The sequence below is a fragment of the Bos taurus genome, chromosome 10 (assembly GCF_002263795.3).
Source record: "Bos taurus isolate L1 Dominette 01449 registration number 42190680 breed Hereford chromosome 10, ARS-UCD2.0, whole genome shotgun sequence".
In the NCBI taxonomy this organism is placed as follows: Eukaryota; Metazoa; Chordata; class Mammalia; order Artiodactyla; family Bovidae; genus Bos; species Bos taurus.
In genome coordinates this window covers 45,914,351-46,145,848 of record NC_037337.1, presented here as the reverse complement: position 1 = coordinate 46,145,848, position 231,498 = coordinate 45,914,351, and the positions used below count along the sequence as shown (strand labels likewise).

General features: G+C 46.2%; 2 protein-coding genes across 2 annotated transcripts; both read right to left on the bottom strand.

The window, feature by feature from the left end:
• Positions 1 to 55,008: 55,008 nt before the first annotated feature.
• LOC132346367 (death-associated protein kinase 2) lies at positions 55,009 to 65,153 on the bottom strand. The gene is made up of 5 exons (XM_059890835.1): positions 64,798 to 65,153; positions 60,311 to 60,400; positions 60,108 to 60,191; positions 57,816 to 57,878; positions 55,009 to 57,336 (listed from the first exon to the last, which is right to left on the bottom strand). Exons 2-5 carry the CDS (start codon positions 60,374 to 60,376, stop codon positions 57,256 to 57,258), a joined length of 294 nt encoding a protein of 97 aa, XP_059746818.1. The 5' UTR covers positions 60,377 to 60,400; positions 64,798 to 65,153; the 3' UTR covers positions 55,009 to 57,255.
• A 103-nt stretch (positions 65,154 to 65,256) lies between these two features.
• DAPK2 (death associated protein kinase 2) lies at positions 65,257 to 197,232 on the bottom strand. Its single transcript, XM_010809297.3, has 10 exons — positions 196,999 to 197,232; positions 187,075 to 187,172; positions 112,292 to 112,513; positions 105,853 to 105,991; positions 85,433 to 85,562; positions 79,823 to 79,871; positions 79,117 to 79,143; positions 74,810 to 74,962; positions 73,735 to 73,780; positions 65,257 to 72,134 (listed from the first exon to the last, which is right to left on the bottom strand). Exons 2-10 carry the CDS (start codon positions 187,149 to 187,151, stop codon positions 71,526 to 71,528), a joined length of 1,452 nt encoding a protein of 483 aa, XP_010807599.1. The 5' UTR covers positions 187,152 to 187,172; positions 196,999 to 197,232; the 3' UTR covers positions 65,257 to 71,525.
• Positions 197,233 to 231,498: the final 34,266 nt, after the last annotated feature.

The window sequence follows — 231,498 nt, the reverse complement described above, 5'->3', positions numbered from 1 at the left end:
TTCGGTGCTCAGCTTTCTTTATAGTCCAACTTTCACATCCATACACGGCTACTGGAAAACCCACAGGTTTGACTAGATGGACCTTTGTTGGCAAGGGAATGTCTCTGCTTTTTAATATGCTGTCTAGGTTGGTCATAGCTTTTCTTCCAAGGAACAAGCATCTTTTAATTTAATGGCTGCAGTCACTATCTGAAGTGATTTGGGACCCCAAGAAAATAAAGTCTGTTACTGTTTCCATTGTTTCCCCATTTATTTGCCATGAAGTGATGAGACCGGATGCCATTATCTTCATTTTTTGAATGTTGAACTTTAAGCCAACTTTTTCACTCTCCTCTTTCACTTTCATCAGGAGGCTCTTTAGTTCTTCTTAGGTTTCTGCCATAAGGGTAATGTCATCTGTATATCTGTGGTTATTGATATTCCTCCCAGCAATCTTGATTCCAGCTTGTGCTTCATCCAGCCTGGCATTTCACATTATATACTCTGCAAATAAGTTAAATAAGCAGGGCAAGAGTATACAGCTTTGACATACTTCTTTCCCAATTTGGAACCAGCCTGTTGTTCCATGTTCCAAATATTAATATAAGTTAATATATATATATATATATTTAAATACAAATAAACTCTGCCTCCAGGCCTGTCTGCCTTCCCTCAGGGATCAGATCTGCTTTGAGGTCGGATGGCTCTCCCTTGCTCCTCCCCATTTTGCACACAGGCGTTGGCCTAATAAACCTCTACACATATAAATAAGCCTCGAAAGGGCTAGGTCGGCACGGCCCCACAGCTGCTGAGTGGTGAGTGGCTGGCTGGGTTCAGGCCAGCTCATACTCATTCCTTGCCACCTGCTATGACACACTTACAAGTGTCCAGGATGAATCCAGAGCTGGCTGCCTGGATTTAACCACGCACATGACAGGGCTCCTTAGCCCTCCTTCTGCTGCCTCTCACTTCCTTCTAGGGGGGCTGATTCTGCAATTGCAGGAAACTACAAGAGCCTGCCTGCTGCTTCTCACTTTTTCCAAGGACTCCAGTGGAGGAGAAAGCCTGTGCGGGTTTATTTCCTCCTCAGAATAAATCTTCCAGTCTGTTTTACATCTGCTCCTCAGTTTCCATTCTTTTTTTGCCCAAGGTCTAAATAATTCTCTCTATAATGACAATGTTCAAAGGCTTTTGAGCTTTACATAGTCCCTGTAACCTGCAAATAAATGAAATATGAAGTGATTCTGCAGATGGAATAAACACCCTATGTAGAAAGAAGAGCAAGTTTCCTGAGCAGCTGTATAAATAGACTATTTCACAAACTGAGTCAAGTCTTATAGTCAAGAGATGGAGGGTCTCCTTATCTACACGGATCCTGAACCTGTGGCTTATTCTCCCTTTTCCCCCAGTCCCAGTCTGTTCAGAGTGGGTGCCATGAAAATATTTTTAGTGTGAAAAAAAAAAAGTGATTATTCTTAGTGGGGTCATTTTATAAGTTCACATTTTCTCCTGACTGGTTTTTGGAAAGTAGACTACGTTATTAGCCATCAGAGTAATAAAAAGGATAAGAGGCCATTCTTCCTGCTTTCAGAAATCTAGTAAAAGATCATTGAGCCCATGCCTCAAATCTAATCAATTCTAGATGGCCCTGGCTGCTGTCTCAAGGTTCCAGGCCAAGGAAAGAAATGTGATCATGTTTAAAAACGTAGGTGTTAGGAGGTGGGAGGATGTCTGGACTAGAACTGCATTGTACGTGGACATCCTGAGCCCAGCCTTTTTGGGCTTATGCTCTTATCTACCCAGAGTATCACAGATACTTTTCTGCAGAGCTGCCCATTCTGACAGATGACATCAGCCCTTGATCACTCAGGCAAATTATTATCTATTCTAAGGAATCCAGCTGTGACCTAGAAGAAACAGGGGACATGGAGGAGCTGGCGGTTACCAGAACATTGACAAGCCGGAAAGGAGAGGGCACAGGCCTGCATAACCAACGCCCAGAATCATTTTCCACGGTTCCTACGCACAGACTCCCCAGGAACCATGCTGCCCAGGCCCAGTCCACACCTGTTTTTTCTATCTCAGTCCTATCTATCCTATAAAGCCCACCTCCTCCATGAAGCCTTCTGTGGCTCCCTCATTCCATGCTGATCTCTAGCCCCACCTCTTGGGTCCCAGAGGGCTTTGAGCTTGTTCTATGCAAAAGTCCTCACCACTGGACCACCAGGGAATTTCCGTGCATCAGAATACTTATTCTATGAAGCCCTGCCTTTTACAGCTACATTTGTGTAACATTTGCCTCTGTAACTCAATTGCAGCTTCTTCGAAATAGCTAGAACCTTTATGTTCTCCTCAGTTCCAGGCATACAGTAAATAAATACTTGTTGGCTTGGTTATGCAGTAAGAACTTAGTAAATGACTTGATTTGACATACAATAGGTGCTCCATAAATGCCTATTGGATTAGTTTATAGAAAATATTCAATAAATGCCTACTAGTTTGGTGCACAGTAGCCAACAGTAGTTGGCTTGATCTAATAGGATTTTGTGGGTCTCCTCTTTGTTGAGGACTAGTTAAGCTGACTGGGATACCAGCCAACTCTGGGAAACGGGATTGGGTTTTGAAATTCAACTAGGACAAGACAGCTCCTCGAGGTAGGCCAAAGTGAAGAGTGAGCTGGTGGGAAGAAGCCAAGCTAAATTCTTGACTGGGACTCAGAGTCAAGGCCTGAAGAGCCCAGGTGAAAAGGTCAGGTCCCAAAAGGCATCTTCCAATAATTTCCAACAGCACCTCCCCAAGAAAGACCTCCCTGACCACACCATCTGAAACAGCCGCCCCCTGTCTTATCCATTTCTAGTGCACTGCCCTATTGTCTCCTTCTCTTCCTGCCTTCAATCTTTCCCAGAATCAGGGTCTTTTCCAATGCATCAGCTCTTTGCAAAAGGTGGCAAAAGTTTTGGAGCTTTAGCGTTAGCATCGATCCTTCTAATGAATGTTTAGGATTGATTTCCTTTAGGATTGTTAGAGGATAGAACATTTGTTCTACCTTCTAACAATAAGATTATAAAATGACTCCCTGGCCTTGTTCTTGGCAAGCCCCTTAGGATTCTTTCTAGTGGATAATATGAATACATCTCACAAAGCACATCATTCTTGTTTTATTATATAAGTATTATATTTAGATTACTATTCAGCTGGATGAAGCACAAGCTGGAATCAAGATTGCTGGGAGAAATATCAATAACCTCAGATATGCAGATGACACTACCCTTATGGAAGAAAGTGAAGAGGAACTAAAGAGCTTCTTGATGAAAGTGAAAGAAGAGGGTGATAAAGTTGGCTTAAAACACAACATTCAAAAAATGAGGATCATGGAATCTGGACCCATCACTTCATGGCAAACAGATGGGAAACAATGGAAACAGTGACAGATTTTATTTTCTTGGCCTCCAAATTCACTGCGGACAGTGACTGTAGCCATGGAATTAAAAGACGCCTGCTCCTTGGGAAAAAAGCTATGACCAACCTAGACAGCATATTAAAAAGCAGAGACATCAGTTTGCTGGCAAAGGTCCATAGAGTCAAAACTATGATTTTTCCAGTAGTCATGTATGGATGTGAGAGTTGGACCATAACGAAGGCTGAGCAGCGAAAAATTGATGCTTTTGAACTGTGGTGTTGGAAAAGACTCTTGAGAGTCCCTTGGACTGCAAGGAGATCCAACCAGTCCATCCTAAGGGAGATTAGTCCTGAGTGTTCATTGGAAGGACTGATGCTGAAGCTGAAGCTCTAATACTTTGGCCACCTGATGCAGAGAGTCAACTCATTGGAAAAGACCCTGATGCTGGGAAAGATTGAAGGCAGGAGGAGAAGGGGATGACAGAGGATGAGGTAGTTGGATGGCATCATCGACTTAATGGACATGAGTTCTAGCAAGCTCTGGTAGATGGTGAAGGACAGGGAATCCTGGTGTGCTGCAGTCCATGGAGTCACAAAGAGTCAGACACGACTGAGCAACTGAACAAAAACAAAACTGAACATATGTTCATTCCCCTCCCATTCCTACTGTGGTGGTATATACTTTCCTTCCCCACTGATGTTGGGCTTTGCTGTGTGGCCTGCTTTAGCCAATGACATGTTGTTGAAATTATGTAAGCAGAGACTTTGTATATGCTCTATGGTTTGGCTTGTGTCACAGGCGCTGGTGATTTGAAGGGAGAGGCAAGTCCAGAATAACTGCTGTCCCTTAAGCCAGAGTCCCAAAGTGAGGACAGGTGGAGCAGCTCTCAGTCCAACCTGCAGTGAGAAGCAGGCCCAGGTGACCCGCAGCCTGAGACAGGGCAGCCCTGCCAAACCCCATCTCCATCAGTCAAATCGCAGTTGACCTGCTGACCCGTGAGTGTGAGAACGAATAAGCCTACTGAGTTTTGGGACTGATCTCTTTTGCAGTATTATTGTGGCAATTTGGGAGGGATTGAGGGCAGGAGGAGAAGGTGACGACAGAGGATGAGATGGCTGGATGGCATCACTGACTTGATGGACGTGAGTCTGAGTGAACTCCAGGAGTTGGTGATGGACAGGGAGGCCTGGCGTGCTGTGATTCATGGGGTCGCAAAGAGTCGGACACGACTGAGCGACTGAACTGAACTAAACTGAGCTGGTAGATATATAACACATGCCCACTCTAGGAAAAGAATGAGAAGACATAAATAGGGAAAATTATAAAACATCCATGGTCCCATCACCCAGAACAAGCACTACCAGCATTGTATACAGTGCTCCACTGATTTTCTGTTTCACAGTAATGAGGGTCTACTGTACACACCTATTGGTAACCTGCTTTTTCACACCAGTATGTCATAAGCATCTTTGTAAGGCCATATGTCCTGCAGCGTTGCCTCATCACTCCTTCCAAACAACCCTCTAAGGCAGGCTCAGAGAGGAAACTTGATTTGCCCAAAGTCACATCTCTGGGAATCAGCCAAGTGAAAGGAAAGTGAAGTCGCTCAGTCATGTCTGACTCTTTGCGACCCCATGGACACCAGGCTCCTCTGTCCATGGGATTTTCTAGGCAAGAGTACTGGAGTGGGTTGCCATTTCCTTCTCCAGGGAACTTCCCCTGTCTCCCACATTGTAGACAGATGCTTTACTGTCTGAGCCACCAGGGAGGTCAGAAGTAACAACAAAAACAGGGTAGATAGCCGGTGTTTGTCCTTGTAAACATCTCAAGGGAATCAGCAAGCCCTGTGCAACTCCAGGCTCAGTGCTCTTTCCTCCAGGCAGGCTGTCTCTTGGGACCTCATTAGCATTTTTGGCACCTGGCAAGATCAGCTCCCTCCCCAATGAGAACAAAACGAAACTTTTATCTTATCTGGAAGGAGAACACAAGTGTTTGGTTCTCCTGATTTACATGATCCCAGGGCTGCTGCAGAGTCCTGCTGCCAGCCTCCCATGTCTGATCCTGGGTGGTAGTGGGGTGTCATTTCCGCATTTGGGTGGATAGAGACCAGGGCAAGTGGTTGGGAAGTATTTTCCAATGGAGCCTTTAGCAGGCCAGCAGGTTTCCAGTTTCTTCTGGGAGATAAACAAAGCTCTTGGGGGGTTCTTGTCAGCAGGAATGGAGCAGAGGATAAGTCCAACTCCTGTAGAAGGGCCAGCCTGGGAGCTATTGGCACAAACCTAGGAAAATCAGGGAGACAGGCTGCTTTCCAGACTCTGCACTCCAGCTTCATCAGAAAAACTCCATTGAGGGTGAAGAAAGGAGCATAGAATGACTGAATCAGGAGTGAAGAGCCAGAACTCTGAGGTGAAAGGCCTGCCTCCTACTTGTATGGTCTGTTTTCTCATCTGTCAAATGGTCATGGAATTATGTGCCTACTGACACCTTTCTCCTGCCCCCATGAAGCTGGGCTGTGGGTGAAGTCATGAATAGGAAAGGGCTGTGGAACCACAGCAGGGAGCTTGAGCTCAGAATCCTAAGGGGCAGCGTCCACCAGCCAAGCAGAGGAGACAGGGCACTGAGGTCTTCACTCTGAAAAGGGCAGCAGGTAGAGAAGGAGCCCAGATTTGGGGAGCTTAAGATGGAGAAAGGTAGATCCTACAGATTCCCTGAAAGTTTACAGAAAGTAGGCCCCAGCCTTAGCTTCTCCTGAGACCAGGGTTTTCTCTGGAGAAATATCTCTATATATATTTTCCTCAAGTTGATTTTCAGGCCACAGCTGTGCAAACAGAAGGAAGGAAGGAAGGGAAAAGGAAAGAAAAGGAAAGCAGCTTCCATTTTGTGGACTGGGGCCACTGTGGGGGGATGGGAAGCGGTATCTGAGGTCATCAGATGGGGCTGAGGTAGGACATAGATGGGCTCCAGGTTGGACATTTACAATCAGCCAGCCTCCTGCTTGCATTTCCTGAGGGAAGAGATGGGTGGGCTCCAGCTGAGGAATTTACAACCAGCCAGGTTTGCTCTTGGAAATGGAAGTACCAACAGAAACAGGGTAGATAGCCAGTGTTTGTCTCTTATAAACATCTCAAGGGAATAATCATGGCAAGGACAAAGAGAGGCAAAAACCATGTCCGAGTAAAGGATAAGGGAGACACTACACATGTGCAGAAAAGCTCCTTGGAGTAAAAAGGAGATGATGCAAGGCCGAAATGAGTCTTGCTCCTCCCAGAAGCCTTCATTTTAAGATCCATCTTGGCTGAGGGGTGTGTGCGCACCTCATGGGAGGGTCCCAGGGTAAGTCAAGCGTGGAAAAAGAAACCAGATAATTGGCCTCAAGGAAGACAAAGACCTGGAAGAACTGACCTATGTAAATGGCTTAACCCCCTCTTTACTGTGCTCCTCCTCACTGGGGGGGGACGCCCACACCCTTTCTCTTTAGGTGTGCATCTCTGCCTTGCTTCTATCTCAGCTAAACGAACTGTTTCTCTATGTGCTCTCCCACGTGTTGTGGTATGTCTCTAATGATAAACTTTGTACCTGCATTTATAGTTTCTGCACCTGTGATAAATGCATTTTTCACTGAGGACAAAGAGCCAGGGAAAGTTAGCTTCTAGCCTCTAGCCCTTGCTAGTTCGATGGCTAGGATTCCTAGTTTTCAGGCAGGCTGCTGCTGCTGCTAAGTCACTTCAGTCGTGTCTGACTCTGTGTGACCCCATAGACGGCAGCCCACCAGGCTCTCTTATCCCTGGGATTCTCCAGGCAAAAACACTGGAGTGGGTTGCCACTGCCTTCTCCAATGCATGAAAGTGAAAAGTGAAAGTGAACTCCCTCAGTCGTGTCAGACTCTTAGTGACCCCATGGACTGCAGCCTACCAGGCTCCTCTGTCCATGGGGTTTTCCAGGCAAGAGTACTGGAGTGGGGTGCCATTGCCTTCTCCATTTCAGGCAGACTACACAGGTTCAATTCCTGGGTAGGGAATTAAGATCTTGCTTCATGCCACCAGTCTTTGCTACCTCACCGAGATCAGGGCCGCTCTGGACTCAGACCCCAGAGATTAGAAGCCTTGGTGCAAACCCAACCTTGGTAGGGAACCCCCTGGGCACAGTGGCTCTGATGGCAATGGCAGTAAGCCCCTGGGTGGGTGAGGGGCACAGATCAGCTTTTTTGGTGAAGGGCCTCTTTCCTGCCCCCTCCCTTCATCAAGTCCAGCCTCTTTATAGGATAAGGAAGAGATGGGGAGTCCAGAGGCAGACGCAGTGCAGGAGGAAAAGCACCAGCTTTGGAGCCAGAGAGAACTGGAGAGAAAGTCCACCTGTGTGACTTTGAGTAATTTATAGAGCCTCTCTGGGTCTCAATTTCTTTAGTAGTAAAAGAATAAAAATACTTTTTAAAATATGCATAAAGTATCTTACACAGTGTCTGGCATGTACTAAGTAACAAGGCTTGCCCAGAGAATTAGTGGCAGAGTCAGGCCTAGAGCCCAATCCCTGAACCCACTCCATGCCCTAGCCTTGCCTCTCTGATCTCGCCAGTAGCCAGGAGCAGCGAGGACTGCTGCCTGAGTCCACAGGGGAACTGCCAGGAACACTCTCCACCTCTGGGAGTCAGCTTACCGAGCCTGCCTCTCTCTGAGGTCTGAAGACAGTGACTTCACCCTTCCTCTGGGCTGGGAGCAGCTCTCAACCTGCAGGGGAGGGCTCCCCAGGGGCAGTGCTCCCGCAGGCCCCAGGAAGCTGTGGGGAATATGCCAACAGAAGCCTGTCCTAGTGGCTGCTCCCCAGAACAACCACCCCACAGACCCAGCTCTCAACAGCTCTGCCCTCAGAATCAGCAGGGAAGAGGTCCCCTTGCAGAGAGCCCCACCCGGGGACCCCAAGCCTCAGCCAAGCTTGAGAGGACCCTGCAAGGGCCCAAGTTGCAGCTGGGGCTGACCCCACTGCCTGCTGCGAAGCCTCCTTCTACCTCTCCCACCTGTGTATAATTCTTCCATCTCTGAATGCAAGCACTGAAAGGCATTTATCTCCTTCCTTCATTTGCCCAACCACTAGAGGATGGAGATCATCCATCTTTAGTGTGATCGCCAGCCCCTGGCACAGAGCTAGGACTCATGGAGCTCTGAACATGGTATTGAGTTGAGGGGAGAGACGTTGGGTTGAATTCTTCGGGGGTTCTAGTGTGTGCATGCTCAGTTGCTTCTGTCCCGTCTCTTTGTGACCTTATTGCCTGCAGCCCACTAGGCTCCTCTGTCCACGAGAGTCTCTAGACAAGAATACTGGAGTGGGTTGCCATGCCCTCCTCCAGGGCATCTTCCCTACTCAGGGACTAGGGATTCTCAAAGGTGCCCAGATGAGTAAGGATCAAAATGAATAAGGAGAGAGTGCAAGACATTTGAGCTGTTCAAGCTATACTTTGATCCACCTGCTCATATAGATTTCAGTACTTTAAAGAAAAAGCAACATGGATGCAATTATTCAAGGAAAAGTGTATTGTTCGGTGGGATTTTGTTTTTCATTATAAATATAATAAATGCTCAATGTGAAATATATTTCACAAAATACACAAAAAGTACAAAATGTACAAAAAGGAAATGAAATTTTGCTTCATTCATATAAGTTCTGCTTATGCATATATGTATATAATGAACACAGACAGTGCTTATTTGGGCAAAATATGCATATAATGTCACCGTTAATATTTCAGCATGTAGACGCACAGTCGTTTGCTTACTTAGCAAATGCACAGTCATTTGCTAAGTAGAGAGGGTTTTTTTTTTTCCAATCTGAAGTCAGCCCTCCAAGGATCTTAGTTATGCACCTCCTAGGGCAAAAACAGGAGGGAGCTTTCTGCAATTAGGAATCCAGCCTCCTTTGGGTTTCAAACTGCAGACCTACAGTGGCTCCATGGGTTTGTGGCTGGGGTCAGAGGACAGGGGACATCCAGGCACTTATAGGTAAGGGAGCGACAAGTAGGGAAGATGGCCTCCCAAAAAGGAGGAAAGGGACTTCTCAGTTATTTATTTAACACCATACATGTGCCAGCCCTGCCCCTCATCCCCTTTCCTCACATCTCACCTCATGCACACTCTGTTGGTTGGTCCCAGCACCTTTCTCACTGACCCTGTCAACACAGCGCTCTGAGCAGACACTGCCGGTTATTACAGTTGACACCTGAGTTGCCAGACTCTTTCAGTGTATTGCCTCTTTCAGGGCTCACAGCAGCCCATTATTAAAGTGGTATTCCCATAAGACTGTTCTATACATCAGTGTCTCTTTTGCTGTCTCGTACACAGGGTTATTGTTACCATCTTTCTAAATTCCATATATGGGAGAGGGAGAGGGTGGGAAGATTTGGGAGAATGGCATTTAAACATGTAAAATATCATGTATGAAATGAGATGCCAGTCCAGGTTCGATGCACGATACTGGATGCTTGGGGCTAGTGCACTGGAACGACCCAGAGGGATGGTATGGGGAGGGAGGAGGGTTCAGGATGGGGAACACATGTATACCTGCGGCGGATTCATTTTGATATTTTGCAAAACTAATACAATTATGTAAAGTTTAAAAATAAAATAAAATTTAAAAAAAAATAAAATAAAATAAAGTGGTATTCCCATTTTACCGTGAGGAAGTCAAAGCTCAGAGTGATTAGGTCATTTCCCCCAAAGCATTTGGGGTAAAAGTGCAGAGCCAAGATTCAAACACAGTCTATCAGAATCCAAGCCAGAACCCCCTCATCTCTCCTCAGGTCTGGACACCTCCACCAGCGCTGTTTCCTGGGAGCTCCACGGTGCTTTGGCAAGATCCCCTTCCTTCTATTCTATGTGGCTGTGGTCTAGTTGCTAAGTCATGTCTGGCTCTTTAGCAACCCCATGGACTGTAACCTGCCAGGCTCCTCTGCCCATGGGAATTTCCAGACAAGAGTACTGGAGTGGGTTGCCATTTCCTTCTCCAGAGGATCTTCCTGACCCAGGGATCGAATGCAGGTCTCCTGCATTTCAAACAGATTCTTTACTGACTGAGTTACCAGAGAAACCCCATTCCTGGTATCCATTCCTATACCCCTCGATTAACCTCAGGCCTAGCCCTGGGGAGTCAGGCATCTGTATGTCATGCTCCTCACACTGAAGCTGCCAAGGAGTCTCTCCCACCCCCATCACTACTGTCTGCCCTCCTCCTACTCTGAAGGATCAGGAAGCTATGCAGAAACCACAGACAAGCTAGGGATGGGAGGGGGCAGACCTATTCCAGAGCTGCCACATCTTTTTCTTGACCTCTTGCCTGGCCTGAAGCCAATCAGCTTGAGAAGGTAGGGAAGGAGGCCCTTGGGAACTTTCCAGTGATATCTAGAGGGAAATACCTCAGCTTTAAAGGAAATTTCCCAAAGAAAGAGTTCAATCAAACCAACTTTATTTAGGAAAATCCATTTCCTTGCCTTTCCAGCTTCTGTGTGAAAGTGTTAGTCGCTCAGTTGTGTCTGACTCTTTGCTACCCATGAACTGTAGCCCGCTAGGCTCCTCTGTCCCTGGGGATTTTCCAGGCAAGAATACTGGAGTGGGCTGCCATGCCCTCTTCTAGGGAATCTTCCTGACCCAGAGATTGAACCCACATCTCCTGTGTCTCCTGCATGGTAGGCAGAATTTTTACCCATTGAGCCATTGCTGCTGCTGCTGCTAAGCCATTAGGGAAGCCTAAAAGGCAAATGAGATATCAGGGAAAGATATTTGCATGTGACAGATGAGGAGGTAATATCCTTTTTACTGACTTTTCAAACCCTTTAGAAGGTGAGTATCCAAGTAGATAAGAGACAGAGTTGAATAGACAATTCACATAAGAAGTTACAAATTACCAATAAACATATGAATATACACTCAACCTCATAATCAATCAAACAATTTAAACTAAAGAGAGATAATATTTTTAAAATTTTCTTATTAGCTAAGATGAAAAAGTTTTTAAATGCCTAGGGTAGGCATGGATGTGCAGAAATTCCTGGATGGGAATATAAATTAGAATAAACTTTAGAAGAGCAGATGGACATTTTATTGCAAAATTCTTTCTTCAACTTTGACTCAGAAATGCTATCCAAGAATTTATCTGGGGAAACAACTGAAAAAGAAATCCAAGATGTAAAAGAATTTTCACAATAGCGCCAGCTGTAAGAGTTAAAAACCTGGACATTTTAATTTTAATGTTAAATATTGATAGAGTATGATAAATAACATTATGTTATTTCCAAACAACGAAGCATTTTTCAGGCATTAAAGGTTATGTCAGGAGCTCCCCTGGTGGTTCAGTGGCTAGGACTCCGTGCTCCCAAGTCAGGAGACCCAAGTTCAATCCCTAGTCAGGCAATTAGATCCCACACGCTGCAACTAAAAGATTCTGTGTGCCACAACTAAGACCTGGAGTAGCCAAATAAATTTTTTTTTAAGTTATATCAGCAAAGAGTGTTTGTTGATATGGAAAAGTATGTGTATTATCGCATTTTAAAAATATAATAAAACATTATGACAGTGTGAGCTTATTTTTGTTATCTGTTGAAAATTCCAAAATATTCCTAGTGTCTAGATCTGAGTAGAGCTATTGTGAGGAGCTGGGGGAATTGTGTTGGCTTTTCTGTTTTCCAAATTTTCTTTCTTGAGTATCCTGACTTGTAAAATAAGAAAAATCTTCCCAATAAAAAAAATTAACCCAAAACTATAAAACTCCTAGACGAAAACATAGGCAAAACACTCTCTAACATAAATCACAGCAGGATCCTCTATGACCCACCTCCCAGAGTAATGGAAATAAAAGCAAAAATAAACAAATGGGACCTAATTAAACTTAAAAGCTTTTGGACAACGAAGAAAGCTATAAACAAGGTCAAAAGAGAGCCTTCAGAATGGGAAAAAATAATAGCAAACGAAGCAACTGACAAAGAATTAATCTCCAAAATATACAAGCAGCTCATGCAGCTCAATTTGAGAAAAATAAACGACCCAATCAAAAAATAGGTCAAAGAACTAAACAGACATTTCTCCAAAGACATACAGATGGCTAACAAACACATGAAAAGATGCTCAACATCACTTATTAACAGAGAAATGCAAATCCACAATGAGGTACCAGCTCATGCCAGTCAGAATGGCTGCTATCAAAAAGTCTACAAACAATAAATTCTGGAGAGGGTGCTGAGAAAAGGAAACCCTCTTACGCTGTTGGTGGGAAGCTAGTAAGCTAGTACAGCCACTATGGAGAACAGTGTGGAGATTCCTTAAAAAACTGGACAAGAACTGCCATACGACCCGGCATCCCACTGCTGGGCATACACACCGAGGAAACCAGAATTGAAAGAGACACGTGTACCTCAGTGTTCATCGAGCACTGTTTACAATAGCCAGGACACAGAAGCAACCTAGATGTCTATCGGCAGACAAACGGATAAGAAAGTTGTGGTACATATACACAATGGAATATTCAGTTCAGTTCAGTTCAGTCACTCAGTTGTGTCTGACTCTTTTCGACCCCATGAATTGCAGCACACCAGGCCTCCCTGTCCATCACCAACTCCCGGAGTTCACCCAGACTCACGTCCATCGAGTCAGTGATGCCATCCAGCCATCTCATCCTCTGTCGTCCCCTTCTCCTCCTGCCCCCAATCCCTCCCAGCATCAGAGACTTTTCCAATGAGTCAACTCTTCGCATGAGGTGGCCAAAGTACTGGAGTTTCAGCTTTAGCATCAGTCCTTCCAAAGATATCCCAGGGCTGATCTCCTTCAGAAGGGACTGGTTGGATCTCCTTGCAGTCCAAGGGACTCTCAAGAGTCTTCTCCAACACCACAGTTCAAAAGCATCAATTCTTTGGCGCTCAGCTTTCTTCACAGTCCAACTCTCACATCCATACATGACTACTGGAAACACCATAGCCTTGACTAGATGAACCTTTGTTGGCAAAGTAATAACTCTGCTTTTCAATATGCTATCTAGGTTGGTCATAACTTTTCTACCAAGGAGTATTACTCAGCTATTAAAAAGAATGCATTTGAATCTGTTCTAATGAGGTGGATGAAACTGGAGCCTATTATACAGAGTGAAAGAAAGAAAGAAAAAACTAATACAGTATATTAACACATAATATGGAATTTAAAAAGATCGTAACAATGACTCTATATGCGAGACAGCAAAAGAGAAATAGATGTAAAGAACAGACTTTTAGACTCTGTGGGAGAAGGTGAGGGTGGAATGATTTGAGAGACTGGCATTGAAACATGCATATTACCGTATGTGAAACAGATCAGTCCAGGTTTGATGCATACGACAGGGTGCTCAGGGCTGGAGCACTGGGATGACCCTGAGGGATGCGATGGGGAGGGAGGTGGGAGGGTGGTTCAGGATGGGGGACACATGTACATCCATGGCTGATTCATGTCAATGTATGGCAAAAACCACTACAATATTGTAAAGTAATTAGCCTCCAATTAAAATAAAGTAATTAAGTTTTTAAAATTAATAGAACAATTTTAAGAAAAAGTCCTATTCCAGCCTCTCACACTCTTAACCTTCAGGATAAATTAGCACGTGGCTGCTCAACAGTGGTCAGAGTACCGGGCTGGAAACGGGTCAGTCCATTGCTACTCAACAGTGGTAGAGTCCTGGGCTGGAAACTCGGGTCAGCCCAAGACTGGTCAAGGCCGTTTGCATCCCAGAGGGTCTTCAAGCCTAGGTTCTTGGGGACATAGCAAGAGCTTGGAGAGCTGGAGAAGACAAGCCTTCATGAAGAGCAGGTACCAGCTCCGCTGCACACTCTGAATGGGAACCAACCCTGTGGCCCAAACCTGCTGACAGGAGAGGGGCTGGCTGCTGACTCATCCTATGTCTCTATAAGCCCAGGAAGTTCTTTCACTGGATCTGTGGGTGGAAATTGAGATTTGAATTCCAATGAGATTTTTAAAAATTACATCTTGATTATCACTAACCTCTGTCTGAAATCTAACATCTCGTTTGATTATGAGTGCAGGCAATAAACCTCAGCAATACTAACAAGATCTGTGACTTTGTCATTAATACAGATCATAGATATTTTCTTAGTACATTGCTATTTCTTGCAAGTGTCTCAAGATACAATTTATACTCACATTCATTTCAAAATTCTTACAGTTATTACTCTAGATTTTGTTATTAAAAGTTTGAATAAGGAAACATTGATTATATTACATACATTAAAAATAACTTTTATAATCATATATTGGTATAATTGATTTCCTTTATAATCCTCTGTATTTTAGTTTACCTCTTTAAAAACATCATTCTGAGAAGGGGCCATAATCTTCATGAGACTACCAAAGGGGCTGTGCCGCAAGAAAGGTGATGATCCCCTGCTATAAGCCCAGGACTTTGAGACAGAAGGAAGGGAGACTTTTCTGGTTAGACTGATTCTTCCTACTCCCCCACACTGGCTCACAAATGCAGCCAGGTTTCTAATAGTTCCAATAGAACACTGTGATCTACTACTGATTGACCTTGAACCCCTATAAAACACTTTCCCAAATAGCCCAGACTGAAGGTGAGTATCCCTCATTCCTGGGTGACATTCTCAACAGTAAGTAAAATCAGCAATAATGATATAATTCAAGATGCTGCAAATGCAGGTCAGGTTCCAGAGAGTGAGCATGTGTGTGCGTGTGTGCATGTGTGTGTGCACGCACGTGTGTGTGTGTGTGTGTCTGTCTGTCTGTCTGTCTTATCCTTGTGAGGATAAGTCCCATTTTGTAGAGGAAAAGAGTGAGGTCCAAAGAGGTAAAGTGACATGCCCAATTCTCATTTAGTAAGTAGCAGAGCTGAGATTTGAACCTACATTTTATGACTCCATATCCAGCAGCCCTTTAGTTCTTTTGCTCTCGTCTCACTCTACCCATACCTTGGGGTCCATGACTATAGCGAATGGAAGCTCTGGCTTTGTCTTGGCTTTTCCAAGGTTGAAGCCCTGCCTCTACTTTAAATTCAAAGAACATGCTAGAGTTGGTCTTCATCTCTGTCAGAAATTCCATTTGTGGAGTCTAATACCTGCTGTTTTTCCCAGCTAGCCTCTCTTCTCTCGTTTCTTTGGGGAACTGCTTCTTCCCATTCCACATGTCCTGGAGAAATTGTCCATCCCAGTGCCCTATAGCCAAGGATGAGCGCCTGACCCAAGCTTGGCCAATCAGATGCTCTCTCTAGGGAATCTTGTGCTCTCTCTGGGGACTAACTAATGGGAAGCTGATGACCATTCCGAGGCCAGCACCCCAAACCACTGAGCTCCAGATCACCCCTATGCTCTCTGGTTCCGATTCTTCTCAAGGCTGATTTCATTATTTTCTTTTGCTTTAATTACACAGTAAACTCCCAATGCCTTTTCCCGTTTAAGTTAGCACAAGGACTGGAAAAGGTCAGTTTTCATTCCAATCCCAAAGAAAGGCAATGCCAAAGAATGCTCAAACTACCGCACAATTGCACTCATCTCACACGCTAGTAAAGTAATGCTCAAAATTCTCCAAGCCAGACTTCAGCAATATGTGAACCGTGAACTTCCAGATGTTCAAGCTGGTTTTAGAAAAGGCAGAGGAACCAGAGATCAAATTGCCAACATCTGCTGGATCATCAAAAAAGCAACAGAATCCCAGAAAAACATCTATTTCTTCTTTATTGACTATGCCAAAGCCTTTGACTGTGTGGATCACAATAAATTGTGGAAAATTCTGAAAGAGATGGGCATACCCATCTGACCTGCCTCTTGAGAAATCTGTATGCAGGTCAGGAAGCAACAGTTAGAACTGGACATGGAACAACAGACTGATTCCAAATAGGAAAAGGAGTACGTCAAGGCTGTATATTGTCACCCTGCTTATTTAACTTATATGCAGAGTACATCATGAGAAACGCTGGGCTGGAGGAAGCACAAGTTGGAATCAAGATTGCTGAGAGAAATATCAATAACCTCAGATATGCAGATGACACCACCCTTATGGCAGAAAGTGAAGAAGAACTAAAGAGCCTCTTGATGAAAGTGAAAGAGGGGAGTGAAAAAGTTGGCTTAAAGCTCAACATTCAGAAAACTAAGATCATGGCATCCGGTCCCATCACTTCATGGCAAATACATGTGGAAACAGTGGCTGATTTTATTTTGAGGGGCTCCAAAATCACTGCCGATGGTGATTGCAGCCATGAAATTAAAAGACACTTACTCAATTATGACCAACCTACTGCTGCTGCTAAGTCGCTTCAGTCGTGTCCAACTCTGTGCGACCCCATAGATGGCAGCCCACCAGGCTCCACCGTCCCTGGGATTCTCCAAGCAAGAACACTGGAGTGGGTTGCCATTTCCTTCTCCAATGCATGAAAGTGAAAAGTGAAAGTGAAGTTGCTCAGTTGTGTCTGACTCTTCGTGACTGCATGGACTGCAGCCTACCAGGCTCCTCTGTCCATAGGATTTTCCAGGCAAGAGTGCTGAAGTGGGTTGCCATTGCCTTCTCCAACCTAGATAACATATTAAAAAGCAGAGACATTACTTTGCCAACAAAGGTCCATCTTGTCAAGGCTATGGTTTTTTTAGTTGTCATGTATGGACGTGAGAGTTGGACTATAAAGAAAGCTGAGTGCCAAAGAATCGATGCTTTTGAACTGTGGTGTTGGAGAAGACTCTTGAGAGTCCCTTGGACTGCAAGGAGATCCAACCAGTCCATCCTAAAGGAGATCAGTCCTGGGTGTTTATTGGAAGGACTGATGTTGAAGCTGAAACTCCAATACTTTGGCCATCTGATGTGAAGAGCTGACTCATTGGAAAAGACCCTGATGCTGGGAAAGACTGAGGGAGGAAGAGAAGGGGATGACAGAGGATGAGATGGTTGGATGACATCACCAACTTGATGGACATGGGCTTGGGTGAATTCCAGGAGTTGGTGATGGACAGGGAGGCTTGGCATGCTACGGTTCATGGGGTCGCAAAGAGTTGGACACAACTGAGTGACTGAATTGAACTGAGTCAACTTCTGTTGTTTTCAACCAAAGAACCATTGGTTTAACATCCAAACAGACTGGGGAACAGGAAACAGGGAAGGAAGAACAGAGCCTGCTTTTAGTGTAGACCTATTGTGTGCAGGCAACAGGCTCTGAAACATTCTTTTTTGTTTTTAAGTTTTTTCTTTTTCAATATAGACCATTTCTAAATGGTCTATATTGAAAAAGAAAAAACTTAAAATTCAACAATATTGAATTCATGACAATATTGCTTCTGTTTTATGTTTCAGTGTTTTGCCTGCAAGATATGTAGGTTCTTAGCTCCCCAAAGGATTGAACCCACACCCCACACATTGGGAGGTAAAGTCTTAACCACTGGACCGCCAGGCAAGTCCACATTTTTTCATTTGACTCTGATTACAGCTTTTGGGGGCTTCCCTTATAGCTCAGTCGGTAAAGAACCTACAAGCAATGCAGGAGACTTGGGTTCGATTCCTGGGTTGGGAAGACCCCCTGGAGAAGGAAATGGCAATTCACTCCAGTATTCTTGCCTAGAGAATTCCATGGACAGAGGAGCCTGGTGGGTTACAGTCCATGGGGTCGCAAGGGTAGGACACAACTGATTGACTTTCACTACTACTACGGCTTCAGCCTTTGGATGTGAGTGTTTTAGGCCCATTCTGATAGAGGGGGAAACTGAGGCTTAGTGGAGTGAAGTCACTTGCCAGCATCACATATTGAGTTGGTAACAGAATCAGGGTCAGCCCGGAGTGTGTCTCATCACAAAGTCTGTGTGAGGCACCTTCCCGTGGCACACTGCTCGTTCTTTCAGTTGACGAAGGAGAAGCATTCCAGTGTAAGTTATCTTTCTCAAAGTCCAAAGAGCACACACTGTGAGGCAGAAGGGGCCTGGGAAGCCCTTCCTGGGCCCTCTGTTCCTTCTGAGTCCCATTCCCACTCCCTCTGGGCACTTCTTGGCACAGACGCTCCCCTTTCCTCCCCCCTCAACCACAGAAGCTTCTCTTGGGAAAGGGCCTTCCTGAATCTAACCCCATCTTACCCCCTGGGACTGAGAAGACAAAGCATTTTTCTACACAGGGAAGTATCAAAGTGAAGAGTTCCTAAGTCTGGGTTGGTAGCTGTCCATAAGCAGGCCAGGAGCTAGTTAGAGGACAAGGGTCCCCCTAAATCAACCTCCATAGACTTCTTCACAGCACTCAGCCCTGAGGGGTCAAGACAAGGAGTGTGACTGTGGAGTGAATCATGAGGTGTGAGGCCTGATTCTGTGAGGAGAGGCTTGTGCTCTGCCCAAGGCAAGGAGAAGGCTGGGCAGGGTGGAACAGGAGACAGCCAGGGGTCTGGAATCCGGGGGCTTTGCCCTACCTTTGCTACCCTTGGATAAGTTACTCCCCTCTGGGACTACTACATACCCTTTTGGGGACCCCTGGGAATGAGGAAAGGGCAGTAGTGACCAGAGCCCTGAGGCCTCCAGAAAGCAGCCCAACATTCAGGGAAATTCCCCCTAGGAACAGGAGGGTCGGTAGGATGATCACAATAACTGCTTTCTCCACTGAGTCATGCTGTGTGCCGGCCTCACTCAGCACTACCCGGCACGTTCTGTCGGTCCCCAGAGGCAGATGCACCTCCAGTGTCAGAATCATCTGGCCTGGGATTATGGGAGAACATTTCAGGTGGAACTCCTCATCACCCAGGACAACCCAGAGCCTGAGGGTGGAGGAGGAAGGTGGGGAGAATAGGGACTATTGTCAGAGAGGGACAGGGGCTGGGTTTTGCTTCCCTCCATTTGTTATTAAAGAAAACATCACAGGACTTTTTTGGTGGTCCAGTGGTTAAAATTCTACACTTACAATGCAGGGTGCGTGGGTTCCATCCCTGGTCAGGGAACTAAGATTCTACATGCCACATGATGTGGCCAAAACAAACAAAAACCAAGAAAACATTACAGAATAATCTGACTTTGAACAAACAAATGCAGTGTGCCAGCTGTAGGCCAGACTGTCCAAGTGGAAAACCAAAAATAAACCTTGAGATTCTTCTTCTGAAAGAAACGGAGGCTTGCAGAGGTGACAGAGCAGGCTTCACTTACCGGACCAGGGCTGAAATACAGGTGTCCCCACTCCCCATGCATTGTAGCTTCCACCTCAGGAAGGAAGGGGGGTCAGATTTAGGTGATGGGGCCCAGCCTTCCCCCTCCTCCACACCTCCATGGGCCACGTCCTGACCACACTCCTCATTACAACAAGTCACCCCAGCATTGGTACCAAATGTATCTATTGCCTCTGGGTGTTAGGATGGCCAGCTTTCCCTCATTTCAAAAAACTCTTAGAGGAAAACACAGGTAGAACACTCTCTGACATAAATCACAGCAAGATCCTCTATGACCCACCTCCCAGAGTAATGCAAATAAAAACAAAAATAAACAAATGGGACCTAATTAAACTTGAAAGCTTTTGTGCAACAAAGGAAAAGCAAGGTGAAAAGACAGCCCTCAGAATGGAAGAAAATAATAGCAAACAAAACAGCTGACAAATACTTAATCTCCAAAATATACAAACAGCTCGTGCACCTCAATACCAGAAAAACGAACAACCCAATCAAAAAGTGGGCAAAAGACCTAAACAGACATTACTCCAAAGAAGACACACAGATGGCTAATAAACACATGAAAAGATGCTCGGCATCACTCATTATTATTGTTGTTGTTCACTTGTCAAGTCATGTCTGACTCTTCGCAACCCCATGGACTGTAGCATGCCAGGCTTCCCTGTCCCTCACCATCTCCTGGAATCTGTCCAAGTTTATGTCCACTCACTCTTTATTAGAGAAATGCAAGTCAGAACCACAATGAGGTATCATTTTGCACCGATCAGAGTAACCATCGTCAAAAAGTCTACAGACAATAAATGCTGGAGGGGGCATGGAAAAAAGGGAACCCTCTTACACTGTTGGTGGGAATGCGAACTAGTACAGCCACTATGGAGAACAGTGTGGTGATTCCTTAAAAAACTGGGACTAGAACTGCCATACGACCCAGCAATACCACTATTTGGCATATACCCAATAGAAAACCAGAATTGAAAAAGATACATGTACCCAATATCCTAAAAGATGATGCTGTGAAAGTGCCGCACTCAATATGCCAGCAAATTTGGAAAACTCAGCAGTGGCCACAGGACTGGAAAAGGTCAGTTTTCATTCCAATCCCAAAGAAAGGCAATGCCAAAGAATGCTCAAACTACCGCACAATTGCACTCATCTCACAGTACACATGTACTGGAGAACGGAATGGCAAACCACTTCAGTATTTTTGCCTTGAGAACCCCATGAACAGTATGAAAAGGCAAAAAGACAGAAAACTGAAAGATGAACTCCCCAGGTCAGTAGGTACCCAATATGCTACTGGAGAGGAGTGGAGAAATGAAAGAATGAAGAGATGGAGACAAAGCAAAAACAACACCCCGTTCTGGATGTGACTGGTGATGGAAGTAAAGTCTGATGCTGTAAAGAACAATATTGCATAGGAACCTGGAATGTTAGTCCATGAATCAAAGTAAATTGGAAGTGGTCAAACAGGAGATGGCAAGAGTCAACATTGACATTTTAGGAATCAGTGAACTAAAATGGACTGGAATGGGAGAATTTATTTCAGATAACCATTATATCTACTACTGTGGGCAAGAATCTCTTACAAGAAATGGAATAGCCATCATAGTCAACAAAAGAGTCTGCAATGCAGTACTTGGGTGAAATCTCAAAAATTACAGAATGATCTCTGTTCATTTCCAAGGTAAGCCATTCAATATCACAGTAATCCAAGTCTGTGCCCCAATCAGTTATGCTGAAGTAGCTGAAGTTGAACGGTTCTTTGAAGATCTACAAGACCTTCTAGAACTAACACCCAAAAAAGATGTCCTTTTTACCATAGGGGACTGGAATGCAAAAGTAAGAAGTCAAGAAATACCTGGAGTAACAGGCAAATCTGGCCTTGGAGTACAGAATAAAGCAGAGCAAAGGCTAATAGAATTTTGCCAGGAGAACTCAGTGGTCATAGCAAACACCCTCTTCCAACAACACAAGAGAAGACTCTACACATGGATATCACCAGATGGTCAACACCGAAATCAGATTGATTATATTCTTTGCAGCCAAAGATGGAGAAGCTCTATACAGTCATCAAAAACAAGACCAGGATCTGGCTGTGGCTCAGATCATGAACTCCTTATTGTCAAATTCAGGCTTAAATTGAAGAAAAGTAGGGAAAACCACTAGAACATTCAGGTATGACATAAATCAAATCCCTTATGATTATATAGTGGAAGTGACAAGTAGATTCAAGGGATTATATCTGATAGAGTGCCTGAAGAACTATGGATGGAGGTTTGTGACATTGTATAGAAGGCAGGGATCAAAACCATCCCCAAGAAAAAGAAATGTAAGAAGGCAAAATGGTTGTCTGAGGAGGGCTTACAAATAGCTGAGAAAAGAAGAGAAGCTAAAGGCAAAGGAGAAAAGGAAAGATATACCCATTTGAATGCAGAGTTCCAAAAATAGAATGGGAAAGACTAGAGATCTCTTCAAGAAAATTAGAGATACCAAGGGAACATTTCATGCAAAAATGAGCACAATAAAGCACAGAAATGGTATGGACCTAACAGAAGCAGAAGATATTAAGAAGAGGTGGCAAGAATACACAGGAGAACTATACAAAAAGATCTTCATGACCCAGATAATCACGATGGTGTGATCACTAGACACCTAGAGCCTAGAATGCAAAGTCAAGGGGGCCTTAGAAAGCATCACTATGAACAAAGCTAGTAGAGGTGATGGAATTTCAGTTGAGCTATTTCAAATCCTAAATGATGATGATGTGAAAGTGCTGTGCTCAATATGCCAGCAAATTTGGAAAACTCAGAAGTGGCCACAGGACTGGAAAAGGTCAGTTTTCATTCCAATCCCAAAGGCAATGCCAAAGAACGTTCAAACTATGGCACAATTGCACTCATCTCACACGCTGACAAAATGATGCTCAAAATTCTTCAAGTGAGGGCTTCAACAGTACATGAACTATGAACTTCCAGATGTTCAAGCTGGATTTAGAAAAGGCAGAGGAACAAGAGATCAAATTGCCAACATCTGTTGGATCATTGAAAAAGGAAGAGAGTTCAAGAAAAACATCTACTTCTGCTTTATTGACGACACCAAAGCCTTTGACTGTGTGGATCACAAAAAACTGTGGAAAATTATGAAAGAGATGGGAATACCAGACCACCTTACTTGCCTCCTGAGAAATCTGTATGCAGGTCATGAAGCAACAGTTAGAACCAGACATGGAACAACAGACTGGTTCCAAATTGGGAAAGGAGTACATAAAGGCTGTAAATTGTCATCCTGCTTATTTAAATTATATGCAGAGTACATCATGAGAAATACCGTGCTGGATGAAGCAAAATCTGGAATCAAGATTGCTGGGAGAAACATCAATAACCTCAGATATGCAGATGACACCAGCCTTGTGGCAGAAAGCGGAGAAGAACTAAAGAGCCTCTTGATGGATGTAAAGAACAGACTTTTGGACTCGGTAAGAGAAAGTGAGAGTGGGATGATTTGAGAGAATAGCATTGAAAGATGTACATTATCATATGTGAAATAGATCGCCAGTCCAGGTTTGATGCATGAGACAGGGTGCTCAGGGCTGGTGCACTGGGATGATCCCGAGGGATGGGATGGGGAGGGAGGTGGGAGGGGTCTTCAGGATGGGGAACACATGTACACCCATGGCTGATTCATGTGAATGTATGGCAAAAACCACCACAATATTGTAAAGTAATTAGCCTCCAATTAAATAAATAAATTTTAAAAATTAAAACAAAATAAAAATTTTTAATTTTTTTTTTTTTTTAAAAGAGCCTCTTGATTAAAGTGAAAGAGGAGAGTGAAAAAGCTGGCTTAAAACTCAACATTCAAAAAACTAAGATCATGGCATCCAGTCCCATAACTTCACGGCAAATAGATACAGAAACAATGGAAACAGTAACAGACTTTATTTTGGGGGGCTCCAAAATCACTGCAGATGGTGACTGCAGCCATGAAATTAAAAGATGCTTGCTCCTTGGAAGGAAAGCTATGACCAACCTAGATAGTATATAAAAAGCAGAGACATTACTTTTCTGACAAAGGTCCATCTGGTCAAAGTTAAGGTTTTTCACGTAGTCATGTATGAATGTGAGACTTGGACTATAAAGAAAGTTGAGTGCTGAAGAATTGATGTTTTTGAACTGTGGTGTTGGAGAAGACTCTTGAGAGTCACTTGGACTGCAAGGAGATCAAGCCAGTCAATCCTAAAGGAAATCAATCCTGAATGTTCATTGGAAGGACAGATGCTGAAACTCCAATACTTTGGCCCCCTGATGCAAAGAACTGACTCATTGGAAAAAGCCCTGATACTGAGAAAGATTGAAGGTGGGAGGATAAGGGGACGACAGAGGATGAGATGGTTAGATGGCATCACCAACTTGATGGACATGAGTTTGAGCACGCTCCAGGAATTGGTGATAGACAGGGAAGCCAGGCGTGCTGCAGTCCACGGGGTCACAAAGAGTTGGACATGACTGAGCGACTGAACTGAACAGAATCCCAATATTCATTGCAGCACTATTTTCAGTAGCTAGGACATGGAAGCAACCTAGATGTCCATCAGCAGATGAATGGACAAGGAAGTTATGGTACATACACACAGTGGAATATTTCTCAGAAATAAAAAGGAATGCATTTGAGTCAGTTCTAATGAGGTAGATGAACCTAGAGCCTATTATACAGAGTGAAGAAAGAGAAAGACAAATACTGTATATTAACGCATATATATGGAATCTAGAAAGATGATACTGATGATTCTACGTACATGGCAGCAAGGAGACACAGATGTAAGCAACAGACTTTTGGACTCAGTGGGAGAAGGAGAGGATGGGATGATTTGAGAGAATAGCATTGAAATATATACATTACTATATGTAAAGTAGGTAACCAGTGTGGGTTTGATGCATGAAGCAGAGCAGGGCACCCAAAGCCGGTGCTCTGGGACAACCTAAAGGGGTGGCTGGAGAGGGAGGAGGGAGTGGGGTTCAGGATGGAGGGGACGCATGTATACCTCAGGCCGGTTCATGTTGATGTATGGCAAAAACCATCACAATATTGCAATTATACTCCAATTAAAATAAATAAAATTTTTAAAAAGACTTGACTTTTACAATCAAAATAAAAATCTTCATTTACAAGAAAATACTCATTTCCGCTATAAAACACCCACAGAACCTTGTCTGTTACTTGGGGATGATTTCACAACATTCGGATAATGGTTTACATACTTGGATCTTTCTTGCTCACTAGACTGTAATCCCCTTGAGGATTAGAAGTGAAATCTTTTTTGGCATTGAGTTCTTCCAGTGCTTGCTCACAGCAGGCACCTGATAAATGTTTGCTGAATTAAAATGGAAAGTGGAGGACTTCCCTGGCAGTCTAGCAGTAAAGAGCCTGCGCTTCCAATGCAGGGGACACAGGTTCAATCCCTGATTGGGGAACTAAGATTCCTACATGCCTTGTGGAGGGGGTCAAGAAAATAATAAAATGGAAAATGGGAATGAAGGGCTACTGGGCTGCTGTTTTGCTCTCAGTGTGATAGGGAGGGCGTGGAATGTGCAGCATTGCCAAGATCCCCAGTGCATGGCTCTCCTGGCCCACAAAATGCTACAGGACAAAAGCATTTTAGAGTTAATTAAAATTGTTCAGCTCCCAGCTGACACCAAAGGAAAGTGACTAAATGTACTAAGTCACAAGACGAAGACCAACTGAAGTTGCTCAGTCATGTCCGACTCTTTGTAACCCCATGGACTGTAGTTTACCACGCTCCTCCATCCATGGGATTTTCCAGGCAAGACTACTGGAGTGGGTTGCCATTTCCTTCTCCAGGGGATCTTCCCGACCCAGAGATCAAAGCCAGGTCTCCTGCATTGTAGGCAGAGGCTTTACTGTCTGAGCCACAAGGGAAGTCCTGTACTAATTCACAGTAGGGTGTTAATGGTATGCTCAGGATTGCTTGGTATGAGCTTAAGTGGCAGACCTGGCTGGGAGAGCAATGCAGCAATGTCTAGGAAGTTGAAGATATTCACATCCTTGGGCCTATAAATTCCATGTCTGAGAAAATACACTAGGGACACATCTATACATGAGTACAGGGAGACAGCATAACCCAGAACGTACAGTGTAGCAGTATTTGTAATAGTAAAAAGCATCCATCAACAGGAGAAGGGCTGAACTGTGGTTAAGTTCAGGTAATGGAACACTATAAAGAAACTGATATCAATGAACGAGAGCCACATGTGTCCATATGAGTTAACCCCAAAATATAAGATTGAATTAAAAAAAAACAAATTGCAAAAGGAAATATATGATAATACACCGAAAAGTTGAGAAATCTGCAAAACAATATAATATTTATGGATACATAAATATGTTAGCAAAAGCATGCAGCTATGTATGGATTGATATACACTATATTCATGAGAGTGGTTCCTATGGGGAAGGTCAGAGGGTGAGGAGGGGGTTTGGGAGGGTCCACAAGAGGCCTTAACTGTATCTGCAATTTTTTTTTAATGGAAGAGGAAAGCATCGGGAATAAATATGATAATAGTAAGATGTGATTGAATTGGGTGGTAAGCATATAACTCATTTTATTTTCCTTTTTTATGTGAGTGTTTACCATACTTAATAATAAAAAATAAATTTAATTTATAAAAAGAAAGAAAATGAGTCCTCATTGAGAGACGAAGAATTAACCCACTACATACTGTGCTGCATGGGACTGAACCCAGGCTCTTGAAAGTGAAAGCACCCAGTCCTAACCACTGGATCACCAGGGAATGCTATGCTTCATTTTAACTTAAGACAGAAGACAGATAACAAGTCTTCTCATTGTTTTGAATTAAATATCTTACTTGCTGCCTAAAGCAAGACCTAAAGGGTATGGACTTTTAAACTTGCTGAGCTTCAGTTTAATCATTTGCAAAGTGGGAATAATAATGAAGCCTTTGTAGGTTTCAGTTCAATTCAGTCGCTCAGTCATGTCCGACTGTTTGAGACCCCATGAACCACAGGACGCCCAGCCTCCCTGTCTATCACCAACTCGAGGAGTCCACCCAAACCCATGTCCATCAAGTCGGTGATGCCATCCAATCATCTCATCCTCTGTCATCCCCTTCTCCTCCTGCCCTCAATCTTTCCCAGCATCAGAGTCTTTTCCAATGAGTCAGCTCTTCGCATCAAATGGCCAAAGTATTGGAGTTTCAGCTTCAACATCAGTTCTTCCAATGAACACCCAGGACTGATCTCCTTTAGAATGGACTGGTTGGATCTCCTTGCAGTCCAAGGGACTCTCAAGAGTCTTCTCCAACACCACAGTTCAAAACATCAATACTTTGGTGCTCAGCTTTCTTTATAGTCCGACTCTCACATCCATACATGACCACTGGAAAAACCGTAGTCTTGACTAGATGGACCTTTGTTGGCAAAGTAATGTCTCTGCTTTTGAATATGCTATCTAGGTTGGTCATAACTTTCCTTCCAAGGAGAAAACATCTTTTAATTTCATGGCTGCAATCACCATCTGCAGTGATTTTGGAGCCCAGAAAAATAAAGTCAGCCACTGTTTCCACTGTTTCCCCATCTATTTGCCATGAAGTGATGGGACTGGATGCCATGATCTTAGTTTTCTGAATGTAGGTTTATTGGGGATTAAATGAAATAACAATGCAAAATGCACAGCACACAGTATAGATGAGTAAACATTTACTATTATTCTTCTGATCCTACCCAGGCCACAAGCTAGGATATATCATCCTAATCTCTTTGAGGTCTTAGCTCATTATTTTTTTAATTGTGGTAAAATATACATATTACTTGAGCTTCCGTGGTAGCTCAGCTGGTAAAGAAGCCGCCTGCAAAGCAGGAGACCCCAGTTTGATTCCTGGGTCTGGAAGATCCGCTGGAGAAGGAATAGGCTGCCCACTTCAGTTTTTTGAGGCTTCCCTTGTGACTCAGCTGGTAAAGAATCTGCCTATAATGCGGGAGCCCTAGGCTGGATCCCTTTTCGGTTGGGAGGATCCCCTCGAGAAGGGAACGGCTACCCACTCCAGTATTCTGGCCAGGAGAATTCTGGCCTGTACAGTCCATGGGGTCACAAAGAGTTGGACACGACTGAGCGAGTTCCACTTTCACACATAATATTTACCATTTTAACCATTTTAAAGTATATTTCAGTGGCATTAAGTATATTCACCTTGTTATGCAACCATTACCAACATCCATCTCCACAACTTTTCCATCATTTTAATTGAAATGAAAAATGGGAATGAAGACCCACTGCTGTTTTGCTCTTGGTGTGGTGGTGTGGTGGGGAGGGGAGGTGACTCATCAGCAGTGCCAAGGTCTCCTGTCTGAAACTCTGTACCCATTAAATAGTACCCCTTTCCCCACTATTGTACTTTGTCTCTATGAATTTGACTATTCCAGGAACCTCATATAAACGGAATCATACCTTTGTCTGTTTCTGGCCTATTTCACTTAGCATAACATTTTCAAGGTTCATTTATGCATCAGAATTCCATTCCTTTTTTAGGCAGAATCATATTTCATTGTCGGAGAAGGCAATGGCACCCCACTCCAGTACACTTGCCTGGAAAATCCCATGGATGGAGGAGCCTGGTGGGCTGCAGTCCGTGGGGTCGCTAGGAGTCGGACACGACTGAGCGACTTCACTTTCACTTTTCACTTTCATGCACTGGAGAAGGAAATGGCAACCCACTCCAGTGTCCTTGCCTGGAGAATCCCAGGGACAGGGGAGCCTGGTGTGCTGCCATCTCTGGGGTCACACAGAGTCGGACACGACTGAAGTGACTTAGCATAGCATAGCATATTTCATTGTATGTATTTATTACACTTTGTTTACCCATTTGGGTCGTTCCCACTATTTGGCTATTGTGAATAATGCTGTGCCTTCATTAGCTTTATAACCAAAATGTGAAGAGCACTTTCGAAGTTACAAAGCATATTAATTTACATGGGATAATCTGGTGCAGGCAGAGTATCACATTTTATTGAGAGTCAGACAGGTCACATAACCAGCTCATGGCCCAACAGCTCGTAGAACTTGAACTTAATTCTCATAAAATAGAGGCTGTGCTCAACATCTAAGATTCTATGATTCTGTTAGTGACCTTGACCTCTCTAAAATAAGTGGTTTGTGGTAAATTTCAGGCCTCATGGCAGGCTCAACTTCAAAGTTCCTTGACTATGGTCTGTGTCTTCCTGTATCTTATGTTTGACAGGCAGAGGAAGGTGGATGTTTGGTAAACATTTGATAAGAGTCTGTTAACCACTTGGGCTTGCAAGGACCTGCCTTTGAGGCCACCAGCCAGAGAGCTGCCAGTCACACCCAGACCCATGTGGCCGCAGGAAGTGTTGCCCCTCTGCTCTTGCCAGAGTCAGGTCCCTGGGTTCCTACCATCCTCTGAAATGGGCTCCTGGATTTTTCTCTAAAATCTCGGATTTATGGCTCTGCTGGCAGTGTATCCATTGACTGAGGGGCTGGGGAAAGAAGAAGCCTTCTGCTTCCCCTTGGGAAGGCATTGGAAATCCTGCCCATCATCTGGACCTAATTCAAGTCCCGTTCCTTCTTTCAGCCTTTCCTGCCCCCCACTAGACTTTCTCTACTTCTCCCCCTTCCCCCCAAAAAGGCCTGCTGAAGCTGCTCCTGATGACCTCCACTCACCACCGAAATTTCTCTCTTAACAGCTTTATGAAATGCAATTTATATAAATTCACTCATTTTACATGTACAATTCAATGGATTTTAGTGTATTCAGTGATATGTGTAATCACGACCACAGCCGTGATTTTACATTTTTGCCACAGCAAAGAGAAACGCTGCATACATTAGCTATCACTCCCCCCATCCCACTCACTCCCCACAGGCCATTAAGCCATCACTTTTCTGTCTCTACAGATTTGTCTATCCTGAATATTTCATATAAGCAGAATCATATAACGTGTGGTCTTTTGTGCCTAACTGTCTTTGCTTAGCATCACTTTTCCAAGTTCACCCATGCTGTGAGAATCTCTTTTATGCATGTGAATGTCTTCTTTCTTGGGCTACACTGCAACACCTTGAGGTCAGGGACACCGTTTGTGTTACTTTTCTCCTGCTCCCAAACCAGGACAGTGCTAAGCACTCAAACCCAGCCTCTTCTAGGACTTTGGGGGAATTGCTTTAGGGGGTCTGATTTTGTTGTCCTCTGTGGGCTATGACAGTGAGTGGGCAAGGGGACAGTTCAAATCTACACTGGGTTTGCCAGAAATAGGGTCTTCAGCATCCAAGACGCTACTTACCTCCTGCCCCACAACCTTTAATGGCTCATTGTGGCTTCAATGGCTTCAGTAAAGCCCCAAACAGGATTGACCTAAAATTCTTGTTGTTGTTCAGTCGCTAAGTCATGTCTGACTCTTTGTGACCCCACGGACTGCAGCACGCCAGTCTTCCCAGGCCATCACCAACTCCTGGAGTTTGCTCAAACTCATGTCCATTGAGTCGGTGGTGCCATCCAACCATCTCATCCTCTGTCATCCCCTTCTCCTGCCTTCAATCTTTCCCAGCAGCAGGGTCTTTTCCAGTGAGTCAGTTCTTTGCATCAGGTGGCCAAAGTATTGGAGCTTCAGCTTCAGGATCAGTTTTTGCAATGAATGTTCAGGATTGATTTCCTTTAGGATTGACTGGTTTGATCTTGCAGTCCAAGGAACTCTCAAGAGTCTTCTCCAGCACCACAGTTTGAAAGCATCAATTCTTGGCCTGGCTTTCAAACTTTCTGGGAGGGTGAGAGTCCTAGTTTTATCTCATGTCTAACCACCTTTCAGTCACAGGAGATTTTCCCCTTTGCTCAAGGAGCCTCTGCTCAGCCTGCTCCTCTCCCTGGAATACCCTCTCCCTGTGTCTTATTGGAGACCTGTGTCAGATGGGGAGAAAGGTTGGCCCAGCACAAAGTATAGATGCCTGGGTTTGATTCCTGACTCAGTTGTTTAGTAGCTGACACCTTAGACAAGTTTTCAAATTTCTTTGAGTCTCTGCATCCTTCTCTGTAAAGCGAAGCTACCAGTAGCTACATCACATGGCTTTTACCAAGCCCTGGAGCTGACATATGTGAAATGCTCAGACTGGTAGGTACTCAGTGGTTCTAACTCTTCCCCTGTCCAATGTGAGCTCCTCTAAGGAAACATCTAAGCCGCCCTTATTAAAAAAAAAATTTTTTTTTGAAATATGTGTCTAAAAATATCCAAATCATAAGTATATGGTTCGATTTAATTTTCAAAATCAGAACACACCTGTGTACTCAGCCCCAGATCAATCCCCCAAAGTCCCCTCAAGTTCCTTCCGGCCACCACCATCTCCTCCCTGACTTCTGACACCACAGATGAGGGTAGTCTGTTTGGGGCTTTATTTATATAAATGGGATCCAACATCATGTTTACCCTTATTTTTCAGGAGCCTCCCCCACCTCCAGCTTTCAGAGAACATTTCTAAGCCTCGGCCTAAAGTGTGGCACAGTCTGTCCGTGGGCTCCCAGAGGCAGGGGTGGAATCTTATTTTCCTTCTGATTCTCAGGGCTGCTCATAGGGTTAATCGGACAGAGAAGGCAGGAGGTCCAAATTTTTTGGTGGATTTTTCTGGGCCCCATCTGTGCTGAGAAAAAACAAGTCTTTACTCAGTGGTAATGCAACCCCCCACCCAACCCAGCTGCTGTGGTTTCCCAAAGGATGCATCCCCCCTTTTCTCTCTTTTTTTGACCCCTGCTCCATTTCCTTCCCTTGGAGGACTTCCTCCTCTTGAGCCAGGCCTCCTTAACCCTCGTTAACCCTCCTCTGAGGGCCAGGCCCTGGGCAGGGGGCCCTGGGAAAGCTGCCCCCAGCTGTTTTCCATGACACTGGGGCCAGCCTGGGCATTCTGCTCTGAGGTTGGTTCGAGCATCAGGTTGAGGGGAGAAGGCCTCCAGGAAGGTGCAGGGTCAGGTCCTGTACTTGCCAGCTCTAGGGTCAGCTCTTGTCATCCAGAAAGCCACAGAACCAGGGGCAGATCCCTGCAGGGCTTCCTCTGCCCCTTCACCTGTCCACACGCTGCCCCTTCACCTGTCCACACGCTGCCCCAGGAGGTGGAGCCTCCCCCTCCCCAACAGAACCTGGGATTAATGCCAATAGCAGAGACCTTCTAAACCTGCTGAAAACTCTGGAATGTTACATTGTATTTATAGATATCATCTTAATCGGTTATAGTGTTTGTTTTAAATTTTAACTTTGAAAGTTCATTAAACCATTGCTTTTTTCCTTCTCTTTTTTTCTCTCTCCCTTTCCCTCCCTTCCCCAACTCCCCTTCCTCCCTCCCCCACTTCTCCTCCTTCCTTCTCATTCTGTCTTTTTGGTCCCATTCCATAGTGTATCCCCACATTTTACTCCTATGCTCCTCCACCATCCCCACCACACAGAGAAGTCTAGAGCTAGCAAAGACCTTAAAAATCCAGCTATTTTATAGACAGGAAGACTAAGGTGGAGAGAAGAGAGACCTGCTCGAGAACTAGGTGTAGGGGCCAAGCCAAAGTAGAGCTCAGATCTCCACATGGTTCAAGCAGTTGTGAGTGGCAGAGAAACAACACCTCATCTCCTTACTAGCTGAGTGATTTTGGGTAGCTCTCTTAACGTCTCTGAGCCTAGAGTCTTCATCTGTGAAATGACAATATCCCCTTCAGTGGGGTTTTTCTGTTCATTTTTTTTTTTTTTTTTGAGGAGTCATGTGGTATGAGCATTTCCTTCAAAAGCTATAAAGATGGTGAGGGGTGGTGGCAGAACTCTGGCCTTTTCCTCTTCTTTGAAATTTCATCTGCAAGTTATATTGGGAACACTGTGAATATTTTTTCCTCTTATCTCTTTTAACTTCTATTAATGGTCTTGATTATTACATAGATGTTTATAATTTGAATATAGTTAACTGTGTCAATCCTTTTGTCTTTTGCCTAAGGTTAAAATCGAGAAACATTTAATAAATGACAGATTCCCCAGACAAATCACAGTAAAGGAAGAATAAATAGACCTTAAAATAGGGGGGGGGGGAATCCCATAAATTCTCTCAGAATAAAAGAAATGCTGAGATGCCATTTTTTACATTATCAGATTAGCAAAAATCCTAAAGCTTGGTAACACACTGTATTGGGTAAGCTGATGAGAAGCAAGCACTCTTATATTTTCCTGAGTGATAGTTGCTCAGTCATGTTTGACTGTTTGCAACCCCATGGACTATACAGTCCATACAATTCTCCAGAATACTGGAGTGGGTAACTGTTCCCTTCTCCAGGGGATCTTCCCAACCCAGGGACTGAACCCACGTCTCTCACATTGCAGACAGATTCTTTACCCTCTGAGCCACTAGGGAAGCCCAAGAATACTGGAGTGGGTGGCCAATCTCTTCTCCAAGGGATCAAACCGGGGTCTCCTCCATTGTAGGCAGATTCTTAACCAGCTGAGCGACAAGGGAAGCCCAAACACACTGTTGACAGTGGTGAGATTTGAACCCATGCCCCTGAAGAGACTGGAGCCTAAATCCAGTGCCTTAGACTGCTTGGCCAATCTACCACATACTTTAATGAGAGAAGAATAAATTGGTACAACCCTTCAGTTCAGTTCAGTTCAGTTCAGTCGCTCAGTCATGTCCAACTCTTTGTGACCCCATGAATCACAGCACGCCAGGCCTCCCTGTCCATCACCAACTCCCGGAGTTCACTCAGACTCACGTCCATCGAGTCAGTGATGCCATCCAGCCATCTCATCCTCTGTCATCCCCTTCTTCTCCTGACCCAAATCCCTCCCAGCATCAGAGTCCTTTCCAATGAGTCAACTCTTCGCATGAGGTAGCCAAAGTACTGGAGTTTCAGCTTCAACATCATTCCTTCCAAAGAACACCCAGGGCTGATCTCCTTTAGAATGGACTGGTTGGATCTCCTTGCAGTCCAAGGGACTCTCGAGAGTCTTCTCCAACACCACAGTTCAAAAGCATCAATTCTTCGGCACTCAGCCTTCTTCACAGTCCAACTCTCACATCCATACATGACTACTGGAAAAACTATAGCCTTGACTAGACGAACCTTTGTTGGCAAAGTAATATCTCTGCTTTTGAATATGCTGTCTAGGTTGGTCATAACTTACCTTCCAAGAAGTAAGCGTCTTTTAATTTCATGGCTGCAGTCACCATCTGCAGTGATTTTGGAGCCCCCAAAAATAAAGTCTGACACTGTTCCCACTGTTTCCCCATCTATTTCCCATGAAGTGATGGGACCAGAGCCCATGATCTTTGTTTTCTGAATGTTGAGCTTTAAGCCAACTTTTTCACTCTCCTCTTTCACTTTCATCAAGAGGCTTTTTAGTTCCTCTTCACTTTCTGCCTTAAGGGTGGTGTCATCTGCATATCTGAAGTTATTGATATTTCTCCCGGCAATCTTGATTCCAGCTTGTGCTTCTTCCAGCCCAGTGTTTCTCATGATGTACCCTGCATATAAGTTAAATAAGCAGGGTGACAGTATACAGCCTTGACTTACTCCTTTTCCTATTTGGAACCAGTTTGTTGTTCCATGTCTAGTTAACTGTTGCCTCCTGACATGCATACAGATTTCTCAAGAGGCAGGTCAGGTGGTCTGGTATTCCCATCTCTTTCAGAATAGTTTCCATAGTTTATTGTGATCCACACAGTCAAAGGCTTTGGCATAGTCAATAAAGCAGAAATAAATATTTTTCTGGAGCTCTTGCTTTTTCCATGATCCAGCAGATGTTGGCAATTTGATCTCTGGTTCCTCTGCCTTTTCTAAAACCAGCTTGAACATCAGGAAGTTCATGGTTCACGTATTGCTGAAGCCTGACTTGGAGAATTTTGAGCATTACTTTACTAGCGTGTGAGATGAGTGCAATTGTGTGGTAGTTTGAGCATTCTTTGGCATTGCCTTTCTTTGGGATTGGAATGAAAACTGACCTTTTCCAGTCCTGTGGCCACTGCTGAGTTTTCCAAATTTGTTGGCATGTTGAGTGAAGCACTTTCACAGCATCATTTTTCAGGATTTGGAATAGCTCAACTGGAATTCCATCACCTCCACTAGCTTTGTTTGTAGTGATGCTTCCTAAGGCCCACTTGACTTCACATTGCAGGATGTCTGGCTCTAGGTCAGTGATCACACCATCGTGATTATCTGGGTCGTGAAGATCTTTTTTGTACAGTTCTTCTGTGTATTTTTGCCACCTCTTCTTACTATCTTCTGCTTCTGTTAGGTCCATACCATTTCTGTCCTTATCGAGCCCATCTTTGCATGAAATGTTCCCTTGGTATCTCTAATTTTCTTGAAGAGATCTCTAGTCTTTCCCATTCTGTTGTTTTCCTCTATTTCTTTGCATTGATCACTGAGGAAGGCTTTCTTATCTCTTCTTGCTATTCTTTGGAACTCTGCATTCAGATGCTTATATCTTTCCTTTTCTCCTTTGCTTTTTGCTTCTCTTCTTTTCACAGCTATTTGTAAGGCCTCCTCAGACAGCCATTTGTTTTTTTGCATTTCTTTTCCATGGGGATGGTCTTGATCCCTGTCTCCTGTACAATGTCACGAACCTCAGTCCATAGTTCATCAGGCACTCTATCTATCAGATCTAGGCCCTTAAATCTATTTCCCACTTCCACTGTATAATCATAAGGGATTTGATTCAAGTCATACCTGAATGGTCTAGTGGTTTTCCCTACTTTCTCCAATTAAATCTGAATTTGGCAATAAGGAGTTCATGGTCTGAGCCACAGTCAGCTCCTGGTCTTGTTTTTGATGACTGTATAGAGCTTCTCCATCTTTGGCTGCAAAGAATATAATCAATCTGATTTCGGTGTTGACCATCTGGTGATGTCCATGTGTAGGGTCTTCTCTTGTGTTGTTGGAAGAAGGTGTTTGCTATGACCAGTGTGTTCTCTTGGCAAAACTCTATTACTCTTTGCCCTGCTTCATTCCATATTCCAAGGCCAAATTTGCCTGTTACTCCAGGTGTTTCTTGACTTCCTACTTTTGCATTCCAGTCCCCTATAATGAAAAGGACATCTTTTTGGGTGTTAGTTCTAAAAGGTCTTGTAGGTCTTCATAGAACCATTCAACTTCAGCTTCTTCAGCATTGCTGGTTGGGGCACAGACTTGGATTACTGTGATATTGAATCATTTTTGAGATTTCACTCAAGTACTGCATTTCGGACTCTTTTGTTGACCATGATGGCTACTCCATTTCTTCTAAGGGATTCCTGCTCACAGTAGTAGATATAATGGTCATCTGAGTTAAATTTACCCATTCCAGTCCATTTTAGTTCGCTGATTCCTAGAATGTTGATGTTCACTCTTGCCATCTCCTGTTTGACCACTTACAATTTGTCTTGATTCATGGACCTGACATTCCAGGTTCCTATGCAATATTCCTCTTTACAGCATCGGACCTTGCTTCTATCTGAAACCATAACCACAGAAAACTAGTCAATCTAATCACACTAGGACCACAGCCTTGTCTAACTCAATGAAACTAAGCCATGCCCACGGGGCCACCCAAGACGGGCGGGTCATGGTGGAGAGGTCTGACAGAATGTGGTCCACCGGAGAAGGGAATGGCAAACCACTTCAGTATTCTTGCCTTGAGAACCCCATGAATAGTATGAAAAGGCAAAATGATAGGATACTGAAAGAGGAACTCCCCAGATCAGTAGGTGCCCAATATGCTACTGGAGATCAGTGGAGAAATAACTCCAGAAAGAATGAAGGGATGGAGCCAAAGCAAAAACAATATCCAGCTGTGGATGTGACTGGTGATAGAAGCAAGGTACAACTCTTACAGAGGGCAATTTTGCAGTATTTGTAAAAATTTTTAATACACAGACCAGTTGATCTAGCACTTCTACTTCTAGTAACTTATCCTCAGATAGTACACGCTTAAAATGACCTATGCACAAGGTTATTCATTACAGTCTTGGTTGCAACAGCAAAGGAAACAACCTAAATATCATCATTGTTGTTTAGTTGCTAAGTTGTGTCCATCTCTTTTGTGGCCCCATGGATTGCAGCCTGCCAGGCTCCTCTGTCAATGAGATTTCTCTGACAAGAATACTGAAGAAGGTTGAAATTTCCTACTCCAGGATCTCTTCCCAATCCAGATATCCAACCCGCATCTCCTGCATACTAGCATCTGTTACTTAATCTCAAATAACTGTAGTGAAGCTGGAATTCAACAGATCCAGTTAGGGAACTGATAAAAATCTGTTTAAGTCATATAGCAACCTCTTCCAACAACACAAGAGAAGACTCTACACATGGACATCACCAGATGGTCAACACTGAAATCGGATTGATTATATTCTTTGCAGCCAAAGATGGAAAAGCTCTATACAGCCAGCAAAAACAAGACTGGGAGCTTACTGTGGCTTAGATCATGAACTCCTTATTGCCAAATTCAGACTTAAATTGAAGAAAGTAGGGAAAACCACTAGACCATTCAGGTATGACCTAAATCAAATCCCTTACGATTAACAGTGGAAGTAGGAAATAGATTTAAGGGACTAGATCTGATAGAGTGCTTGATGAACTATGGATGGAGATCCTGACATTATACAGAAGACAGGGATCAAGACCATCCCCAAGAAAAAGAAATGAAAAGCAAAATGGTTGTCTGAGGAGGCCTTACAAATAGCTGTGAAAAGAAGAGAAGTGGAAAACCAAAGGAGAAGGAAAAATACACCCATTTGAATGCAGAGATCCAAAGAATAGCAAAGAGAGATAAGAAAGCCTTCTTCAGTGATCAGTGCAAAGAAATAGAGGAAAACAACAGAATGGGAAAGACTAGAGATCTCTTCAAGAAAGTCAGATATACCAAGGGAACATTTCATGCAAAGGACAGAAATGGTATGGACCTAACAGAAGCAGAAGATATTAAGAAGAGGTGGCAAGAATACACAGAAGAACTGTACAAAAAATCTTCATGACCCAGATAACCACAATGGTGTGATCACTAGACATCTAGAGCCAGACATCCTGGAATGTAAAGTCAAGTGGGCCTTCGGAAGCAGCACTACAAACAAAACTAGTGGAGGTGATGGAATCCCAGTTGAGCTATTTCAAATCCTGAAAGATGATGCTGTGAAAGTGCTACACTCAATATGCCAGCAAATTTGGAAAACTCAGCAGTGGCCACAGGACTGGAAAAGGTCAGTTTTCATTCCAATCCCAAAGAAAGGCAATGCCAAAGAATGCTCAAACTACCGCACAATTGCACTCATCTCACACGCTAGTAAAGTAATGCTCAAAATTCTCCAAGCCAGGCTTCAGCAATACATGAACTGTGAACTTCCAGATGTTCAAGCTGGATTTAGAAAAGGCAGAGGAACCAGAGATCAAATTGCCAACATTCGCTGGATCATCAAAAAAGGAAGAGAGTTCAAGAAAAACATCTATATCTGCTTATTGACTATGCCAAAGCCTTTGACTGTGTGGATCACAATAAACTGTGGAAAATTCTGAAAGAGATGGGAATACCAGATCACCTGACCTGCCTCTTGAAAAATCTGTATGCAGGTCAGGAAGCAACAATTGGAACTGGACATGGAACAATAGACTGGTTCCAAATAGGAAAAGGAGTAAGTCAAGGCTGTATACTGTCACCCTGCTTATTTAACTTATATGCAGAGTACATCATGAGAAATGCAGGGCTGGAGGAAGCACAAGCTGGAATCAAGATTGCCGGGAGAAATATCAATAACCTCAGATATGCAGATGACACCACCCTTATGGCAGAAAGTGAAGAACTAAAGAGCCTCTGGATGAAAGTGAAAGAGGAGAGTGAAAAAGTTGGCTTAAAGCTCAACATTCAGAAAACGAAGATCATGGCATCCAGTCCCATCACTTCATGGCAAATAGATGGGGAAACAGTGGAAACTGTGGCTGACTTTATTTTGGGGGGCTCCAAAATCACTACAGATGGTGACCGCAGCCATGTAATTAAAAGACGCTTATTCCTTGGAAGGAAAGTTATGACCAACCTAGACAGTTATTAAAAAGCAGAGACATCACTTTGTCAACAAAGGTCCATCTAGTCAAGGCTATGGTTTTTCCAGTAGTCATGTATGGATGTGAGAGTTGGACTATAAAGAAAGCTGAGCGCCAAAGAATTGACGCTTTCAAACTGTGGTATTGGAGAAGACTCTTAAGAGTCCCTTGGACTGCAAGGAGATCCAACCAGTCCATTCTAAAGGAAACCAGTCCTGAGTGTTCATTGGAAGGACTGATTTTGAAGCTGAAAGCCCAATACTTTGGCCACCTGCTGAAGAACTGACTCATTTGAAAAGACACTGAAGCTGGGAAAGATTGAAGGTGGGAGGAGAAGGGGACGACAGAGGATGAGATAGTTGGATGGCATCACCGACTCAATGGACATGGGTCTGGGTAAACTCCAGGAGTTGGTGATGGACAGGGAGGTCTGGTGTGCTGCAGTCCATGGGGTCACAAAGAGTTGGACACGACTGAGTGACTGAACTGATACAACTATAATGAAGAATAAGGAAGCTTTTTATGAACTGATATGGGAAAAAATTCTCTATATTATTATGTGAAAAAAAGCAAGGTGCCAAATAGTATATATTATAAGCAATACTTTCACCTCTAAAGGCAACCAGACTTCCATGTTGCAGAAGAAGGTTACTGTGGCTGGGAAACTGGGCACATGCCACCCCATCCCAAGAGTACTTGGAAGTGTACAGCCAGTGGTTTGGCATCATCATACATTGGGAGGTTAAGAACCCAACTTCCAAAGCAGAGATTACGAGAGCCACACCTCCCCAAAGCCAAGAGGCTGAGCAACATTTGGAAAGAACCCAACACAGCCATCAGAAGCATCATGTTATTTTAGCTTCTGTTAAGTCAAATGAGCAAGATTACTTGAAAGACAAGTAGCATAATACCCGGAAAGAAGTTTTTTTTGACAAACTTGTACAAATTAAGGATGCCATGAAAGTGTTCATCATTAACACTGATAAAAGACAAAATGAGTGACATTCACATACCTGGTGAACTAGAGTATGAGATAGTCGTGAAATGACAATTTGAGATTGGCTATCAAAAATCAAATGAAGTTTTACAGTAAGGATTGTGGCTGAGATATTCATATTCCTATTAAATCAACAGCTATTTCTTGTTAATATTTTTACTTGTGATTTACTTATCTAGCATTTGCTAGACAAGTAAATCATATAATTTTAGGAACATAAAGGAACATACAATTTACTTTGTTACTTTAATTAAAATCTATTCATTCTGCTTCTTTTGTTGCATGTATACATGGCATATCTTATCTCTATATTAGCAAATAAAATATGGCTTAGATCAGTCATTTTATTGCTTTAAATGTCAATAGTCTTACTTAATAGAAGACTGCAAATACCTTTTTTTCTTGTAAAATTTATGATTAGATGTGTGTATATGCTTAGAAGCTCAGTCATATCTGACTCTTTGCAACCCTTTGAACTGTAGCCCACCAGGCTCCTCTGTCCATGGGATTTTTCAGGCAAGAATATTGGAGTGGGTTGCCATTTCCTCTTTCTAAGCCAGAGACTGAACCTGTGTCTCCTGCATTTCAGGTAGATTCTTTACCTACTGGGCCATTAGACATAAAATTTTGAAATTGTATACAACAAAATAAAAATCATTTAGTAAAAAGATAATGCAACCATTGTGTAAAAAGGGAAAAAGAATATACATCATATCATGTCATATGATATATCATATCATGTCATATGATATATCTTATGTATCATAAGAATGTATATATGTATGATATATCTTTATGTATCATAAGAATGTATATCTTATATATGTGTGCTCTTACATATGATCTTATATAGAGATGTTACATACATAACATTATATACACATGTATAATCTCTAAATAGATTCACAAGTTACTAATAATAGTGAATACTTGCTGGGGAGTAGAGGATTTTTCTCTATATATCCTTCCATACTTTAAAATTTTTGAACCATGAGAATTCAAATTTACCTATTCAGAAAACAAAAAAACAACTTTCAAGTAATGGAAGATTCCAGGAACTCAATCAAGAGGATCAAACTAGACTCTCAGGGATTGGACCTGTATTTTCAGAGGTTCCCAGGAACCTCTTAGGGGAATCCTGGTCTATCACAGAAGATCACCAAGAACTGAGCCTTAGAGCCAAGAATCAGGGGCCTGCGGCCCACACTGCGCCACCTGGTGGCCTTAGTCAGACACGATTCCAAGCATCCTTTGGAAAAAAATCTCTGGGGATGCTCAGCAGATGCGGATGAGGATATGGAGTAACAGCACTCTATGCCCACAGGCTGGGTGAGGGCGACTCCAGTGGGTATATAGTCAGCCTCCAAGACTAGTTGTCTGGGTTCTGGTTTGGAATAAGGCACAGCGTTAAGAGTTCCATGGCCTCTGCGTTCCAGAGGAGCCACCCAGAGGCAGCCTGCAGGAGCACAGAGCACATGGACTTAAAAGTTAGACAGACCTGGGTTCAAACCCTGGCTCCACCACCTACTAGCCTTGCTATCTCTCTTTCTGTTTTGGTTGCACTGTGCGGCATGCAGGATCTTAGTTCCCCAACCAGCTATGGAACCTTCTATCCTACAGTGGAAGTGAGGAGTCTAAACCACTGGACTGCCAGGGAATCCCACTAGCTTTGTTATCTCATATGGATTAACCCCTCAGGTCCTCAGTTTTCTCATCTATCAAATGGGCACTGGTCCAAGTCAGATAGCATCTGCATGCACATCTAGAACAATGCCTGCACTAGCAAGAACTTGATACTAATAAATGTTATCTTCCCTTCAGTTACTTTTTGATAAATTTACTCTCCTGCCCAAAAGAGAGTAGCCTGGCTCCTAGGAGCTTTCTGTGGCCACAGAACTGGGAGGGATCTGCTGGAATGACTGAGAAATCTGTATGCTTCTAGTATTTCTAAACACTCTCCCTCTCTCCTTTGACCTTCTTCTTTCACTGTTGTTCTTCAATCACTAAGTTGTTTCCAACTGTTTTGTGAGCTCATGGACTGTAGCCTCCAGGCCTTTCACTCATGGAATTCTCCAGGCAAGAATACTGGAGTGGGTTGCCATTTCCTTTGACAGGAGATCTTTCTGGCCCAAGGACTGAACCTAAGTCTCCTGCATTGGAGGGTCGATACTTTACCCCTGAGCCACCTCTTCTTTAGCTGCTGCTGCTGCTAAGTTGCTTCAGTTGTGTTCTACTCTGTGCGACCCCATAAACGGCAGCCCACCAGGCTCCCCCGTCCCTGGGATTCTCCAGGCAAGAACACTGGAGTGGGTTGCCATTTTCTTCTCCATCTACTAAGGAGTAAATTCCAGGCTTGGCTGAGGCAGTGAGGGAGCTCAGAAAGTGGCTAATGCTTCCACAGGCAGGGTCAGATCCAGGTCCAGTCACCCCCTGGGGTATGGTGGCCTTGGTGCTCCATTGAGCACTTCTTCTAGACAGGGAGCAAAGCGCAGCCCCTGCCCTCAGGGAATGCATAGGTCTGGAGGAGAGCTAAATACAGCCAAATCACAGAGAATGTGCAGGGCCTTAAGGGAACTCAGAGAGGCACTGATGAAGTTACTAAGTTGACCACTTGCTCTTTAGGGTTATGACACTGTTTCCAGAAGCTTCTGATTAAATGCAACTAAAGAGCCCATTAACCTTTCACCCTCTAATTCAGACATGCATCTCAGCTTCTCTGCTCCGTCTTCTCAAAGATGGCAGAACCCAGCAAAGAGAAGACACCAGGCTGAAAATGTCCTATTTGAGGCTGTGAGCAGCAATGTCCAGAGAACAGGGTAAAGCAGCCTGAATGGGTGACACCTGGGTTCAAAGCTGCCTGGCAGTTGAAAGATACCACCTTGGCTGGAGGGAGAGCCTCACAAGAGAAACAGGGACATACTGAGGTCACCTGTGTCACTGTTCTGCCTTGGCTGTGCTCTGTACCCATGGCAGTAATGGGCCTCCAAGAAGTCAGATGCCAGGAGAATAAAATCCTGATCTTTAGTGTCACATGACTCACAGGTGAGGAAACTGAGGACCAGCAAGCAGAGGAACTTGGCCCATCCCATGGGAATTAATGACCTGGAGCTTGAGCCTTCCTCTCCTCACTCTGGGGTCCAAAGCACTAGGACTTCAGAGCCAGCTAAAACTGGATTGGAACCTAAACTTTCCTGTTAGTCTATGCTTAGCTATGCAGTCTTAGAAAAGTCATTTGCCTCTCTGAGCCTCGGTTTTCCTCATCTGTAAAATGGATCCAATAGCTCTTTTTCAGGATAGTCGTGAAGATTGAAGATAATATATGCAAGTCATCTGGCACATTGCAGGCACATGACAAATGGGACCACTATTATCATTACTTCTCTAACTCAAACTGCCCCCAGCACAGACAGGTAGGAAGAGGCTGGGCTGGCTTTGTGCTTGCTGATGGTCATGTGATGGTGTGGGGTTCTGGTTGAGTGGAAATCAGATTGTACCCTGTGGCCGGGCAGTGAGGTTTCCTAACTAACCCCAGCTTGTGGACTGTACCCGCCACAGTGCTGAGAGGCCTGGGAGGCATGGCCTCTCATTCACTTTAAGGCACCTGCCAACCTCAGATTTAACCAGAGTGGGTGCCACGGGCAGATACACTCCAAAGAGTCTCCACCTTTCTCTTTTGCTCCAGTTTCCTCATTTATGTATTTGTTCTTATTCTTTTACTGTATGACATCAAGAAAAGGCATGACTGTTGTAGCAGCAACCACTTTTTGAGCGCGATATACTGGGCACCTACCCCATTAGCTCTTCTTTTTGTAAGCAGGTGGCTCTTTTGTATATTTTTCAAAATATTTATTTACTTAATAAATAAGTAAATAAGGGTCTTAGTTGTGCACTCAGAACCTTTTAGTTCAGCATGCGAGCTCTTAGTTGTGGCATGTGGGGTCTAGCTCCCTGATCAGGGATCAAACCTGGGCTCCCTGCACTGACAGCCCAGTCTTAGCCACTGGACCACCAGGGAAGTTCCTACCCTATTAGCTTTCACACATTTGTTCACTCAGTTTCATCCTCATAGCAGCGCTTCAAGGAATATAGCGTTATTCCCATTTTATAAAAGGCAAAACTGAGGTTCAATTTCTTGCTGAAAGTCACTCAACCAAGCTGGGATGAGCTGAGACTCAAACCTGGAGGCCTGGCCTGACTCCCAATCCCGTATTTTCACCCCTGAGACTAGCAAACCTGCCCAGGTTTGAAGTTCTTTTCAGGGAAGAGGGGTAGATATGAGAAGGGACTGCAGAATTTGGAGGCTGCATCAGGCCTGGCTCCTGGGCAGGTGTGGGTGCATACTGGGAGTGTGAGACCCATTCGAACTCCAGAGTTTGCCCAAGAGGCTACCCTGAACGTGTGGAGGGCATCCTAGCAGTGGAACTAGGTGAAGAGCACCGTCCAGCAGGAAAGGGTGAGAGCTTGAGGGAGACATTGGGTCCCTCCCAACATCTGTTCGTCTTCTCTTGGCAATGGCCTCAGTTCCCCGCTACCAGTTTTGCAGAATCTATCTCTGCCCCAAGCTCCGAGGCCCTGAGTCTCAGGTCAAAACAAATGCCCTAATCACTCCCAGTCTGCATTACTGGTCCATGGATGAACACGAGGACCAGCAAGACACATGGAGAGGTTCCTTGAGATCTTCAGGAAAAGCTGACCCACTTTTCTGAGCCATGGGTAACCTTTCTATCTGATGTTTCCACCTCAGGTCCCTGTTTTTAAAAACTCAGCTGTAGGGATTTAATGCGATCCCTATCAAATTACCCATAACATTTTTCACAGAACTAGAACAAATCCTAAAATTTATATGGAACCATAAAAAAGACTCAGAGTTGCCTCAGAAAAGCAATTCGGAGGGAAAAGAACAAAGCAGGGGGCATAACTCTCCTGGATTACAAAGCTACAGCCATCAAAACAGCATGGCATTGGCACAAAAGACAGACATATGGATCATTGGAGCAGAACAGAGTCCAGAAATGGACCCACACACCTACTGTCAGTTAAGCTTCGACAAATGAGGCAAGAATATGTAATGGGTAAAAGTCTCATCGGCAAGCTGTACTGGGAAAATTGGACAGCTACACATAGTGAAGTTAAAACACACCCTCACACCACGCACAAAAATAAACTCAAAATGGCTTGAAGACTTAAATGCAAGATGTGACACCATAAAACTCCTAGAAGAGAACATAGGCAAAGCACTCTGACATAAATAATACCAATGTTTTCTTAGGGCAGTCTCCCAAGGCAATAGAAATAAAAGCAAAAATAAACAAATGGGGCTGAATCAAACTTATAAGCTTTCGTCAGCAAAAGAAACCATCAACCTGAAATGAAAAGACAACCTACAGAGTGGGAGAAAATATTTGCAAATGATGCAACTGACAAGGGCTTAATTTCCAAGATATACAAACAGCTCATACAACTCAACAACCAAAAACAAACAACCCAACTGAAAAATGGGCAGAAGACCTAAATACATATTTCTCCAAAGAAGACATACAGATGACCAACAGGCACATGAAAGACGCCTAACATCGCTAATTATTAGAGAAATGCAAATCAAAACTATAATGAGGTACCACCTCACAACAGTCAGAACGGCCATCATTAATAAGTCTACAAATACAAATGCTGGAGAGGGTATGGAGAAAAGGAAGCCCTCTTACACTATTGGTAGAAATATAAGTTGGTACAGTGACCATGAAAAACAGTGAGAGGTTCCTCAAAAAGCTAAAAATAGAGCTGCCATATTATCCACTCCTGGGCATCTATCCAAAAAAAACTAATTCAAAAAGATACATGCACCCCAATGTTCATAGCAGCACTGTTTACAATATCCAAGACATGGGAGCAACCTAGATGCCCATCAACAGATGAATGGATTAAAAAAAGATGTGGAATGTATACACAACGGGATACAACTCAGCCATAAAAAAGAACGAAGTGATGCCATTTTGCAGCAACGTGGATGCAACTAGAGATTATCATACTAAGTGAAATAAGTCCAAAAGAGAAAGACAAATACCATATGATTTCACTCACATATGGAATCTAAAATACGACATCATGAACCTGTCTAGGTAACAGAAACCGAACACGGACATAGAAAATGACGCGGTTGCCAAGGGGGAGGGGGATGGGAGTGGGGGAGGGATAGACTGGGAGCTCGGGACCAGCAAGTGGAACTATTATACAGAGAATGGGCAAACAACAAGGCCCTACTCTAGAGCACAGGAAACTATATTCACCATCTGTGATAAGCCATAATAGAAAAGAATACAAAAAGGAATGTGTATATACATGTACATGGATGTGAATCACTTTACTGTACAGCAGAAATTAATGCATCATAAATCTACTATACTTTGATTAAAAGGAAATCCAACTGTAAGAAAAGAGGGCTGCAATTCCTCACCCCCACCCTCAGAGGCCCCTGGCCAAAGTGGTGAGAACCGAGTTGAGATCAGACTAGTGAAGTAACAGACACCACAGCCACTCCCCCGACTCCTGACCCAGAAGAGTCAGCCAGGCGCCCAGGCCAGGGCGCTGGGTATTTTCAGCCTCCAGCAGCATCAGCAGTGGCCTGGAGGCCTCAGCCATATTGTATTTCCTGTGACCGAGGCACCTGGCCAGCAACATGACCTAGGGGAGCCAGCCTTGTGCCCTTGCCGGACCAGGGCCCTGTCTCCCTTTCTGCTGGCCTCTGGAGCCAGACAGGGCAGAGGCGTGGGAGACAGGCTCCTGGTACATGGGCACCAAATGGTAGCAAGAGGAATTGGCAGCTTCAGCTACCACCAAAGTGCTCAAGAATGGGCTTTGGGCCCCTCAGCAACCCCACTCTCAGCATTCAGTCTGGAAGCATCCTGAGCAGTGCTTCCTTCTGGGCACTGTTTGGTCGGCGGGGGGAAGTGGTGGATAAACCATCCCCGTTTGCCCTAGATGCCCCTGGTTTTAGCACTGAAAGCCCTGAATCCCGTGGTTGTTGATGGTCTCCTACCTTACTCCAGCTGAAACTCCTCTCTGAAGATGCAGAAACTGAAGCCCAGGAAAGGGAAGTCCCTGGCTCAGGTTCATGAAAAGCTAGAGGTCCTGGCACTGGAAACCAAATCTGCCTGCCCCTTCCTGCCTCCTTCCCAGGCCAGGTGGCCTCCTGGGCCCCACTCAAGGTGGTTCGAAAAGCCCTTCAACGCTCTCCCTCCTCCAGACTCCGCCCACCTCACCTGGCTCTCAGGGTTGTTTTCCTAAGCAGTGCATCAGGATCACCTGGAGGCCCTGGGTAAGCAGTCAGTGCGGCCCCACCCTCAGAGTTTCTGATTCAGCAGGTCTGGGCGGGCTTGGTAATCTGCATTTCTAACAAGACGATCGGAGAAGGCAATGGCACCCCACTCCAGTACTTTTGCCTAGAAAATCCCATGGACGGAGGAGCCTGGTAGGCTGCAGTCCATGGGGTCGCGAAGAGTCAGACACGACTGAGCGACTTCACTTTCACTTTTCACTTTCATGCATTGGAGAAGGAAATGGCAACCCACTCCAGTGTTCTTGCCTGGAGAATCCCAGGGACGGGGAAGCTTGGTGGGCTGCCGTCTATGGGGTCGCACAGAGTCGGACACGACTGAAGTGACTTAGTAGCAGCAACAAGACAATGCCGATGCTGCTGGCCAAGGAACACCCTTTGAAAATCACTGATGTAAACCTCGGCTCTGATAAAGTCTCACAAAACCTCTGAGCCTCTCCATGGCCCATTGAATAAAGACCCAGGCCTGGATTCAAACCCCTCTGTGATTCAGCCCTCATCTCCCCCACATCTTCCCGCCATACGAGACTGCTACCCTGCCAGGCTACCCCATATCCTCAGGAGATGCTCTGCTGTCTCCTGCTTCTGTGTCTTCTCTCAAGCTTCTCCTGGCCTGGACTCCACAGCCCCTCCACATGCACCAGCCCCCTTGTCCTTTAAGCCTGTTTTCAGTGTCACCTCCTCTGGATGCCTCCTAGGCTCCCATGAGTCAGGACAAGGAACTCATCCCTCAGATTGCAGCTTAGCCCCTATTTCATTCTGCCCCGTGTAACAGCTGTTCTTGTCACTGGTCTGTGGATACCTTGAGGACACAGACTGCCTTTTTCATCTTTATCTACACATTTGTTAAATGGATGGGACCCCAGAAGATAGAACCAGGACACCACTTGGAACTTCAGATAGGCAGATCTGAACTCACCCTGAGAAAATCTTATAACAACGTGAATAGTTTGACACCAGTTCTTGAGGATCCTGCCTGGAGATCGTGAACTCCTTGGCTTGTGGTCATCTTCAGTGGGGTTGGATGGGCATTTACAGTCACTGAAGTCCCTGATTAGGCAGTACTGACATTCAACCTCCTTCTCAGGCCCCTCTCTCCACAGGAGAAGCAGATCCCCACTAAACTCACTGCCCTGAAGTCCAGACCCACAAAGTCTCACGGGTCCACTGGACCTTGCCAGAAGTGAGAGATGGTAAAGAGACATGATGGTTGTCAGTGGCCTTCACAGTCTAAATACAAGAAGTGACCAGTTGTGAGGGCCCTGCTTCGAGCTGGTCCCTCTCCTGCCTTTGAATACCACCTCCTCAGAAGGACCAGGGCTTCCCTGGTGGCTTGGTGGTAAAGAATCTGCCTGCAGTGCAGGAGACTTGGGTTCGATCCCTGGGTTAGGAAGATCCAGGAGTAGGAGATGGCGATCTGCTCCAGTATACTTGCCTGGAGAATCCCATGGACAGCAGAGCCTGGTGGGCTACAGTCACGGGGGGAGGGACTTAGCACATATGCACATACAGAAGAACCAGCCCTTCCCTGATGCACCCGTACCCCCTTGCCTCACCTCACCCACCTGTGGCTGCAGCCTTATGGACAGGAGGCACCCTATCTCTGGATCAGCTGGATATCTACAGGTTCACCCCCAGTCTGGGCTCCAGGGAAACAGTGCCCAGCTCCACGTCAGGCCTGTGTCAATTCTCAGAAGGTGTGTTTACTTCCCATGCCCTGCCAGGTACACCCTACAAAGGCCTTTTTGCCCTTCTTCATCTTCTCTTGGAAAAGAACCTATGAAATCATTTCCAATCAGGGAGTCAGTGACGGAGGCTTCCCGTCCCTGCCAACCCTGGGGAAATTTTACTGTTTATATCAGACAAGCTTGAAAGACTCCCTTGACTGCATTGTGGCTGGGCATACTATTGTGGTGTTCTTTGTTTATTTGTTGGTTGGGTGGACTGGGGAGGGAAGAGAAGGATTTCCCAGAGTCCAGACTCGTGGCCTGGGGGGACCTTCCAGGGTTAGCACTAGGAGTTTGGTGAGGTCTGGAGTTTGTATTGGTGAGGACCATCTGCCCTGGCTTCCTCCTCCAACAGGAAGTGGTCATCAATCAGTTGCAAAGCTGGCAGGTTGGTTATTGGAAGAGCCTGAGAAAGCCGTGACCTAGGGTACCCAGTTGGGGAGCACCCAAGTCTCAGCTCGCCTCCTGCCAACCTCTAGGTCTTCTCAGCTTTCTCATTTCCGCTCCTTCCTGGGGCTGGCTGAGGTCAGGACCTTCTGAGAGCGTGCAGGGTCAGCCAACCCATCTGAAATTTCCCCTCCGTGTGTGTGAAAGGAGATCCGTCCAACTGTGGACACACAGAGCCCACATCCTTATGACTCAGCAGACGTGGCTGTCCTCAACTCTGTCCCCTGGAATGGCAAATAGACCAGCCTTGGAGGTCTGACAGCATTAGGACAGATGCTGCAAAGCCTGGGGCAGAGGCACTTCACCATGAGTCCTTTCTGACAACACCCCAGACACCCAGATCCATGCACACAGAGACAGATGCACACCCAGACACCCAGTCAGATACACACACACACACACACACACACAGAAACAAAGGGAAAACTCAGATACACCCAGTGATGCACACACATACCTCCAAATATCCCAGAGACAGATGTACACATGCAGGTACCTTGAAACACCCACAACACACACACACACTCATTCTTCCAAAACACTCAGCCAGAGATCGATATGTTGTCTATGCTTGACCTTGAACACCTCCTCCAATCCCAACAGGTGGCCGCTGGCTCTCCAGCAGGGCCCTCTGGGTCTCTGACCTGGAGTCAGGGTTATGATGTCTAGAGGTGGGGAAAAGTGGTAAACTCTTATTTCATCACACGACTAATTCAACACCCAGAGAAGTTTTATTCCTTCATTTGGTGACTTACCAAAGTTCACCCATGGGAAGGCATTGTTGTTGCTGTTGTTCAGTCACTAAGTTGTGTCTGACTCCCTGTGACCCCATGGACTGCAGCATGCCAACTCCTCTGTCCTCCACTATCTCCCAGAGTCTGCTCAAATTCATGTTCATTGAGTCAGTGATGCTATCTAACCATCTCATCCTCTGCTGCCCTCTTCTCCTTCTGCCTTCAATCTTTCCCATCATCAGGGGAAGACATAAGGATGGACACACAGAATGCTAACCACTACTTTCTTTCCCCTCATCTTAGCAGAAGCTTACTCATCCTTACGGCCAGACGAACATCTGACCTGTAGTAGGCCTATTCGGCACCAGTTTGTATTAAACCAGTAGGCTCTGTGGGACAGAAGGTGGGGAGAGGGTGGCTGCTGGGTGCCTGGTTCTCAGGGCTCTGTTTTGGCTTCTTGCCAATGTGAGGTCCTGCAGCTTTCCTTGCCATCTTGCATCAACCAAAGAAAAACAAGCCATTTATTAATTCAGTCCATAAATACTTAGGAACACCCACAGGCACTATACACAGAACAGCAGACAGACCATACTGCTCTCATGGAGCTTACAGCCCACAGGAGGAGGCAGACATCAAAAACTCAAATAATTCTTAAAGAATATACTTGTTATAGGCTGAATTGTGTCTTCCACCTCCCCTACAAACTCGTATGTCCTAACCCCCAGGACCTCAGAATGGGACTGTGTTTGGCTGTAGGGCCTTCAGGTGGCGCTAGTGGTAAAGAACCTGTCTGCCAATGCAAGAGACTTGCCATGCAGGTTGGGAAGATCCCCTGGAGAAGGAAATGGCAACCCACCCCAGTATTCTTGCCTGGAGAATCCCATGGACAGAGGAGCCTGGCAGGCTACAGCCCATGGGGTTGCAAAGAGTCAGAGACAACTGAAGTGGCTGAGCACGCACGCTTGCCTTCAAAGAGGTGATCAAGTTACTGACCCAGGAGGGTGGGCCCTAGCCCAGTACGACTGGTGGCCTTACAAGAAGGGGAAATACCAACACACAGAGCCTAGGGATGCTTGTGCCCAGAGGAACAACCATGTGAAGAGAAAGGGCAGCTGTCTGCGGGCTGAGGACAGAGCCCCCAGAGGAAACCAACCCTGCTGACACCTTGATATTGGACTTCCAGCCTCTCAAGCTGTGAGAAAATAAATTTCTGTTGTTTAAGCTACCTATCTTGTAATGGCCACCCTAGCAAATTAAAACAACATCAAAAACAACAAAACAAGGAAACAAAGTGGGGACCGAATAGTTTGAGTCCAGCGTTTACTTCTTCAAAGAGCCGTTACGCCCTTTGAGGTGAGCTACACAAGACTTGACTGAAAAGGCCTCTCTCTCAGCACGCTGCCTCCAGCAGGGTTCTGTTCCTGCCTCCGGCCCCCCTGGCAGGCACCCTCCAGCGGGGTGGGCAGAAGGTGGCCAGCTGAGAGCCTTGGGCCCACACGCGGGAGCCCTTCCTGCTTCCTCCTCTGTTTAATAAACCACTGCCGAGTGTCTGTGCAGGATCAGGCATCACACAGGGGCGTCGGGGCAGAAGAGATGAGTGGGAGGTGAGCTAGGACCCCAGGACCCACAACCTGGCGTCCAGGGCACCAGTGTTGAGTTCCACTGTTGCCGTGGGTGTTCTGCTTTTATGTTTCTCAGAGCTGCTCCTTACGCCTATGGTCTCAGAGTGCAACTAAGTTATGTAAATAACAAGTCCCTATGTTAACCAAGTTCTTCAAAATTGTCAAACCTCCCTTACAAAATGGGTCTCAATGAGGCACTCATGACAAATAACACTGATATAATTATCACCAGTGCACAGATGAGAAAACTGAGGCCCAGAAATGGTGAAGGACAAGGCAAGATCCAAAAGCTGAAAAGTGTCAGGGAATTAACCCAGGCCTTTCAGTTAAGAGGGGCTTCCCTGGTGGCTCAGAGGGTAAAGAATCTGCCTGTAATGCAGGAGACCTGGGTTCAATCCCTGGGTCAGGAAGATCTCTTGTGGAAGGCAATGGCTACTCAGTCCAGTATTCTTGCCTGAGGAATTCCATGGACAGAGAAGCCTGGCGAGCTACTGTCCATGGGGTTACAAAGAGTTGGACATGACTGAGTGACTAACACTTTTGGTTAAGAGTTAAGACAGGAAATTGAGGGAAGACACAGAACTGGATTGCCTCTTCTCAATTCAAAATGAGAAGGGGAATGGCCCAGATGGCTTTTCAAACCCTGTCCAGCCTCTGGGATTAAGCTCAGAGAGACAGGAAGGCACCAGAGCGTGAGTTGGCCAACAATGTAGCTGGGCTCAGAAGATGTCCTCAGACCACAATCTTTAGGCATATTCCAAGGGAAGGGATTGGCTGGGGAGGTGACCTGGGACGCAGGAGGGATATTCTGCTTCTTCTCTTTAAAATGGAAATATAATAATTCAGTCAAAGCATTCACACGGGGTGGCACAATGACCTTGGATCAAAGTAAAAGGACACAGAGCAATGCCCGGCATCAAGTCTTGAGGGCAAAGGCACATTCAGGGATCATTGCCATGCAGCCTCCATGTCCTGCCCACTATGGCATCTCATGACAGCTGTTCAGTTATTAAGTCGTGTCCAACTCTTTGTGAACCCATGGACTGTGGCATGCCATGCATCCCCGTTCCTCACTATCTCCAGGGTTTGCCCAAGTTCATGTCCATTGAGTTGGTGATGCCATCCAACCATTTCATCCTCTGTTGCCCTCTTTTCCTCTTTTCCTTTTTCAGTCTATCCCAGCATCAGAGTCTTTTCCATGAGTTGGCTGTTAGCATCAGGTGGCCAAAATATTGGAGGTTCAGCTTCATGACCATTTGGGCTGATTTTTTTCACCTCACTTTCTCCCTTTATTATTATTAAAGTACCAACCATTTTATTTAATTTTTAAGAATTTTTTGGCCATACTGTGAGGCATGTGGGATCTTGGTTCCCTGACCAGGGATCAAACCCACATCCCTTGCATTGGAGGGACAGGGTCTTTACCACTGGACCACCAGGAAAATCCCTCTCCCTTTATTATTTTAATATAACATTTGATGGAAAAAATGTAGATAATTCCTGTGTAATTGATAAGACAAAGTAATAAAATGAAGTCCTGTGAGCCCATCATGAATTTCTCCAGAACTTCTCCGCCGACAGCTTAGCACCACAGCTTCCCATCTCGGCTGTCAGAGGTAGGCTTCATCTTGAATTCTGTGTGTAATTATTGCCTTGCCTTTAAAATACTGTTCTATCACATTGGCATGCACTCCCAAACAAAGTATAGTACAGATTTTGAGCTTTATAAAAACAGTATCATGCTGTCTCTGGTTCTCTGGGATGTTTTGTTCACGCAACACTGCCTCCCCAGGAAAAGTAGAGAAGGATGTAGAATTGGAGGTAGGCGAAACTGGGCTGGAATCCAGATTCCAAGTGCTGCAGCTGTTCCACTGCATGTAAATTTCTTAACTCCATTGAGTCTCAGCTTCCTCATCTATAGAAATGGAGCTCTCCTTTATCTTACGAGGTTACAAAGATTAAATAAAATGTTAAAATGCTGTATATAAGTGCTCCTACTGCACAACAGGTTTTTTTTTTAATTATTGTGAGCTTTTTTTCTTTTTTTTTGTTTCTAGCACAGTGGTAGAGGATCACTGATCTGTAGATCAGTGTGGGAGGAAAAGCTTAAAAAATTATTTCTCCCCAGATAATATAACCAACTATTTTTTTTTTTTAGATTAAGAACTGGGAACACAAACTTTATTCAAAAAGTAAAGACATTACTAAAACATATACTTCAGCTATATATTTATGACTTGCTAATGGATGGAGGGGAAGAGAAAGAGGAAACTAGTAGGAAAAAGGTTGAAAACAGAAACTATTGATGAGAGGTCACCAACTGTGTTTCTGATTTTTGAAATGTGAATTAACCATTGTTTATAGTTCTTCAACTGTTCCAATACCAAAGCCTATTAAGGTCTCCTTAAAATGGGACCCTCTTAGCAGACCACCAAGGGACAATTTTTCTTTGGGGTGCAGCAACAGTGAACCAAACAATGTCGGGATGACGTCAACTGGAGCACGAGATGAAAAGTTCTATAAGCCCGTGCCAGATGAAATTCCCTACACTATCCCAGTCCTCAGTTTAGGTCTTTTTGTATGTACCTACCTACTTTCCTTCCACAGAGATTCTGTGGCTCATTTCTTCTGATATGGCCTTCATCTCCTTCCAAAATAAGGTTATCAGCAAATGAAAAGGCTAGTGGAAAAGGCAAATGAAATCTAAGATCCGGAGTCAGGAAAACCAGTGAGATTGACATTAAAATGCAGAGCACTGAAATATTTATAGGTGCATTTGTGAAATATTAATGCAGCATCTGGCAAACACAGGGACAGGGAACCTTCAGACTCTTTGAAGACTGCCTTTTAACTGAGCACAGCTCTCAGAAATGTCACTAGAAATGTTCCATCTGCCTCAGGGCACGCTGTGGTCTCTTGAAGTATCAATTGGTCAGTGAAGCCTTCTTCAGAATGCACCCAGCACACTCAATTCCCTGGGCCAGCTGCTCCACCCCTCCTCACACGTGGAGGGCAGCAGCCATCTGCTGGCCCAGAGGCCACAGGGACCAGACCCCCGGATGGGATTGGCACAGGTGTTTGGCTTCGGACTCCTGGGTATCAAAATCATCCTCAAAGGATGTGCATATTCTCAAAGGTCCCCCTCTGCCCACTGCCTGCTCCTGTGCTTCCTGAGGGATTCAGGAAACCCAGTGAGTGCTACTGAACCCCAGAGAGCTGGTGTGGGTGGAGCAGGTTGGGGAGGACTCAGGCAACAGGGATGGGAAAGAGGTGGGAGGAGCAGCCTATGGGCAGGATGGAGCCCTGGATTCCCAGGACTTACAGAATGTCGACCCCTGTAGGGGAGATGTCACCTCCGTGTTATTAATTGTTCTAGCTCCCCATCTAGAACAGTCCCAGGCATACAGAGCAAGTCCAAAACCAGTTCACTGACTGACTTGCAGCCCATGGGAGGTTAGCTACCAAGCTGTCCCTACTCAGGGGTAATGCCCTTTGAAAAGAAGCAAGTGTGACCATTTTGTCTATTTCAAAGAAATGAACGACAAGACAGCAACAGTAAAGAACAGACGAGAGCGTGTTTAAGATGACGCAAAGCAAAGGGTCCGTCCATTTCCTGCAAAGTCTCCCGCAGTTCATCACGTTGTAGAAATGAGCACTGTACTAGGAATCAGGAAGTCTGGGCTTTCATCAGGCACTTTCACAAATTTGCTGTGTGAAGCTGAACAAGTCACTTCCTCTCAGCTTCAGTGTCCTCTTCAGTTCAATGCAGTAGTTGGGCCAGACAAGTTCCAAAAGGCTTGCCCTTTGGTCATGATTGGAAACTCAAGACTGGATTTGTAAAAGCCACTCACTCCTCTTCTTCCTAGCAGGCGGGCAGTCCCCTCCCCACTACCACATTATTACTTCTTGGGAGCTCCCGGGAGCCCTTGTTCTAGAGCACTCCCTGATGATTTGTGCGTCCAGCCACAGCCAGGACCAAGGGGCCCTGAACACAGTCAGTGGTTCTTGGCCTTGGCTGTCCTCCAGAGGCTAGAGGGAGGCACAGAGCTGGATCCTCCTGAGAACTGGGGTGTCTAGGAACTACAGGGCAACAGCAGAGCTTTCTTCAACAAGCTTGCAGGTCACTCCATTTCTGGCTGGAAGCTTTTCTGAAATCGGACTGACTTTCTGATCCTATGGGGCCATTTTGCCCCGGATCCATTCACTGGATGAGGGCTGCTCTGTCCATGCTCTCATACAACGTTCTTGAAATCTGCTGCTGACAGTGGGAAAGGATGGCCTCCCCTTTCCCTAGGCCTTCCCTTTCTTTTCTTTCCCTCTCTGCTTCCTGGCACACTTCCCCTCACTCACCTTCCGGAACCTCTCTCCTTTTCTTTCCACCTCTTCCCATGTACTTTCTCAGTCTTGGTGCCTCACCTTGACCTCTTTTACTTCCGGTTTGGGTTTCTGGTCAGCACCACCATTCTTTTGGCCTAGAAAGCGGGGCCCAAACTCCTGTGTGGCTAAGGTTCTCAGCCATATTTACTCAAGGGTCCAGGTAATCCATCTGTTTCTCCTTTCCTTTCTCCCTGTAGGTCCTTCTTTGACCTTCTCTAATCATATCCTCAGAAGGCCCCTGCCCCTATCTCAGCCATCACTGGGCAGGTGTATTAGTTCTCTAGAGCTGCCTTCACAAAGCAGCACAGTCTGGGTGGCTTAAACAACAGAAATTGACTTCATCACAGTTCCAGAGGCCAGAAGTCTGACATTGAGGTCTTGGCAGGGTTAGTTTTCCTGAGGCCTCTCCCCTCAGCTTGCAGATGGACGCCTTCCCGCTGTCTCTTCATACATTCTTCCTTTGATCTCTCTTCTTATAAGGACGCCAGTCGTATTGGATCTGGGGCCACCTCAAGACCTCATTTTCCTTAGCTACCTCTTTGAATATCTATCTCCAAATATTCTGTGGTACCAGCAGAGGTGATGGTCCCCATGGCAGAGGGAACACAGGCATTCTATGCTGGCATCCAGGCTGGTTTTCTTGGGCTGCACACCTTTGGGGAAAGATGTAGAAGGCAGGCACCCTGCAGTCCAGGACAGGCGGTTCAGTATGACCTTCTGAGGTGCTATCCACTCAGCACCCCAACCCTGGGTACTCCCCAGAGTCATAGGCACCTGAGCTAAAGAAAATCAGATGCAGATAGCTCAAAAAGAAGCTGAGCATCAGGTAAACAAGAAGTTTAATAAAAGTGAAAAAAATTATGACACAGTGGGCTGGCGATGGGCTGCTTTAGGAGGTTTGATAAGTTGGCCGGCGTGACACGCTGACTCCATGTGGGTTCTGGGAGGTCACAGGACTGGTCCCTCATACCCCAACATTCACTCTGTATCTTCTGCCCACGGGTGAGGTATCTGTCTTCCTGGTATAATTTTTGACCAGGCTGGTTCTGAACTCCCTCATCCTGTAAGGAAAGCTGCCCAAATCTGACCTTTACCCATGATGATGGTGATGATGGTCGTCTACATCATTTTCTTAGGGCCATATCCCATCCCAGGTTCTGAGGTGGGCAGACAGGTTAAAGCCCATTTTATGGAGAATTAAGGGCTTTGGGAATGTTGGAATCTCCTCCATAGGAGATAGCCATAGCTCCCAGGATCTCCTGGATCCCCTGCAAATCCTTCTGAATCCTGCATGCCCATCTCTCTTGCAAAGTGCTCAGGGTTGCAGAATGCTCAGGCGCTGGTGACAAGCAGGGTCCAAGAGTCTGCAGAGAAAGGAGACTTGCTGGGCCTGGGTTTCCCTGATGGCCACCTAGAGCCTGGTCAGTTAGGAGGTACTGCTCCTCCTCCGGGGATGGAGGACTTTCCTCTTGGCGATGTCCTCCTCTGTGTCACTCTCACAATTCCTCTGGGAAAAAAAGAAAAAGAGAGAGAGACTCAGAGCAAGAAGGTCAGAAGATGCCAAAAATGAAGTCATGCTGGGCAACCTGGGCTGAGGCACCTGAGTCAGGAGCCTGTAAACCAGGGAGGTGGACATAGAGGGGAATCCTGTTGCTCTGTCCAGAGACCAGGGGTGGATGAGATAGGGATGGGGAGGGCCCCGAGGCAGGGCCAGACCAACTGCCTGGAGGCCTCCTTCCCAGGAGGAGGGAAAGCAGGCAGAGCCTCTAGCGGAAGTCAGGCACCAGAAGAGGCCAAATGATAATCATGAAAATTATATCTGGTGTCCTTTGTGGCTGCCACATAATTAAGACCACTTGGCTAGTTGGTTAGTGGGCTGGTGGGTCTCCTGACCTCAGCCTAGAGAGAATGAAGGAGGGCTACCAGGACCTCCCCAAGTTCTGACGGCCACCTCACCCCCTCTGCTTTGACTGGCTTAGGCTATACCTTTAGCCAGTCCTGCCGCGTAGTCTTTCCAGGCCAATGGCTTCTGTGCCCCGTTTTTATGAACTGGAAAAAGAGTAAAGCAGATTCTATCAGCTCCTACATAGCTAAGCCAGAGCAGAGGCAGCCACCCTGGAAGTCACGATGCCTCTTTCATTCATTCCACATGCATTTACTTAAATAATTACAACTATTGAAAGAAGTATTAATTGAGAAAGACTTATGCAAATCATAGAAAAATCTGTTGTCAGATGTACAGTTTTATTTATTTTTATTTTTTTAAAGCTTTTTTTCTGTATTTTTCCCCCTATTTTTTGGCCACAACTTGTGGCCTGTGTGAACTTAATTCCCCGACTGGGGGTCGAACCCATACCCCCTGCAGTGGAAGTATGGAGTCTTAACCACTGGACTACCAGAGAAGTCCTCAGATTTTAAATTTTAATGCTTCCTAAACAAAAGGATGTGTCTATCTTTCTTTTTCTCTCTTTTTTTTGTTTTTGTTTTTGTTTTTTGTTTGGGAAAGCTGTATAATAGATGTCTGGGACCCATTTCTTTTCTACTTAGAGGATGAGCCATTGGGTTGATATCAGGTGCTTTGTGTTTGAGTAAAAAGAGAACTATTTTAAATGTTCACACATAGACAAAAATTAGGCAAGAATTTTACATTCTTTTCAATTACTCTCTGTTCCTCTTTCCCAATGGCCAGCATTGTATCAGGCCAACTCAGCCTGAGAGGTGTGCCCACTGTCAGCCGTGTGCCTACTCAGGGGCCCCTCTCCTTCCCTTGGCCTGAACCAGCTCGAAATTCAAAGTCGAGATCAACTTTAGCCAAATACATCCTGGACCTAGCCTGGCTATAACAATAAAAATAATTCAGCAAACTCTGCTGAATCGCAACTTTTTAGCATGAGTCAGAGCCAAATAATAACAAAGTAAGCTGGGTGACAATCTGCTTGTGATTAACAGGGATTCTCAGAAGGAGCAAGTCCAGTCCCCTCCCCACTTCTTTTTTAAGGTTAAGAACGCTATGTATTTAGAAACTAAATGTCCACTTTTAAATGATGGTTGTATCGAACAAGGAAAATTAGAAAATATTTGTAACAGAATAAAATGAAAAGAGAATTTATCACAATTTGTTGCAAACAGCTGAAGCTGTTCCAGTCCGCTTTTATAGCAGATGAGAAAGGTGGCCAGAGAAGGAACACAGCTTGGCCAAAGCCCACAGTTTATGGGCCTCTAACCCATAAGTCCTCCAGTTCCCCAAGCTCAAGAAGAGCTCGGGCTGGTGGGGGGGCACACAGGGGCAGTCCCAAGACCTGGGATGTAGCCTAAGTGCTGTGTGCCCCGAGGCTGCCCAGGGCTGACAGGCAGGCTGCTGCCTTACGGCCTCTTCCTGAGTAGGGAGTTACCTCTCCCAACCTGTGCCATTCGAGAGGCCGTCACCACACTTGGCAAGCTGTGAGGAGGGTCTATCAGGGACCCTTGACCAGCCACAATACTAACACTGCACTTGGTAGCACCAGCACTGCATTTGAGAGTCTACAAGAGGATTTTAAACAATAATAGCTGCTAATAAGTATTGAGCACTTAAAATGCCAGACTCTAAGAATATGTCATCATTTAATTCTCATGACTGCCCTGTGAGGTAAGAACTATTGCTAACCCCTTTTTACAAGTGATTTCATTTAGCACAGAGAGGTTAAGTCATGTCCTGAAGGTCACACAGCTAGTAAGTGGCAGATTTGAATCCTGGCAGTCTGGCTCCAGAAGCCATGCTCCTGACATTATGAGTCTTCCATTTTAAATATACATAAAGTTGCAACAAGCTAATTATATATATCATCTAAATATTATTATATTATTATTGTTATTGATAATCTAAAGCAAAGCAGAAGTGGGAAAATTGGCAAATGAATGTAAAACTCTCATTCAGATATCAGCAGATATCTGGATTATCAGGAACTGACTTTGGATTGCCTGCCTGTGGTAGTCTCATTGACCAGAGTTCCCGGAGCCCCTAACAGGCTACAGGTCCTCCAGGGAAGCTGGGGCTGTGGAATGGCAGCAGCAGTCCCTCCAAAAGCCCATTAGGAAAGGATTCAAGAGCCTCTAGAGGCTCATGCACCACCCCCCTTGGAGCACCCATCTTCCAGCACCACCCCAGTGGTCGCCCATGAACACAGCCTCTGCTGATCACACAGTGCAGAGCCTGCTGGAAGCAGTTGAGCCCCACCTGCTCCCCACAGCTCCTCCCAGGTCAAGGCTACATGCTCCGAGAGCACTGTGTTTACCCACCAGGTCCTCGTTCCGCCTCGGGTGCATCTTCTTCATCAGGGATCGGGTGAGGTGGTTACACAAGGAGACAATGCTGAAGGAGAGCTGAGGGAGGGAGCAGAGGGGAACCGCCAGGTCAGAATGTGCGCAGAGACGCTGGAGGGGTCTGGAAGGAACCAGGAACCCACCTCAGCCCCCCCGCCCCCCTCCAAACCCTGACCCACCTTCCACCGCCTGCGGACATACTGCTTCTTGAAGTTCTCCAGGTTGACCACAGACTCCCTGCGCATCAGGGCTTGCTGGCTGTCCACTGGCTGGGAGACAAAGCAGAGAGCATGGTGGCTGACACTGGGCTTCAGAGAGCAGCTAAACCCCTGACCACATGCCACCCTCAGCCTGACCCTGGGACCTGCCTGCTGGACAGGACACACAGAAGGACCTCACACTGAGGGCAAGGGCTCCAGATGAATCTCAGCTGTTCCGGAGATGCCCAGGGCACCCCTGAGCTATTATTACCACAGCACACTGGCTGGACTGGAGGCTTGACCCCCATAAAGGGAAAGAGCAGGAGGCAGGGGGTCCCTCTGGGGAAGGGTCATCCTACGGCAGTCCAGGATACCCACTGTAAACTGGTCAGTTCTGGGCTTAGCAAAATGGATGCCTTGCTAGCAGATGGGGCATTAATACTCCATTTAAAAATAAACGGAAGGAAACAAGGGCTTTGATGGGGATCGAGAGGAGATGGGACGTGTTCCTTTCACTGCCTGGCAGTCAAGGCTCAGCTTAAGCTCTGACTTCTCCAAGAAACCTGGCATGGCTTCTCTGAGTCTCCATTTTCTCATCTGTAATATGGGGATAATGAATAACATTGTGTCACAGGGTTATTTAGGATTAAATGACTGTGGGATGTGAAGTGCTTAGCTTAGAGTTGCTCAATAAATAGTAATAAATTACTGATAGCCTTCCTGTCTTCTCCATTCCATCTTTATAAAAATTATTTTATTTTAAAAATAGCTTTATTTTGATAAAGAAAGAAAGAAAGTGAAGTCGCTCAGTTGTGTCCGACTCTTTGTGTCCCCATGGACTGTAGACTGCCAGGCTCCTCTGTCCATGGGCTTTTTTAGGCAAGAGTATTAGAGTCAACTGATATTAAAAAGTGGGCATATTTAATGGACTCCAGTGTAAGGAGCTCATTCCCTCGTGAATTCCTGCCTCTTCATAAACAAGATTTTCCAAATTCAAGAATTCAAGAGATGAGTTTCAGGGGTTCTGTGAACCTCCTGAAACGACCTGCAGATTTTAGTGCATAAACTTGTACATGGATGTTCACAGCAGCATCATTTATAACAGACAAAAAGTGGAAGCAACCTAAACATGCATCAACTGATGCGTGGACAAAAAAAAATGCGGCCTGCCCAGGTTGTTGCTTTAGTCACTGAGCTGTGTCTGACTCTTTAGTGATCCCATGGACCGTAGCCCACCAGGCTCCTCTGTCTATGGGATTTTCCAGGCAAGAATACTGGAGTGGGTAGCCACTCCCTTCTCCAGGGGATCCTCCCAACCCAGGGATCAAACCTGTGTCTCCTGCATTGGCAGGCAGGTTCTCTACCATTGAGCCACCAGGGAAGCCCACTCTATCCATACAATGGAAGAACTAAACGGAAAATCCATTCATGAAAAGAATGAAGTACTAATACATACTACAACATGAATAAACCTTGAAAACAATATAGTAAGTGAAAGATGCCAAACACAGGATGCCACATATTGTATAATTCTAATCACATAAACAAGCCTGGTGTGCTGCAATCCATGGGGTCACAAAGAGTCAGACACAACTGAGCGACCGAACTGAACTGAGTCACATAAAATGCCCCAGATATCCAGAATAGGCAAATCCGCAGAGGAAGAAAGTAGATTAGTGGTTGCTTGGGCTGGAGAGAGGGGAAAATGGAGAATGACTGTGAAAGGTTATAAAGTTTCTTTCTAGGGTGATGAAAATGTCCTGGAATTAGATAGTGATGATGGTTGTACAACCTCGTGAATGCACGAACAAGCACTGAATTGTATATTTTCAAGTAGTGAGTTTTATAGTATGTGAATTATATCTCAATTTTTAAAAACTTAGTGTATAGATACAGACATATTTTTCCTCTGAGAAGAGTCAGGAGCTTTGAATGATTCTTAAAGGACTCTGTGACCTCAAGAAAATGAACCACCCATGTTCGTCCATAAGGTCCCATCCAGCTCTATTTTTTCTCTCTGCTCTGACAGCCTCCTGAAAGCAGTGCCTCCTTTTGCACCTCAGTGACCTCAGTGAGTGAGGCCGCTCATGATTCCTGATGCTGGTCTCATCTCCTAACCACACTGTGAGCACACCTCCACGCCTGCTTATCTGTCATCATGCCGCCAGATGTCTGTGGAAGCCCGTGCATATGGCTGAGGCACACTGCTCTGGACCTGATATCTTCTGGCAGGAGGCTCTTTCCACGTTCACCCAACGTCCCTCCTCCAGGAAGGCCTCTGTGTATTTCAAAGCCCAATTCAATTATGACCTCTTCCAAGATAACCTCCAAGAAACAATGTCTCTCCCAACCTGACCCAAACATGTGTGTGCTCCTTTATCATACACAGCTCCTCTCTTGGTCGGCTCTGCAGTACAGTCATCTCCCACTAGTGGCCAATAACAGGAATGATTTTCTTCATGTTTCTGTCAGCGTTTCCTCACAACCTACTCCTGATCCAGAGCTTAAGGTGGTGGGTGCGGAAGCACTGTGTGGGTGAACTGTTTCCCTGAGCTGCAGCAGAATAAACCAGAACAAAGCCCCAGGATCTGGGACCTACTCATTCCCGCCCATAAGAGGCCCAGGCACCTGGGTCCACCCAGCTGTGAGACCACGGAAGGGTGTCACGATACCCTGACTCCCCACAGCTCTGCCTGGGGGGCCAGTGAGGTGAGACACGGAGTCCTGGGGAGGTCAGGGAGCATGGGGGAGAGTCCATGCCACCTTGACACAGAGGGGAGATGAGAGAGCCAGAGGCTATTCACCCTTCCAAACTGGGACACAGTGGTTTGGTCCAAAGAGTACAGGAAGGAAGAGAGGAGGGATAGGAGGGAGGCAGAGAGGAGAGAGAAAAGGATAGGGGCGCTGAGGGCACCGTCAGCTCATGTCGTGCTCTCTCAACTCTTTCCTTAACTGCCTCTCCCCCTTCGCAAGCCCTGCTCTGGGTTAAGGTCCTCCCTGCAAGAGAGCCATGAAAGAGGGCAGAGGACAACTGGTCTGTTCTGATCCTGCCTTTCCGTGGCATCAAAGCCTTCCAGCAGCTTCCAGGCACTCTCAAAAGAACCCAAGAAGCTCACCAAGAACCTCAAGGCCTGTACCATCTGGGTCTTTCTCTCATCTGATCTTCTCCCCATCTCCTGCCTATCCCTGTGGCTTTCACTGCACGGGTCTGCTTGCTAGTCCAGGAACCCAAGGTCTCAGGACCTTACTGTATAATCTCATTCAGGTGCGTGCTCCAGTGTCACCTCCTCAGGGTCGCCCTATATAAAATAGCACATTGGTTGCCCTGTGCAAGTCACTGTGCCTCTGCCCTAGTTCTTCACGGGACCTGTCACTACCTGACCTTTTATTCTGTACTTATTCAGTTGTTAATCCCCCTGCTCTGTACCTCCCAGCAACTAGTATCTCCTTCCCAAGGTCACTGGCTTCCTGCCACCCCACAGAACATTTCTACCTCTCACTTCACAAATGTCTGCTATTCACCTTCCAGGCTAATCCTGGCAGGGGACACTCCTGCACTTGGAGAGTTTGATTAGTGGACTCTGGGACCAAAGGGACCTCTTCATGTCCACTTATTGATTGGCTCCCTTGCCAGGAGAGAGTTAGCTAAACCCCACGGTTGGAAGGTTGACATGCAGGCCAGGAGAATCCCGTTAGTGAGAATCCCACCTTCCAACTGGTCTGGCAGTACGAGCCACCAAGCAGAGATGCCCAACTGCAGTATCACGTGGGACCATTCCCACAGGCTGCTCCTGGGAGGTGACGTAGTCACTTCAAGGACCCTGTCTGTGTTCTACACAAAACAGCATGAATTCCGAGGAAGAGTATATAAACCTGTCAGGCTGGCCTTTCCCAATCAATGGGCCTTGTCAGTTTCTAAGAGGCTCACCAAACGCTGACACTGTTTCTAGGTCTTGAAGTCAGAGAGATGTAAATTCTGCAGTGACGTAAGTTCCAGAAGGAATGTGACACCAACACTTTGGATTAAACTGAGGGTGTGAGGGGAGATGGAGTTTGTTCCACCTGCTCCTGGCCCTCCTTTCTGCAAACAAAGCCTTCAGCCTTGTGGTCCTGCAGTGACACCAATGTGGGCAGTTTTGACCAGGCTCCTAGGAGTATGTTAAGTGTCACAGAAAAATTCTGAGAAGGGAGAAAAGAAGACAGAACTTTGTGGCTAAAGTCAGGTTTTGTTTATGCGGACACAAACGTCTCTGAAAAAGTCCTTCAGGGAGCTGTTTTACAGAGTGAAGTAAGTCAGAAAGAGAAAAACAAATATTTGATGTTAATGCATAAATGGTACTGATAAACCTATTTGCAGGGCAGTAACAGAGACGCAAATGTAGAAAACGGTCTTGTGGACATGGATGGTGGGGGCAAGAACAGGGTGAAATAAACTGAGATAATATAATTTGAAATATACACATTACCTGGAGTAGGAAATGGCAATCCACTCTGGTATGCCTGGCGGGACCCCTTTGTGTCCATGGGGTCACAAAGAGTCAGACACGACTAAGCACATACGACCAACTTCCTCCAACCGTAATTATTACCATGTGTAATACAGACAGTGAATGGGAAGCTGCTGTATAACACAGGGAGCTCAACCTGGTGCTCTATGATGACCTAGAGGAGTGGGAATAGGGGTAGGGTGGGAGGGAGGCTCTAGAGGGAGGGGATATATGTATACTTATGGCTGATTCACATTGCTGTACAGCGAAGTCAACACAACATTGTAAAGCAATTATCCTCCAGTTTAAAAAAGTGTCTGTTGTGGAGAGCTAGGCCAGCACCAACATCCACAGAGCATGGAGACGACGCAGCAGCCATCCGTCCAGGCATAAAGACCAGAATCCTGGTTTTCCAGCCTCCTCTAGAAACTGCAAACAGATTGCAACTTTTCAAACCTCCATCTGAGTCACTCCTCCAGCCCCATCCTCCACTGAAAGCCAAGGACAGCTGAGCACCCACTTTCTTGGTTCGCCCAGGACTGTCACTCTGGGCCTTGCTCCTTCCTCTGTAGGTGGCATCTCCACCTCTCCCTTTTGCTGATTGTTTTGCTGGCTGGAGCCCTGCTGGCCTTACCTCTCTGTTTACCCAGGAAAGGAGGCCTGAGTCTGCCTCGCTATGGCTGAGTAGGGGGAGCTTCAGCGAGGCTGTGTGCCAGCAGGTTGTCCCGCTACTGAGCATGCCAATGGAAAGAGGTAGAATGCCCTTTTCTTTGCCTGACCCGACCTTCTCTGAGTCAGGTCTCAGCATGCATACACTCTTCCTTTTCATCTTCTCTCCGGGACATTCAGTTTTCTGAGCAACTTTTAATTCCCAAGAAAAGCTTCAAAAGCTCTCCCTCTAGTACTGAAGACAAGAGACTTGAGAGACATTATATCCAACTGCCATGTGTGGACTGTGTCTGGATCCTGATTTGAACATACTGAGTATAGCAGGAGACCCTTGAGAAGAGCGGGGGGCATGTCAGTCCGGCTGTGCGTACAGATGGTGATAAGTAATTATTCTTGATTTTGTCAGGTGCCATCATGGTGCAGTGGTCATGGTTAAAAAAAAACACTTTATAAGAGATTCCTGCTGGAAAATTTATCAGTTAAGTGACTCTGAAGTTTGCTTTAAAATACTTTGAAGCTAGGTAATAGATAAATGGAATTCACTCAGCCATTCTTAACACTTTCATGCAAGTTTTGAAAATCTCCCATAATGAAAAGCTAAAAACGCAAACTCTCCTTCTTTTGAATCTCTGTAATCTCCTTTAATTTCCATTTAATAGCTCTAGGTTCCAGACCACAATCCAAACTCATCCCATCCCTCCAAGTTCTGCCTGGCACCTTCTCAAGGTTATAGAGGGAGGGGAGTGTTGGCGGAAGACACCCCCCAGCCCTGAGAATGTTTATGCCCTCTGCCACCTCCTTTTGAGAATATTAAGCGCTTTATTCATATCCAATACTTTTGTGACCCTATGGACTGTAGCCCACCCACGGGGCTCCTCTGTTCATGGGATTCTGCAGGCAAGAATACTGGAATGGGTTCCCATGCCCTCTTCCAAGGGATCTTCCTGACCCAGGGATTGAACCTTGATCTCTTATGTCTCCTGCATTGGCAGGTGGGTCCTTTACCATGAGTGCCACCTGAGAAACCCCTGCCATCTCCTTACCTTTCCTCAGAGTTCATCTCCCTCCTGTTTTCTGGAATACTAGGTACCGCTGCTTTATCACTCACCATGGCCTTTCTCACTCGCAGTTGGTTGGGGCCCTACCTGTGCCAGACACTGAATCTTTTATTCAAGGGTTGTCTTGTCCTTATCTGTCACCTCCCTCCAGAGCCAGGGCACAATCAGTGTTTATTCATAGAACTGGCCGCTTCCACTCCTCAAATATGCCCACTGCTGGGTCTCCTCTCCAGGGCAAAAAATCTTCTCCACAGGCCAAGAGTGTTCACAGACAAAGGAGAAAAGGCCATTCAGTTCCACAGACGGGTACAGAGGCCAAGAGCAGGCGTGATAGCTGAGCACACTGCCAGCTCTCCCTGGCATGGGACCACCGTGCTGCCTGAAGGAGCGATGTGGGGAGCCACCACCTTCATGATCACCTGGAGAGGTGGGTGGGTGGTGTGGGGACAGAAGTTCACGGAGGAGACTCTGGCTTCTCCCACCATTATGACTCAGCTCCCGCCCTTCGCTACCATCATCCCGATTCTGCAGAAGCACGGCTCACCATCACACCGTCTCCACCCTCCCCAGCACAAAGCTGGGTGACTGTGTGCCTCATGCGTCTGCCCCAGAGCAGGACAGGCTGCTGCCTTCCCCAGGTGCCAACTCTCCAGCCTCTTGGGAACCGCTGTTCAGGAAGATGTTACAGGCTCACCCTGCCCTCTCTGCGATGGCATCAGCAGCTGACCTCTCATTCACAGCCTGATGAATTGAAAGATCCTCTGTGATGGCACACGGGCTGGCCCACAGAGCGGCAACCCCCACCAGGCCTTTGTCTGTCTAGATGCCAATGAAACACCCGATCCTGCCTCATCGGCCCTGCTCTGCCCTGTTTTTGATGTCACTGCTAAAATGCCAGCTGTGGGCATGTGGAGGGGAGTCAAGCGGGTCCTCTGGCTGGGCATTCCGCCAGCCTCCTTGGACTCCCCTTGGCATCAGGTTCTGCTGCCAAAGGGTGATGGGCATTGGACTAGTCAGGGGGCAGGGGAAGGTCATGGTCCCCTCTGACTTCCCTGAAAGATTTGGAGTGCAGTTTTCAGTTCACTTCACTTTGTCTTTGGAAACTCTTAAAACTTTGGAAACTCTTAAAAGAGTCTGTTCATAAAACATCTAAATGACAAGCTATTACCCACGACTGGACATGAACATGGAGAGGACGACGGCACTACAGTGAAGAAATCCACTTATGACTCTGACTCCAGTCAGCTCCGGGGCTGACTGGCTGGGAGACTCCAGACAAACCCTGTCCTGTAAAATGCTGTAAAAGGAGGCTGTCAGATGGCTCACCCCTGAGAACCTCCAGCACAGAGAAGGTTATGGCACCCCACTCTAGTACTCTTGCCTGGAAAATCCCATGGATGGAGGAGCCTGGTGGGCTGCAGTCTGTGGGGTCACTAGGAGTCAGACACGACTGAGCGACTTCGCTTTCACTTTTCACTTTCCTGCACTGGAGAAGGAAATGGCAACCCACTCCAGTGTTCTTGCCTGGAGAATCCCAGGGATGGGGAAGCCTGGTGGCTGCCGTCTATGGGGTCACACAGAGTTGGACACAACTGAATTGACTTAGCAGCAGCAGCAGCAGGATTCTAAAATAATCACTTCTCCTGCTCTTTTCCCAGTCTCCCTAATTCAAATCATCATCCACAGCTTACTCCTTTATTGCATTTTATTTCGACCCTCACAAGAAAGTTTGCCCTGAGTTGCTCAATCAGGGGCTTCCTTGCCTTAGGAAACCTGTTGACTCGGCCAAGTTAAAGAGTTAGTCATTCAGTCGTGTCTGGCTCTTTGTGCCCCCATGGACAGCAGCCCACCAGACCCCTCTGTCCATGGGATTCTCCAGGCAAGAATATTAGAGTAGGTAGCTATTCCCTTCTCCAGGGAATCTTCCCAACCCAGGGATCGAACCCAGGTCTCCTGCATTGCAGGCGGATTCTTTACCGCCTGAGCCACCAGGAAAGCCCTTGACTTGGTTGCCCTGGCCAAAGTGACCATTAATTTTTGAGGTGTCTTATGCCAAATGATTATATTCTGTCCTGTGACAGGGCAGAAAAGTTCTTGGAGAGATTGTAGATGGGCTGTTTGTATCAATTCTCCCAGACAGGGCATAGAAAACAGGGCTTTGCCATCTTTCATTGATTCCAAGATGCACATTTTTGGATCTCTGAAATCAGGACTTCTCTCTCAAACAATGGCATCGTATCTTTACTGTGGGTCTGAAGTGAAGGCAGGTGCTCCAGGAGATGACCACACTGCTTCTGCCAGCCATTGGGGCCACCCAGCCTCAGACTGTTTAACATTAGATTTCTTGCTTGAGGTTCTTTTGGATTCCACTAATTGTGTAAATGCAGAAAGGAAACTGTGTAAATGCAGAAAGGAATTCTGTCTGAGTACCACCAGCTTGGGGCTCCTGTTCTCAGGGGAGGATTTTTCCACCCTTCTACCCAGCGTCAGGACTACCCAGAATCCACCTGCAATGCGGGAGACCTGGGTTTGGTCCCTGGGTCGGGAAGATCCTTTAGAGAAAGGAATGGTTACCCACTCCAGTATTCTTGCCTGGTGAATTCCATGGACAGAGGAGCCTGGTGAGCTATAGTCCATGGGGTTGCAAAGAGTCGGATGTGACTGAGCGACTGAGCGACCCAGTGTCAAGCCTGAAATGCACACATTCCCTTGCCTTCCCCTCCTACCTGGTGGCTTTATTTCTCACCTCCCCTCTCAGTGAGGGTGTCCCAGCTTTGTATTTGGTGTTTTCTCTTAGACTTCCCATCTTGGGCTTCTTTTTAAATTTATTTTGGGGTCATAAAATAATGATGCGTCTTACATTTGGTGAAAATATGGTTTCTTCTACTTGATGAAAACTGTTTGTTACAAATATTATATATAATATTTGAAGTGATCCAGCATGTAATAGAAAGGGAGGTAGGATTTTAAAGACATGGTTTCATGGGATCATTCTAAACCATGCCCCATCTGTGCTGTTCCCTGGGCAGCCCCACCCCTGCCATGACATCGGGCTGCTGACTGCTGGGCACCCATTTCAGTCCCATGACCCTGGGGATGGAGACAGAGCTCTTCAGTATGGCAAAGCCCTACTGGCCCTGCCTTCTTTCCAGCCACATCTACATCATATTCCTTTCCTCTCCAGCTTTCTTTCTGCCTGAGCAATTTCAGCTCTCAGGCCCCCTCCCAGCACAGAGCCCTGGCATGACAGTTTTGTGGGGAAAACTACCTTCTCCCTGGTTTGCTTCGCTGATCTCAGCTCTAGAGTCACCACCTCAGGGACACCCTTTCTGACTAGGTCACCCCCCACTGCAGGCTCCTGCAGTGCTGCAATCTTCTCATAGCATATGTCCCAGCTGCAGTTCTACCTGTGCAGAATGTTCTAGATCAACATGGAGTCCTTTACTGCAAACTCCATGAATGCAGGAAACACACCTGTTTTCACTCAACATTGTATTCCTGGGGACAGGACAAGTGCCCAGCAGTTGACAGGTGCTGAACAATTCTTTGTAAGTAGATAGATGGGTGTGTCTGGGTAAACCTGCCCCACAGCAGAGTGAACCCCTGGCGCCTGGGGCAGCTAGGGGAAGGAAGCAGAAGACCCCATCAGAAGGCGTCCACTTTCGCCTCTACTGTGCCCTTGGGCAAATCACACCCTCTCTGTTTCCTCAGCACCAAATTCAGAATAACACCTACCCTTCCTCTCTGACAAGAAGGCACCTTGGAATGATACGATCTGTTCTGTCACCCCCAAGCTTCTAGCACAGCGCTGGGCCCACTCTCCACACTCTGCCTCTGTGAGCTGGCTGGCTGTCTTCTCCCATGGGAAAAGGGAGACGAGATGATCCAGGCTTTAGGGAGGGGCGCACACAGCCTGTGGTCAGGAAGGGACCACTGGGTCTCATGCTTCCCAGTCTTAATGTCCACCCTCTTCAGACCTTAGGGACATGAGAAAAGGGTTCTCATTCCCAACAGAAGGTTGGAGCCCTGAGCCACAGGAGGGAAGGTGGAGAAGGGCAAGATGCTGCCCCTTCCCTCCTAATCCTCAGGCTGATCTTCAGACAGGGAAGGGCTGGATGGGAACAATAAACTGCCTGCCTTCTGGGACACACTTTTTAGGACAATCACTTAGAGGATATGAGGCTTCCACATTACCTGGCAAAGTACATGAAGTTGCTTATTTTACTTCTGGGATCTGAACTTTAATATTAAAGTGCATTTTTACATCAAAAGCTATCTATTCCTAAATACCTCATCTTAGACTCAGGCATCCTGGGTTCATGTTTCATCTGTATGAACTAGCTATGAATGACCCTGCTGTAAGTCATTTCCCCCGGAGGTCAGTTTCCTCATCAGTTACATGGAAATAACAGTAACAACAACAGTAATACCACCTACCTTCCTGTCTCACAGAGTTCTTTTAAGGATCACAAACATAAATGCATGGTAAGTTAAATGTCAATGTAAATGAAAAGTAATCTTTTCTCTGTGAATTTAAAATTCTGCCATCAGCAGCGGGAAAACACCAAGCTGACTATTAGCCCTAGTTAACTCAAATGGTACCCAAGACCTGCAGTCCATAAAGCAGGAAGTGAGATGTGATCAAGTCCATTATCAAAAATCAGTTACTGAGTGTCTCCCGGAGTGTCTCCCCAGGGCCAGCTGTCTCCCTCTGGAGAAGGGAATGCTGAGGGGTATTCAACAGCAATTGTTTTAACAGCCTGGTTGCCCAGCCAGTCACCCAACAAACCAGGCAGGTGAGAGGAGGCACAGAATGGATAACTAGCTAGTCCCTCCATGCTTCTGGATTCTGGGAGGAGGTGGAAGGCTATGCTACAGACACACACCCCTGCAGGAGAATTTGAGTTGATGCCTGGCAGGGCAGTTGGGAGCAGTCTTCAGCAAACCATCCAGGATGCATTAGTGACCCGATGCTGGTGCTCAGAGCTTCAAGCCGGCCAACACTTCCTCGCCACATGATCTGTTGAGCAGCTCCCCAAAGGACTCACTGGCGTCCCGGCAGAACACGGAACCTGGGCTGTCCATGCTCCCGCTCTCCAGCTGGAAGCTGCCCACCAGTTCCTGGAGCCACTGGAGGTCTGCTGAGAGCTCCTGCCTCAGGGTCTCAAACTGCGTCTGCAGGTGGTCCAGCTTCCTGGCTGCGCCCCCAAGGCGGGACCCTGTGGCCCGGATGTCCTCTCGAAGGAGCTTCTTCGAGGACTTCACCTTGCGGAACTCGTACCTGAGCTGAGACAGGTCGTGCCGGGCTCTCTCGCTCTCCTCCCGGTACCAAGCCTCCTTCTCATTGTAGATGGAGATCAGGGTCTCCACGTCATCCTGGATGGTGTCATGGGCCCCTGTCAGGGCCCGGCAGCCCTGCTCCACCCGAGCCACATCTTCAACCACACGGGCAAAGCGCTCGAAGTTGATGTAGGTGTTGTTGGGGGGCATGCTTGAGTGGCATTTGAGGGTGTACTCTCTCAGACGCTTGGTCTTCAGCTGGTTGGGCTCTGCCTTGTGCTGTTCTGGGGCTCTGATCTCTCCTTTGGACTGGTGGGTGTTTAGACAGAAGGGCCAGAGTTAATTTGATGTCTGCTCCAAGGTGCAGGCGGAAGGCACTCCAGCCGCCTCTGCATTCACCGCATGCGCCAGGCCATGGGAGGACCAGTGTGGGATAAGCACCCCCACAGACCATCAGAAAAGTCGAGGAGGACAGGGTGCTGCCTGCACACGCATTTCCAGGCAGGGTGGTTCACGGTCATTAGAGAGGGTCTCTGCATGCATAGCATTTAAGGGTGCTCGCACAAACAAGCAGGCTACAGCCAGGATTCTGCAAGCATCCACTCCAGAGAGGAAGCGCACAAGGCCATGGCTGATGGGGGAAACTGGGGCTTCTCTCCATCAGGGCCTGTGGGCTCCGTGGGCCTCAACAACACTCAGCATGCTGAGCAAGGAGGCAGCCCACCAGACTTCCCAGCTCTGCACTCAAACCTAGAGTTCTGCACTCAAACTCAGCCTTCCCCATCCTTCACTGAGTCAATGATCCCGGCCTTCTCCAGGGTACTCCGGCCCTCTCTGCTCTCCCATCTCCTGTGAACCTCTGCCCGTTCTCATCTGCAACCCTCAGATCACCCTCACCAGCTCTCCCACTTAACAATTCCAGTGAAAGGGGGGTCTGCTGACATTCCTGGAGGGGCACATCTCATCCATCAGCAGAATAAGGGTCAGAGTCCCACTCCCCTGATTCCCATCCTACCAAAGTGCTTATCGCATGCACTTCACTGAGACCAGACTGCCAGGCTCTCTGAACACCCAGCAGCCAGAAGCCCAGTTACAAACTGGGTTAGGCAGGAAGTCACCTTTGTGCCCCCACCCTCCCCAGAGAGAACAGAACTGCCCTGAGGGGTGGCTGCCTCTCCCCCAGCAGGCCTCCAGCTGGGCGGCCCATTCTCTGAGGTTGCCAGGTGCCTAAGGAAACCACTGACCCGGTTTGAGTCATCCTTAACTCAGAGCTTTGAAAGTCAGAAACAAGGAGCCCTGGTAACAAATCTGAGGTTTTCAACTGTCACTGATCTCTCTCTATAGCCAAGGAGTCCTGTTTTCTTTTTTGAGAATAACTGTGACGTGTCTTCTGACAGGGGCTTCCCAGGTGGCGCTAGTGGTACAGAACCCCTCTGCCAATGCAGGAGATGTAACAGACACAGGTTCTATCTCTGGGTCAGGAAATCCCCTGGAGGAGGGCATGGCAACCCACTCCAGTTTTCATGCCTGGAGAATCCCATGGGCAGAGAAGCCTGGCAGGCTACAGTCCATGAGGTTGCAAAGAGTTGGACACAATTGAAGCAACTTAGCACGCACACGTGTCTTGAGACAAAGAACAGTTTTTAAGATGGCCCAAAGAGCAAAGATTTCAACTGAGGTTTGTGAAAGTTTCTTTTCATAAGTCACCTGAACATATGACATAGAAACTTAAACTTGCAGACCTATTTGAACAAGCCCAGACCCTTGGAGACCCCCAACTAGCTTTCATCTGTGCTTAGGGGTCAGTGTTTCAAGCAAAGGCCTTGTCACAGGGCCCCCGCATCTGGCCCAGACATCCCTGGCGACAGAGCAGGAACCTGCTTGCTGAAACTCGTCACCATGCGCTTACCATGATCCAGGGGTGTCTGAGAGCCTCTTGGATCGTGAGCCGCTTCCTAAATGAAGATCAGAAAACAGTGATGATCCATGAGAAGCTGAGAGCAGCAGTCTCCATTCTCACTCTTCTCAGACCTGCTTTTTGGCATCCTTCAACCACTGCCATCAAACTAGAATCATAAGGAATGCAGAGGTGGATGGGGGACTGGCTACAACTCCTGCATACTAGAGAAAGCAGTCCAGGCAGACCTCTCAATAGAATGACCTTATATAAACCCTCATTTTTGGTCCCAGGGTTGCAGGGCCCAACCCCACACTATTGGAGAGTCCTAAATGCTCTCCGTTGTGAAAACTTTGGTCTCTGTTTTTCTGTTTGCCTTCCAGATCTCTTCTCGGCCCTTCCCTGCTCTGTACCCAGGTGGGGCAATCCCTCCTACCATTGCCCTTCAACAGCGAAACCAGGCACTGCACTTTAGAGGACCCCACTCTATGTCTCTCTGAAGTCTATGGGATCAAGAGGACATGGCCTTCCAGAATGTGAGGACTTACCCCGCCTCAGCTCATCCATCCTCTGGGCAGCCAGCACCCTCCAACTCCCTGCCCATCTCCTTTGATCACACATGCATGGGGCTTACCCTGAGCCCTGAGGAAGGGGTGGGATTAGCAGGTCTCCTATGTTCCCGCTGTTCTGACCCCTCTGGGCTGGACACCCTCCCCACTCCCATCCTGAATCGTCTTGAAAACCCTGCCCCTTTCCTTTAAAGAATTCTACTTCCAGGTACCTTTGAGACAAACTGCAAAAAATAAAGAGCTCTAAAAAAAATCCAGGCTGACTTACGTACACACACACACACACACACATATGGTTATTTGCATTTCAGGAGGAAAAGAAAAGAGAAAGACTTGAGTAAACAAGATGAAAGCCAAGTCCTGGCCAGTTCACACTCCTCAGCACCTGCCCAGATTACACTGCAATGGTTGATGACAGCCTGTGAAAGCAGGCACGGCTGGCATGCCTGTGAGAGAAGTGGCAGGAGAGAGTCAGGACCTGCGAGGCCAGTGCCCTTCTCTTCTTTGTCCTCTCTTACCGGGTCTCTTTAACCAGAAGCTTCCGAATGAAGTCCTTGGCCAGCTCGCTGGTCTGGCTGAAGAATTCCTCGTCAAAGTCGTAACTCACTGCTGTGATATTTGCCAGCGTTTCCTGCTTCGTGTCTCCCAGGAAAGGGGATGCTCCACTAAGGCTGGGTACACAGAGAGGGAATATGTGACTGTAGGAAAGGAGACGGAAGTGGGGGTGATGGACTCAGGGACCTGCACTCTGCACGGGGATGGGAGGCTCCCCACAATCCTTTGCGGGGGGCAGTCAATGGGTTTTCAAACGAGTCCAATTCAATACACTTAATGGAGTCCCTAGTAAGGACCTGAAAGAGAGAACTGTGTCTTCAAGGGACTTGAAAGAGGAGGGGAGAGAAAGAGAGACCTGGCTCTTCATAAATTTCCAGAAGAACACAGAATAAAATAAAGAACAGACAAAGGGCTGGAGGAACACAGGACAGAGGGGAGGCCCAGTGCTGGCCTCATGGAAGAGCTGACATTTGCATCAGTTTTGTCCTGAAGAGGTTGTCAGCAGTCAGAGAAGGAGATGGAAGGTCTTCTAGGCTAACAAGCATCCTGAGCAAAGCCTGACAAGTGTGGCTGTAGATGAGCCATTAGGGGCTAGAGGGCCGTATGAGGTTCCCTGCAGGGTTTGTCAAGAAGGTGTCATTCAGGGACTTCCCTGGTGGTCCAGCGGCTAAGATTCTGTGCTCCCAATGAAAGGGGCCTGGGTTCAATCCCTGGTGAGGGAACCAGATCCCACATGCTGCAACTAAGAGTTCCCATGCTGCTGCTAAAGATCCCACAACAGATGGAAAACCCTGTGTGCCACAACCAAGACCTGGTGCAGCCAAACAAATAAATATTTTTTTAATATAAATTTATTTATTTTAATTGGAGGCTAATTACTTTACAATATTGTATTGGTTTTGCCATACTTTGACATGAATCTGCCACGGGTGCACATGTGTTCCCCATCCTGAACCCCCCTCCCTCCCCATACCGTCCCTCTGGGTCATCCCAGTGCACCAGCCCTGAGCACCCTGTATCATGCATCGAACCTGGACTGGCGATCCGTTTCACATATGATAATATATATGTTTCAATGCCATTCTCCCAAATCATCCCATCCTCGCCTTCTTCCACAGAGTCCAAAAGACTGTTCTATACATCTGTGTCTCTTCTGCTGTCTCACATACAGGGTTATTGTTACCATCTTTCTAAATTCCATATATATGCACTAGTATACTGTATTGGTGTTTTTCTTTCTGGCTTACTTCACTCTGTATAATAGGCTCCAGTTTCATCCACCTCATTAGAACTGATTCAAATGTATTCTTTTTAATGGCTGAGTAATATTCCATTGTGTATATGTACCACAGCTTTCTTATCCATTCGTCTGCTGATGGACATCTAGGTTGCTTCCATGTCCTAGCTATAATAAACAGTGCTGCGATGAACATTGGGGTACAAGTGTCTCTTTCAATTCTGGTTTTCTCAGTGTGTATGCCTAGCAGTGGGATTGCAGGGTCTTATGGAGAAGGCAATGGCACCCCACTCCAGTACTCTTGCCTGGAAAATCCCATGGACAGAGGAGCCTGGTAGGCTGCAGTCCATGGGGTCACTAAAAGTCTGACACGACTGAGCGACTTCACTTTCACTTTTCACTTTCATGCATTGGAGAAGGAAATGGCAACCCACTCCAGTATTCTTGCCTGGAGAATCCCAGGGATGGCGGAGCCTGGTGGGCTGCCGTCTGTGGGGTCGCACAGAGTCGGACACGACTGAAGTGACTTAGCATAGCATAGCATAGCATGGCAGTTCTATTTCCAGTTTTTTAAGGAATCTCCACACTGTTCTCCATAGTGGCTGTACTAGTTTGCATTCCCACCAACAGTGTAAAAGAATTCCCTTTTCTCTACACCCTCTCCAGCATTTATTGCTTGTAGACTTTTGGATAGCAGCCATTCTGACTGGCGTGAAATGGTACCTCACTGTGGTTTTGATTTGCATTTCTCTGATAATGAGTGATGTTGAGCATCTTTTCATGTGTTTGTTAGCCATCTGTATGTCTTCTTTGGAGAAATATCTGTTTAGTTCTTTGGCCCATTTTTTGATTGGGTCGTTTATTTTTCTGGAATTGAGCTGCAGGAGTTGCTTGTATATTTTTGAGATTAACTCTTTGTCAGTTGCTTCATTTGCTATTATTTTCTCCCATTCTGAAGGCTGTCTTTTGACCTTGCTTATAGTTTCCTTTGTTGTGCAGAAGCTTTTAAGTTTAATTAGGTCCCATTTGTTTATTTTTGCTTTTATTTCCAATATTCTGGGAGGTGGGTCATAGAGGATCCTTCTGTGATGTATGTCAGAGAGTGTTTTGCCTATGTTCTCCTCTAGGAGTTTTATAGCTTCTAGTCTTATGTTTAGATCTTTAATCCATTTTGAGTTTATTTTTGTGTAAGGTGTTAGAAAGTGTTCTAGTTTCATTCTTTTACATTTTTTACATTAAAAAAAAAAGTGCCATTCAAACAATGACTCCTGAATCTACTGTCACCTGCCTAATATTCAAAATATGCCATTGTCCCAGAAGTCCTTGGGCCCTACCCTCCCTCCTGTGTTTTATAGAATCACATCTGAACTTCTCAGGAAGGCATTAAAATTTGGTCCCCACCACACGTTCTGTATTTTCACTGCATTTACCACACTTGCTGTCCCCTTCCTCACCCAGAATGGCACTTCCTTTCCTTTCCACCAGGAAAATTCATCACATTCCTTCCAGCCCAGTTCAAATCAATCTCTCTTATCTGCCTCTCTCGTTCCCTCTCTCCCATTAAACTTTCTGCAGTCCCAGCAAACCAGTGGCTCTCCCATTTGTCTCACAAAGCCATATTCATACCTAAAGCACAACCTTGGTCCCACCGGGTGAGAGTTAGCAGTCTGGTGTCTCCCTCCCACAAAAGAAGTTTCAGGCAAGCAGGACAGACTGTCCATTTAGTACCCTGAGTGCCTGGCACTGTGTTCACCGAGGATCAGGCGGTCAATAAACTGTATGGAATTCAGTGAGCTACAGGAAGATTGTGTGCCCTGGAGATGCTGGAATTCCTTACTATTTCAATATGAAAGCCACAGTTCTGAAGATATCAAGGTGTTAAGAGCCCATGTCTGAATATCCTGGCTCTAATCTGGAATTATGCAGCAATGCATCAAATCCTCTCTGCATCAAATTCCTCTATGGCTTTTAAAAAATACCAATGCCCAGATCTTACTCCTAGTGATTCTGATTTCATAGATCTGGAGTGGGCCCTGGGCCATAGCAGATATTAACAGGTCTGATGTGAAGAAAAAGAAAAAAAAGGTCTGATGTGCTGCCTGGGTTGACACCCTCTGTTGCAACTCAGGGGGCAGGGGCGGGGCAGGGGGGGTGGCATCCACCACATCACGCAGAACTCCCAGTCCAAGGAGGAGTCAGAGGGAGGGATTACAGGGGTGTTGAGAGAGCTGAGTGTTGCCCTCCCCATCCTTCATGCCCTCTGGTTGTGGGCTGCCTTTTACCCAGAGTGCCATAAAAACAGCATTTTTCCAGGAGTATTGCGAGCGGAAACAGTTGGAAAGTACGATGTAATGAACACCAACTAATCAGCAATGTCTGTGTCTGAGCAGTGCTAGGAAGTTTGCACGTCGGCTTATTTAATCCTCAACATACCCGTGGCAGGAAGTTTATGATTCCTATTTTTCTGATGAGAAAAACAAGCCCAGAAGTTGTTTTTCTGCCCAAGGCCACAGAGATGGAAAGTGACAGTTTCGCTACACAATGCAGGAAATCTCTGCTTAAGTACTTAATATTTCAGAGTCAAGAAAGAGAGACAGCATGTGAGAGGAAAAGGGGTTCTGGGGAAGGGAGAGGAAAGGCAGAGAAAGACGAGGCAGGATCAGGAAGGGCATGGTGACTTGAGGGCTGTCCCAGGTTTCTGAGCGAAAACTGACATTCTCACCGGAAACCTGGGTCCGGGTGAGACCGTGTGGTGGATCCTGGCCACAGGAGGGATGCAAACACAAGCAGTGTAGAATGGAGGGCTGCAGACTGCTCTCCCGGCTTCCTGCCCAACCCCAAGCCCAGGCTCAAACATACGAAATCGAGCTGAGAGCACTGAGCCTCAGGTTGGCTGTGTGGATCTAACTCATCTGGTCACGGTGGGTGCTCAGGAAATGTCAGACTGCCTGCCTGCCTGCCTGCCCCTCTCTCATTCCTCCTGCTCCCCCTGGATCTGAGCTGGGTCAGAGCCCCAGGATCAGTCATACTCACAGGATGTAGGTGATGACACCGATGCTCCTGCAAAACAAAGAACAGTCAAGTCAGGGCCGCCTGGCTCTCCTCCCAGACCAGCAAGCGACTCCCCGCCTGGCTCTGAGGGCCCCTTCACAGCAGCCCCCACACGCTGCCTCAAGCCCCACACCCCTCCCCACCCCACACTTCAGCAGCAGCCAGGGACTCGCTCAGAGTCAATCAGGTCTGGATGTTGAGCCTGAGGACCCACTAACAGCTGTGATGACCACCTCTGAGCCTCTTTCTCCTCATAAAATGAGGATAATAATAACTATCTTACAGGACCACTGGGAGGATTTTAGAAAACCAAGTGATCAAGGTACCCAGCCAACTGTATAGCACAGTTCACATGAAACGAGCCCCGTCTGTGCAGAGTCAATCACTGCGGTACCCGGCCCAGCACGGTAGCCAGAATACCTGAGGCCCCCAGGGATCACATGGTTGACCAACAGAACGAATTATTGTCACTAGTATGTTTATGACAGCTGTGGCAGTCTCAGGGTGAGCCTGTACCTCTGGCTTCCAGCCCCTTGTTCTCTGCCTTGGCCATGTGCTAACTGCCACATGCCAGCACCCCAGGAGCAGCCAGAGGCTCTTAAAGGTGAGTGTGGAGGAAGAGGTTTTCATCCGGGGGATGTCAGCCAGAGCCAGGATCTGGGGCCACCTGGGGGGCTGTCCCACTTACCACATGTCCGCCTCCAGGCCCAGGGGCTCATAGTTCACAATTTCTGGAGCTGAAAGAAGCCATGTCGAAGAGTCAGCAGGAGTATGAAAAGGAGAAGAGATGATCTTAAGGAATTTTAGGGAATTAGATGCCGAAGGTCTCCATCCTGAACCCTCCCTAAGGAAAATTAGAGAGGCGGATGGAGATAGCCTGGATCTAGGGATTTTGAGGGAGGAAGTTGCCTGTTATTCTGATAGTGAGGAAGACAGAAAGCACAAGGGGAGCCCTGGAAAAGGAAGAGGAGAGTGGGGAGAGGCAGGTGCAGGACGGACAGTGGGGTCCATGACAAAGACTGCTTTTGAACTCTCAGCTGGAAACCAGTCAGCCAGCACTGGAAGGTGATGGGGGAGAAAAGGAGGCAGAGAGAATCCACATTCCTCTGCGGGTGTCTAAAGAGGGTACCTCCCACCTGAGCAGGGGCAGGAGGACATTCTGGTGGCCACTGAGGTGAGGAGCTAGTGATGTCCGAGGGGCATCCAAAAGAAGATGCCAGGAACAGGCTGGGTACCTGGGGTGGGAGTGAGGTGGGTCAGAGCCATCACCCAGGTCATCACACAGGCGTCATCACACAGGTAGAAATAGGAGCCATGTGAATGCTGCCAGGACCACGAGAAGGTGCAGAGTCTAGGAAAGAAGACTCTACCCAGGAGAGAAGAGGACCAAATGCTGCCTGGAGATCAAGCATGTACCCTGGATGGGCTGGAAAGCAAGTGTTGAATTTCACACCCACTGCAGTGACCAGAGAGTGCTGAGTGTGGGCTGCAAGATAAGGGTGCAGATGACTCTTTAAAAAAGCTTGGTGATGAAATAGAAAAGAAAGAGGGGGTGATAACTAGAAAAGGGAGGATTGAGCCTTGTTTAATCACGAATGGGAGAAGGTGGAGAGAGGGGAAGGCTAAGTTTGTTTATCTAGAATATCAAAACCTCTGCATCTATAGGATGAACCCACCCTCCCACCCTCCCAGATGCAGGGAACCACTCTCCTGGCTTTGCTTTCTTGTTAGCTTCCAAAAAATGATGCCATACTGAATCTCATCTACCGTCAATAGACCTTTTCCCCCCACTCAACTGATGCTTCTAGCATTCACTGAATGTTCACCCATGGTCTTTCATATTCACTGCTATATAATAGTCCACTTTGTGAATACAGACTATCTTCCAGTCATTTCTTTGGTGATCATTTGGAAGGTCTCTATTTATTTTTATTATTTTTTTGTATTATTAACTTTTATTGAAAAATCACTGCTATGAGCTCTTCTCTCAGCTCTCCTGAGACACACAAGAAAGGCTTTCATTAGGACAGTGTTATTCAAAGTACAGTCTGCAGGCAAATAATCTGCAGACTGTCACTGGTGCTGACAAGATATGTACAGAAGTTGAGAGTATGTATTTAGAGGCTCAGCTGGTAAAGAACCGCCTGCAGTGTGGGAAACCCAGGTTCGATTCCTGGGTTGGGAAGATCCCCTGGAGGAGAGCATGGCAACCCACTCCAGTATTCTTGCCTGAGAATCCCATGGCCAGAGGAGCTTGGAGGGCTACAGTTCATGGGGTCTCAAGGAGTCGGACACGACTGAGCAACTTAACACACACACACATAGCAATTTGACATTGCCATGACACACACCATGATCACTTTTCTAGGAATTTATTTGTATTGTATCTTATTGAAGAAGCTGTCCAGGATATACTATTTCCCCCCAGGTTGTTCCTCATAGAGAGTTTGAGAAGCATAACTCACTTTTCAGTGCTCATCTGCCTGATATAAACACATACTCATTTCTGTCCTCCAGGTACTTTTGTTTTTCCACTTTCATCTGCGTTTTTCTTTCTCGTCTTTTTAAAAAATTGCTTCTTGTTAGTTTTCTTATTGACTGTTTTTTCTCTAACTTCTATTTTTGTAATGACTACCCCTGAGATCTTACTATGGACATGAAACAAATTCTAACATAAGTCAATATTTGGGCCCTCCTCTAACGATACAAGAATTTTAGAACACTAATTTCAAGTACTCTGTCCTATCTAACATTATTTTCTTCAGTTTCTACTTCTATCTTTTTTCAACCCCATATTTAATCTTCATCATCATCATCATTATTTAGGAAAGAAAGTAATTATATTTGCCTGATGTTCTCTGATTTCTTTGCTCCTGTTACTTCTTGCATTTAGAACTCCAAGTACACCTTTTAGAAGTTCCACTAACAAAGGTCTGTTGGAGGTTGTTTATTGTTTTATCTTTGTTGTTGTCGTTGTTTTTATTTTGCTTTTTGTTTGATCTCTTACCTTCATTCTTGAAATACAATTTCTTCACAACTATGGAGTTTTTATTTTTCCTCAGTTCTTTGAATATCATATTCTATTGGACAATGTTGTTTTAAGAAGCATGCTGTCAGTCCAAGTATTGGTTTTTGTTTATTTTTGGTTTTTGTAGGTAATCTATCTTTTCTCTCTGGATGATTTTTAAGATCTTCTCTTTGTCTCTGATGCCCTATAGTTTAAGTATAATGTATGGACTTTAGAGGTATGGACTTCTTTCTGATTGAAATACATTGTCCTTTCTGTATCTGGGGATGCATGTTTTTACATCAGTTCTGAAAATTTTCAGCAGTTTTATTCAGATACTGCTCTATTGTCTTAATTCCCTCCTCCAGGAATCCAAATAGACCTATGGTAAACTTCTCATTTTAACCTTATTTCACTTATCTTCTCTTTAACATTTCTATATCTTTGCCACTGTGTGATAGTCTAGCTAATTTTTTCCACCTCAGTCTTCCAAATCTTTAATTCTCTCCTCAGCTGTGTATAATCTGCTGTTTGGCCCATCCACTGAGGTTAAAATTTCAGTGAGTGTATGTTATTTCTTAAAGTTCTATCTGGTTCTTGCTTGCTCATTCTTATGAGTTTACCTGTTATTTCTATATACATTCCATTTATTTTATAGTCAACATCTGATCATTTTAATATCCTACTTCCTTGAACATCTAAGTCTTGCTAGTTTCTGATAAATGCTGACATGTGCACTTGCCTCTAGGAGAGATCCTCTTATTGAATATTCTTGCAGCTCACAGCTCCAGCTCAAAGTTCATTTCACTCAATTTTTAGGGTAGGACAGGTGATGGCTGAAGGAGTTACTATAAAGATTTATCTTATTTCCTAAGTCCAGAATCACATTAAAAACATTTTTCTCAAGAATCCAACTTTGTAGTGAGAGGACCTTTTGGAAGAAGTTTTCCACCACATTCCCAGAAGCTGACAGTTTTTAACTCTGGTCTCAGGTTAAAATTTCAAAGAGGGAATAGGGAACAGTGGTTATAACCTGTTCAGGGGTCTATGATGAAAAGGAAGTCATCATAATTTGGGCAGGGGCTTACAGAAACCACCCTATATATCTGTAAGGAGCAAATAAGACCAGTTCTGGACTGGAGCTGTATCATACTGGCTCACAAGAGTCAACCGTGGGCATCTCTTCCCAGCTCTGAATTCAGTGAAACAGGTTGATAGCTTGAAACTAGTAAATGCTGTAAATTAGGGTTGTATTTTGTTTTGTCCTGAGACCTGACTGTTAGACATTTACCAGTATATCACTGGGAAAATCCCTCCACAGTTTGTCTGGCTCCGCCCATCAATGTCTTACTCACATTGCCACCCTCTGATCCATCTAGAAAGGACAGTGAACTGTCCCTGATAAACGTACTCATTCTGGCCCTTCACCCCCGCTATGGGGTGCCTCAGATATGCGCCTCCTCTACTCTGGCTTCTTCCCCACCCCACCCCGCTTTAGATTCTCCTCCACCCATGACACTAGCACTTCATTTCTCACTCAAGGCCAGGACTGAGCCCACTGACCTCGTGAGAGTGGCTACGTCACGTAACAGTCTTTCAGAGCTGTCTATATCACTCACTTCACAATTAACCACATCCTCTCTCATGACAACTCTTCCATTACTGCCCTGAATTTCTAGTTGAACAATTTATTATTATTCAACCCTTGGTATGAACTTAAAACATGCATTTTTACCACATATGTGAATGGTGGGCAGTAACTGCTATCTCGGACAAAGTTTGAGACTGTATACCTGTACCCTAGGTTCAAGATGATTCTACCACTAACTGACTGTGTGACCCTGGGCGTGTCATTCTGAGTGTGGCTGCTTACCGTCCCTGTGTCTCCAGCATCTGATGTCTATCATATAGTAGATAGAGAATAACCACTGGTTGACCTTAACTAAAATCCCCTAGCTCTGCAATTCCACGTCTGTTAAACTAGACCAGACGATCTGAAAATATGCCTCAAGCACTCTTGTTTGATTGTTTGATGTCTTATTCCCACAGCTAAATTCCACCCTTAAAGGCTCCTTCGAGAGATAACCTGGTATAATGGAAAGAGATTAGGCTTTGGGACTTTCCCAGTGGTCCAGTGTATAGGACTCTGCGCTTCCACTTCAGGGGGCACAGGTTCAATCCCTGGTCAGGGAACTAAGATTCCACATGTTGCACAGTGCAGTCAAAAAAAAAAAAAAAAGAGCATAGGCTTTAATGTTGGATGTATCTGTATTTGAATCTCTGCTCTATCATGTATTGGTTGTTTTACCTTGAATAAGGCACTTGATGGAGAAAATACTTTGAACCTGCTTCATAAGATTGTATGGGTATTAATTGGACAATGTCTGTATACAGAACACCAGGCCTAGTGCCTGGCATATTGCAAGATTCCCCTGCTGGGGCGTCTGCAGTTTCATTCCCTAGTGGTTGCAGAGTTGGTATATATGGCCTGAAACTCCATCATGGTGGATGATCTGGTTCATCTTTCTTTTTGTTTAGGCTGTGGTCAGAAGTTTCAGTCCCTAGATTTTGAGGAAACCATGCCCTCCTTCCATCTCTAAGAGCATTTCAACTCCCTGAGCAGTGAGATGGTGGTTCTCAATTCTCACTCCTTTCTCCTCTGCAAAGCTGTTTCTTTATGACCCCCTGGCCTGTGGCACAAGACCTAAAAGGGGGTTTCTGCGGTCTGGGCCAAGGCTGAGAGACACGGAGGGAAGACAGAGCCGCCAGAGCCCTGTTGGACCTGGGCACCCTGTGCATGAATGAAGGCCAGATGTATGGGACAGGCAAGTGTGTGGATCTGGCATCTGGCAGATAATTTCCCTTTTCTTTTTTAGGAAATCAAAAGCTACTCCAGAAAAGATTGAGTTTAGGGGAATGCAACAGGGTGAGGTAATTTTAAATCTTCACAATCAGCTCATCTAAGAGCAGGAAGTGGGGCCAGCTCTGGGAAGATTTAACTCTGCAAATGGCCCCAGCCCCACCTGGCCTCCCACTGCCCTGCTGGCGCTCAACCCTCACCCAGAGGCCAGCGAGACATTTCCTGTGGACAAAGGAGCATGGCAGGTGATGGGCCACAGGGTCGCAAAGAGTCGAAGATGACTGAAGCAACTTGGCACACACACGCACACACGCAAGGCATCATCTCTCAGCCCAGAGACTACAGCCCCAGACACAGGGTTCGCTCCTGGGATTTCTCTATCTGTTGATCCGAGATTCTCAGCTGGGAGAAAAAACAGGCCTAAAACTCACCAACAAATTCTGGTGTCCCAAAAATGTTCTTAAATTCAACTCCGTCTTCTATTTCATGAGCCAGGCCAAAGTCAATCAGCTTGATGTGTGGAATGGGAATATTCTTGTCCAACAACATAATGTTTTCTGGCTGGGAAACAAAAAAAAAAAGAAGAAGAAAAGAGGATAAAAGAAAAGATGGTAATTAAAGCCCTATTTTATGTTTTTGCTTTGGGTTTAAGGTGGGGTTTAGTGTTCTTTTTTAGGACCAAAACAGCACAAACCCTTTCTTACTCTTGTGTCCTCAGTCCTCTCCCGTGAACCCAAGAACAGCCACAACGCTGAGGGCAAGGCCTGGGTTTTACCAAAGCTGCTGCTGACAGCAGAACCAGACTGTGGCTTTAATCCTTCTGTTTCTGAATGGGAGATCCCTGCCATGTAGTGCCTTTGTCTCCCCATCTGTCAAATGGGGCCAGGGAGATACTTGCAGCATTTCCTGTAAACAAAACCATGGCCTCTTTATGTGTGATGGGGGAGGGGCACTGCAACTTAACCCCGATTTACACTTGGCTTATTGACCTGCATCTTCCTGACCACCCCTTTCCCCTGGCTGGTCAGCTTCCTGTTGACAACACTCCCCTCCCCTAGACTAATGTATAGCTCACACTTCTCTGTGTGTTTAACTAATTCTGGCCCTCAGTGAGACACAGGAAAAAGCACCTGATTTCCAGGGAAAATACCAGCTGCCTAGACTATTTCCAGCCCAGCAAACAGCTGCCAGATTGGACACAACACTGGGGATGTCTGCTGGAGGGGGGCCAGCCCTGCCCTGGCCTCACACAGCCCCAGGTCCCAGTGAGGCCAGAACAGGATCCTGAGCTGACCCTTTGCACTCCCACCCAACTGCTCAGAGCAGTTGGTGGGTGAGCAGGTCCCTCTGATTCATCTTCTTTCCTCCTGCTCCTCACCGGGACTATCCTGGATCCCATTCGAAAAGAAAAGCCTTGAAAACATACATGCCCACGAAAACTGGTACACAGATGTTCTCAGCAGCATATTCATAATAGTCTCAAAGTGGAAACAACACAAATGGCCATCACTGATGAGTAGATAAATGAAGTGTGGTATATCCATACAGTAGAGTGCTATTCAGCCATAAAAAGGAATGGAGGCAGAGAAAAACAAAAAGGAATGGCGTACTGATACATGCTATATACCATGGGTGAACCTTGAAAACATCTTGCTAAGTGAAAATCAGTCACCAAAAATCGCAGATTATACGACTCCATTAATATAAGATATCCAGAATAGGCAAATCCATAGAGACAGAGAGTAGACAGGGAGTTGCCTAGGGCCTGGGGAATGGGGAATGACTAATAGGTACAGGGTTTCTTTCAGGTGATGAAAATCATCCAAAATTGATTGCAGTGTGAGTTATACAACTTTGTAAAGTGTACACTTCAAATGGGTGAATTATACGTGATGTATAACTCTCAATAAAGTAGCTTTAAATAAATAGATAAGCAAATAAAGAAATGTTTGAGAAAACTGAATGGCCCTGTTTCTCAAAGCACTAGAGAATTTCCCACCTTGCACTTCTGCTCTACCCGGAAAACCTCTACTCAATCTCTGTCCACTGAAATCCCAGTCAGGCTTCAAAGTCTGAGTTAATCCAGCTCTTCCTTGAAATCTTCCCTCACTGGCACTGAGCTTTCTCTCCAGCCGGCAGATGTGAACCCTCTCTGCCCCCTGGACTCCTTCATGCTCACTGGAACCTTTCTGCCATGACAGTTGTCACACTCTCTCTTGTCCAACAGTCCTCACTGCCCTACTGGACCCTCAGCTGGAGGGAGGAGTCAGGTCTTTGCATCTCCACCACCACACAGAACACAGAGGGTGAGAGGTGGACGGTGGCCCTCGCTATTAGTTAGACTGATCCCAAATCTGCACTGAAGACACCCCAGGTGTTTGCATCTAGAACTTCCCGCTCCCTGAAGTCTCTGACCTCACATCACAGTGACTGGAAACTTTCACTCAAGTGAGTTGGATGAGAAACCCTTCCATTTTTTTTCCTTTTTTAAAAAATATATGTTTCCTTTTGCATCTTTAAAGTGTGTTTATTCTTTTTCCCCTCCAGAGATTTTTCTCCACTTCATTTTGAAACTGTGTCAAAGTCCTCTTCCAAGGCAGGGCAGCTCCTTGGGTTCTGCAGAAAGGCAAGCGAGGGCAGCGGGTGGTCAAGACATGGGACACAGGCTAGGAGTCCCATGCCAGTGCGCCGACCTGGCCCTCTGGGGCTTCTCAGGGACCCCAAGTGTCCTGGCACCTGGGAAGTGAGTTAAGCCTTCCCCACAGCCCACCATCTCCTGAACTGGGGGGCTTCTCCTCCTCCCATTCCAAAGTATTCCTGAGCCACCTTTCGGGAATGTCTCTCTTCCAGGGAACAGCCCTGAAGCTTCTCCCTGGGGCTAAGGGGTCCAGCCCAGGTACTCCTGACCACCACGGTGTGCTTAAAGCCTGGCACCACCACAAAACACGCTGAAAGGAGCTGAGAGCTGCAGTGGACACAGCAGACACAGAGCCCTGGTGGTCCCAAGACTGGGGAGCAGTAGGGATGGGCACAGGGACCCACAGGAAGGAAGGAGGAACAAAGAGGTGGAATTCTCCCAGGCCGCACCCTGAGCAGTGAAAAGAATCTTTGCCTCACATCCTCTCCCCTCTGTGGCCCACATTCCGGGGAAAACAGCCTCTCCGCTGGCTTGTGAGAACCTTCAGGCAAGGCCATGTTTTCTCACCCGAGTCCCATTTGTCCTCTGTCCTGTCTCAAGAACCTCACACACAGCTCCCCTGCTTGGGACACTCCCTGCATAGTCCCTACCCCGAATCTGGCTAATTCCTATTCACATTTCAGTAAAAATAGTACCTCCTCCAGAAAGCCTCCCCAGAAAGCCTCCCCACACTCACCACCTCCCCAGTTTCCATCACAGCCTGTACTTCCTCTCCTCTAGTGCTTCTCCCACTGCCTCAAGCTTGTCAGTTTACTGACCTGTCTTCTCCACTGGGCCAAGAGCTTCCTGAAGGTCTCAGTCCTACCAACTACCCAAAGCTTGGCCTAGAGCCTGGACCCACCAGGTGCTCAGTAAATGTTCTCCGAGTGAAGACAGGGCCATTTGGTACCCTCAGGGTGCACATTACCAGGTCCAGAACACCATCTCTACCCCATCCTTTACTCTGGCTCTTCCTTTTGCCTCGAATGCCTTTCCTACCCTCCATCACACTTTCAGAGCCAGGCCCCCATCTCTGCCTCCTTTTATTTCCTTACTTTTAATGAAGCACACCCTGACCTTGTGCTCTAAGCCCTCAGAGCTGATCATGCTCACGAGCAAGTAGCCCTAGTTGCAGACTCTTTTGTATTGTGATGCACCTTTCCTGGGCGGTAGACCCTCTGGGAAAATTCAAATCAGTTTTAAGGTTCCTGGCACCCCCTCTGATGTCTTGCATTGTGGATGTTTCATGCGAAGTGAAGGAACTGGGACCCTGTGGCCCTTCCCTTTCTTCGCCATGGAGGCTCTTCACCACTAGGGGTGCCCGAGAGCACACCTCCCCTCAGAATGGCTAAAGGGCTGAGTCAGGAGGGAAAAGAGACCGACTCAAGAAGGGTCCCAGGGGTAGTCAGAGGGCAGCAAAAAGGCAGTATGGTCTAAGCTTCTTCGAGTCTACCCTCCCCAAACTGTGTAGGATAGTGGGAAAGAGCCTAGGCTTAGGTATTGGGAAATTCCAGTTCAGCTCCACCACCAAAGGCTGTGTGAGCTTAAGCAGGCTTTTCCTCTCTGGATGATATCTGAAGCTCCTTCAAGCTCTAGGCTCTGTGACTGCACGGTGACACAACCTTCCAAGCTGGCTGGGCCAATTCCCACTCCTCTGGGCCCCAAGGCAGGACCTACAAAGGTTCAGGTCTCCTGGCCCCAGGTCAGGAGGGAAGAGCAGACAGCCCAGCCAGACTGCCCTCTGGGGCAGCACAAAGCTATCTCTACTCCCTCACTCCTGTCATTCTCCTCCACCTTTATTTACTTCAACCAAACACCTCACCCACACACCTGACGTAGCTTCCAAAGCATGGCTGGAGGAAAGGATCACATTCCCATAGGTACTGCCACTGCCAAGCCCAGGGCCCATAGAGCAGCCACCAGGAGGTGAAATCTTACCCCTCCATTAAAACAAACCCATCAGCTCAGCCCACCAGACGAGCAGCTGCCAGCCAGTGTGTCCTTTAGCAACCCAGTGGATCTGGCCAGAGGTGCCTAGTCTGGTGCCAACTGGAAGCTTATCCTCTAGGGGGACCCATGTCAGGGGATTCCTACCAGCCTGGTACAGCATGTCTAAGAGTCCCTGAAGGATGAAGGCAGCCTCGGGGAGGTAGAGGGGGCTATGCAGTAAGATGCCAAAGACCAGAGCTTAGAGTCAGGCAGGTGCGGGGTCAAATTCCACCTCTACTACTCACAGTGACACCTGGGAAAAGTCTCTGGACCTCTTGGAGCCTTGGTTTCTCATCTGTAAAATGGTAACGCCTACTGTGACACAGTGTTGCTCTGAGGATTCAGAGAGACGGTCCACGCAAGGAGCGGTGCCCAGTGAGATTTTAGAGCAGAATGACTATGTTTGTTCTCTCCCTCTTGGGCTGCAGCAGTGACAACAGTCCTCCCTGGGGACTTTACTGAATCTGCTGAATCAGAAAAACATGCCCTTCGCAGACCTTCCCCCTCTCCCCCTCATCTTCTGCTTCCCTCCCCACATCCCATTTCACCCCCAGACTTACAATGTTGGGGCCCTAAGGGACCTCAGACACCATTTAGTCCCTGCCTGCTGCAGAGCTACCCAGAGAGGTCAAGAAACTGCCAGGACACCGAGCAAAGAACAGAGCCCAAGTCAGCTGACCCCCGGGCTGCTGCCCTCTTCCGGTGCCCACATGGTCTGCCCATCATCAGGCGAGGTGCTCAGCTCAGCAGAGCAGGAGCCAAGCCAGGTCTGTTAGGGGGATGAGGAAGCTGCCAAGGAACCTTAATGGGAAATGTCAAGCACGGTCCCAGGTTACTCAGGAAGTGCTGGGCAACCTGAGAAGAAAGGCCTCTCGCTGCCAAGCCTCTGTGAGCAGGTTTCCATGGCACTGCAGCAAATTCTCTGCCCCCACCACCTGCCCCACTCCTGGCACACTGTAGATGAGACCACAGATAGCCCCTCCCCACCAGGCTCCAGTGAGCCTCAGGCCCAAGTCTGTCTTCATCTGGCATTCAAGGCCCTCCCACCTCTGGCCAGCATACTCTCTGCTACATCCTGGCCGATTTTCATCACCCCCACCTCAACCTGCAGTTCACTCTGCGAGCATGCCTTTCTGACAAGCTTCTTCTCCCCTGCTCACCACCCAGCTCCAACATTTTCCTGCTGGAACCTCTCCTGTGACAACCCCTACCCATCGCCCCTGTCAATATACACAGCTAGTTATTCGATCCAAGGGCCTGCATGGTATGTGGACATGCCTCTAGTGCAGAACCAACTACACTACAATTGCCCCTTACAATTCCTCTCCCCAGTATCCTGAGGCCCCAGAGGGAGGACGGGGCTTTGTCTCTCTTTTCCATCACTCCACCCAAGAGTGGCTGCCATGGAGTAGGTGCTCGGGAATAGCTGATGGGATGCAGGGATGAATGAACCAATGCAGTCACATGCACATCTCTTGCACAACCTGTTTTTAGGGAATCAACATAGATAGAGACTTAGAACCTGGGTTTGAATGCCAGTTTTGGTATTTACCAGCAGTCTAATGCTGGGCAATGGCACCCCACTCCAGTACTCTTGCCTGGAAAATCCCATGGATGGAGGAGCCTGGTGGGCTGCAGTCCATAGGGTCGCTAAGAGTCAGACACGACTGAGTGACTTCACTTTCACTTTTCACTTTCATGCATTGGAGAAGGAAATGGCAACCCACTTCCGTGTTCTTGCCTGGAGAATCCCAGGGACAGGGGAGCCTGGTGGGCTGCCGTCTATGGGGTCGCACAGAGTCGGACACAACTGAAGCGACTTAGCAGTAGCAGTGGCAACATTGGGCAAGTTACTTAAGCTCTATGAGCCTCAGACTTTTCACTTGTAAATTAGGAGTAACCGAAAACTTACCTCAAGAGGGTTACTAACAGGATCAAACAAGACATATAAAGTGGCCTGTTGCTGTTGTTATTCAGTCACTAAGTTGTGTCGACTCTTTATGACCCCAGAGACTGCAGCACACCGGGCTTCCCTGTCCTTCACTATCTCCTGGAATTTGCTCAAACTCATGTCCACTGAGTTGGTGATGCCATCCAACCATCTCATCCTCTTTTGCCCCCTTCTCCTCTTGCCTTCAACCTTTCCCAGCATCAGGGTCTTTTCCAAAGAGTCAGCTCTTTGCATCAGGTGGCTGAGGAATTAGAGCTTCAGCTTCAGCAATGGTCCTTCCAATGAATATTCAGGATTGATTTCCTTTAGGATCGACTGGCTTGATTTCCTTGATACACAAGGGACTCTCAAGAGTCTTCTCCAGCACCACAGTTCAAAAGCATCAATTCTTCAGTCCTCAGCCTTATTTATGGTCCAACTCTCATATCTGTACACAACTACTGGAAAAACCATAGCTTTGACTATACAGACCTTTGTCAGGAAAGTGATGTCTCTGCTTTTTAGTAAGCTGTCTGGGTTTGTCATAGTTTTTTCCACCAAGGAGCAAGTGTCTTTTAATTTCATGGCTGCAGTCACTGTCCACAGTGACTTTGGAGACCAAGAAAATAAAATCTGTCACTGTTTCCACTTTTTCTCCATCTATTTGCCATGAAGTGATGGGACCAGTTGCCATGATCCTGTTTTTGGATCCAACCATCCAGAAAAAACCATTCAGTTTTTTGAATGTTGAGTTTTAAGCCACCTTTTTCACTCTCCTCTTTCACCTTCATCAAGAAGCTCTTTAGTTTCTCTTCTGCTATTAGGGTGGTATCATCTACACATCTGAGGTTACTGATATTTCTCCCAGCAATCTTGAATCTGGCTTGTGTTTCATCCAGCCTGGTATTTCACATGATGTACTCTACATAGAAGTTAAATAAGCAGGGTGACAATATACAGCCTTGATGTACTCCTTTCCTATTAGGAACCAGTCTGTTGTTCCATGTCCGGTTCTAACTGTTGCTTCTTGTCCTGCATACAGGTTTGTCAGGTGGCAGGTAAAGTGGTCTGGCATTTCCTTCTCTTTAAGAAATTTCCATAGTTTGTTGTGATCCACACAAAGGCTTTAGCACAGCCAATGAAGCACGAGTAGATATTTTTGGGAATTCCCTTGGTTTTTCTATGATCCAGCAGATGCCAGCAGATGTTGGCAATTTGACCTCTGGTTCTCTGGTCTGTGCCAAACGACAACTAGCATTTGCCATGAGTTGTCCCCACACATTACCTTATTAGATTCTCAAGGCCACCAAGCTATGGATGCCCAGTGCCTCCATCTAGCCAGTGAGGAACCTGGGTCTCAATTCAGGCATTCTGAGCCCCAAGCTGTGCTTTGGGGGCCCCATCTGAACTAGTTGCCCACTGGAATCTACTGGAGACTGTGTTAAAAAGGCCAAACCAATTAAATCAACTCACTGGGAGTGAGGCTCCAGAACTGGTTTTCTAAAGCAAGTTCTGCAAGGATGTCAAAATCAGAGTACCCAGTGTTTGGGGAACCAACACTTGAGAAGGCCCTGTCTTAGAATTGAGTTTGAACTCCACTTCTGCCCCAGGCTAGCTGTGTGACCTTAGCAATAGACTCATCTCTCTGATCTTGGGCCCCTCACCTGCAAAGCAGGAATATTAATATGGCCATGGTGGAGAGATCTGACAGAATGTGGTCCACTGGAGAAGGCAATGGCAAGCCACTTCAGTATTCTTGCCTTGAGAACCCCATGAACAGTATGAAAAGGCAAAATGATAGGACACTGAAAGAGAAACTCCCCAGGTCAGTAGGTGCCCAATATGTTACTGGAGATCAGTGGAGAAATAACTCCAGAAAGAATGAAGGGATGGAGCCAAAGCAAAAACAATACCCAGCTGTGGATGTGACTGGTGATAAAAGCAAGGTCCGATGCTGTAAAGAGCAATATTGCATAGGAACCTGGAATGTCAGGTCCATGAATCAAGGCAAATTGGAAGTGGCCAAACAAGAGATGGCAAGAGTGAATGCCGACATTCTAGGAATCAGCGAACTGAAATGGACTGGAATGGGTGAATTTAACTCAGATGACCATTATATCTACTACTGCAGGCAGGAATCCCTCAGAAGAAACGGAGTGGCCATCACGGTCAACAAAAGAGTCTGAAATGCAGTACTTGGATGCAATCTCAAAAACGACAGAATGATCTCTGTTCGTTTCCAAGGCAAACCATTCAATATCACAGTAATCCAAGTCTATGCCTCAACCAGTAATGCTGAAGAAGCTGAAGTTGAATGGTTCTATGAAGACCTACAAGACCTTTTAGCACTAACACCCCAAAAGATGTCCTTTTCATTATAGGGGACTGGAATGCAAAAGTAGGAAGTCAAGAAACACCTGGAGTAACAGGAAAATTTGGCCTTGGAATACGGAATGAAGCAGGGCAAAGACTAATAGAGTTTTGCCAAGAAAATGCACTGGTCATAACAAATACCCTCTTCCAACAACACAAGAGAAGACTCTACACATGGACATCACCAGATGGTCAACACCAAAATCAGATTGATTATATTCTTTGCGGCCAAAGATGGAGAAGCTCTATACAGTCAGCAAAAACAAGACCAGGAGCTGACTGTGGCTCAGACCATGAACTCCTTATTGCCAAATTCAGACTTAAATTGAAGAAAGTAGGGAAAACCACTAGACCACTCAGGTATGACCTAAATCAAATCCCTTATGATTATACAGTGGAAGTGAGAAATAGATTTAAGGGCCTAGATCTGATAGATAGAGTGCCTGATGAACTATGGAATGAGGTTCGTGACATTGTACAGGAGACAGGGATCAAGACCATCCCCATGGAAAAGAGAGGCAAAAAAGCAAAATGGCTGTCTGGGGAGGCCTTACAAATAGCTGTGAAAAGAAGAGAAGCGAAAAGCAAAGGAGAAAAGGAAAAATATAAACATCTGAATGCAGAGTTCCAAAGAATAGCAAGAAGAGATAAGAAAGCCTTCTTCAGCAATCAGTGCAAAGAAATAGAGGAAAACAACAGAATGGGAAAGACTAGAGATCTCTTCAAGAAAATCAGAGATACCAAAGGAACATTTCATGCAAAGATGGGCTTGATAAAGGACAGAAATGGTATGGACCTAACAGAAGCAGAAGATATTAAGAAGAGATGCCAAGAATACACAGAAGAACTGTACAAAAAAGATCTTCATGACCCAGAAAATCACAATGGTGTGATCACTGACCTAGAGCCAGACATCCTGGAATGTGAAGTCAAGTGGGCCTTAGAAAGCATCACTACAAACAAAGCTAGTGGAGGTGATGGAATTCCAGTTGAGCTATTCCAAATCCTGAAAGATGATGCTGTGAAAGTGCTGCACTCAATATGCCAGCAAATTTGGAAAACTCAGCAGTGGCCACAGGACTGGAAAAGGTCAGTTTTCATTCCAATCCCAAAGAAAGGCAATGCCAAAGAATGCTCAAACTACCACACAATTGCACTCATCTCACACGCTAGTAAAGTAATGCTCAAAATTCTCCAAGCTAGGCTTCAGCAATATGTGAACCGTGAACTTCCTGATGTTCAAGCTGGTTTTAGAAAAGGCAGAGGAACCAGAGATCAAATTGCCAACATCTGCTGGATCATCGAGAAAGCAAGAGAGTTCCAGAAAAGCATCTATTTCTGCTTTATTGACTATGCCAAAGCCTTTGACTGTGTGGATCACAATAAACTGTGGAAAATTCTGAAAGAGATGGGAATACCAGACGACCTGACCTGCCTCTTGAGAAATTTGTATGCAGGTCAGGAAGCAACAGTTAGAACTGGACATGGAACAACAGACTGGTTCCAAATAGGAAAAGGACTATGTCAAGGCTGTATATTGTCACCCTGTTTATTTAACTTATATGCAGAGTACATCATGAGAAACGCTGGACTGGTAGAAACACAAGCTAGAATCAAGATTGCCAGGTGAAATATCAATAACCTCAGATATGCAGATGACATCACCCTTATGGCAGAAAGTGAAGAGGAACTCAAAAGCCTCTTGATGAAAGTGAAAGTGGGGAGTGAAAAAGTTGGCTTAAAGCTCAACATTCAGAAAACGAAGATGATGGCATCGGTCCCATCACTTCATGGGAAATAGATGGGGAAACAGTGGAAACAATGTCAGACTTTATTTTTCTGGGCTCCAAAATCACTGCAGATGGTGACTGCAGCCATGAAAAAAAGACACTTAGTCCTTGGAAGGAAAGTTATGACCAACCTAGATAGCATATTCAAAAGCAGAGATATTACCTTGCCAACAAAGGTTCGTTTAGTCAAGGCTATGGTTTTTCCTGTGGACATATATGGATGTGAGAGTTGGACTGTGAAGATGGCTGAGCGCTGAAGAATCGATGCTTTTGAACTGTGGTGTTGGAGAAGACTCTTGAGAGTCCCTTGGACTGCAAGGAGATCCAACCAGTCCATTCTGAAGGAGATCAGCCCTGGGATTTCTTTGGAAGGAATGATGCTAAAGCTGAAACTCCAGTACTTTGGCCACCTCATGCAAAGCGTTGACTCACTGGAAAAGACCCTGATGCTGGGAGGGATTGGGGGCAAGAGGAGAAGGGGACGACAGAGGATGAGATGGCTGGATGGCATCACTGACTCGATGGACATGAGTCTCAGTGAACTCTGGGAATTGGTGATGGACAGGGAGGCCTGGCGTGCTGTGATTCATGGGGTCGCAAAGAGTCGGACACGATTGAGCGACTGATCTGATCTGATCTGATCTGAGTGGGTTCTCAGGAGGCACAAGAAAGCCCTAAGAGCCCTTGAGCAACCTCCCTTTTCTATACAATGGCCATGACCAAGGAACCTTCCTCATAGGGTCTGTCATGTGGATTAAAGGAGTAAATAAACACAAGCAGAGCTCTCAGAGGTGAGCCTGCATGTTTACTACAGCCCTTAATAAATGCTGGCTGCCACTATACACCACTGCTGTTACCAAACAATCAGCCTGCACCTAGCACTGTCCTGTTTACAAAATGCTTTCACCTCCAGGGTCTCAGAGAGCTTGGGGTGGGCTAAAGCTGGTGCCTACTGACTTATGAGAGACTCCTGTTAAATTTGCAGGAATTTTGTGAACCAGGTATTAAACTGAGCCATGTAAGAATATTATTTTAATATTAAAAATTAAATTATGGAAATATGTTTAATTAAATTATATTTACAAAACTTAAAACTTATTGCTTTTAATTTCTACTATATTTTATTATCTTTTATGTTCTTGAAGTTATTTAATGCCTTTTATCTCTGAATATAGATTATGGTATGTTACTACGTCATGATATGTTACTGCACCCCTCTCTCCAGCTCTAGTCAGTGTCAGCAATATTGGTACCTTGAAATTGGCCACAGCAGGTGTATTTACACCACAGAAATTGGCAGACACTACAAATCAGGACCTGAATTCTTGATTTTAGACTTAGGAAGTGCTAAAGATCACTTAATAACAGAGATTAAACTTGTGTGTCCTGTGTCTATAGCTATTATTTTGTGCTACCAGAGAAAACTGAGGAAATATTGTTCAATATTCAGAAATTATTATCCAATTCAGCAAAGAAGCCACTCACATCATTGAAGTTGTGAAGTTCCAATGCACAAGCAATATTCATTGCTTCACTTTCACTTTACCTATTAACATAAACAAAAATACCAACCAACAATCCTGTTGAAAACTACACTCATCTGCCTACTGCATCCACAGGTTGGCTACAGATACAACTAATGAAAAGTGTTCTATGAGAATCAATTTATTTTGTGAAGTTAACAAAATAAAATGTTATATATTTTATACTCGTAAATTATATTATAAACCTTTATATCAGTAGAATTTATAGTAATCTAGTGTGTGTGTGTACATATATTTGTTTACTGGAATCCAGCTATTACCAGAAAACCACTGCACAGAATCTGAATAGACTAAATTACTGTGTGTGTTCCCCAGGTGAGGAAACCGAGGGTCAGAGAAGTTAAGTAACTGATTCGAGGCCACGTGACTAATAAGTGGTGCTGCTAGGTTCTCACTCAGGTATTTTAGTGCCAAGATACCTGCTGTCTGCACCACCCTTCACCACTTCCAGAATCAGATTCTTTCACTCCTAGGGAGATCAGCTCAGAGGAGGGCTGATGGTAGAGATGTGAATGGAACCTAAAAGGTACTATTTGAACACATGATACTTCAGTGCAGGTCAGGCCTGGGCAGGGGTCCAGAGTGGAGGGCCATGGGCAGCCAGCAGTGGCAGGGGTCTCTGAGCACCTAACAGTGGCAAAGGTAATAAGGACAAAAGAGGAGGAAGGCACTGCATTTTTCTCTTAGTGTCCTCATCTGTAAAACAGGGATCATGGTATTTACTGCAAGTCAGATCAACTTCACACCCAGTGTCCTGCCCGCCCTGGGAATCTGCCCAGCCTCCTGGCTGGAACACACCACCTATTCATTCCCCTTTTGGGTGTCTCTAGGCCCACATCCTTTTATGAATCCCTCTGGAGGAAAGAGAGGAATAGGGAGAAATGTGGCCTCATAGGGAGGCTAGTTAAAATTCACAGCCAGCACTTGTAACGAGTCTTGGAGTTTGCAGGACCCTTTCAGAAATACTGACCTCTCCCTGGTCCTTCACTCCTCTCCGGGGTGAGGAAGTGAAGGGCAATATTATCTCCACTTTCATGGCCAGGAAAGGTCAGTCCATGACCTGCCCAATATCCCCTAGCAGAGCTGAGATTCAAATGCAGGCTCTACCCACAATCCCCTTCTCTTTCTGCTTCCCAGGTAGCCTCTTGCTGTATCTTATAAGAAGCAGTTGGTTGGTTTAATGCTCCCCATTTACCACCAAATTTCAACTCTTTCAATAATGGCTCTCCATAGTTGAATTTTTGCCACATTTGTTTCCTTCCTCAATCATTTAGGAGCTCAGTGTCCTCACTTCACTTCTGCTCAGATCACTCTAGGATGGCCTCATAGTAGTTGATGAAGCAGCCAACATGCATTCCTAAGGGCCCAGGCTCCCAGGCTGATACCTGGGGCTTCATGAGATGAAGAGCTCATGGGGGCACGCTGAGGCTGGGGCACAAACTAAGCTTTGGGTATGAGGACCAGGAAACAAGGTCTGCCCTCAGAACACACCCAAAGGTTAAGGAAATCAGGAGAGACTTAGAAGCCTCAATAGGAAAGTAAATCATTACAGAGCAAACGTGTGCTGCTTGAGTTGAATATAGAGTGAAAAAAGCAGGAGAGAAAATTGTAAAGGTTGTACAGTTCTCACCCACGTACACACACACACTGTTCATAAAAAGCTGGAGAAGATTCACCAAAAGTTAATAGTGATTATTTTGGAGTAGGGAGTCTGTAGGTAACTTCTTTGTATGTTTCTGTATTTTCTATGACTTATTACTTTTTATAAGAGCGTAAACAACCATCAATTTCATTTAAAAGATGCTTACGGAGTACCTTTGATTCATCTCTTTCCCACATTCTTATCATAATCTCCAACTGGCTAACTCTCTCCTATTTATTCTCTCTCCTCTGTCAGAAGAATTTTCTTTCTAAATCAGAAATAGAATAATGTTTCTCTGCCAATTAAAGATCTTCCACAAATTACTGTTAATTTTTTTAAATGTGACAACAGCATTATGGGTTAGTAGGAGACTGAATTTAATCTTGAGAGATGCTTATTGAAGTATTTAGAGTAAAGGGTCAATAGCTAGAATTTTCTTTCAAATTATACCATAATTTTTAAAATTACAAATATTTTAATACTTATTTTTAAATTTTTATTAAAGATATTTTAGACATACATATATGTATATATAATGCTTTTGCACTGTGCTTAGTCTTTCAGTCATGTCCGACTCTTTATGACCCCATGGACTGCAGTCCTCCAGTCTCCTCTGTCCATAGGGATTCTCTGGAGTGTGTTGCCATGCCCTCTGCCAGGGGATCCCCAATACAGGAATATAACTCAGGTCTCCCACATTGCAGGTGGATTCTTTACCCACTCAGCCACCAGGAAAGCCCAATTATGCTTTTATATAAATACAAATATAAAAACATATTTTTCTGTTTTAAAGAAAGGTAAAGCAAATGTGGCCAAATGCTGAAGGGAGGAGAAAGGCATAATGGTGCCAGTTGTATTCTTCCAGTTCCTTCAAATGCTTTGAAAGGTTTTCATAAAAAAAAAAAAAAATTGACAGGAAAGTCTTCCATGGCTGTGACTGCCTATACAGACTTCTTGGTCTGCCCTAAACCTTTTCAATCTCACCCTAACCTATCTTCACAGTCTAAACTGTCAAGTCTTGAACTTCCCTGGTGGCCCAGTGGTTGAACATCTGCCTGCCAATGCGGGGGACACAGATTCGATCCCTGGTCTGGCAAGATCCCACAGGCTGCAGAGCAACTAAGCCTATGCGCCACAACTGATGAGCCCACAAGTTGCAGCCACCGAAGTCCACATGCCTAGAGCCTGTGCTCCACAAGAGAAGCCACTGCAACGAGAAGCAGCTCCCACACCACAACCAGAGAGCAGAGCCTGCTCGCTGCAGCTAGAGAAAGCCCATGCGCAGCAACAGAGGCCCAGCGCAGTCAAAATAAATACATAAAAACGGTTTAACAACTGCCAAGTCTCACCTCTGTATTATGCTCCAGGGTTTTAGTATGGAAATCATCTTACTCTTGTAAGATCTACTTTCAAATGCATGCACATTTTATAGTAGTTAATAGAGCACAGATTGATTTTTTAAGTATGAGGAATAATCTATTAGAAAGAAAAAACAATGTAAACAGAAGAAAAATTAACTGTGAAAAGGATAAACTTATGGCACAGCATAGACCTTTGGATTAACTATGTGTAAAAGGCATGATGCAAGCCAAGTACAAAATTTGCCGTTAGAATCTGGTGAAACAAAAGCTGGTGACACTCAGCTTTGCTTAGTGTCTCCTCACTGGCTAAGTTCAAGTACTGTGTGTTAATCACTCAGTCATGTCCCCAACTCTGCGACCCCATAGAGCCTGCCAGGCTCCTCTGTCCATGGAATCCTCCAGGCAAGAATACTGGAGTGGGTTGCCATTCTCTTCTGCAGAAGTTCAAGTACTAGACCTGTCATTTAATACCTGTGTGGTCTTGGACAAGTAATTTAACCTCTCTTAATCTCAAGTGCTTTATGTATAAAAAGTAAAAATACCTTGTACCTCAGTGGGTAGCCATGAGAATCAAATGAAAGGAGAGATGAGTAAGAATGCTGTATTCTAGAAAGTACCATGTACATTTAAAGCATTATTAGTGGGAATTCCCTGGTGGTCCAGCGGTTAGGACTTGCAGCTTTCACTATAGGGGCCCAGGTTCAATCTCTGGTCAGGGAACTAAGATCCCACAAGCCAAACAACATGGCCAAAATAAATAAATAAAAATAAAAGCACATTGGTGAAATTCTAATAAATAAGTTCTATTAAGCTAGTATCACTGGAGAAGGAAATGGCAACCCACTCCAGTGTTCTTGCCTGGAGAATCCCAGGGGCGGGGGAGCCTAGTGGGCTGCCGTCTATGGGGTCGCACAAAGTCGGACACGACTGAAGCGACTTAGCAGCAGCAGCAGCAGGCTAGTATCACTAGCTTCCCAGGTGGCACTAGTAATAAAGAACCCTCCTGCCAGTGTAGGAGACTTAAGAGACATGGGTTCAGTCCCTGAGTTGGGAGGAGCCCCTGGAGAAGGAAATGGCACCCACTCCAGTATTCCTGCCTGGAGAACCCCATGGACAGAGGAGCCTGGTGGGCTATAGTCCATAGGGTTGCAAAGAGTCGGATGTGACCAAAGTAACTTCACACGTACACACACATAGGATCATTGTTATGAAAGCTTGATGAACAGAACCAACACATCATGAACATAAAAACAGTTCAAAGGATGATCAGGGCATAGCGGAATTTAGATTGTTGGAGTATCTTGCTCAGGAACTCACTCCTCCTAACACTGTTTATGCAAATCAAAAAGTCCCTTCTGAGTTCTGGGTTCCTGGTTCGCATACAATTTCATTCAGTTCTCATGGTGTGTTCTTCTTGCTTAAAGTACCCATCAGATCTGAGAACCACCTTCCATTTCTGAATTCTGAGGTTGGCTATGGGGAAGTATGGGAGAGACACACCCATACTCAGAGAGGAAACTCCCAAATCCAAAATACACAGAAAACCGCATAGAAACACCCTCTGCAAGGCCTTTATTGGTATGGGGTCACGTATCAGGGTGAGGTTCCTGGGTGGTGTTGAGCCACATTTTCTGGTATCCATCCTCCAGATGGCACCTTGGGTGCTACCCAGGACAAGGGGCAGTCAGCCCAGTGCCACGTCCAGGGCAACATCATCCACCTGCACCCCTCTACCTACTCAGGCCCGCAGGCCTGTCCACGGTGGATTTATAACACACGTCAAGGTGGTGTTCATTCTGCGTAGGCAGAGAGCTTACCCCTTGGAAGTGAGTGTCTCTTGGTGAGAGTCGTGGTTAGCTTTTTTTTCAGATGGCCTCGCCACCAGTCTCACTGCGGCATCTCCCCATAGAGGGTGGGTTCTTGTAAGGCAGTTGCCATATCTTATTGATGTTTGTCACCCTGCCCTTAATGAATACTAAACAGTCGCTCAATAAATGTCACATCATGGAATTGAAAACTGCCCACAACCTCGTCTGCCTTTTCCAGGTGCTATCCATGCATGCTCCTGTCTTACTAAAGCATTCATTCCTTCATTCACTCATTCATCCAACACTGAGTAACTCATGTGTCAGGCACTGCACTAAAGACAAGAGCAGAAAGTCATGCATGGGGATAATTGCTCCCAGCGGAAGCATCCTGTACAAGGGGAAAAAGAAGCGAGGAAGCAGGTTAGCTCTTCATTACGCTCTGGGAGGTGGCAAGGCATGGGAAAGGCTTCCCAGAGGAAACGGCGTTTCTTTTGGGCCTGGAGGACAAGCAGGAAGTCTGCGGGCACAGGAAAGGAAGACTAGTAGCTTCCTGGATGTGAACAGCATGAACAGAGTGGAGGAGGGGGAAACAGGACATTTATCTGTCATCTTGGTGCCTGGGGCTCTTGCTTTGGAATGGGGAAAGGGGGATGAGGCCAGAACTGGGGCTCAGGCAGTACAAGACAGGCCTGAATGCCATGCTGAGAATGGGTTCATTTGTCCTATGGGTGACAAGGATCCATCACAGATTTCCAGGCAATTATATGCCATGATCTGTTTTCACCAAGACTGTTTACTGTACATCAATCTTTCCATTCATCTGCTCTCTGCCACAAGGCTGGGAGTATATCATAAGCAGGAATAGAGTCTCACCATCCCTGGCACTAGCACAATGGCTGACATGGGAGGAGAGGTCATTCCTATTCCAAAGGCCGGCCAGAGAGCTGACCCTCATCCATCACCTGCTCCTTCCAGCTGGAAGGTGAGCATGGAGAACAGCTCATGAGCAGGGCCGTGAAGATAACACGGTGACCGAATTCATGGGACGGCTAAGCTAGCCTGACTCACTTGGCAAGAAGTAACAGAATACAAGAGGAGAGGAAGGCTGAGAGCCCTCATGGAGAAGGAAAATCAGCAAGACAAATGTGTTCATATAAAATGAATTGTATATGGTGAGAAATAACACGGAATCACGAAGTCCCCTCTAAGCCACCAGCTGGAACTTCTGCATGAGCCCCTCTAGCAGGCAGGAAGTTCCAGCCAACACGTACTCACATTCTGGCTCCAGGAAGTGTCTAGCCACTCATGAGGTAATCACACTGAGTTCCAGCTATTCATCACTTCTGAAGTTGCCCAGCTGGGCTTGGGCCAAGGGACCCATGGGTGGGGAGTCAGAAGGCTCAGAGTCCACATAATGCTAAGGATATGAGGCAGGGAGGGGGTTACCAGCATCCTCACCCTACATGCACCCAGGAGAAACCCAGACTGTCTCCAGGTTGTGGAAAATGTCCAGGTTGAGCCCAGGAGCCAGACAAGATACCCCACCAGCAATCCCACCTAACAATAAGCTCAGCTCTCTGCTGGGCAACTTCGAACTGCACTAGCAGGCTTTGTTTTCCTGCTGCTGCTGCTGCTGCTGCTAAGTCGCTTCAGTCATGTCCGACTCTTAACGACCCCATGGACTGTAGCCCACCAGGCTCCTTGGTCCATGGGATTTCCTACTCTAGCAGGGCCCAAAACAAGAGCTGTGTTTTCTTTTTCTCTGTTGTGGGAAGGGAAGTAGCAATGCCAGCTACTATTACAGAGCACCTCTCTAGTATCCAGCACTTAATCCTGCTTCTGTCTCATTTCTACAACTCTGACAGCTAAGTATTATCATTTGTGTTAAAGGACACCATCTGGACCTCCTGGAGCCAGAAAAAAACACAGAAAATAAGTCAACTATCCACAGCATTATGGATAGGAAGAAGTCACAGGTGAATCCAGGTAGCCCATTTCCTGCTTGGTGTATTATCATCCTGAGGTCCAAAGGCCAACCCAAGCCACACACTCCTTGATGACCCTGACTTGTACTCTGTGACACCCAAGTGAGACTCTGCAAGATGTCTTCTGTTGGAGGAATTCAAAATACCGTGACAATTAGACTAAGGACGGGAGGCTCACAGCAGGTCACCCCACAGGGCAGAGTAACAACTGGGCTGGAATCCACGTGTGGGATGTGAGCCCATGCCCTGGTGCAGCTGCTGAGACCCCAGGCATGCCAAACCCTCTCTGGGCCGGACCCTCAGCCAGCGCTTGGGTGTCATCCTGGACTCTGCCCTCCCCCTCATCTCCCACATCTAATTGGGTACCTAAATCAATCTTCAGAGCAACCTTAAAAGATCTTGAATCCATCCCTCCTCAAATTAATTTGGCACTTGCCACATCTCACCCAGATTACTGTCCCCATTCTATCCGTGCTCCCATTCAGAGGGATCTTTCTGAAATATACATCTGCTCTCTTCACCTCCCTGCTCACCTGGTCCCATATCTCTTAAAGTTCAAATTCCTTGGCTTAGTTCCCATTCCCTGAGTCTGCCTCCTGCTGTCCCCTAGGTTCTCCATTCAGCACATTCAACCTTTGCCTAAATGCTATTTCAGGACCATGTACCTGCTGACCTCTCTTCCTTAGAAGGCCCTTCCCTCTGATAATGCCTGATAATCCTTCAAAATTCAACTCAAATACCACCGCTTCCAAGAAGTCCTCTTAGACACCAGAGTCTGACTTAGATTCTTTCTTATTTAGACGACCATTCTCCATGTACTTCCCTCTATCACAGCACTTAGAGTTATTGATCTCGCTTTTCTGGTTCCTGCACAAGTTCCTGGAAAAGAGGAACTAAGCTCAGAGAAGTCCTGAGTTGATTTTGTACCTGTAGCAACACCCAGGTACTCAGCGCAATGGTTGAAACACCACAGGTATTTCTGCATAGCAAAATGAGTGGGTCTCCTCCCCAGTAAGTGGGTCCCCCTGATCACGGGTTGGAGGATCTTTATGCTTCACCTGTCTGTAAAGGCTCAACAGTCTATGAAACTGAGCTCAGCTACTATGGGAACCAGTCCTTTGACTCTGACCACACTCTTGCTTTGTGAAGTTCTATGTGGTCACAGTGAACTTTCTTGACCCTGCATGCCAGTGACCACAAATGATCAGTGGCCCCTGGGAGCAGTTTCATGGCTACAGGAAGGGGTGGGGTGGGGGAACGCAGCCAGTGGTCACTGGGCTCTAAGATTTCCAACCTCTGGTCAAGGGATGCTGGTCGCTGTGCTGGGCCCAGGGCGCCAGGCAACCTCAGCAGTACTCATCTGAATGCGTCTAGCTCTGCTGGCTCGGGAGTGAGCTCTTGGTTACTGAAAAGTTCAGTCTTGTGAAATGGGTTTGGTTTCACATTTCCTGTCCTTGGCTCACTTATTTTAAAATTACACCCCAAATGCTCCCTGAAAGAGATAAGGTATCTGTAGTCTGATTCAGAAGCTTCTTGCCATCAGTCCCTACATGAATAAAACCTGATCTGTGGAATGAAACTCAGGATAGGGATGCTCCTGGGCCATCATTTCTTTTCCAGGAGCTCAGAGTCTTCAACTGTAAGATGAGGGAGGAAGGTCAAGTGAGTGCTGACCCCTCCTGGCAATGACATTTGGAGAGACTGGGTCCATTCTTCCTGAACTAACTCTTTTCCCTTCCCCCCATCACTGACCTTGAGATCAAAGTGAGCGATTTTCTTGGCATGAAGGTAGTTCACCCCTTCCAGGATCTGCTTAATGAAGCTGGTGGCCTCCTCCTCACTCAGGGATTCCTTCTGGGCCAGGAAGTCGAAGAGCTCTCCTCCAGACACTCTGCAAGACACCGGTAGGGAGGGCCCAGGCCCAGTCAGCCCCATGTACCAGAAGCCCAAGCCCCTGCCCCTGCCCCTGCCCCCAGGAAACCTGCGGGGCAGAACCCCCTCACCCACCTCTCGGCCTCAGTCCAGCCAGCACAGGGCTGACTGTGCTGCTACTTCTATTTGCTGTGTTCCTCCCTTTGGATCACAAGAGACGGAACCCTCAGGTGACAGCAAAAGGGCCTCTGCTAACACTCTAGGCTCAGGTCCCTGGTTACCCTGGGTGCTCCCTTCCCGCCACACAACGGAGGTGACCGAGGACAGAAGCAAGCGCTATGTGGGATGACAAAGAGGAACACATGCTGGGGCAGAAAATGGAGACTTAGTGTCCAGTCCACCCCTGCCACTGGCTTTGGACAACCCCCTGCCCCGCCTCCTCTAGGCAGGCCTCAGTTTCCTCACCTGCAAAATGGGCAGACTGACCATGACTGTTCCCAAAGCCCCTTTCTGTGACTTTATAGAAGGCATGACCTTTTCAAAGGCATGTCCCTACCTTAACCATCAAGATCCATCCTTTATATTCATCTTTAAAAACTCTAAAAGACTGCTTTTGTCCTCACACTCTACTTTCCAGTACGTTATGGTTGATGTGGCAGGAAGAGAGACCAACAGAGCAAAAAGAATCTCCCCTGTAAAAACTAGTTTACAGTTTTACCTGAATTCGGGATTTAGGGTTGCCAGACAAAATGAGAGATTTTTATTTGCTAAATCTGGCAGTCCTACTGGGCTTGTTCGGCCGCTGATGCATGCTGAGGTATCCAGCCGGCACGCACATCTCAGGAGCTGGGACATAGTCAATGCTCACCCCAGGAAAAGATCTCAGGAAGGGATCAGGGCCAGGGGATCCGGAAACTCAGGATCACCTGGAAAACTTGTTTAACATGCACATTTTCAGGTCCTACCACTGACCCTACCAAATTAGATTCTCTAGCAGCAAGGCCTCAGAACCTGTATTTTTATAATAATAGCAACATCAATAATGGTAACTGATAGTCATTGAATACTTGGAGCATTATGTATACTTGTTGCACATTATCTCATTTAATCATCACAACACCCTATGAGCTAAAGGACTATTATTTTGCTATCTCACAGTTGAAGAGACAGGCTCAGAGAGGTTAAGTCACGTGTCCAAGGTCAAACAGTCAGTAAGTGGTAGAATCAAGATTCAAACCCAAGCAGAATGACTCTCAACCACTATACCATATGAGACCTCAAATGATTTCTGAATGGCTTCTGTCCATTTTGGGAATCATTCACGTCCTGTCACCTAGTCCATCCTAATTAAAGAGCCTCAAAATCTTTTCTCCTTTCTTTAAAAATATCCATATATTGACCCATTCATCAATCTTAGCATCAGGAAAAGCAGAACAACTGGACATGCCATGATATATAGGGAATACACAGCAACACCTATGAAGTATTACAACTTGAAAAACTGAAACTAAACCTTAGCTTAAGCATCTTGCTATAAAATCACTGCTGATGAGAAAAGGAAAACTCAAAGCCACCCCAAGCCCTGGGCTATCCTCTGACATCCCCGTCCAGCTGCATGAGTGCCCTCTCACCCTGGGCTGTCAGTGTCTGGCTGGTTCTCTCCCCGGCTACATTACCTTTTGCTCTCACAGCACTGTGTGCGAGAAAGACATTCAAGAGAAGGTGGATTAATAAAAGAACAAAGGAAAGAAATAAGACATTTAAAATAGCAACACAGCAAGACTTCACTGGCAGTCCAGTGGTTAAGACTCTGCACTCCCAATGCAGGGGGCATGGTTTCCATTCCCACAAGCTTCAAGGTGTGGCCAAAAAATAAAATAAAACTTAAAAATAAAAGAAAACATTAATATGGCACAGAATATTCTATATCATAGAGAAGTGAAACCTTGGCATTTGCAAGAGACCTGTCGGAGTCCTTTGCAAATTTTCCAATCCACAGTGTTCCTTGGGAACACACAGGACCCAGCCCAATCTTTGTTTTCATACTTGCAGCCTTGCTGGGTCATGGGAGGCTGTGACCTTGGGCATATACTGCCCTTCCTACCTTAAACTGAATGCTACATAAAGGTAAAAGAATATCATGATAATGGAGATGTGTCCTGTCACCCAAAGTTACTGATGTAAAGGCCCTGGCTGGGTGAGGACTTGGGGTGGGGGGGTCAGTAATTAGCTGCTCTACCTGAAAGTGTGATCTGGACAAGATACCCAGACAGACATGGTCTCCTTTGGATGAAGAGAGGAAAAGCTATGGTGGCCCTTAGAATTGCCCATAGAAACTTGGAAAGTGGGAGGCTGATGAGCCTGCTGGGGTGACAGTCCCAGCCCTGACACCCAGGCTGGGAACACTTGCATCAATTCTCATGCATGTCTTCTCAAGGGTTTCAAGAAGCCTGGGTTTTGTTCCAACCCAGCTGTTACCCTCGCAATGTAGTTTCTCCCCAGAGCTTCTCAGCTCCAAGGCCTCTGCCCTGGAGTCACCCCACCTCCACCCAGGCTTCTCTCCTCTCACATCCCTAAACAATTTAACTTAGAGAGGAAAAGAAAAACCTAACAGCCTGGCCTCTGCTCTGCTCCCAGTCCCCAGGACTCAATGCACCCACTGAGGTATCACTTTCCACTAGCCTGGAGTCAAGGGGGCCCCAGAGGGGTCAGGAGCCTGGGACGGGAGGGCTGCCCAAACCTGCCAGAGCAGACCTACATTTTTCAAAGTCAGCTCCACATGTGACATGAGTTAATTTCTTGAGAGTTTGAAAATATTCTTTACACCCCGCAGAAGTCAACTATGTGCTGTACTGTGCTAAGTCACTCAGTCGTGTCCAACTCTTTGTGACCCCACGGACTGTAGCCCGCCAGGCTCCTCTGTCCATGGGATTCTCCAGGCAAGAATACTGGAGTGGGTTGCCATGCCCTCCTTCAGGCAAAGCCAATTTATATGGATAGATATACCCTTCCCATCCCTGCTTTCATCAGTCCTGTGAGAGGTGGCTGCAGCACTGGCCATCATGGACGGGGTAATAACAGCTGAAGGGGACTTAGCACTGGCCACTTCAGCAGGAAGCAGGAGGAAGCCCTGTACCAGAAAACAGTGCTGAGAGGTAACTCCACCCACAAAATATGCAAACTTCAACTGAGTAGATGGGCTCTGACACCTGTGTTTAAGTATCAGGCAAACCCATGAACCTAGTAGGGCACAGTGAGGACCAGAAGGCTGAAGGCTCCTGAGCAACTCAACAGTGGTCACCAAGGTCACACACAGAAGCCCACAGAAAGGGACTTCCCTGGTGGTCCAGGGTTAAGAAATCTGCCTTGCAATGCAGGGGACACGGGTTCGATCCCTGGTCAGGGAACTAAGATTCCACATGTGGTGGAGCAACTAAAGCCTGTGAGCCACATCTAGAGAGTCCATGCACCGCAATGAGAGGTCCTGGGTACCACAATGAAGATCCCAAGTGCTGCAACGAAGACCCAATGCAGCCAAATAAATAACGATATTTTTAAAGTCCTTTTCTCCTGGAAGGTCCTTCTCTCAGACCCTGCTCACACAAGGCTGAGACACTGTCTTAGCAATCCCTAGCACCACAGATTGGCACCCTGAGATAGTGAGACAGCTTGAGAGTAAAGGAGGAGATAGAGAAACTATGAACAGACAGAGCTTCACAAACAGAGCAGCTCAAGCAGACCACAGGAGTCCTGGTATGACGACGATGTTCCAGGTGGTGATGGCTCACGGCAAGAGGGCATGTAACTGCTTGCGAACCATGGCTGGAGAAATGGGCGCGACCTGCTTGGAGAAACAGGGACAACTCAAGAACATCCTAGACCCTAACTCCTAGGGTTCTACAAACAGAGTAACAGAGAGCTTCTCCAGCAATGACAGAAATGCCAATTAAAATGACCAAAAAAATCCTAAAAACCAAACATCGTTTAGTAACTATAAAGGACTTGGGAATTCCCTGGCTGTCCAGTGGTTAGGACTCCACACTTCCACTGTAAGGGGGCATGGGTTGGATCCCTGGTCTGGGAACTAAGATGGCTCCCCCACCCCAAAAAAAATATATACACACAATATATATATGTACACAAAACAAATATATATATATATATATATATATTCAATATATAGAGGGAAAGACAATAAATAATGAACCCTGCTTTAAAACAAATGCCCCAGGGTTGGCAAGGCTGTAGGGAGATGGGATATTCCCATGTTGCAGGTGGTACTCGTTAGCCAAGACTGTCCTTGGTGAGGACACCAAGAGTCTAAAAATGTCAGCTTGGTCACTCCATTCCTGAGAATTTATCTAAAAAAAACTAATTCAAAAGAAAATGGGAAAATATGAGAAGAAAGTTGCTTTATGGCAATAAAATCTATAATGGTTAGAAACTGAAAAATCAAATGTCCTACAACAAGGAGGTACATGTATATAATTCAAGGAAACATGATACAGTCAGTGGAAAGGAAAAAAGCTGTTCATGGCATTATGAACTTAATGGGGGAGGGGGAGCAGAACAGGAAACTGTACAAGTACAAAGATTGTACACAAACAGATAAAGACTGAGAGGAGCCACGGGGACACATAAATGGCAGTGTTTGGGTGGTTGGCTTCTGAATATAATTTCTTTTTTGGTTGCTATAAGGTTTTTTGGGCAACAGACTTAAAGAAATTGCCTGGCTCTCCCAGCAAAGGCGGGCTTGTCACTCTCTGCTGGGAACCAGCGTGCCATCTGCTGACCCTTAACCTTGGGACACATCACACCTCGGGCCATCCTGGAGGAACCCCCTCAGGCTTGTCTGAACCAGGCAGGTGTGTACAGTGACTAGTCCAGCTGGCTGAGAAGTCCCTGGGAGAGACATGGAGGACTTTGGAAGTTAGAGGAGGGAAAAGCATGGGTGATTGTGTGCACTGGAATGTTGAGTTGGATAATTTAAGAATCCAGTACAAGAGTATGCAAATGCCCATCTGCTACATAAATCTATAGCCTGGCAACACTAGAGCACGTTCTCAAATTAGAATGGTCTCCAAAGTCAGGTGGCCCAAGGATGGCTGCCAGCTTTACAGATGAGAGCTGAAGCTCAGAGGTGTGAGGTAACTTGCCCCAGGTCACAAAGTCAGGGGCTGCTGAGACAAATGACACCACTCCTCTGCTCACTGGGAGACGCCTCACGCCTATGAGGCTCAGAACACTCCCAACACGGGGTCTTGCTGCTTGACTGGACACAGCCATTGCCACTTGTGCCACAGTCCAGCTCAAACTCTATGGTCCGCCAGAGCCCCACATCCCCAGTCCATGGACTTGTCTCCAGGAGAGGCATCAGGTGCCCGACCAAACCCTGGAGTCTTGGTATCACCCATCCAAATTTCACCAGACTTGGAATGAAGGCTTCCCCAGCAGCCCCAGCCCGAGGCCATCCCACCTCACATACACAAGCAGTGTGGCCCCAGCCCTGGTCCTGCTACTTCCTGGCTGTAGGATCTAATAAGTGACTGGACTTCAGTGTTCTTGACTGTAACACGGAGATCACATGTTACAGTGATCCTATCACACGGAGATAAGGATTAAATGAGATAATAGACATTCTTGGCAAAGTGAATACAAAGTCCTCTCAGGGTAAGTAGAACACTTCCCTCAACACAGCTTCTTTGAAAATTGAACAAGATGACTAGCACAAAGGACCTTGGCTTACAGCAGAGCTCTCTAAATAACTGTTACTACAATAACCAGTATTCTTGCCTGGAGAATCCCATAGACAGAGGAGCCTGGCGGGCTATATACAGTTCATGGGGTTGCACAGAGTGGGACACAACTGAGCGACTAAGCATGCATGCACAATAATAATCACGGCATCAGACACAGTACAAAGGCAGGGCTTTCCTGGGGAGGGGCTGGGGAAGGGCTTCACAGAGCTGGGAGGGTGCTTGTTCTTCTCTGAAAAACAGACTCTCTTTAATGGCTCTCCTGCTCCCCTCGTCCACCCTCTAACATGCTCAGCAGCCAGGAAAGGACTCCAGCGCTGGCCACTTCTTCCCTTTGATCTCCAGGGTCCAGTGAAAGCCAGACCTAGACCCTGGCCCTCAGTCTCTGCTGCCTGGGTTCCGGAGGAGCTGGTAACTGAGGGTAACCGTCCCCTACTGACTTCATCTCCTCCGGGTTGAGCTTCTGGCCTGCAGGTTGCTGCTCCCTCTGGGGCCTGTGGCTGGACTCCCTCCTCCCCCCGGCCCCAAGCCTGCTGCCCACCGGGTCCCAGGCTCCCACTCACAGCTCGAGGATGAGCACCACGTCGGTGCGGTTCTCGAAGACGTCGTGCAGCGTGATGACGTTGGGGTGCAGCACCTGCCGCAGGATGCTCACCTCCCGCTCAATCTCCTCCCGGCACACGCCCCGCCGGCTGGCCGGGCTCTGCCGCTTCTTGATGAACTTGGCCGCGTACTCCAGCCCCGTGCTCTTCTCCCGGCACTTCTTCACAATGGCGAACTGGCCGCTGCGGGGACACAGACACACACAATGAGGTCATCACTGCGGTCATGGGAGAGGTGACCTGGCCGCCACCCCCCGGCCACAGCAACTCCTTCTTCCAGGGCAGGATAAGTCATGTCATCAGCCGGGATCCCCACCTGGCCATCATCCAGAGACAGAGAAAGTTCTGGGCTCCCCTTCTGTTCCTATGAATCCTTTACCTTGTACTAGGAAGGAATGGTAGTATTGTCATTCCCAGTGTACAGATGGGAACACTGAGGCCCTGAAAGGCTACTGGTTTGATCCAGATGACACAACTTCAGCTAGAACCTCTGTCTTGTATTCACCAGATGAAATCACAAGGTCCAGAGGTTTATACTACTTAATGGAAAGATTTTAAAGGAAAAGCAGGACTTCCCTGATGGTCCAGTGGTTAAGACTCTGAACTTCCACTACAAGGGGTACAGATATGATTCGTGGTCAAGGAACTAAGATCCTACAAGCCACAAGGTATGGAATGAATGAATGAATGAATAGTAAAAACGGTCAGCACGGTCAGACTACTAATAGTAACAATCATCTGTTTGGGCCTCCCTTATCTGGAAGCAAGTACAAACTCATCTATTTACAATTATAAGGAGACAAAGCACCTCTCTATTCTCATGTTTGCACCTTGGTTTCCAACCCTTCCCAACAAATAAAACCTCAATTACCTGACTCGAGCCAGGTAGTGGCTCGGACAATAAGAGCAAACACCAGGCTGAAGCACTTAAAGACAAGGCCAGAGGCTATGCCAGCGGGGCTGGGGGGATCCCGATGGAAGTGGGGATGGGGTGGAGGCAGCCTAACATTGTTAGTAACCACGGTGGGTCTTTGTCATGGTTAGAAGACAGATAGTCCATGGAATTTTCTAGGCCAGAATACTGGAGTAGGTAGCCGTTCTCTTCTCCAGGGGATCTTATCAACCCAGGGATCAAATCCAGGTTTCCTGCATTGCAGGTGGATTCTTTACCAGCTGAGCCACCAGGCAAGCCCAAGAATACTGGAGTGGGTAGCCTATGCCTTCTCCAGTGGATCTTCCCAACCCAGAAATTGAACCAGGGTCTCCTGCATTGCAGGTGGATTCTTTACCAGCTGAATTACCAGGGAAGCCCAGATAGCACCAGAGAATTGTAAGGTATTAGGAAACAGGCACAAGAGACATCAAGTGACTCACCCAAGGTCATCACGGAGTTAATGGCAAAGCCAGACCAAAGAGCCGAGGACCCTGCCCACTGTTCACAAAGCTGCTAAGGCAGGTGGAGTCAAGACTATGCCTAGTTTCCTTCAGGGCTGAGCCTGAATCCTTCACTCCAGGGACCTAGACAGCATCCATGAAATGGTGCAAACAGAAAACTCAGCAGTGGCCACAGGACTGGAGAAGGTCAGTTTTCATCCTGACCTCAAAGAAAGGAAACACCAAAGAATGTTCAAACTACTGTACAATTGTGCTCATTTCACATGCTAGCAAGGTAATGCTCAAAATCCTTCAAGCTAGGCTTTAGCAGTATATGAACTAAGAACTTCCAGATGCATAAGCTGGATTTAGAAAAGGCAGAGGAACCAGAGATTAAATTGTCAGTATCTGTTGGATCATAGAAAAAGCAAGAGAACTCCAGAAAAACACCTACTTCTGCTTCACTGAGTACATCTAAGCCTTTGACTATGTGGATCACAACAAATTGGAAAAGTCTTAAAGAGATGGGAATACTAGACCACCTTACCTGCCTCCTGAGAAACCTGTATGCAGAAACCTGCCAAAGTGGCAGGTGGCCCCAGGCCAGCCTCCCTGAGTGCTCTAAAGGCAGCCCCCTCCACACAGGGAAGGGCAGCGGCCTTCACCATCACTGGGGGTGAGGTTAAGGCAATCACTGGGGGCCACTCTCAGTCTTTGGAGACTACCCAATGGCCACCCTCCTGGGGACCCTCCCATTCCCCTTCCCCCAGTGTCCCAGGTTTTCCTGACACCCACAATACCTACTGCTTGAGACAAAAACCATAAAAAATTTAAGGTTCAGCTTAATGGCTTAACAAGGGGCTGCCAGACTCCACATTTTGGATGTACTCTCTTAGTAGTGCTGGGGTAAAAGTCACACACAAGGAAGTGCTCTGGATACAGTAAGTCCCCTACATAAGAACGAGTTCCATTTCAAAAGCGTGTTTGTAAACCCATTTTGTCTATAAGTCTAACAAAGTTAGCCTAGGTACCTGACTAACACAATCAGCTATATAGTACTGAACTGTAATAGGTTTATAATACTTTTCACACAAATAACACATAAAAAACAACAAATAAAGAAAACATTTTTAGTCTTACACTACAGTACCTAGAAAAGTACAGTAGTGCAGTACAACAGCTGGTATACAGGGGCTGGCCTCGAGTGAACAGGCAAGAAGAGTTACTGACTAGAGGAGAGAGAGGATGTGGGAGAGGGTAGAGCTGAAGGATCGTCAGCAACAGGAGACGGAGGGCAAGCTGCAGTTTCACTCACACCCGACACTGATGGGACGCACGTCTGCATCTTTGAAAGTCTGCAACTTGAAGGTTCGTATTAGGGGACTTACTATGTTTGCCTCAGCCTCAGAAACTAGTAGTATGTCTGAATCACTCCATTACTAGAATAATCCTCAGAGAGACAGCTTCAGAATAAACCCAAGTGATCAAAAAAACAGACCCTCAAGTAGAGCAATTAAGGAATAAGAGATGCCAACACTTAAATAGCTTTCTATGGCAACCATTGGAGAGATGTCACCAAACACCTGTTCACACATGCCTCCATCCCCTCTTCCCCCCTTTACCCAGTGCTACCTAAGCATGTACTCTGTACTCTGTGCCAGGCTCTGCCTCAACAGCAAGGGGCAGGGACCAAAGACTCAGACATCAGGTACAGATGGAGCTCTGGGGAGGGAGAGGGCTCCAGCGGCTGGGCTGGAAGGCTTTGTGGAGCCATGTATATAGCACGCTGTCTGCCAACTCTAAAATTTCGGCTATTTATGCCCCAAATACTGGTTCTAGGCTGTCTACATACGAGGGGCTGATGCAAGTGGGGTTAAATCAGGCCTCCCAAAGTCAGAGGGAACACACTCAGCAAGATCTCTGGTCCCTGGGAGCGGCTCTGGGCCTTGCGACATCAGGTCCCTTAGCAGGTACCAGCAAACACTTGGCAAAGCCTCGAGTCCCAGGCAGCTATGCGTCTCCGAGTCAGGACGGCCATGCTCCTCTCCTCCCTGACACCTCAAGGAGTCTGGGATCAGCAGCCCTGAGGGATGAAAGCCAAAGTGTAAGGATTTTAAACTATTTGTTTAAGCTTATGGAGCACAGAGGTGGAGGCAGAGGATTTTTACAAAGCAGAGCTAAATATTTCAGATCACCTTGACAAAAAACCTTACCTTCTCCTCAGAGGGAAACAGAGGCATTTTTCTGTATCACATGCCTGAAAAATTCCTCTAACTCTCAAAAAGCAAATGAGTGTTTGCTTTTGAGTGTTCTCTCTGTGAGAGCAGCTGAGGCAACGAGAGGTGACTGGGGTCAGGCCTAACACGATCAGGCATCCTCCTCCTGCCAAAAGGAGGTATTTTGAGAGTGGATGACTAACACAGAGCCAAATGCCAGCCATTGCCACTCATCTTCCCTCTCTTTGCAAGACAAGGGTCCTCCGCTCAACTTGCCCTGGGGAGCCTCAAAGGGAGCCAAGGCCACTCGCTGGTTTCCTCTCTCCTTGAGCAAGTACTGGAATGCGCAGAGTATATGCTCCACTAGGCCAGCCCTGGGCAGAAGGAGCAGGCTTCCAGGTCAGACAGGCCTGGTCTCAGGAGACCTACACTGTCACCTGGGGCCAGTGGTCACCCCCTCTGTGCATCAGTTTCCTCATCTGTAAAATGGGAACTGTGATTCCCTGCCAAGGAACTGTGAGGACTGGAAATATGTCATGTCACGGGGGACTTCCCTGACAGTCCAGTGGCTAAGACTCCACGCTCCCAATGTAGGGGGCCCAGGTTCGATCCTTGGTCAGGGAACTAGATTCCACAGGCCACAACTAAAAGACCCCATATGCTGCCACTAAGACCCAGCACAGTCAAGTAAATAAATAAATATTTTTTTAATTAAAAAAAAAAATACATCACATTGGCCTGCAGGCAAATCTAATAAATGGCGACTAGTAGTACTGTTATTAGTTTGTTGCTCATGTGAAGGCAGAAATAAGTCACTGATTTACATGGACTGCAATGTGTGGCCAGGGCATCAGTGCAATTTTAACACACGTCCCCACCCCACCCTACTCTCTGATGATTCCAATGCACAGTCAATTTTGGGTTTATCTTCATTTTAAGCAATTCACCAACTCTATTCATCCTTAGAGCAGGGGTTCTCAACCCTGGTGGCACACCAGAATCACTGGGGAAATCATAAAGTTACTGCTGCCTGGGTCCCACCTCCAGAGCTTCTGATTTCCTCGGACTGGGAATCAAGATATTTTTTAAAAACTTTCTGGGACTTTCCTGGTGGTGCAGTGGATAAGAATCCACCTTCCAATTCAGGGGACACAGGTTCGATTCCTGGTCCAGGAAGATTCCACATGGAGCAGAACAGCTAAGCCCGTGCGTCACAATTACTTAGCTTGTACTCTAGAGCCTTCAAGTTGTAACTACTGAAACCCACGCACCTAGAGTCTGTGCTCTGCGACAAGAGACACCACCACAATAAAAAGCCAAAGCTCCGCAATGAAGAGCAGCCCTCTACTTGCCACAACTAGAGAAAGCCTGCACAAAGCAACAAAGACCCAGTGCAGCCAGACATAAATAAATCAACTTCTGGGTGACCCCGATGGGTAGCCAGGGCTGAGAAACACCAACTTACAACAGTCCTCTGGTTGTCTCCATTTTCCCAGATGAAAAAAAGTACACCACTGTAACTCATGTTATTCCTTGTCCTTCTCAGTATTGATATATTACCCTCTCCCTTAGATCTTTGATCTGACCATGAGAAGGAGGGAGAAAGGAGAGATAAGGGAGATGGGGAGTGTTGTCTCTTTCATCAGGACAGGTTTTGCTTGATTTGCAAATCAAGACAGAAGATGACCCTGGGCTCTGGGGAGTAACAGGAACGGAAGCTGCTGTGGGACACCCCCTGGTCCCTGTACCCACAGTAGAGACAAAAAAGCCAGACCTGAGATGGCTCTGTCACGCCCATCAGAAGGCACTGGCAGACCCATGGGCAGGTGGAAGCAGTGATGGTTATGGGCCTTTTTCTGCCCATCAGGAAGGCTCTGAAGCCAGAAATTCAGGCCCAGGGATGCAGAAGTTTCTCAGCTACGCTACAGGACCAAGGGTAGACAGGGAGAGCCCATCTAGGTTAAGACAGAGTAGAGGGGAGCCAGCCAATTGTAAGGGAAGTGACTGTCAACACAGATTTAAAAATCATGGGAATACTGAAACATGATGCACATATGCAAAGCCCATCCCTGCAACAGTCAGTTCCTAACTCTAATGCAGCAAAAGGCGGGTAGTCAGGAGGTCCAATTTCTGACCCTGACCTGCCCCCAAAGCTTTGCGGGCTTGGACAAGGAGCTGCCTTTTCAGTCCATTTTCCTTCACCTTCCAGAAAGCTTCTGAGGGGAATTCCCTGACAGTCCAGTGGTTAGGACTTGGTGTTGTCACTGCCATGGCGCGGATTCAATCCCCAGGTTCCCATAAGCCGTGTGGCACAGCCAAAAAGAAAGTTCCGGAGAGTCCACGACAACTCTGAACAGAAACGAAGTTTTCCCTTCAGTCTCCAAATTCCATCTCTGGGCTGATGCCTGGAGTCTTGGGTTCTGGCCAGATCCCATCTGCTAACTGGTCATGAGCCTGGGTAGTCTGTTCACCTCCCTGGGCCTCAAGGTCCTCCCTTGTCAAATGAGGATGAGAAAACCCAGTCTGACCACCTCACAGGGGAAATCAGAGATAACTCCCCAGAAAGGACTAAACCATCCAACTAGTAGAAAGGCAGGAGGCAGGGGTGGGTGGAACACTGTGCCTGAGGCTGACTTGCAAAAGTCACGTAGGAGGGTTTCGTGAAGGACAGTAAATCCGCAAGACACAGAAACTAGTTTCCCAGCTTCTGCCAGAAGCTCTCCTGCAATTATATCAGGAACACACCCCTCTTCCCAGATAGAGGACCCAGCTCCTCACTTATTCAGTGTCCCTGGAGGACAGAGCAGGCTGTGTGAAGACTGGTGTCACAGACAGGACCTGGCAGGGCCCGGGGAAGCGGGGGCACCCCATTAGGGTCTCCTGTTGTCTGTCTAGGAAGCAGATGATGAGAAGTAAACCTGGAACTGCTTCTCAGAACTCAAAAATGGTTTGGGACTTTCCTGGGGGTGCAGTGGTTAAGAATCTGCCTTCTGGGGGCTTTGCTGGTGGCTCAGTGGTAAAGAATCCACCTGCCAATGCAGGAGACATGAGTTTGATCCCTAATCCAGGAAGATCCTACATGCCGCAGAGCAACTAAGCCTGTGAACCACAATGATTGAACCTGTGCTCTAGAGCTCAAAAACTGCAACCACTGAGCTCACGTACTGCAACTACTGAAGCCTGTTGTTGCCCGAGAGCCAGTGCTCCTCAACAAGAGAAGCCACCACAATAAGAAGCCTGTGCATCACAACTAGAGAGTAGCCCACACAGCAGCAAAGACCCAGAACAGCCAAAAATAAATATGAATTAATTAATTAAATTATTTAAAAAAATTCAGGGATGTAGGTTTGATCCCTGGTTGGGGAACTAAGATCCCAAATGCCATGAGGCAGCTAAGCCTGTGCCAGAACTAGAGAAGCCCATGTACCTCGAGGAAGACCCAGTACAGCCAAAATAAAATAAATAAATAATATTTTTCAAAACCAGCTCCTAAGTTTCAGGGAAGAGCCTGGCTCAACTGTCCCTGAATTCTTTACCACCAAAGAAGAGTAATCTGGGTGTGAGCCAAATCTCACACCTGGGATAGATTTTGTATAGCAATATGGACATCACAACATTTATATCCAGCTTTTCTCTCTTCAAGCTAATTTTACTTTTATCCTCTTAAATATTTGCTAGCATCATTCTTAGCTCCATTTTACAGATCAGAAAACAGAGACTTAGGAAGGTTAAGTGACTTACGAGTTGGACCAGGTAGCAGGCCCTGATAGAGGGACTAGGACATAAAGTCATGTCAACCAACTCTAGCTTCAGTGAGACTCTCGAGGTAACCAGCCAGCAGTGATGTACCAAGCAGTAAGAAAGGGGCCCACCCCAGAACAGAGGAGAATTTTATCATTGATATTACTAACAATTGCCAATGCATGGTGATAATAATAAGTAGACTGATTTGGGGAGACTTTCTGGGTGGTCCAGTGGTTCAGAATCCACCTTGCAATAAAGGGGAATTAGGTTTGATCCCTGCTCAGGGAATTAAGATCCCATATGCTATCGGGCTCTCGTAGAGCCCCATGGAGCCCTCTATGCACTGCAATGAAAGATCCTGTGTGACTCAACAAAGACACCATGTACCTCAACTAAGACTCGATACAGTCAAGTAAATAAACAGATTTAAAAAAAACAAAAAGTAGACTGGGGACTTCCCTGGTGGTCCAGTGGTTCAGATCCACCTGCCAATGCAGGGGACACCAGTTTGATCCCTGGTCCAGGAAGATCCCACATGCCGCGGAGCAACTAAGCCCTTTGCACCACAACTGCTGAGCTCATGAGCTGTAACTACTGAAGCCAGACTCTAGAGCCATGCTCTGCAACGAGAAGCCACTGCAGGAAGAAGCCCATTCACCACAACCAGAGAGTAGCCCCTGCTTGCCACAACTAAATAAAGCCCTCGTGCAGCAACGAAGCCAAAATAAATCAATTGCTTTTGAAAAGAAAATCATTTTTTTTTTAAGTAGAATAAGTTTTATTTGATTTTTATCATTGGTTTTGAATTCTCAAAAGACAATGCACCTCTCATGGCCAGAATTGAGACAGACCACTGCCACGGTCCACCAACTCCCACCAGGTTGGCTATGGCCAACCAAAAATAAATCAATTACTTTTGAAAAGAAAATCATTTTTTAAAAAGTAGAATAAATGTTATTCAATTTTTTTTTATCATTGGTTTTGAATTCTCAAAAGACAATGCATCTCTCATGGCCAGAATTGAGACAGACTACTCCTACGGTCTACCCACTCCCACCAGGTTGGCTATGGCCAACTAGACTTGTTCTCACAACTCCCCAGGGCTGACTGACAAAGGCGTTTTTAAGGTTTATGGATAGAGTTGGTCTAACTCATTCTCTCAGTCAACTCTAAAGTGTCCATGAATCTAGTAACTTGCCCCAAAGTACCCAGTTGATCAAAGTGGAGGTGAGGCAGAGCTGCACAGAATACAGACCAGGGAGGAGATGTCATGGGAGGTGAGAGGTATCAAGTGGGAAGTGCTCCAGGTCAGAGGTGTGTGGGGCCCAGGTTCCTCCTCCCGCTTCCCCCAAACAGTCACTGCAGTTCCTCTTCCCACACTGGAGAACAATGAGCCACGACTACTCTGGAATTACCCTGCAGGAGTGCAGTGCCACAGGGCGGGACAGTGCTTAGAAGTTTCCAGTCAAGGCCACCCCAGGTGCAGCCTGGGAAGTGGGGGAATGGAACCTTCAGCCAGCATGAGCAGGAGGAGCTCAAATCTACAGTCCACAGGAACCAGATCGGCCCAATCCCAGAGGACACACCCCCTGATCCCAGGGCAAGAGCCTGTCTGAGGATGGTGTTACCAGCCCCCTCCCCACTCCTCTGCCTGGCCAAACTTGACTGACCCAGCCTCTTAGCCTGCCCCCCTACCCTATACACACACACACACACACACACACACACACACACACGCACACAAACACACCATCCTTTTCAACACATCCCATCTCCAGTCAGCCACTCTCACGGACAAAGATATTCCTCCCATCACCTTAACAAAAAATCTGTTTCTTGTCTCCTAGACTTAACTCCAGGATTTGCAGTCACTAGACCGGAGAAGGAAATGGCAACCCACTCCAGCGTTCTTGCCTGGAGAATCCCAGGGACGGGGGAGCCTGGTGGGCTGCCGTCTATGGGGTTGCACAGAGTCAGACACGACTGAAGCGACTTAGCAGTAGCAAAGCAGACCGAGGTTCTATTTCTAGCTCTATTACTTTTAGTAAATCATGTGACTCTGATCCTCAGTTTCCTTGTGTGTAACACAGACATAAGGATATTCCAATCTCACCTTTCATCTGCAGTCTCTGCCCAGGCTGCAGTGTCCCTGCCAAGCCCTGAACATGTACATGGGGGCCAGCTGTGGATTCTGGGGCAGATGTAGCCCCAGGATGGGGTCTTGGCCAAGGGCATCCTTGGCCCTCCTGAAGAGAGGAAACTAGCAGCAGGTGGACAGTCTGTGTTTTGGAGTTATCCGATGCCTTTACCTGAGTGAGAAACCTTTGCTCACTGGGACCATGGAGGTCAGACAGCCCTCTGTGACACCAAGATAAGTAATAGTTGAAATAAATATAAGATTTTGGATTATACATCAAATTTTAATTGAGAAAACAGAACTCCAGAGAAATGAATTCTGCAGGCCCCAAAGAGACATAAGAAGGTGGCTTGGTGCCTAGGAATTCACACAAAGGAAAACAATCTGGATCCTACTGAGGATATTGCATTTAGTCATCATCGTCTCCTTAGGCTTCTCTTGGCTGTGACGGCTTCTTTGACTTTCCTTGTTTTTGATGCCTTCAAATTTTGAGTAAGGCATTTTGTAGGAAGTTTCTCAGTTTGATTGAGTTTTCTCATAATTAGGATTTAGGGATCTTAAAATCTTAAGGGATTTTGAAAGGAAGACCATGGAGGTAAAGGACTATTCTCATGTCATATTAAGATACACACTATCAATATGACTTATTACTGCTGATCACCTGGCTGAGGTCTTATTTGCAGGTTTTTTCCACTGTAAAGTTACCCTGCTCCCTGACACTCCACTCTTTGGAATGAAGTCACTGTGTGCTGCCCACACTTAAGAAGAGGGAGCTGTAGTATTCCTTCTTTTACAATATATATACATACATATATATATATATACATATATATATATTATTGAACTATAGATGATTTACAATGTTGCATTAGTTTCTGCTATACAGCAGAGTGAATCAGTTATATATATGCATGTATCTACTCTCTTTGAATCTGCCTGCAATGCAGGAGACCTGGGTTTGATTCCTGGGTCAGGAAGATCCCCTAGAGAAGGAAATAGCAACCCACTCCAGTATTCTTGCCTGGAGAATCCCGTGGACAGAGGAGCCTGGAAGGCTACAGTCATGGGGTCACAATAGTCGAACATGACTTAGCAACTAAACCACCACCACTCTTTTTAAGATTCTATTCCCATTTATGTCATTGCAGACTGCTGAGTAGAGTTCCCTGTGCTATACAGTGGGTGATTGTTGGTTGTCTAAATAGACAGTAGTGTGGAGTTGTGGTATTTTTAAGGGTGAAAGATTTACATCAGTTAATTGAAATTCTATAGCAAGAAGTTAGTCTCCTCTCTCATGTAGCAAATGTACATTTATACGCCCCCAAAAAGAATATCCCAATCTCACCATGTTATAATGAGAAAGAAATGAGACAACTATGTGAAAGCACTAAGGAAACTCTCTCTCTCTCCGTGAATGTGAATTATTCCTTCCAGCCAATGGATTGACACATCTGGATCATGGTCTCCATTTTCCAGTCCCAGCCTTGAACCTGATTTAGCACCTATGAACCCCATCCTCAGATCCCAGCTTAAAAAGATAGTGTGGGGGAAAACTGGGGCAGCTGAAAGGCAGGGTCCCTGGGTGGTGCCAGGATCCAGGAAGGCAGAAAACACTTCAGGACACAGTCATCTGAGGTCAGGGTAAACAAGGGATCAGATATTCAGGAAGCCAAAACAGGGTGAAGGTTGCCAGAAGGGGGAATACATGGCAAGTCAAGATTCCAGGCCAAGGAGATGAGAATAGGGAGCAAAAGTTTACCAAATGCCAGGGAGGCAGCATGTCAGGAACTAGGTGTGCAAGCAAGGAGTGAGAGACCTGTGGGATCAGCAGCCCAGCCATGTGGCACGTGAGCTGCAGCAGACAAACATCAGCACAAGACCTGCAAACACAAGAGTGCCCAGACTGTTCAAATGGCCTTTGCTCCCAGCATGTGAGCCAAACCACTGTCTATGAGCCCATTTCCCTTCCCTGACCATGTTGCCCATAACTTTCTAGTCTCATGATGATGGTTTTAAAATTTATTTGAGGTGTGGAACCCTCTCTCCAACAAATTGTGCAAAGAAGCTCACTATGTAAAACATTAAAAAAGCAGTGCTTCTTTCTGGGGAGAGATACTAAGAGTTGGACCATAAAGAAGGCTGAGCACTGAAGAACTGAGGCCTTTCAATTGTGGTGGTGGAGAAGACTCTTGAGAGTCCCTTGGACTGCAAGATCAAACCAGTCAATCCTAAAGGAAATCAACTCTGAATATTCATTGGGAGGACTGATGCTGAAGCTGAAGCTCCAATACTTTGGCTACCTAATGCAAAGAATCGACTCACTGGAAAAGGCCCTTATGCTGGGAAAGATCGAAGGCCAAAGGAAAAGAGGGTGGCAGAGGATGAGATGGTTAGACAGCATCACCAACTCAATAGACATGAATCTGAACAAACTCTGGGAGACAGTGAAGGACAGGAAAGCCTAGAGTGCTGCAGTGCATGAGGTTGCAAAGAGACACAGCTTAGCGACTAAATAACAACAACTCACAGGCTACCTTCTCAGAGCCCAACCACATGATGCCCAAAGGGGCTTTCTGGAACCCCAAGGGTTCCAGGGAACATGATTTGAGGAGTCTACTCAATAGCATGGAAGCACGCTCTTTGATGATCCCAAAGCAATTCCAAAGTGTAAGGAAAAAGGAAGGAAAAAAAGGAGAAATAGAAAACACTGATGAGATAATTCTCAAAATTATTATCTATTCTTTTCAGGAGTTACTCTGGGACTTTTCTGTGGTCCAGTGGTTAGCTCCCAATGCAGGGGACCCAGGTTTGATCCCTGGTCAGGGAATTAGAGCCCACATGCTGCAACTAAGAGCTCACTAAAGATGCTGCATGCCACAGCTAAGACCTGGTGCAGCCAACATAAACACATCAGTAAATACTAAAAAAAAAAAAAAAAAAAAAAGTTACTCTGACCAAACCAAACTCAGGATCAACAATAAGGAGCACACTTTGGATTAAGTATCAGGAACCAGAAGTTTCCAGGGAGCTAAACCCTGACCTACAAATGGCCCCTATCCATCATGTCACAGGTGTCTGCCTGTGCTGGCCAGTCGCAGCTGCCTGCACAGCTTAGCTCATTCAGCCCCCTGTCCTTCAGACTAACTTCCTTCCTCTGACTCTTTATTTGGGAGCTAGGGGGCACACAGAAAAAATTCCTAAAGCACAAAAAGGAAGGAATTGTTGAGCAGAGCCAAGTCAGGCTGAGCTATGATTACATTTTGGAATCTATTTTTAAGTCTAAGCACGTTTTGATGCTGTTGTCAAATGAACAGGAGCCCACAGGCCCAAGGCCTGAAATTAATTAAGCTCAGTTTAACTTGGACTTGGCTGTTTGGAGGAAAGTTTTCACTGAAAATATAGCTCAGTGTCGTCTGGTATTTCCCTTAGTCTGGAGTCTAGATTCTAGACACAGACACGAGGTGGGCTACTATGGCTTGAAGTGTTAGCCATGGAAGGTACCACCCATCACCCACTATCCACCCACCTGCCCGTCTAGTCACCTAACTACCCGTCCACCTATCTACCTAACTATCCATTCACCAATCCATCTATTTACTAATTTACTCCTCCATCTGTCATGTACGGATCAGTGTCCCAATACTACAGACCAGACATACCCCCACAACTTGAAGGACTCATAGTCAACTGGAGAGATCAGACAAATGCTCATGGAAAAAGAAATATGGCATGGATGTCTAGAAATAGCTGCCACAGGTTCAAGTGCATGGGCAACAGCAAGTCCTGCAGCAGTTCTGCAGAGGGAGAAGTATTGGCCAAGGGGAGTTAGGGGACGTCTTAAGGAGCAGGTGGGATTTGAAGCAGGTTGACAGCATATGAGCAGGCCACTGAAGATGGCTGTTCTCTTGCTCTCTGCACATCCCCTGCTCCACCAGTCCCTGCCTCACCTACGCCCTACTCACCTCACTGAATTTCTCTCTTAATCTTAGAGCCTAATCTGTGCATGCCTACATAGTTGCTCCTAGTCTCAGCTTGTGATTGTTCTAATCTTTAAATCAGAACATCTCCACCATGATAGCTGATGAAAGGAGCAGTGAGGGGCATGGGCCACTGCTGGTTTCCCTGGTAACTGATGAGCCAACCTGACATCAATTCCCTCTATAACTGGTAACCCTCCACCTCCCACCAGGAGTGAAGACTGCTGCCCTGCCCTGCCCGCTATCTGTTGTTCATGTGGAGATGTTGCTCCAGGACCTCGTTTCAGCCATGTAAGATTCATCCCACCCCATCTATTAAGCCACTGATGTCTCTGTTGCTGACTCCAGGCTCTTTCTTTGGTCTTGAAGCTGGGCAAGTACAGGGTTTGCAGGCCTATAGGGTGCAGCCCCACAGGCAGAGAAAGCTGAATTCAGACAGGCAAAAAGGAATCAGCTGGCTATAGCTGGAGTGAAACACAAATGCTTTATTCTGGAAAGGCCCTGAGTCAACACGTTACTTCCTCCCCGTCAAGTGGCCACTTTCTCAAGGAAGTCTATCAGGAAGCTGAGCTTGCCCTTTCCTCTCCTCTTTGTGGGGGTGGTGGAAAAGGACAAGTGGCCAGCAGCCAACCACGTTCACCCAGGTAGGGTTCCCCTCTCGCCACCCAAGTTCCTGACAATCAGATGTACGTTTGATTAATGGAAAGAACTTCAGGAAAACACAGGTCAGTTCACTTGATCCCAGAAACACCAGCCAGTTGGCCTTCACAGCCTGAGCAAAGCCCAGGAGACTGGACCATAAGGGATGTGATCTTTAGCATGAGCTCATGCTGCAGAGCAAGAAAGGGACTAAAACAGGAAGACGGAAAGATCTAGGCAGGTTGAGGTTCTGTTATTACCATGTAGGGACAGGGTCGTCCCTCATATCTTCTATAATGGCTCCCTCCCGACTTGCCAGACCTCTCTAGTGCCAAGAGTTCTGTTCCCAGCCCCTCTCCTGTGAACTCTGAACATCCCCATGGTCCACATCCCCCGAGGATCCTGCATCTACTGAAGCCATGTGTCTTAGAGCCTGTGTTCCGAAACAAAAGAAGCACTGCAACTGGAAAGTAGACCCTGCTTGCTGCAGCTAGAGAAAGCCCACGTGCAGCAATGAAGAGCCTGTACATCACAACAAAGACCCAGCACAGCCAAATTTTTTTTTTTTTTTTAAAGAACAGATCTCAGGCACTCAGCAAGATGTCCTGGTACCATCTTCATATCCAGCAAAATGCTGAACACATCACATGGCAGAGATACTTCCATGACAAATGACCAAGGCATTCACCTCAATCAGCAACCAACCCGTCGGAGCCTGGGGAGTAAGAACTGTCCTACTCATCTGATGGGGTCTGCTGAACACTGAGCATGAAGTAGGTATTCTGCCTACTTGCAGAAAAGAAGAGCTAAACTGAGGCAACAGGAAGTGCGTGAAGGACTTGTCACTCACAGCCAGCCCTCTGTGCAATCAGAGCACCTCACTAGCAGACTCACTAGGAAAAGAACATGTTCTTGATAGTTGTTTATTACAAAAGGAGCATGTTCATTATTTTTAAAAAGCACAAAGAGGAAGCTTCCTGAGATAACCCTCGTTATCATTTTGGTGTCTGCTCTCTTAGAGTTTTTTCAGCACATACTATAGTCTTTTTTGTTTGTTCATTTTCTTAATGGGACTGGGATGATGCTGTATGTACTATTTTGGAAACTGCTTTTTAAAATTTTTCTACTTAACAATAGATCATGAATATTACTCACATTACTGAAAATTGTTTCACTCCTGATTTTAAATAATATGCCACCTTACAAATAAACCGTGATTTGTAAAGCAAATTCTTAATTTTGGATATTTGTAGTATCCTTTTCTTGGCACACCACATGGCATGTGGGATCTTAGTTCCCTAACCAGGGATGGAACCAATGGCCCCTGCATTGGAAGGCTACTTCCAATGTCTTAACCACTGGACCACCAGGGAAGTCCCTGGACATTTATATTACTTCTAATTTTTACTATAATTAAGACTGTTACAGATACTACTATATAAAAATATTTGTGTACATCGCTGATTATCTTTTCTGAAGGTAAGTTCCAGGTAGAACCCTTGGTCAAAAGTTATTTACATTTTTAAGGTTTATGGTACTTGGCAAATTATCTCCCAGGAAGATTGTCTCAATAATACTCCTAACAGTCCTAAACAACCCCTTGAACTTGTTCACTGTGTTTTTCAGCTTTACCATTTTCCTATCTGAAAGATGATATCTGATTATCTTAACTTGAATTAAGTTTATTATTAACTTGTAGTTGATTACTAGTAAGAATGAACATCTTTTTCCTATGCTTATTGGTAATCTGAACTGCCTTATACATGCCTCCTCGCTTATTTTTCCACTGGGGTGTTTGCCATTTTCTTATTGTTTATACAAGCTCTTTATATATTTGTGACCTGAACCCTTTGTCATGTATGTTGCAAACATCTGCCCTGATTGTATTGTCCAAAAGGAACTTAAGGTCTTTTGTAGCATCAGACAGTGTTAACCAGTTTTTTCCTTACCTCTCCTCTGACTGTTACTAAGCTGTGACTTAAGGGTACACTAAAGGGGAGTGCCGTGTGCCCCTTCGGTCACACAGGCATTCAATTCAGGTAATACCTTCAAACTTACCAGAGGCAACCCCTCATCCCCCACACATGGCCCTTTACTCAGAGTCACCCCACTCTTCCCCCTGGTGATGACCCTTCTACTGGCTGATTTCAGGAAAGGATGGCATCAGAATGTGAGCAGGTCCTGCTACAGAGTGGGCCTGGTATCCCCAGGATAGACTGCAGCTCCTGGGGTGACCAGCACAGCAAATCCCCTGTAGGGATGCAGAGCATCTCCCCTGCCCCCCAATTATCCATTATGTTGTTTAGCGTCCTTTGGAACAGGATGCAGCAGGCAGTGGCTTTCTTTAAGAAATTAGTACCATGCACAGGTCTGTCTACCCTGAAAAACCTATAGCCTTCCTCATTTCAGATAATGAAAATGACATAAGCTATCTTATTTCCCTTTTGTTGCCTTGGTGGTCAGTGATAATGGTCAATGATAATGACCCAGATCTTGGGTGTGTTTCCTTCCTCTTTCCTTTGCACCAGTGGTTCTCACACTTGAGGGTGGAACAGAATCAGGGAGAGCTTGGTAGAAATGAGATGTCCAAGGGTGTGCTGGGATTCATGGAGTCGCAAAGAGTCGGATACAACTGAGCGACTGAACTGAATTGAACTGAATCTTCTGGAACAACAGACTGGTTCCAAATAGGAAAAGGAGTACGTCAAGGCTGTATATTGTCACCCTGCTTATTTAACTTATATGCAGAGTACATCATGAGAAACTCAGGGCTGGAAGAAGCACAAGCTGGAATCAAGATTGCCGGGAGAAATATCAATAAACTCAGATATGCAGATGACATCACCCTTATCGCAGAAAGTGAAGAATTCAAAAGCCTCTTGATGAAAGTGAAAGAGGAGAGTGAAAAAGTTGGCTTAAAGCTCAATATTCAGAAAACGAAGATCATGGCATCTGCCCATCACTTCATGGGAAATAGATGGGGAAACAGTGGAAACAGTGGCTGACTTTATTTTTGGGGGCTCCAAAATCAGTACAGATGTTGACTGCAGCCATGAAATTAAAAGACACTTACTCCTTGGAAGAAAAATTATGACCAACCTAGATAGCATATTCAAAAGCAGAGACATGACTTTGCCAACAAAGGTCCGTCTAGTCAAGGCTATGGTTTTCCAGTGGTCATGTATGGATGTGAGAGTTGGACTGTGAAGAAAGCTGAGCGCCGAAGAATTGATGCTTTTGAACTGTGGTGTTGGAGAAGACTCTTGAGAGTCCTTTTGACTGCAAGGATATCCAACCAGTCCATCCTAAAGGAGATCAGCCCTGGGTGTTCTTTGGAAGGACTGATGCTAAAGCTGAAACTCCAGTACTTTGTCCACCTCATGCAAAGAGTTGACTCATTGGAAAAGACTCTGATGCTGGGAGGGATTGGGGGAGGGAGGAGAAGGGGACGACAGAGGATGAGATGGCTGGATGGCATCACTGACTCAATGGATGTGAGTCTGGGTGAACTCTGGGAGTTGGTGATGGACAGGGAGGCCTGGCATGCTGCGATTCATGGAGTCGCAGAGTCAGACACGACTGAGCGACTGAACTGAACTGAACTGAACTGAATCTTCTGGAGGCCATGTGTCTTTTGATCTCCACCTTTATTTTCAAATTCTGTGTGCCTCGAGGTGTAGATTGCCTCAAGTTCTTACCATACATGGGCAGGAGGAACTAACTATAAGTGGTCCTGTGTTGCCATTACTGTGGCATGGAGAAAGATAGGGAGCTGTCGAGCACGCCTGCAGAAGCAGAACTTGCCTATTTCACAGTTGGCTAAAGGGGGCCCCAAATTGTTAAAGGGGCTTGTCCCAGGCAGGACTACCCATACAGCCATTTACACAGTCCATCCCAATGGCTAATTTGATCAACTGCATTGCAGAAGACATTTCGCATAGGAAGAAAATGATGCCAACTTCCATGCCCCTTGGGCCTCATGCTCACAGGGGGCTTATTTCCTCATCCCTGCCCTAAAATGGATTTGACTTTAGATCCACATCATAACTCAGTTGGTAAAGAATCTGCCTGCAATGCAGGAGACCCCAGTTCGATTCCTGGGTCGGGAAGATCCACTGGAGAAGGGATAGGCTACCCACTCCAGTATTCTTGGGCTTCCCTTGTGGCCCAGCTGGTAAAGAATCCACCTGAAATGCGGGAGACCTGGGTTCGATCCCTGGGTTGTGAAGATCCCCTGGAGAAGGGAAAGGCTACCCACTCCAGTACTCTGGCCTGGAGAATTCCATGGACTCTATAGTCCATGGGGTCACAAAGAGTTGGACATGACAGCGACTTTCAGTTCACTCACTATCCTTCCTATGCCCACAACCCTGGAGAGTGAGACCAGGTAGAGAGAACAGGTCCAAGTCCTCTTAGAAGCAGATTTCTGTCCAAACTCTCCTCCACCCAGCCCCGTCTTCCCTGTAGAAGCTGAAGCCTCTGTTGGGGAAGCGGCTCCGAGTCACAGCTTGGGCCACCCTCCTCCCACAACTCTCATCACCAACCCCAGTTAGCAGCACCAGGTGCCCTGGAGGCTGCCAATCCTTCCCGATCCCTCTAAATCCACTCTAAGTCATTACAGGATTTGGCACCTAATTTCAAGCATAATTGTCAAGATATTATCAAGAAGGTATGCGTCACCTCCAACATGATCGGTTTTTCTGCCCAAACCACAGCCTAGAACAGATCCTGGTGTCTAACCTGGCCGCTTCCCCCTAGAAGGCCACCAGTCAGGCCTGCTTCACCAGCTGCTGCAGGGTGTCCTTGTCGTCGCCCACACAGCCCACGCTGGAGGGCTCTGAAAGCTAGGGGGCTCAGATCTGGGAAGGATGCCAGGATGACCCTAAGCCAGCTCTGTTTCTAGCAGGCTCTGGAAACTTGGGTGAGTTTCTTAGCTTCTCTGTGCCTCTGTTCCCACATCAGCACACGGGGATGACAACCACCTCAGAGGCTGTGATGCAGATTAAATGCTCTGCAACCTGCAAATGCCCAGAACAGTATCTGGCACATGGTCAACACTGATAAATATGAGTTTAGTTTTTTCATCAGGCTTCAGTTTCCTCACCTGTCAAATGAAAATAATATACTAACTTGCAGGACAGTTGAGAAATTTTAATTAGAGAAATGTGAAAACAGCATAAACCTGGCATATCCTTGGTGCTTGATAAACAGTTTCTGAAAGGTGAAAGAGGAATAAATCAGACAATCAGTATCAAGGTTCAGAACAGATGTTTTCACCCTGGCCACAGGCTGCCCCTTCCTGCTCCACAGTATCCCAGAAATCACCTCCTTACTCAGAGACACAGATCCACAGAGCACCCAGGGCCCACCCAACATGGGGCCTGGACTGGTGAGACAGGCACATTCCTGCCTCAATCTTGAGAGCGGGCAGTTCCCAGCACTCCCTCAGGGCAGTGTCTCAACATGGCACACCCCAGGTCAGCCAGGAGATGGACGGTGTCCCTCAACCCTCCTGCCAGTCCGCTGTTCACTCTAGGACAGACATGCTTTGGGGTCTCCTGCCAGAGGCTGGGTCTGGATGATGAGGCTCATGTATGCACAGAGAAGGGTCTCCACATAGCCAGAGCTCTCTGCCTGGGTCCCTAAGTCTCTTCTAGGTGGGCCCACCCCAAGAATGGCCCCAGGTGAAGTGCCAGGAAGCCCAGCCAGGAGCAGCTTGACCAACTGTTTTGGTCAAGCAGTTGCCTTGACCAAAACAACAGGTGTCTCTGTGCATGACGCATTGTCCATCACGGCTCTTACTGCCCTGGGTTATTCTGTCTACTCCCCTGAATTCCCACCACCCCACATTTGCCCCCAGGGTTGAAAATGCCTGAAAAACAGGGATGGTTCTGTCTTTCGGCATCTAGAAATGTTCATTAAGTATGAGTTGACTACTGGAGTCTTGCGTGCAGGCACTGAGAACACAGAGATGAACAAGATGCAGTTCCTCATTCATGTAAGAACCAGCAAGTGTTTGCAGAAGGTACTCCCCTACAAACCTCTTTTCTAAACTAAACATTCGGTGTGTCTTTTCTCTCTGGCTCTTTAAAGGCAGAGCTGTCCTGTGGTACTTTTCTTTACCCACAGGAAACCCAAGCCTTCAAACAGTACACAGTAAGCACTTTTATTGGTGTTGTTTGGTCCCTAAGTTGCATCTGATTCTTTGCTAACTCATGGACTGCCTGCAGCATGCCAGGCTTCCCTGTCCTTCACCATCTCCCAGAGTTTGCTCACACTCATGTCCATTGAGTCAGTGATGGCATCCAACCATCATATCCTCTCTCACCCCCTTCTTCTCCTGCCCTTAATCTTTCCCAACATCAGGGTCTTTTCAAATAAGTCAGTTCTTCACATCAGGTGGCCAAAGAATTGGTGCTTCAGCTTCAGCATCAATCTTTCCAATGAATAGTCAGGGTTGATTTCCTTTAGGATTGACTGGGTTGATCTCCTTGCTGTCCAAGGGACTCTCAAGCATCTTCTCCAACACCACAGGTCGAAAGCATCAATTCTTTGGCACTTCCCCTTCTTAATGATCCAACTCTTACATCCGTACACAGACTAAATTCAGCTCAGGAGCGCTGCCCATCCACTCTGCTGGAAACCTGCCCAATCACTCTTTGTTCTGTAAGAACTCTCCCCATGGATCCCTGAGGTAAGTAAAGCACAGAGCAATTTGGTCAAAATTTCCCTTCCTCTCCAGCCCATAAATCATCTGCCAGGCTGGGGTCGGGGGTCAGGTCAACCCACAGGCTGGGTGTCAGACCCAGGCCTTTCCAGGGCACAGAGGGGTCTGGGAGGGACAGTCTTGCCCCTACAGCTGCCAACAGCTGTTTCTCACAGAATCTCAGGGTCAAACAGGGGAGAGGAAACTCCCCTTCACAGTTGAGGAAACTCAGAGCTTGCCCAGGGTCACAGAGAAGCTTACAGCATAGCAGCCAGAGACCCCAGGTCTCCCAAAACCTATTCTGCCTTTCTACTTGGCAAGGAGTTCCAAACTTTTTCTAGTAGAAAAGCTCTCTTTTCTTTCATTATTCATTTTTTAAAATCTGAAGCAAAGGACTACACATGAACATGGATAAATAGAAATGAAATTGTACAGAAAGCCCTAGAGTGGAATCAGTAGCCCCCTGCCCCATTTCAGCTCTGCTCGCCTGAAGCAATAGCTTATAAGCCTTCTCAGATTTAAGATCACTTTTTTTCAAATAAATTTCACACAGAAGTTTAAAATACAAGACAGATCAAAGGGGAGCAGCACAAAGCACTTCTTGGTCACTACACACACACACACATGCGTGACAGACCCTAAGAATGCACCATAGGACTCAGTGAGAAAGTTACACCACTACAGCAAACTTCCCTTTATATCACAGCCTCCTGCTTTTACTGGTGGCCTGCAGGGGAGGAAGAGAAATCTTTCTTCCTGAACACACCTGTACCAGATACACCTAGATTTTGTCCTCATACTTAAGACTCCTGAGGTATCACCATCTATAGCAAAAGAGATCTCTACAAGGCCTCAGGCCTCCCTAGGGCTTTGGCTCTGTCGACCTGCAGGGGGAGAAGTGGGGAGAAATCCATGTGTATCATAGCTCATCAAAACACAAGTAATTTACAGTTACTTGGATTAACAGTCATGTATGCCTTAATACCGGAGAAGGCAATGGCACCCCACTCCAGTACTCTTGCCTAGAAAATACCATGGACAGAGGAGCCTGGTAGGCTGCAGTCCATGGAGGTGCTAAGAGTCGGGCACGATTGAGCAACTTTACTTTCACTTTTCACTTTCATGCATTGGAGAAGGAAATGGCAACCCACTTCAGTGTTCTTGCCTGGAGAATCCCAGGGACGGGGGAACCTGGTGGGCTGCCGTCTATGGGCTCACCCAGAGTCGGACACGACTGAAGTGACTTAGCAGCAGCAGCAGTAGCAGCATGCCTTAATACAGGGGCTTCCCAGGTGTCTCAGTGGTAAAGAATCTGCCTGCAATGTCGGAGACACAGGTTCAATCCCTGGGCTGAGAAGATCCCCTGGAGAAGGAAATGGCAACCCACTCCAGTATTCTTGCCTGGAGAATCCCATGGACAGAGGAGCCTGGTGGGCTACAGTCCGTGGGATTGCAAAAGAGTCGGACATGACTTAGTGATGAAAACAACAGCAAAAAAATACCTTAATATGAATTAGTTGGATTAGATTGCTTTCCCAGCAACTGACAGAATTCAGCTATGCTGGGACAAAAAAAAGAGGGAATTTTGATGCAATAGGAGAAGAAGGAATAATGTTGGGGTGAGGAGAACTGAGGTACTTAGATTCAGAACAAGACAGACCCTTCAGGGGAAGTTTTGGGGCTGCTAGTGGGCAGCATGATGGCAAAGTGCTAGCAAGTGCTTTGCCAGTGCTAGCAAGCTGGCAAAAAAGGGGGGGGGGTGGTGGTGGGAGCACCCTCTGATTGCTTACTCCTCAATTCTTTCCTTCTTTGAAACACCTAAGTCAATACTCTTCAGCTACCTCCACTGGTAGTCCCCCCCTCACAAAAAAAGTTCTAGTCTACACTGGATTCTGCTGTGCTGCCCCATCAGATGCTGGAGGCAGGAAGTGGCTCACTGTGCTATCTCTAGATCATCATCCCACTAGGGAGAAACGCAGCGTGTCACCTACAAGAACACTTACTATACATGATGGGGTAATCTCCTTCCTTCCTCCTCCTTTTCCCAAGTATTCACAATGCACATTTTCTCCCTCCAACATTCAGAGCAAATGCACAGCTTAGGAAGATAACAGCCTCTTCTGGGAGGGGATGGAAAGGAAGTGGGGGCACAGAGTTGCAGCCACAGCTCCCAACACAGACTTCCTGGAAATCTACCTCCTGGGGCCCGGGGTTGCACCTTGTCTCCTCTGCTGATTATGAACCTTGTACCCCCGAGAACATTGTTCCTCCAAGTGCATTCCTTGGACCAGCAGCATTGATTTTACCTGGGAGTCTGGCAGAAGAGCAGAATCTCAGACCCTACTCCAGCACTACTGATTCAGAAGCTGTATGTGAACATGATTCCCAGGTGATTCATGCATGTACTAAAGTCTGAGAAGTGCTGATTTAGTAAATATTACAGCAAACCCTCAATCCACTACTTAATGGAATCCTGGGTACCCCAAATTCCCTTCAAATCCTCTTTGGTTCTGGTCCTTCTTGCTGGAAATCTGGACCTATGGCACTGTTTTCATATCTTGGAAAAGGCAGTATAATGAGCAGATGCAAATGAATAAAAATATGTTGAATGACTCCTTCTGTGAACAGTAAGTAACACTTGAAGAGTAGGATTATGATTTACAAAGTGGTTTTATGTGCATTGTCTTATTTAATACTCACCAAATCCTCAGGATGCCCTTGGGGACAGGTATTACTGACTCCTATTACAGAGGATTTCCCTGGTGGCTCAAACGGTAAAGCATCTGCCTACAAGGTGGGAGACTCGGGTTTGACCCCTGGGTTGGGAAGATCCTCTGGAGAAGGAGATGACAAACCACTCCAGTACTCTTGCCTGGGAAATCCCATGGATGGAGGAGCGTGGTAGGCTACAGTCCATGGGGTCACAAAGAGTGGGACATGACTGAGTGACTTCACTTTCACTTTCATTACAGAGGAAGAGCCAAGCTCAGGGTCCTGGAAGAAAGCAGCATATACAGCCTATAACGTGGCAGTTAGGATCCACAAATGGTGGAAATGTTGCAGCTCAACATGGATTAACTGCAGTGTATAGAGAAAAGGGCAATCTGATATTTTAAATGTTTAATAACAGAGTTCATCAGAATTTGTTTTTGACTGGGGCCTTCTTGTTGGGAACATGAATCCACTTTATCTTCACTAAAAATGAACAATGTGCTGTATTCATGCTTTAACCAAATATGTTTTTGAAGATTAACAGGTCTTTAAAGGCCTTAAGTTCTCTTATTTATCATTGTGTCTTCCAGAGCTCCACCACAGTGATTTGTACATAACAGTTAACAAACATTTTTGAATGGATGATCAACTGGAAGATTTAGCAGAACTCCACCATGAAGTTAAAAGATGCTTACTCCTTGGAATAAAAGTTATGACCAACCTAGACAGCATATTAAAAAGCAGAGACATTACTTTGCCAAAAAGGTCCATCTAGTCAAGGCTATGGTTTTTCCAGTAGTCATGCATGGATGTAAGAGTTGGACCATAAAGAAAGCTGAATGCCAAAGAATTCATGCTTTTGAATTGTGGTGTTGGAGAAGACTCTTGAGGGTCCCTTGGACTGCAAGGAGATCCAATCAGTCTCCTAAAGGAAATCAGTCCTGAATATTCACTGGAAGGACTGATGTTGAAACTGAAACTCTAATACTTTGGCCACCTGATGCAAAGAACTGACTCATTTGAAAAGACCCTGATGCTGGGAAAGATTGAAGGATGGAGGAGAAGGGGAAGACAGAGGATGAGATGGTTGGAGGGCATCACCGACTCAATGGACATGAGTTTGAGTAAACTCCAGGAGTTGGTGATGGACAGGGAAGCCTGGCGTGCTGCAGTCCATGGGGTCACAAAGAGTCGGACATGACTGAGCAACTGAACTAAACTGAACTGATCTCTCTCATTGGACAGGCCTGGAAACTGAACTGTGGGTATGAGAAACTGGGATCCTATGCCTAAATACAAACCATATTCCTGATGTCATCTTGTTTTCTTTTAATCTGCCAATTGAAAAGGTCATGAAGGGACTTTCCTGGTGTTCTAGTGGTTAAGAATCTACCTGCCAATGTGGGTGACAAAGTTTCAATCCCTGGTCTGGGAACTAAGATCCCACATGCTGTGGAGCAGCTAAGCCCTCACACTGCAACTACTGAAGCCCAGGTTCCCTAGAGCCTGTGTGCCGCAACTAGAGAAGCCACCACAATGAGAAGCCCGCGCACTGCAGCTAGAGAGCGGCTCCGGGTGCCATAAGCAGAGTCAGCACGCAGCAACGAAGAGCCTGTGCAGCCAAAAAAAGATAGATTTTAAATATATATATATATATATATATATATATATATATAAAGAAAAGGTCACACACACAATTCCATTTAACAAAGGATTAGAGTTAACCAGTTTCACAGAGTGAGACCTCAGTGTGACTGACTGTCTCATACAGTTTGCAGTCTGGTCCAGAAGACAATTCTCAGGAAGGAATTTGAGAGCTCTTTCCAGACTTGACAGGATCCTTGGAAGGTTCTCCAGTTTGTTTAAAAACAACAATAACCAATCACTCATTATTTTGTAGTCATATCCAGGTCTACTTATAAAAACTTTTCACTATATTTTAATTGAAGTGTTGGTGATGGACAGGGAGGCCTGGCGTGCTGCAATTCATGGGGTCGCAAAGAGTTGGACACGACTGAGCGACTGAACTGAACCGAAAGTTAACTTACAATGTTGTACTGGTTTCAAATGTACAGCAAAATGATTCATCTATAAATGTTCTTTCAGAGATTCTTTTCCGTTATAGGTTATAAGATGCTGAGTATACTTCCCTGTGCTATACAGTAGGTCCTTGATGGTTATCTATTTTACATATAGTAGTGTGCATATTTTAATCCTAAACTCCTAGTTTATCCCTCCCCCCATTTTGGCAACCATCAATTTGTTTTCTAAGGCTGTGAGTCTGTTTCTGTCCTATAAACAAGTTCATTTGTATTCATTTTTTAAGATTCCATATATTAGCAATATATGATATTTGTCTTTCTCTGTCTGGCTTACTGCATTTATGATCATCTCTAGGTACATCCATATTGCTGTAAATGGCATGTTTTTTATGGCTGAGTAGTATTCCATTTTATATACTTCATATATATATATATATATATATATATATATATATATATATAAAACATCTTATTTATCCATTCATCTGGCAATGGACACTCAGGTTGCTGTCATATCTTGGCTATCGTAAATAGTGCTGCTGTGAACACTGAGGTGCATGTATCTTTTTAAATCAGTTTTCTTTGGATATATGCCCAAGAGTGGGATTGCAGGATAATACAGCAACTCTATTTTTAGCTTTTTAAGACTTTTCACTATTTTCAAAAATAATGATGAGTATTTCTTTCTATATTTTAGGCACAATTCTAAAATGTATTTAACATGCTTAGTACTCTTACCAACCCTATAAGGAAGGCACCATTACTGCCTCCTGTTTACAGATGAGGCTACTGGAGCACAGAGAGGCAAAGCAATTCTCTAGTCACAGAGCCAGAAAGGGACAAAGCCAGAATTTGAACCCAAAGGGACTGGGTCCAGAGCCTTACTCTAAATGTTGACCACCTTGTCAAGAGTGGAGGGAAACTGGTGGAAAACTGACTCAGGGGCCTGGAAAGAGATGATGAGATAGAAAGTCAGAATCTCATTCACTTACAAAGTCAAGTAGGGTTGAGTTTGACCCATCCTCAAACATCATCAAAGTCTGCTGGGAACTTGGCCACGAGAGGGAAATCAAGCTAGGTTTCTACTTACTATTTATTCCACCCAAAGACAGGTCATCAGCCGACCCCTTCATGCTCCTTTCTACCTCATTCACAGGTGCTGTGCCGTGCTTAGTCACTCAGTCATGTCCGACTCTGTGCGACCCCATGGACTGTAGCCTGCCAGGCTCCTCTGTCCATGGGGATTCTCCAGGCCAGAATACTGGAGTGGGTTGCCATGCCCTCCTCCAGGGGATCTTCCCAACCCAGGGATCAAACCCAGATCTCCCACATTGCAGGGGAATTCTTTACTGTCTGAGCCACCAGGGAAGCCCAAGAATACTGAAGTGGGTAGCCTATCCCTTCTCGATAGGGAATCTTCCCGACCCAGGACAGTCACAGGTGATTGTAGACCTTTAAGATAGGCCTGCACACCCAAAGGCCCTATCCTGGACCCTTGGAGTCACTCATCTACTGCAGGGATGTGTGATCCCAGAAGTCAGATGACCCAGGATCAGAACCAGCTCCCTCAAATCAGCTATCATGCTTGGCTAAGTCGTAAGCTCTCCCAGCCTCAGCTTCCTCTTCTGTTAAATGAGGGTAATCCGTGCCAATGTGAGGCCCAAAGGTGATGATGAAAGTGAATGCACATTGTAAACTGCAAAAAGCCACACAAACACAGGGGCTATGTATGAGATGAGCCCCGTCAGTCTCGTACACACACTGTAGACAGCTATCTACTTAGTGCTGAGGGGGCCTCCCCGACCTCCCCCACCACATCATACTTCTGAAGTGTCATTCCTTGTGGTTTTGGGGCTTTTTAAACAGAGAATAATCAGTTAATAACACTAGCAGCAGAGGGAGGTTGTGTGTGTGTGTGTGTGTGTGTGTGTGTGTGTGTGTGTGTGTGTGTTGCTGGGGTTGGGGAGGTGGTGGGGCAGGGTTATGACCAAGGCATTTATCAACTCACCAAAGCAGGACTTAGTAGGAATGGGACCTAGGCTTGGAGTCTGGGGAGGGCTGGGTGGGTGTAGTGAGGTGAAGCGGGGAGGAACTTGCTTCGGGAGAAAGGCTGCCAGATTTGGTAGCAGAAGGTAGAGACAAACCCTTCTGGCTCTCCCCTCTGCTTTCTCCAGGTCACATATCCAGATTCTGTCCCTCTTCAGTGACTGACTGAGTTAAAACTTGGAAGAGCACCACCTCCAAAGGGTGTGAAATGAGTGCATTCATGGAGAGGTTTAATAATAGTGCAGCATCCCAGCCAATGCCATTGCCCCAGCAGAGACCTAGCCATACTTCAGAGACTGCAAAAGAAGGTCCTTCTGGGGCAGCCAATGCTTCCAGCAGGGTCCCCCTTCTTCCTTACTGATCCCTGGTGGAGTTCAACAACCTGGGTTTAGCCTGCTGAGTGATCAAGAACAAATCAGCCACCCTCTCTGGGCCTTAGTTCCCCTATTTTAAATGAGATGACTGAGATCCATAGTCTTCAAACTTCTTAACTAGGAAAGCCCAACGTGTAACAGAGATGAAAACAGAAACACTAGGGGTTGGGGAGCCACAGGCTCAACTTCTCTCCCGCCTTTCCCAGTGGTGGCCCTGGGGGACCTGGGTTCTCAGGGATACAGCTTGAAAATCACTGGGCCAGATACAGTCCATGTTCCCTTCATTTCTCTAGGCCATGAAACTGCATGATTCATGCTGGTTAAGAATGTCGGGGTGAAAAAAAAGAATGTCAGGGTTACAATGTTCACTGCAGTACTATTTATAGTGGCCAAGACACAGAAGTAACCTAAACGTCTATCAATAGATGAATGAACAAAAGAGATGAGGTACATATATACAATGGAATATTAGCCATAAAAAATAAAATAATGCCATTTGCAGCAACATGGATGCACCTAGAAATTATCATACTAAGTGAAGTCAGACAAAGACAAATATCAAATGATATTACTTATATGTGGAATCTAAAAAATGATATAAATGAATTTATATACAAAACAGGAACAGGCTCACAGACTTGGAAAACAAACTTGTGATAACCAAAGGGGAAAGGTGGGGGAGGGATAAATTAGGAAATTAAGATTAACAGATACACACTGCTATATATAAAATAGGTAATCAGCAAGCACCTACTGTATAGCACAGAGACCTCTACTCAATCCTCTGTAATAACCTATGGGGGAAAGAATCTGAAAAAGAGTGGATACATGTATATGTATAACTGAACCACTTTGCTACACACCTGAAACTAACACACCATTATAAATCAATTATACTTCAATATAAAATAAAAATTTTTTAAAAGATGTCAAGGTGAGGTGAGAACCAAGTCAGAGGATTCCTAGAGCCAAGTCAGGCATTAGGCTAAACTGGCCGAGTTTGGAGCTGGGATATTCACAAAGTTCAGCAGACACAGCTAGTGGTACACATGTGGGATTCATCCCTTGGGTGAGTGAGTTTGCTACTGTGTCTTAGTTCCTTCACCTTTAAAATGAAGTTATTCAATCTTTCTTGAAGAAGAGCCCCAAATAATGTATGTGGCTATTTTCCCTCCAAGAAGGGGAGCTTAGTTCCCCTTCCCTTGAGTATGAGCTGGACTTAATGACTCACCTCTAATAGTATGGAAAGGGAAAACAGTACCTTTCCAGTGGAGAAACCAGGCTGATACCACTCTCACCAAGTGACCAAGGTTAACATCACCAGTGGAGAGACTTCCCTGGTAGTCCAGTGGTGAAGAGTTCACCTTGTGGTAGAAGGGATGTGGGTTTGATCCCTGGTCAAGTAACTAAGATCCCACATGTTATGGCAACTAAGTGGGCAACTAAGCCTGCGTGCTACAACTAGAGTCCGTGCACCACAATGAAAGATCCCATATGAAGCAACAAAGACCTCGTGTGCAGCAACTAAGACACGATACAGCCAAATACATAAATTTAAAAAAACTTTTTAAAATCACCAGTGAAAGTCACATTGATATCAGATATCCCTTACTATCAGGTGATGAGAGACACTTCACCTTGTAGTATTCTTCTCCCCACACCGTTACCTCCTGAGAAAAACATCAGACAAATGCACCCAAAATAGGGAGCATTCTGCAAATATCTGACCAGTACTCCTCCAACTCATGAAAAACAAAGAAACACTGAGAAACACAGACCAGAGGAAACTAAGGAGACATAACAACTAAATCCAATGTGGTGTCCTAGGTGGGACCCTGGAACGGAAGAAAGGCCATTACTGGAAAAATGGGTGAAGTCCATGTAAAGTTGGGAGCTCAGCTAATAGTAGTTACTAATGTTGGATTGAAGGCAGGAGAAGAAGGGGACGACAAAGGATGAGATGGTTGGATGGCACTACCGACTCGACAGACATGAGTTTGAGCAAGCTCCAAGAATCGGTGATGGACAGGGAAGCCGGGCATACTACAATCCATGGGGTCGCAAAGAGTTGAACACAACTGAGCAACTAAACTGAACTGAAATGAATGTTGGCTTACTGGTTTTGAAAAATGTGCTGTGGATATGTAAGATGCTGTTAATATTGGGGGAAATTGGGTGAGGGGTATACAGAAACTCTCTGTATGATCTCTACAATTTTTCTGTAAAACTAAAAAATTCCACAATAATAGTATCTACTTTACAGAGCCATGCTTGGATTAAATGCTTTATTATAAAGGACTCAGAACAGCATTCAATGCTCAGCAGATTCTCTATAGATATTAATTATCATTGCTTTATGCCAACCTAGAAAATAGTTTTATTCTGTCTTGTGTTTCATTGGTCTGGAGTTCATTTGGTTTACAAACATTTCAGTAATGCCTATGACACTGAGACTGAGAGACATACAGTAAGTCAACCTGGGGACAAGCAGTCCCATAAAATTTTTTGTCAAATCTCATTAGAAGATGTTTTTTAAACTTCAACAATTATTGACATATAGCCATCTCATTTCATCTACACTTCTACTAAGTGCCCCCCTCCAGTGGGTTTTTCTGAAGCAGATCCAAGATACCATAGTATTTCATCTATAAATATTTCAGTATGTATGTCTAAAAGATAAGCACTCTTCTTAAAAAACTATAACCATAGTACTTATTATGCTTTAAAAAATAATTCTTTAATATCATTACTATCCAGTTGGTGCCAATATTTCTCCTATTGTGTCATAAAACTTGTTTATAGTTTGTTTCACCAAATCAAAATCCATACAAGGTCCATACATTGTAACTGATTGAAAATGTTCCTTGTGCTCAGGCGCTCAGTCATGTCTGACTCTTTCTGACCTCATGAACTGTAGGCCACCAGCTCCTCTGTCCATGGAATTTTCCAGGCAAGAATACTGGAGTGGGTTGCCATTTTCTCCTCCAGGGGATCTTACCAACCCAGGGATCAAGCCCACGTCTCTTACATCTCCTGCATTGCAGGTGGATTCTTTGCCAGTAGCACCACCTGAGAAGCCCGAAAATATTCCTTAAAAGAGTAAAACCTCTTTTAATCTATAGGTTCCTCCCTGCCCCACTTCTCTTTCTCTCACAATCCATTTGTTGAATATACTAGAGATATTTTGACTTAGAGCCTCCCATAGTCTGGGGTTTGTTGATTATATCCCCATGGTGTTGTTTAGCATGCTCTGTTGTCCCCTATGCATACATGCTAAGTCGCTTCAGTTGTGTCCGACTCTATGCGACCCCATGGACAGCAGCCCACCAGGCTCCTCTGTCCACAGGATTCTCCAGGCAAGAATACTGGAGTGGGTAGCCATTTCCTTGTCCCCTGTATATCCTGTAGATTTGTAGCTGGATGGAGATGCTAAATCTGATTCAAGTTTGAGTTTCTGGCAAAACTCCCCAGGTGATATTATGTGCTTCCATCAGGAGGTTGGAAGCACATAATATGGCTGGCTGGCTGTCTCTCTCTCAGTGATATTAACAGCTTCTGATGATCAATGCCTAGATTCATTAATTCAATAGGGGGTTCTTTTCTTTTTTAAAATCATCATCATCAAACATGACCTGCCTCATGCTAATACCTTTGCCTGGATGAGACAGCTTTGTTTAGACCAGGAGAGTGTTGAGGATTTTGATCTCCTCAGCAGGAAACAGACTTTGCAAGCTGTTATTGCCACATATCAGAGAAGGCAATGGCACCCCACTCCAGTGTTCTTGCCTGGAGAATCCCAGGGACAGAGGAGCCTGGTGGGCTGCCGTCTATGGGGTCGCACAGAGTCAGACACGACTGAAGTGACTTAGCAGCAGCAGCAGCATTGCCACATATGCATGCCACATCTGCCAGGCCTCAGTAGAATCTGCTGGCTGGTTTGGCAATGGACTTTCTCACAGGCCTGGGACACACACACACACACACACACACACACACACACACACAAATGCACTGAGCACATGCAGAACCACCTCCTGAGTCATCCAGAGATACGACCCAAGGATCCCACGACTCTGGGACTTGCACCCTCCCTCCCAGCAGCCACAGATTTCTGGCTTTAGGGCCCAAATTAGTGACGGCTTCTCTTTCTTTCCTCATTTGAAACATTAATTCCTTCTCCTCCCAAAGCTCCTTTTAGATGAGCTCTTCAAAACACTCTTACCTAATCCTCCAGTACTTACATAAGTAAGGAAGGTGACTACCAAAGCCCCACCCCAGGCCAGAAAACTAAGCCCAAAGCAGTTGCTCAGCTGGTCTATCTGCTGTCCTGCTCTGACCCAAAGCCAGCACTTAAGGTTAGTGCAAATGAAAAAGCTGGCTTAAAACTCAACATTCAAAAAACTAAGATCATAGAATACAGTCCTATCACTTCATAGCAAATAGCTGGGGAAAAAGGGGAAACAGTGACAGATTTTATTTTCTTGGGCTCCAAAATCTCTGTGAATGGTGACTGCAGCCTTGAAATAAAGGCACTTGCTCCTTGGAAGGAAAGCTAAGACAAACCTAGACAGCATATTAAGAAGCAGAGACATCACTTTGTTGACAAAGGTCCCTAGAGTCAAAGCTATGGTTTTTCCAGTAGTTTTTATGTATGGATGTGAGAGTTGAACCATAAAGAAGGCTGAGCACCGAAGAATTGATACTTTCAAACTGTGGTGCTGGAGAAGACTCATGAGAGTCCCTTGGACTGCAAGGAGATCAAACCAGTCAACCCTAAAGGAAATCAACCCTGAATAGTCACTGGAAGGACTGATGATGAAACTGAAGCTCCAATACTTCGGTCACCTGATGCGAAGAGCTGACTCATTGGAAAAGACCCTGATGTAAGGAAACATTGAGGGCAAGAGGAGAAGGGGACAACAAAGGAGGAGATGGTTGGATGGCATCACCCACTCAACGGACTTGAGTTTGAGCAAATCTGGGAGATGGTGAAGAACAGGGAAGCCTGGCGTGCACAGTCCATGGGGTCACAAAGAATCAGACATGACTTAGTGACTGAACAATAACAACAAGGTGAAAGCTTTTGCCTTTAATGGGACAAGCACATCTTCTGAGTAGGTCCAATACCTACCCCTGAGGGATCTTCCTACCTGTGGTGCTGCAGAAGCCAGGAGGCTGTCAGTAAGGTAGGTACCCAGGCAACTCATGGCAAATCATCCTGCCTAGCAGATATAGTGAACATTTTGTTCTACACTCAGGCTCTGTGTGTGAGGCTATGTGTTTTGATCAGGGAGTTAGTAAATATAGTCACCATAGATATTGGAAACAAGAAGAGAAACATAATCTTCCCTTGACTTAAATCCCAGCTGCTGGTCCAGGAATACCATGTGCAGGTCAGGGAAGATGCACAGGTGCTGCAGAAGATGGATAAAGGAAAGCCTGGAACAACCCAGAAGGTGGGAACAAACTCCCAAAATGGGAATGGGCTTAGACCAACGTGCCCAGAGTCTCTCATGCTCGAAGTCGATAGAAAACACTGGGAGAGAGATGGCCAAGGTAGGGGCAGGAAGAAAAAAAAATAAGAAGCCATCTGGCCCACAAAAGAGGGAAGTGAAGCACTGGATGCAGGAGTAGAACCAGACCCATCCCACGTAAATGTCAGTCATGTGGGCAGGACCAGCCTGCCCAGCATCTCTCTGCTCGTGTCATCTCCTGGCACCCCCTCATGCCCATGACAGCTTCAGGATCAACCCACACCGAGTGGTCCCTGCCCACCACACTTGGCCCCAGCTTCCCTGGGCCAGCCCTGACCCCTCTGCTGCCACAGAGGCACTACCACCGAATCTGACATATGTAGCTTTTGCCAATTTACCCCAAACAGGCCAGAGTCAGAGACCTGGCCCTTGCTAGCAGAGGCCACGCCCTCCAGGCTGACTGGTCAGGTGGCAGAAAGACACCAGAACATTCTCTCCTCCTGTTATATCCTGGTCTATAAATATCTATCAGCCCCTGGCACCATGATTCCCCACTCCTCCAACACCTAAAGATGTTCAATCCCAGTAGCTATATCAAGACCCTCCAGAGAAGCCACGATCCACCCCCTCCAAAGCAGGACAGATCCCACCAAGGAAAGCTGTTGGAGATCCCCCAGTACACAATAAAATTCTGCAGAACTTGTGGGATGGTGGAAGTAAAGGGAACTTATCACCATCACCCTCCCTTTATCGATGGGGAAAGCAGGGACCAGCAAAGGGAATGGCCCAGACTGAGTCCTCTGTTCTCCTGTGCAGTAACAGAGCCAGGGCCAGACAGGACTCCTGACAGGCAGCCCTGTTCTCACCCCCTCCACCCTGCCTCATGTTTCAGACAGCGCAGCCGTGGTGCCTACATGGCAGCTGGGAGAAGAGAAAGCCACGTCCAGATTACATTCATCTCACAGGGAGCCAAGAAGGAAGTGGAGACTGTCTTCCTTCTCGCCCACAGGCTACCTGTGGGTAGCCCAGCTTCAGGAAGCCACTGAACATGCAGGGAAGCTTGAACCACACTCAGAAAAACCTCTGCCAGCTACAGGGAAGGAGGTAAGCTTCAAGTCAGTGGCAGGCCATCCTCACTCCACCATGCTTGTCAGCACACAACCCTCTCATCCTGCTGCTGCTGCTGCTAAGTCACTTCAGTCCTGTCTGACTCTGTGCAACTCCATAGACGGCAGCCCACCAGGCTCCGCCATCCCTGGGATTTTCTAGGCAAGAACACTGGAGTGGGTTGCCATTTCCTTCTCCAATGCATGAAAGTGAAAAGTGAAAGTGAAGTCGCTCAGTCGTGTCAGACTCTTAGCCACCCCATGGACTGCAGCCTACCAGGCTCCTCCATCCATGGGATTTTCCAGGCAAGACTACTGGAGTGGGGTGCCATTGCCTTCTCCTCTCATAAGTGAAGTCGCTCAGTCGTGTCCGACTCTTTGCGACCCCATAGACTGTAGCCTACCAGGCTCCTCTGTCCATGGGATTTTCTAGGCAATAGTACTGGAGTGGATTGCCATTTCCTTCTCCAGTGGATCTTCCTGACCCAGGGATTGAACCCAGGTCTCCCACATTGTAGACAGACGTTTTACCATCTGAGCCACTTACACCCCCCAAACGATGGAAGGTATAAGATCCCCTTAGCCTATAATCTGGCCTCTGCCGTTTCCAGGCCCCCTAAATCCTGCCTCCACTCTCCTATCATGGCAACCAGTCCCCTGCTCACACCTGCCCAAAATTTCTACCTCCTCCTAACTCCAGTCAGACTTTCCATCCTTGAAGGGCCCTTCCTCCAGGAAGCCTTTTCTGCCTGCTGAAAGAGTTGCTTCCTCTGATCTCCCAGCCCTGGAGAAAGCTATAGAAAAGAAGGCAAAGGTACCTTCCTAGAGGGTGTGTGCTTACTTGGCCCAGAATTCCTCATAACTCATGGGGACAGCTCTCCAATGGATGTCCCAGCAGTTACCTAATTTCTACAGTTTGACTGCTATGATGAAAAAGGTACCAATTTTTTGGCACATCAGCAGTTTGCAGCATGCAACAGTATTTGATAGATGCCAATTAACACTGCATGCTGAAGCTGAAGCTCCAATACTTTGGCCATCTGAAACAAAGAGCTGACTCATTGGAAAATATGCTGGTGCTGGGAAACATGGAAATCAGGAGAAGAAGGGGGAGACAGAGGATGAGATGGTTGGATGGCATCACCAACTCAATAAACATGAGTTTGAACCAACTCTGGGAGATGCTGAAGGACAGGGAAGCCTGGCGTGATACAGTCCACAAGGTAGCAGAGTCAGACACGACTTAGTGACTGAACAACAAAGTTAGCACTGCATATCAAGAACCACACAACCTAAATATCCACCAACAGATGTATGAATAAACAAAAGGTCCTATATCCATACAATGGAATATTATTCGGCAACTCAAAGGAATGAAGTGTTGATACATGTTACAACGTGGAGCCTTGAAAACATGCTAAGTGAAAGAAGCCAGCCATTCCTGCATTGGCAGGCAGCTTCTTTACCACTGAACCACCAGGGAAGCCTCTGTGTGTGTGTGTGTGTATAGTCGTGTTGCAAAGAGTCAGACACAACTGAGCAACTTCACTTTCCCTTTTCCCTTTCATGCATTGGAGAAGGAAATGGCAACCCATTCCAGTGTTCTTGCATGGAGAATCCCAGGGATGGGAGAGCTTGATGGGCTGCCATCTATGGGGTCGCACAGAGTCGGACACGACTGAATCGACTTAGCAGCAGCAGCAGCATGCATATTGTTGATGTTGTCGTTGTTGAGTCACTAAGTCGTGTCCGACTCTTTATGACTCCATGAACTGCAGAATGCCAGGCTTCTCTGTCCATCTCTACCTCCCTAAGTTTCCTTAAACTCATGTCCATTGAGTCAGTGATGCCATCCAACTATCTCATCCTCTGTTGCCCCCTTCTCCTCTTGCACTCAATTTTTCCATCATCAGGGTCTTTTCCAATGAATGTCAGAGTTCTAAGGTAAATTGGTAAATTCAGTTTTCTTCCTTTCTCTTTGCTCTTCTTCCACTTGGTTTATACTTCTGCTGGAGTTCTTATCACATAGTATTTTATTGCTGTTTTTGGATAACTGTCTTCCTCATATTACTAAGAGACCCTTAAATAGTTTCAAATAGGAACTATTTCATTATGTCTATATGATGTCTGAACCAGTGAAAAGAACATATAAATATGTACTTAGTAAGAACATGTTGGTCTACTGAAATAAAAGCTGCATTAACAAAGAAAAGAAGAAAAAAAGCCAGTCATAAAACAGCATGTATTGTATAATTCCATTTACAAAAAATGACCACAATAGGCAAATACATAGGGACAAAATCTGTAGATTAGCGGTTGCTTAGGGTTGGGAGGGATTGAGGGAGATGGGGAATGACTATTAATTTGTTAATGGGCATGGAGTTTCTTTTTGAGGGTAATGAAATGTTCTTAATTGATGGTGGTGATGATGCACAATTCTGGGAATAGAGTAAAAGCCACTGAGTTGTACACTATAAATGAGTGAATTGCGTGTTCACTTTGGCAGCACATATACTAAATAAGTGAATTAAACGGTCTGTGAATTATCTCTCTATATAGAGAGATAAAAAGAGAACCATAAAATACTCACTCACATGCTTCTACTGGGTGATATCAGCTGTGCCTGAATGTGAAGGTCCTTCATGAAAGGTCCTTTATTGGCCCTGGCTCATATCTCAACACCCTGCATGATCAGTATTATCACAGACCAGAAAGTTGAGGCTCAGATAGTTAAAACCACAGAGCTAACTAGATACAGATCTGGAATTTTAAATCAGATTATCTGAATCCAAGTGCAGGGTTCTTTGGGAATGTAGCCAATGGAGAGACCTCAAAAGAAAGAGTACAGCTCCGTAGACAAGGAAAATCTGGAAACAAACTAAAAATCTTCCATGAAGGAAATGGGTGGTAATTAGCTCTTCCGGAGGTAATGGAAGATGACATAAACATCAAGATGATAAATAGGAGCATCGGGTGGGACATGTTTATAAAATAATGTTACGGGAACATGCACAGATGGTATGTACAATTTGATAACTATTCTCATTTTGTTTAAACATACGTGTGTGGCCAAAAAGTAGTAGAGAACACAGATGCACAAGTGTGCTGGGATGATGAATAGTTAAGTGAATATTCCCTTTTTAAAACTTCCTGTGTTGATTTAACAGTAGAAAAGCAGGAGAGAGAAAATAAATACTCACATAGATAACCTCAACCGGTACAACAGAATACCATGTGAAATGAAGTTCGTGTGTTATGGCAAGACAAATAACATTTAAACATTAAAAATTTCTCTGCCCTTTGGCCCCTCTCTCCCTTTCTACTGTGCATTGTGAATCCACATTATACATCACCAAACCTCCTTCACGGGCAGAAATATCTGCTCAACCATGATGAGCAACATTCCCCCAGCAACAACTCCTTAAAAGATAACATTCCTTTTTGATCTTAGAAGGGGCCATCATGACACATAGATCTGGATTGTGTAAACTGTCAATAATATGTCACTTAATGTATTGCCCTCTGTTTCACAAAACTTACATAACTGTGTTTTGATTCCTCATGGGCAGAAGAGTTCTTGGAATTTTCTGGAATGCTCTTCCTAGATTATAATACAATTTGGCTCGAATAAAATTTTCCTTTTCTTTCTTAGATCGACTGTAAGCTTTCATCGATAACTGTAATTATCCAACCAAGACTGAACTCAGAGAGGGGTCAGCAGTTCCCATCACACATGCTACTGGGCTACAGGATCACCAAGAACTTGACAGTCAATGGGGAAGAAAGGGCAGGAATCTTTTCTCAGTCTGCAAACATGAGACTTCCTCTGTCAAAGCACAGGCAAGTCAGCCAGAAATTATTTAGTCACTACTGATCTTTCCTTTGAAATGTTCTTTGTGGCCTGGACACAGGGCCCTCCTCTGTCCCCATCTCTGTTGCACCCCTCTGTCCTAAGACATTCAGCGAGTCTTATCGAAATTCTCTCTTTGTATATTTCTCTTCCTCACTAGACAGTGGGATCCTCCAGCAGAGCCCACAGTCACCCATCTCTGTATCCCCAGGCACATGATGGACACACAGCAGAGCTGCGGCGTATGTGTTCTGAATGAAACGGACTAGACTCCTCAGGCCCAGCACCCTACAGAGCTAGACCGTTACAGATGAATACCCTTAGCACCCTTGGTGTAAGAGCTAGACTTTTGCAGATGAATACACCTTACCCTTGGGCTTCCCTGGTAGCTCAGCAGCAAAGAATCTACCTGCAATGCAGGAGACCCAGGTTTGATCCCTGGGTTGGGAAGATCCCCTGGAGGAGGGCGTGGCAACCCACTCCAGTACTCTCGCCTAAAGAATCCCATGGACAGATGAGACTGGCAGGCTGCCGTCCATAGGGTCACACAGAGTCAGACATGACTCAAGTGACTAAACAGCAACCTTTAGCACAACCTCCCGCTCAGCATTCGTGCTCACAGTCCTCTATCTACATTCCCAGTCCACCCCGCACATTCCCAAGTCCATCTTCCTGAAACACTTACGGGATCACATTCTCTTCTGCTCAAGACCTGTTTTCCCTTCCCATCAAGCCTGAGCACCTTGGCCAGGTCCCAAAGCCCTTGTATGGATACTCTGGCTTCCCAGCAGGATCAGCACAACACACTCATTCTCACCTCAGGGCTTCTCCTGTTTGCCTATTTGGAGATAAATTCTGCCTACTCAAATCCTATCTCTGGTTAAATTCAAGTTCTAACTCCTCCCTGAAGCCTTCCCTGACCATGCCAACCCTCAGAGATCTGAATGTGTCAGCTTCCAAAGTTGAGTACACAAGGGGATAATTATCTCGTTGTACCCTTTTCTTTCCTATGTTTGTTTTCCCCACCCTCATACTAGATTAATCTTCTTAAGGGCAGGGCAATGTCTTACACTTCATCAGGGTGACCCACCACTCCCACCATGAGACGGGCACGTACCTGAACCTCAAGACTTACCGGTGCCTAGGTCTGAAAATCTGAAACACAGCATGGTTACTGATGACAAAAGTGTTTTCTGAGTGGTATAGAGGCTGGTTTTAGGCATAACACAGTTGAGGCATGGGTACAAGGATTTGCGGGTTTCCCTGCTGGCTCAGAGGATAAAGCATCTGCCTGCAATGCGGGAGATCCGGGTTCGATCCCTGGGTTGGGAAGATCCCCTGGAGAAGGAAATGGCCACCCACTCCAGTATTCTTGCCTGGAGAATCCCATGGACAGAGGAGCCTGGCGGGCTACAATCCACGGGGGTTGCAAAGAGTCGGACACGACTGAGCGACTTCACTTTCACTTTCAATTTCAGGTGGCTCAGTGGTAAAGAATCTGCCTGCCAATTCTGGAGACACAGAAGACGTGTGTTCGATCCCTGGGTTGGGAAGATCCCTTGGAGAAGGAAATGGCAAACCAAGGCAATGTTCTTGCCTGGAAAATTCCATGGATAGAGGAGCCTTGCAGGCTACAATCCATGGAGTCACAAAGAGTCAGACACTACTGATGATACACACAGCATAAACACACAAGAGAATTATCTTGGTATACCAGAAAGTTCCTTCAATCTTTAAGGAATGCCTATGGGCACAATTTTTAACTCAAGACTCTTCAAAGTCCCTTGGACAGCAAGGAGATCAAACCAGTCAATCCTAAGGAAATCAATCCTGAATATTCATTGGAAGGACTGATGCTGAAGCTGAAGCTCCAATGCTTTGGCCACCTGATGGGAAGAGCCAACTAATTGGAAAAGACCATGATGCTGGGAAAGATTGAAGGCAGGAGGAGAAGGGATCGTCAGAGGATGAGATGGTTGGATGGCACCAATGACTCAATGGACATGAGTTTGAGCAAGTTCCGGGAGATGGTGAAGGACAAGGAAGCCTGGCATGCTGCAGTCTATGGGGTTGCAAAAGGTCAGACGTGACTGAGTGACTGAACAACAACAACCTCTCTGTGCCCCAGTTCCTTCCATAAAGTACAAAGCAGCCACTCTGACCTCCTTACACAGTTGTGAGGACATATGGCAAACCTGTACCACAAGGAACTTAAAGGTGTCAGCCTTTTCGCAGCAAGGAGACCATCAGCAAAACGAAAAAAGACAACTATGGAATGGGAGAAAATACAAACGATATGACTAATAAGGATTGAATATCCAAAATGCATAAACAGCTCATATAACTCAATATTAAAAACCCTATTAAAAATGGGCACAAGACCCGAATAGACATTTTTCAAAAGAAGATATACAGGTGCCAATAGGCACATAAAAATATGCTCAACATTGCTAATCATCAGAGAAATGCAAATCAAAGCTACAGTGAGTTATCACCTCACACCTGTCAGAATGGCTAGCATCAAAAACTCTATAAGTAACAAATGTTGATGAGGATGTGGAGAAAACGTAATGCTCATATAACCGGTGGTGGGAATACAAACCGGTGCAGCCGCTGGAGGGTCCTCAGAAAACTAAAAGCAGAGCTACCAGTCCAGCAATTCTACTCCAGGTATATATACAATGAAAGCAAAAACACCAATTCAAAAAGATACATGTATCCCAAAGTTCATAGCAACACTATTTGTAACAGCCAGTATGTGGAAGCGACCTATGTGTCTGTGGACAGATGAATAAATAAAGATATATGTATATGTATACATATATACACACACACACAATGGAATATTACTCAGCTATAAAAAAGAATGAAATAATGTCGTTTGCAGTGACATGGGTGAACCTAGAGGTTATTTTTAATTATTTATAATTTAGTAAATTAATTATATCACATAATTTATATTAATTATATTAAGTCAGACAGAAAAATACAAGTATCATACAATATGACTTATATATGAAATTTTTAAAAATGATACAAAAGAACTTATTAACAAAACAGGAACAGACTTACAGACATAGAAAACAAATTATGGTTACCAAAGGGGAAGAAGGAAGGGATAAATTAAGAGTTCTGGATTAACAAACTACTACCTGCCTCTTGAGAAACCTGTATGCAGGTCAGGAAGCAACAGTTAGAACTGGACATGGAACAACAGACTGGTTCCAAATAGGAAAAGGAGTACGTCAAGGCTGTATATTGTCACCCTGCTTATTTAACTTCTATGCAGAGTACATCATGAGAAATGCTGAGCTGGAAGAAGCACAAGCTGGAATCAAGATTGCCAGGAGAAATATCAATAACCTCAGATATACAGATGACATCACCCTTATGGCAGAAAGTGAAGAGGAACTCAAAAACCTCTTGATGAAAGTAAAAGTGGAGAGTGGAAAAGTTGGCTTAAAGCTCAACATTCAGAAAACAAAGATCATGGCATCTGGTCCCATCACTTCATGGGGAAATAGATGGGGAAACAGTGGAAACAGTGTCAGACTTTATTTTTCTGGGCTCCAAAATCACTACAGATGGTGACTGCAGCCATGAAATTAAAAGACGCTTACTCCTTGGAAGGAAAGTTATGACCAACCTAGATAGCATATTCAAAAGCAGAGACATGACTTTGCCAACAAAGGTCCGTCTAGTCAAGGCTATGGTTTTTCCACTGGTCATGTATGGATGTGAGAGTTGGACTGTGAAGAAAGCTGAGCGCCGAAGAATTGATGCTTTTGAACTGTGGTGTTGGAGAAGACTCTTGAGAGTCCCTTGGACTGCAAGGAGATCCAACCAGTCCATTCTGAAGGAGATCAGCCCTGGGATTTCTTTGGAAGGAATGATGCTAAAGCTGAAACTCCAGTACTTTGGCCACCTCATGCGAAGAGTTGACTCATTGGAAAAGACTCTGATGCTGAGAGGGATGGGGAGCAGGAAGAAAAGGGGATGACAGAGGATGAGATGGCTGGATGGCATCACTGACTCTATGGGCGTGAGTTTGAGTGAACTCCGGGAGTTGGTGACGGACAGGGAGGCCTGGCGTGCTGTGATTCATGGGGTTGCAAAGAGTCGGACATGACTGAGCGACTGAACTGATATATAAAATAGATGAACAAGAAGAGCCTTAAAAAAAAAAGAAGAAGACCCTTATAGCACAGGGAAATACATTCAATATCCTGTAACAAACTATAAGTGAAAAAATATATATATACACACATATATATAACTGAATCATTTGGCTATACACCAGAAACTAACATAACCTTGTAAACCAACTATACTTCAATAAAATAAAATAAAAAAAAAGGAATATTGCCATTTGCAAAAACATGGATGGACTTGTAGGGTATTATGCTTAGTGAAATAAGTCAGACAGAGAAAGACAAATATTTGTGTTATCACTTGCATGTGGAATCTAAAAAATAAAACAAATGAGTGAATATAACAAAACAGAAAGAGACTCACAGACATAGAGAAGAGAACAAACTGTGATTTCCACTGAGAAGAGGAAAGGATGGAGAAATAAAATAGGAAAAGGGGATTAAGAGGTACAAATTACTATGTATAAAAAAAATAAGCTACAAGAATATATTATACAGTATAGGGAACATAGTCAATATTTCATAATAACTTTAAATGGAGTATAATCTAAAAAACATTGAATCACTACATTATAAACCTAAGACTAATATAATACTGTAAATCAACTATATCTCAGTAAAAAAAAAAAAACAAGAAAGAAAAGTGCCAGCAATGCATGTTACTGTCACCCCCCAGCACTGCTGTAGTGACCTTCCTGGAGTCTCAGTAAATGGCCCTTTAACCCCTGGGAGGCTAGGGAGTGGGTACTGATAATGTGGCCAGGTGCCACGGAGAGGGAAGGAAGTTTCAGGCAGCCACTGACTTAACAAACATTCAGCAAAACATTTTACGTGGTTTACATGCATTACATGCATTCAGTAAACGTGACAAATCAATCTGCCAACAATTCACTTTCCAGAATTTACCAAACGATCATACTGGTATGAGTGTGGCACTGGAGTTTTTCCTTTTTACTACAAAATCCTCTGTCTAGAATCATACTTGGCAGATAGAAGGTGAGTAAACAAGGTATGAAGATGTATACATAAGGATGAGCATTGCAGCTACAACCTCAATGGTGGTGGAGGTTTAGTCACTAAGTCCTGTTCTACTCTTGAGATCCCACAGACTGGAGCCCCCATGGGACTTTCTAGATAAGAACGCTGGAGTGGGTTGCCATTTCCTTCTCTAGGGGATCTTTCTGACCCAGATTCAAACACGCATCTCCTGCATTGCAAGTGGATTCTTTACCACTGAGCCACCAGGAAAGCCCCAACAACCTCACAGCTGTATGTTGTGCTGTGTTCAGTCACTTCAGTCGTGTCCAACTCTTTGCAACCCAGGAACCGTAGCCTGCCAGGCTCCTCTGTCCATGCAATTTTCCTGGCAAGAATAACTGGAGTGGATTGCCATGCCCTCCTCCTGGGGATCTTCCTGACCCAGGGATCGAACCTGCATCTCTTGTATTGCAGGCAGGTTCTTTACCTGTTAAACCATCAGGGAAGACACACAACCTTAATGTCACTGGTTAAATTCATTATGGTCCATCCATAATAGATGGTCTATGCAATTCTTAAACAGAACATCACACACATATATATACACACACAGATCTGTGAAAATACACAAGAATAAAAACAAATTGCAAAACAGCATTCTGATCCCATCTACATGTACAGTCTGAGCCAAGCTACATTAAAAAAAAAAACCAGAATGTGCATATGTATAGTTGTACATGCATAGACAATGTCCAGAAGGATTCATGGAAACTTAACAATGGTCCTTTCTGAGGACTGGAGCTAGAGGGATTCAGGAGGATGAGGGAGGAAACGTTTCAGTGCACTATTTGATTTTTTTTTTAATTGACTAGTTTGCTTTTGCAGCTATAAAAGTTAACCTGATCATGGTTAGAAATTCTATCTGTAATGTCACACGGCCAATAAACACATTCCCCGAGGAAAGGACAGAGAGCAATGTTTACAGTGTAACGTAATTGGGGAAAACAGGGTATAAACTGTATCTCCGGTGTCATCCGAATGGCGTACATACATAAAGAAAGCATGGAAGCAACCATTTTTAGATCCCAACAGCCCTGAGGCCCCTGCCACCCCCGCCCCCAGACGATCCACAAGGTGGCAACCAAGTCCTTGAGCAGCCGACTCGGTTCCACAGCCCGAGAGCAGGAAGCAGTCACAGTGACACTGCAAATGTCCTGAGGAGCGAGACAGGTCCTTCCCTTCACTCCGAAGAAAAACGAAGTGGGATGAGCCTGCCTTCACTCTGCTTCAGGGCTGAGACCTTATTCTTCCTTACTGAGACTTTAGACATCAAGTGAATCTGTGTGATTTTTTTTTTTAAGTCTTTATTGAACTTCTTACAATATTGCTTTTGTTTATGTTTTGGTTTTTTTGGCCGAGAGGCATGTGGGACCTTATCTCCTGGAGCAGGGATCGAACCCGCAGCCCCTGAACTGGAAGGCAAAGTCTTAACCACTGGACTGACGGAGAATTCCCTCAATCTAGTGTGATCTTGAAAGGCAGAAACCGGCACCTAAAGGACACTGGGTGCCTTTAAGACTAGTAAACAAGCAGAAAGGTGAAACCAGGCAAAAGTCTTCCCAGCAGCTAAGATGTCTCTGATTTCCTCGCAGCAGCTCTATAGAAGCAATCCCTTAAGAAAATAGAAGGGTTTGCTGGGAAAGGGGTGAGATTTTAAAAGTAAAGAACCTAAGGGCTGGAAGGTCTTGTACCAGCTAGCCCAGCACCTGCACTGCTAGGAAAGGAACTGAGGCCCAGAAAAGAATGTCTTCCTGGGAATTTTCTGGCGGTCCAGTGGTTAAGACTCCGTGCTTCCATTGCAGTGGGGCATGGGTTTGAACCCTGGTAGAGGAATTAAGATCCCACATGCCTCACAGTGTGGTCAAAAACAAGTGTTCCTTCCAAAAAACTGCAGACCCAGGAAGGAGGGGGCTCTTAAGTGACCAGAGTTATAAGCTTCCTGGAGCTGACTGGGAAAGCAAGCTAGAATTGAGAAATGATCCATTCTGGAAAAATACAGTTGGCTGCATGTGACACGGAAGCCACAGGAAACAAAGGTCCAGTCCCTGTAGATGTTCTAGCCTCACATGAATAAATCATGATGCCATAGTGAAAGGATAGGGATCTCCTGCCTCAGAACGAATTAGTCATCGCATTTAGCAAATCCCAACCTTCTCTGGGTGTGGCTGGCAGTTTAGCCAGAAAGAAGAAACACCTTCCAGCCAGGCTTTTGAGTCAGAGGCCTGGCAGCCTGCCTCCTCCCCGGGGGTGCAGTGACTCGGGTTAAGTGTTCATTGATTATATTTTCCTCTAACCAAGGGCTCCAAGATGGCCTTCTCCCAACCCAGAGCATCCGACCACCAGGGTGACTGTCCCAGCAGCCCACAGGTCTCTGAAAGGTCCTGTCTGATAATGGCAGGAAAGTGCTGGGGGTGGAGGTGGAGGCGTGGGTTTCTCTGACCCTCCCTCGAGCACAGGGAGAACCTTCCTGCAATCACCCAACATTCAGCCTGAAAGGGATACTCTGAGAGTATCTAACAGCTCAACACCCTGGTTTCCAGGAGAAGAAATGAGAACCCAGGAAGTGACTGATTTATCCAAAGCCACCCAGTAATTTAGGAACAAATCAACCAGGACTTCCTTCGTGGTCCAGTGGTTAAGATTCCACTTTCCAACACAGGGGACACAGGTTCAATCCCTGGTCGGGGAACTAAGATTCCCACAAGCCGAGGGGCAACTAAGCCTGCACAACTAGGGGCTGCGGACCTGGGGGCCTCAAAAAGGGAGAGGCCCGCCCACCGCAGTGACAGTCCTGTCACAGGTAAGACTCAACACGGTAAAAAATAGCTTTTCTTTTTTTAAATAAAAGGAACATATCACCCATTCCTGGGTTTTCATTTTTCCTTCTGGAAAACCTGTGTTGGATTATTAGATACTCTGGAAGGTCCCTTTCAGGTTCCACATTGTGTGACCATCCCAACAGCTCTGGGGTCTTTGAAGGAGATTCAGGTCCTGGCCGAGGCCAGGAGCCCCAAACACTCTCCTATCCCAGATGAGCAGCCAATGGTGTCTACCAAAGACTACAGGAGAGATACCACAGGGGAGCTGACATCTAACTAAAAAAACAGATATGAGCCCTCAGAAAAGTCAACATCATTAAATAGAAACAAGATGTGTCACCTTTGAGAGAGGAGAGATAAGTCCGCAGACAAGAAAAAGGGCATGGAGAAAGGAGGCATCCTCAAATGAGGCGCGCAGGGAAGGAGGAGGGTGATGTGGGCAGAAGAGCAGGGCAGGTCTCTGCAGAGTGCTGAGGTGGCAGGAGAGGGCACTGTGTGGTCAGGGACCCGTGCCAGCGGCAGTCTGGCCAGAGACAGACAGCCTGGCTGACCCATGGGCCCTGCCTGGCCAAGGACACCCTCTCTCCTGCTTATGCCATGCAGGACAAGGACAGCGTGTTCCAGGTGGCAATTACCGCTCTGAAGTTCAAAGCAGCTAACCCCAGGGCTCTGGGAGCTCTTTCTACGAGGCCATCCCACTGCCGGTCTATGGGGGGCCAAGACCCACTTGACCATGGGCTCAGGGGGCTCCTTGGGGAGGGGAGATGGCCGCATTGGCACAGGGCCCAGCCTTCAGTGAGAACACTGACTTCAGAGGTCTCAGGCAGCTCCAGGAGGTACAAGGGATGGCAGATGTGATAGGTAAAATAGTAGCCCCTCAAAAAAAGATACATCTGTGTCCTAATCCCCAGAACCTGTGAATGTAACCTACATGGAAAAGGGGTCTCTGGGGATGTCATGGACTTAAAGATCTTGAGAGGAGATCACCCTGGATTACCTGTTAAGGCTCTAAATCCAGTCACAGTTGTCCTTATAAGAATAAAACAGGACATCCCTGGTGGTCCAGTGGTTAAGAATCCGCCTGCCAATGCAGGGGACACAGGTTTGATCCCTGGTCCAGGAAGATCCCACATGCAACTGATCTGGACACCACAACTAGTGGGCCCCACTCTCTAGAGCCCACGCTTCGCAACAAGAGAAGCCCACACACCACAACTAGAGAGTGGCCCCTGCTGTCTGCCAACTGGAGAAAGCCCGCATGCAGCAATGAAGACCCAGCGCAGAGAGAAAGGAAGAGGCAGAGGGAGATTCGACAGAAGAGGAGGACTCATAGAGACACACAGGGAGAAGGGGATGTGAAGACCAAGGCAGAGACTGGAGTGATGGCTACAACCCAGGAACGCCAAGGATAACTGGAATCGGAATCTAGGTGAGAGGCATGAAACCCAGCCTCCCTCAGAGCTTCCAGAAGGAATGAGCTCTATCAACACCTTGATTTCAGACTTTTGGTCTCCACATCTGTGACAGAATATATGTCTGTTGTTTTAATCACCTAGTTTGAGGTAATTTATTGTGGCAGCCCCAGGAAACTAATACAACAGGGAAGGGAGTCAGGGAAGCAGGTTGGGGGTTTCAGGAGTCCTCGGAAATGTCACTCATCTTTGTGTAACAGGGGTCACAAAACCTGTGGTAGTAGCACTTTCCCAGGAGGGTATCTGAGGGGGACAAGGCAACTCCTGGGTTCTGAGGATGTCAAATCCGCAGGATGGAGGAGCCATGAATACAAGGCCCCACCCAGCTCACCCCACCCTGCTCGCTCATCAGGCATGGCTCCCACCAGCAGGGCTCATCACCTGTTAAAGATTCTCTATCCAGAGCTGTGGTCCTGTCCACCCACCTAAGGTCCCTCCACACTTGACCTTCTTTATCCACGAGCTCCCCCAAAGTGACAAGCACCCTTCTTCTCCAGCAAATTTCTCAGAGCTCATTTGCATAGAGACGTAGAGTAGTTCAGGGGGAAGGACGCTAGCTTTGGCGTCAAACAGATCTGACTTTTAATCCTAGGATGATTTGGGATAGCTAGTGATTAGGCCTCTCTGAGCCTCAGTTTTCTCATCTGTAAAATGGGGTAACGAGGACAATTGGAAATAACACTGGTAGGGGACGTCCCTGGTGGTCCAGTGGTTAAGAATCCACCTTCCAATGCAGGGGAAACAGGTATGATCCCTGGTCGGAGAGCTAAGATCCCACATGCCCCAGGGCAGCTAAGCTCAAGTGCCACAACTAAAGAAGCCCGTGTGCCCCAATGAAAGAGCCCACAGGATGAAACAAAGACCTCCCACATGCTGCAACTAAGACCCAAGGCAGCCAAATAAATAAGAAACAGCACAGATAAAACACCTGGTCTATGATGTGCTACACAACAGGAGCACAATAAACACGAGCAATTATCATCATTATTTACATGAACAACAAAGTTTTTCTGGAACACTGGCCTGAGCCTACCCTGTCCTCACTGCTGGGGTGGGACATTAAGAGATCCGCAACAGTGGGGCTGTCCTCCAGGGCTCTCACTCAGCAGAGAGTTGCTGAGTACCTGCTGTGGTCCCTCTTCTTACTCACTTCCATATCCCTTGCTTGCTAGTCACTAGCCATGATCTCAACCCTCTATGTGCCCCCCACAGGCACGCAATTCATATTTGTTTTGTATATAAGGAACACATGGTATTGAGTGAGTCACCCAACCTCTTGAAATGTCAATTTTCTCATCTAATGGGGCTCACAGCACCTCCCACCCTGCTGCCTCACAGGCAATTGTAAAAACCAAATAGAAACAGTAGCCACAGAAGACCACAGAGGCATAGCCCATACAAAGCCCCAAATTGCACCTCAAAGGCTGTCCCATCTTCTGCGAAGTGGGCTCTGCTGGGCCCAGGACAGTCTTGGGATGCTCAAATCTCCCTGTGCCCAGAGAGCCTGCATTTCAGCAGCATGGCAGGTCTGCATTGTAAACTGGGTGCAAACCTCCCTGCCTTTCCTGCTCTGGAGTCAGAAAACCTGGGCTTAACTTCTGATGCTGCCTTTTCCTAGATGTGTGACCAGGTCACTTAACCTCTCTGAGCCTCTTTTTTCTCTTCTGTAAAATGGGGTTAATTGCCCCTGCCTATCTAGAAATGTAGCCACAAGAATCGAATGAGATAATGTATGTGAATGTGCTTCACAAACTGTAAGTTCAGTTCAGTTCAGTTCAGTCACTCAGTCGTGTCTGACTCTTTGCGACCCCATGAATCGCAGCATGCCAGGCCTCCCTGTCCATCACCAACTCCTGGAGTTCACTCAAACTCACGTCCATTGAGTTGGTGATGCCATCCAGCCATCTCATCCTCTGTCGTCCCCTTCTCTTCCTGCCCCTAATCCCTCCCAGCATCAGAGTCTTTTCCAATGAGTCAACTCTTCACGTGAGGTGGCCAAAGTACTGGAGTTTCAGCTTTAGCATCATTCCTTCCAAAGAAATCCCAGGGCTGATCTCCTTTAGGATGGACTGGTTGGATCTCCTTGCAGTCCAAGGGACTCTCAAGAGTCTTCTCCAACACCACACTTCAAAAGCATCGATTCTTCAGCACTCAGCTTTCTTCACAGTCCAATTCTCACATCCATACATGACCACTGGAAAAAACATAGCCTTGACTAGACAGACCTTTGTTGGCAAAGTCATGTCTCTGGTTTTGAATATGCTATCTAGGTTGGTCATAACTTTCCTTCCAAGGAGTAAGCGTCTTTTAATTTCATGGCTGCAATCACCATCTGCAGTGATTTTGGAGCCCCCAAAAATAAAAGTCTGACACTGTTTCCACTGTTTCCCCATCTATTTCCTATGAAGTGATGGTACCGGATGCCATGATCTTAGTTTTCTGAATGTTGAGCTTTAAGTCAACTTTTTCACTCTCCTCTTTCACTTTCATCAAGAGGCTTTTTAGTTCCCCTTCACATAAACTGTAAAGTACTATACAAATGAAGGTGATTATTACATTTATCACTTTATGTCAAAAAACAGACACTGGACTTCCCAGGTGGTCCAGTAGTTAAGAATCCTCTTGCCAATGCAGACACAGGTTTAATCCCTGGTTCAGGAAGATTCACATGCCACAAGGCGGTTAAGCCTGTTAGCCACAACCACTGAGCCGGCGCTCCAGAGCCCATGGGCCACAACTACTGAAGACCCTGTACCTACAGCCCATTCTCCGCAGCAAGAGAAACCACCACACTAAGAAGTCTGTGCACCGCAGCTAGAGAGTAGCCCCTGGTCACCACAGCTAGAGAAAGCCCACATGCAGACACAAAGACACAGCGTGGCGCCCCCAAAACAAACAGAACAAAAAACAGACACATTGGTGTGAGCCTCAGAGGAGCCCAGACTCTCAAGCCTGGAGAATACAGATGCCTCTGCTCCTTTCAGTTTTGGTAACTTTGAAGCCTTCTCCATCAAATTGAAAAATCCTATATGGCTTTGCCAGGAAACCAAACATATTCTAGCCACAACTCTGGAGAACCACAAAATAAGTCATTCTATTGTGGGTGCTGCTGGGCTTCAATCAACTCAGTTGCTTGGGCCAAAAACACAGTTTTTTAAAAACACCACATACCACCACAATTCAGCCCCTCCCCAAAAAAACACATATACTTTATCCTAAGAAAATAAAATAAGTGGTGTGAGTGTGTGTGGACTCACTCTGTTGTGCCCGAATCTGCGACTCCATGAACTGTAGCCCACCCTCTAGCCATGGGGTTTTCCAGACAAGGATACTGGATTGGTTGCCATTTCCTCCTCCAAGAGATCTTCACCAGGGATCAAACTCACGTCTCCTGTGCCTCCCGTGTGGCAGGAGGATTCTTTACCACTAAGCCACCCGAAAAGCCCAAAATAAGTGGAAACCAATTTTAACCAATGAACTCCAACTCTGAGGGATTCACTGTCGGAAGGCAGGCCTTCCCGGGTAAAGGCAGTGGGCAAAACACTCTCCAGTTAGTTTGAAGGCAGAGAGATTTCCAGGGGAGGTGGGTGAGGAAGCGAGGCTTCTGGCCAGTCCCAAGGACTCTGAGGACCACCTCTCTAGGTCCAAAAGCTGATTGCTCAGATTCAGAAAGCCAGCTACAAAGTCAAACCCCCATGGTACTCCTCTACTGGTTGTTTTAATCAGAGACAAAGTAGGCCTACAGTCCAGTTTCTCCTCCCCGAGAGGTTCTGATACTGCAGCCCCCAACTCTAACTGTCTCCCCCAACAAATGACCTCTGCCATCACACAAGCAATGATGAAGATGAAGGGACCATTGGACTGGTCAGGAGGACCCTCAAAGGAGGCTCAACTGCCCCATGGTTCCTGTGGCCCCAGTGCCCTCACTGGGTCACCCCAGGGCGAGGAGGGCAGATGCACCCACATGTGGGGACAGGGCTGATACATCAGGATCCTCATGCAGTTATTAGGTAGGTTCAGAAGCGCTGGGGAAGCACAAGCTGGAATCAAGATGGTGGGGGGAAATATCAATAACCTCAGATATGCAGACGACACCACCCTTATGGCAGAAAGTGAAGAGGAACTAAAGAGCCTCTTGATGAAAGTGAAAGAGGAGAGTGAAAAAGTTGGCTTAAAGCTCAAAGTTCAGAAAACGAAGATCATGGCATCTGGTCCCATCACTTCATGGGGAATAGATGGAGAAACAGTGGAAACAGTGTCAGACTTTATTTTTGGGGGGCTCCAAAATCAGTGCAGATTGTGACTGCAGCCATGAAATTAAAAGACGCTTACTCCTTGGAAGGAAAGTTATGACCAACCTAGATAGCATATTCAAAAGCAGAAACATTACTTTGCCAACAAAGGTCTGTCTAGTCAAGGCTATGGTTTTTCCACTGGTCATGTATGGATGTGAAAGTTGGACTGTGAAGAAAGCTGAGTGCCGAAGAATTGATGCTTTTGAACCGTGGTGCTGAAGACTCTTGAGAGTCCCTTGGACTGCAAGGAGATCCAACCAGTCCATCCTAAAGGAGATCAGTCCTGGGTGTTCATTGGAAAGACTGATGCTAAAGCTGAAACTCCAATACTTTGGCCACCTCATGCAAAGAGGTGACTCATTGGAAAAGACCCTGATGCTGAGAGGGATCGCGGGAAGGAGGAGAAGGGGACGGCAGAGGATGAGATGGCTGGATGGCATCACCAACTCGATGGACATGAGTTTGAGTGAACTCCGGGAGCTGGTGATGGACAGGGCGGCCTGCGTGCTGTGATTCATAGGGTCACAAAGAGTCGGACACGACTGAGCGACTGAACTGAACTGAACTAAACTGACTAAATCACTCAGTCTTGCTCAGTCTTGTCTGACTCTTGCAGCCCCATGAACTGTAGCCCACCAGGCTACTCTGTCCATGGGCTTTCCCAGGCAAGAATACTGGAGTGGGTTGCCATTTCCTTCTCCAGGGGATCTTCCTGACCCAGGGATCAAACCCGGGTCTCCGGCATTGCAGGCACTCTTTACTGACTGAGCCATGAGGGAAGCTCCATGTGGTTACTGGCCGATGCTCTCCACTTGGGGTTGCCTCCTCCTCCAAAGACCCTCCGCTCCGGATGGAGACTGCATGCACCTTGCTGTTAGCTCAGGCTCTCTCTGCAGATGTCTGCTCTCCACTGTAAAACCCTAAACTGCTTGAGAGGCAGCCTGGCAGGGTGGGACAAGCACATGCTTCACAGCCAGGCAGATGTGGGTTTGAAAACAGTCTGCTGGGCTCTGAAGTTTTTGTTTGTTTTTTAATAATTTTATTTATTTATTTACTTTTGGCTGCACTGGGTCTCTGTCGCTGCACGGGGGCCTTCTCCAGTTGCAGCAAGTGGAGGGAGGCTACTCTCTAGTTGTGGTGTGTGGGCTTCTCATTGCAGTGTCTTCTCTTATTGCAGAGCACGGCTTCTAGGGCACACAGGCTTCAGTAGTTGCGGCACATGGGCTCAGTAGTTGTGGCTCATGGACTTAGTTGCCTCATAGCATGTAGAATCTTCCCAGACCGGGGTTCAAACCTATGTTCCCTGCATTGGCAGGCGGGTTCTTCATCACTGGACCACCAGGGAAGTCTGCTCTGAAGTTGTGGGTATCACCTCTCACCTCCCTGCTTTCCTCATCCCTAAAAGGTAGCTAATGCGTATCACACAAAGTTTTGTAAGGATTAGTAATAACATGCAGACGGTTCCTGGGGTACAGTTGGTGCTTCAGATCAGATCAGATCAGTCGCTCAGTCCTGTCCGACTCTTTGCGACCCCATGAATCACAGCACGCCAGGCCTCTCTGTCCATCACCAACTCCTGGAGTTCACTCAGACTCATGTCCGTCGAGTCAGTGATGCCATCCAGCCATCTCATCCTCTGTTGTCCCCTTCTCCTCTTGCCCCCAATCCCTCCCAGCATCAGAGTCTTTTCCAATGAGTCAACTCTTTGCATGAGGTGGCCAAAGTACTGGAGTTTCAGCTTTAGCATCATTCCTTCCAAAGAAATCCCAGGGCTGATCTCCTTCAGAATGGACTGGTTGGAACTCCTTGCAGTCCAAGGGACTCTCAAGAGTCTTCTCCAACACCACAGTTCCAAAGCATCAATTCTTCGGCGCTCAGCCTTCTTCACAGTCCAACTCTCACATCCATACGTGACCAATGAAAAAACCATAGCCTTGACTAGACGGACCTTTGTTGGCAAAGTCATGTCTCTGCTTTTGAATATGCTATCTAGGTTGGTCATAACTTTCCTTCCAAGGAGTAAGCGTCTTTTAATTTCATGGCTGCAGTCACCATCTGCAGTGATTTTGGAGCCCAGAAAAATAAAGTCTGACACTGTTTCCACTGTTTCCCACCAGTGATAATTATTATCATAATGGCACTCCCACCTGTGCCCTCCAAATTCTAAGGCCTGGGCCCTCCTCCATACCTGGCTTCTGTGACCTTACCAGAACCACTGGAACCACTTATGAGACTGCCCTATTCTCAGACCTGCCCAGATCTGGGCCAAGGCAGGCCTGGTCGCTGCAGAGTACAGGGCTGGCAAACAGAAGGCGCTCAAAGCAGTAAGTGTTTGTTGACACAGAAAAAAAAATCCTGCTCTCTCAAGTGACTGGAATTTTTTCCCACCACATTCCACTTTCATGGGTACAATCAATAAGTAAACACACTTAGATCAGGGTTTATTCTGAAGATAAACTTCTCTCATATGGACTTCTCTCGTTTTTTGACAGCCACGTTACCATACAACACCCAGCAGGCAAAACACAAAGACCTGAGGTACTTAGACAATTCTGAAAGTGACTTCTGACTCTGCAAAGAAGGGCATTTTATTCCTAAGACACTGTCTTTTTCTGATTACAAAAGCAATGTGATCATTTGGACAGTGTGAAAAACAGAAAAAAAACCACACACATACCCCCAAAAATCAAATTATTGGCAATTTTACCATCTCTAGAGAACATCATGGTGCCTGTTTCGATGTATTTCCTTCCAGTCTTTTTTCTGTATGCTTCAAGAATGTATGAATCCATTCATTAAAAAATGAACCATGAGTAAGCAGCTGTGAATCAGCCATGAAACCTCCCTCCTCCTGTTGTCGGCTCTCCCCACCCCTAAACAACTTATTTGTCAGTGATACACCCACACATTGTGTAAATGCATCTTGTCTTATCAGTGCCTGTTGAACTTCTACCCTTGGAGTGAGTTAACACAGTCTTCTCTGCTTTCCATTTTTGTGCCACAGAGTCAATATTTACTAGCTGTGTTGCTAAAACAGGCCCTGGGCATGGCCTCAATGCCACGCGTCCCTGTCTAATCTCTGCAGCAGCAGCCTCAGTGGCACCACAGGCTTTACTGTGTCCCGGGCCATGGCACTTGGTGAGTGACTCCTTCCCTGTTGAGCATGTGGCCTCTGACCCAGCAAGGATGCTTCACTTAATCATAAAGTCACAGGAGGCTAGTGCTGGAAGGCACTTAAACATTAGAGATGGGGAAACTGAGATGCCCTGGGGAGGGAAAGGATTTGCCTAATCACTTACAGCTTCAGAAGCAAACCCGGGATGCCTTCACTCCTATACCAGCTCTCTGCACGGTCTCATCAAATGCATCAACGTGGAGAAAGAACTGCAGGGGCAGTGGGGGACAGAACGCATTTCATCAGGACCGGAAACTGGGCCAGAGCTGCTTTAAGATGGTCTGTTTCACAGAGGAGTCTTCCCAGGACTGACCTGGTCTTTTACAATGATGATTCAGGTGATCCCATGGCATCAATCCTCTTGCCATTTGCTGGAATTCATTCATTCATTCATGTGTTCATATGACAACACTTTATGGTGCCCAGTCTTGGGAAAGTATTACTTGTTTCACCAAAGCAGTTTCATTGGCCCATATTTTCTCAAAGGATCTCTTAGCAGTTATCAAGAGACACACTAAACAACGTCAGGTCCTACTGTATAGCACAGGGAACTATATTCAGTACCTTGCCTTGTAATAAATCATGAAGATTGTCCAACAGAATGGAATTCTCCAGGCAAGAATACTGGAATGGGTAGTCATTCCTTTCTCCAGGGGATCTTTCCGATCCAGAGATAAAACCCGGGTCTCCTGCATTGCAGGCAGATTCTTTACTGTCTGAACCACCAGGGATTCTATGGACAGAGGAGCCTGATGGGCTATAGTCCATGGCACTGCAAAGGGTCAGATACAGTTGAGTGACTTTCACTTTCAATAAACCATAATGGAAAAGAATATGGGCGGGCTTCCCTGGTGGCTCAGTTGGTAAAGAACCCGCCTGCAATGCAGGGGACTGCCTACAATACTGGATATCCAGGTTTGATCCCTGGATTGAGAACTCAGAGAAGAAAATGGCAACCCACTCAGTATTCTTGCCTAGAAAATCCCATGCACAGAGGAGCCTGGCGGGCTACAGTCCACAGGGTTGCAAAGAGCTGGACACAACTAAGTGACTAAACCACTACCACATGTGTGTGTGTACAACTGAATCACTTTGCTGTACAGAAAAGCTAACACAACATTATAAATCAACTAGACTTCAAAAATAAAGAGTGAGACTCATCAGGTAGCCTCAAGGAAGTCTGAGGCTTAAAAGAAATTATCTATAGGAAGGAAATGTAGGAGAATTATGGTTTGGGGGTAGATCGCTGATAGCAGGCCTTTGAAGGAAGTCCCTGTTCTTAAGAACACCTCAGACACTAACAGGAAGAAGTCAAAAGCAAAAGTGTGATATCAAATGCCTGGAGTGTTTCTGTGGAGTAGCAGAAAGAGAAAGTACTGGGAGCAAGGAGATCTGTATTCACATTCCACTTGCACCACCCAAATGCTGCATGGCCCAGAGAGGGTAAGCAGCTCGTCCAAAGTCAAACAGCAAAGTGGTGGCTAAAGTGGGGCTTGAATCAAGTCCTTTGCTTTAAGTCCATGGCTGATGGCCATGGGTGATGTCATGGGTGAATCTTTGCATTTCTCTCATTCTCAGTCCTGAGAAAGAAAGAACCACAACTTGGAACTTCCACAGCAGCTCCTCAGTTGAGATCGGTCGCTGTCCCCAAGGGGAAGCTCTGGCATCTGCTCTCTCTGGGCCTAGATACCCTGCTGGGGTTCGCAGGACCAGGCTCAGACACTTCCTGGAGAAGCAGGAGCAGGACAGAGGCCACAGGCTAACACCAGTGCAGGAGGAAGCTGTAATGCGCAGCGACTCCAGCACACGAGAGGGGAGAACAAACGAGCTTTCTGTACAGCTGCTGGGATGTCAAACAGCTCTGCACACTTGCCCTGTTCCGCCCCCCCGCGCCCTCCAGGCAAGAAAACAAAGAAGGTCGTGTGAACAGGGCTGTGATGAAAATAATGCCGCTGCATTTCTACCTTCTTCTGGGCTTGGAAACACAAACTCAAACCCTCGAGAGCTCAGTGCTGGCTGAGCACAGTCTATGGTTACACCAGCCCCTGTGTTTGCTGAGTGCCTGCTATGGATCCAGCTCTAGGCTAGAGGTGGTGGGAACACTAAGAAGGATAAACCTTGACCTCTGTTTAAACGGGGCTCTCAGCCTGGCTCAGAATACAGAATGAACCTCCAGGAAACCTTCTACTTCAGAACAATTATGTATGGGGCAGTAACAGACTGAGTCAGCGACACCCTTCAGTTTCATCTTTCGACCACTTATCCCTGAACCTGTATCAGACAACCACAGGCAAGAGGTGGCTTAGACACTGGCTTTGAAGCTCTTACCTTGCAAGGAGGAAACTAAGATGGCGACAAAAACGGAAACTAAGCACATTAGAGAGATACACCATCTCCCCTCAGTGTGACCAATGCCAATGACTAGTAAAACTTTAATGGTCAGCTTAGACTTCTGTCCATCCCCTGCTTGCTACTCTGGGCTTGCCCACTGCTTCCCTATCAGAACCTGTCATCCAGTTTCTGGGGGACCCACCTCCACAAACACAACTTTCATTTTCCTGTCTATTTGCGGTGGCTCAAGTCCGCACTCACTGCTCAGCCTATTCAAATCCCACCCATTCTTCACTAAGCTCCCACCTCCCAAAATCTTTCCTGGCTGTTCCAGCCCACAGAAGCAGCCACGTTCCAAATCAGTATCATGTGGATTGTCTGCGAGTTCTTTTCACTGCGCTATGTTCTGACAGCTCTTGACTTCCTGCCAAGGAAGATATTCTCATGGGCTGTTTTGTTTGTTTGTGTGCCTCCACAACCTCTCTATAAGTTCCTAGAAAGCATAAACTATATCTTTGCACTCACTCCCCCTCCACCCTTCCTTATGTCCATCAAAGCATCTTCTACCCAATCGATGTTTTTTTTTTTTTATTTTATTTTATTTTTAAACTTTACATAATTGTATTAGTTTTGCCAAATATCAAAATGAATCCATCACAGGTATACTTGTGCTCCCCATCCTGAACCCTCCTCCCTCCTCCTTCCCCATACCATCCCTCTGGGTCGTCCCAGTGCATTAGCCCCAAGCATCCAGTATGGCATTTTCAAGTTGAGGAGGGGTGGAAATGGGACTAGGGGCTAGAGAAGAAGAGAAATTTGATTAATGTCACAAAATAAAACCAGAATAGAGACCCTGGGAACCAGGTGAAACTAGAACTCATTCGAACATTTATTGGGCACCTACTATGTGCCTATCACTGGGTAAGACACTACGAGATGAAACAGAATGACCTCCAGAGCCTATGACCAGAAAGCTCCCTGCACTGCAAGTGGCCTTAGGGCAGCTCTTTGTTAAGGGGTGGTACCAAAGAGGATAGAAGCACACTCACAGGCAAATAATGGCAACTAGAGAATCCATAACATACTGTAGGAATGTAGGACAAGAGCACCCAACCTTGCCTGCTATCCACAGGCCTGCAGCTGTCAGGATAGGCTACTGGAAGGAAGCAGAACTTGGGAATGGGTAGAAGCGCAGCAGGGCTCCATATGTGGGTGAGACACAGATGACACAGGGAAGGCATGCCGAAAGGTGGTCACTGCAACAGAAAGTGAACCTAGAAGCCAGAAAGGAGTTAGCTTGTGGAACCACTGCATCTTCCATTCCCTGCTCAACCTACATTAAGCCTTAGACAGGGGCCCTTTAATTGGCTTTCAGCTGATATATCACTGGTTCAGGCAGACAGAGCTTTTTACCCAGCCATCTCCATAGCTTACTGTTTCTCAAGTACCATTCTGAAAGAAATGATCTTTTATTTTCTTCAAACTTTAAACTTTTTATTTTGTATTGGGATAAAGCCAATTAATGGGCTTCCCTGGTGGTTCAGCTGGTAAAGAATCTGCCTGCAATGCGGGAGACCTGGGTTTGATCTCTGGGTTAGGAAGATCCCCTGGAGAAGGGAACGGCTACCCACTCCAGTATTCTGGCCTGGAAAATTCCATGGACTGTATAATCCATGGGGTCCCAAGAGTTGGACATGACTGAGCAACTTTAGCTTTCACTTTTCACATAGCCAATTAACAATGTTGTGATAGTTTCAGGTGAACAGTGAAGGGACTCAGCCATCCATATACACGTATCCATTCTTCCCCAAACCCCTCTTCCATCCAGGCTGCCACATAACATTGAGCAGAGTTCCCTACGCTATACAGTAGGTCCTTGTGTGTTATCCATTTTGAATATAGTCACATGTACATGACCTTCCCAAACTCCCTAACTATACCTTTCCCTCCAGCAACCATGAATTGGAAGACAGAGTCTTAACCACTAACTGCCAAGGAAGTCCCCCAAGAAACAAATTTTTGACTATGCATTGGAGGGGGGTGATTCAGCTCTCCTGGAGATGGTCCAGCCACAGGCCCTCCTGGAGGGTGACAGCACAGAGAACCAGGAGCACTGGGGCTGGAGGGGAGGGTGGAGCCAAACCGGCTTAGCCAGGGCCCCAACATGCTTCCTGACCAGCAGGGAGCTGAAATCTCAGAGACATGTGTGGACCCCAGGAAGGCTCTTATATCAGGGCTCAGCTGAGACATCAGAAAGAATTTCATAACCGCAAACTCTAGAAACACTGCTGACTTAGCTGAGTCCAAAGGTGTGTTCTACAATCTCTTTACAAAATCTTTTCAAGATTGCTACCTAGACCTGTGTTTACAAAGCCCTGTGCACACACAGCCTTACTTCCACTCCACCTGGCCTCCCCGCTCTCAAGAGGAGGAGCTGGGTCTTTGTGCCTCTGTTTCCTTTTCTGTAAAATGGGGACAGTGACCTGCCTACCTGCCCACCTACCCCAACGTGGAGGCTCATGATCAAATGACGTAACAGAGGAGAAGCTGCCTGACCCAGCTCCCCACTATGAGCTCTTCAAAACAATGGCCCACTGGGCTTCAAGCATCATCCTGCCCATATCTGCAACCATTTGCTGGGTACTTCCCACATGTCAGGATACGCCCCTTATATCTGTGCCAGGGAACAGGAAACGTGTCATTTTGAAAGCTGCTCAGAACTGTTATCCTAGTAAGAAAGACAAAAGGCTGCATCATGGGGAAGGGGGTTGGTCAGAGATGGCTTTTTATATAGGAAGAACTTTAAAGGGTCTTTGATTCTAGAAAAGAGATGCCCAAGGCCCTTTCAGGGAGAGGTTGTAATAAGAATCTAAACTTCCTACATGTGAAAGAATAGGGGGTCTCTTAAGGGGTAAGTATAAGGGCAGTAGCAGATTTGGGATTGAGGTCCTGGAAGACCCCAGCATCGTGGCAGAGGTCAGGAGTCAGAGGAGCAGAGGTGTCCGCTACCCCTCTTTTAAGGTGTTTCCTTTTCTGTGCAGAAATGCCTCTCACTACCCCCACACCTTCCATGAAACTCAGTTTACCCGGCAACCAGTCTCAGGGACAAGGCAGGCCCTTGGAAACCGACCTGAGTCCATGCCTGAGACAGGGTCACAGAGGAAGTGCTGGTTTGTCTTGAAGGAGGAAGGGGTCCGTGAGTCCAAGGTCCTGAGGCATCAAAGAGGGTGTGAGCACTCCTTGGAGAGACCCAGAAATGCTGAGTCAGGAACAGGATTTCCTGTTGCCCTGGAATGGAATGCTCATTATTCTTATTTGAACAGTAAAAGAGAGGATCCCAGGAGGCTGGAAAACAGCCCCGTGAAACAGGGACCATCTCAGGACAAAGAAACGGAGCCCAGCAGAGTGAAGCTGCCTGAGGTCACAGCAGCAGAGCCAGGCTTGCACCTGGGCCTGGGGGCTAGGGCTCATCAGCCTCCTGCTCCTAGCCCGTCCTCCTACTGGGGCCCTCCGCTGCCTCTCAGCCATGCTTCTTGCCCCTGTCCTGCTCCAAAAGACCAGTAGGAGTGACTTCCCTGGTGGTCCAGTGGCTAAGACTCCATACTCCCAAAGCACAGGGCCTGGGTTCGATCCCTGATCAGGAAATTAGATCCCACAGGCTGCATGCCACAACTAAGACCCAGAGCAGCCAAATAAATAAAAATAAATAAATAAATAATGGGTAGGAGCAATTCAATGGCACCCCACTCTTGTAGTCTTGCCTGGAAAATCCCATGGACCGAGGAGCCTGGTAGGCTGAAGTCCATGGGGTTGCTAAGAGTCGGACATGACTGGCGACTTCACTTTCCCTTTTCACTTTCATGCATTGGAGAAGGAAATGGCAACCCACTCCAGTGTTCTTGCCTGGAGAATCCCAGGGACGGGGGAGCCTGGTGGGCTGCCGTCTATGGGGTCACACAGAGTTGGACATGACTGAAGCGACTCAGCAGCAGCAGCAGCAGCAGGAGCAATTCATCCTAGAACCAGACTGCAGACCCTCAGCAGTCAAGTTCTCCTTTTTAGCTGGTGGGCCCTGAGCCCAGGGTGACAAATGAACCTCGCCCCCAGGAGGGGAGGATAATTCATCACCCTCTGGGCCCTATGGCCAGGCCACCAGGGGCCAGCACATCAGGATTCAAGAATAGGGTTTTGAGGCTTAGATGCTGGCAGCAGGGGATGGGGTTGGGCAGGGAAGCAGGGCCAGCCATGGACATGGATGAAACAGTGACCACTGGGCTCTCAGCAGATTCCACTGAAAACCAGCAAAAGCACTAAACAACAGTACCACCTCCTCCCCTGTTCTCTGGAGGGGACCCAAGGGTCACAGGCAAAAAGAAAACCCGAGGCAACTTGGTGCCTCACAGAGAGCACTGGACCAGAAGTCAGAAGTCATGGGTTTGAATCCCAGCTCTGATGCTTCCCTCAGCAGATTAGTTAGGTTCTCCAAGCTTCAGTTTCCTCATCTGCAAAATGGGAGAAACACCTGCCACCCTGTAGGGCTGCAAGAGGATTAAATTAGGTAATGGCCGTGACCAGAGCAGGACCTGCTCTAGAGAAGATGCACAGTCCCCAGTGCCCAGAGCTCTCTTCCCTTCTTCCACCCCAGCACTTCCTGCGGGACAAGACAGGACAGGACTCCGGGACGTGGACAGTGGTTCTGAAACTGGGCTTCTGGGAGGCTCCTCTCAGGCTGTTGGACAGAGGGCAGGGAAGGAAGGCAGGCGGACCTCTGTTCTCTTCTCCCTCCTCTCCAGTAACCGCACCTTCACTTTGATGTGTTTCTAGTCTGTCCTCTAACCCAGAAGAAGCCACTTTTTTAAAGTTTTGCTGCTTAAATAGTAAACGACTCTGGAGTAGGTCAGGAGCAGACATACTTTTCCCACACGGGGCCTGACTATAAATATTTTAGGCTTTGAGGGCCAGGAATGAAAATCAAGGATATTATATAACAAAGGAGAAAATGAAATTTCCATAAAATTTAAATTGATGAAGCTCAAAATATGGTAAGAATTGAGTTTATACAATTTTATTTTGTTTTCTGAAATAGGTCTTCCAATGGGAAGAATGAAAATTGGTGGGGGGAGAGGGGGTGACATTTTGTTTAATTGGGGTCCAATGTTAGCGTCCAACCAACAAATTTATTGGAACTGCTCATCTGTAAAACCCATTCTTAGCTCCAGGGCCACTCAAAATAGGTGGCAAACTGGATTTGGCTGTAGGGCTGTCCTAGCCATTCACCCCCTGGACTGCACAAGGTAGGAGCCCTCGCAGGGTACAGCTGGGCTCTAAGACTGCGCTGGGGGCTGGAGGAATCTCCACAAGAGAGACTGTCAAGGCTGCTGCATCTTCTCTGTGGGAGGCCCTCACATGACTTCTCACCTGCACTGCCAGAGCCCTGGCGCTTTACTGAGCTGATGGTTACCTGAGGCCCTAACTCCTACCCCTGGCCTCGGCTCTTACCCCTCAACTTGATCTCCCCAGCAATGGAGAGTACAGGGAAACCAAACTCTCTCCTTTGCCCTCATAACACACCTCTCCCCAAGCACTGCCTCTCCCAACAGCATCTCTCAGAAAGCTTTCTTACAGAACCATTGCAGCCGGCTTCTAAAAGTAGAGACAGGGACTTCCCTGGTGGTCCAGCAGCTAAGACTTCATGCTCCCAATGCAGGGGGCCCAGGTTCGGCCCCTGCTCAGGGAACTTGATCCCACATGGTGCAACTAAAAGATTCCACATGCTGCAACTAAGACATGGCACAGCTAGTTAGCTAGCTAGCTAAACAAGTAAGTAAATAAATAAATAAATGTAGAGACAAAGAAGAAGAACACTTTGCTGGAGTTCTGGGGCTCCCCAAAGACCTTGAATCCCCTCTACTTCTGGGAGAAGGAAGGCAACACCATCAGCCTCCAGGGGAGATCTCTGTCTCTGGCCCTGATGGGACCTATTTTCATCACTTATAAAAGAGGAATGATTACATTTGCCTTGCCCACCTTGTGTTGCTATCAGAACATCAAATTATCTATGAAAATAAAATAGAAACACCATGAAAAAAGTTAAAGTAGCAAAGAGAACAAGATCTGGAATGAAGGGAAAAACACAGAAGACTTCAACCACTTTAAATTCTTCCACAGTGAAAACATTAAGTATCTTCACAAAACTCTTAAGCTACCGAAAATACCCCGAAACAGTGAAAGAGTATTGGCAAAACCAGAAGGAAATATGCTGGTGACCTAGTAAACAGGTTCAGTATTTCTAGTTTTAACTACTATCAATCAGCCACAACCTTTGACCTGGTATTCTACCCCTGGGAATAGGCTTGGCAAAAATAATGCAGAGAGAGGAAATTCAACAAATACACTCATAGAAACACTTATTTTTAGTTGTGAAAAACAATAGGGTGAGTTAAGTAAATGGGGGATGTTTATATAGCAGAGTAATATGATGTTAGTGAAAATATGTGGACTGTATCTATTTTTTCTAAAGAGCCAGTATTCTTCAAAATTATCTTGTCATAAAAGTCAAAGCAAAGCTGAAGAACTGTTCCAGATTAAAGGATGCTAAAGTGATATGACAAGGAGATGCGATACATGATTGTCACTGGATCTTATTCCACAGAGAGAAAAACTGCTCTAAATGGGAAAATTGACAAAATTGGAACAAGGATGATAGTTTAGACAAAAACATTATATTGGAGTGAAATGTTCTGAACTTGAAAGCTGTACTATGGTTATGAAAGAGCAAGCCCATGTCCTTTGGAGACGCATAATGAAGAATAAAAGATAAAGAGGTATAATGTCCGTACTCAATTCTCAAATAGCTCAGAAACAACAGGCGGGTAGGTAGACAGACAAAAAGAAAGAAGGGAAGAAGGAAAGGAGGCAGGAAGGAAGGAGAACGAGGGGAGAGGAACAGGACAAGGAGTAGAGAGTTGGGGGAGAAAGGAGAGAGCAAGAGAGGAGGTGACAAAATGTTAGACTGGTATGTGTTTAAAGGATATATGGGAGTTCTGTTATCCTGAAAATGTTTCTATCAAAGTTGAAATAATTTCAAAACAAAGAAATTTTTAGGCTATATGGACTCTGGATACATGGAAAGGTATCCATAAATCTACGTGGAGTCAAAAAACAACCCAACACAAGATGTACATTCTGACGATAAATAAGCAGAAAGGAAAGCACATCCCGTAGATAGAGGTATATGATGGTTTCAGTTATCTCCACACAGAACCTCCCTCCAGCTCTTGCAGCTTTTCCATGCAGACCAGCTCAGTGAGCGCACTCCCTCCGTGTGCTAGCTGCTGAGTGAAGCCCGAGCGATGCAGCCACTTTGTTTGAGTGGCTTTGTGCTTTGTTTGCCTGACAATGACTGATAAAGGCACCTCCCTCTCTCCTCCAGGGCTTCTGTCATCCAGGGCCCCTGCAGTTGCCTGTCCTCCTGGCAGCCACAGCCTTTCATCCCTCTCCACGTGCCTTCCTGCCCAAGCCTGGACCTGCTGCCTCTCAGTCTTTGGCAGAGCCCTGACCTTGAGGTGGTTATGCATCATCTCCAGAATGAGACCATGCAAAGCTGCCCCACCTAGGGTGACGGCTTCCTCCGCTGAACACTTGGCACAAGGTTGGGGTCCCTCTATTAGCTCATAGCCTGTTCCAACCTTTCATTTTGCTTTTTAATTTTGTAAATATTTATTTATTTGGCTGCACCAGGTCATAGTTATGGCATGTGGAATCTTTGGGCTTCCAGGTGGCTAAGCTGTAAAGAACCTGTCTGCAATGTAGGAGACGCATGAGATGCAGTTTCAATCCCTGGGTTGGGAAGATCCCCTTGAAGAGACGATGGCAACCCACTCTAGTTGGCAACCCATTCTTGCCTGGAGAATCCCATGGACAGAGGAGCCTGGTGGGCTACTGTCCATAGGGTCACACAGAGTCAGGCATGACTGAAGTGACTGAACACGCATGCACGCCCATGGGATCTTTAGTTGCAACATGTGGAATCTTTCAGTTGCAGCACATGGGATCTAGTTCCCTGATGAGGGATTGAATCTGAGCCCCCTGCATTGGGAGTGTGGAGTCTTAGCCACTGGACCACCAGGTAAGTCCCCACTTCATTAGCTTTTGAGGAAAGTATCCCTGTGTCCCTTCATCTCTTACGGTGCATGGCCTGAGCCCTAAGTCTCCACCACCCATCACAGTGCCCAGCACACAGTGGATATCTGGGGAAGATCTGTGGACTATGACAATGACCTATAGTGCAGATGTGCACGTACTCATCCACACACACTCACTCATCTTTTGGAAACCACTGGCTTGTTATGGCCCAAAAGATTTTCTTGCCACTAACACCAAGCTGAGAGTTTCCTAGGCCCAGCACAGCACGCTCAGTGTGAGCAGTAAGAAAGTTTTTTGGCATGAGTGACCAGTTGCCACTGTAAAAGTTCTCTGAGCCTCAGTTTTCACATCTGTAAAGTGGGAGTGTGATCCAGTTCATATTGTTCTGGAAGATGAGAAGTACTTGGCGCAGAAACTGACATGAGGGCATTAGACTCTTAACTTAGGTTAGTCTCTTTCACTTTCCTAGCAGCAGGAAACCTAAGCATGTGTGTGATCAGAAGCACCAGAACCCCATGCCAGGACTTTAGACAGGGCTCTGGCCAGAGACATTTCTGGCTTTTATTTCTGAATTTCTCTGAGATTTGCTGTGCTGCATGAAGTGGAATTTTCCACTTGGCTTCTCCTTGATAAAGTAGGTCGCCTGTATTTCTTGAGCCAATTACCTAACATTTTGGAGGCTGAATTTCTTCATTTGTTAAATGGGAATAGGAACTACCTTACAAGGTGCTATAAGGGTTAAATACAACAATGTGTATCCACTACTATGTATAACATAGATAAACAACAAGGTCCTTCTGCATAGCACAGGGAGCTAGATTCAATACCTTATAATACCCTAAAATGGAAAGAACCTGAAAAAGAATATATATATGGCAAAGAGTCGGACACGACTGCACAAATATGCAAAGCATGGCATATATATTTTATGCTATAGCACAGTACTTTCTGATTCTATGAATTTGACTTTTATAGATATCTCGTATAAGTAGAATCAAACAGTATTTGAGACACCATCTGATCTTGACCTTGAAGGAAAAGTTTAATTTTCCCTCCAAGAGTGAGGAAAGACCGAGAGCAGAGAGAAGTCACAGAAGATGTGGGGACTTCTGGTCTCTGCATGGTACGGTCGGGGCGCTCAGAATAGGAGAGCAGATATGGCCCTGCCTTCAGAGCTGACAGCTCAGTACAAACACACGACAGACAGGCCTAATCTTCTCTCTGGGACCCCAGGGCCTGAGCGCGGCTCTGGCTGCCCTTGGTCTCTGCAACCCGCCCCCAGGAGCTTAGCACTTGGGGGAATGTTAACTCTGGGCCTCAAGCAGACACAAAAGAGGAGAGGATGTGTGGGCGTGAGAAATAGCCAGGGACAGATTAGAAGGTAAGACTCAGAAATAAAAATAGTTACTGGTTAAGGCTGCTAATCTTGTATGGGCTTAAACTGGTCTCCTTAAATGTTTTAGTGTTTTAAAAAAAAAAGCTTTCACCCAAAATAAATCTCATAGATCTATATACACTGTTATAAAAAGATACTCAGTGTATTTCATTAAGTGAGAAAGGCAAGTTGTAGATTGTTCTGGTCGTATGACTGCATCCGGGTCAACATACACTTGCTTTAAAGTTTGGAAAGACAACAGAAGACAATTACCATCAAAGTCTACCTGTGGATATGAGACTTGGAGGGAGGGCAGATGGAGGTTTACTCTAACTTTTCACAACTTTATGATATATGCCATGCATTACTTCTACAATAAATTTTTTTAATTTAAAAAGATATAATAGGGACTTCCCCGGGGGTCCAATGGTTAAGACTTCACCTTTCAATGAGTGGGGTGAAGTTTCAATCCCTGGTCAGGGAAGTAAGATCCCACAGGCGTTGTGGCCAAAAAACCAAAACATAACATAGAAACAGCATTGTAACAAATTCAATAAGGATTTTTAAAAACAGAACACATTAAGAAAAAAAATCTTTTGTTGAAAAAAAAAAAAGACGAAATAATAAAAGCCCCTTTGCCTCCAAGGTCATCTTGGAAACCCTTTTCCCAAAGACAGAGTCAGGTAAATACAAATACCTATTATTTTTTTTTTTTCTATATATAGTTTTATAGCTAGACTGAGCTTGAGAACCCAGCCTGGGTACACCTAAGCTCTATGTATTTCCTAGAGGTTTTTCTTTCTCTCCTAAAAGAAGATGTCCTAGCTAAGATGCATGTGGGGTGGGTGATCTTAACCATAGAGGATCTCATCAGGAGACTCAAGTCCGGCAAGCAGCTTTCCCTGCTCATCTTAGGGAATTCCTCAGCCTGTTTACAAAGGATGAGGCTTCAGAGGAGTGGCTCCTTGTGTAGCCCAAAGTTCCTATCCCTATAAAAGGGGACCCTGCAGGTTAAGTGCCCAGCACCATGCCTGGCACACATGAGCCTCCTGTAAATATCAGGGCTCTGGCCACTCTCTTCACCAGGGGAGCCAGGGAGGGGATGATGGGATGAGTGGAGTACTGGGGAGGTAGGCTCCCTGAGAGAGGTGAGGGCTATAGCTAAAAGTTGAATTTATTTACATATAGAGAGGTTTTCCTCTGTTTTGTTTAACTAGCACAGTGGAATTGAAAATCTTCTCTAAGTTTCACCTCCTCCATTGCTGGCTCTGTGACTTTGGACAAATCACCTCCCCTCTCTGGGTCTCACTTTCCTTGTTTATAAAATGGAGATCTGCACTAAATTCTTGTTGAGATTCAGTTCAACAGTAACATTTTATGATTTTATGTTCATGCAATAATATTGGGTTGGCCAAAAAAGTTCATTTGGGTTTTTCTGTAACATCTTACAAAGAACCCAAAAGAACTTTTTGGCCAACTCAGTGCAATAAAGCAAGAAAAGTAATATAGCATAGGAAAGAAGAAACCATTGACCATTTTATGCTGCTTACATTAAATTACTTTGTACCCTTAGACACACAGTAGTCATCACTGGCCCTATCCACCAGCGCCCTTTCCCAGGGAGCATCAATCCTTCCCAAATACTTTCCCTTCTGACTCTGCTACCTGTCCCCAAGGTCAAACAAAAAAGACTATCCCACAAAATAATGGCCCCCCTTCCCAAAAGCATTCAAATTAAAGAAAAGATCAGTTTGTTTTGTGGGTCCTTATAGTGTGGTGGCCAGAGCTCTAGAGGAGTCAGATCATCAGTCCCCACCCTTGTCTATCACCCGCTTACCATGTGACCTTAGACAAGCCACTTCCCCTCTCTAGTCTTAGCCTCATCTATCAGACCAGGGGTTAGATGGGTTTCTCTTTATGAGCCCAGCTCCACCCAACAGTGGCTACCCAGGCTGGGAGAGGCCGGAAACTGCAGGCCAGCATTTCTCCAACTGCTCCCAGAAACAGCCAGCCACCTCCAGCATCCCCAGTAGGCTGGTGCCAGAATGTGAGCCAGAAAATCAAGTGAGGTGTGCAGGGCCAGGCGGGCCCCAGCCATGCCCAGGACTCTCAGGCCAGGGCACACTGTCCAGATCCAAAGCTGGATTCTGCAGCTTTTCTCACAGATGTTCTCTTATTTTTAAGATAAGGGCATACCTCTGCCTAGTCTTAGGAACTTTGCCAGGATGGGAGTGGGATAAGGGGAGCCGAGCTTTTGATCTGGTCAAGCCAAACTTGCCAGAATCCCAGTTCCTTTTCCTCAGAAAGGAACAGAATTGGTCTCATTGGCTGTGGGAAGCAGAAATACAATGACCTGGGGATGAGTCAAACAATAACAGCAATAATCATCCTTCTTATTTGCCCAACAGTTTATGTCTTTATCACAGTGGATCCTCACCTGCATGTGTGAAGTAGGTGATATAGATGCTATCACCTCAGGTTACAGATGAGGGGGACTGAGTTCCAGACTGGGTACCAGAGTGCTATGGGTCTCGTGGCTGATACACACCCAGACTAACCTTCCAAAGGCATTAGAATCATGCACTTCAGGAGCCAGAAGAGGGCAGGGAGTAAAGTCAAAGATTCCTTGTTAAAACGTGGCTTCAGTTCAGATACATATACATACAGGAAAATGTACATATACAAGTATGGCCTAACCTGTATGCATGAAATGAACACATCAGTGAAACAGGCACCTGGATCAAGAAACACAACAATATCCTCCCCACAGAAGTCCCTCTCATGCCCCCTTTCAGCCACTAGTCCCTCACTATTAGAATCACTAATAGAATCACTATTCTGATTTCTAACATCAAGGATTCATTCTGCCTGTCTTGAACTTGACACCAATGGTATGACTCTTCTGAGTATGCCTTCCTTCATTCAACATGATGTTTTTGAGCTCCACCTGTCATTACAGGTAAAAAACGAAAAGTAACTCTCACTCATTTTCATTTTTGCACAGTATGGACTTAATGAGGAGCTAACCCTGAATATTCACTGGAAGGACTGATGCTGAAGCTGAAGCTCCAGTTTTTGGTCATCTGATGCAAATGGATGACTCATTGGAAAAGTCCCTGATGCTGGGAAAGATTGAGGGCAGAGGGAGATGAGGGCATCAGAGGATGAAATGACTGGACGGCATCACTGATGCAATGGACATGAACGTGGGCAAACTCCGGGAGATGGTGAGGGACAGGGACGCCTGGCATGCTACAGTCCACGGGGCTGCAAAGAGTCAGACACAACTGACCAACTGAACCACAACAAAAATCAGTGAAACAGCCCTGAGTCTAGGTAAGGGTAGAGAGCCGAAGAAGGTTTACACACTGCTCCTCCCAAATGTAAGAACAAGCCCTACTGCTATTCCTCCTGGGAGACCCCCACTGTCCTCCCAGGGGGTCCGGAGGTGGGAGACGGGGTCTTGACACCCTAACTTAAAGGCAGTTTAAGTTCAAAAGCAGAGGCTCTGCTAGGTGCTCACTCAACACCTAGTACCAGCTCTGTGTGGAGCCCTGCAGGCTCAGCATCCCATTTCATCCCTACAATCATGAGGTGGCTACTGTTACTATTTCTATCTTATGGGTAAATAAAACAAAAACCAAGAAACTCAGAGTCAGAGAGGTCAAGTAAGTTGTCCTAAGGTTGCACAGCTAGGAAGCACACAAACCTCAACCTGTCTATGTTGGCAGGAAGCTTGCACACTAGCCTCTAATTGTATATCCAGCCTCAGCTAGCACTGCCTGTCCCCAGCTCATGTTCCATGGCCACACAGGCCTCCGGCCAGCAACTCAGGGCCCAGGCTCTCCCCACCTTCGGGCCTGTGTCCAGGCTGCTTTCACTGCCTGCACACTTGTCCTCTGCCACCTCCTTGGAGCAGCCTCCCCTGACCACCCAGGCCCAACTGTACTCCCCACTCAATGTGTCCCACACCCTCCTCTCATAGCCCACCATGCACTCTGGAGTGATGTGTCCTTTTGCAACCCCTCCATCATGTGTTCAATGTCTTCCTCCACCAACTGAACACAAGCCACTAGGGGACAGGAAAGTCTATTTTGTCACTGTGTCAGACAATGCCTGGCACACAGTGAGCCCGCGCAGGAGAGGGGAAGAAAGACAGACAGGGCTACCCCCTCTGAAGGCAGCTCTAGTTCCAGCCTGTTTACGGCCCCAGGCAAGACCCTTCCTCTCTCTGAGCCTCCGTTTCCTCAACGGTCAGATGAGGGGCTTGGAAGAAAAACCTCTACAGGCCTTCCATCTCACCTGGCCTCTAGACCACAAATCCTAGGACAGCAAGCCATGAAAAATGCCTTAGGCCTCTGCTGTCTTTCACTCGCCCTGTGTCCAGCTGGCATCTAAGGAAAGTTTCAGGTTGTGTGTGGGGTAGGGGGCAGTGGTCCTCCAAGGTTCCCCAGGCCGTGAGGTACATGTGGCCTTCATACCCTGTTGTAGGTAGAGGACCCAGAAACATGAGGTCTCTTCCCGTTCTAATATCTCTGATGTACCGAGTCAGGGAGAGACAGAACTAAGAAGGAATGATAGATGAATTCCACAGGAAACTGTTGCTACTTCCTTCTTCAGAGCCCAATACCAACAACCCATCCCGACTTCTCAGTTTCAGCCCACCTGAGATAATCCCAGTCAACACTGCCCTTGTTGTGCCCACAGCCATGGCCAGGCTGGAGCTCCAGGGACAAAGACTCCCTGTGTCATGCTCATCTCTGTAGCTGGAGCACTTAGCACAGACACCTACACACAGGATGTGGCCAACACAAGGCCGTAGAATCAAAAGCCACTATAGAGGAGTCTCCCCTAGTAGTCCAGTGGTTTAAGTCTTTGCACTTCCAATGTAGGGGTATGAAAAGTTATGATAAACCTAGACAGCTTAATATGCAGAGACATCATATTAAAATGTCTGCATATTAAAAAGCAGAGACATCACTTTGCCAACAAACATCTGTATAGCCAAAGCTATGGCTTTTCCAGTAGTCATGTATGGATATGAGAGTTGGATCATAAAGAAAGCTGCGTACTGAAGAACTGACACTTTCAAATAGTGGTGTTGGAGAAGACTCTTGAGAGTCGCTTGGACTGCAAGGAGATCAAACCAGTCAATCCTAAAGGAAATCAATTCTGAATATTCACTGGAAGGGCTGATGCTGAGGCTGAAGCTCCAATACTTGGGCCACCTGATGTGAAGAGCCAACTGACTGGAAAAGACACTGATCCTGGCTTAAGACTGAAGATAGGAGGAGAAGGGGGTTGACAGAGGCTGAGATGGTTGGATGGCATCACTGACTCAATGGACATGAATTTGAACAGCTCCGGGAGATGGTGAAGGACAGGGAAGCCTGCTGTGCTGCAGCCCATAGGGTTACAGAGTCGGACACGACTGGGCAACTGAACAACAAGGTGACTTCCCTCGTGGTCCAGTGGTTAAGTGTTTCAGTTTCCAACATAGGGGGTGAGGGTTCAATCCCTGGTCAGGGAACTAAGATCCCACATGCCTTGTGGCACGTCCAAAAGTTTTGAAAATTAAATTTAAGAAGCCACTGGTAGGGCTTGCCAGGGTCTGTTGCTGAGGGGCCACTTTCTCCCTGACATCACAAGTCAGGAGAAGCACCCAAGTCAAAGAGAACCTTGCTTCCCACTCAGAGGCAGAGTCCAGGTGACCGCCCTTCAGCCTCCCCCCAGCCCTTCCCAGGTTCTGGACTGCCAGGGGCAGCGGCTCAGACAGAATGCTGAGGAATCTCCCCTTCGGGGGTCTCTGTAGATACTTGCTCCCTGACCTAGCCAGTCAGCCAGGACAAGCACTTCCTGAACCTGAAGTAAGTGCACTTTCTTTTTTCTTTTTTGGCCATGCCACGTGTCTTGCAGGATCTTAGTTCTTAGTTCCCCTATCAGGAACTGAACCCAGACCCGACAGTGAAAGTTCCAAGTCCTAACCACTGGACCACCAGGGAACTCCCATAACTGCACTTTCCATTCTTCCCTGACTAAGGCTCCTCTGACTTTGAAGCTTTTTCTAGTTTTTCTTCAAAAATAAAAGTACCCAGTGACCCAGTTTCTAGTTATCCATCTTAACGAAACAATCAAAAACAGGATCAGAAATTTCTGCTAAGAGATGTTCATTGCAGCTTTAGTAATGAAAATTTTTTTAAATGGAAACTGCATATTTTTAAAAGTAGGGGGAAAGGCTGAATAATTGAGGCATGAATGTACAAGGAAATGTAAAATTGCATTAAGATATTTAATGACATGAGCAAACCTGTATAATACATTAAGATGTAATATTCAAAGCTGTAGTGGACTTCCCTGGTGGCCCAGGGATTAAGACTGTGCTTCCACTGCAGGGGGCGTGGGTTTGATCAATGGTTGGGGAACTAAGATCTCAAAAGCAACACGGTATGGCCAAATTTTTTAAAAAACTGTGGTAAAACACTAACAAATTCAATATGATCCTAATGCTTAAAATAAAAGGAAGTAAATATATACATTTATTTGCAAACAATAAAGAAAGAAAGATAAAAGGAAGTAAAAGATGAGTCCTGACACAAGAGCTCTTTAAAGGGAAAGGCTCCTGTTCCCACCGCAGATACAGTGAAGGCCCTGAACCCCCAGGTTTTTACTCTGCTGGGTGTGTGGAGGGACGGGGCTGGGTACACTGTGAACACATGTGAGTGTGCAAGAACCATGTGCATCAGAGAGCATAACAGATGTGCAGGTGCGGACTGGACTGGCCAGACCTTGGCCATATCCCTTGCTGGCTGAGCAACTTAGAGCAACTTTCTTAAACTCTTTAGAACACACTTTCTTCACGAAAAACAAGAATAAAGACTATTCCCATTTCATGAATTGTTAAGAGACCCAAACTCCAGGACTGGTATTCTGTAATCATTAAAACACCACCCAAATACTAGCTTTGTTATAAATGAGAGACAAGGAAAGAGCTTCAGAAAGTCTTCATTTCTCTCCAGACGGTAACTACTTTCAGATCTGAGCTTATCCCTGTCCGTTTTGTGGGTTTAGCAAACCTGAAAATGCAGCCAATAACTCAGATCCGAGGAAGCTTCACGACCAGGGTTGCATGGCTTGTCACTCGATGCAAAGCTTTTTTCAGGAAGATGATTTCACCTGCCATTCAGGCTCTGAATTGACAGAACAAAACCCTGAAAGCCGTGGAGAATCCCAAGTGGGTTTCAGAAAAGAACCAATGGGTCAGGTCTCAGGCCAGAGCCTGGGGAGGGCTTTGGGAGCAAAGTAACAGATAAAACAAGAGTCATTTAGATTTGCCATAACCGTCAGTTGGGTTATACTGAAAACATGGAACTCAACAATTGTAGTCCCCTCTGTTGGCAAGTCTTTATTTCCAAAGAGAGGATTACTTGCAGAGGCGCCCAGGACAATGAATCACCCTCTGGGTTGTTTGTAAAGATTTCCACAAGCCCCGTGACAAGCCCATGACCTATAAGATCTACCGATCAGTGCAGCTCTCACAGCCACTTACCTCCCCAGCTCCTCCCCGATGTCATAAAAGTCCTCCACCTTCTGCTGCTTGAACGTCTCCATGTTTGGGCTCCTCATTGAGGCCTGGAGCGTACAGCCCTGAAACAGGAGAAATCCTGAGGTTAGGACAGATGTGTCCATTGGTACCAGTCTGACTCTAGGCCCCAAAGTAAATGGCTAATAATTGAAAGGTAGCTCACAGCTCTCATTCCTCAAGAACAGGCTTGATCGAGCCTTTCCTCAGGACCTGTGACCAATGATGTATGGTTCTTACTTGATTTATACTAATTCAAGTTTGTTAAGGAGACAGATCTGCTCTGAACATGTTCAGAGAAAACAGAGCCATGGGCAACTTGGGCAATTTGTTCTCACAAAATTCAGGTCTACTGAGAAAAGAGGCAGCTGTGATGCAGGAAAAAAAGAACTCAGTTTTGAGTCAGAATAACTGAAACTTCCTGAAGAGGAAAACAAATGTTCTCTCCAAAAAAAAAAAAAAAAAGGATAAATGTGCACGAGGTGATAAACATGTTAATTATCTAGACGAGGGGAATACTTTCACTATGTATAAGTGTATCAGATTACCATGATGTATGTTTTAAATATCTTACAATGTTATATGTCAATTATAATTCAATAAAGCTAAAAAAATAATTTTAAAAAAGCTTCAGTTTCGAGTCCCACTTTTGCCTAAGTCATTTAAACTGCTGAGTCTTAACTTCCTCATCTGTAAAAAGGGTTAATACTGCAAAAACCACTGCAAATCAGGATATTATTTTATAAACTATAAACTGCAGTAGAAAGGTAAGGGATTATCATGACCTCAGCTCCCTCAGGGGCTGTGCCACCCAATTTCAAGTCTGAACTGATGTGCAGTTCACTCATCGCCCTAAGGGAAAGATTAGGGAGGAGGTGTGGCAAATAACAATAGGCACCAGGAGTCAGAAACCTGAGGTTCTAGCTGCAGTTCTGCCCACAACTAACTCTATGACTTCATCTCCTGTCAGTGGGATGCCTGTTTCCACGTCTGTATATGGCACTCCACTCCAGTACTCTTGCCTGGAGAATCCCATGGATGGAGGAGTCTGGTAGGCTGCAGTCCATGGGTTTGCTAAGAGTCGGGCATGACTAAGTGTCTTCACTTTCACTTTTCACTTTCATGCATTGGAGAAGGAAATGGCAACCCATTCCAGTGTTCTTGCCTGGCGAATCCCAGGGACGGGGGAGCCTGGTGGGCTGCCGTCTATGGGGTCGCACAGAGTCAGACACGACTGAAGCGACTTAGCAGTAGTAGCAGCAGCAATGTGGTGCTAACTCTGCCTGTCCAGTGCACCTTAGTGAGAACCTCAGGACAACTCTGAGCCACACAGAGCATCACCACAGAAGAGGCCGTCTGCACCCTCCCCTGGGATCCTTCTGCCCCAGGGAGCCCCCTAGTCCTGGGACAGCCACATGCCACACTGGACAGCACCCTAAGGGCAGGGCCCAGGATACAGTAAGCACAACATAAAGATAAAACCAGCTACCCATGAATACATATATATAATGGAATATTACTCAGCCATAAAAAGGAATGGAACTGAGTCATTTGTAGAGACATAGATGGACCTAGAGACGGCCATACAGAGTGAAGGAAGTAAAAAAAACACATTTTGTCTATTAACACATATATGTGGAATCTGAAAAAAACGGTAGACTATCTTACTTACAAAGCAGAAATGGAGGCAGAAAAGTAGACAACAAATACATGGATACCAAGGTGGAAGGGGGGGATGGGATTAATTGGGAGATTGGGATTGACATATACACATCATTGATAGTATATGTAAAATAGATAACTACTGAGAACTGACTGCAGAGCACAGGGAACTCTACTCAATGCTCTGTGGTGACCTAAATGGGAAGGAAATCCAAAAAAGAGGGGATATATGTATACATATAGTTGATTCTCTTCGCCATACAGTAGAAACTAACACAACCTTGCAAAGCAATTATACTCCAATAAAAATAAGAATAGATTTTAAAAACAGCTACCTGTGGATGCATCTTTCAAGAGTCATTAGCAAAGGGCTCTCAGAGCTCATTTTGGCTGGCACTGGCAGCTTTTCTTCTGCTTGGCAATCAGATACCAACCACGCCCAGGCCCTGTGAGCCCCAAAATACTGTTTTCACCTCGCTGGGTGGAGGTACCATTACATAAGGGCACGTCTCATCAATGCCAAGTGGCTGGAGCTGTTTTAACTCTCAGGTGATGTCTATATTTCAGCCTCTTTCCTCTGCCCACTACAAACCAGAGTTCTGGTATCAAGATGCCACCTTCCTCTCTCCCTTCCACCGAGGCACACACATCCCTGAAGACCTCCAGGTGGAACTGGCCTGGCTCCCAGGTCTTACTCTCAGGGTCACCTGCCAGTCTTTTCCTGCCTGTCCATCACAGACCTCCTACTGGCTTGGTCTCACTCTGCTCAGCCAGGGCCTGGTGAGTATGGAATCCTAAAAGCAGCAGGATCCCCAGTCCTAGGCTAGTCTGTGGGTGCATCAGTCACAAGACCCATAGCAGTCTGGCTCCCTGTCTGGGACTCAGTCCGCCTCATCTGTAACCTGGGGTGATAGCATCTATATCACCTACTTCACACATGCAGGTGAGGATCCACTGTGATAAAGACATAAACTGCCAGGCAAATAAGAAGGATGATTATTGCTATTACTGTTTAACTCATCCCCAGGTCATTATGTTTCTGCTTCCCACAGCCACTGAGACCAATTCTGTTCCCTTCTGAGGAAAAGGAACTGGGATTCTGGCAAGTTTGGCTTGACCAGATCAAAAGCTCAGCTTCCCTCACCCCCACCCCCATCATGGCAAGGTTCCTAAGACTAGGCAGAGGGTGGCAGGACTGCTATCTATCAGCTTCTTTTTGCTGTAAAAATACTTCCAAACAAACCACTTGAGCCGGATCCTGGGGGTGGAGGTATGAGTAGCTACTAATTTCCCACAGCTAGATGAAAGCAGAAAACTCCAAAAAAAATTCTGTTGGCAGATACCCTGAGAGTGGTCCCAGGAACAGCTAAGATCCTCCTTGGCTAGAGGCCAGCTGCATTTGCTATCAGGAGTTGAGCTGGATTTGAAACTGTCCCACCTCCCCAACTAAACCATGAGCCCCTGCCTTGTGCTCACATCCTGGGTGACCAGAAGTTGGGGGCCAAGGGAGCCAACTAAGCTCAAACTAGGCCTACCAGTTTGGCCCCAACTCACCATTTCAGTATAGCCTCCCTCCCCCACAAATCCTCGACTACAGCCCCAAGTAGACTTTTCCTATTCCTCCAAAACCTTCACCCCTGCTACACCCCAGCTCAAGTTGGGCCCTTTTCATGGCAGAAGGGATGGGGATGGGGGGAGGGCACCTGGAGAGCCCTCCAAGTAAAACTCTTCCCTTCCCGCAAAGCCAGGCTCAAATGCTACCATCTCTATGAGCCTCCATGACTCTTTTCCTTACAAAACAGATGAAAAATTCTTCTTCTCTTTAAATTCTCACAGAGGCCTCTTTACAAACTGTCAGGGTTAGAGTTTACCATGTTCTGGTTCATATCATAATCTATGTCAATGTGTAACCCAAAGGGAGAAAGCACAGACTGCACAGGCACACAGGCCTGGGTTTGAATCCCAGCTCTGCCACCCACTAGCACACGCAGCACGGTACAGCTTTTCTGAGCTTCAAATTACTTACGTAGAAAATGAGTCTAGGGACTTCCCTGGTGGTCCGGTGGCTCTACACTCTCATTGCTGGGGGCCTGGGTTCCATCCCTAATCAGGGAACTAGATCCCACATGCAAGAGTTTGCATGCCACACTAAAGATCTTGAGTGCCACAACTAAGATCCGACACGGCCAAATAAATATTTTTAAAAAAAAGAAAAAAAAGAGAATGAGTCCAGACAATGCCTAGGGTTAGTGAATATTTGGAGAACGCGCAAACACTGCTTAGGAGAGTATTCATTAGGACAATTACTTTGGAAAACTCTTGGGCAGTATCTATGGGCGTACCTAACAGAAACGCATGTAGATGGCTTCCAAAATGCTCCACATTAGAACGTTCACAGATGCACTATTAGTAATATCTAAAAATCGCAAACAACCAAATAGCCATCAAGTGAAGAATGGCTAGAGTTATACCCATATAATGAAATTATTATATAACAATAAGAATAAATAAACTACTGCTCCCTGCAACAATATGGATGAAACTCACAAACATAGTGTTGAATGAAATAAAACAGACACAAAAGACCACAAACTGTGTAACTCTCTTTTAGGTAAAACAAAACCGTGGTGCTAGAAGTTAGAATAGTGGTCACACCTGGGTCAGAGATTGTACCTGGAAGGGAACACAGGAGCTTTCTGAGTGCTGCCAATGCTGTTTCTTGATGTATATGTGTACCCTTATTTTGTGTGCAATCAAAATTTTAAACAATTAAAAATGAGTCTAATATCTGCTTTATGGGACAAATGAGATAACATATGTAAAGTGTTTTTAATAGTCCCTGGATGGTTCCAACAAATATGAGTTCCTTCCCTCTTGCCTATTGGAGCTTCATGAGGGCAAGAGTTGTGACATTCTCACCTCTATCCCCTTGTGGGATCTGGTACACAGCAGGCACTCCAAAATGTTTGATTTAAATGTAGTGTCCCAGCTGTCCTTTTCAAAGCTGCTGCTCAGAAAGCTCATCAGGTAAAAACAGCTATTAACTTAAAGCCCCTTCCTAACATTGCTCCCCAAGATGAATTTGCATATCACCAGTTTAGAGACATGAAACTAAAGGGGAGACATTTTGAGGTGGAATTAGTCACCATCTAGGACCCAGAAGCACAGGGACCCTTCTGGCCCCCAAAAGATGAAACCACACAGCAGAAGGCACTGATACAACCTTTGGCTAGGGGCCCAGGCCACTGGCTCCAGGCATTCCACAGGCAAAGTCCATCTTAATGCTCACATCTTCCTTAGTGGAATCTTCAGAGTTCACATTCCTGCCCCCAACCCTAATACTAGGCAACATTTCTGAAAGTTAAGACAGACTTCCTCGATTCAGTTCAGTTCAGTCGCTCAGTCATGTCCGACTCTTTGCAACCCCGTGAACCGCAGCATTGCCAGGCCTCCCTGTCCATCACCAACTCCTAGTTTACCCAAACTCATCTCCATTGAGTCAGTGATGCCATCCAACCATCTCATCCTCTGTCATCCCATTCTCCTCCTGCCTTCAATCTTTCCCTGCATCAGGGTCTTTTCCAATGAGTCAGCTCTTTGCATCAAGTGGCCAAAGTATTGGAGTTTCAGCTTCAACATCAGTCCTTCCAATGAATACCCAGGACTGATCTCCTTTAGGATTGACTGGTTGGATCTCCTTGCAGTCTAAGGGACTCTCAAGAGTCTTCTCCAACACCACAGTTGAAAAGCATCAATTCTTTGGGGCTCAGCTTTCTTTATAGTCCAACTCTCATATCCATACATGACCACTGGAAAAACCAAAGCCTTGACTAGATGGACCTTTATTGGCAAACTAATGTCTCTGCTTTTTAATATGCTATCTAAGTTGGTCATAGCTTTTCTTCCAAGGAGCAAGTGTCTTTTAATTTCATGGCTGCAATCACCATCTGCAGTGATTTTGGAGCCCAAAAAAATAAAGTCTGCCACTGTTTCCACTGTTTCCCCATCCATTTGCCATAAAGTGATGGCACCGGATGCCATGATCTTAGTTTTCTGTATGTTGAGCTTTAAGCCAACTTTTTCACTCTCCTCTTTCACTTTCATCAAGAGGCTCTTTAGTTCTTCTTTGCTTTCTGCCATAAGGGTGGTGTCATCTGCATATCACAGACTTCTAGAACCTCACAAAAAGGGACCTTGAGGAACCTGGAGGACTTTTAGTCTCCACTCAGGAGCCACTTGCATCAGGAAGGGAAGTTAGAAAAGTTCCACTTTATCTACACTATACATTAGGATTCTGTGTAAGAATTCAGGGGTGGTAGGAGTTTGAAACCCATTGCTGTCTGGTCAAGCCCACTTGTTTTGCAAGAGGAGGAAACTGAGGTCCAGACAGGAGAAGGGACTTGCTAAAAGTCACACAGCCTGCACCAGCTGCTCTTCCCGGCTTTTGTCAACAGCACTTCAACCCTCCAACAGTGGCTCCAGGGTTGGGAGGCCAGTGGCCTTCTGAGAAACAACCTGGGAGAGGGCCTCCAAGGCTGAAGGATTATCTCCTGAGGAAATTCCAACCTTACTAAGTCCCTCCCTCATGGAACCCAGCCCACCCTGCTGAACTCTCAGAGATCCTCACCCAGCGCAGGTAAAATGGGACGACTATTGTTCCCTTACACCCCCTCCCATGAAGAATCTTCACAATCAGGCTCTGAGGAAGCTGTCAACAGAGGGGAGGGCCATCCGACATTACAGCGCACCTCCAAGCTTTGGAGGCTGTGACACACCTCAGTCTCTGATGAGGAAGCTTGGACTCAGAGAACCTCAGCCGCCTGCCTAAGTGGACATGAGAAAACTATCTTCCCGGTGAAGGTCCACCTCTGCTGGGCAGCCTGCTTGCTCATTCCCACATCTAACAACTGGGCGGCCCTCAGGCAGGGTGTCAGGGTCAGTTCAGGTCTCCATCCTGCCAGTGGGAAACTTTCCCCACACCCACTCACACCCACACACCCCTGCACACACTTGAGAGTCCCTTGGACTGCAAGGAGATCCAACCAGTCAATCCTAAAGGAGATCAGTCCTGAATATTCATTGGAAGGACTGATGCTGAAGCTAAAACTTCAATACTTAGGCCACCTGATGCAAAGAACTGACTCATGGGAAAAGACCCTGATGCTGGGAAAGATTGAAGGCAGGAGGAGAAGGGGACGAGAGAGGATGAGATGGTTGGATGGCATCACCGACTCGATGGACATGAGTTTGAGCAAGCTTCAGGAGTTGGTGATGGAAGAGAAGCCATCGGGTCACAAAGAGTCAGACATGACTTGAGCAACTGAACTGAACTGGACAGGGACTGGGTCAGGGTCAGTTCAGGTCTCCTTCTTACCAGTGGAACACTTGTCCCACACCCACTCACATCCACACACCCCTGTGCCCCTGCCCAAGCCTCTCTCAAGGCTGCTGAATGGAACCACTTCAGAAGCTAAACACACATCTCGGGAGATGGGTGGTTTGGGGAAGAGCAGGACTCTGGAAGCAATAGTGAAGAGGCCAATGTGCCAGCATCCCTTGGTCACCAGGACTCTCCCAAGGAATGCCATATACAAAGCAGTTGAGAAACACAACGTCAGAAAACACAGCAGCAACCTCCAGCTGCCCCCCTGCCACCCTCACTGGACTCTCAAATACCAGGGCATGTGCTCTCTTCGCCTGCCCCTAGGACCTTCCCACCTGCCAGTGAGGCAGCAGTTAGGCATCCTCTCTTTCAGCGCACCCTCCTAACCTACCACCACCTGTATGGCCTCCGTGCTTACCGCTCTGGGCTACCTCTCCTCCCCAAAGAGAAGACTAACCTCCACCTTGCAGAGTTACAGTGAGGATCAGCCAGATCCACACATGCCATGAGCCATCCACAATGCCTAGCCCAGAGTCAGGTCAACTGTTGACAATACACTGGGGTCAAAACCCCAGCCTGCTGCAGACCTACTGGCTGGCCCCCTGCCCACCCTAACCCATCCCGGGCTCCAGACGTAGGGGACCACAGCTTCCTTCTGCCACTGAGAAAGCTGACGGGCTGCGGATGGAGCAGCCTCCTCGCATCAGCTCCTCGCACCAGGAGAAGGAGGTAAGTAAAGTGTAGGATGCTGAGAAGCCCAGATCCCCTGTCCTCCCAGAAATCTGGGGTGCTCTCCCCCGTCAAGGAGTCCTAACTTGATGGAAGTCTCTCTCCCATCTTCCCCCTAGGCGCCCGGTCTGCCCGCCGCTCCCACCCAATCCTTCTGGTCAAAAGGCCAGACTTCGAAGCCGGCCCTAGGGGGCCAACAGTCAGGTCCCGGAGGTCAAGGACCGGCCAGAGTGCCCAAGGCCAAGACTGGCCATAGCCGGGGGCGGGGGTGGGTGGGCGGCGGCGACAGGGAATAGGCGGCTAACGCCCCGGAGCAATTTGCCCTCTCCAGCCTAGCCCCGGGCCGCGCACCCCGTCCCGCCCGTCGAGCCCGCAGATGAGCGCTACTCACGGCGGGAGGCTGCGCGGCGGCGGGAGTAGGGGCGCGGTGGGCACCGGGGCCCGGCGGGGCGCGCCGCTCTCGGATCTGCTCTGCTCCCTGCGCGCCCGCCCGCAGAGCCACCGAGGAGGCGGAGCGGCGGGTCCCGTCCCAGGCTCCGGCTGGAGGCGCGCCCGGAGGCCCGAGACCCGGCTTGGAGCGCCCCCTGCCGGGAGTCCCCTCGGGGCACCCTGGAGTGAGGGCTGCAAGCCTCCCCGCCAGGTCGGATGGGGCACCTCCAACAGCCGAGGTTCCCAGGAGAGGGGGGCGAAAGCCAGTGGCAAGACCTGGCGTTTTCAGGGACTCTGCCGCTTACATGCTTTGTGGCTTTGAACAAGTCAGCTAACCTCTCCAGGCCTAACCTGGAAATTGGTGTGCATGAGCTGATACAGTCGATATAGCCTGACAAGATCACTCAGAAAGTGGTATTTCCTTGTCCGCCGCTTCCACGCACGCACCGTGAGAGAAATCCCACCAGGGAGCAGGCCTCTCCCTTCCTCCCAGCCAGAGTGGAAACCTTACCATCCAAGGTCCACAGTGGGGTGGCGGCCGTGATGGGGGTGGGGGAACACTTCCCTCCTCACCTCCCCGTCAGCTCACCCCCACCCGCGCTTGGGAGCGGCCTGGCCTCAGTGCCCCCAGCCCTGCCTGGCACGTTGGTGAGTGAAGCCCCGGATCACACCCCCCCCGCCCCCCCCGCCCCTCCCCCCCGCCCCTCCCCCCCCGCCCCTCCCCCCCCCCCCCCCCCCCCCCCGCCTTTCCGAGTGAAAGACTGGGGAGTGGAGTGTTCCTCTCTTCCTCCTGCCAAAAATCCCGGGAGGAAAAAGGAATGAGAGTGGAGGGGGTGGTGGAAGGAAATGGAAACAGAATGTAAATCAAGTTCAGTGGTCTTATTTCAAGACAAAAGGCTGTTTAAAGAAATGAAGGCCCCTTCCCAGAACCTCCCTCCTAGGCTATTCAGGCGGCTCCTTAAGATAGTCCCAGAGGACAAAGCTACAGATTCAGTCTTTTATTTTGTTCAAAGCTCTGCCATTCCCAGTCTTGGTCATGGCACTTGAACTTAATCTTTTTTTTTTTTTTTAATGTGTGTGTGTGTGTTTTTTTTCTTTTTTCTTTCTTTTTTTGGCCATGCAGGTTCACCCACCAGGGATGGAATCCCCACCTTCTGCAGTGGAAGTGGGAAGTCTTAACCATTGGACTGCCAGGGAAGTCCCTGAACTTGTTCTTCATAAGTAAAGTAGGCAAACACTCCTTCTTACAGCATCTAACAGGACTACTGTGGGGATGAAATGAGACAGAGTGTATAAGATGCACCTAGAGGATCTCTCTGGGGCTTCCCAGGTGGCTCAGCAGTAAAGAACCTGCCTGCCAATGCAGGAGACTTTGAAGCCTCATGTTGGATCCCTGGGTTGGGAAGACGCCCTGGAGGAGGAAATGGCAACCCACACCAGTATTCTTACCTGGGAAATCCCATGGACAGAGGAGCCCAGCAAGCTACAGTCCATGGGGTTGAAAAGAGTCTGACACTATTTAATGACTGAGCGCGCGTGCACACGCACACACACACACACACACACACACACACACACACGACCTCTACTCACATGAGCAACCCCGCCCCAGTTTAGCCTTCCTAGATACTGAGGTGCTGAGATGTACAGATGAACCAACCCTCCCCCACCCCCCAACTGACTGGTACCTTAGCGTCTGTGACAGCCTCTAGAAAGATGCCCGGGCTTCCTTGTCCATAAACTTGACAACATTCCAGGACAGCACAGGCTTTGAGCCACCTCTCCCAAGAGCACCAGGCTACCTTGAGTAGAGTAATATCCAAGACCAGAGGTGGCTCTCCAAGTCAATGGGCTCAGGAGGATACCCACTGGTAACGTTTCTCCAGCATAAGGTGAAACCTTCATCCTCAGACCACCCTTCAGACACCTCCTCCCCCATTTCCTGTTATCTACTGCTGTGTAACAAACCACCCCAGCCTTGTGGCATGAAGCAATTTTGTTCAACTCATGTTTTGAGGGTTAGAAACACTGACAAGGCACAGCATATATGGCTTATCTCTGTTCTAGGATGTCTGGTGTTTCAACTAAGGAGACTTGAGTGGGTGGGAGTGACTTGAATGGCTGGGGGCTGGAATCATCTGGAAGAGTCTTCATTCACATGGCCAGACCCTGCACTACGTACGATGAATCCAAGGCTAGGCTCAGCTGTGTTGCGCAAGCACCTACACGTCTCCTTGCCATCCCTTCCCACTCTGAGTCTCATGCTTAATATCTGTTTTGCAGCAACAATGTCCTTGTCCAGAGCAAAGTGAACATTCTTGGATTGACACACAGCAAACTAGTCAAAAAATGCTGCTGCGGAAAGGGTCATTATCAGTCATTCTATCCAGCCTAGTCATTTTTCAGACGAGGAACCTGAGGCTCAGAGAGGGGAAGTGACTTGCCCAAGGTCACGCAGCTGGTAAGAGACAGAACTAGGATTAGACCCAGGCCCCCTCCTGATTCTCAGTTTGGTGCTCTTTCCTCTCTACCTGCCAAATGCATTGCCTAGGGAGGTACCATCTGGAAATGCATTTTGTGCTTGGTATGGTGTGACTTCATCAGACATTGAGGGCAGCGACTGAACACTGAACACGGGACCAAGGCAACAGTGGCAGGGAGGGGAGACCCGGAGGGTGGCGGCAGCAAGGACACCTACTCCAGAATGAAGTCAGGAGGAGGTCCAGGTAACAGCTAAGAATTATGCACGCAGCCTCAGTTCCTGAATGGATCCAGATGCCTCCCCTGGCATTTAAGGTTCTGACCTGCATTTCCCCACTGTGTACACACATCCTCTTCCCTCTTGTGTGTGCACATCAGCTCTCTTGCCAGCTTGGCTTATTGACTACTCCTGCCTCCATGTTTTTGTTTAAGCCCTTCCACCATCACCTCTTCATTCCATCCTACAAAATCCTATCCATTCTTCAAGGGCCCTCTCAGGTATTATATCTTTCATGGAAACTTCCCTGATCTCCCCTCTAGATGGCTTCTCCCCTGAACCCTACCACTCTTGGTTTCTACCCAGTTGACGTTCCCTTTCCTCTGTTTTAGTTGTAACGAGTGTCCACTTCTCTTCTCCTCAAGGGCAAGGACAACGCTTTGTTCATCTTTGTACCCATACACTTCCTGATATCCCCAACCCAGCAAAGTCTATTAAACTGAATTACTAGAATGTGAATGCCACAAGGTAAAGGACCATAACTGTCTTGTTGCCTATTGTCTCCCAAGGGTACCCAAGTGCCTAGCACTTACTCTCAGACGGAGAGATGTACAATTAATGTTAATAACTGGCACATTACATTAAAGGAGTTCTCAGCCCTGAATGCACATCAGGATCACCCCGGGAGAGTTTTAAAATCCTAACACTCAGACTGCACCCCACACCAATTACAGCAGAACCTCTGGGAGTGGGAGCTGGGCTTCAGCAGTGGTTAAAACTCCCCAGGTGGTTCCACTGTACAGGCTGAGCATGACTTTGTTCATGTCCCAGAGACCCAGGGAAAAGAAAGCACCCTCCATCAGTCCACCAAACCACAGCCACAGCTGAGCACTTGTGTTGTGCAAAATCCTCCACGAGCCTGTGAGACCGGTGAGTGCTGGGAGCCTGAAGCTTCCGCAGGATGAGAAGACAGGACAGATGTAATCATGAGGGGGTGGTAAAGGGCAACAGAAGTAGTGACACCATAAAGGACCTAAAACACACTTTGGTGCCTGGAACATTTATAGACAGGCAAATTCCCAGGTGGCTCAGTGGTAAAGAATCTGCCTGCCAATGCAGGAGATGCAAGAGACAGGTTTGACCCCTGGGTTGGGAAGACTGGCAGACTACAGTCCCTGGGGTCACAAAAGAATTGGACATGACTTAGTAACTAACCAACAAGTTTATGGAGCCTACCAACCTGTTGATGAGGAGGCAGGGCCAGGATTTAGATGCTGCGTGTGTGGGCTCGGGTAGCCAGCACTGGAGTTGGCCTAGAGGATGTGGTGTGAGGGCTAAATGCAGGGACCCCATTTCCAGATGTCTACTGTGGATCCCAACATGAAACCTACTGTGTGATCCTGGACAATCCTTTTTTTTATTTTTTTGGCCATGTCACGGAGCATGTAGAATCTTAGTCCCCCAACCAGGGATGGAATCCATGACCCTGCAGCGGAAGCACAGAGTTTTAACCACTGGATGGCCAGGGAACCCCCAAGGCAACCTTCTCAATCTCTCTGTGCCTCATTATCTCCATGCATTGTTGTGACCATCCCATTAGTTATGGGTATCTGTGCACTTAAATTTTGCTTTTTTTGCATTTCTTTTCTATGGGAATGGTCTTGATCCCTGTCTCCTGTACAATGTCACGAACCTCATTCCATAGTTCATCAGGCACTCTATCTATCAGATCTAGGCCCTTAAATATATTTCTCACTTCCACTGTATAATCATAAGGGATTTGATTTAGGTCATACCTGAATGGTCTAGTGGTTTTCCCTACTTTCTTCAATTTCAGTCTGAATTTGGCAATAAGGAGTTCATGGTCTGAGCCACAGTCAGCTCCTGGTCTTGTTTTTGCAGACTGTATAGAGCTTCTCCATCTTTGGCTGCAAAGAATATAATCAATCTGATTTCGGTGTTGACCATCTGGTGATGTCCATGTGTAGAGTCTTCTCTTGTGTTGTTGGAAGAGGGTGTTTGTTATGACCAGTGCATTTTCTTGGCAAAACTCTAGTAGTCTTTGCCCTGCTTCATTCTGTATTCCAAGGCCAAATTTGCCTGTTACTCCAGGTGTTTCTTGACTTCCTACTTTTGCAGTCCAGTCCCCTATAATGAAAAGGACATCTTTTTTGGGTGTTAGTTCTAAAAGGTCTTGTAGGTCTTCATAGAACCGTTCAACTTCAGCTTCTTCAGCATTACTGGTTGGGGCATAGACTTGGATTACTGTGATATTGAATGGTTTGCCTTGGAGACGAACAGAGATCATTCTGTCGTTTTTGAGATTGCATCCAAGTACTGCATTTCGGCCTCTTTTGTTGACAATGATGGCCACTCCATTTCTTCTAAGGGATTCCTGCCCGCAGTAGTAGATATAATGGTCATCTGAGTTAAATTCACACATTCCAGTCCATTTAAGTTTGCTGATTCCTAGAATGTCAACATTCACTCTTGCCATCTCTTGTTTGACCACGTCCAATTTGCCTTGATTCATGGACCTGACATTCCAGGTTCCTATGCAATATTGCTCTTCACAGCATCAGACCTTGCTTCTATCACCAGTCACATCCACAGCTGGGTACTGTTTTTGCTTTGGCTCCATCCCTTCATTCTTTCTGGAGTTATTTCTCCACTGATCTCCAGTAGCATATTGGGCACCTACTGACCTGGGGAGTTTCTCTTTCAGTATCCTATCATTTTGCCTTTTCATACTGTTCATGGGGTTCTCAAGGCAAGAATACTGAAGTGGTTTGCCATTCCCTTCTACAAATAGCTGTGAAAAGGAGAGAAGCGAACAGCAAAGGAGAAAAGGAAAGATATAAGCATCTGAATGCAGAGTTCCAAAGAACAGCAAGAAGAGATAAGAAAACCTTCTTTAGCGATCAATGCAAAGAAATAGAGGAAAACAACAGAATGGGAAAGACTAGGGATCTCTTCAAGAAAATCGGAGATACCAAAGGAACATTTCATGCAAAGATGAGCTCGATAAAGGACAGAAATGGTATGGACCTAACAGAAGCAGAAGATATTAAGAAGAGATGGCAAGAATACACAGAAGAACTGTACAAAAAAGATCTTCACAACCCAGATAATCATGATGGTGTGATCACTGACCTAGAGCCAGACATCCTGGAATGTGAAGTCAAATAGGCCTTAGAAAGCATCACTACGAACAAAGCTAGTGGAGGTGATGGAATTCCAGTTGAGCTATTTCAAATCCTGAAAGATGATGCTGTGAAAGTGCTGCCCTCAATATGCCAGCAAATTTGGAAAACTCAGCAGTGGCCACAGGACTGGAAAAGGTCAGTTTTCATTCCAATCCCAAAGAAAGGCAATGCCAAAGAATGCTCAAACTACCGCACAATTGCACTCATCTCACACGCTAGTAAAGTAATACTCAAAATTCTCCAAGCCAGGCTTCAGCAATACATGAACCTGAACTGCCAGATGTTCAAGCTGGTTTTAGAAAAGGCAGAGGAACCAGAGATCAAATTGCCAACATCCACTGGCTCATGGAAAAAGCAAGAGAGTTCCAGAAAAACATCTATTTCTGCTTTATTGACTATGCCAAAGCCTTTGACTGTGTGGATCACAATAAACTGTGGAAAATTCTGAAAGAGATGGGAATACCAGACCACCTGACCTGCCTCTTGAGAAATTTGTATGCAGGTCAGAAAGCAACAGTTAGAACTGGACATGGAACAATAGACTGGTTCCAAATAGGAAAAGGAGTTCTTCAAGGCTGTATGTTGTCACCCTGCTTATTTAACTTATATGCAGAGTACATCATGAGAAACGCTGGCCTGGAAGAAACACAAGCTGGAATCAAGATTGCCAGGAGAAATATCAATACCCTCAGATATGCAGATGACACCACCCTTATGGCAGAAAGTGAAGAGGAACTCAAAAGCCTCTTGATGAAAGTGAAAGTGGAGAGTGAAAAAGTTGGCTTAAAGCTCAACATTCAGAAAATGAAGATCATGGCATCTGGTCCCACCACTTCATGGGAAATAGATGGGGAAACAGTGGAAACAGTGTCAGACTTTATTTTTCTGGGCTCCAAAATCACTGCAGATGGTGACTGCAGCCATGAAATTAAAAGATGCTTACTCCTTGGAAGGAAAGCTATGACCAACCTAGATAGCATATTCAGAAGCAGAGATGTTACTTTGCCAACAAAGGTTCGTCTAGTCAAGGCTATGGTTTTTCCTGTGGTCATGTATGGATGTGAGAGTTGGACTGTGAAGAAGGCTGAATGCCGAAGAATTGATGCTTTAGAACTGTGGTGTTGGAGAAGACTTGAGAGTCCCTTGGACTGCAAGGAGATCCAACCAGTCCATTCTGAAGGAGATCAGCCCTGGGATTTCTTTGGAAGGAATGATGCTAAAGCTGAAACTCCAGTACTTTGTCCACCTCATGCGAACAGTTGACTCATTGGAAAAGACTCTGATGCTGGGAGGGATTGGGGGCAGGAGGAGAAGGGGACGACAGAGGATGAGATGGCTGGATGGCATCACTGACTCGATGGACGTGAGTCTGAGCGAATTCTGGGAGTTGGTGATGGACAGGGAGGCCTGGCGTGCTGCGATTCATGGGGTCACAAAGAGTCGGACACGACTGAGCGACTGATCTGCATCTGTGCACTTAAATCAGTGTCTGGTGCTTAAGTGCTCAGTGAGTATTGCTATATTTTAGTGTCCCTTAAATGTCTGGTGTGAGGTCCCCTAGAGGAGGAAATGGATCTTTCTCATCTTTACAACCCACCCACTCCCAGCCTGGCTCTAAGCAAGTGTCCATTGAAGACTGGACTGCAGGCGTCTGACAGTGGGTCCAGGGCTGACTGCTTTCTTATGCTCTCACAGCAGGTCAGGAGAGGGTACAGGTGGTTCCTGCCCAGGTGGCTTGCCCCCTGGGTAGATGGCAGGCAGGTAGCCTCCTCCTCTCAAAGGTGGCTCTGTGGCCTGGTTCCTCAGCCCTTCTCAGCCCTGCCCACCCTGCCCTGTGCCCTGTGCCTTCTGCTCTCCCACACCCAGCCTGGCAGGGTCAGGGGGTGGGGCAGACTTGGCCACCCTGCCGGGTAGGCCCACTGGCTTCTGCAGACAGAGGTGGCTGCTTTGACCTCTAGGCTGGCTGGACTTAGCAAGGCCTTGACCTCATCAATGGGACCGCGCAGGGCAGGGGAGGAGAGACAGAAAAGGGCTGGGGCATCAGATGCTTTTGCCTTTCTCTGGAAGACTAGAGGATATGGATTCCCCAGGCACATGCACACACCCATTCACTCTGCAAACACTCAAGGGCACCCCTCTGGGGCCAGGTGCTGGTAGAGGAGGGGGAGGTTTAATGCCCGGTCAAGTGTCAAGTCAACCCCAGCAGGCATCCTGAGGGGCCTGAGGGGAGAAGAGGCTTGATTCAAACTTGGAAGAAGAGGACCAGGAGAGTAGGAGGCAGGTGAGGGAAGGACAGCACGTTACCTGGAAGCAGCTGTGTGTATCAAGGGCTGGGGGCATGAAACCACCTACCATTTACTGCCTTGACTCCCTCCTGAGCCAGTACAGGGTCACACAGTGGAATCAGGATCAAGGCACATGCTGTCTTCTTCTGTTTAGGCAAGAGCTTGGTGACATGGGCATTGCGCACTTGGCCAGGGACCCCAAACTATGCCCACCTTTAGGGCTACGAATTCCATCGTCTTCTTCTCTAGGCTCAGGAATTAGGTCTAATTATATTCCTATTCAGCCACTTTCTGGGCAGGTTACTTCCCCTCTCTGAGCCTCCGCGGCCTCATCTGTAAAATGGGAATAATTATACCTTTCTCTCCAGACCAGACAAAATATTTGAGAAAGCACAAATGTCCACTTCCCTCCCAAAACAGCTGCTTACTAGGACTTCCCTGGTGGTCCAGTGGTTAAGACTCCACACTTCTGCTGCAGAAGGAGGGGGTTGGATCCCTGGTCAGGGAACTGAGAACTAACATCCCAAATGCCGTGCAGTATAGCCAAAAAGGAAAACAACAACAAAACCAGATGGTCCCCTTGTTTAAGTCAGTCTGTCATTTGTGCCCTATCTCTCCAGCCATATTGTTCCTGCCACAGTCTCTGAAATACTTTTTTCCTTTACCCTCCATTTATCCAAGGCTCAGTTCAATTCGAGCCACAATCATTTTAAAAACATTTTCTGGGGACTTCCCTTGTGGGCCAGTGGCTAAGACTCTGTACACTTGAAGGAGGAAACAGACAGAACAGGCTCTATCTTGAAAGCAGGACTCCATATTGGGCTGGCCTGTGGACTTTGAGCTATATGCCCAGTATCTATGGAAATGACATACTGACTGGAAAACGAGGCCCCCTGGATGGAAGAGCCCCGGGGCTCGTACCTAGACTCTCTGTTGCCTAAAAGAATACCCTAATTATCTGTGTAACCGAATAGAATCATAAATTCTATTATGCTTATTGGGGTATGACCACAGGCCTATTGATAATTGTCCACTGTTAACTACCTAGGCTTAAGGCATATGAATCAGGGGTTAACTTTGATTGTATCTTTCTTTTCCTTTGTTCAGACTACTTTCAGGGAATTGGGGGAGGTGGGTTTGGGCACGTACACTTAGCGTATATAAGGTTTTCAGAAAAACTGGTCAGGGTCCTTGGCTAAGAGGAGACTCTGCCTTGGGCCCGCCGGTGTAATAAACTGCACTCCACTATCTGCATGGTCCTTCTGAGTGAGTTTGTTTCCCGAAACGTGTGGCTACAACATTTGGTGCATGGGCCAGGAAACTCCTCACTTTGAGGAGGTAAGTCCCATTTGGGACTACTCCGAGAGCTTGCGGCTCGAATCTTCTAGAAGGGGGAAGTCGCCTCGCCCTTCTGGAAGGGTTCTGCTTCTCAATGCCCAGGCCTTTCCTGTTTGCAGGTAGTGGACGGCAGCAGGGGAACTGAACACTCAAGTGAGGAGGAATGAGGGCCGGTAGGGTGGAAGAGGGGGCCTGATCACCCCCCTGCGAGGGATTAGAAGGGGCACAGACCCACAGGAGCCTGGAATAGGCAGATGGCAACAATTGCTGGGTACACAGGTTGACGAGACTGTTAGGGTTTAGGAAAGAAATTTGTAAAGGTCATTTAGGAGGTGGTATCCACGCTGTCTTGGGGAAAATTATTACCAAGCAACTGCCAGGGGATTTTTAGAAGAAACTTGGGTTTTGTGTGCTGGTATTCTGCCCTCCCCAAGGAGTTGTCCCATCTGCTATGAAATTCTTGACCCCCTCGGAATTGTCAGGCTAGAAAGAGGGGGATACATAATTGAGTACGAATTGGCTTTCTGGAGATGGCCTGGGATGTGGGATATTTAACCCATCTTATTTTCATCTGCACCTGATCAAGCCCACCAAGACAGAATGGACTTTAAAAGATAAGGGAGAAACAGTGTTCGATCACGTGGTGGTCTGGTTCGGCTGTGCTGACCGGTAGGGGAAGGCACGCCGATTCCCCTTCTCCCTCTGGGGTCTGGCAGGTAAGGCTCTTCTCACCCCAATTAGGAAGGAGGCAGAATGGCAATTTAAGTGTCATTGAGTGGAAATATCAGAGTACATAGGGTACTGAGAACTTCGTAGACAGAACGAAAAGGAAAACTAGAAGAAGGTCTGAGAAGGTAAGCAAGATGGGGGAAGTGAATCTAACGCAGCTGTATTGGAGTGCATGATTAAAAATTTAAAGAAGGGACTTTGAGGAGTCTATGGGGTGAAGATGAAGCCTAACCGCCTCCACATACTCTGTGAGGTCGAATGGCCCCCTGTGGGAGTAGGATGGCCACTGGAGAACACCATGAACTTAAAAGTAGTGGAAGCAGCCTATACAGTAGTCACAGGAGAGCCAGGACATCCATATATTGACTCATGGCTAGGTTTACCTCAAGACCCTTCTACTTAGACAAGGTTCTGTATCCAGAAAGGAAAGGGAAAAATATTAATGGCACAAAAATTGACTGATGATAAAAAGGGAAATTCTACAGGATTTGGACGGGGATAACCTGACCCCTCCCCCATACTGGATAATGACACGCCTGCCTCCCAGTGCTCCACCAGGACCGGAGGCCGCCTTACTGCCCAATCCAGGGCCAGGTGAAGTTCTTGCAGCAGCCACTGCTCTTCTACCAGCTCTCTCGGAATCTGTAGAGCCGCCGTTTCAGCAGGCTCCAATGCCAGCAATGGAGACCTCTGGTCAATGCCCCCAGATTCCACCTCAGCTGGACCTCCTAGATTGTATCCACCTGTCCCGGTGAGTACTGATGGGAAGGGGGAAGAAAACACAGCAATTAGAGGCTGCGCTCCACCAAGGACAGGGGGAAAGAACCCCACTACAGATGGCCCTCAGAGGGTACAACAGCCTCCAGTTCAGGACGCATGGGGCACTACCATCAGCCCCCTGTAGCCTAGTATTAACAGCCATTTTCCTCTATGGATATATTAAACTGGCAGAGACACGCTCCACCGTACTCGGGGGAGCCACAAGCCATGATTAGGCTAATGGAGACTATTTTTCAAACCCACCGCCCTACATAGGATGACATAATCCAACTACTAGTCTCCCTTTTCAGCACTGAGGAAAGACACAGGATCCCAACTGAGCCAGAAAATGGTTAAGAGAAATGGCCCCTAAGGGTCTGCAAACCAGCAGTGGTGGGCAGAACTAGCCACCGCAGATGAGAGGCCCAACCAGGACTGTAACACAGAGGAAGGGAGGGGCCACCTGGAGAGATATTGGGTGACTATTTTACAAGGTCTCAAGAGGGGGGCCCAAAAAGCCATGAGTATCACAAAACCCTCCGAAGTGATTCAAAGGGAAAGCGAATCACCCTCTGAGTTCTGCGAAAGACTGGGCGGGGCCTATAGACTTTATACACCAATAGACCCAGCCAGAGGCTGCTGGGTCTCAGATGGTGATAAATGCAGCCTTTGTGTCTCTAGCCTACCCTGAAAATGTCAGATGAGGGGACACCAAGTGACCCATGAATTTTTATACATCCCTGAATGCCCAGTACCTTTGTTAGGAAGAGACTTGTGTCTAAATTGGGGGCACAAGTGACCTTTCCCCACACGAAAGACCCACTGTTCAAGTGGGCTCAACCACCTATTTACTCTTCCTCTCAGTAACCCCTCAAGATGAATGCAGGTTGCACGATCTCCCGGAAGGGAAACCGGACAGGCTAAACAGTCAAGAGAGAGAGTTAACTCAACAATCCCCTGAGGTCTGGGAGGAAGAAAACCCACCCCAGGCTTGAAAAACAAGTCCCACTGGTAACAGAACTCAAACCCAATACAATTATGTCAGCACCCGCCTAAGGCCTGCCAGACCTTGCTAAGCTGTTTACTCTTTACGTGACTGAAAAGGACAAGGTGGCTACGAGAGTGTTGTCCCAGACTATGGGGACATTGGCAGACCAGTGACTCATCTCTAATCAGCTAGACAATGCTGCCACTGGGTGGCTGGGATGCTTACGGGCAGTTGCTGCAGTTGCCTTACTGGTCTGGGAGGCAACCAAGCTGACTTTGGGCCAAGATTTGTTCATAAAAGTCCCGCATGAGGTCAACACTCTCCTGCGAGGGGACCCCCATAAAGGCTGTCAACATGCCGGATTACTCAATACCAGTGACTGTTATGTGAGAACCCCCATGTTACTACTGAGCCTTGTCAGGCCCTGAATCTAGCCACTCTCTTTCTTGCGGGAGAAGGTGGGCCCTCACATGATTGCAAGGAAATATGCCAGCAGCCCTGACTTGAGACCAGCCAATCCCGGACCCAGATTTGGTCCTGTACATCAACGGCACCAGCCTGGTGAAGCAAGGACAATGACTGTCGGGATATGCAGTAGTCATGGAAGAAACCATCGTTGAGGCTAGCTCTCTGCCATCACACTGGCCTGCTCAACAGGCCAAACTATATGCTCTAATCCAGGCCCTCCCGCTGTCAAAAGGTAAGAAGACAAACACTTACACAGACTCCAAGTATGCTTTTGCCACACTACAGGGCTCTCTCTGTATAAGGAGAGAGGCCTTTGACAGGGAGTGAAAAAGATATTAAGAATAAGGAAGAAATTAAGACCCTATTAGATGCTGCCTGGGAACCAGAAAGGGTTGCAATCATACACTGCTTGAGGACATCAAAAAGAGGATACCCCCCAGACTCGGAACAGACTGGCAGACAAGACCGCTAAACAAGCAGCCGAAGGCTTGGGGGTGACAAGTGAAGCCCCTACTAATGCTCTCATGTTGGCGGAGCTACCTGAGCTAACGCTGCTGCTGTTAAGTCGCTTCAGTCGTATCCAACTCTGTTCGACCCCATAGACGGCAGCCCACCAACCTCCCCCGTCCCCGGGATTGTCCAGGCAAGAACACTGGAGTGGGTTGCCATTTCCTTCTAGACTCTCCAAAATACACTGAAGCCCAAAACCAACTAGCGAAAGCAGAAGGCGCCATCAAGACTGAAAAGGGATGGTGGGAATTGCCAAGTGGCAAATTATTGGTACCAGAGGAGCTGGCACCCACTCGGGTAAGCCAAACACACCAAGCAACCCATCTAGGCCATGATAAACTGGAAGAGCTAATTTGAAAATAGTTTTTGGTTCCCCACCTCTCTTCCCTATGCAGGACAAAATCTCAGAACTGCACTGCCTGCTCACAGGTCAATGCTGCCTCTCCACACAGACAGAAACCTCCAGGGATTCAGGTGAAAGGCACGCTGCCCTTTAAACACCTGGAAGTGGACTTCACTGAAATGAAACCTCACCGACACTACCATTACCTGCTGGTCATAGTATGTATATTCTCGAGATGGGTAGAAGATTTTCCTACCCGGACTGAAAGAGCATCAAAGGTAGCCTGGTGCCTGCTTAGGGAGATAGTTCCCAGATTTGGATTTCCTACCAGCATTGGATAAGACAATGGCCCGGCTTTCGTAGCTGATTTAGTACAACAAGTAAGCAAAACTTTAAACATCAAGTGGAAATTACATACAGCATATAGGCCCCAGAGTTCTGGGATGGTGGAAGGAACCAACCGGACACTTAAAGAGACACTCTCCAAGTGGCTCTTAGAGACTGTTCCTGGGTGGACTTGTTTCCGACAGCTCTGCTCAGACTCAGGATGACCCCACAGTCCCATGGCCCTTCTCTGTACAAAATTGTGTATGGGAGGCCCCCTCCCATAATAAAACAGGTGTCAACAAATTTGCCTCAGGTAAGGGGAGATGAGATTTCACAGCAGATGGAAGAACTAGGTAAGGTAATAAATCAGGTAACTAAGTTTGTACAAGAAAGGGTGCCATTCCCCCTTGGGGAACAGATTCACGAATTTGTGCCCGGGGATCAGGTATGGTCAAGGACTGGAAACATGACTCCTTGGCACCACATTGGAAGGTCCATATACTGTTGTTCTAACCAGCCCTACTGCAGTTAAGGTTGCAGGTGTCACCCCCTGGATCCTCCACATGAGGGTGAAGAGGGCATACCACACAGACTGGAGGACACCGAGGGCACTACACAAAAGGACCCCACTGATCCCTGTGAAACCAAGATCATCCTAAAGAAGAAAAACAGACGAAGCTCTACAATCAACTGCTGCTACAAGGACTTGCTGGTATCATCTTGAGACTAACCATAGTTTCAGTACAAAGAGGGACCTGTGCTATAATTAAAGTTGAATGTTGTGTATATATTCCTGATTTATCGGGCAATATATCAGCCACCCTAGATGACATGAAAGGTCAGGTAAAAGCTATGTCTGATGATAATATTCCTTTTTGGACTTTGGTCCTATCTTGGGTGAAGGGTGATTGGTGGAAAACTATATTTACCATTGTTATAGTTGCCTTGATAGTTCTGCCTTGTGGACTCTTTATTTTACAATGTATTAAGAACTTTGTAACCCAAAGGTTGATGTCTTTCTCCCAAATTGGAGGTTGGAGAGTCAGGGTGCAATATATCCCTATGAATGATGCTCATACTATGAGTTAAGAGCATCAAGAGCAGGGAATGAAGGAGGAAACAGACAGAACAGGCTCCATCTTGAAAGCAGGACTCCATCTTGGGCCGGCCTGTGGACTTTGAGCTATATGCCCAGTATGTATGGAAACGACATACCAACTGGAAAACCAGGCCCCCTGGATGGAAGAGCCCCAGGGCTCGTACCTAGACTCTCTGTTGCCTAAAAGAATACTCTAATTATCTGTGTGACTGAATAGAAGCATAAATTCTATTATGCTTATTGGGGTATGACCACAGGCCTATTGATAATTGTCCACTGTTAACTACCTAGGCTTAAGGCATATGAATCAGGGGTTAACTTTGATTATATCTTTCTTTTCCTTTGTTCAGACTGCTGCTGCTGCTGCTAAGTCACTTCAGTCGTGTCCGACTCTGTGTGACCCCACAGACGGCAGCCCACCAGGCTCCCCCGTCCCTAGGATTTGTTCAGACTAGTTTCAGGGAATTGGGGGAGGTGGGTTTGGGCACGTACACTTAGGGTATATAAGGTTTTCAGAAAAACTGGTCAGGGTCCTTGGCTAAGAGGAGACTCTACCTTGGGCCCGCCGGTGTAATAAACTGCACTCCACTATCTGCATGGTCCTTCTGAGTGAGTTTGTTTCCCGGAACATGTGGCTACAACATTTGGTGCATGGGCCTGGAAACTCCTCACTTTGAGGACACAAGTCCCATTTGGGACTACTCCGAGGCCTTGCGGCTCGAATCTTCTAGAAGGGGAAGTCGCCTCGCCCTTCTGGAAGGGTTCTGCTTCTCAATGCCCAGACCTTTCATGTTAGCAGGTAGTTGATGGCAGCAGGGGAACTGAGCCCTCAGGTGAGAAGGAACCCACCAGGTAGGGAGGAAGAAGGGGCCTGATCATCCCCCTGCGAGGGATTAGAAGGGGCACAGACCCACAGGAGCCTGGAATAGGCAGGTGGCAATGATTGCTTGGTACCCAGGTTGACGAGTGTGTTAGGGCTTAGGAAGGAAATTTGTGAAGGTCATTTAGGAGGTGGTGTCCACGCTGTCTTGGGGAAAATTATTACCAAGCAACTGCCAGGGGATTTTTAGGGTTTTGTGTGCTCGTATTCTGCCCTCTCCAAGGAGGTGTCCCATCTGCTATGAAATTCTTGACCCCCTCGGAATTGTCAGGCTAGAAGGAGGGGGATACATAAGTGAGTACAAATTGGCTTTTCCAGAGATGGCCTGGGATGTGGGATATTTAACCCATCTGTATTTTCATCCACACCTGATCAAGCCCACCAAGGCAGAGTGGACTTTAAAAGTTAAGGGAGAAACAGTCTTGGATCACGTGGTGGTCTGGTTCGGCTGTGCTGACCGGTAGGTGAAGGCACGCCAATCCCCCTTCTCCCTCTGGGATCTGGCAGGTAAGGCTCTTCTCATCCCAATTAGGAAGGAGGCAGGAGAATTGTTGAAGATGGTGGAGGAATAGGACGGGGAGACCATTTTCTCCCCCACATATTCATCAAAAGAACATTTAAACTCTGAGTAGATTTCACAAAACAATTTCTGAATGCCGTCAGAGGACATCAGGCACCCAGAAAAGCAGCCCATTGTCTTCCAAAGGAGGTAGGAAAAAATATAAAAGACAAAAAAAGAGACAAAAGAGGTAGGGATGGAGCTCCGTCCTGGGGAGGGAGTCTTAAAAAGAGAGAAGTTTCCAAACACTCTCACTGCCAAGTCTATGGCGAGCCTTGGAAGCACAGAGGGCAACATATCAGGGAGGAAAAATAAATAAATAATTAAAATCCACAGATTACGAGCCCAGCGGTAACTCACCCAGCGGAGAAGCAGCGCAGACGCCTGCACCCACCCCTAGCAAGCGGGGGCTGGGCAGGGAGGCTCGGGCTGCATTCTGTAGAGTAAGGATATGGCCTGAATGCCCCAAGGGCAATCTGAGGGAACTAACTTGGGCTAGCAAACCAGATTGTGGGATAGCTACCAAGCGAAAAGTCCTAAGACACCGCCAGGCCCGCGCACAGAACAAAGGACTGAACAGAGATAGCCGGCTGCAGACCATCCCCCTCCAGTGACAGGCAGCCAGAGCCCGAAGGGCAATTGCAGCCATAGAGAGACATTATCTACCAAACTGCAAGCAGGCTTCTTTGCTAACTAAAACTTCTTGGGGTTCTGGACAGTCAACATCCACCTGAGAAGGTGCGCCAGTTGTACACCCAGAAAACTGAGCGGCAGGGACAGGGGAGGCGATAAGTTGCAGCGACCACTCTCACCAAACACCTCATCACCTGAGCTGCTCGGACTTGGGAAGGGAACAAAACGCAGGCCCAACCGAGTCTGCGCCTCTGAGGACTACCCGAGTGCCTGAACCTGAGCGGCTTAGACCTGGGAGATGCATGCAGCCCAGGGCCGGCTTCAGACAGTTTCCGGCAGAGCAACCTAGAGCCAGGGCAGTGAAGGCAGGGAGGGCACACGTGCCGTGAGCGGGGGCAGGCCCAGTGTGGCTGAGACACTGCAAGCACACGCCAGTGTTATTTGTTTGCAGTGTCCCTCCCTCCCCACAGCGGGACGGAACAAGTGAGCCTAAAAAAAGTGTCCACCACTGCCCGCTTTGTGCCAGGGCGGAAATCAGACACTAAAGAGACCAGCAAACAGAAGAAGATCTTGAGAAATATAAGCCGGACCAAGGAACTATCCGAAAATGAACTGACCCCACAATACCCACAACACCACCAGGGAAAGTCCTAGATATATTTTTACTGTTTTTATGATCATTCTTTTTTTTTTAATTTTTTAAAAATTTTAAGTCCTTTATTACTCCTTTAATTTTCACTTTTATAACCTACTAGACCCTATTTTTTAAAGCAAACTTCATATATATATATATATATATATATATAAAATAATTTTTGTGACTTTTTTTCTTTTTTTCTTCTTTTCTTTAATATTGTATTTTTGAAATTCCAAACTCTACTCTAGATTTTTAATCTTTGCTTTTTGGTATTTGTTATCAATTTTGTACCTTTAAGAACCTGTTTCTTCAGTAACGGGTTCTTTAAGAACCAATCTTTAGTACCCGTTTTTACTTGGGAGAGAGATTACTGGCTTGACTGCTCTCTCCCCCTCTGGACTCTCCTTTTTCTCCACCAGGTCACCTCTGTCTCCTCCCTACTCCCTCTCTTCTCTACCCAACTCCGTGAATCTCTGTGTGTTCCAGACGGTGGAGAACACTTAGGGAACTGATTACTGGCTGGATCTGTCTCTCTCCTTTTGATTCCCCCCTTTTATCCTCCTGGCCACCTGTCTCCTTCCTCCCTCTTCTCTTCTCTGTATAACTCCGTGAACATCTCTGAGTGGTCCAGTTGTGGAGTGCACATAAGGAAGTGATAACTGGCTAGCTTGCTCTCTCCTCTATTGATTCCACCTCATCTCATTTGGGTCACCTCTAACTCCCTCCTCCCTCTTCTCTTTTCCATGTAACTCTGTGAACCTCTCTGGGTGTCCCTCACTGTGGAGAAACTTTTCATCTTTAACGTAGACGTTTTATCAATGATGCTGTATAGAAGGAGAAGTCTTGAGACTACTGTAAAAAATAAGACTGAAAACCAGAAGCAGGAGGCTTAAGTCCAAATCCTGAGAACACCAGAGAACTCCTGACTCCAGGGAACATCAATTGACAGGAGCTCATCAAACGCCTCCATACCTACACTGAAACCAAGCACCACCCAAGGGCCAACAAGTTCCAGAGCAAGACATACCACGCAAATTCTCCAGCAACACAGGAACACAGCCCTGAACTCCAATATACAGGCCGCCCAAAGTTACTCCAAAACCATTGACATCTCATAACTCATTACTGGACACTTCATTGCACTCCAGAGAGAAGAAATTCAGCTCCACCCACCAGAACACCAACACAAGCTTCCCTAACCAAGAAACCTTGACAAGCCACCTGTACAAACCCACCCACAGCGAGGAAACTCCACAATAAAGAGAACTCCACAAACTGCCAGAATACAGAAAGGCCACCCCAAACTCAGCAATATAAACAAGATGAAGAGACAGAGGAATACCCAGCAGGTAAAGGAACAGGATAAATGCCCACCAAACCAAACCAAAGAGGAAGAGATAGGGAATCTACCTGATAAAGAACTCCAAATAATGATAGTGAAAATGATCCAAAATCTTGAAATCAAATGGAATCACAGATAAATAGCCTGGAGACAAGGATTGAGAAGATGCAAGAAAGGTTTAATAAGGACCTAGCAGAGATAAAAAAGAGTCAGTATATAATGAATAATGCAATAAATTAGATCAAAAACATTCTGGAGGCAACAAATAGTGGATTAACAGAGGCAGAAGATAGGATTAGTGAAGTAGAAGATAGAATGGGAGAAATAAATGAATCAGAGAGGAAAAAAGAAAAACGAATTAAAAGAAATGAGGACAATCTCAGAGACCTCCAGGACAGTGTTAAACGCCCCAACATTCGAATCATAGGAGTCTCAGAAGAAGAAGACAAAAAGAAAGACCATGAGAAAATACTTGAGGAGATAATAGTTGAAAACTTCCCTAAAAGGGGGAAGGAAATAATCACCCAAGTCCAAGAATCCCAGAGAGTCCCAAACAGGATAAACCCATGGTGAAACACCCCAAGACACATATTAATCAAATTAACAAAGATCAAACACAAAGAACAAATATTAAAAGCAGCAAGGGGAAAACAACAAATAACACAAGGGGATTCCCGGAAGGATAACAGCTGATCTTTCAATAGAAACTCTTCAGGCCAGGAGGGAATGGCAAGACATACTTAAAGTGATGAAAGAAAATAATCTACAGCCCAGATTACTGTTCCCAGCAAGGATCTCATTCAAATATGAAGGAGAAATCAAAAGCTTTACAGAAAAAAAAAAAAAAAAAGCTTTACAGATAAGCAAAAGCTGAGAGAATTCAGCACCACCAAACCAGCTCTCCAACAAATGCTAAATGATATTCTCTAGACGGGAAACACAAAAAGGGTGTATAAACTCGAACCCAAAACAATGAAGTAAATGGCAACGGGATCATACTTATCAGTAATTACCTTAAATGTAAATGGGTTGAATGCCCCAACCAAAAGACAAAGACTGGCTGAATGGATACAAAAACAAACTGCTATATATGTTGTCTACAAGAGACCCACCTCAAAAAAGGGGACACATACAGACTGAAAGTGAAGGGCTGGAAAAAGATTTTCCATGAAAAAAGAGAACAAAAGAAAGCAGGAGTAGCAATACTCATATCAGATAAAATAGACTTTAAAACAAAGGCTGTGAAAAGAGACAAAGAAGGACACTACATAATGATAAAGGATCAATCCAAGAAGAAGATATAACAATTATAAATATATATGCACCCAACATAGAAGCACTGCAATATGTAAGACAAATGCTAACAAGTATGAAAGGGGAAATTAACAATAACACAATAATAGTGGGAGACTTTAATACCCCCACTCACACCTATGGATAGATTAACTAAACAAAAAATTAACAAGGAAACACAAACTTTAAATGATGCAATAGACCAGTTAGACCTAATTGATATCTATAGGACATTTCACCCCCAAACAATGAATTTCACCTTTTTCTCAAGCACACATGGATCCTTTCTCCAGGATAGATCACATCCTGAGCCATAAATCTAGCCTTGGTAAATTCAAAAAAATTGAAATCATTCCAAGCATCTTTTCTGACCACAATGCAGTAAGACTAGATCTCAATTACAGGAGAAAAATTATTAAAAATTCCAACATATGGAGGCTGAACAACACACTGCTGAATAACCAACAAATCACAGAAAAAATTAAAAAAGAAATCAAAATATGCATAGAAACAAATGAAAATGAAAACACAACAACCCAAAACCTGTGGGACACTGTAAAAGCAGTGCTAAGGGGTAAGTTCATAGCAATACAGGCATACCTCAAGAAACAAGAAAAAGTAAAATAAATAACCTAACTCATGGAAAAAGCAAGAGAGTTCCAGAAAAACATCTATTTCTGCTTTATTGACTATGCCAAAGCCTTTGACTGTGTGGATCACAATAAACTGTGGAAAATTCTGAAAGAGATGGGAATACCAGACCACCTGAACTGCCTCTTGAGAAATCTGTATGCAGGTCAGGAAGCAACAGTTAGAACTGGACATGGAACAACAGACTGGTTCCAAATAGGAAAAGGAGTATGTAAAGGCTGCATATTGTCACCCTGCTTATTTAACTTATATGCAGAGTACATCATGAGAAACACTGGACTGGAAGAAACACAAGCTGGAATCAAGATTGCCAGGAGAAATATCAATACCCTCAGATATGCAGATGACACCACCCTTATGGCAGAAAGTGAAGAGGAACTCAAAAGCCTCTTGATGAAAGTGAAAGTGGAGAGTGAAAAAGCTGGCTTAAAGCTCAACATTCAGAAAACGAAGATCATGGCATCCGGTCCCATCACTTCATGGGAAATAGATGGGGAAACAGTGGAAACAGTGTCAGACTTTATTTTTCTGGGCTCCAAAAAAAAAAAAAGTCACTACAGATGGTGACTGCAGCCATGAAATTAAAAGATGCTTACTCCTTGGAAGGAAAGTATGACCAACCTAGATAGCATATTCAAAAGAAGAGGCATTACTTCACCAATAAATGTTCGTCTAGTCAAGGCTATGGTTTTTCCTGTGGCCATGTATGGATGTGAGAGTTGGACTGTGAAGAAGGCTGAGCACCGAAGAAGTGATGCTTTTGGAACTGTGGTGTTGGAGAAGACTCTTGAGAGTCCCTTGGACTGCACGGAGATCTAACCAGTCCATTCTGAAGGAGATCAGCCCTGGGATTTCTTTGGAAGGAATGATGCTAAAGCTGAAACTCCAGTACTTTGTCCACCTCATGCGAAGAGTTGACTCATTGGAAAAGACTCTGATGCTGGGAGGGATTGGGGGCAGGAGGAGAAGGGGACGACAGAGGATGAGATGGCTGGATGGCATCACTGACTTGATGGATGTGAGTCTGAGTGAACTCCGGGAGTTGGTGATGGACAGGGAGGCCTGGCGTGCTGCGATTCATGGGGTCGCAAAGAGTTGGACATGACTGAGTGACTGAACTGAACTGAACTAACACCTAAAGCAACTAGAAAAGGAAGAAGTGAAGAACCCCAGGGTTAGTAGAAGGAAAGAAATCTTAAAAATTAGGGCAGAAATAAATACAAAAGAAACAAAAGAGACCATAGCAAAAATCAACAAAGCCAAAAGCTGGTTCTTTGAAAGGATAAATAAAATTGACAAGCCATTAGCCAGACTCATCAAGAAACAAAGGGAGAAAAATCAAATCAATAAAATGAGAAATGAAAATGGAGAGATCACAACAGACAACACAGAAATACAAAGGATCATAAGAGACTACTATCAGCAATTATATGCCAATAAAATAGACAACATGGAAGAAATGGACAAATTCTTAGAAAAGTACAACTTTCCAAAACTGGACCAGGAAGAAATAGAAAATCTTAACAGACCCATCACAAGCATGGAAATTGAAACTGTAATCAGAAATCTTCCAGCAAACAAAAGCCCAGGTCCAGATGGCTTCACAGCTGAATTCTACCAAAAATTTAGAGAAGAGCTAACACCTATCCTACTCAAACTCTTCCAGAAAATTGCAGAGGAAGGTAAACTTCCAAACTCATTCTATGAGGCCACCATCACCCTAATACCAAAACCTGACAAAGATGCCACAAAAAAAAAGAAAACTACAGGCCAATATCACTGATGAACATAGATGCAAAAATCCTTAACAAAATTCTAGCAATCAGAATCCAAAAACACATTAAAAAGATCATACACCATGACCAAGTGGGCTTTATCCCAGGGATGCAAGGATTCTTCAATATCTGCAAATCAATCAATGTAATACACCACATTAACAAATTGAAAAATAAAAGCCATATGATTATCTCAATAGATGCAGAGAAAGCCTTTGACAAAATTCAGCATCCATTTATGATAAGAACTCTCCAGAAAGCAGGAATAGAAGGAACATACCTCAACATAATAAAAGCTATATATGACAAACCCACAGCAAACATTATCCTCAGTGGTGAAAAATTGAAAGCATTTCCCCTAAAGTCAGAACAAGACAAGGGTGCCCACTGTCACCACTACTATTCAACATAGTTTTGGAAGTTTTGGCCACAGCAATCAGAGCAGAAAAAGAAATAAAAGGAATCCAAATTGGAAAATAAAAAGTAAAACTCTCACTGTTTGCAGATGACATGATCCTCTACCTAAAAAACCCTAAAGACTCCACCAGAAAATTACTAGAGTTAATCAATGAATATAGTAAAGTTGAAGGATATAAAATCAACACGCAGAAATCCCTTGCATTCCTACACACTAATAATGAGAAAATAGAAGGAGAAATTAAGGAAAAAATTCCATTCACCATTGCAAAGAAAAGAATAAAATACTTTGGAATATATCTACCTAACAGAAGCAGAAGATATTAAGAAGAGGTGGCAAGAATACACAGAAGAACTATACAAAAAAGATCTTCATGACCCAGATAATCACGATGGTGTGATCACTGACCTAGAGCCAGACATCCTGGAATGTGAAGTCAAGTGGGCCTTAGAAAGCATCACTATGAACAAAGCTAGTGGAGGTGATGGAATTCTGGTTGAGCTCTTTCAAATCCTGAAAGATGATGCTGTGAAAGTGCTGCACTCAAATGCCAGCAAATTTGGAAAACTCAGCAGTGGCCACAGGACTGGAAAAGGTCAGTTTTCATTCCAATCCCAAAGAAAGGCAATGCCAAAGAATGCTCAAACTACCGCACAATTGCACTCATCTCACACGCTAGTAAAGTAATGCTCAAAATTCTCCAAGCCAGGCTTCAGCAATATGTGAACCGTGAACTTCCTGATGTTCAAGCTGGTTTTAGAAAAGGCAGAGGAACCAGAGATCAAATTGCCAACATCCGCTGGATCATCGAAAAAGCAAGAGAGTTCCAGAAAAACACCTATTTCTGCTTTATTGACTACGCCAAAGCCTTTGACTGTGTGAATCACCACAAACTGTGGAAAATTCTGGAAGAGATGGGAATACCAGACCACCTGACCTGCCTCTTGAGAAATCTGTATGCAGGTCAGGAAGCAACAGTTAGAACTGGACATGGAACAACAGACTGGTTCCAAATAGGAAAAGGAGTTCTTCAAGGCTGTATATCATCACCTTGCCTATTTAACTTATATGCAGAGTACATCATGAGAAACGCTGGACTGGAAGAAACACAAGCTGGAATCAAGATTGCCAGGAGAAATATCAATAACCTCAGATATGCAGATGACACCACCCTTATGGCAGAAAGTGAAGAGGAACTCAAAAGCCTCTTGATGAAAGTGAAAGTGGAGAGTGAAAAAGTTGGCTTAAAGCTCAACATTCAGAAAACAAAGATCATGGCATCCAGTCCCACCACTTCATGGGAAATAGATGGGGAAACAGTGGAAACAGCGTCAGACTTTATTTTTCTGGGCTCCAAAATCACTACAGATGGTGACTGCAGCCATGAAATTAAAAGATGCTTACTCCTTGGAAGGAAAGTATGACCAGCCTAGATAGCATATTCAAAAGCAGAGACATTACTTTGCCAACAAAGGTCCATCTAGTCAAGGCTATGGTTTTTCCTGTGGTCACATATGGATGTGAGAGTTGGACTGTGAAGAAAGCTGAGTGCCAAAGAATTGATGCTTTTGAACTGTGGTGTTGGAGAAGACTCTTGAGAGTCCCTTGGACTGCAAGGAGATCCAACCAGTCCATTCTGAAGGAGATCAGCCCTGGGATTTCTTTGGAAGGAATGATGCTAAAGCTGAAACTCCAGTACTTTGTCCACCTCATGCGAAGAGTTGACCTATTGGAAAAGACTCTGATGCTGGGAGGGATTGAGGGCAGGAGGAGAAGGGGACGACAGAGGATGAGATGTCTGGATGACATGACTGACTCGATGAACGTGATTCTTGGTGAACTCCAGGAGTTGGTGATGGACAGGGAGGCCTGGCGTGCTGCGATTCATGGGGTCACAAAGAGTCGGACACGACTGAGCAACTGAACTGAAAGAAACTAAAGACCTATATATAGAAAACTATAAAACACTGGTGAAAGAAATCAGAGAGGACAATAATACACGAAAAAAATATGGATCGGAAGAATCAATATAGTGAAAATGAGTATACTACCCAAAGCAATCTACAGATTCAATGCAATCCCTATCAAGCTACCAATGGTATTTTTCACAGAGCTAGAACAAATAATTTCACATTTTGTATGGAAATACAAAAAACCTCGAATAGCCAAAGCAATCTTGAGAAAGAAGAATGGAACTGGAGGAATCAACCTGCCTGACTTCAGGTTCTACTACAAAGCCACAGTCATCAAGACAGTATGGTACTGGCACAAAGACAGAAATATAGATCAATGGGACAACATAGGAAGCCCAGAGATAAATCCACACACCTATGGACACCTTATCTTTGACAAAGGAGGCAAGAATATACAATGGATTAAAGACAATCTCTTTAACAAGTGGTGCTGGGAAAACTGGTCAACTACTTGTAAAAGAATGAAACTAGAACACTTTCTAACACCAGACATAAAAATAAACTCAAAATGGATTAAAGATCTAAACATAAGACCAGAAACTATAAAACTCCTAGAGGAGAACATAGGCAAAACACTTTCCGACATACATCACAGCAGGATCCTCTATGACCCACCTCCCAGAATATTGGAAATAAAAGCAAAAATAAACAAATGGGACCTAATTAAACTTAAAAGCTTCTGCACAACAAAGGAAACTATAAGCAAAGTGAAAAGACAGCCTTCAGAATGGGAGAAAATAATAGCAAATGAAGCAACTGACAAACAACTAATCTCAAAAATATACAAGCAACTCCTGCACCTCAGTTCCAGAAAAATAAACGACCCAATAAAAAAAATGGGCCAAAGAACGAAACAGACGTTTCTCCAAAGAAGACATACAGATGGCTAACAAACACATGAAAAGATGCTCAATATCACTCATTATCAGAAAAATGAAAATCAAATCCACAATGAGGTACCATTTCACGCCAGTCAGAATGGCTGCGATTCAAAAGTCTACAAGCAATAAATGCTGGAGAGGGTGTAGAGAAAAGGGAACCCTCTTACACTGTTAGTGGAAATGCCAACTAGTACAGCCACTATGGAGAACAGTGTGGAGATTCCTTAAAAAACTGGAAATAAAACTGCCTTATGACCCTGAAATCCCACTGCTGGGCATACACACCGAGGAAACCAGAATTGAAAGACACGTGTACCCCAATGTTCATCGCAGCATTGTTTATAATAGCCAGGACACGGAAGCAACCTAGATGCCCATCAGCAGATGAATGAATAAGAAAGCTGTGGTACATATACACAATGGAGTATTACTCAGCCATTAATTTGAATTTGAATTCGTTTTGAATCAGTTCTAATGAGGTGGATGAAACTGGAGCCTATTATATAGAGTGAAGTAAGCCAGAAAGGAAAACACCAATATAGTATACTACTGCATATATATGGAATTTAGAAAGATGGTAATGATAACCCTGTAAGCAAGACAGCAAAAGAGACACAGATGTATAGAACAGTCTTTTGGACTCTGTGGGAGAGAGAGAGGGTGGGATGATTTGGGAGAATGGCATTGAAACATGTATAACATCATATATGAAACGAATCACCAGTCCAGCTTTGATGCATGATACTGGATTCTTGGGGCTGGTGCACTGAGACGACACAGAGGGATGGTACAGGGAGGGAGGAGGGGGTGGGGTTCAGGATGGGGAACACGTGTATACCTGTGGCAGATTCATGTTGATGTATGGTAAAACCAATACAATGTTGTAAAGTAATTAACCTCCAATTAAAATAAATAAATTTATAAAAAAGTAAATAAAATCCTGTTATATAGCAAGACTTAAAAAAAAAAAAAAAAAAAGGAAGGAGGCAGAATGGCAATTTAAGTGTCATTGAGTGGAAATATCAGAAGTACATAGGGTAGACAGAACAAAAAGGAAAAGTAGAAGAAGGTCCAAGAAGGTAAGCAAGATGGGGGAAGTGAATCTAAGGCAACTGTATTGGAGTGCATGATTAAAACTTTAAAGAAGGGATTAGGAGGAGACTATGGGGTGAAGATGAAGCCTAACCGCCTCCACATACTCTGTGAGGTTGAATGGCCCCTGTGGGAGTAGGATGGCCACTGGAGAACACCATGAACTTAAAAGTAGTGGAAGCAGCCTATACAGTAGTCACAGGAGAGCCAGGACACCTGGATCAATATGCATATATTGACTCATGGCTAGGGTTAGCTCAAGACCCTCCTACTTGGACAAGGTTCTGTATCCAGAAGGGAAAGGGAAAAATATTAATGGCACAAAAATTGACTGATGATAAAAAGGGAAATTCTACAGGATTTGGACGGGGATAACCTGACCCCTCCCCCATACTGGATAATGACACGCCTGCCTCCCAGTGCTCCACCAGGACCGGAGGCCGCCTTACTGCCCAATCCAGGGCCAGGTGAAGTTCTTGCAGCAGCCACTGCTCTTCTACCAGCTCTCTCGGAATCTGTAGAGCCGCCGTTTCAGCAGGCTCCAATGCCAGCAATGGAGACCTCTGGTCAATGCCCCCAGATTCCACCTCAGCTGGACCTCCTAGATTGTATCCACCTGTCCCGGTGAGTACTGATGGGAAGGGGGAAGAAAACACAGCAATTAGAGGCTGTGCTCCACCAAGAAACAGGGGGAAAGAACCCCACTACAGATGGCCCTCAGAGGGTACAACAGCCTCCAGTTCAGGACGCATGGGGCACTACCATCAGCCCCCTGTAGCCTAGTATTAACAGCCATTTTCCTCTATGGATATATTAAACTGGCAGAGACACGCTCCACCGTACTCGGGGGAGCCACAAGCCATGATTAGGCTAATGGAGACTATTTTTCAAACCCACCGCCCTACATAGGATGACATAATCCAACTACTAGTCTCCCTTTTCAGCACTGAGGAAAGACACAGGATCCCAACTGAGCCAGAAAATGGTTAAGAGAAATGGCCCCTAAGGGTCTGCAAACCAGCAGTGGTGGGCAGAACTAGCCACCGCAGATGAGAGGCCCAACCAGGACTGTAACACAGAGGAAGGGAGGGGCCACCTGGAGAGATATTGGGTGACTATTTTACAAGGTCTCAAGAGGGGGGCCCAAAAAGCCATGAGTATCACAAAACCCTCCGAAGTGATTCAAAGGGAAAGCGAATCACCCTCTGAGTTCTGCGAAAGACTGGGCGGGGCCTATAGACTTTATACACCAATAGACCCAGCCAGAGGCTGCTGGGTCTCAGATGGTGATAAATGCAGCCTTTGTGTCTCTAGCCTACCCTGAAAATGTCAGATGGGGGGCACCAAGTGACCCATGAATTTTTATACATCCCTGAATGCCCAGTACCTTTGTTAGGAAGAGACTTGTGTCTAAATTGGGGGCACAAGTGACCTTTCCCCGCACGAAAGACCCACTGTTCAAGTGGGCTCAACCACCTATTTACTCTTCCTCTCAGTAACCCCTCAAGATGAATGCAGGTTGCACGATCTCCCGGAAGGGAAACCGGACAGGCTAAACAGTCAAGAGAGAGAGTTAACTCAACAATCCCCTGAGGTCTGGGAGGAAGAAAACCCACCCCAGGCTTGAAAAACAAGTCCCACTGGTAATAGAACTCAAACCCAATACAATTATGTCAGCACCCGCCTAAGGCCTGCCAGACCTTGCTAAGCTGTTTACTCTTTACGTGACTGAAAAGGACAAGGTGGCTACGAGAGTGTTGTCCCAGACTATGGGGACATTGGCAGACCAGTGACTCATCTCTAATCAGCTAGACAATGCTGCCACTGGGTGGCTGGGATGCTTACGGGCAGTTGCTGCAGTTGCCTTACTGGTCCGGGAGGCAACCAAGCTGACTTTGGGCCAAGATTTGTTCATAAAAGTCCCGCATGAGGTCAACACTCTCCTGCGAGGGGACCCCCATAAAGGCTGTCAACATGCCGGATTACTCAATACCAGTGACTGTTATGTGAGAACCCCCATGTTACTACTGAGCCTTGTCAGGCCCTGAATCTGGCCATTCTCTTTCTTGCGGGAGAAGGTGGGCCCTCACATGATTGCAAGGAAATATGCCAGCAGCCCTGACTTGAGACCAGCCAATCCCGGACCCAGATTTGGTCCTGTACATCAACGGCACCAGCCTGGTGAAGCAAGGACAATGACTGTCAGGATATGCAGTAGTCATGGAAGAAACCATCGTTGAGGCTAGCTCTCTGCCATCACACTGGTCCACTCAACAGGCCAAACTATATACTCTAATCCAGGCCCTCCAGCTTTCAAAAGGTAAGAAGACAAATATTTACACAGAATCCAAGTATTCTTTTGCCACACTACAGGGCTCTGTATAAGGAGAGAGGCCTTTGACATGGAGTGAAAAAGATATTAAGAATAAGGAAGAAATTAAGACCCTATTAGATGCTGCCTGGCAACCAGGAAGGGTTGCAGTCATACACCCCTGAGGACGTCAAAAAGAGGATACTCCCTGGGCTCAGGGAACAGACTGGCAGATAAGACCGCTAAACAAGCAGCCGAGGGCTTGGGGGTGACAAGTGAAGCCCCTATTAAAACTCTTATATTGGTGGAGCTACCTGAGCTAACTCTAGACTCTCCAAAATACACTGAAGCCCAAAACCAACTGGCCAAAGCAGAAGGCCATCAAGACTGAAAAGGGATGGTGGGAATTGCCAAGTGGCAAATTATTGGTACCAGAGGAGCTGGCACCCACTCGGGTAAGCCAAACACACCAAGCAACCCATCTAGGCCATGATAAACTGGAAGAGCTAATTTGAAAATATTTTTTGGTTCCCCACCTCTCTTCCCTATGCAGGACAAAATCTCAGAACTGCACTGCCTGCTCACAGGTCAATGCTGCCTCTCTGCACAGACAGAAACCTCCAGGGATTCAGGTGAAAGGCACGCTGCCCTTTGAACACCTGGAAGTGGACTTCACTGAAATGAAACCTCATCGACACTACCATTACCTGCTGGTCATAGTATGTATATTCTCGAGATGGGTAGAAGATTTTCCTACCCGGACTGAAAGAGCATCAAAGGTAGCCTGGTGCCTGTTTAGGGAGATAGTTCCCAGATTTCGATTTCCTACCAGCATTGGATAGGACAATGGCCTGGCTTTTGTAGCTGATTTAGTATAACAAGTAAGCAAAACTTTAAACATCAAGTGGAAATTACATACAGCATATAGGCCCCAGAGTTCTGGGATGGTGGAAGGAACCAACCGGACACTTAAAGAGACACTCTCCAAGTGGCTCTTAGAGACTGTTCCTGGGTGGATTTGTTTCCGACAGCTCTGCTCAGACTCAGGATGACCCCACAGTCCCATGGCCCTTCTCTGTACAAAATTGTGTATGGGAGGCCCCCTCCGATAATAAAACAGGTGTCAACAAATTTGCCTCAGGTAAGGGGAGATGAGATTTCCAGCAGATGGAAGAACTAGGTAAGGTAATAAATCAGGTAACTAAGGTGCCATTCCCCCTTGGGGAACAGATTCACGAATTTGTGCCCAGGGATCAGGTGTGGTCAAGGACTGGAAACATGACTCCTTGTTACCACATTGGAAGGTCCATATACTGTTGTTCTAACCAGCCCTACTGCAGTTAAGGTTGCAGGTGCCACCCCCTGGATCCTCCACATAAGGGTGAAGAGGGCATACCACACAGACTGGAGGACACCGAGGGCACTACACAAAAGGACCCCACTGATCCCTGTGAAACCAAGATCATCCTAAAGAAGAAAAACAGACGAAGCTCTACAATCAACTGCTGCTACAAGGACTTGCTGGTATCATCTTGAGACTAACCATAGTTTCAGTACAAAGAGGGACCTGTGCTATAATTAAAGTTGAATGTTGTGTATATATTCCTGATTTATCAGGCAATATATCGACCACCCTAGATGACACGAAAGGTCAGGTAAAAGCTATCAGGTAAAAGATAATAAGAATATTATCTGATGATAATATTCCTTTTTGGACTTTGGTCCTATCTTGGGTGAAGGGTGATTGGTGGAAAACTATATTTACCATTGTTATAGTTGCCTTGAAGTTCTGCTTTGTGGACCCTTTATTTTACAATGTATTAAGAACTTTGTAACCCAAAGGTTGATGTCTTTCTCCCAAATTGGAGGTTGGAGAGTCAGGGTGCAATATATCCCTATGAATGATGCTCATACTATTAGTTAAGAGCATTAAGAGTGGGGAATGAAGGAGGAAACAGACAGAACAGGCTCCATCTTGAAAGCAGGACTCCATCTTGGGCCGGCCTGTGGACTTTGAGCTATATGCCCAGTATGTATGGAAACGACATACCAACTGGAAAACCAGGCCCCCTGGATGGAAGAGCCCCAGGGCTCGTACCTAGACTCTCTGTTGCCTAAAAGAATACTCTAATCATCTGTGTAACCGAATAGAATCATAAATTCTATTATGCTTATTGGGGTATGACCACAGGCCTATTGATAATTGTCCACTGTTAACTACCTAGGCTTAAGGCATATGAATCAGGGGCTAACTTTGATTGTATCTTTCTTTTCCTTTGTTCAGACTACTTTCAGGGAATTGGGGGAGGTGGGTTTGGGCACGTACACTTAGCGTATATAAGGTTTTCAGAAAAACTGGTCAGGGTCCTTGGCTAAGAGGAGACTTTGCCTTGGGCCCACTGGTGTAACAAACTGCAGTCCACTATCTGCATTGTCCTTCTGAGTGAGTTTGTTTCCCAGAACGCGTGGCTACTACACTCTCAATACAGGGAACCCACATTTGATCCCTAGTCAGGGAACTAGATCCCACATGCCACAACTACAACCCGGTGCAAATAAGTAAATATGTTTAAAATTTTCCTGAAATTCCCTGGTGATGTAGTGGTTAGGATTCCATGCTTCTACTACAGGGGACAAGGGTTTGAACCCTGGTCAGGAAACTAGTTAGTGAACAAGGGTTTGATCCCTGATCAGGGCTTCCCTCATATCTCAGTTGTTAAAGAATCTGCCTGCAAAGCAGGAGACCTTGGTTCGATTCCTGGATTGGGAAGATCCACTGGAGACTGGATAGGCTACCCACTCCTGTATTCTTGGGCTTTCCTTATGGTCCAGCTGGTAAAGAATCTGCCTGCAATGTGGGAGACCTGGGTTCAATCCCTGGGTTGGGAAGATCCCGTGGAGAAGGGAAAGGCTACCCACTCCAATATTGTGACCTGGAGAATTCCATGGACTATGTAGTTCGTGGGGGTCACAAAGAGTCGGACACGACTGAATGACTTTCACAGGGAACTAAGGTCCCGCATGCCATGTGGCGTGGCCAAACAACAACAAAACATTTCCTGTTGCTTATCCCGAGCCAGGTCCTGAGAGGAAGAAGGCAGAAGCCCTGCCTTTCCAGGGGCCTCACAGCCAAGCAGAGATGTCCTGGGAACAAATGCCAGCCTCCTATGTTCTGGGGCCAGGCCAGAGCCTGGACAGAGCCCCAAGGGAGCCCAGAGGTGGCAGGGATGGACCCTGCGAGCCCGGAGGAAGGGCGGGGAGGCTCCTCCAAGGAGAAAACTCTTGCTAGATGGCTTAGCAATCACAGCTGCTGAGCTGAACCTAGGATCTCACTTTCCTGTGTTTGCTAACCGGCCCTGCCCTCCTTCTCCACATTCTACTCCTCTTTCTTCTTAATGTGGCTGAACCCAGCAGGGAAAGGTGGGAGGAGAGCATTTCTTCCCCTTTTTCTCTTGAAGAGAACCTTAAGCGCCAGACGTGATCAGTCCGCAAGTGGCTGTTTCCACATGCCTGGTTGATCCCTGACCTCCATGTACCTGGCTCTCCTTCTTGGGCCCCCTGCTCTTCCTTTCCTGGTCTGCATGCTGACTCCATCTCAGCTGAGCCCAGGTCCTAACCCAGTTCTGAGCAGCTGCATCCAGGAGAACAAAGGTCCAGGAGGCCAAGTGCTACCATTCTCGGTGGCTGCTGCCCAAACAGGACAGGGCTCTGTCCCTCCTCTCCAAATCTGCTTTCCATGCTGGGGAACCCCACACTCCCTCAGCTCTTTCCTTTCAGATTTTCTGGCCTCTCAGTCTTGGCTTCTATCACTCCAGCCACATAGAATATTTTCATCCTCCTGCCAGATCAAACCAACAGTTATACAAAATCTATCATGTATCACTGTATTGTTTTCCTATCATCTCATCTAATCTCCAAGCCACATACCTTTTATAAACTGATATTATTATTATTTTATTATTGTGTAGATGGGGACACAGACTCAAAGGGTACAGTAGACATGTCCGTTTGTTTTGGCTGTCCAGTTCCCAATGCCCCCTCCCTATCTGAGAGGAAACAACTGTGGTGGCAGTGTTAGCGTGTAAGGGGATTGTTAGGATATAAGTGATGTATCCACAAGACCTCTGGCTTGGTCAATCAGCACTTTGAATCCCGAGTAAGTAAGGCCAAGCTGTTCACAACGGGCATCAGAGCTGGTGCAGGCATCTTGGACAGATTGTTCCAGCCTCTGGAACCTCTGGTTCCTACTACTGAGGCCTCTCATCCATCCTGAGTCCCTCTGGCCTTCCAGTGAATGCTTGTGTGCCAAGCTGGCAAGAACCTGACTGATACTGAGAGACACAGGAATTTGCTTAACACTGAAGGGCCAGGAATCATAGGGAGATGTTTTTCTTCACATTCAGTTTTCCCGTTTGTTACAGAGCTTCTAACAGGGGAGAGGAGTGGTGGGATTCCCGGGATGATGGTGAAGAGAAGTCCAAGGATGACAGCGTGCAGCAGGCCCTGAGAGCAACCAGTCCAGATGCAAGCAGGGCAATCCACAGGGGAGCAGAGGACTCCAGGGGTGATGATGCCAAAAAAAGCAAAACCTATACATCAGGCAGTATGTTTTAACCTACTGGGTGGTGACTTTTGAGAGGAAAGTTTGGGGATGGATTTATTATAGGTATATAGGAATGTTCCCGACTGGCATGAGTGGTAAAGAGTCCGCCTCCAATGCAGAAGACAAAAGAGAAGTGGTTTCAATCCCTGGGTCAGGAAGATACCCTGGAGAAGAAAATAGCAACCATCTCCAGTATTCTTGCCTGGAAAATTCCATGGACAGAGGAGCCTGGTGGGCTACAGTCCATGGGGTCACAAAGAGTCAGACATGACTGAGCATGCACTCTCTCTCTAAGAAACATTAAATGAAGGACTTCCCTGGTGGTCCAGTGGTTAAGTCTGTGTGCTTCCACTGCAGGGGGAACAGGTTCAATCCTTCATGCTGCGTGGCCAAAAATAGAAAAAAATATTAATGAATAAATTACAAAATGATTACTAATCCTAGAAAGAACCAGAGGGGTGTATAAGTAAAGAAATGTTCATCCCAAGACACTAGAGCTCAGCTTCAAGCTATGGAATAAGATTTACATGTAATAATAATGGGAATAAACGTGTATCTTATCTCAGTGGAGAGTGGAATGAGGTGTGGGGAAAGGTATGAGCACTAACCCATGTTTCACAGTAGGAAGTCAATAGATAAGTAAAACTGAGAAGTAGTGAAAGACATTATAACAATGTTTCTTGGAAACTGGATGGTGAATAATGAAAAAACTTTCAAGGGTTGCAACTGGTGGCTTCTAGGGAATGATGCTTGAGAGAGGGGCAGGATGGAGCAAGGGGTGCTGAATTCCAGTTGTAAGACTTACAAAGTGTTTGTTCTTTAAAATAACGTACATTTGCTACTTTGGTAAAAAAAAAAAAAAATCTAAAAAGAAAATAGGTGGGATCAGATAGGAAAAAAGAAGATAAAATCACAGTTCAGCATATCAGAGTTCTTAGTTTTCCCGGGCACTAAGAATAACTGAGTACTTCCTGCACAGATGCCTGCATATATTATAATCCCCACTTTACAGATCAGACAGTGAGATTCACATGGTTGACTTGCAACAGAGAAGGGATTTGAACCCAGGTCGTCTGACTCCAGAGCCCCAAGTATGCCATACCCTAAAACTCCAAGCTCTGCATTAACTTTAGGAAGAGCAAAAGTGGTAGAGGTTGGGGCAGGAGTGGCCAGGATAATTCAAGCAGTGTCCCAGCAGACACAGCAAGACCGGTAGGCTCCTCCCCTATTGTTCCACCTAACAGTACAGCTTTGGATTTGGGATAATGCATGAGAATGTCTCTATGAGGAACAACCTGCCTAAGGAATCATCCTAGTGAGGGCAGTAGGGCCCTCACGAGAAGCAGAGCAGAGGCAACTCTGGTCCTCTCTGAGGGACAGAGGGCAGGAAAAGAAAGACAACGTCATCTGGAGGTGAAACACACAATCAGACACTATGCTAGGAGTAAAACTCTACTTTTTGGCAGTGTGTCCCCAATCTGCATGCTTCACACCCAGGCCCCAACAGGAAAGTTAGACTAATAACACACACAACCCACTTACACAGTTTACAAACGAAAATAAAGAAGTCTCCCAAAGCAGAACAAAAAGATGGGAAATATGGAGAAATATTCAGAAAATAGACCCAAGAAGTCAACATTGGTCTAAAATTAGTATTAGAAGAGAAGAGACAAAATTAAAAGGGAGAAATGGTTTTAAAAAAGAAGAATAAGAAAATTATCTTTGGCTAAATAAATAAATGGGCTTTCCTCGGGGCTCACTGATAGAAGAATCCACCTGCCAGTGTAGGAGATGCAGGTTCAATCCCTGGGTCAAGAAGATCTGAAGAAGGAAATGGCAACCCGCTCCAGTATTCTTGCCTGGAAATCCCATGGACAGAGGAGCCTCGCGGACTACAGTCCCTGGGGTCGACATGACTGAGTGACTAAACAACAACAAAACCCAGGCTTAGGGAGAAGGCAGTCTGTTTGATCTAGGAGGAATTTGCTGTAGCTTTACAATCTCGCTATCTTTATTCAGTCTGTTGAAAGGCTTCTTAGTTTGTTAACCAGTGTACTATATGAACCATGGGGCAAATTATCTCCTAATTTAAGACTTTATTGCTCAGAATACTGCATAATCACACATTCAACAAGCATTTATTGACCATTGTGTCATGTGCCAGGCACTGTGCTAGAGATTAAGAGTCTAGAGTTTTAAAAAGATCTTCCATCTTCTTTTGTTGATCTTTTAAGTCTTCTGGGAGAGACTGTGACAAGAAAACCCAACCGTGATAATTATCATATATCCGAAGGAATACATAGAGGAAATCTAACTCCTAACTCCTAGCATCAGACTTGGCTTAGCGACTGAACAACAAAAAATAAATAAAAATCTTCAGACTAAAAGAA

Excerpts from the sequence above, each read along its gene's own strand:
- LOC132346367 (XM_059890835.1), bottom strand. The coding sequence starts at position 60,376 with ATGCGCAGGGAGTCTGTGGTCAACCTGGAGAACTTCAAGAAGCAGTAT. Across the intron at positions 60,192-60,310 it reads ATGTCCGCAGGCGGTGGAAG|CTCTCCTTCAGCATTGTCTC; the intron begins GTGGGTCAGGGT and ends TCCCTCCCTCAG. Across the intron at positions 57,879-60,107 it reads CGAGGCGGAACGAGGACCTG|TTCATAAAAACGGGGCACAG; the intron begins GTGGGTAAACAC and ends CTCTTTTTCCAG.
- DAPK2 (XM_010809297.3), bottom strand. The coding sequence starts at position 187,151 with ATGAGGAGCCCAAACATGGAGACGTTCAAGCAGCAGAAGGTGGAGGAC. Across the intron at positions 85,563-105,852 it reads TCGCTCACTTTGATCTCAAG|CCAGAAAACATTATGTTGTT; the intron begins GTCAGTGATGGG and ends TTTGTTTCCCAG. Across the intron at positions 79,872-85,432 it reads TGGGACACCAGAATTTGTTG|CTCCAGAAATTGTGAACTAT; the intron begins GTGAGTTTTAGG and ends GGCTTCTTTCAG.